Raw genomic sequence first — 288358 nt, 5'->3', positions numbered from 1 at the left:
TAAACAGCCTGTATTATGTAGCAGATCACATTATGTGATCATAAAGGTCCCTTCTGTTGCTAAAATAAAATAGCTAAATATTCTCAGGTTTAGCAAGCAGCACATGAAGCACTGTGAGTGTCTCAGGCAGCACAATCTGTAATTATGGTTGCCTCATACTATCTTAACATCAGGGAGGGCAGCGATGTGGCCACATGTCCCCTGAGAAGGAAGTGTCAGTGAGTGTCCCTGGGCTTCCTCAGCACGTTGCCCTCTCTCTCCCCAGCACTTCTCCTTCTCTAGAAGTCATCCCAGAGAACTTGAAGGCAGGGGAAACTGTGTCCTAGTGAAAAGAAAGCCCCATTGGGTAGGAAGGTCACTATATTCCACTCAATTAGAGCCTGCGTTTGGCACTAGGAGCCATAATTTATCTGGGGAAAATGTGCCCGTGGTTCATAGCAGCCCTGGAGCCTGGCCTGTGTCCTTGGGGACAGAATTTTGTTCCCAGATTCCTTTGAATTTGTGTCTGCTGAGCATTGCTAGAAGCACAAAGAGAGGCTTGGGGGCTGTTAGGATTTTTCATTTGTCTTGGTGTCTTCTGCTATAAATACCGTTGCTAATGCAATGGCTGCGAGGTCTGAGACTGACTGCAGTAGCAGAGCACAGTAGTAGCTGTGAATGGCTCTGAGTTCTCAGCGTCTGTGGGCCATGAGCTCATTTAAACAAGACAAAGGGAAAAAAAAGTAATGGAGAAAACATTAGTTTTCTAACACCTAAATCTAAATTTGCTCCTCAAGTTCAGCTCTCTGTCAAAGTGACGCCACTTAAGTCATCACTTTATCTTTTGGCTGATTAAAGTCGTCAGGACTTAATCTGAAATCATTACTTTCTCTGGGCCCTATCTTTAACACGTTGAACCTGCCGAAATCTCTGGAAAGTGCACGTAAGGTATTTGCTGCTTTTCTGTCGATGCTGCTGCTGTGGTTACCTGGAGCAGGACCCTCCTTTGGGCATCGGGCCCCCCCGGTAGCGGCGGTATCAGTCACGGGAGGACACGGCCTGACAGAAGCTCCCGGCTCACGGCGCAACCCTTGGAGAGGAAGATCCGCTGTCACGTTCCTTGGTGCCTGCGGCGCGTCCCCCGTGCCATGGGCAGGGGAGCTTGAAAGGTCCCTGTTCTTTCTTAGTAACCGAATGAAACCCTCTTCATCAGTTAAATGACAGCCCTGTGTCAGCAGGTGTTTAAGGATCAGTAGAGAAGAAAATTTCCTTTCCAAGCTCCTGCCAAATGGCTGAATAAATGTACATATTTACTGGTGGGAGGGAGCAGGCACAATTTTGCTTTTTTAATGTTTGAAGCCATTTTTAATGAGTCTTTAATGTCTTCATAAGTGCAGCTATGTCTCAGGAAAAAATACAGCTAGAATTTATTTATGAACAAGCACATTCATAACTTTTTTACTGATGTAAATCTCTTCGTGAGCACATACATTTCCAGTAGGGGACAACAATCAGAGGCTAAGGTTAAGATTATATGGCAAAAAATGTTAACCATTTCTTATTTTGTCCCACATACAGCACAAAGGTTTACAAAGCTCTGTGCTACCTCATTGTTGTGATTATCATTTCACATTCATTCATTGTGTTTTGTTTTTTTTTTTTCCCAACTTCTTTGTTTACACGAGGGCCACATTCTGCCGGTTAGTCATACATATAGCTCCCATTGATGTCCTGTTTATCAGGATGTATTTAAGAGTTAAACAACAGAGATAACTCTGTTATTCGCATATCCTTCCTGCTCGTTGCCTGCCTCCACACCCATACATAATTTTCCCCATTCCTGTAGCTTTTCCCCTCCCTCTTCCTTTCTCCCCAGTTTTCCTGTTGGATTTCTTTTATGGTCTCATTTAATCAGTTCTCTCTCGTTCACCCTCTGACTTGTTTTGTGCCAGTGACTGCTGAGAAGTTGCTGCTTATACCTTTGCCTCCAACAGAGCCTTAGACCATCAGTGACCACTTGGGAAAAAAAGAGACTTTTGGTGTAACAGGCTGCTAACCCACTATAAACTAATGGTCAGCCACACAGTCACCACCTCCTATCGGTGACAGAATCAGATTTGTATTACTACAGATTAGTTTGTTGGTCCAAAGTTGGTGTCCTTCCCAGGACTCCTAGTCCAGCAAAACATGAAATTACCTGGCTCAGAGACGGTCACAAAAAATATGTTCACATAACCTAATCTCACTCCTTAGGGCTGGCAACAGCTACTGAGAATTATCTCCTGCACTCCAGCTATTCTGTCTGTTATTTCTGCACTGAGTGTTGGAGAACGGGCAGCTAGAATTTATTCATGAACAGCTCTGAGGATTTATGTCATGGAGCAGAGAAATAGAGGAGTGAACTGTTTTGGTCAACTATTTTTTTTTTTTTTTTTTGCAAAGAATAGAAATCTGCAGCCACAGTAAAATATTAAGTGACTCTACTTCATTAATATGTTCTTTCAAAAATAAAAGACAAGCAATCTTAAAACTGTGAAAAAAATGTTTCATTTAAAAACAGCATCACTACACCTGTATGCTGTTCACTTTTTAGTGATTAAGTATTGTAAAATTTCAAGTTTCTTTTTAAAGATTTCTTTTGATTTTAATTCTTGCATCTTGAAAAGTTTGATGACCAGCTGAGCTCGGCCCAGACGATTTTGTTAAGCTCAGGTAATTATTTTCTCCTCCTTTAATTCCACTCCACAGTTTTTGAATTTCTGGCAGTTATGGAAAATAAAGTTACATGTACGACTTGCAAAGCCTGTAACTGCACTGGAAGGGAGCAAGGCTCTGCTCTGTGCATGGGTGAGAGCCTCTCTCTCAGCATATGTCTGACCTGAAGAAATTCAGGTCTTCATCTCTTGAGGAATTCAGCACCCTCACTGTAGTGCTGAGCCCTGTATAAATAGCAACACACATGGGGCTGTCAGCACTGTGGAAGGATGTGAAAGAGGTCTTGGAGCAGATTAAAAAAAATCTGTGCTTGAGTAGGAAGAGATTGTAAAGCAATCAAAAAAAAAAAGTTGTTTTAGCAAGTACGTGTTTTAGCAGACGAGGAGCACAAGAGTCACCCCGAGCACAGGGTGCTGCTGCCGAGGGCGCTCCAGAGAGCACAGCACGGGCTACTCGGAAAGGACAGGACAGGTTCATCACCTTGGCTGATTTGGGTAACCACCACTCTCCCACCGCCACTATCCACGTCACCTCAATCCTCCTGTCCCAACCCAAATTTTAACTCTTTCACCTGGGACACCATTCAAATGCCCTGCTGCATCCCTGCCCCAGAAACACTGCCCGAGTTTGAGTAACAGCCGAACTGCTCACCGTAAAATGAGCAGAAAAAAATGTGCTCTATCAGTACACCGTGTATATTGATTATGTTCAGGTTGTGAAAACCTCATATATATATAATGAAAGCTTTACGCAGGTTGGACTGTATTATTTTTAGTCTTGTAGACTGCTTTCATACTGTAAACATCTGCCTCCCTTATTGGACTCTGACAGTAAATCACAAAAAAATGTGACATCAGCTCCAGAGTTAACAGTCCTCTTCTTCTATTGTATGGCTGGGAGGGATTTCCTGTATTTGATGTAATCAACATGCAAATTTGAGAGCCTCCCAGAAGATCCTGCAGTAAACAGGATATTTTTACTCTAAACAGATTTAATCCAGTAACAATTCACTATAAATTCTAGTAGCATCAACAAGTTGCTATTTTCTCTTATGTCTCTGTAATACCTTTTTCCTATTTGTACCCAAACTGAAGTGTTTAAGTAAAAGCCCCTGCCCAGCAATAATGACAGTTTTCTCAGTTTTCTAGGAGTAAACTACTTTTTTTTTTAAAAAAAAATAAAGTGTATTAAAGTGTAACAATAGAGTGCAGGTAGAGCATAGGTAGACTTCTTAGCCCATGTTGTTTAAAAAAAATAAGCAAAGGATTGACCCTGTCACTAAAACAAACAACAGGAATCTTAAAAACTGTTTTGAAATTTAAAGTGAAATTAAGCTGAAATTTACAATATTATACCTACTGAAATTCCTACCTGCTAGTTTTCCATGGTGAGGATAGGGATAATAATAGGAGAAGGAATCCATAAAATTGGTAAAAAAGCCTTTACTCAACAGCTATAATGCTGTTGAAGGTTGGGATGTGACAGTGAGTCTCACTAGGTATTTCTGTAACACAGATTAAAATAAATGCAGTCCTGATTTATAAGACGCTATGTCAAGAAGAACTCCTAGGAACATGTTTTTAAGTATCTGAGTAATCCTAGAGGGGGTAAAAGGACAAAGTAGATAGATGCTCAAAGATAAATGCCTCCACTAACTTGGGCACCAAACAGGCGCCACTTTAAAATAGTTTGAGACGGGGATCAGCAGTTGGCAGAGAAAAGAGAGGATGAAAAAAGGCTTATTTTATTTTAAGGGTCCCTTAACATTGTGTTAACTCTGACAGAGAAAAAAAAGTGCTGAAAAGGGAGCGCGACACATGGTGGGTTTCTCCATGGCCACAGGATGTCCTTGGAACAGAGGCAGCATGTCAATGAGCTCGGCTCCACTCACAGTACATCATTATAAAGAAATTAGTGAGGGCTGGATATAATTATAATGTCAGGGTAGTTTCTAGTCCAAGATGCACCATTTAGGAACTATGTAATACTTAGGAAAAATTGGCTTGCTTACAAAAGCACAGCAGATCATTTCCAGACCAAACATGACTCTCCTCTCCACCTTTCTCCTTCCTCCCACTCTTTTCTTTTTGTTTAAAATCTAGCTATAATGATTTGCATCTCATCTCAGCTGCTTTTGTCAGGATGGCTAATGAGCTGGGGGGAGACTAGAAAAAGGCACAGTAGAAATGGGGTCACAAAGAGGTTAAACTCCATGAATTTATTCATTGGGATTCAGCTCACGCCCTCCTGAAATGAGTTATCATCATTAAAATTGTGGATGACACTGTTGCACAGTGATGCCTCATGAAAAGCTCTTAGAAAGACATGGAGGAAGTCGTTTTTGTTCAGACTTTTATATATCACTGCGTGCAAAGCAGAAGCCCATGTTAAAGGATGTTTTGCAAAAGAGAGAGGCTACAGTTCCACAAAAAAAAAAAAAAAAAAAAAAAAGTGTGTCAACCTTCTTTTCTTTCTTTGTTTTCTGGAATTAGCAAGTTTTGTGAGCCATGAATTCTACCAGTTTCTTGGAAAGAAGAAGATGATTGTTCATTTCATCTCAATACTTTTGATATGGCAGAAATGTTGGCCATGTGTTCTTTGACAAAAGTGGAGAACAGATTTTTTGAAAAGGAAGGAAAATGGAGTTACAGTCCTTTGTCACTTCTGACAATCAAGTCTGAAAAATACAGACCAGTTGAAGCTTCAACCTGAGGCTGAGCCAGCCTCTTTTCAGCCATGGGCTCACAGTGCTGGGAGGTGACTCAAAAGGCCACCCTCTCCCTTCACCCAAGGTAGAAATCATCCACATCCAGGTCAATCCCATCAGATGCTCTTTCAGCTTCTTCTTACAGACTCAGCATCCTCTTCCAAATATCTATTTCGGTGCATCGTTATCCTTTACTCACTTTTCAAATGGCTAAATTATCCCTTCCTAGATGTAACTGGAGGGCGTTATGTCCTGCCTTACGCTGTATTTGTGTTTTGCTGTCTTCCTTTACAATGTTCGCAGCCCTTCTCGGCTTGGTGCAGTCTGCTAATCTAATAAGCCTATTTTCTGTTCGTACTTCTAGGTTATTATAACTGGATGTCTCCTTTATGAATGGTAATTTTCCAGCCTTCCTTGAAGACTGCCTTTTTTATAGAATTTATGAGGCTCTGAAGCTAACCAAGTTGCCCTCGGTTAGGTTGCTGACTCATCAGTGAGATTTACAGTCTGCTAACTACTCCATAATAAGGTAAATACAGAAGCGCTGGGCCATCAGAGGGTCTGTGACAGAAGAAAATTGATGGCAATTTCTACTCCTTTTCTCTGTCCTCTTTTTTTCCTGATGTGAAAAGATGCCCAGGCTATGATTCGAAAAGGGAGTTAAGTTGTAATAAATTGGAAACTTTCCCTTTTGAGATAAAGCTCGAGCCTCTAGTGCTGTACTCAAAATGTACTTAGTTTGAGTAAAGAAATTCTGATCTGAATAAATACTGTGCAACTCTAAACAGGATTTCTATCAACCAATAACAAAATACCCTCCAGAAGAGAGCCAGCTCTCTGATTATTCTCCTGTACTATATAAATTGCCATTTATTTTATCATAACTCTCCAATTTGAAACAGCCTTGACTTTACAACTGAGAAAACAATATACAGGAGAAGACAAAGTCCCATGTGATACTGATTTGGTTGGCAGGGAAGGGAGGTGTGCACATGTGCAGCAGATAAACTGAGTTGTAAATTAATTTTAATGGAATTGAGATTTCCTGGAAAAATTCTTATCTTTTTGTAGCAGAACTTGCAGCGCTTTCTCTGCTATGCATATGCAATGTCTTTACTTCTACTTTTGCACCGCTCTGGAATAGATTAACCTTTAGATAGCCCTCATCACCACATTTCATCGTGTCACGGCATTTTGGTAATACAAAACTTTCAAAGACATTGCTGTCCTCCTACTGCTGACTGTCTTTTGCTCAGGGAAAGCTGGAGACTGTTAAAAAACAAACAAACAAATAAAACCCCAAAATTTCTTTTCTCTAATTAGAGTCAAAATGTATTTTAAGATGATGAAAATAATTCTTGTATATATCTGTGATAAATGATAATATATTTAAATACAAGAACCTTTTAATCAGAAGCCAGGCTAGTAGAGCTGCAACGCTGATACGCACAAAGCAGGTGAATGAGCTGCCATTGGAAAAACATATTGGAAAGACCCGAGCATTTTCTCATCCCATTTGCATGGGCCTGCAATTGCATAATCTTTCCCAGTAAAACAATCTCAGTAAGGCAGGGGCGTTTGGTAGCACTTCAGCTTGGATGACTTTTTCAGTATACTGCATCTGGATGGGTTGTGGAGTCTCCATCCCCGGAGATACTCAAAGCTCAGCTGACCCGGTCTGGGTAACCCCGCCTGAGCAGGGGTTCCCGCTAGAGCAGGGTGTTTGTTGGACCACCTGCCCTCCAGAGGAGCTGTGATTGCTTGATTTTTTTTTTCAGTTCCTTGCTTCTGTGCCTTGGTATTTATTAGGCAGAGAGCGTGTGTATTAACATTAATTGCAGCTGTTTCGCAGTAATGCCCTTTCATACACCACTACGAATTACATCTAAAGCTCCTGACCTGAATCCATAATCCCAATACGAGTTTCTGCCAAAAAGAAAAATGTTTCCATAATGAAGATATGTCTAACGTTAGATCTTCATCTGGAGAGACATGAATCGGAAGATGGGGCTCTGGAGTGATGAGAACTGGGTTATACTCTCGTTTTTGCCAATGATTCGCTTTGTGACCAGAGGGCGTCATTTCTTTTCCATCCTGTTTTCTCCATGTAAAGACAGGTAATAATCCTTGGCCTGACAGAGGTAGTTTGCCATCCATCAACAAAAGTTGATATACACATTTATAGGGAGAGGATTTTTTGTTTGATTTCCTAGATAAGAATCAGGACAGCAGCTTCTGAAATAGGTGTGAGGTATTTGCATGTGTCACTCCATATCAACCCATAGCTAATAAAAATCTTATTGGGCCTCTGGGGCCATGTATATTTTTCCAGTCCATTGCTGGGCACTATAATTTAGCTGCCAGTACAGGAGAAATAGGCTCCTGTTTGGTGCTCCTGCTGCCGTTAACACCATCCCCAGGGATTTCTACCCCGCTTGTTTCATTGCCAAGGTGGCAGATGTGCTTTGGGAAGAGAAGGGAAAGGGAGGTCTGAGCAAGGACACAACTTCTTACAGTCCTGCTATGGCACCCTGCTACTTTTTGCTGTTTTTTTTTTTTTTTTTTTTTCCCCTGGAAGGTGGGAAGAGTCTAAGTTTTGCTAAGTTATAGAACCCTGGTTCCCCGTTTCCTGCTTGATAACTGTCTAACAGTGCAGGACAGAGACTTTGCAAAGGCTTTTCCATGTGTACATGTTTCTGTCAAAGCCACAAGCACAAAAAAAAAGGTCCCCAAAATGAAAAAAACAAACAAACAACAAAAACCAACTTCCAAAGGTGTAGTTCTGGCACCTTTGGATATGAGGTCTCCCAGCTTCATAACTGTTGATCTCAAGCCCTAGTTCATTTCCAGAAATAAGGCTAGGAGTCTAGTCCACCAAGAAGAGAAAAGAAATGGAAAACAACCTAGGTGCCCAGTAGAAATACTGCTTGCAGAGCGAGATGGGGTTTTTAGTTTAAGATAAAAATATTCAGGCAAATACTAAACCTGCTGTGTAACAGCTCACCATTTTTCTGGCTGTTCATCTAAACATAAGGCACCACCTCTATCTATATAATCAGTATTTATTATTTGTATTACTGTAGTGCTTAGGAATCTAATCATGGACCAGAAATGCTATGGCAGTCCCTGAGCTAATGCACAGAACCATAAAGATGTTTGCTGCTGCAAAGAGCTGATCATAAAGGCTCCAAGTGGAAAGATGAAAAAACATAAATTAAGATTTATTCTGGATCTAACTCTTAAAACATCACTAATTTAAAATGTATTAGAACTGTTTTCTTGATTTATGTAGCAGGTTAATAGGTGATTCTACGTGATAATCAGTGATTTGGTGTATATTTGTATGTGAGAATGCTGTACATGGACTCTGTACCATCTGTGGGCACAACAGCTTAGAGCAGATTCACATACCACTGGCAGATCAAACTTTCTTTAATAAACTAACAAGCACACAGTGACAAGAAAGGCATTTCACCTGGTTTTCAGGATAGTCATTTTTTTGCACATCATTTTTCTCCCTTTCAATTTGGCTCTTCTCTACCTTTTTTTCCCTCTCAGTTCATTAGTCTTTCCCTCCTCCTGTCTTCTTGCCCTTCCCTCAGTGCTCTCTCTCCTCTCATTTTTCCCTATTTGATGGCTGAAATATCACAAGTAGCAGCTGCTCTTACTGTATTTCTGACAATACAAGTAAAAGGATGATCAGGCTTCAAATAGCAGCCAGCAGTGTAAGATGATCTTTTTTATTCCATTTCTCTTTAATTCCAGAACAAACAGCCCAGTGGCTCAGCATTCCCTGCAGAAGAAACCCAGGTGGACCCCATGTAGCAAGGACACAGCTCCACCAGCAAAGCCCTAGAGCTGATGCTGAGCAAGGGGCGAGGACCGCAGATGCAGCAGATACACCCTTTGCTGCTGGCTTTCACAAGCGGCGCCGTGTCCCGAGGGTTGGAGCAGGTGCCTCCGGAAAGCAGACACAGGTCAGGAGCAGCCTCCCTGCCAGCAGCTGCTGTGTGGTGAGGGAGGCCGGGTGGAGTGACAGAGGCAGTGGTGTCGTTTGACACCTCCGTGACACCGCAGGGCCCTCACTGGGACAGCTGAGGAGACGGCGCTTACTTGGGCTAAAGCTTTAAGCCTTCTTCATCTTAAAAGTGCTCTTGGTGAGAGATGTCTATTGCAGCAAGATTACTCCTTTTCCTGTGAAACTGAATTACTACTCCTGCTTCTCTAATGTGTATGGGTTTACTTTAAAAAATAAAAGCTTTAAGAGTTCAAGTGCTACACAAGCTAGAAAACAAGAAAGCTTGCTAAGCAGGAGCAAGCGATATCCTGGTAGCCCTGGAGGTTGCTTTCCTGCCACACAAGGAACACAGTAGTTTTCAATGTCCCGAGTCCTGAAGCTTAAAGTTCCAGTCACCAACTGGAAAAGTACCTGGAAAGGTACCTGCAGCAACCTGGAAGATCTCTCACGGAACTCTACCAATGATCCTGGTCTCCAGCAAGAAGGAAGCCTCTCCAGGCCTCACAAAACTCACTTACAGGGTGGCCTGACTCAGAAGGCAGAGAGGAGTGTCCCTGCTGGAGCGGGAGCTGCCGACTGTCCCGTCACTACAGGCTGTTCAAACCCAGGCCCGTTGCATGTCCAGCAGTGCTCCGGGCCCCTGTCCAGGCCGCGCTCTGCTGTCTGTTAACTTTGGTCTTTCTGCCTGTCTGAGCCCCGTGTGAGGGGCTCTGTGATAACCCCGCATTTGCCTCCGCTCTGCCAGTGTTTGCGCTGAACCTGGAGGGGCTTCAGCCATCTGCACTATTAAGGCTGACCTTCCGCTTGAAACCAGCCACTCCGAGCCGTACTGCAGCTATGAAGAGTTATTTATTACAAAACCACATTCGTACTCGTTCCAAGGCAAGGAGGCTACTCTTTCTCAGGCAGGACTTGGAATCGTAAATAGCGTCACTTGTCTCTACAGCAAAGATGACACTCCGTTAATAGGGTGGCGAAGTTCATATACTACTCTGTAATTAAAAAACAAGGGGAAAGATGGGCCACTTAAAAGGGTTTCCTGCTGTGACAAATTCTGTGGATAATAACATTTCCACACAGTTGTAAAAAGCTGCTACTTTGGCTGTAAATTCTCCAGCAAGGGTAATGAGCAATACAGTTGCCCTTTCATTTGTTTTGTAGCCTGATGCTCACCCTCCTTTGAAAATAAAAGCACTGTGCTTGCACCGCTTGATCAACTGATCCGAGCCGTATCTTGAAGAAACAGCTTTGCTTTTCCTTCAGTGCCTAATTTCAGCGCTCTAACTTAAGCAGTATCATTTACATTTCTGGGGCACATGACTTCTGATCAGCCCAACTAAATCTCTTGCCCCTGCCTTACTCTAATCTTTATTGCCTCGTGGCTCACTTTTCATTTCTTTCTGCACATTGGCCTTCATTTCTTTGGCGTTTTGTTTATGGTTTTCCTGTTTGTTTTTAAATTGAGTGTCACAGGCACTGCTGTTCCTGCTTTCCACTGTAAATTACCGTGGCGGGGACAAACTTCTTTCCTCTGCTGCCATCAGTATCTTATCAGGAGGAGCCTCGATGAAGAGCTCATCACACTGGACTGCACTGCACATCTCAATAGGTTTAACCTTTAAATTCCTGCTGCACCTTTTCTAACCTCCGGACAGACACGTGGTGAGTACACAGCATTGTAATGGAAGGGACCCCTCCTCCCATCTTGCCATTTCCCCCTGAGATTAACTGAAATGCAGCCCTCAAACCTCCACTAATTTGTTTGGAAGGCAGCTATTTCCTCCCGGAGATGTGGACGATGGAAGTCATTGATGGGAGCTGCAAACTCGGGCTATTCCTTCGCTCCACGCCGTTTAGATCCCTGATTTGCTCCAGGAGCTCGACACACATACCCGAGGTACCCTGGCTAAACAACACAAGGTTCAAACGTGTGTTTGTTTGCCCCATGAGGGGCTTCATTTGCTTTCTGCTGGCAATGGGCTGTGAATGGAGCGGAGGAGGCGCGGAGGGAGCAAGGCCCACGGCAGGGTTTGGCATTCAAGGGGGTGGTTTCACATTGCCACCTCAGGGCCCAGCTGTTCCGGCCTTCCCCAGCTGCGCACTTCAAAGCCTGCGAGGCCCGGCTGTGCCTCTGGAGCCGCCGCTCGAAGAGTCTGCGCTGCCCTGCAGTGCCAGGCGGGCAGCACGGAGGGCTTTCCACACAGTTAAGTGTAAAAGAAATCGCAAAGCTCACTGCTTTTTGAGCTGTGGAACTCAAGGCAGCATCTATGTGCAGTAACTTTACCAAGTCATTGATCTGGAGATTAAAATTTTCCTTTAAGATATGCATGGTAGTGCTAGTTGAACGTATTCTCCTCCTGACTGAAGGCTGCACGTGACTGGGTTGTTCAGCCAAAGCTCTTGCTCTTTTCTTGGTGCTGCAGTTAACCTGCTTTCATCAGAGTCACTCTCAATCTTTGCATGGCATGCTCCATGTGCACTTGCTGGCAAACCCACCTCTTACGACAGTACATTGTAGCTACTGTAGATGGTAGCCTTTATAGGTTTTTTTTTTTTTTTTTCTTCTCAAATGTCAGCATTTTCTTTCTGGGACTGAATGCCCTTACCCACTGTGTCCTGTTGTCCTTGGTTTCCTGCCTGCTTGGAGAAGGGGAGTTTCCTCTGCCCTGGTGATGCTCAGCTCTAAATGATCTTCTACTTGACTGTATTTCTATATTTCCTCAGCTTTCCACAACTGGCTGCAAAATTAAACCCTATATTTCTAGATTTTCAGGGAGTTGTAAAAATCATCTATTACGCCTTTTTTTTTTTCTGTACCGATGTAGTACTTTGCCTGTCAGTAAAGCGTAAAAGGGCCACACGTAGCAGCCACATAGGCAGGGTAGTCTGTAGCCATGGGCCTCTGAATCAGGTTTATTTATTTATTTATTTATTTTTAATGCTTTTGTTTCCACTGGCATTGTCAGAGTTCACAGTCCAATAGGGTCTGTAGGTAAATGTCTCCAAAGAGTATATACTTGTATTGCAGGATTTACCTGTGGGGTTTTTGACTGTCACTGAAGCACTGATTTAAGGTCACTGAAAAACTACCATTCATTTCTAATGAGAAAGACTTTGGCAAACACCTTTATCGATGCTTAGGATGATCACTTACCATAAAAGAGTCATGCCAAGCCTCACAGCATCACAATTTCAACATGCATTTTGGGCTATTTTTCTAAGAAGCTGCCATAACTAAGACAACATACTCATCAGGGATGGCATCGCTGAGATAGATAAGATATTAAGGGGAGTTACTTTTGGTTTTGTTTTTAACCATGCAAAGCACCGCAAGTCCAGGCATGGTATCGAGCGCCGAAATGGAGAAGGCCACCTGGCAGGGCACTCAGCACAAAGATATTTCTTACCCCTGTGGATCCCCAATCTAGAAGCTGTAAATCATATCTCCAAGGGGTCTCGGTTAGCATTTGCAGTCCAGTAAATAAGATATTTTCCACGGCTCTCAGGCGATGACACCCTTCCTGCTGGCCTGGCAGCACGGGGCTTGCAGTGGTTGCAGGAATGGGTCTGTGGCCTGTGTAGCCAACAATTTAAGGTGCATTTATTATGATTTTTGCATCTGTAATTGGACAATATGTGTATAGCACTTCAACTAGACTTAAAACAATTGTTAGGTTACTAAAACACTGACTGGTCTAACAAGCAATATTTAACTCCACAAAAAGGACTGTTAACTTTTTCCCCCTAACAAGATTTTGTGTGAAACCCAATTTACTTATTTTTGTACTGTAAATGTATATAAACTAAGAGCTTCCAAGGAACCTCTATGTGTCTTTTTTTTATTTTCTATATGATGTGATTTAACCATATCTTGCCTTTGATTAGCTGATACTGGTATGAGACTCTCTCGTATTTCAGCTTAACTTTCAAAGGTTGTCTAGTGTGTCATGTCTAGAGCATGTCCACTTCATGGGTGTTTATTGCACAAAATCAGCACCGGGGAGGAATCAATGATTAGTTTTTCTTATTTTCCTAAACACTGCAAACAGGAATCCTTGTTTCCATTCCTGAACTGATCAGCTTCTGGTGATTGTATCTGCCTCAATTCCAAGGCTTACCCCAATGTTTATGTTACATTTTTCACACTTCTGCTTTATACGTTTCAAATCTGCTATATCTTTGTGTGGATATTTTCTATATAGTAATTTATTTTTCATAAGCGTTTTGCTTTCATTAATTTTTAAAGTTAGTTCTTGTACTTCATTCCATGAACAAGGTCTTACAAATGCTACTGAGAAATAAAGCAAACCAAAGCAAGTGACTTCAGAAACTGGGTATCAGTCGTACTTTAGCTGCCTATTATTTACTCTTTATAAAGCAGCAGACTACGCTGTGCATCGCACGTTCAAAGTTTTCCCAGTTACCTAAGAGCAAACACCCACACAGTGAAAGGAGCAACTACAACATGAATTTCAATGCCTTGGGGCTAAATAAAGACCAGACAAGACTGTTCTTTTGTTGGGAAATTGCCGGGAGCTAAAGCCCCCTCCCTGCTTGTTTCCTGGGATGCGCTGCCGCTCCTGCCTGTGTGGAGGGGAAGGAGGTGCTGGGGGCGGGAAGCGCATCCCGCCCCCGGCCCCATCTCCCTTTGGGCAGCGGTGCCGTGCTGGGCCAACACCAGCAGTGCCATGGGGCGCCAGCTCCGCTCACAGCCCCCGGCTCCCGCGTGCCCCGCGGCCCCACAGCGCAGCTCCGGAGAGGAGCGGGCGTCACGGGAGTATCCCGCAGTTTGATTTTCATCCAGGAAGTTGTTCCAAATACCCACACAGTGGATTTGAGTCGCCCCCCTTGCCAGGGGTTGCCACCAATCCTGGTGCTCGGAGGGAAGCGGCGGCCTGGAAACCCCTCCAGGAGACGCACTTGTCATGAGGAAGGTTTCAGTGGGATAACTGCAAGGAGGAAATCCTCGGCTATGAGCAAGAGCTGCCATAAACTAGTCGCTACTAGTACCTCTGTCCCCTTTAATAAAGGGGGACAAAGCTGAAAAGCACTGGAAATCTGCATTTACAGTGTGTTTCTAGTTGTTCTTGCTTTCTGAGCGTTCTGCCCTGTTTTTCTCATTCCCTGCTATTGCAGAGGCTCTCTGGCCAGCAGAGAGTGCCCGGAGCTTGCCAGCCTGCGCTTGGCTCTGAGGTGTTTTCATGCACAGCAGCATCTTTGGCATTTGCACTCCCTTGGACAACATGTCTCGGGTGCTTGCTCTCAGGGTGCTCCCTTGCAAAAGTACCGGCACCAAAATATCTGCAGCCTGGAACAGGCAACAGCGACTGTCCCTGGGTGTTGGAGGCAGATGTGTTTGATTTTAGCGGCAGCTGTGACGAGTCCTTTCTGCGTCATGCAAGTTGACATTGCAAGTGCACAGACTGTGTTCTGCTGTTCCCAAAGCAGCCGGCAGCTCACACGGAAACCGTCAGGATTCCCAAATCGGCCCTGCACCGATGCTCCTGGGGCACCCACCGCTACAGGCGACGTTTTTTTCCCCTGAAATGCAGCGTTCAGCTTGGCTCTCTGTTTCACGGAAAATATAGCAAAACTTTTGCAACTCTAAGTGTGAGAGGACGAGTGGAATGAGTGAGGTCCCCACGGCCAAAGAAAGCAAAGGGCGCTTATTGCTCTGCTGTCTGCGAGCCAAAGCGGGCAGGAAGGTTCTTACCTCAGCTGCGGTCCTGTGAAACGGGCACGAGAAGGACCCAGAGCCGGGTGCATCCCAACCACGGACCGGTTATCCGCAGGCCCTGGCCTTTCCCAGGCCGTGGCTGCACCGTTTTGCTGCTCGAGTCACCAGTCCCGCGGATGCCGCAGCCCAACCCCCTGGGACACAGGTAAGGACCTGATCATCGCCCCTTCGCTGGAGGCCACGGCTCAGCCCCGCTGCTGCAGCACACGGGGAGATGTGGGTGCTCGGGAGGAACACGCTTCCTCGGGTGTTTTTCCGCTCTTCCATTCGTTATCCCCACTCTCCATCCATTTCTCAGCGGGTTCCCAGTACATCCGAAGAGCAAGAGTAAAGCCCCTCTGCGGCTAATCTGGCAACTATAAATTCTCAGGCTGCACTGAAAGCTGGTGTGACCTCATGGATAAAGCGTTTGCTTCATATTTTGAAGGTCATAAATTCAAATCCTGTTAAGAGTCTCCCTTTATTAAAATGTCTCATGGCTTATTTTCGTCAGTGTAATTACATAGTATGTCAGTTAATTATTACTGAATTCCTCCAGCAACAACAAAAAGGGAAAACTATCCACCAAAAACAACTTAGAAAATAATACTTACAAAATGATTAGCTATTTAAATAGTCCAATTAAATGAGACACAATTAACTTTAACTACATTCCTCATTAGAGTAATTTTCTATACTCGTAATGGTACAGGGCTCTTATTAGGCTTTTGGGGAACGGGGGAGTCGGATGCATTTCCATGGGACTAAGTGTACCGTGACTGGAGCTCATATGCACGTATCTGATGAAAGAATTTGGCTGAGGGATTTATTAGTGCACATATGGGAGCTCTTGGTCAGAAGGAGAGATCCAGGTTTCCTTAACAGTATCTTGTTTAACTGTAACTTACTGAAAGATATGCCACAGGCTTTTCCTGAGCGGGGTTGGGGGTTTTTTTGGTGGGGGGAAGAAGTGGCCTCTTCCGCATCGTAAGACTCTTTAAGCTTGTTTTGAACCAGGATTTTAGGAAATGCGAAGGCAAAATATAAACCAAATGGGCCTGGCGACACGCGTGGGCCCTGGCAGACACGGGGTGCTGCGAGACGGGGCCGGAGCCGGGGCCCCCAGAGGCCAACAGCGAAAGGGCTGGCGCAGGCCTCGGCGGAAGGGAAGGCCCCGGCGCGAGAGGCGCCCTCACTCACCTCTGCGCAGGGACGGGGCTTTCCCCATCCCTCCCTCCTCCTGCTCACGCGCAGCGCCTGGTTAGGGGCATTGCATACGCTCAATAAGAAGCCAGTATAAAAGTGCATGGTTTTGTGTTTAAAATACAGGTTTGGATCATCTGATAATTCTGTCTTAATGTGTCAGAATTTTTTAAAAAATGGAAAAAAACGGACATAAACTGGAAGACAAATGCATTTATTCCAGAGGTCACTTTCAAACTAAAGCCAGGCCATTTGTCTTGAAGCTTATATCGCGTTACGATGTGTGTCTCACAGTATGTTAAACCCTAAGGAGATGCTAAAATGAAAAATGTGTTTTAATTATTTTGCATGGGTTAAATAAAGAGACTTGAAAGTTTATCTTGCTTTCTACAGTTGTCCTTGTAGGAAGCAATAGGGATTATATGATACACACGCAAGAGAAATAAAGTCCCCACTTTACAGTTCAGTTCAAACCCAGCACAGATTTCAGCACTTGGGCAGGAGGGCAATAGCTTTTATATACAGAAATAATCCCATAAATTTTACTGGGAATGTTTGTATACAGGACGTTCCCCTTGTGCGTTTTTGCAGATTTTATCCCTGTAAAGCAGGGATAAAATCAATTGCCAATGGCAGATATGACTACAGCAGAACAAGCAGAATACGCCAGCGGTATCACACTTTTCTGTCCATCATTCTTACGGTGGCAATTTATTTTCCCAATCTGCAATACTATTAAAACAGAATAAAAACATGCAGCTGTCACTTGGAAGAGAGACACATCTTTTCTGATGCATCTCTCTATGCTGTCGTGCATTAATCTGCAATCAGTAAATCAGCAAAGGTAACCTCGATGCTGTATTTTTGTTGCAAATTTGAAAGCCCTTGCTATATCCCACATGGATAGAAAGAGCCTGTGTATGTGATGGAGATTTATTTAGCCCATGCACTGACATGCTTTCTGATCTCTTAGGCTTAATTAAAGTGTGGTTTTATCAATGATTAAGTTATTCACAAAATCCACACTCTCGCAAATTTTAATTTATAGCACGCTACTTACCAAAGGGGTTTTCTTTGTTGCTTACACGGCTCAGTGCCTAATGATTGCTCTTTAGTTCCAGAAGATGTTTTAAAAGGAAGAAATTAGAGGTGATAGGCTAATAGCTAATAGTGCTCATGAGTCACTACAAACCAGAACAGTGCCTTGGAACACAAACTATGACCATTACTCATCCATTTATTTAACTGGACACTTAACTCTTTAACAAAACAAAATGATGTTTTTATATTCTATTCCTCCTTTTTATTCCTCTTGCTGCTTTTTTCTTTTCTTTCTTCTTTTTTTTTTCCTTAAATCATAATTCCAAAAGGCTGAAAGTAAGCAAGTTTGGCAGCATTGATAAATAAGCATATTATACAGAAGCTTTTTTAATATGGCTGAGTTTCTTTAATTTTGGCTTGGATGATCTTGATCGAGGTTATACAACTGTGGAAAAAAAACCTATAAAATCTAAAACCTGTAAATCGGGAGAATACTGTATCCTCTCCTCATCTACCTCCAAGTTCCAGAAAACCAAGTAAAATCTAGAGCAGCAATATTTTCTTATGAAGTAAAACCCTGAATATTGCAGTCAATGACTATACTCCTCTTTCAAAATGCGGACATGATTAAGGCTCCCTGAGAATGATTATTTGTAGCTTTGTATAATGCATGTTTATTTGTGAATTCAGTTTGAATTTGGTGAATGGTTTCAAACAAATTCAAAATTATAAAAAGCTAATTAGTGTGAGCAGTGGAGAAGAGCAATTATCACCCCAGGGCTCCTTGCAAAAAGACAGTACAGTTTTATCTTTGGAAAATACAGAAAAGCAGCAGCAAATTAGAATGTCTAATGTATTTAACACGTAAGGAAATAAATCTTAGTGAAAAAGATAATATGAAGGCTGCAAGTGAAAGAATCAGTGGTCTTGGTGCCATTAAGTGGACTTCGGACAGGACTCCGCTACCGAACAGGGGTGTTTGACTCACCTATTGACATAAAAATACTAACCGCTTATTTATCTTAATGAAATATGTTCAATTATATTGATGTTCAAGGCTTTATTCATAGAAATAAGTCATTTAAAGTAGTTTTACTGAACGCTGTTTATAACTAAAGGGTCCTAAAACTCCCTAGAAACTCACTGTCCAGACAGATTTAAACAGACAAGAGTCTGTAATTGCACCAGATCTCTCGGTGGGCTCCAGCCAGGTGAAGTACACAGCACAACGAACAGAACTTTCTTTTCCCAGTTACTGCATTAAAATATTCGGCAGTGCACAGGTTATGCTAAATTAGAGTGTGCTTTTGCAGAAGGATGTACCAAGTGCCCTCAGAGGTGCTATGAAATGCAGAAATGAGGTCCAAGTGCCTGGGCACCTGAGACATCGTGCCTATCTCTGCAACTGCACACCCTACTCTTCACACTGCTTGCCCGATAGCATTTTTGCTTGAACTTAAATAAGGAACACCATAATGCGTTAGAAGCACTTAAATGCTTTTAATATATGCAGTCTTTTTTGTAAGAAGTATTTCATTGTTTTTGCATTTTATAATGAACACAGTTATTAGTTAGGATTGTTACTTCTCTGTGGTGATCTACAATTCAGTTCTGAATTTCAGTGTACATGTCATTTACTAACTGCATTCAGAAGTATAATTAGCTTCTTTATCACTCCCTCATTGGCTTTTAACTTTCGGTTTCCTATTTCCTGTTTATGTGTCAAAGAACAAATACCAGCACCATGGCCCCACTAGGCTAGTCAATGAGACACTGGCGTCCAGAAGATACTTGCTGTTTCCAGATACCTATTGCAAATGTATCTATTGCAAAAATTCCCATAGGGAGGTGGAAAGGAGGCTTCCAGCCCCAACCCTGGAAGTTTTTCATGCATTTTGTTCAGCAACCATTTCATGCAGCTGAAGTTGAGAGCTCTGAACTCTCCTTCTAAAGATTTTAACTTAAAGATTTAAACGCGGGAGTCACGGAGCTGCCCCTGCGCTATGTAGTGCCCGTGGGGAGGAAGGAGGACAGGTCAGCACGCTGCGTGGGTGCTGCTAGGGGTGTTTTATTGCAGAGTGGTAGTTACAGAGATGAGATATAAGGGAACAGAGGAGCTTCTGCAGCTTTAATAACACATCAGGAAGAGACAACAAGCTTATTTCAAGCTACTTCTAGTAGAAATAACCTTCAAGACTAGGTGAAGGATTTTGTATCCTTTGATGCATAATAGTAGCAAGTATTTAATGAAGCTCAAGGCTGTCTTACACATCGAGCAGCATCTCATGCAAAGGTTTGTCTTTTGAGGAGAACAAAGAAGAGGCAGGAAATAGCAGCAGAATAAGCAATCTTTACAGCCCTCCTAACTCGGCTCATAGGTTTGTGCTTAGAGGCGAAAGCAGCCAGAGGGGGTAACTGAAGACTGTTCCTGCAGATCCAAACAATAGTAGCATTGCCTACCATTACTATGCTTAGGCTGTGCAATAACTTCCAAGGGTTCAGCCAAAATGTAAAGAAGATGAATGTGGGGCTTCACTGATGTAAGGAAGAGCTGTACTACTTCGTTCTCCTGGTCTGATTGCGGCCTGTCTCTTGACAGTAAAGAATATTAACCAATGAAACTGTTTTGTTATAAACTGGGATATAAACTGAAGGAAATAAAGAAGAACAAAGCCATTTCTGTAGCAGTACATATCTGAGTCTTATACACTGTGAATAAATGGTGTTTTTCTAATGATCCAAAACATGCATGGAATAAAAGAAGACAGTTATGAGAAAGGGCCATTCTTTTAAACCCCCGCTCGTCCAATAAAATATTTGCATAAGCCTGCCAGGAATTTAGTGAAGCTCAAATGCAGTATGGTCATGAACAGAGAAATTAAATTACAACTTAAAATATGTGAACCATCTGCACTGTAATGTGAACGATAGTACTACACTGGGAATATTGATGATCAGTTTTGTATTATGCAGTAAAATAAAAGCTACCTACCAAAGCGCTGCCTAAATTACAGTCCCTTCAACACTTCCTATTAGTAGGGCCTTCCCCTTGGCCTTGTCTAACTCTTACTGCTGAATGTTACATGGTATGGCCCCATCATTGCTTCAAAGGCCCCGCGATAGCTGAATCTAACACGTTGTATCTGGTGTACATCTTCTCTGAGTTCGCAGTCAAAATAAAAGGAGTAGAAAAGATACCGGGGGAGCTATGCAAGCTTGCAGGAGGAAGCTTTAAACTAGGAAATTAAAGCATATTGGAGAGTACTCAAAATAAAAAGAAATGTTCCTGCTGGACTGTCATTTCGATGTTTGTAGCAAATGTATGAGAGTAACAGCTGGACCTAAGTTAGAAGTGTCCTGGAAATCCGAGTTTGTCTCTGGCACTTTGATGATGAGCTCTGATGGGTTTTTTAAACTTGAGAGAAAGCTGTAGGAGACACATGCTGGGGAAAGATACCCGCCTGCCTAATTACCCCTACAGGTATTTTCATCTCATCAGTTGCAAAACTCGGTTTAGGTTAAGAGAGGCAGTGTGTGAAACTTCAGTGATAATATTCTCCCCTACTAAAGATAACATGTAGCAAGACTCCTGCTGCTGCCTCAGGCCAAAACCCCTAAGGAAATCGATGGGATTGGGCAGGACACCAGGCGGTTGTGGTGTGGGGTGCTGGGAGGTGCTGCTGCCAACCACGTTCCTGCCCGGACCCTTCGCACTGGGTGAAAGGCAGAACGGGGCTCGTGCTGCTCTCACCACGGCGCCACGCGCCGCCTTCCCGGGCCCGCCGCGCGGCTCCTCTGCCCCGTGACACGGGGCGCGCGGCAAAGGCCCCGCCAAGGCGGAGAGCAGAGGCCGCCGCGCAGGCCGTGGGGTGAGGGGGCAGCCCCGCTGCTCGGGTCTCATGGCGGGGAGGCAGCTGGTACCTGCGGGCTGCGCTAACCCGCTCCTCTCACCACGCAGCCCTCCGCTCGCTTCCTGCAGGGTTCCCAGCTCCTGGCTGACTCCACCGCTGCCCCCGGTCAGCGGGAGAGCACTGTCCCCTCCGCTCTCAGGTAGGAGCGCGCTGCCCCTCGCGGGTTTGCACGGGTGAGAGCGCGTGTGGGGAGCAAAGTGTGGCATCGCGGGCGCCCAACAACACGACCCCCGCGAGGGAGCCAGCGAGGGGCTGCTGCGGGCTCCAGCACATGTGGGGAGAGAAAGGAAGCGAAATGGGAGCAATCTCTAAGGGGAATAATCGAGGATACTCTAAGGGGAATAATACAGGGGAAAAATAGTGTTTAAATGCTCTAAGAAAGAAGTGAAAAGGGTGGAAATAATGGATTAAGCAGAACGAGCAATGCCTTTTGAAACCTTATAAAATCAGGCAGATGGGCAAGCTAAATTGATACTACATGGGATATTTCAGTGCAATTTCTCCTTCTCTCCTGTGCTTTCCCTTAAAAAAATCTTAGGAAGAGATTTTTTTTATTATTAATGAAGACAAAGAGAGGAAAACTCTTGATTGTTTTATATCATACGTGTTTTGGCCATGTGAGTTGCCTGGGGAATGACATTTCTTCCTAGACAGTGACACTAACAGGAGCTACTTGTCTGTTTTAGCTCCCAAGTTCCTGAAACTCTGAATTCACTTAGGATTGGACTTGTCATCCAAGGCTTTTGTAGTCTTAAAGTAGGGGCAGGATTAAAACCTGGGGAGAGTGGACAGGGGCAGATGGTTTTCATCAGTTTTCACTAAGAAAAAGGCTTCTGCAAGGCAAGAAGAGAGCACGAGTGAAGAGCTGTATTTTGTTAGACATCTGATGCCAGCTTAGTTTAAAAATTGAAAGTAATAAAGAGCCTAGGGAACATGTCACAGCAAAATGCAATGAGAAGAGAAAGTCGACTTGGCTCACATAAGAGTGCAAATTGTTTTTGCTTCATAAAGTTTTGACGAAAAAATAACCGTCTGCTCTAGATTTTCCAGGGCTAAGTAACCTTGTGAGATCTTAACTGCGCTGTTCAAGGATACAGTCATTTCTGATCCAAAAGAGATCTCTTGAGAAGACCCCTTTTTCTGACTATTTCCACAAAGGTTTAAAGAAACAGCTTTTTTACAGGATCCATGTAAATCTATATAATGCAAAACATGGCTTAAAAAAAGTAAATTAAAAAAAAAAATAAAAGGAAGTTGGCACTGAATCGAGATGCTGGATCAGATATCCTCATGTGTTATGCAGTAACGTTACAGGAAAGTTTTGATTCAAGAAATTTAACACCAAAGCTGCATGAGCAATCCTAGATGACTTGATCTACATTCAAAACCCTGCCTCTAGAGGATTACTCTTTCAGTAGGGTAGTATGTTGGCATGAAAGCGTATGGTTTGGGTAGTTTATTTTTACTTTTGATAGTGCTCGTGGTATTTCATCTTTTTGCACACATTTAGCAATATTTGCAAAAGCGCCTATTCTCTTGCACCTAAAAGAAACAATTTTGCTTGGATAGATACTATTTCCTAGGACTAGGGATTGCAGAGTAAGTCCCATTAATGTTATTTCTCCTACCTGAGCATCACAAAATCTGCATTTTATCCACACTTAAGCATGAGTTGCATGTTATATATTTAATATTCTTAACCCATGAACATAAATAATTAAATAATCAAATAATATTAAACACATCTAACTGGCTGTTCAAAATCCTTTTTACTGTTATGCCTCAATAATAAGGAAATCTGATGCTGTTCTTCAACATGAAATATGGAGATGTTAGTCCAGTTCTTAATAAAATTTATTGTGTTTGTCTTGAGCAATTAGACTTTCCATAGCTCATGGAGATTATCGTGCATGATTTGCATGGCTAATAAATAATGCATATTTCAACTAGTTTCAGTTGATGAAACCCCCAGAACAAAGATGATAAATTCCCAAAGGAGGCCTGCTGGCAAACAGAAATTAAATATGAAAGATATAAAAAAAGATATGTCTCGTAAGAAATTAGCCTTATGCCTTTACTGGGGCATCTGAACACGGTCTGCAAATGCAGAGCTTCTTGATATGGCTCAGATCTCAACATTTCTCTGAGCAAAAATTGCAGTGTAATGTAGCCCTACTTGACAGACAGCATCTTGCAGGATTAGTTCAGCTTTGCTTAGATTTAATATTCCGTATAATATTAAATTATGCAATTATATTGTTATCAGTTTAGTTAAAAAAAGTAGGGGTGGAGGAAGAGAGGCCCTGAGGCCAGCTTATGTGCACTATTCAGACCATAAGCTTTCTTCTCTCATACCTGGGAAAGGCACCTCAAAAAAAACCCACAAGGGGCAGAGATGTGGCCTCCTGGGCAGCTCTAACAGCATTTTCTATCCCCTGGCAAGATTTTTACATGCAAGCTCATGGCATTTCTCTCTGTGGAGCCCCACCAGAGTGGGAATGTCCAGTTGCAACACTGCATTTTTATACCGTTATTTGACCAAGGCTGTTACTGCACCTGCACAGGGGAACCGAGACATCAAAGGCAACACATGAAAGGGAGGGAAAAAAAACGGTAAATTTAGGGATTTGATTATTCGTGTAAATCATCATAGATACGGCATCTTTCTTTGATGTAGCCAGCGCAGCAAAAGGTTGCAGAGGGGGTCACGTTAAAATGTAAGCGGCTTCCCAGGCGCCTGCTCTGGAGCAGGGTGTTTGCTGCTTGGGTCGTACTGAGCGAGGTGCCCGCGGCCCCTCTGCTCCTGGGCAGCTGGGGCAAGGTTAGGAGAGGCGCACGGGGCGCGCGGGGCTCGCGACGGGCCGTGGCCTCCATCGGAGGGACCAGGGAAATGCTGGTCCCGGCCAGAACAGCTCGTCGGGAGGCGCCTGGCTCTGCTGGGCTTGCGTGAGCTACCGCGGCTCCGTCCAGTTCATAAAGTGGGAGTTTGTGGCCCTTTGTAACACTTCCTAAAAGCTGCGTATAACCACTCTGGGGAAGCAGCACTTCCAAGCTCAAGTCAGATTGTTTCTGGGAATTGGGCAGGCAATTTGGAGAAATGGTGGCATTTGCCTATTGGCAAATTATCCACAGAATATCACAAAGTGATCCATCCCATGGGGCTGTTGAGTGGATTAATTAGCAATACTTGGTGAAAGAGTCACAATTAATGTATTTTATCAGTTTGATTTCACTCCCCCTTTTTTTCTCCCATGAAAATGCCTGTGAGCAGCCTATGGATTTTTCAAAGCACATGTCATTGGGATAGCACTCCGTCTGGATCTGGAATGCTTCTCCAGCAAAGCAGCCCTCCTGTCCGCTCCTGCACGGGGAGATGGCGCGGGCTGCAGTCTCGAAGCGAAGGTGCAGACACATCCCTGGGCTCCCCGACCTCCCACGGGTGGAGCTGGGGCTTCTGCCTCAGCTCCCACTATGCAGGGAGCAGCTCCATCCTACCCTGTGTGACAGCAGCTCCAGGTATGGCCAGCTCTGGGACACACTGTGCATGTGTGCCGTGTATGAGAGGCTCTGGTGTGCAGTGCTCCAACCCAAGTTTTTTCCATGAGGGACGAGAAAAGTCCTCAGGTCGCTTGTGCTTTGGAGGCTGCTTTTTGCCCTCAGTGCATTAATGTTTGCTTGCTGTGGGCAGCAGCAGCATCCCTGTTCAACTCCATTGAGGACCTGAGGGCGGAAAAATATAGTGGTGATTACTTCAGAAAATAATCTTCATAGGGTAGTATTTGAATCTATATTGCTGAGGGAAATGATCTTTCAGATGCAATCATTAGCAATTTAGAGATACTGTACTGTTAAAATCCAGAACTGCAGACAGCTCCAAGAGAGGAAAGTGCCTTTTCCTATCCCATAATAGCACATTACTACTTTAAAAATAATTCAGATGCATCCTGGCACATAGAAAATTATTCCAGATCTTCAATATAGATAATCAGTATAGAGAAAGACAAGAAATCTGTGTTCTTTGTAAAGCATATTTTGTAAGCACTTGTTTCAGGGAAGAAACTGGATTTTCTGCTCTTCTGTTTTAATTTTAATTATGCTGATCAATCAAGACTGAAATGCATTTGGAAGCCTGAAATGCTCTAGTGAGACAGAGAAAAGCAAGTTACATTTTCTTCGTCGGTCCGTGGTGTTCTGAAGCACAGCACAAAGAAAGAAAGCAATTACATCCACAACGTGGATTTTATATTTCATAGCCTCAAATTGGGGCTCTGTGGTGTTCGTTGCGCTTCAGGTTTCATGCAGTGGAGGAACGAATTAAATAACATGCATGAAAGCAGGCGAGTCACTCTCTTTACAGAAAAGGTCTCCTGCGATGGTTTAAGAAGGAGCCAGAGTCCTTAGCGCCTAATGGGTGGGTGCTGTCTTGGGGGGATTAAAATTCCCAAATGAGTCAACTGCTCAGGATTAGCTTTCAAATGCCCTGAAAATTACATCTAGAGGAAATGTGATACGGCATATTTATTTATTTCTGGCAAAGCCAGTTACGCTCATGCGAACAAACTATCAAAGGTAAAATCCAGGTGCAAATCCTGAAAGATTGGAAAGGAATCGGGGCACGGAAAGCACCTTGCAGGCACGGGCTGCCCAGCCCCGAGAGGCACTGAGCACGTCCAAGACCTCCTTGCCTCCACCAAAATCCTCTCACCGGGTTCATCCCAGCGCGCTGCGCAAACCTGACTATATCAGATAAGGCGTTAAAATTGCTTTGGTTTTAAAATTAACTAAAAGCTACTCCAAGTACTAAAGCTACTAAAAGTGACTCCAGGTAGCAGCTTTTCAACCCCAAGTGACACGTTTGAGTGATTAAAACCATTAGCCGTTCCCACTAATATTTCCACTAATGATTTCCAATAGTTTTTGCTCACAAGGAAAGCCACAAAAGGGAAGTGAAAACAAAAGGATTTGCTCCATGTGCTCTATCTAAAGCTCTTCAGCTGGAGAAAACATTAACGTTCTCATAATTGGATCCCTTTTCTTTCCTTTTTTTCTTCCAGAAGGATACAAGGGCAGTGACAAAAGAAGCCAGGTCCCCACTGGCTTCGTGCCCACGACTTCATGTCTGCTCCTGCTGCCTCCGGGTTGGGGCAGCAGCTGGTGCCTTGTGCAGCCCCCAAGGAGCCTTTCCCAGCTAAGGGTTTTGCATAGGCACAAAGGGTCTTTTCCCTCAAATTCCCCCAAAGACCCTCTTTCTGGAGCTGGCGAGAAGCCCACGTGGCCGCTGCAGGCCTCGCTTTGTGGCCTGCGCTGTGTCCTGTCTTGCTGCCTCATGCTACTTTGCAGCCCCCTTGGGTCTTCTTTTTTTTTTTTTTTTCATTTTTTTCCCATCAGTGTAACTCTGTTGGCTTCAGCAAAACAGTTTGAGTGTAGTTAGGTCCATATTCAACAACTAACAGTGTGTTTCTTTTTCCTGATGTGACAACCCTTTCCCACGTGCCTACACAGTGCTTAGGGAAACTGAAAGCCAGCTCTGCTGTGGGAGTTTCTAGGTGTAAACCTGTTTTCAGAAATATCTGTGTATATGTTTCTGCCCAAAAAGCTATTTTTCCAAAGACCGGTTTAACAGTATTGCGGATGGAGCCTTGAATTTATGCCTTGAGTATATTTATGTACAAAAAAAGCTGTATCCAATTTCCTTTGCCAGGTAATTACAGAGTTATTATTTGTGTGTCTATGTAATGGGTTTAATTATCTGAGCTTATCATCTGGCCCAGTAGAGGGAGGTAGTTTAAAGTTTGCAACTCAGTCGGACATTTGTCAAGACAACCTCCCTTTCTGACAAAAACGCGCCCTAGCTCCTGCAGTGCTGTTTATCTGCTTGCTATTTATCCACTGTTTATTCCCTTAGAATCAGGAGCAGGCCAAAATGCAGTATTTTGCTTCTATTAAATACTTTCTGGCAACCCTCTTAAAAACAAACAAACAAAAAGACTAGCTTTCTGTTTTGTGGCAGAAAACTTACATTCACAGGATTAGTCATCTTTATCAGAGGAGTTTCCTGGGATGGTAAACTTCTCTATTCTGACTTTAAAATATCGGTAGTATTATTATATTATCTATATAATATTTATTATAAATAGTGTTTCATCCAGACCCTTATGGATGAAAAACTGCAAGGTGGTAGATATCTATAGGCAGATACATAGATTGAAAACGAGGCCTGGCTGTAGCACAGAGTCCAATGCAACTTTCTCCCTTTTATCCTCAGATTATGTTTTCACCGTTTCTTCCCTACCCAAGCTGTTAGCAGGATAACAAGAGAAGGGACTAAAACCAAATGTGAGGATTTTAAAAGAGGAGCAAGTGTTTTACTTCAGGACGTGCTGCTCTCTCTGAACCTCGCACGGCCTCGTGGGTGTTTTGCGGTTGCCTCTCACTGTCTCTCCTTGCGCAAGGGGAAACTCCAGGCGATGCTCGTGTATTGAGCAACCAGGTAGAGTCACCTTATAGGGCTTCAAATCGAAAGAATAAGACACTCTCATCACTTTTATTTTAGAATGTCACTTTTTCCCGCTATTTTTTTTAAAATAACAATAGATTAGGTGATATCTTTTAGGATTCGGTAATGATTCTAGAAGGATGATAGTTCAGTGTCAAGTTTACTGCTCAGAAGTGTAAAATATACTCCAATGACAAGCCTTATTTTTCAAATTAAAAACAGACCTGTCCCTGGACATTTGAGGAGGAACGGCTCAATTCGTCACATGGGAGAGCAGTGTCCCGTCAGTATTTTAAAAGTACTTATTAAGAATGGATTAGGAGCCCAATTCCCATATGATCCTCACACCTGTGTTATTAGAGATGAAATCTCTCAGGGCAGAGGCAGCAAACGCATAAATTTCATGTGCGCTGGAAGGTTCGGCTAGACTGGCTGAGATGCAACTTCTTTTTCTTTGCAAGAAGCGCTTTCAACTCGTGGCGGAGGCGGAGAAGGAAAACATCTGTCCCGCGTTGTTCCGGGTTTTCCCCATGCCGCCTGGCTGCGGCGGTCCCCGGTGGCTCCGCGTGCGCGGGTGCTTCCTCCCCGCGTCCCGCCGCCCCGGCTGCATCCTTCCCGGCCTTCCCCCGGCTGCGCCTGTTTGCTGCCTCAGCCCCGCTCCGGGGCCTGCTGATCCCAACGTCCTTGCCCTGATTTCTTTCCCAGACTGAACTCATTTCCTTTCTTGGCCCCATTTCTCCTGGCCCTTTCCAAGCTTCCTTTCCACCTGCCCGGAGCAGTTTTCCTGCCAAACGCGAGGGCAGTGACTGCGCTACGAGAGCCGGTTAGCGGGGCCAGGCTCGGGCAGCAGGAGGGCTGTGGGGACCGGTGCTGCTGTCCCCTGCGCGGGTCCCAGCTGCAGGGAGAGAGACAGCCGGCGCTGATGTGGATCAGGGCCACCCAGCTGAGTGGACAGAGCGGAGTTTTATACCAGACACAAGGGTATTGGAACTTGGGAAGGATTGGCTGGTTGGTTTCAGTGCCATAAGCTCCTAGGGCCTTGTTTTGCACTGTGGGGACAGTACTGGCGCATCTGGCACAGAGACACTTCTCCTAGGCTGTTTGGCTTTGTTTGGAGAAGGAAGTTGCCCCACTGACACTTTTCTTCTTCCCACCTCACACTTGGCACTTTGTTCCTTCACTCCCCTTAATCCAAATGTCCCCCAAAGGCCGGCTGAGCTCTATAGCCCTGTGAAGAAGTTAAGTTTGGCCAGAGCTGGTAAAGGTCCGTTCCCCAGGGTCTTCCTTGCTATAAAATTAGCTGGCGCAGGGTTTCCTGCGCTGCCTGTACACAAAAATCGTCACAGGGAATAGGTTCCTCCCAGCCTTCGTGGTGTTCATGCTGTGAAAGGAGTCTGGAGGCAAGGATCAGCTTTTGTTTTAAAACCAGCTGAGCTAACAGATATATGGAGCTAACAGACACATAGAAAATAGCCCTTCGTGCCCCCGCATGCTCCGCTGTGTGTGTAATGGAACGAGCAGGGATGGAAACGTACGCGGCAGCCGCGCTGTCTCGCGCTGTGATCTTGCCACATCTTAACGTAATGCAGTGCTTGGGCCTGGCCTGCCTCTGGAAGGCTTCCAAAGAAAACCTAACAAGTATAGTAAGTGACTCCGGTGATTTAGGAGGTGGCGTTTTCCTTTCTGTGTAGCCCCAGGGTGACGCTGAGCAAACTGTGTTTCTAGAGGCGTTGTGCCCTGGACGAGATGAAAATCGGGCTCTGTTGCACGTGTCTTGATGTTCAGTCGTTGTGTGATGCCCTGTGTAGCAGCTCTGCTCCTCGGAAAGGCAGCTTCAGACAACTATCTTTCTGTAATAATTTGTTTTAGGTCTTTGGAATGTGCTGGAGAAACGCTGTTTTCTTACGTTATGTCATACATACTAAATATGCATTATTGGCCACTGCTTCTTGGAGATTTTTTAGTAAAGCGGGGAGAAACGTCAGTTAGGCCAGTTTCCAGAACACCAGCATGTAGCTGAATGCGCTTGCTCCCCTTGCCTTTGGTTAGTGCCTTTGGGACTCTGCTCCTGCGCCGTTTCCCCGGGCGCTCACGTGCGCGCAGGCCGTGCTGCTGCGGGCAGGCCGCTGTTTCTCTGGGAAGGCAGCGGTTCTGCCTCGGAGCACATAAACCACCTCTCTGTTTCAAGGTGTGCCTAATAGCTGTGTTCAGGAGTGCATCCTGGCGCACTGAGCGTCTCCAGAGATGGTAATGAATAGGGAAAACACGGTGATTTATATAAGGAGTCCAATAGCTGCTCCCTGAAGTGGCATCTGTAAGATACAGAGCTGGGGAACAGCAGGAGGTCCTGGCTGGTTGTCCAGAGGGATAATGAGAGAAATAAAGGAAAAATGTTGCTTTCCACACCTGAAAGGACCAAGTGTGATACCGGCAAATACAGAATGGCAAAATCAGGGAGACACCATTTTTACAGCCATTTCTGGCTGTCATCAAACTTGGTCGTGTTTCCAGATGCATGTTGAGTATCTCCTGCTGGGCGACGTGTTGTCCTGCATCTTGCTCCAAACTCTGTTTTTTGACTGCTGTTTGGCACTTTGGGGGCCAGGGCACGTTTCAGAAATGCCTTTTTCTCCCTCAGGTTACAGATGAGCAGTTCTCTTCCAGTGCTTGGAAATCTTTGGCTGTAGGTATAGGGAAACTTTTAGGAAAGCTTTAGGTATAAACCACAGCAGACTGGGGTCTTCATATTGCAGAGCAGGTCAGGAGGAGGAGCCGCTGCAGAAGCAGCTGTAAGATTTTTTTTTTTAAAGGCAGCGTTTCAGCAAAGATTAATCAATCAGCAGGCACTAATCACAGCTGTTGTATATAAATGCACGTATACAAATGCATAAAAGGAGCTATGACAATTGAGCCTGCAGCTTTTTTTTTTTTTTTTTAATGTGGCTGGAGCAGGTAATTTGAATTGTGTTTTTTCCCATCCACCAAAAAGAGGGAAAAAAAAAAAAAGCTTTCTTTCTGAATCTTCCACTTCTTTCTCCAAAACTGGGTTTGTCTCCATATGTCATAGCCATTCCTAATGAAGAATAGTCTGACAGTATTAAAACGTATATGAAATATTCAGGCTGTGATATGTGCTTGAGTATACGTTAGTGCCCTCAGTCACCATGCAAAACCGAGAGGTATGTGTGGTGTCAGGTGTGGCGTTGCCAGAAAATCCGCAGTGCAGATGTCATTTTATTGCACAAGGAACAGAAATCTCACCTTTTTTTCTGGCGTAATCACCCCTGCCCTTACTGCTCTTATCTCTCTCATAATGCAAGAAGGAAATGCAGAGTAGAAATTTGCTTTTGCAGACTACTGTGTTAGCAGAGCGCTCAGGCTGTGGTTAGACACTAAAACAGACATAGTGTGCATTATACTTAATAACTAAAAAACATTATAACACCGTCTTTTTGCCGAGACTGTAATCTTTCAGTTCTCAAAGGCTTTCACAAAATGAAGGTGCTATTTTGTATCCAGTGCAAACTAGATCAAATAGAAGCATTAGCTGTTAATATAAAACAAAATATGATGTAAAAGATTTTATTGCTTCCAAGATAACATAATAACTATGTTTATAAAAGCAGCACTGCCCCCCCAACCCTTTCTTTATAAACCTATGTCTACACCCAAGAAAAATTTTGATCACTCTTAAGGCAATTTCAGATATTCAGATGTCAATCTCTGTTATCCTGTTTCTTATGCTGTAGGAAATTCCACTTGCATCTTTGACTTCCTGCCACTGTGGAAAATAGTTCCTGGTAATGGCTTGGAGCCAGAAATAGCCCCGTTCTCTGCCTTGTTCTCCATTTCTCGACCATGTCAGTTTAATTACCCCGAAATTATTAGTACAGTCGTCTTCTTTCCCCCCTTTTCTTTCCCCATCACCTCCCCTCTGCTAAACAAAACCAAACTTTTGCAAGCCAGAATAAATGTAGGATTTAGAGCAGCCGAGCGGCTCTGGACGGTTTTGGGGGCATTGAGCAGCGGATGCAGCAGCGGGGGGTTAAACATGAGGCAGTGACCTTCAAGCAACTAGTTTGGGGACACTTTTCAGCTCTTGAAGGACCCCTCAAGGGACTGAGACGCTTGTGACTCAAGCACCTTGAGTTCCCACTTGTGTTTTAGGTCTCATGCGACATGGGGTTTTCACTGCTCACATCCAAGACACTCAGGAAGGCAGATGGTCCCTGCAGTACTGGCAACATGTGCACTCTCTGATGCATTTTATGTATTTTCATTGTTTTATCAAGGATGTTAACCTGAGACAACAGCAAGGACAGCTCAGCATCCTATCTCTTTGTGTGTAAGAAGAGGGGCAGAGTCTGAAACTGCAGACTTTTCCTTAGGAGTAGTCATTTTATTGGCTTGACATTCATGCGCCTAATGATGCATTTCAGGAAGGTCCTGGCTCCTCACCTCAATGCTGGAATAAATGTTTGTGTATTTTTTGCAAATCCCTTTCCCAACGGAGTGCACTTCCATTGGGAGGAGGTGTCAGCCTCATCTCTTCCCACCCCACTTTTTGCCTGTCTCTTCATCTGAAGAGCTTGCCAGAAGCTCATTACAGGGGCAGAGATTTCCCGTTCAAGGTATATTCTTGAAACCCATATTCTTGGGTTTTTGCCCATTATTTTGCTGAGAGAAATGTCCTACTTTGGTACCAAAAGAGAGAAAAACAAAGCATTTGATGAACAAGCTGCCTGCTGAGGTGGGGACACTTGGGAAGATTAGGCACAGGGGTAACATCAGGCAGCAAAATGTAGGTGCTGGGAGGGCTTCGTGTAGCACTGAGGCATTTGCATGGGTTTCATTCTTTACAACAGCATCTTAATTCAGACTCCTGGATGCAGCTCATTAACAGGGAAACCGGAGGCTTTGCCATTTGTCAGCTTACACGGGTAGTAATGAGCCATTAGGGTGCAGTCCTATTTTTTGCAATTAACTTCCTGTCAGAATTTTTCCGTTCATTATCTATGGAAAACATTCACAAAACAATCAGCATTCATTTCACTAGAAACGCTGCTCGACATCCTTGTTTTCTCACAGCGATTCCTTTCCGATGTTACCACAAATCACCCCATGACTTCCTATCTCCCTCGCCACATTGCGCTTTGCAGGGGCTGCTTGAGGACAGTGCAAATCTGAAGACTTCACATTTTTCACCTTCTCTATGACTACACCTGAATCCTTTCCAAATCTCGCCTGTGCAAGTAAAAATATATAGCTTAAATATCTAATAGTTGTGTTTACCTAAAGGCTTTGCATAAACCTATTCTTCCGTAACATCAATGCCAGCAAAGAAAGATGAGCACTTAAACCGTCCCCCTAGTTTAGCCCTATCTTGTTGTAAGAGTTTGTTAGTGGTAACATACAGCTCCTTGTGGTCTGATGCACCCTGCCCTGTTGATGTTACCAAGAGAACAAGAAGAGATTATCACTTTCAAATGCTGTTTTGATCCAGACCACCCTCCTTGTTTGACTGCAGGGAGGAATGAAGCTTTGTTTGCAAGACATGACTGAGGATGCTCTACAGTAAATATTTCTTTTTGCTATATCTTTTGATTCTCGGGGGAAGAGGCACTTCAACACGCTGAATTCAGCTTTTCATACTATTCTCTGAACACAAAGGAGGAAATGAGGTCTGTTAGATATGATGATCACAGACAAACATTCGTGGTTTCCCTTTCCATGTCCTCAGGCACGGGGCAGGTATAATGTGTGCAGGAATTCAAAAGGCAACAAAACCCTTCTCACTCCCAGACTTTTTTCTTTTTGCTGCACTCTGGAGCTGGAAGTGGATTGCTAGCTTTGATGTACAGGCGATGAAAAAATACCCGTCTCTGATCTTCATCTTCAGATCTTGATCCTCATCCCTGTGCCCAGCAGTTTAGCCCTCTCCATGACCGCTCACTCCATGGCTGGAGAATGCGAGTTTTGCCAGAGAAGGGACTTAGTGATGAGTAAGGCAGAAGTGTGGTGAAGGAGAGTCCTATTGTCCTACAGGACACAAATCCAAGGTCCACAAATCCAAATGGAGCTAACGGGGACTCAATATAGCGGTCCAACTGCTCTAGTTTTCTTGGAAAGCGTTTGGGATGGACTGCCTTGCAGAGGGAGGAGTAATCCTGCACTTTGCAGCTGTGTTGGCATGAAGGGGAAGTGCCCCAAGGCACTCGTGTCCCCCCAGGTGCGGCCCCATCTCATCATGTTCTCCCAAGATCATGATGGAGGAGCAGTTCCTTCTAAATCCCTCCCGCCAGCCAGTGGGACATGCGAGAAGAGAAGAGTGGCTTCACTTGAACCATGGCTTTTTGAGGTGAGTAACACACAGGGTGCTTTGCAAAGTAGCGCAGGAGACCATCAGCCTTTAGAACAAGTTTTCCTGCTTATTGCCCAACACCTTGTTTTCCTGTTGCCGCACAGCGGGGCAGGAACAAAAACGCTCTTTCTCTCTAATTGGGTTAGGGCTTCACAGTGTGGCCCTCTTTATAGAGGTCATCAGGTCTTTTCTTTGGGGAGGGGAGTTCTTTGCCTTCGGTGAATTAACTCTTTTGTCCGAAACAGAAGGTGCTTCCCTCGAGCTGCATCGCTAGGCTCTGCAAAGCCATCGCAACTGCCTGCAACCTGCGTGCTTATTTTCCTCCCCTCATTCGCAGAAATACTTGAATTTTCTGAGGAAAACACCACACACACTTCCTGCAACCTTCAGTGTCTCTCTTTAGATACTGGGCTGTTCTTTATGTTCTATTAGACTACTAAGGACTCTTGGAAAAACTACCACAATATTAAAACCATAAAACTTTTCAGGAGAACTACAAATTCTTCTGCGATTGCTACCTGAGTTGTGCAGCTAAAAGGGCCTGTATTTGAATTCCTATCCACTAAAGCATCAATTCAATCCCTTAAGGCATCTTCAAAAAAAAAGAAAGAGCTTTCCAAACTAATGACCTTTGTTTGTTGAGTGCATTGTATATTGGTCAAAATAATGAGTTTGCTACTGATTTGCATCCTCTTTTCACCTCGGACTAGCTGCCACAAGTGCTGGCAATGCTGCACAGCTGGTGTTAAGCCCTAAAACAGATATATATATATACATACACATATACATACTTACATATATTCCCAAATCAGTAAAAAGCCCTTTGCTCCAGCTTTCAGCCAGGGAAATAAGCAATAGAAAGGTGCTGGCAGCAGGCTCACGCTCACTGATGTCCCCTGGCTGAAGAACTCCCCCACAAAAAATGTTGTTGCACTGAAAAATGTTAGAGGTTCTTGAGAGTTAAGAGAATTGCCTGTCTTCTACAGCTAATAGTACAACAAGGAAAAATCTCCGCTCCCTTTATCTCAAGGCTCATTCATTGCTGAATTGATTCTTCCCCTGAAACAAGGTTCGAGAGCAAACCAGCTCCCCTCCTAAAAGAGGGGAAACAAAACTCTGATTAAGCCAACAGACAAACTGTTTGGAGCCAGCTGGGGTGACCTTGGGATAGTTGTAGCCTCCAGGAGGGAACAACTGAATCATCTCGCCCGCACATGACACTGGCAATTAACAGGTTTTACCATAACCCCAGATGTTATCTACAGTGGGAATAATGGCTCGTTGTATTATGCCCAGTGGGCATGAATTAACTCATGCCATCAATGTCTGCTCCTTGCAAGGAGCAGGAAGAGATCCAAGCTGTCAAAGCTCGGGATGCGGGAAAGGGGCAATTGGCCTGTGCAGGAGGTGCAAAGGCCCCTCGGTGGCACCAGCGGTCACCTCATGGTCAGCATCGCAGCACCACGATGGGGCACGAATGCCCAGGGCGCCGCGGGAGCCGGTCCCTGCCCTGGAAATCCATGGAATGGAGGCCTGGCCTGGCCAGACACCGGTGCCAGCTGCCTGTTGCTGCCGCTCTTCCCTCTGCAGCAGCAGACCCGGGCACATGTGCAGGGAGGATGTTCAAGGAGCCCTTCCCAGGAACACCAGGCTCTTAACTCTCCTCCTTCTCCCTGGTAGGAAATCCTTCTGTTGTTAGTTCCTGTCATTTTATCCCTCAGCTAAGAGGCCTTTCTAAGCCCTCGCTAAGAAATTTCTGTATTATTTATGAGCAGAAGGTTTTTAGATTTTAAATGTGCCCTCCTAAGTATTTTCCACAGCGCCAAAGGAAGATGATAGCATCTAAACACAGGCTAAAAGCACCATCATTTGAGTCATAAAGATACGCAAGGAGATGCCAGATGATCATACTGTGCTACCAGCCATGGGGCTGCCCTCGGCTGCAGGGCAGGTGGTCGGGATGAGCAGCCTGGAGGGATCAGACCTCCAGTCACCAGGTTGTGCAGGTCGAGTTTCTGCAGTCCCCCCGGCTTTTTCAGGTCACTGGGAATTTATCTGGCTCTGCCATTTTATTTCTCTCATACTTTTCACCTTGTTTGTTACAGAGCTTTAGAAGTCAGTCGTCTTTGCAAGTCCACATCAAAACCTGTTGTTTGAAGAACAAGACTAATCCAAATCCACAGGCTACCTTTATTTTTGCTGGCAGTTTGGCATGGGTGAAATCTTTTTTCTCTCTCAAGTTCTGTCTCTCTTTCTTTAGTACACACACCTAATGCACTAGGAAATGTTTTCACAATATTAAAAAAAAAAACTTGAAAAATCAGTTTATAGTACAGATAATATGTAGCGTACACATCATTTCTGGGCCATCATGAAATTCTGCCAATGTTTAAGCTTGAGAAAAGTTTCAGCTTTTACAGTTTTGGTACCACACGCAGCAATACTTGATTTCTCTTCCTTGAAGCTAGTCAAATTCTACCTGGACTTCATAAGGTTTTCTTCCTCCAGGAAATGAATCAAGAAATCTATTTTCCCGCTTGTAGAGGAAATTTTTCCCTTCCCAGATCATGCTAGGAAATTTGGTGCTTTCTAGAGAGTTTAGGGCTCCTACAGCTACACTTAAATTGAATTCCAACAATTCTATATATATTTTTTTTTTTGTCAGGCTACAACATCTCTCCTTGCTTATTTTTATCTTGCCCGCTTGGAATCTTAAAATCACGTTTTGAGGAACAGTAGGAGAGGCTCTCTGTTTTTTGTCTTTAAAATAGCTTCAGTACAAATGTCTTAATTTCCTCTAGTCTTCCAGGCTGGTGAACTATTTCAGCCTTCACCAGCCTGTTTCATTTAGCTTTTCTCCCATACATTTGAGTTTGCTGAAATGTCTGCATGTCCTCGCCTTAATGAGCAGCTTTTGGGACATGGACTCATAATTTAATTTACTACTCCTTATATTTCAGTATTTTTGATGCTGCCTGTGCATGGCCTGTGGCTCTGCTGTGCCCCTTTAAGGTTGGGAAATGGATGCTGTCAGGATTGTATGGGAGGAAGGAATATAGTGGTACCAGCTAGAAACTGGAGGTGAGATTGAAACCTGTTGTAGGTGTCATCCACGGGTCCCTATGATGCCTTCAATGAAAAGTCAGGCAGACGAATCATGGGAGGAGACAGAGATGGCAAGACTGACGTGATTCATAGTTTATTATTGTCTCTGTGAGGAGCACAGGCGCCTAATTTCGTACCCTGTGCCTTGGTCACGCTTCCTCCCATCAATGGCTTTTGCTAGCAAACAATATTAATTATTATGTCATACACGAAGCAGCCCAAAGCAAACAGACCCAGTGCGGCGTGGCAGCAGAACATTAGCACAAGAGCCAGGGCAACACAACTGAAACAGCAATGGGCTGCCCTTCAAACCGATATTGCCGTATTGTGCTCATTTTATAACCCTTCAAAGAATGATCCCCTTTTGCCAGATATTATTTTGGCAGAAAAACTTAGGGAAAAAGTTACTAAATCTAGTGACATCTATTTATATTTACCCTGGATGTTTATTGTATTCAATGTTTCATTCATTCATTATGCCCCAGGTAGCCTCAGGTTTACCCTGGATGATAACAAGGCAAGCTATCAAAACACCTGGAAAAAAATGACTGCTCTGGACTTATTTCTTAAGTGCTTCTTAGAGAACCTTTACCTTTAAATGAAATGATGATAGGGTTTAGTGTTAGTGAACTGATCCCTGAGCTGAAGCGAATAGTCAGAGGCTGCACGTCCTGCGTGGCCGCCCCTTCCGAACGCACCGGATCCTGGCGGGAGCCGCGCGGTGGGACAGGCTGCTCGCGGCTCGCGGCTTCGGACTGGCTCGAATCAGACCTCCTGCACTGGACCAGAGTGCAAAGATCAAGGAGGGAGGAAATTATTCGCAAGCTGAACAAAATCAAACGCATCTTATTGCCTTTTGCCTTATTGCCTTTCTTTTTCTTTTTCTTTTCTCTATATATCAGTTTTTTTTTTTCTGCATTCTTCTCCATGAATAACTAAAAGCAAACTCTTCTCTCTCAAGTTCAGGGTGCTCGATACTCCTTTCCTGAGAGATTTGCCAAAGCTGGCTACAGCTAGGAAGAAGACAGTTTTGTTAGGTTTTCTATGATATGAACAAAAGATTCGTGGTTTCTATTACAATAAAAGATACGTTTGTTGATTCACAACTGAAAGAATATCCTTAGTCTGGAAATAATTATAATCTACTAGCTGTTCTACAAAATTTCTCATTTACTGCAGACAGGTGATTGATACTGATGTGCAGAACAGAGCAGTCGTGCAGAAATAAGCAGGATATTTATTCAGATACTTTCCTTCTTAACATGTTCCTTCAACAGTTGGAGCCACATAATTCTAAGGATTCAAATTAAAAGCAAATATGACCGAACTGGAAATTAGTAAGCGGGCAGTAACTTCCTAAACTTCATCTTAAAAACCAGGTCTGCAGAAATAGCTTATTGCCCTGTGAATTATGCAGATGTTGAAAATATAATGAGTTTTGAGGTGTTGCTGTGACCCACGGGGCTGCCGGAGCTGCGCGGCCAGCACTGTCCTGCGGGACGTGGCTGCGGGCTCAAGGCAGGAGAGAGAAGGAGGGAGCTGGTATAAAAAGGAGCGAAATGGGGACTTCCGAGTGAAGGCGTGTGCCGAACGGTCCTCCTGCTTGCGGGGAAGCACGGGGTGCTTCCGCAGCGCCGCTGATGGCTGTTTCCCAAGTGTGAGGAGAAGCCAAAACGCACAGAGGGTATCGAGCAAGAGGAGAAACCTGATCTCCACGTTCAGTGTGATGTTTGTGTTGGATTTGTGCGTCTGGAAGGCAAAGAACTCAAGTGTTTTATGAGGATGCGTCTGGTTAGCACACTTCCTTTCTCTGCTCCAAAGCCTCACTGCAGGGACTGACCTGTCTGCCCAGAGTGGCCCAGCTTTAAGTTACCAAAAAGCGCAGAGGAGAGAAACATGCCAGCTGGGACTATCTGGAGAAAAGCCCCATTGATTTACATGTGAATGCAGCTGTGCAGAAGTGCTGCAGAGCATCTGCATCTCTGCTTGCAGAGCACCTTGTTCTGCTTGGGACCTATGTGAATAACACAACACTGTAGGGAAAAAATGTACGAGGACAAACTGCACCGTGCGGGAGAGAACGCACTGCTTTCCCCTCTCGCCTCTCTAGTAGGTAGGAGGAAATCCCAGCTAGATGTGTTTCCACTTTGTGTTTCCTGGATGCTTCCTCCTCTTTGCTGTGCATTTTTGGTGCACTCCTGCTCAGCAGTGACCATAACAAGAACCTGTGTGAAGCAGTGACCATAGAGAGAACCTGAGCAAGTATCTGATATTAAACCATCCAGCTAATTAACCACGTTTTGTGTTTTATTTGGGATGGAGCACCTGGATTTTTCATTGAGTTCTGTGTGTTTCCAACTCCTCACAACCTCTGCTGAGCACAGAGGAGCTTATATTGACGATAAAAGGGAATACTTCCCAAGTGCTAGTTTTTATAGCATAGTCCATAGGAAACGCTTTTTTTTTTTTTTTTTTCCCCCCCCCGATGTTTCTCTCAGCGCCATTTCTGGGAGTGATTTGAACCTGCCTCTTATTTTTGCCCTATCTTCAGTTTCAGTCTTTGGGCCCCCGTTGTGTTCTTGGCTGCCGCGGCCTGGTCCCCGTGAGCTGCCTCTCTGGGGAGAGGTGCTCGCTGGGCCAGGCCTGCTGGGCCCATCCAGGCCCGGTCTTGCAGATACGGCTTTGCTTTTCTTCGCTCTATGTGCTTTTTTCTTTCCACACATGGTCTTTTCAAAACGCAATGTGAACCTCATACATCATTTTTATCAACCTTCTAAACCCATTATGGCGTTTTCTATAATGTATGTAAATTCATGCGTGTAGAGGCAAATAGAAAAAAAGCCTTCCTTTAGTTCTCTGTCAGGAACAATGGATACCTCTATGTCATTTAGATTCAACTTTTTCTATACTGAAGCCATGAGCTTCAATAACACTTTATTTAGGACATAAAAAAGAATTGTCTTCTTTTCGAGATATCAAATACATTCTTGCCATTTTAGAATGACGAGATTTGGGCATTCTCTTTTAAAGTCACTTTTCAGTTTGAATTGTATTTATTCGGAGTATTATAAAATGTATGGAATTGTGGAATCAAAGTAAAACAAAATTCACTGACCAAAATCAAATTTCATTGATATTTTACCACATAAAATATTTGGAAGCTTTAGCCTTTTCTTCTAATTGGCAATGAAAAAGACTTCTGGAGCTATGCAAAAATGTACTCTGTAACTACTCTGTAACTAAATCTTCCCTTCTTTTTTTTTTTTTTTCTTTTTAGTATTCATATTGTAGCTTGGCCCCTGTGTGCTGGGTGCAGAGCTGTCACTGATACTGCTTAGCTCCTTCTTACAGTTAAAGAAAAAAATATCAGAAAACTCCTATCCTTCTTCTCCAAACAGAGTGGACAGAGATTCAGCAAAGCTACCTACCTTTAGTGATAACACAGGGTTACATTTCTAAAGGCATTAACATGAATGCCACAGGTTTCTTTTTATATGTTTTCTCCTCCTCTGCTTAATCTGTGACTAGAAAACCTTGGCAAATATCAGAAGTCATGTGGGGCCACAGCAGCAGAAATAATTTTCAGGAATGACTGTAGTGCAGAATACTGTGATATTTTTCCACTTTAAAATATTTATATTTATGTCTAATTGAAAACATTTGCTTGAAATGCTCCTAGTCATCATTTATTTCTCAGATTCTTAAAATTTTATAGGCACAAAATGAACCCACTTGTTTAAAAAAATCTACACAGGACTGAAGAAAAATTAACCTACAGACAAGCATCATCTACGTATTTCCCACTTGAGAGCTCTCCATTTTAAACCTAAACAGCAAAGGCTTGAAGACCTGCAAGCCAAGCAGAAACATTTCAGAGGTTTCATTTTTATTAATAATGATTTTTTCCAGTGCTACAGCAGGGTTCCCAGCCTCGTCCTTTGGGCCATATCCTGCATTCCTCCTGGTGACCCCATGCGGCTTCCCAGGATATTAGATCCTTCGCTGTGTGCAGGTCAGAGAACAGTTCACATTTTATGATCTGGAGCATTACTGGCAGACGGTGCGCTGGATAGGGGCTGTTGGAGCACGTCCTGCGTTTGCACAGATTGCAGTGACTTGGGCACCTGCAACGGGGTTTGAAGTCCCTGACCTTTTATGTCATGGTTCGGGTCAATCGTGACCACAAATTAGCACCTCTGGGGGAAGTTTGCACCCAGAGAGCAATTACAGGGAGGCAGCTCCGCACAGCCACTCTGCTTGGCCTCTCCAGAGCCGGGACCGCGCATCGGCATTGCCCGCGCCACCGCCTTGTGCGGCTCGTGGACCGGCAGCCTGGCCAGAGCAAGCAGCCCTTCAAAAAACTAGCGATTTCCTTCATCTCATACCTACAAAATTTCCACTGCATTCGAAATGTCCTCCTGGTGTCCGCAGGAAAGCTCGGTGAAAGTCTGCCCTAGGAAATACCAAAGCAAACGCAGTCTCCTCACATGCAGAGGAGCTAAATTCTGCTCCCAGTCCTGTGACAAGTTGAGGTGCAACAATATCAACACGTGTAATTAGGTACTCTGGGTACATGTTTATATAAGTCTCCATGCTTTTTAGTTTAGGCAAAGTTGTATTTTCTTCCCAAATGAAAAAAAAAAAAAAAAAAAGATTAAATGTATCCAATTATGTCCATGTTTGCTCTAATTCTTTCTCCTAGGAAAGGAAATACTTTTATCCCATGCTTTGCTATTAGTCCAGTGTGTGTAACCCACCCAATAAGTTCCATAAAGAGTTGTTTACAGCTGATAGGGCACTTGCCCGTTCTTGGCCAGGGAGTTCTCTTGCCTATGTTGGATAAGGGGGACGTTTTCCCCTACAGTTATCAGTGCACATGCTGTTGTTGCCTTACAAAGCCAGCCAAAACAGTGAAATTTAATTCAGAGATAGTGAAAGCTATGTCTGGGGAAAGCGTGTTTTTTGCCTTCTTTCAGCTTCCCTTCAGTGATCACGGGTTGCTGCAGGCTGCTGTAGCTAAACCACGCTCCTCCGCATGGAAAACCAAGAGAGAAAAATAGGTCCCAGTAGGTCCCAAATGTATTCCTGGCAAGGGGCGACTGCACGGTAACTGCTTGGGAAGCCCTCACACTCTGACTTTCTGTGCAAATCTGGGCATGAGAGCAACTCCTATCTGTGCTATTTCACCTCCTATCCCCTAGCTGCCGAGAGGGGCCTCTCTCCTACTGTTTTTGTGCCGCACGCCCCAGCTGGCCATACGTTATTGAGGAGCTCTCTGGCTACGGAGAAGGTGCTACAGCCTCCAGCTGTACAAAAGACCATACAGATCTGAGGCTGCCGTGACAGCAGCCAGCTCCATTTCTATGTCTGAATCCCACCTGACTCCAAAAGAAATGCCCTTAACCACAGCTGCAATATGCACTAAGGCACAACCTGTGAACATCCATAGGCCTATATCTGGGATTCAGGAAGGTAACCAAAGCAAGGCGTTCCATCTTTAATGATGGCTTTTACCCTGTCTTCGTTGGCCATAAATATATGTGAGCTGGACATTAGACTATCCTTGCACTCTACAGTGAGAAGAGACGCATGCTCAAATCACCTTTTAATCAAAAGAGACGAGGTGAGGATGTGGAGCCCTGTAACTTTTATGGCATCTGTGGTAGAGGATGATGGAAGCTCTTCAGACTCAAAGCATGACTCATCCAACAGTGATTCCATGTAATCACTGTGTTGTGTTTGGCTTTTGCACAAGCAGTCAACATTTCAGCTCTGAAGAAATCAAGTACCTGAGTGTCGACCACACAAGCAAACTGCAGAGCCTCTTACGGAGAAAAAAAAAAGACGTAGATATAGTTGGTTATCACAGGGGAACCACACGGAGCTTGCCATTTTGAAAGAAGGGAAATGAATAAGAAAACAAATTAAAAGAAAAACATGCATCTCTTTTATCAGTAAAGCTGATGAAAATAATGAAATAATGTTATCATTATCTATTGCTAACGTCGTCATGGACAGTGGGAAAAACAAGGTGTCAGGAGACACGAGTTGCTCAGAGAGCAGGGCAATTTTAATCACAAGGACTTGATCTCATCCAAAGATAAGTCTGTTTTCCAGGCTCCCCTCACCTCGGTGTAGGAGGTAGCACATTTGTGGAGCAGCACACTCTGCTTTATGTCCTTGAGGCTGCAAAACCCTTCTGGATATGGCATACGAACTAAAGGACTGCAGGTTTTGTCTGGTCTTTGCTTCCAATAAAGAGCAACATGCTCCTTTCTTGCTGACTCTCACAGTAATTTAATACTGTCTGGTTTACTGGTTTACACAGGCATTTTGGTAACTCTAAAAACGTACTGGATACACAGACAAAGTGAAATCCTGGGAAGATTAATTTAAATAAACCCAAGATTGACCTTCATTCAGTGCAAAGAAGAATGTTTTATATTCTTACGCATTTCTCTGTCTTTGGAAATTTTGTCTCTAACTTCTAGTATTTTGCATATACTTATGTGCAAAATTTAATGGTAAGTTCCTGGCCTGTTTAAACATATCTGTATTTTTAATTTGCAGTGACTGGACATATGGAAATACTTGGAAGGAGGTGAACTTGCAGAAGTTGTTCCAATTTTTTTTATTATTTAATAAGTCATGGTTAGGGTATGAGTCAAATTCATGCTCAAATAGTATCTTTCTCTGTTTTTTTTTTTTTTTTTTTAAAAGCCATAATCTCTCTTGTATCTATCATTAGACATGGATTTCACGTTTTCCTTACAGCCTTTGTTGCCAGATATAGTTTGTCTTCCATATTTTGAAGCCAGATGCTGTTATCTTGAAAAGCATTTGGTACAGATAAGTGTAACAGCTGATTTTATGAAATGTTTCATGGGTTTTTCATATTTCAGTGCAGCACTGACAAACCTTTTGCTAATTAGGCAAATTGGCTTTGCCCAGGGAGGAAGAGAAGTTCATCAATATTAATAATGGCAAGATCTTTCTCTTGTAATCTGAATCACACATCTCATAGTAAGTGTTGAAAGAGTGTATTTTTGGAGAATACAAAAAAAAAAATCAGTTTTGCCAGGCACACACCGAATGAGAATAATTAGGCAGTTATTTAGATAAATAGGTAGATATATAGAAAGCTTTATAGAATAGGACAAGAGAGAGTGTTTGTCCTCTGGACTGGGCATGTGGCAGCACCAGCTTTCAGATAGGATTTCAGGCTCTAAGAGGAATTAGCAGAAAGCTCTGCTTTAAAATACAGGTTAACACAGACCTTGGGCTGAGCTTTCCAGTTTATGATACATCACTCCCAAGAATATGTGAATCCAAGAAGAAATCTAGCTCAGCAGAATTAACTCCAAGCCAAAAGCAAAAGGCAGATGCTGATGTCCAGTTACCAGACACGCAGAGGGAAACGAAGAGGGAATCGCGACACGCTCCAGATGGGGCGGACGTCGCCTTGGTGGATGTTGCGGCGTGAGGAGCGCGGGGGCTGCCAGGCAGGAGGAGCCCTCATGGAAACGCTTCACCCAGAGCTTGCACAAGCGCACGAGCAGGTCATGGAAAATGTCACAGTCTCCCGAGCAGGGGTTGTTGGCAGAGCTGGGCTCCCTCTCCGTGTTGTTTATCGCCTTGGGACTTCTTTGTTTGGAAACAAAGGGATGCAGGAGTTGCCAGGGAGCGTGGGCACGTTGGGCCCGGCGCGAGCTCAGCGGTACCTCTAGCGGACGGCACATGGATGACTTCAGATGCTGCAAATTCCTGGCTTTAGGAAAGGACGAAGCGCTGCTTCAGGGGCAAAGACGGTGGCTTCCGAGAGCGCATTAAAAATCAGCTTGCCACAGTGATTGCTGAGCAAGATGCTGTCGGAGTTTGCAGCAGGTCACTTCTGTGCCATCAGTTTATTTTACCATGAAACAATGCACACGAGGTAACCGGTCTCTACCAACAACAACAACAAAGTCAATTAAATCTACAGTAAATAGTTATAGCCCAAAGATAGTCGGAGGCTTTTAAACTCCTAGGCAAGGATAATCAACTCTTGTTCCAGCAATCAGCAATGAACTATTATTTTTCTACCCTCAGTCCTCATAGCTCATATCTTGGCTCCTCCAGAATATCACATTTTACCATAGTGAGAAAGCTGGCGTACATGGATCTTGCTTGCTGGGTATATAATTGTGCCTTTTGGGGATTCCCTTCTGTTAGTGGTTAGTTGGATATTGATCCACATAGCAGGAGGGCCTTTTTATTGTTTTCTTTTTTCTTTAAATAATTGATCCATAAACTGGCTTTTGGAAGAAAAATGCACCAGGCAAGCCCTGCTTTCCTCCTTCAAACTCTAGCTAGTTAAAAAGCCTACGAGAGCCATCTCTGGACCGTGTCCTTGGCCAACAGGTGAGGCCAAGTATAATTCCAGGGAGCGAGCGGGAGCGCGGGCCGCAGTCCCGCGTGCAGCTCGCTGCTCACCCAGCGCCTGGCACAGAGAGGAGCAGCTGACGGGTGCTGTTTGCCAGGGCCCGCGGTGCTTCTGAAGGATGTGCCCGAAGGCTGCAGCAATGGCTTCAATACGAGTTGAATTTTGGGTTGACGCAGGTTCAATCTGAGTCCTGCTGGCCGTGGTGGCAAGGGCAGGAGCACCTCCTCGCCTGCCCGCAAGCGCTGCAGTCAACACCGCTGCGGGCTGCGTACAGGCACAGCGACCACGTTGGGCCACGTTATTTAAATGGCAGCAACTGCTGGATTTCTGTCTGCAAGCCAAATCCAACTCTTCTGAGCGAGTGGAGGAAATGGGGAGCCTCCATTTTATCCTACCGCCTCTGTGAAGAGGTCTGAAGTTATAATGCAATTTTAAGTGCATTAGCCAAGCACGCTGGAAGAAGTTTTCCAGGCATTTTCTATATGAAATTTAACAAAAAGGATAAAAGCAAAATGACACTTACAAAATTGCAAAAAATTAGTGAACGCTATGTTAGTTTTGCCAGTGCAGCAGCCAAATTGTCACCATTTAAAAACAGTCTTCCTTTTTTGCTTTTTTTGGTTGGAGGTCATTCTCATTTTGTTCAAGATTCCTTCCTACGTTTGTAATAGAAATGGGATGCTCTCTAACTACCGGTACAATTTACATTCTTCAAATTACGTACATGCCCAGGGTCATGATTCAAGCGAACTTTTACTGTCCTTTCTCTCAAACGCCAGGCAGACTCAGTGATAAATGGATAAATGTGCCAAGCACTGCGTCCTGTTAGGAAAGCAGCGCTAGACCTGGGTTGTTTCGCGGCTTAACGGGGAAACCGTGGGCCGAGAGCGGCCTCCAGCGCTGCGCGAGAGACTCGGCTCTGCCTCCCAGGGCCCGTGGAGAACCGGGGGAAAGAGCTCGGCGGGGCCCGCTTCCCGCATCAACACTTGGAAAAGCGCCTTTGTGTTCGGAAATGTAGCCGAACGTTTCATACACTTCGCTCTAGGCAGAGACAATTAAAAGGAATTAACATACATATGCCAGGAAAATACTATGGGTATTAGCTTTTTTTTTTTTTTTTGCCAAATCTTTAACTTTTTTTTTCTTTTAAAAGAAAAACAGAGAGCTACTGTGCCCTGCTGAGACCAACATCTGTGCAGACAATCAAACCCTTTTAGACTCCGAGCAGGGGAGACTCAGAGGAATTGGCCCTTTCTATTACATCCTCTGAAGGATTACAGATAAATAAAAGATTTTGCAAATAGCTGAGCACATACATAATTACAAAGAGGTCCTGCTGATTTATTTTTAAATAAATTTGGTTAACAATGAAGTTTTATTTTCTGAAAATACTTGCCGGGGAATATTGGCACTTGGATCTGAAGTGCGGTGCTGGCGTCCTCGCAGTGTATGACGCTTCAGATTTAACAAGACTGAATAATCAGCTGAACAACACTTTGTGTTTTGTCCTTCAAATTGCATAGGAAATATTTTCACAAAACTTGCTTCGTGATGCTATGACACCTCAGTCTCATTGCACAACATTCTGGTTTTCTTATTTAAATTCCTTTTATTCCCTTTAATCTTTTCTAGCATTTATCTGGCATAGGGCAAGTAGTGCAGAATATTTCCCAAATATAAGTTATACCTGGGATTACGGTTGTGACAGGGAGGCCTGCGTGCTTCAATGTGCAGCAAGTTCAGTCTGTCTATGAATGGCTTAAAATCTAAATGGACAGCATGAATAGTGAAAGAGGAAAGTGAGATTAAATGTTTTTCACAGAGAAAAAAACTGAAACTCTGAGCACAGCGATGGGACCAGGCTAGTGGTTTCCCTTCCTGCACCCTCTGAGCGGAGATTCACAAGCCCATTTACCCCGATGTGCCACAGCGCCACCAAAGCACAAATATTCCTGTATGCTCCCCACGGAAAACTGGGAATGACAGGCATGTGTGACAGATCTGGCCTGGGCCTGGGTGACCAACACACCATGTCCAACAGGTACACCCATCGCGTGGTGGGTTTGTGCTCGGGGCGTATGTGGTAGGTGCCTAGGTCTTCTGTATCCTTCCCAACCTGCGTTTTTTTTTGTCTTTGCCTCCTGTTTTGAGGCCCTTGCACTATCAGAGAAGTTGCAAAGTAAAGAAGGAAGAATCATAGAATCATTAAGGTTGGAAGGGACCTTTGGAGATCATCTAGCCCCATCCCAAGAAGATAGCAAATATTTTGTTATATGTCCATCAGGTAGACTGAGCTGTCACCTGGACACAGTGAGATATTGCTGGCCACAGGCCTCAGTGCCTGCAAATATTAGCTAGGGAGGGAGAAGCACCTGCAGAGGCAACATAGGCACAGATAGGAAGAAAGGTACATTTGTAAACCAGAGCGAGAAACCTTCCTTTCTAAAAATGTGATTCTGCTTCGTATTTAAACATGCACCCCAAATCCAGCCTGATGTGCATTAACACATAACCAGTGTTATAACCAGCAGTTGGTTTCAAGAGGCACCACAATTTCAGGGATGAAAATACTTATTTCGGCATGCAAATATCAGTTTCCCAGCCTGTATTTAAACTTTTATTTCAAAATGTAGCTCAGGTGGTAGAGATAGAGAACTTAGTTAGGCATTTGAAGGACAAACAATAACTTAATCAAGTTTGTACCAGGTTAAGTTCACAAAAAAGATTGATGAAACTCATAATTATGCATGTTCTAATAAATAGTCACTCTTGCTAAAGGATAAATAGCCAAAACGAAGATGCTTGTAGTGCCTCTGTGGTTAAGCATCCACAGTCCATGCTTCTGATAGGACTTTGCTGTCCAAGGGATCCTCTGCTTTCATGCACATCAGTGTATGAAAAAACTTGTTTTCACCAAAGAATTAAATCCTGCTGTCCCTTTTTCCTACAGGGCCTGGAAATCGCGCCTCTCTGATCCCACAGGAGTTTCACAGTGATGAGCACATTGCAAAGCGGGTTTCAGTAGGTTTGCTTTGTCAGGACGCCGCTCCTTCTGCTTGCTCCGCCAAAGCTGAGCCTCCAAGAGAAACGCAGGCGGTTTTCCTGTGCAAGTCCATAGCAGTTTTCCTTGCGCAAGCCCATAGGAGAGTGTCCGGGAAGCGGAGGCCGCCCGGCCCCACGCGTGGTGCACAGGCTGCCGCGCCGCAGCTCTCCTTGGCTTTCGGCAGCGCCCAGCAGGAAACGGAGCCGCTTTCATCTCTCCGTCTGACCAGCTTGTGTTACGAGTCTGACCGCTTCCAGAACCTGATGCAATCAGGAAATGCGATGGCGAGTAATGGAAAAATAACAATAATGGAAACATCAACAGAAACCTTCTAAAGAGGGATTTCGTTCTCGTTAGCCCAAATTTAAGTTGAAGCTGTCAGCTGTAGAAGAGCGGGTGGATCAAATGCGCTGGACAGGGACTCTTCTGTGGGATGATGATTCCTCAAGAAACTGAAGGAGTTTGGCCTCGAGCAAGACTTGGTTAAAACTAAATTAAAAAATCCTTGTGAGTATAGATGATATTGTGCCATAGCCAAACCCTCGAGACAGTGGATGTTCTGGAACGATGCAAAGAATATCTGCTGCGGTCAGTAAATAAAATACTCTTTAAGGAAAATCAGTGCAGAATTTTTAGCAATTGCCACTATGGGAGTTTTCAAATAATGAAGAGGTGTGAAAGACATATTGGCTGTGCTCACTCTCCGTTTTCTGGTTTTCTCTTTCTGTTGCTATTTCCCCCTTTGACAGAGACCACCCAAACGCAGCTTACATGTTTTGACTGTTCAAACTAGACAAATCTCAGCTCACACTTAAAGGAAATGTCCAAGGCACATGATTAACGTACAGAAGCGATGGGGCTCCATATAAAGAACATGTAATTTCACTGTTGCTGACGGCCAAAAGCAGCACTCTAATGTGGGAAAAAGATGTATATATAAAACACACACCCACACCTATATACACATACATATATATCTATACACACACATGTATATGCATGTAAAGTTCTGTGTACCAGAGAGGTTTATTGTTACACTCTCTAACAACCTGAAACTAGCATTTCAAATAACATTAGGTGAGCTTTGCTCCGTATTCAGTGAAATACTCTGGGATGAGGATTCAGCTTTTTGCTGGATTTGACCGTTAGGCAAAACCTGTGCACGCGCCCACGTGTGTCTGTGTCTGTGTGTGTGGAGTGCGGGCTCAGGAGATGCATTAAGAGTGAGGCACCTGAATGCATAAAGTCAGCCCAGGTATTAGCTCTGCTTGGCTGTGGTTCTGATGTGACACAACATTGAACAGAAGATTCTCATTTTATATATTATTAAAAGAAACCAAAGCACACATATCATGGACTCAAAGATTATTTGCTAGACATCTTGCCTGTTGGTGTCGTAGCAGGAAGCTCCATCTTCCATCTGCTGGAAGCTCTGCTCAGACACACTGGGGTTATTTGCTGGCTGATATGACTAAGGCTACAGCAGTGGATTCAAAACATAGCAAGAAAAAGTGCTTTAAAAAGAGAAGAGAAATACACAATCCAAGTGGCTCCTTTGTGGTTCTCTTGGCTCCAGATGTAACTTCTAGTTCTAGATGACTTTGCTTTCTCAGACCCTTCGTCTGCTCAGGCATCCTATGGAGACTGCACATGGTTTTTGTCCTCTTTGCCTTCCCAGAGATGGAAAACACTCTTGGATCACACGAATGTGATCCGCATTGCCAGATCTCAGGCAGAAACGCCACGCGAGGATTGCGGCCTCCTTTGGTTATTGGCTGGGTAGTGTGGCCAGTGCCCTGGGTTTAGCCGCAAAATCCTCGGAGGATTTCAAGGCTCAGCTAACGGCTTTTCCCAGGAGTTAAGGAGTTAGTCTTAATGCTTGTCACTGAATGCAATATCCTGGCAGAAATCACAACAATAAATAATGTTGGGGGAAGGTATCACATCCACTTAATTTTTGCACTCCATCATAATTAAGAATGCATTTCCTGGCTTAAAAAAAAAAGTAGCATAACAAAGGAGCTGATTTAGTATAAACACTGAGGAATGCAATCCTGGAAAGGCTCAACATTTCACAAGGAATTCAAATTCAAATATGTAGGAAGCAGAAGCTGCTTCAGTGGAGGGCGATCCATCCTATACTTAGTGGACAACTGCATGTTTAATGTTAATACTTTGTGGTTCAGGTGGTTTTCTTGATGGCACAGCAACATTTGACAGGACGGGGGGAGAACTTATTACATAAGTCAGATTTCTTCATTTCTTTGTGATATATCAGTCCTAATAAATGTACTTAAAACCAACTATCAGTAAAGCTGCTGGATTTATTAACCCAGTGCTTTCTGAGCGAGAGCAAAGGCTGAGTAAGTAAGAAAGAGCCCTCCAAATGTTAACAAAAAACATAAAAAAGGGGGGGGGGGAATCGAAATAATATTAGTTTCTGCATAATTGGTAGAATTAATGGATAATGAAGAGATGAGTGGGTGATGCTCAGGGTGCAGGTAACCCTGAGCCGTGCGGATGGTGCTGCTTCCTGACGGGGCTGTGCCATCTCGTGGGTGCCCAGGAAATTACAGCCCCGCACCAGAACCACATTCCCGAAAACTGCTTACAGCATGGATACGACCGAGCGGCAGGCCCGGAATGGACTGTTACGCGTTTCGGCAATTTCCACTCCCCAGTTGTGACTTTCCAAGCCCCAGTGACAAATATATATATATACACATGCAAATATATATACATATATACTTCTCATACATGCCTATGTTATCGAGTTACTTCATAAACTGCAAACTTGGTCCGTGGGAATTTTACAGTGAAAATAGAAAATAAGAGCAATCCAACCATTCCTGTTGTTGTTTGGATTTTCTAAACGTTGGAGAAAGGAAATCAAAGCATTGAAACTGAAAGGAAAGAGAGAAAGAGAGAGAGGAAAGAAGGAAGGAGAAGGAAGGAAGGAAGGAAGGAAGGAAGGAAGGAAGGAAGGAAGGAAGGAAGGAAGGAAGGAAGGAAGGAAGGAAGGAAGGAAGGAAGGAAGGAAGGAAGGAAGGAAGGAAGGAAGGAAGGAAGGAAGGAAGGAAGGAAGGAAGGAAGGAAGGAAGGAAGGAAGGAAGGAAGGAAGGAAGGAAGGAAGGAAGGAAGGAAGGAAGGAAGGAAGGAAGGAAGGAAGGAAGGAAGGAAGGAAGGAAGGAAGGAAGGAAGGAAGGAAGGAAGGAAGGAACATCAGCTGTCAGCTGGAGCATTCCTGTCCTTACCCTGGCCAAATAAGTTGTACTGTCTAAGTCCGATGCAGTCTTGTCTGGGAACTGCAGGATTACTACTTGTTTAGCAGTTTCCCCCCTGGTCACAAGGGACGTTTGTCAGTAATCTGACTTTGAGTGCGATAATGCTGAATTTAGCACCTGAACTGTACAGGATGTCTTTAAAAACCTTCAAAAATGTGGCGGCTGCCAACTTCAGGAGCGTTTCACTAGTGGCCAGGCCATGAGCTATTAAAAAAACAGTAATTTAAAAACAAAAATGCCCAAAAATGCCACAGGCACCATATACAGTTAAGGGCACTGGCTGTTAAAGGAAAAGAAAACATACTGTTGCCGACAGATGTTGAAAAATAAGACTACTGGGTTCAGACCAGCATGTTCTTAGGCTATAAAACATGTCTGGAAAAACATTTTAATGCCTTTTTTTTCTTTTTTTCCGAGTACAGCTAGTCTATTAAGCCCTAAATATCAAAAGACCAATTCAGCTCCCATTAGTGTGACTGGGAACTGAGTCAGGCGCAGAAGAACGGGTTCCGCCGCCCTTACCCAGGACCACAGGATCCTCATCAACACGATGCTAGTTAGCCCTGTCCAAAAGCATGAACGTCACAGCAAGTACAAACTGAGCGTCACAAGAAGGGGAGACGGGCTATGAGTAGCAGGGCTCCACCGTGACATATCCAGGGCTTTTCTTGACAGGCACCACGCTGCTGCTCGCAGGGAGCCCGCGGATGGGCAAGCGAGACTTCTGAAAGGCCCCACGGGAGAAAACTTGGGAAAAGAAGCCCTGTTGTCAGGAGGCTTGAATTGTCTCAGGTTACATCACTGCCTTATTTGCTCTTGGCTATAGACTGGTATTAATTCAAACTCACCTGCCTCTGCACCGTTGGCTGCCTGTACTCAGACCTTTGACTCCTCCTTTTTTTTTTTTTTGGTAAAGCAATAATTATAATAATGAAAAGGTTGGGTTCATTTCACACTGATTAAAATGAACACCACGCTGCTTTCTCAGAAATCTCTTTCTGAGAAAAGTATCATATTACTATTTCACTCATTAATATCAAAACAGAAAGCAATGGAAAAAAGGTATCTTCGATTGAACCTGCCCCTAACTAAAACCTGAAATGGTATTTTAAATTTGAATGCAGTTAGTAAAATGGACCAAAAGCTCAGTAAAAGAGCTGAAGAGAATTAATTGATTAGATTTATTCACTGATTAAAACAGATGTTCCAAGAAAGAAGTGACTCAGATGAGGCAGGGGAATAAAACTAGTAAGTCCCTTCATTTGCTAATAAAAAGGTAGGAAAATATCCCAGGAGGCCAAGAAACTGAACAAGAAGCTAATAACAAAAGATGAGGAATGCTTAAGCTTTCCAACTGCATATTTTGCAAATGCATTTAATAAAATGCAGCTTTGCCATCAAGTCCTGTAGTGGGAAATTCACCATCCTATTATAGGACCAAGAATTGCTGATTACCGGACTAGTCCAGCGGTGGAAATAGCACTGTGGGGGGAAGCAGAGTCCAAAATGCGCCTGTAATGAAATAGTCCAAAGCCTGGTCTTTGGGGCTCTTTTGGGGATGTTCACAATTCTGAGGCAATTTGGTTGTCACACCTTCAATATTGCCACCTTCAGTAAAGGAAGCCCTACCAGCATGCAGAAACATGGCCTCCAAGGGCCTTTACTGGCCAAGAAAGCAGGCTGGCTTGCACCGGCCTGAAGACACGGAGCACAGGATTGAACAGCAACCGAAACAATAATTATCAAATGTTGTTCTACATGAGCAATGGCAAAACTGGTCCTCTGCTAAAAACTGGAAAAGCTCACACGCGAACGTTGATGAGGAAAACATTGTTTTGCTTCAAACACGGAAAAAGAAATAAAGCAAAAACAAACCTCTGCAGTACAAGTCAAGAACTGCAAGCTCTGCTCATGGCTGCTGAAAAATGTCACTGCTTTGCAAAACACACAGAACTAGAGCGGGTTACACCAGCTGGAAACCTACCCCTTGCTGCCCCAAACCCTTCCCGCCCGCACGGCCAGGTAGAACCGCGGGCGATCCGGAATGTGGCGGTGCTGTCGCTGCGGAGCAGCCACAGGCTTCGTCGCCAGCCGGGCCGCAAGGCCTGCCTCAGTGCAGGCACCTCGATGCGTGAGCCGGATCCTGACCTGGGCATTTAGAGCTTGTTTAAAAACACGCATCACTTTTTTTTTTTAGCATGAAATTAGGCCCATTGAATTCTTTCACAGCACTAGGACTCTAAGCTTGGCTTGGAGCAATGACTGATCTAAGCACATGTAAGTGTATGCACTGAATTTTGGCTGAAGCATAATTCTGTCAGGAAAGAAAACTATGTTTGTTAAACGGTTTGGCAGATAGCCTCAGTTCTTGGATTCAGTATTTAGTTTGTCTCCTTTCCTTCCCTTGTGACACCTGGGTAAGGTAATGCCAGCAGAACAGCTATTCGGGGCCTGCGCTTGTTTTAAAAGAACGAAAAAAAAAAGGTATGTTAGAATAATTCTTGGCATCCAGGATGCTCATTTTTAACATCTCTTTGAACATATCAGGTGGAATGCCATAATTAATACTGTGCATGTACCCAGTCTATAAAGGACAAACCGATGAGGCTGGTGTCTACCACAGACCACAGAAGGCTTCTGTGGGATGCCAGCCTAGAATTAAAATTATGAATGCCAAATTGGTTTGCCAAAAACCTTTTGAATAGGCTTTATCTAAAGGAGCAAAACAAAAAAAAATCATTAAAAATTGGATTTGATACTGTTTTTGTGAGTAGCAATACTAAGGTTCTGTGCTCTGTTTGACTTAATCCCATATGAATTTTGATAAAATAGCATAGTAGTCATGTTCTTTAGACTAAAACAAGTAAATAGATGGGCCTAAAAAAGCAAGATTTAAGGAGGTATCCTCATTCTGCTAGGGTGCCTTTAGTGGTTTTGCCAGAAATTATCTACTCTTGGTCCAATGCTATCCTAAATCTTTGGTAGAAGTCTAGAAGGAAATGAAATTAATCATGATAAAAACATCAGAGGGCAAAGAAATGTGTGGTATGGCAAAATGATGAGCACAAACCAGTTATAGTGATCGACTTGGAATGTCTTTTGACTGAGATTTAACATGCACGACATGAAAAGTTAAAATCAAGTGATAATACCCTCACATGAGCTGCATTGGTGGTTTTCTTTACTTGCAGGGAAGCTGAACTCAGAGCCGTGTGCATTTTAATATAGCACGGGGTTGTGTATCGAGGATCAAGGACTGTAAATCACACTTACAGGAGAGCTCTTGGTGTATCTCTGAAACACACTAAAACTGAAAAAAGGTACCTACATAATTTCCTGCCTGCAAATCCCCCCGTGCAGTGCTAGTAACAGAGATGGATTTGGTTACCGCACGCAGGAGTACAGGGACTGTGTGCTGTACAGCGCGGGAGTGAGACTAACACCACAGCCACTTCTTATAAACAAATGTATAGCTGAAGACCAGCAAAGTTTTCAGAAACACAGCTCCAAGGGAATGTTAGCGGTGACTTGATTAGTTTGGAGAGACCTCCAGTCAAATAAATATTTCCGAGAGAAAAAGGGTCTTAAATCTTGCAGGAGCGCCCCCACCACACACGCAACCACTCCAAATACTCTACTGTAATGTAAATCCTGAAAATTTCAGGCACGAAAAAAGACAAATATTAATAGAGCTCATATTTGGCTGTAATTGCTAGACGTAGTATCTTCATACAGTGCACGTGATAGCTTAGCTGAATGTCAGTGAGGTTGTTGGTGAACTCTGCGGCCTGTTATTCAGGCAAGGTAGCTCCTTCTCTGCCAATTCCCTTTTAGATTCTAAATGTCCTTCAATCATATTAATACCAAGACTTCTAGCTAGAAACCCAGTCCCACAAAAGAATAACCCTTTCCTTCACAAGAATCTGGCAGGTGCCAACTCCCAGCTTACTCGGGAATTAAGTAAATTTGCTGTTCTTAAAACATTTCATCATTTTGGCTCCATTTGAATAAGAAGCTATAATACAGCTGTTATAAGAATATTACCAGTAATTTTTTTTTGCATGAAATTCTAGGAAATACTTTTGGCAAAATGAAAATTGGCAGCATTTTTTTTTAATATTCCATGAACATTTTGATCACTAAATGCTTTGTGAATTCTATGAAATAGAGCTTCGATGGGTTAAAATGGGGTTTATGGTTGTTGTAGTTGTTGTGGATGGCTCGTATGTAGAAATAACACCTAGGGCAGCCTGACATGTAGATCCACAAAAAGCTGGGACAAATTTCTGTTTCTGCAACAGCTGTCAGACACATAGCGCTGTATTAGATGGGTAATATAATTGCAAATACTAAACGACAAGTTCAGTAAACTACACGTGGGGGCGTTTCCACGCACAAGCCGCAGAACTCGGCCACGTGTCGTTCCTGCCAGTACAAGGAAGGTGCGTTTGTCGCCGCTGCGGTGCCCGCCGGGCAGGTGCGATCCGCACCTTCCTAAAGCAGCACAAATTCAAGGCTTGGAACCCTCCTGCCTGGACGTTCCCCCGCTGCCGCGGAGCAGGAGCAGGAGCGGGAGCGGGACGCGCACGGCCCGGCGGGCGGCAGGGGGCGCCCTCGCACCGCGCCTGAGCCCGCGGCTGCTGCCCGACGGGGCGGGGAGGAAAAACGGGAAAAAAAAAGGAAAAAAAAAGAGAGAAAAGTGGAGAAAAAGAAAGAAGAAAGAAGAAAAGTAAAAGAAGCCCGAAACAACGGATACAAAGCGGAGGGAGACAGAGCCAGGGGCAGCGGCAGCGCCGCGGGACCCGCGCACGGGGCGGGGGGGGGCAGGGGGGCGCGTCCCGTCCCGTCCCCTCGCGGGGGGGGCGGGGGGTAGCTGCGCGGGGGCGGGGCCGGGCTGCGCGGGGGCGGGGCCAGGGCGGGGCGCGCGCGCGGCGCGGCCAATGGGCGGCCGGGGGGGCGTGGCGGCGGGGTGAAGAGCGGCGGCGGCGCCGAGCGCCCGGCCAAGTTTGAGCCGGGCGGCGGCAGCGGGAGCAGCAGCGCGAGCCGCAGCGGAGCCGCAGCGGAGCCGCCGGCACCGCGGATTACAAAGCGAGCGGCCCCGCGGAGGCGGCAGCAGCGGCAGCGCCGTCCCGGGGCATGGTGCGGGCGCCGGGGCAGCGGCAGCAGCGGCAGCGCGGCGCGGGGAGCCGCGGGGCGCGGGGCGGCCGCTGAGCGGCGATGCGGAGCGGGGCCCCGCGGCGCGGCAGCCCCCGAGGCGCGGCGGCCGCGGCGCGGAGCGGAGCGGCTCGCGGGGGGCGCCGCTGAGGAGGGCGGCGGCGCCATGGGCCGCCCCGCGCCGGGGCCGCCGGTGCTGCCGCTGCTGGTGCTGCTGCTGGCGGCGCGCGGCGGCGCGGAGCCGCGGCAGGTGTTCCGCGTGCTCGAGGAGCAGCCGGCCGGCACCTGGGTGGGCACCATCGCCACGCGCGCCGGCTTCACCTACCGCCTGAGCGAGCGGCACGCGCTCTTCACCATCAACGGCACCACGGGCGCGCTGCACACGCGCGCGGCCATCGACCGCGAGAGCCTCGCCAGCGACGTCGTGGACCTCGTCGTGCTCTCCAGCAAGCCCACGTACCCCAGCGAGGTGCGCGTGCTCGTGCTCGACCTCAACGACAACGCGCCTGTCTTCCCCGACCCCTCCATCGTGGTCACTTTCAAGGAGGACACGGGCAGCGGGCGCCAGCTCATCCTCGACACGGCCACCGACGCCGACAGCGGTACCAACGGCGTGGACCACAGCTCCTACCGCATCGTGGCCGGCAACGAGGAGGGCCGCTTCCGCCTCAACATCACGCTCAACCCCAGCGGCGAAGGAGCCTTCCTGCACCTGGTGTCCCGTGGCGGTCTGGACCGCGAAGCCACTGCCGCCTACCAGCTCCTGGTGCAGGTGGAGGACAAGGGAGAGCCGCGGCGGCGGGGCTACCTGCAGGTCAACGTCACCGTCCAGGACATCAACGACAACCCGCCCGTCTTCAGCCAGACGCTCTACCAGGCGCGGGTGCCTGAGGATGCCCCCGTGGGCGCCAGTGTGCTCCAGGTGGCAGCGGCGGATGCCGACGAGGGCACCAACGCTGACATCCGCTATCGCCTGGAGGGAGGTAACGGCGGCGGCGGGGAGGGTGCTGCAAGCCTCCCGTTTGAAGTGGACCCCGAGAGCGGCGTGATCCGCATCCGGGAGCCCCTGGACTATGAGACGCGGCAGCAGTATTCGCTCACGGTGCAGGCCACGGACCGCGGCGTGCCGGCGCTGAGCGGACGCGCCGAGGCCATCATCCGTCTGCTCGACGTCAATGACAATGAGCCCCGCGTGAAATTCCGCTACTTCCCTGCCACCTCCCGCTTCGCATCTGTGGACGAGAACGCGGCCCCTGGCACCGTGGTGGCCTTGCTGACGGTGAGTGACGCTGACTCCCCCGCGGCCAATGGCAACATCTCTGTGTCCATCCTGGCGGGCAACGAGCAGCGGCACTTCGAGGTGCACAGCAGTAAGGTACCCAACCTCAGCCTCATAAAGGTAGCGGCCGCGTTGGACCGGGAGCGCATCCCTGCCTACAACCTGACCGTGGCGGTGGCCGATAACTACGGGGCCCCACCGCCATCCCCTGACTCCCCCACTTCTTCCCTTGCCCCCGAGGGGGCAGTGGCAGCTCCTGTGAGCCGCTCGTCGGTGGCCAGCCTGGTGATCTTTGTGAATGACATTAATGACCACCCACCGGTCTTCGGGCAGTCTGTGTACAGGGTGAATATCAGCGAGGAGGTGCCCCTGGGCAGCTACGTGCGGGGCCTGAGTGCCACGGACCGTGACTCTGGCCTCAACGCCAACCTGAAATACAGCATCGTTTCGGGCAACGAGCTGGGCTGGTTCCGCATCAGCGAGCACAGCGGGCTGGTCACGACAGCCGGCCCCGACGGCGGCGCCGCTGCACCTGCTGGGGCCGCGTCCCCCGCCCGTGGGCTGGACCGAGAGACGGCCTCCGAGGTGGTGCTCAACATCAGCGCCCGTGACCAGGGAGTGCAGCCCAAGGTCTCCTATGCTCAGCTGGTGGTCACCATCCTGGACGTCAATGATAACAAACCTTGCTTTAGCCAACCTGATGGCTACCACGTATCTCTGGCTGAAAACTCCCCTTTGGGAACAGAATTGCTCATCCTGAGTGCTACTGATGGGGATCTGGGGGACAATGGGACTGTTCGCTTCTCCCTGCAGGAAGCTGAACCAGTGGTGGCAGTGAGTGGCTCTTCTGCAATGGCCCCTCGGCGCGTCTTTCGCTTGGATCCTGTGACGGGCAAGCTCAGCACTGTCTCGCAGCTGGACAGGGAGGAGCAGGCTCATTTCTCTCTGCACGTCCTGGCCACTGATCTAGGTTCTCCTCCTCTTTCTTCAATAGCTCGCGTTAATGTGACTCTGCTGGATGTGAATGACAATAGCCCTGTGTTTTACCCAGTTCAGTATTTTGCCCACATCCAGGAGAATGAGCCAGCTGGAACCTATGTGACCACGGTGTCTGCCACTGACCCTGACTTGGGACCCAACGGGACAGTCAAGTACAGCATCTCGGCTGGAGACACCTCCAGGTTTCAGGTCCATGGCCAGACAGGGGTTATCACAACAAAAATTGCCCTTGACAGAGAGGAGAAAACTGCTTACCAGTTGCAGATAGTGGCCACTGATGGTGGTCATCTCCAGTCACAGAACCAAGCCATTGTCACCATTACTGTCCTGGACACGCAAGACAACCCGCCTGTTTTCAGCCAGGGCATGTACAGTTTTGTTGTCTTTGAAAATGTTGCCATAGGTTATCACGTAGGTACTGTTTTTGCTTCTACTATGGACCTCAACACCAACATCAGTTACCTTATCACAAGAGGTGACCAAAGGGGCATGTTTGCCATCAACAGAGCGACAGGCCAGATCACCACTGCCAGTATCCTTGATAGGGAAGAGCAAGCATTTTACCAGCTGAAAGTGGTGGCTAGTGGCGGGGCAATAACTGGAGATACTGTGGTCAATATAACTGTCAAAGACTTAAATGACAACTCCCCCCACTTTGTTCATTCAGTGGAGAGTGTAAACGTGGTTGAAAACTGGAAAGCTGGGCACACCATTTTCCAGGCCAAAGCTCTTGATCCTGATGAAGGCGTTAATGGAGTGGTCCTTTACAACCTTAAGCAAAACCCAAAGGGCTTGTTCTCAGTCAACGAAAAAACAGGTGCCATAAGCTTAACGGGACCACTTGACATAAATGCTGGGTCTTACCAGGTAGAGATTCTGGCCTCTGATATGGGGGTTCCGCAGTTGTCCTCCAACTTCATCTTGACTGTCTCTGTTCATGATGTAAATGATAATCCACCTGTGTTTGACCAGCTTTCCTATGAAGTGACTATTTTGGAGTCAGAGGCTGTGAATTCCAGGTTCTTTAAAGTGCAGGCTTCTGACAAAGATTCAGGTGTGAATGGGGAAATAGCGTACAGTATAATTGAAGGAAATACTGGGGATGCCTTTGGCATCTTCCCAGATGGCCAGCTGTATATAAAGAGTGAACTGGACCGTGAGCTTCAAGAAAGATACGTTTTACTGGTGGTTGCTTCTGACAGAGCAGTAGAACCACTCAATGCTACTGTGAATGTTACTGTAATTCTGGAGGATGTAAATGATAATAGGCCACTGTTTAACAGCACCAACTATGTATTTTATTTTGAAGAGGAGCAGAGGGGTGGATCGTATGTAGGTAAAATAAATGCTGTAGATAAAGACTTTGGGCAGAATGGTGAAGTCAGGTATTCATTTGAGCATATGCAACCGGATTTTGAGCTGAACACAATAACTGGCGAAATAACAAGCACTCATCAATTTGACAGGGAAGCTCTTATGAGACAACGGGGAGCTGCTGTATTTAGTCTTACAGTAATAGCAACAGATCAAGGGTTACCAAAGCCTCTAAAGGATCAGGCAACTGTACAGATATATATGAAAGATATCAATGATAACGCCCCCAAATTTTTAAAAGATCTCTACCAAGCTACTATATCAGAATTGGCAGCAAATCTGACACAGGTTCTGAGAGTTTCTGCCTCAGATGTCGATGAAGGGAATAATGGGTTGATTCACTATTATGTAATCAAGGGAAATGAAGAAAAACAGTTCACAATAGATAGTAGCACAGGCCAAGTGACATTAATAGGCAAACTAGATCATGAAGCTACTGCGTCTTATTCGCTTGTCATCCAAGCGGTAGACTCTGGAATAGTTCCCCTAAGCTCAACTTGCACCCTGAGCATTGATGTTTTAGATGAAAATGACAACAGTCCTTCCTTCCCTAAATCAACTTTGTTAGTGGATGTCTTGGAAAATATGAGAGTTGGTGAACTTGTGTCCTCTGTGACTGCCACTGATTCCGATTCGGGTGACAATGCTGACCTCCATTATAGTATTACAGGGACAAACAATCATGGGACCTTTAGCATCAGTCCCAACACCGGTAGTATTTTTCTTGCAAAAAAATTGGACTTTGAGACACAGTCTTTATATAAGCTAAATATAACTGCAAAAGACCAAGGAAGGCCGCCACGGTCATCTACAATGTCAATAGTAATACACGTTAGAGATTTTAACGACAATCCTCCTAATTTTCCTCCAGGGGACATTTTTAAATCTATTGTTGAGAACGTTCCTGTTGGTAGTTCTGTCATTTCTGTAACTGCTCATGATCCAGATGCAGATATTAATGGGCAGTTGACGTATGCGATCATTCAACAGATGCCAAGAGGTAACCATTTCCGTATAGATGAAGTCAGAGGGACAATATTTACCAATGCTGAAATAGATCGCGAGTTTGCTAATCTCTTTGAATTAACAGTCAAAGCCACTGATCAGGCCGTTCCTGTGGAATCCAGGCGTTTTGCTCTGAAGAATGTGACCGTTTTGGTGACGGATCAAAATGACAACGTTCCTGTGTTCATATCGCAAAATGCCCTTGCTGCTGACCCTTCAGTTGTGATTGGTTCAATCCTAACTACAATTATTGCTGCAGATCCTGACGAGGGTGCCAACGGGGAAGTGGAATATGAAATAATCAATGGGGATACAGAGACCTTCATTGTGGATCGTTACAGTGGAGATCTAAGAGTAGCATCAGCTTTGGTGCCTTCTCAGCTCATCTACAACCTCATAGTTTCTGCCACGGATCTTGGCCCTGAAAGAAGAAAATCTACCACTGAGTTGACTATAATTTTGCAAGGGGTTGACGGGCCTATCTTCACTCAGCCGAAATACATAACTATCTTAAAAGAAGGCGAGCCCATTGGGACCAACGTCATATCTATAGAAGCAGCCAGCCCACGGGGTTCAGAGGCTCAGGTGGAATATTACATAGTGTCTGTCCGCTGTGAAGATAAAAGTCTGGGACGCCTCTTTACCATCGGGCGCCACAACGGCGTGATGCAGACTGCTGCCATTCTGGACAGGGAGCAAGGAGCGCGTCTCTACTTGGTGGATGTTTATGCCATTGAAAAGTCGTCTGCTTTGCCCCGCACGCAGCGAGCAGAGGTAAAGTGTTTACGTGATGATTATTTACAGATTTCCTTCTTAACGAAGCCATTTGATTTATTTGTTGTATTAACCGACCATTTTAATAGATATTAGTGCACAGCAGAAGTGAGACGAAAATTAAGTCTGTTCATTAATTCAAGATAATCTGTCAGTCAGTGTGCCTCCAACTGTTTTCCCCCAAGCTACCTCTCGAGATGTTTGGCAAAGGTTTGGGTGTACCTTAAGCCTTGTCACAGCTGAAGCTGTCAGGCGTGACACTAGTAGGTACTAAATACTTTAGACTTAACCACAGGTATCTGAGTTTTACATATCTTCTTATTTTAGGAATCATCAATTAGTTTTAGTCTTTCTATGCCTATGTGGGCTATTACTGGACTTCTTTTATTACAGCTGTCATGTCAATGTGTTTGGCCAATTGGCCAGTAGGGAATTGCTGTCTGAAGTTTGTTTAGTGTCCCATGTCTCAACATTCTTATTTTCCCCTCCTTTGTGGTGTTCCTGGTTAAGTTCCTCAAGTGGATCTCCTTGTATTTTGCAGATCCCCTATTACTCCTTTCTTTATGTTCACAGATGAGCATGAAATGGCCTCGTTTCTGTTCAGATGTGCCTGACTTCAGCAGGAAACTTTCCTCTTCCAATTACCTTTTGCTTTGCAGTTGACTGAAGGGTCTTTAAGTGCTCTCTTTGCAATTAGCTTGAGCAACAAAGGGTAGCAAACAGAACCTCAGCTGTGAGGTGCAAATACTGTAATTGCCCCTTTTCAGTCTATGTTAATTGAGCCACAGAGCTAAAAGCATATGCCATTCATATTGCCTTCTAGGTGAAGATTGGAAAAAACTGTTGTGAAAGGGAATCTTGCTTGGTTTAAGTTGCACCGTGTCTGGAGCTGCCTTCCATGTGTTGCTATTAGTCACCTAACTTTCACTCCCTGGCAGTCTGGAGCCAGCACTGTTGAGTAAGCCAACAACAGGGAATGCCGGAAGAGTGCCGTGGTCCAACCCTTTCCCTGACCAGCAAAGTGCATTACCTTGCATCTACATTGCATAGCCTTTCACGTCCTGGACCTTAGCTCCTGTTTATATTTCCACTTCAGAGTTAGGTCTTTCAATTTGGAGCCACTGATGATACTCTGGTCGCTTGGGGTGTTTTTGTTTTGTCTCCGTTGAATGTGGTATTTTTAAGTCTTCACATCTATGGTGTTTTCTTTTCCTGTGTTTTTAAGTATCATTTGTAAAGGCATGAAGCCTCACTTTCTTATGCTGGCAGTACTTGGCACTCTGCAAAACGATTGTTTAAGTTTGGAATTTGAGCAGTGCTTGAACTCAGGGTTTCTCAATGTGAATGATGAAGTTCATTTTAATGATGTACATACTGTAATGCTTTCTGTTTATCATGTGAGGAAGACCTGTAATATATTTGAACAATAAGTGATGTTAGTTTATGCAATGCATATTGCTTTCATGATTGAAGGTTCATGTTGTATAAGTCTTTGCACCCTTGTTAATAACATGCAAAAGATAAAAGCAAAAATTGGCAAAAGTTGAATAACTTCTAGGTGATATTTTGTCCAGATGAACAGTTGTTTTGAGGTGTAAGCATTTCTCAGTGGATACTGGGATGATGATCCACAACCTTTAGTCTGCCCACGTAAGTAAAGAGCTGCTTGACTGAAGGGCTGATAGGGGACTTGGATGGTTGGCATAGCTTCACATATTGTAAATCTATTTAGGAAGAATATTTGAACAATGAAGAAAACAACCATTGAAATTTTAAACCAATTTTACATTGTTGAACACAAACTGCTCCTCAAATGAAAACCAAATGTTTTATTCTGTAAAGACTATTGAAAGCCATAAGCAGGAGTTAGGATTTTGAATTACTATTACTAAAGATGCAACTATTGGTTGCATCTTTATAGCTTCTGAAACACATTTTCCCCCAATCAAACTTAAGATTACTGTGCTTCTATAGAACTATATTGTGAATGATAGCCAGCTTTTTTTTTTTTTTTGAAAAAAAAAAAAAAGCTCATAATCACATGTAGTCTTTCTCAACAGCTTCCCCCAATGGCTTTTGCTATCCTGCTTTTGAAGAACTGCTCTATGTAGAACAGGTCTTTGCCCTTAAAAACCCCCTCCTAAAGAGCACTCATGCTAAAGTGAGCACCAATACTGTAATTTGGCAATTTTCCTTCAGTTTTAATTTGCAAGGTGGTGACAAAAATGGTGGAACAGCTAGAACCCTGATTGGGAATAATGAATGCCCATGAGCCTCTGGAATATATAAGGTCACAAAAATGAATTATACTTTTGTACAGAATGTCTTCAGCTTTGTTGAGACACAAGCTAGTATGTCAGGTATCACTGCGGTTGAAGCTGTCACTCTTTTCTGAGCAAATGAACTGTGCGGTCATGAGTTTTATTAATGAGAAAACGATTAGCTCTCTTGTATTTTTTTCCTTCTCTCTCTTATGAAGAATATGCTGGATTTGGGGTTTAGATTGGTTAAGGGGGGCAGGGGGAGAATGTTGATAAGCTATATTTAATGTCTCCTTTCTTCCTTCTGGCTTGCTTTACTTTCTGCCCTAACACCTTAGTTGTGCTTTGGCACAAGAGAGGGTACGTGGAGCCACTCACTACTAAACTTGACAGGCAAGATCAGTGACAGAGCAGCAGCAGCAAGGAAAGGTGTTTTTTTTTTTTTTTTTTTTTAAGTTAAGCATTAGGAATGGCTATAGGTTTGAGTTAAAGGGCTATTTGCAGGTTTGGAAACAGTTACTAGGCACTGTTTGATCAGCAGACATAAAAAAAAGAGCTTTCTTGTGTGAAACCACTCTATAAGAAATCTAGTCCATGGGTCTTTATCCTTGGGAACTGGTGTGATTAGAAGCTTTTCCTAGGCTCTGTCACATTTACCCAATGCTCCAGCTGAAAAAGGAAGTCTCTTCCCAGTATTGTGCATCTCTGAGGTTTGCCATATGGGATCTGACTACAAATTTATTTATTATGTAGTGACCAGAGTTGTATGGTCACTTTTTCTAAGTTTATTATTTTTTTCTTTTTTAAAACATGAGTTAAATTTTGTGCTCAAAGTACTAAATAGTTTGAGACTTGTAATGAAAATAGAATGGCTCATTCCGTTGTATTTTGCAGCCAGATAGTGTACTTTTTGGTAGGTGTGCTGCAGACTTTGAAAGGTGTGAGTGTTTTGGTTTTGTTTGTTTTGGTTTTGGATCTTGTAGTCTACTCCTTTCCATGATCTATGCTGACTAAACCCAGGTTATTTTCCGCTCTCCCTCACCCTCCCCTTCCCCAGCGCACACACACACACACTTTTTATTAGTCATTAAGTATTGCATTGTTCTTCTGTGGTAAAAATAATACAAGCATCCAAATGGGAGCCCGTCTGTGCTGTTTACTGCTGTGTATGTCTTTGTTCGTGTTTCTGCTGAAAAAGAAACCAGCTTAGCTCCTTTCTCTTGGCTCTCTAGCATAAGTTCTCTTTTAACCCCTTCCAGCAGGTGCTCGAGGACTTTACCATGATGATTCTGTTTAATGTAGAAAGGCTTCATGGATATTGGGATCACACTAAAACTACATATTTCTATTCATTCGGGGTTTCTAAAACAGAAAAAAAGTGGATGTTGTATGATAGTTCAGAAGATGGTATGCTTTGGGACACTGTGGTCATCCCCTGTTTCTGGGAATAGGAACAGGAGGACAATACCCAGTCATCTTTAATCTACTAGAGATTAAAAAGAATTAGACAGAACCTCTAGGTTGCATGCTTAACCCTTAAGTGGATACCTTCCTTCAAAGGAGCAGTGCGTTTACTGGGAAACAATGGTGCCAGCATGTATATAATGTAGGGGAAAGGAGAGGATCACCATTTGGGAGGTTTTCAGTTAAATGTCTTCCAAATATTTGAAGTAAGTAGTCCAAGGAAGCTTGGACTTGGACTGCTTCCACGGAAGGAAGACAGTAATACAAATTTTAAATCAAATATCGTACACAGTGGTATTAGATGCCTGCCAGGAGCAGATCTGTGCACAAGGATTCCTTGCCTCCTCGGGATTGCTAAGGGGGTAAATGGAAGGTGGTAAGGGACTGGATATGTCTGCTTTTAAAATAAAATTGATTTATGCTAATCAAACGTGCATCTCGCACGCCTTGTCTGCCTTGGCCAGTGCCTCTCCTTTGTCCTTCCAGTTTGACGTTTTCCGCTGCAGCCAGCTCCTCTGGGCCGAGCTCTAGAGACGAGGCTGCCTGCTCACCCACGCTGCCTTTTCTTCCTTCACACGGTCCTTCCTTGGCTCCAGCGCTCAGCCTCTACTCTCCGTCCAGTGCCCATTCTGCTGGGTTTGTGCATTTTCCTCTCCTTATCCCATTTTGTAGTTTCACAACTCAGTCCAGCCTAATTCCTTCGACTCATCTTGTTTTGGATGTCTGAAGTCCTGCACCACATGGGTGTCTAGTGATCCTAAGAATGATATGGAGGTATTGCAAAAAAACTCCCTGCACTGCATGTGAGCAGTGCAGAGCCCCCAAAACGCAGAGTAGGAAAGGGAAAATATCTACTAGGATGATACCTACTAGCAATACCAGAATGTGTATGGTTCCCATAGAAGTGCTGTGGGTCCCTCATGCTGTGTGTGCGGGGTAACACAGGGACTACGTGTGGCAAAGCCTGGCAACGTATGGCCTAGGCCTAACGTCACTTGGTGTGACAAATGGGAAGATGTGAATTGCTTAAAAAAATAATGCCCTAAAGGCTTTGCCCTACCAGCTTTGAGCAACACAGAGCTTTACATTTAGTAAGAGACCTCGAAATGCTTTTGGTGAGTGTTGTGTGGCATGTCTCGTATTTACCAGGACAAGCAGGAACAACGGAGCCCTCGCTGTGTTCGAGCTACTTATGAATCATTTTATTCTTTAGCGATACATGGCACATTAATTGTAGCTTGACAAAGGAAATTACTTATGAAACATTTGAGTAAACAATGAAAATCTGCCTCCTTGTCAGAGTTCCAAAGCCTTTTTATTTATTTTTATTTTTTTGCCTTAGTTCTGGTATTGTTGATTCTGCAAAATGTGTAATTATTTAACTTGTTGCTGTCACTTGCTCTGGCCTGAAAAAGAACCTGTGAGCTTTCCTTGAATACAAGGGGGAGATGAATGTGACCTGCGTCAAAAACTGTTCCAAACGAATTTGTACTCTTCAGATAGTTCAAGGTTGTCCCTACTTTCATCATCTTTCACTTCTTTAATGGCTGTCTTGCTAAATTCTCTTAATATTTAGAATTTTTCATTTCTTTATATTTGAAGTCATGTAAAGTGACCTTACATGCAAAAAATGCACAGTTGTGTTCAAAATTCCAGTGACTCAACAAAAATTCTTCATTTTGGAAAACAGTACCTTTCATTTGCTCTAAGGCAAGCATTGGGAATAAAGTCTAAAAATCACTGCAAAATTTTCATGTGTTTAATTTTGTCAGGTGTTAAGTTCATCATAAAAATCTCTAAATGATTCTTAGGTTCTATTGATGTTAACAAGCTTTCCAGGTCAAATGATATCCCCCAATTTATTTAAGTATGGGTTTCTTTTTATGTTTTAGTCTTAAATGAAGCAACTGATGGCTGTGTTTATTAATGAGAAGAACTTCAAACTTGGTCAGCAGAGTTCCTATGGTCTTGCTATCTGTAGGTACCATCATTAGCTTTTCTGTGATAAAACTCTGTTGTTGCTGGCTCCTTAAATCTTTTTTTTTTTTTTTTTGGTCTTTGGCTGTTTCCTGAGCATTGCTTAACCATCCAGGCAGCAAGTCCTGCAGCCTCTTACAGAATGTTCATACCCTTTTGACTGATGGAAAGATGCTCCAGACACTTTCATGGTCTCTTTAAGAGGTTGAATGTTGTTCAAACACCCTCAAAGGGTGGTTGCCTTGGTTTAGTTTATATCAAAGTAACCTCCTGGCATGACAGTTGTTCTAGTCTAGGTTGTTTTAACTATGTCTAGACTAGGGAGTAGCATTACTATTAACTCAGTTGGGTTTGTTACCAGTATAATTATGTCTGTGCAGAACCTGTGTGTAGACAAGCTCTAATACTCTAGGGTTCTAATTAAAAATGAAATTTATTGCAAACAAAATTGAAGTAAAACAAAGAGTTTTCCTAACATACTTAGAGTAAAGAAATGTGATGCCAGATCAGTATGGTACATCATATGACCTGCTTCAGTAAATTTATAGCCCTATTTCACTTTGCCAAAAATAACACCAGATATGTTAGGGGAACTGTGTCTTTGTTTTACCAAGATGTTTCTCGCTATTCTAATAAATCTTATTTTTTAATTAGACTCCTTAGTCTAGACTGTCATCCAGGTTTGTTTTTGTAGAGATCTATTTTTGTTTACTTCCTTGGAGAAATAACATACCAAAAGAGTTGTAGAACAGATGGAAACTGATAGCTATGATTATGCTGTAAAAAATATATATATTAATATTATTTAATGCAAAGCGAACGTCTGATGGAAGTGGTAATTTATGTGACAACAGCTATGCAAAAAATAATGTGGGGGAGCGTTTGACTTAGTATTTAATATTCTGCAGTCTTCACACACTGTTAGTGGGCTATTGCTCGTATTGACATAATCCTCTTGGATTAGTGTGTACGGGTTTACATACTATATGTAGCACCGCCGCCCAGACATGTGGGTATACAGACAGGCAGGCATTCTGATGTTACCTGGTAAAAACCATGTATGTGGTAATACTGCTGAGCAGAACCCATGGGTCAGACGGATGGGTGGAGCCGTGAGGGTGCGTTTGGAAAGAGCATCTTCTGCAGGGACATGAACTTCCCCCATGACCTTGAGGTGGGATCCCCTCATGGAGGGTTTCTGGGGGCAGGGGAAGCTAAATCATAGCAGACCCAAGTTGTGGTGTGGATGGAAAGGCAAAGAACGTTTTGGGGCTAACTCACCAGCAGAGCAATGTATGTATAAAGCTTATCTTTTTGCTAATCGCCAAGACCTGCTGGCTGTCCCCAAGGCTTGCTCGCTTGCTGGGAGGTGTTTGCGTGCTGCTCTGTGAGGCTGCTGCAGAGGGGCTCGACACTGTGGGGTCTTCGGTTTCATTTTATTTCTCCCAGGGGATGGTGCCGTTAGCATCCCCTGAGAGGTCTGGAAAAGGAAGAAAGGATTTCTCTCACAAATGCGCTAAGTGAAACAAATAGGAGCAGTTCTGAGATGTGCTGGGTGCCTGGTGAATATGTGAAGTATTATCAGCATTAACATGAAAGTAGCGTTTGTTTTCCGATACTGACGTTATTCAACCTCACCTAACGGCAGTTCTGGTTTTCTAGATACACATGTACAGGCTCTTGTTGAAATAATGCTGTCCTCAGGCAGTCGACTGAACACGCTCAGAACCCAACCAAACTGTCAAAAACACTCTTTTTCCCTGTAGCACCCACCTGTGGATCATCCCCATGTCCCTGTCTGTTCTTCAGCAGCAGTCAAGCCCCAGGTTGCCATTGCCAGCAGACGTGCATGAGGGCAAGGCAAAGGGGCAGATCTATTTATTAAGTAGCGACCAGAGGGGCACTGTGACTCAAGGTTATGGTGTGCTCTGCCTCGTGGTGTGCTCTGCCTCTTGGCGTTGCTCTTCAGGGTCTCCTAAAAGCCAAGGAGGCCTCAACTGTTTCTTGCCTCATTCCTGTGGTGTAAAGTACTTGATGAAGGTGCATTGCACCTTCAAGTAGTTCTAAAACTGTTATTTTAGCTTCTGAGGTGTAATGGTGCAATTTGCTCCTGATTTACGTATGTGCGAACGGTCTGATGGAACTGATAGGCTGGAGTACTTGAGCATCTCACAAGTTTGACTTATTTCCACACCCATACCTGGAGTATTTTATGTATCTATATATGCATATATTCTTAAAAATACACACTTCTGCCTGTTTCTTTTTTAATGGGGTGGTTTATTAACATAGACCATAGTAATTATTCATTCAATTTTAATGCTTTTGAAATCTTTTCAAGATTTTTTTTTCCACATTGAAGTATGTATAGGTAAAATTTTAACTTAGTGTACTAGCTTTATTTTGGTAGCTGCAACATTTCTTGAAGCCTAATCCACAGGAAAGCTATTAATTTGAAGAATGTGTATGTGTTTCACCTCCCCAGATTTGTAGGTTTCTCTTTATATTTTTCTTGTGTGGAATTAATTTAAATAGCATCCAAAAGTAGATAATGCTAAGTTGAACTCAGCAATAACAACTGGCTATCAAAACAAAGATTTGATGTGTAGCAGCTGGAGACAAAAATACCTAATTCACATCACAAGGTACATACATATGTATATTTATGTAAAGGGAGAGAGAGGAACAAAAATACTTCTTAAAATATTAAGCTAAAGGTGTGGGTTTGCCATAGGCACTGTCTTTGGGAAAATGTGTAATTTTGTTTACTCTTGTACCAGGTGATGAATCGCTTCTTGGAGAGACAGAGAGAAAACTGTGGAGTGAGGACTTCTTGTATAAACTCCTTTTGGATCTTTTTGATAAATTAAGAGAATTCTACAGAAATAGTTCACAGGAATAAATAAGATGCCTGAGCTATGGTGTATGTCTGTAGTGTATCTACTTAAAGCTTGGTATTTTCCAGACTTCTTTTGTATCATATTACATTTGTAGGTTCCTTGGTGCTTTCTCTATTATTTATTCTTTTAAATACAATCTTTTTAATCCATCAAAATGTCATGCTGTCTGAAGTATGAAGACGTTGCAATTACAAGGCTGGGAGCAGAAGGCAAACTGTAGTATGTTACACTTACTCTTTAGAGACCTGCATGTTTCTTTATGTTCACTTATGTATATTATTTATGTATATTATTATTTATGTTTATGTATATTTACTTAAATCACTTTTCTGTGTTTTTTTTTTCTTTGTTTGTTTTTCCCCTCATGTTTTGGGGTGTTTTGTTTAGCTCCATTCTATTCCTCTTAACTCAAGGAGTCTTTATCCTTGTCACCTCAGGGAAAATAATTCATGCCTTTCTAATTTTAGTGAACAAACAAAGGAAAACCTAGATTTTTTTGACCCTCATAGGGTTATGTCAGATCACCTGAAAATTAGTCTGTGGTTTTGATGATCTTATGTGAAATAGAGATTTTTCTTCCACTGTGTTTGTCTCAAACTAACTCATGAGTTTCTAACTTTCGGAGAGCCGCAGTTTGTTTGAGTATAAAATTCTTATACGAAGAGATTCATATGATGAGCACTAAAAGTTGCATTTTTTATCATCTGTTTATTTCTCTGGGCAGTGTTATCAAGTGGGGTTGCAGTTACTCACTATAAGGTTAAGTGATCATGTTGAAATCATAATTAATTAAGCATAAGCAAAGATGCCTTATTATTTTAAGTCCTGCAGCTGACAGATTTAGCACACTACTTGACCCATGCACTGACGGAGAGAGAAGGAAGTGGGAGTGAACATTTTCTTTACAGGGCAGGATGATATTGGGTAGGAGAAAACTGCACACATGCCTGCCAAAATACTTGGATCAAACTAAAGGAACACAGATGGCGGAGGCTGATAAAGGTGTCTGTTATTGTGTTTGAGTTTTTTTTTTTCCTTTTTTTTCCTGCAGTACTGTTTTGAGTTTGTATATAAGGGAGAGGTGGGAGGGGAGGAAGAAGTCTATACGAATATGTTTATTTTAATACATTTTAAAGTTTAAGAAAAGTTGTATTCTGTAGTACCGTGTGTCTGTGCTCAGTAGGGAGGCCTTCATTGTGGAGGAGAGCCCTCCTTTTGGGTTTATATATCAAAATGATATGTCCTTAGGAACTTATTTTTGAAGTTCCATCAAATTGTGCTGTCTGACCTTTAGTTTCTAGCTGCTAATGCAGAAATTAGATTGCATTTGACTGTGGAGGTTTGAAAGTGTGCAGGCTCTGTGACCACATCCACCTGGCTTGTGGCCAACCTGAGCGCCAGCTCCCTGTGACCTGGCCCCTGTGTGTCTCCTTGTCGCTCAGGCTTCTCCTTACCCTCACTGCTTGCTGCAGCGGCTGCCTGCTCGAAGTTTGGTTCTTCACAGCACTTCTGTTAGCTTTATTCTTGTAGAAAGCAACCAGGCACTACCTCTAAGGATGCCGTGTCTGAGCTTTGAAGTTGCTTGCAGCAGTAAGTCGTTTTTGCCAGAAGAAGGGGTTGTCCAGATATGTTGGATCTGTTGTATCCATAATGCCATCCGTCAACCCAGAAGAGAAGGGAGTAGAAACACCTTTTATTCTCTATCCATTAAAGACAGTTTATTTAAAAGGCATTAAGAAAGAGTCTTGTTTTGTAAATGATGCCACTAAAGTTTTCCTGCTCATGACAGCTGGAAATTTACAGGATACTCTTACTTGTGAACAATGAAGAAAAATAGTACTTCGGACTTCATGGTAGGGCAAATTAATTTCATATTGAATAAGTTCTTCAATTTGCAAGCATTAAGTTGATGTTGCTATTATTCCTAGAAATTATTACATTGAAAATACAATTGGAAAACTATACCAATAACGGTGTATGGTAAATTAGACCATATTTTATCCACAGCAGTATTATTTTGGGCTATGATCTTCAATTGCTCTTTTTTCCTTTCTTGATGGTCCCATGTGTGTTTTTGAAACAGACATTCAAATAGTCTTTTGGTCATTCAGAGCCACCCAGAAGTGAAGGAGACAATGTTTTGTTGTAAGATTTGATTATCAAATGAATGTACTTTCTGATGTCTTGAAGTCTCACGTGTGCAAGCATTCTATTCTGTAAATAGAGCACATTAACATAACTATTAATTGTGGCTACTACTATACAAATCGGAAAATAAATGCCATCCAGCTGTGTTCCCTCTGCAAAAAAAAAGAGTCGTATGAGGAAGAAAGGATACATTTTCATTCAAACAAACAAACCCAAAACAATAACTGGGTTTCACATTCATAAGAATCTGGAATTTGTAAAAATAAATAACTGTTACAAACAGTGGACTGGAATTTCTTCTAGTCATATTATTGTTCCATCGCTGGAACTATATTCTCTTTAATAGAATTACCCTGCATTTACATTGGTATAACCAAGCAGAGTAAATCAGAAGAAGCTTCTACTTACGCAAATTGAAATCTATATTGAAAGTGATACAGTTCTTTAAGAAAAACAATTCTTTAAGAAAAAAACTTTTATTTGTCAAGGAATTAAAATCACAAAGGTGTCTGCAGTCTGTAATTAGGCACTTTACATGGATGTGACTCGGTAAGAAGGAAAATAAGATAATGGTATCGGCACAGTACTCCCATGAAAAGAACTAGTGATAAAATAGAGTACCAAGGAGGCTACAGTACAACTCAATGGAGAGCATTTCTATAGAAACCTCAGTCAAGAAGTCAATGATGCTCAAAAAAATCATTAGGAACCATCTGCAGGAAAAATAGAATGAATTTCTTAATGGGGAAAGCCTTAAAAATAGATTCCTGGAGAAACTTACGTGTGTACATGCATAAGGACTTAAAGTCCTGTTGCTTTAACTCCTCTGGCTAGTTCTTGAAGACCAGTAGGACCACTCATGTAAGCAAACAGGATTTGACCTTTTGATAATATGTGAGGCTCTTTGTAGGCCACATCTCAGTTAACAGGAAAGGAAAAGATTATCCAAGTAAAATAAGAAGGACTGCTTACTAAAATGGGAAATTCCTGGAGAGAAGAAGGAAAAAAAAAAAAACTGTATGTTCACAGTGAGGGTGGGGAAAATATCCCTGAGGTAAATCTGGAAGGTTATTTTTCTCTTTTGTCCTGGTATCATGAACCTTGGCCTTTTTGTTTGAGATGAGCTTTGGAGCTGTTGGCAGACTTGTCCTAAGCAAGTTTTGTGTTTGCTTCGTGTGGGAAGCGCTGCATCGTGCTCGGGCGTTCTCTGTTGTTTGCCACTCCAGATGTGTGCCTCTCCACTTAGGGCTGGATTGAAAGCTTGCCACGTTGGCTTTGCTCTAGGCCAGCTTTCCCGGCTGCTGGCATCTCTTTGAAAGGATGGTGGATTCCACAGAGACTTCGGAGGGAAACAGGTAGGGAAAGACACCCATCTGACACAACAGACTGAAAAATACTGTTTTCTAGCCTTTCAAAAGACATTTAAACATGCGTACAACAAATAGCTAGCCATTTTTCTCTCTTCATTAGAAACCAGAGGTCTGGTGTCCAGAGCAGAGGATTCTGAAGCAGGGAAACGTTGCATTACATTTCCTTTGTGACTCCCACCTACATGGATTAATTGGGACAGTCAGCATGGCTTCCTTCTAAAAAGAAAAAGCTTAATGATTAACCAAGTCTTTTCTGTGCCTCCCACTGGGCATATAAAATGCTTATAAAAGAATGTAGAAATGAGGAACTTGGGAGTTGTTTTTGTGCACAATAGAAACACAGCTGAATATTTCACAATATACTGTATATAACCAGAAACATTAATTTCCATGTGATAGCTGTCAAGATCTGAATATAATAATGTATGCTCCAAGTCATTTGGTGGTTTTGGAGAGAAGAAAAGCTGTCATTCTCCCATCTAACTCAGTTGGCAATGACTGCCATGTCCAACTCGAAGTCCCTGTGTTGTTCGGGATCGCTGGAAAGCATTTTTGCATGCAGCAGCATCCGATTAAAAATCTCTTAAGTGATGTCTACAAATTACTAATTCATTCTCTAATACTCATTTATTTACCTGGATCAGAGTTTAACTTGGTTGGAATTACATTTTCAAAATAGAATGATGCATACAATTTGTGCATACGCCTCTGCAAAAGATTCTTGATATTGTATCAAAATATTTCTCTCATCTATCTCAGTAAATTGGGATTTTTAGCATTACCTAAAAGGATGGGTGGAAGGCAGCTTGCCTGTTGTGTTTTTGGAAGTAATTTACGTTGTGCAAACCGTATTCCAAATTATGCAGGCATGTGTCCTGTGTGTACCTGAACGAGCAGAGTAGAGGTGTGCTCAGGGGGGAAAGTTAAAGTCAGATTTGTGTAGAGAGAGTGCATAGGTCGAATGGGATTTCATGCAAACAGCCCAAGGTGCATAACGGATACAAAATTTTAAGGGATATTAGAGTATGTAGGGCACTGTAGTTGGTTTTGCTCTTATTCGGTGAAATCAGTTGTCTCTCTCTAGACTTAAATTCTGTCAACACTGCTGGTTTATAGTCTAGACATTTAATCTGCTCTTCTGGGGAAAAATTTTCCTTGTATGAGCTGATAGCACTTTGTAAATTGCTGTGTTTTATCCTAGCCATGTGAAGGATAACATTGGGTGCAGCTATATAATTCACCACAGCCTTTAAAATACAACAATTTATGCAATGATGTGGTAGTCTTGAATCCCTTTAGCAGATGTTATTTAGACATTGGCGTCAAAATTACAGTGGACTAGTGTCAGTGTGGTCATTTAACTTTAATTTATGTATTTTTAAGTTATACACTTTGTGAAACTGTTTTATAAATATGGGTTTGTGGGATTACATGTTAGTATATTGTTAGTGGCTTCCATAACAATGTGCTAATTTTTTAAATCCTCTAAAATCAGTTTTTCCTCTAAATTATTATACTCAATTAAGGGTAGTTCATTTGTGTGCAGATGTCTAAGTTACATGTCTTAACATTTGAAATTCAGTTTTATCTTTGTGGGTGCTGAAATTATTTCTGCTATAGCATGTGAACAGTGTTAGAGAAATGTACAACTTCAAGCCCCAGCCTAACATACACTTTTGTGGGGGCAGCAGTGTTTCTGCTAGAGGCTGTAAGTTTTTCTGGCTTTGATAGGCTTCTAAAAAATCAGTGGGATGTTGGTACAGTGGGGTGATGATCAAACTGCCTCTTTTTTTGAGGATTTAATTTCTCTTGAGGGACGTAAGTTCTGCTCCAGGCTATTTTTTGCTTATTTTCTTTAATCACAATAATGGTTTTATTTTCTGAAAGTGGCCCTCCCTGCATTTTTAGTTGTTTTCCAGAAGAACTTACATAGCATTTTTGGAAGCAAATATTTAGGACATAGACTGCAGTTACTTATTTGGGAACGGTCTGCCTGGTTACTGCCCCTCTGCCCTCCAGCTGCTGCTTTCTGCCCTTGAGATGCTCATTTAAGCATTGGCATAAGCAGTTGTATCAGCAACTGTAAAGTAACTTGGACATCTGATCCAGCTGTAAAACAGGCCAGGAAAACAACACATTTTCCGCTGGGTCCGCTTTCCTCAGCCATGCAACTGTCTGTGCGGGCTGAGGGCAGGGGACAGCGAGGGACGGGACGAAAGGCCAGGACCGCTGAAGAGGGAAGGGAGCAGCCGTGGCTGAAACCCGATTTCCAGAGAGTTTTAGCAACCTAAAGACTCCCCGCTTGGTACACTTTTGAGAATTTGACATTGGTCTCTCAGCTGTAATAGGGGTGGAACATCAGCGTGTGTTTGAAGGTTTGGCGTTGTTCTTGTGTGCCCCTTTTGGAGGGGAAGGGGAGTCCCCGTAAAGCCTTACTTTGCTCTGAATAGAAAGGCCCACTATAAAGTGGAGCTTCAGCAATGCCATTTTTGGCAGAATTTTCTCTACACCTTCATTTAATTCTTGTATCTCCTCTAGAGAAACTTATCTGCCCTTACTCTTTTTTTTCTTCTTGGAAGCTTGCTATATTCTAGCTTTTTCAAATAGGTCAATGTTTTAAAACAAGATGCAACATGGTTATCTTCTACTTTTAATTTATTATTTTGAAGTTGAAAATGCTGCCAAAGTCAGATTTTTAACTGCCGCATCGAACTTCAGCTGTGGCTGGCGGCCGTGGGGCGGAATGGCCTGCAGGAATGACCGGAATGAGCCAACGCACCCGAGCCCAGGGCGCCCACAAAGCAGCATCTTCCCTTGAGGACAACCAGAAAAGAGCAGAGCGATCTTCCCTGGTGCAGGGGGTTCCTGGGTACTGGGAGTGTCCACTGAAAAATAAATATATATGGATATTTTTTTTCACTGCTACCGTCTTTTCTCCAGTCGCGAATGTTGGACTCGCTGTATCCGTGTGCCACGGCACTGGAGGGTGAGGGAGCTTCCCAGGCCTTCCAGCCTTGCCTGGATCACTCTCCCGGGCTCAGGAATTCCTCAGTAGATGACCTGCTCAGAGGAACTCACTCTAAGATCATTCCTAGTGTAAGAATCCAGGGTTTGACTCAAAGAACAAGTCAAGCAGTAAATGCTAAGCCTTCATTTCCAAGGAAAGGTGAGGCTTTTTTCTTTTACCCTTGCGCTCTATCATTGCCTATGCCCATGGACACTATACTTCTGTGTTAATTTCCACATGTAGACTCTGTTTTTAGCAGGTAGTTTTTTGTCTTTATAGTTTTTATTTAATGTTTCATCCTGCTCTTTTGTGGGCAGCAGTATTTGATTTATTTCTGTGATTAATTCTTACCCCTTTTGGATCCATCAAAAAAAAAAAAGAAGAAATCTTAACGATAATAGTAGCATTCAAGCTCCTTTATCTTCATTTTGTTCCAGTGCAGTGGTGGATATTCCAAATTCTCCATGGTAATGGCGAAGTATTTCAGAAACAAATATCTTGCCAGATCTTTGCATTTTCATTACCATTATGGCTAAGGAGAAAGAGTACTTTATCAGACATGGGCTTTGTAGCACTAGAACACAGATGTTTAAAGCTGATGCAAATTAGTGTTCTCTTTTCATTGTGAGTTTACTGCTGAAGTAGTGCAATTTTTTAAGAACCAAAGACCTTTTCTAAGAAAGACTTTGCTGGCATCTCTTTGGTAAGCAAGCAGTGCAGTGCATCCCCGTGGTTTCTTACAGGCAGAACAAGAAAGATCTCCTTTACTCTGCCTATTTTGCTGCTTGCGGATTATGTGCATTAGCTGTTATCCCATTATATGGTACATTCATAACTTTTCTGTTCAAGTTCTGAAGTAAGCAGGTCGCAACTGTATATGGTCCTGCTAGCGTAACAAGAAGAGAAAAAAAAAACTGTACAGATGCATAGGGGAGAGTAAAAAGCAATGTTGTGTGTGTGTTTGGCTACTGTTAAAACAAGTAATTAACCAAAGATTTTTATTTAAAGCACTTCAGCATTGCTTTTCTTCTGTGTTTGCTTACTGCCCTGCTATTCCTAGGCAGCGGTCTCCCCCCTTTCATTTTGCATATCGCGCCTGACGGAAGCCACAAAGAGGGAAATCATTTTCCGTTGATCAGTGTTGTGCCTACGCTTACCACGGGGCACGTAATGGTTTGTTTCTGTGCTGTAAGTCACAGGGAAACAAAGGTTGGAAGCCGCCGAGGCTGTCAAAGCTTAGCAAAGAACCGGTTGCCGTTCTGTGTTGTGAAAAACACACGTTTCCTACACGGAGCTGAAGGGCCTGGTTGCCGTGATCACTGGATGAAACACCGAGTGCCCTGAGAAGCCAACGCGCCGCCTTCTGTGGGGGCAGCTATCGCGACAGACACTGCCGTGGTCCAGCTGCAGAACCAAGTACGTTTCTTCTCCTACAGTATCGCTCTGCTTTTGTGTTGTTCTCTTACCTAATTTAATCCCGTAATTGAGCTCCTATTTAAGACCTACTTTAAATTAGCACTTTCAATATTAAACAGTTTGAGGAGGAAATTATTCTACCTGGAAAGCTTGTGGGATGAACAAACTACTTTCAAAAGAAATCGTGGGGTTGTTTTTCTTTGTTTGTTTGATCTGTTTTTTAAACTGAACTTTCTTAGATCAAAATAGTTTTTATTGAGCAAAGGATAAGAATGAATATAGCACTGTCCTTGTCCAGAATAATTGGGGAATGCTTCAAATTAAGGTTATTCAAGGAGTAAACAGTATGAAAATAGTGGCTGATTAAAAAAAATAGTGTTAAAAAGCTTTCCTTTTCTGTGAGATTACTTGCACTAGTCAGTAAAAACACTCATCTTTGTCCACTGACAATTCAGATATTAAGTAGCTCAGGGCTACTGTCTGTGTAGTAGTTACTTGATATTTGCTTAATTACTGATTGATGGAATCACAATACATATAATTAATTCTAGGGAAGTTATATGATAGGATAGCTACTGATTTGATATTTAAGATATAGTTAACTATTAAATTATATGATTATCCACAATAAAACACTTGAATGATAATCTTAGGTATCATAGTACAATGATACCTATGACCTATGCAATATAATGTAATTTACTATTAGCAATTAGACTGTCTACCAGATTTTGCCTGCAAGGCAATGAAAATTTCTAAGTGTTGGGCAAACACAGGATCCAACCACACAATTGGGGATTAGGCAAGTATTAAAATAATGCAAGACAGACCGTGTGAAAATGACTGGAGTTGGGTCTATTTATCAAGTGCCAACATTTTTTATTAGACTATGCTCTCTACAAGAGAATATTCTTATGCATTCCCAGCAGCATAAGAATATACATTTTGGGTGAGAAGAATAAAATAATAAGCTAGTTCATGTAAGTCTAAGAGTTGAGCTTTGCCTTTGTTGTGCTACTTTTGAAGCATCATGAAGGTTTTGGAATAAATAAAGGCCAGATTGTTGTTACCTCTTAGATCCCCTTACTCGATGTCGAAAAGTACCTCTTTGGTGCTGATGCATGTTAGTAACTTGTACATTAAGTAAAGCTGTGTTACTAGATACTGTGCTATTGCTAGGTATTGCATTTCTACACCAAAAAGCTTATGAACCGGTATAAAAGAGAAAACAGAGAGGGAAAAAGTCCGTAACTGGATCAGTGGGAACATGGTGAGTATCAGTAGTCTCAGTTTCTCCACATCTCAGGCCAGTGCTCTGTAGCTCCCGGAACTTTGATGTGTTTCGAGAAGAGGCAGAGATACAGTCTTGTGCTGGTGTGCCCTGATTCCTTTGCAGGATATTTCTTGATTCCTTTGCAGGATATTTCTAGTAGGATATTGCTAGTATTGGCCTCTGCCTCCCAGCCCTTGCCTTGTGCCCTCTGACTTGGAAGAAATGGCATTTCTTAGAGAAATTCTATCAGCATTTGTCCTCATCCTCATGTTTCATGACTACGAGTTGTGGAGATGAGTTTCAAATGGATATTTAGATAGTTTGTTTAAAAGTTTGTGTGATTTACACAATCAGAAATAAAAACAAGTGCTTGATTGCCCTTGTCGTGGGTTGTAGTAGGGTGTCCGTAAAAGCTTCGGGTTTTTTTTCTTCTACACGCCATATGTTGCTGTTTTCAGAGTCATAGCTCAATTGCGTTCTTATGGGCCACATGAAATTAGTCATTTCTTAGAAGTGGTGAAGGTTTTTTATTTAGCTTCTTGTCAACAAAGCTTTTTAGAAGTAATGCTCTTAGAAGGTCATTTGACTTTTGAGGGTTGTTCACTTTGTTAGCCCAAACACTAAAACCTTGTGTCTTTGGGTTCTGATTAGTGACACTTTAATAAAGTCATCTGAAGTTCAGTAGACTGAATTTTCCACCTTTTCTAATGTTTCTATGGTCACAGGGAAGCGACCTGTATTCAATCTTTTAAATGCAAATCTCTGAAAAGTTACTGTGTAATTTTGTCTACTAGACTTCTTCATTGGTTACAAAAAGTGCCTCTTAAACAGCTACAGCAGTGTCTTTTCTCTTTCTTTTCTGTTTTTCTTTCTCCCCCTCCCTTTTTTTTTTTCTTCCTCTTCTCGTGATGTGACAGCAATTGACTGAACTTGGGTCTTTTGGGATAACAAAGAATTGAGAAAAATCTTAAAGGTTTTTATTGCAGCACTTTTTTGGCTGGGCCAGGATAGACAAAGGCCTTTCCACTTGATTAGATAATAAGGCTAACCATAGGCTTTGAGTGAAAAATATCTTCGCGTTCCTCTTTTTTTTTTTTTTTTCCTCCCCCTTTTTTTTTCTTTTGGTTAGGGGAAAAAGGAAAACTATGCCTAATCAGCCACAATTAAATCTTTCATGGTGAACTCACTTTAGAGGAATTAATGCATTTTGTATTGCCTAACAACTCGAGTGAGCATTTACAACACGTGAGAACTGAGGGGAAGAAAAATTACGGTCGCCTTTTGGTTCACAAGGAACGGGGAAGGCAGGTCATTGACTTGATTTTCATGGGAAGATTGACTCTAGACCGCTCGCAGCTTCAGAAGCTGAGGAACCTGGTATTGACAGCTGTGCTCTGGGGAGGGCAGCGCCACATTGTGCCATGGTTTGTTGGGGAAAAACAAGGGAAGGTTTAAAACAAAGCGCAGAGCGGGAACAGTAGGTCCAGTGTCCCAGGGCTGACTGGCTGCTGCTTGTCAGGGCTTGGTAAGTGTTGCTGTCTTATTCACTCAGTTATGGTGAGCTTGTGACGGGAGAAATATTTATTATGATTAAAGTGGCTGCCTCTTGAGTGAGAAACAGTTTGCTCTTAATGAAGCTGGAGAAGTTGTGCCATTCCCCTTGGCTGTGCAGTGTGCAGGGGTACCAGGGCTGCTCTTTCTGCCTTCTTGTCCTGCTCACAGCTGCACAACTTCTCCTGCAGAAGAAATTTGAAAATCCAGATGCGTTTTCCCAAGACATTCTGTAGTCCCTATCAGAAAAGCAGCCATCGCTCAAGTTTTTCTGGTTGTTTTTCTATAGATTTGTTTTTCACACCTGTTTTGTTTGCATGCTCTGTCCCAGGCCGCTTCCTTCTCCTCCTCCAGTCGTGTATGCGTATTCCCCAAGCAATCACCATCCTATTCACTCGCCCTCACGATCATGGATCATCATTTGTCTCCCTTTACCAGCTCAACCGTCTTTTCCCTTTTCCCTCTACCTCTTGGTTGTTTCCCATTCTCATAAGTGCCCGCAGATCTACCTGCAGCAAAGTTCTCTTCTAAGGCAATAGTCCAGCTTCTTTCCTGCTAAGGTACCAGTCCATTTTGTGTGTCAGGGTGCAAAGCTGGTTATTTAAAGTAAATACACTTTTGCATTAAAAAAACCACACGTTTAAAGTGAAGTCGCAATTATGGCGAACTGCGTTAAAGCCTAATCTCATGAGCTATTAAAATAATTTAAACCAAACAAAAATGCAAATTGCTTGTGTTTTTCCAAGTAAAAGAAACAGATGGCAAGAGCCAAAAGAAACACATCCAGCCCTTAAAAGCTGCTTGAGAGAAAGCTCTCCCTAGTCTCTAAGGCTTTTACCCTGAAACTCCAGTCCCACATACAGAGTTAGGGCTGAGCAAAGGCCATCGGCTGAATCTAAAAGAAGGAAATACTCCTTCATAAGCCCCCCTGCCCAGGGGGTTTGCTCAGCCTTGCTGGGCCTGAAGGCTTCCACACTGTACTGGTAAAATTCACAACCCAAAAGCCCACAACCAGATTAAGTACTTAGGCTAGTTTTGACAGCAGAAGCTTTCTGTGCCACTGTGGAAGATGCTATTTTTTCCAGTTCATTCAGCTAATTCAAGTCATTTGAACCTGGTTGGAAGTTGGAAAAAATACAGAAAGTAGTTTCCTTTCCTTATCTGAAACTCATGCTGCAGTTGTCAGAAAGCTAGCATCTGCCAGATTTGGGGTTCTGGAGTGCAGAATGACAAGAAAGTGAGATTTTTCTTGCAGTCTGTGAGCCCAAAGGACAGCTAGTTAGTAACCTGACTCATTACAGTCTGTAGTATATGCATTTATCTGATTAGCAGATGAGTGAAATTCTTTTGGACTTGCAAAATGCTTTTTTTTTTTTTATATTCCTCTGTATTTATCAAACACCTTCCCAGGTGCCTGTTACAGGATTACCCATGACTTCATAAGTGGCAGCAATTAAGTCCTCCTGGTCTCCTCTTAGAGCCAAATTTTCATGAATTCCTTTGAATATGTGTAAATATATTAAAAAGTTCTCTGTCATCCCATTTTTTTTATCTAGGTACATCCTGATGTTGCAGTATATTTAGGGTTTTTTGAGGCTTTTGGGGGAGGCAGAAATTACTCTCTGGAATGTATTACTTCATTTTTCCCCTTATTGCAATACTTACTGGTGTTTTATTCTTTTATCTGGTTTTGCATAAATTACTACTGCTCTTATGCAATTACTTCTTTTTTTTTTAAGAATCACTGTTTCTTCAAACTTTTGAAATCCATCATCTAGATTTTCTCTTTTAGAAAACTGGAATTTATTACTCATGCATGTAACCTTCTAAAAATAATTTACACAGTGATTTTGCATGTGAATTGCTTCTACAATGAATATAACAGTTGTCTAAACTAAAATACTCAGTTTTGATGTTGGCTGAAAGCAAACCAACCCACCCTTCCCAGCCTCCAAAAAACCCCAGGGTTAGTGCCGCACAAAGATCACTATAGGAAGTGGCTGAGCTTTTCCCCTTTAACCGCTGCCTTTTTATCTGAATCCCTGCTTTGCTTGAGCTTTAGAAGTCAAATGAGCAGAAGAAATGCAGTAGATAATTTGAGATGTGTGTGGGAAGAATGGAAGCTGAAAGATTGGCTTTCTTAAGGCTTCGCTCAGTTCCTGCCTTCCCAAAGAGAAAGCAGGGAGCTGACTCCCTTCTTCCTGACTGCATTTCTACAGCAAAAGAATTGCCTTAAGGATGGCTGTGTGGAGAGATACTTATTTTAGCCTGATTCGTCTTCATTTTAAGTGGGGCGGAGGGAGGAAAGAGGAGATCGGGAATTGGCTTAGATAAGTTAATGCTTTATGAGTAATTTACTAATCATGAGTGGCACCATTTTTATAAGAGAGTAATATGGCTTTCTAAACATGATGGCATTACAAGACGTGTTTTTTTTAACGGGGGTGCGTGGAGGCAGTTGGAAGCGCTGGAGTGTGGCTGTGCTGTGCCAGTTCCTCGTCCCTCATGAGAAGGGGGCTCTCTCTGTGCTTTAGGAGACGTGGGTGAATCGTGCAGGGGATGGAGAGGGTTGGGTATTGGGAGGCCCTGGAGCATGGGGAGCCAAAGGCAAGCTGGTAGGCGCCAGGGAAACTGGGCTCTTCCACTAGCTCAGGCTGCATAGGGTTTTTCCTTCCCCATCCTTTTTTTCCAATCCTATCTTTGATATATATCTTTTATTAAGCATTTTTCCCCTTTCTTTTCTACACTTTCTGCTTATAATACAAGTGGAGCTGAGGGTAGAGCAGCTTGGCCTGGATCTGATGCAGCCCTCCTGCCCCTGCATCTCACCTGGAAAGGTAGGGTAAGGCACAGGGTCTGCTGGCCCCACAAATGCTCCTTGTGACCCCAAACACAAGTCACGGGGTGGAGGGTCCTCTGTGCTCCTACCACCTGAGCCCTGGGGGCTTCTCGCTTCTGCTGGTACCAGAGCTGCTCTCCTCTTCCTCTGCGGCCATCGCTGCCGCTCTGGGGCTCGCACAGGTCAGCGCAGACGTGCGGAAATCCCTCAGTAGCACCCAGGCAGTGCAAAGGTTTCATCATCCCTCCGTGTCTTAGTTCATTGGTCCTGTGAAGCAGTCCAAAATGTAATTGGTTCCATCTGTAATCTTACCACCTCATCTGGGAGATTATCCATTTGTGGGACAGCAACCTGCATACCCCAGCAAACCAATGCTGTTGGTTTATTCGTTTCGCCTACAGTCTTTTGTAGTCTTTATTTTTCCCCTTGTATTTTCAATGTCTCTCTAAGCCAAGAGAAAAATTGACTGAAAAAGGAGCATCAGAGCATAAGAAGGTGGTCTTTGAATGTCCAGAGGAACTATTCGTTATTGTTGCACATTCAAGCAAAAAGAATCTGCTTTCACTGAATTCAGAGCTAGTGTATTAACATGTCAAATCGCGGTGTTAAATGACACAGATAAATGTAATGCAGCAATGTTGCATTAAATACAGAAATGCCTATAAACAACAACTGAAGGTACAAAAGATGGAAAATTTTTTCCTAGCAAATTGACAGTGGCCTGCAGAAATATTATTGTAATTCCAAAGCTATTTTTTAGCTTAGTAGCTTGTTACCTTGGATATTTATTAAGTTATTAAGATACCTTTTCTAAAGTTAAGGAGAAAATTTCAGATCCACTCATTGTGCCTGTCTTAACAAAGTGGATCCAATGTGTGCGTAGGGTAGAGTGTCATTCCTAGCCGTAATGAAGTCACCCTGCAGCCCTGAGCAGTAGGTCCAGTTCCTTGCTGTACCTTCCTTTCCATACCAGCACAGAAACCGTGTGAGAAGGCACTGTCACTACCCACCACCGGTGTGTGGATGGCCTTTCTTCACAGCTTCTGCACCCCTGGTTTTAGCTGGGCCAACATTTCGTTATCTACAAGAGCAGGCTTGGATTCTCCATGTAATTTCTTCACTCTTCTATAAGCATTCCTCGAATAAAAGCACACATTTAAACTTGCAGTTTGGGATTGATGATTTTGGTGATGTAGTTCTTCTCTGAGTTAGACTGCTTTTATTTAAAATGCATGCAACTGATTAAGTGGCTTGGCAGCCAGTCAGGATGATTGCTTAAGTACAGCGGTTTTGCAGTAATTTTAAAATGGAAAAACAGCAATTCATTTAGTGATATCATCGAAAAACATAACGTTCTTTCAAAGTAAAGAAATAATTTATTCACAAGGGATAGATATCATTTCTGCATCTGCCCATTGCTTTCATGTGTTTTTAGAAATTGTTTTGTTCTGTGTTAAACAAAAATTAATACTGTTTTCTTTAATGCAAGCTTAACATTTTGTATAGCTTTAGCAAATGTAAAGTGCAGCCACCCTAAAAATACTAAGTCTAGTTTTGTGCTGAATTAACTGGATTAAGCTGTTAGTGTTTTCTCTTGAGTGAGAAAAGATAAGCTCTCCAAAAGTTTTAGTATGGAATGGTTTGTTAATATGGAAATGGCTGTGTTTTCATCGTCAATAGTCTAAGTGGCAACAGTCGCTTGCTAATGGTGATGTCCCTATCCACCCGCAAAAAACAGTATGTATTTTGTTCCAAGAAAACATATTTTTGAAGTAGGCAAGATCTTAGGAAAGGTAAGTAGTAATATGAGAAGATTCAAGCACAGAAAAGTGATTCCTCTGAGTCTCACTCACATACTGGCCCCCAGACTACTGAATTTTCAATTTCAACTAACTTTTTATTAAATCCACCAGGTAGACCTGGAGAGTACAGTCCAGTGTTGATCTGAGGTATTTTTCTGCCTTGAAAAATCCTCCTGATAGGTCTGCAGCCTGCTCCAGTTGCTTACAGTTGATCTTACAAGCTAGAAGTTTGCAAATAATTGAATGTTTTGGCCTAATGAAGGATTTGCCTATAAAGCAGATGGATATTTTTTATCGGTGAAATGTGTTTTCTTAAAAATTGATCAAGGGGAAGCTAACAAAGCATAGCCTGGTCCAATTTTATTCATAGAAATACTGATTTAGTCATAAACACTGTCCTGTAGAAGCTGCTCTCTGGAGGCATGCGTGAAGATAGGAGAGTCTCAAGTTTCCTACACTTAAAGGGTTGTTGGTGCCTTAGAGCAATGAGAGTCTACAAGCGCCTGGGCCTGTTGACCTAGCCTTTACTTTGGCAGTGATGGTGTGCAGCAAGTTTCCTTAAGACTCAAAGTGACTTCTAGATTTTTGCCTTGCAGAGTCCCCAGTCTCATTACTGCAGCAAAGGTAAACCTGTCCAAACTTGGCATGTGCAAGCAGATAGCAGCAGGGCTGCTTTTTTTAAAGAGCTGTCTGCATTGCAGCTGCATCCTGTGATTGACACAGTCATATCCGGAGAGTAGTAGCCCTGCTGTTTTGATCATGTTTTGTTTGGTGCCCGCAGTGTATCGCACGCGTTCTCAGTGGGCTCAGCAGATCCCGAGCGCAGGGCTGAGAAAAGCTGCCTTGTCACTGTGTCTTTCTGTGAATTATTTCCAAGGCCAAGGTAGCAGCTGTGACCGTGTTCATGCAGGTGCTCGTGGCAGTCTGGTTTCTGTACCCTCTGCTTGGGCCCTTTCCCCCTGCCGCCCCCTGCTCACGTGTGCAGCAGTGCACGTCAGTAACTACCATCTCCACCCCCGCTTTATCCAGCAATGGCTGCAAATGTGAATTACTGATAATTTTACTTAGCTTTGGGAGGCAATGGACGAGAATATTGGGTTTAGCGTCAGGACTTTAGGGAGCTGTTAAAGGAATGCCTTTATATTTATGTTAATGTGCATTCAGCTCTGCTGCTTGAAAGTTTTCCTTCTAAACATGGCTTTCTTGCAGATTGAGTATAGCTCCTGTAGGGACTTTTTGGGTGATGAGGGGGCTCCTCTCCTCCCTCTGCACCAGCCAGGAGAAGTGGCCACCAGAGGGGAGGCTTGCTGCATCCCTTTGAAGTGATACCAAATGTGGAAGCACTGTGCTGTGGGTGTCTTGGGGACAGGATTTTTCAAAATCCTCCAAATACTGCATAACCCAGCTCTTTCCGAGGTCAGAGTCAAGCAAGTATTTTAGAAAATCCCACCTAGGAGTTCTCGTAAGTCAAGCAGCTCTCTGCACGTCTCCCTTTAGGAGGCAGCATGAAAGCATGAGCGAGCCTAGGGTTTGTTTAATGAGGTGGCAGTTGTGTAATTAAACCCTCAAACCCTGCTGAGCGCTACTCTGTATGCTTTTGGTCTGTGTCATTTGATAAAGAGTTCTCTTAAATTATATCAAGGAGATTAAGACAACATTTCTTTTTCTCCCAGTAAACGTGTTTCTGATAAAGTGCCAAAAAAAGAGTTTTTTTTTTTAATAGCATTATTGATGTTACAGAATTTCAGCTTTAAGCTTGAGTACTCACACAAATGATCTTAGTAATGATATCCCAAGAAGAAAAATGCCAAAATTGCACAACTGCAAAATGATTTAAGCATGAATCTCAGTTTCAGGAGCATCTTAGGCCTGTTCTTCCAACTAATGATTTGCTAGTAGGCAGGAATATTGGGCAAATGCTACCAGGTGGCAGTCACCTGAGAACCAAGGCTCTAAGGAGGAGTTCTGCATAGTATTGCAGATGGTCATTGCAGACTACATAGCTAATACCTTAGTGCTGAACTGAGGCACGAGATAATTAGTTAAAAAGAAAAACAACCATGTACCTAAGAGAAATGGGAGGAAAAGCTATTTTAAAGAACAACTTTTCATCCTGTTTCATAGGTCAAAAGTACTAATAGGGTGATCAACTAAGCAGGGACTAAGCAAAAAGATATTTTATAGTCATTTTTTATTGCAGAAAAGCACATGATCCAGCAAGATTTTTATTGATTTGCTTTTTTTTTTTTTTAAAAAAAAATACTCATTTATTCATGAATAAAAAAAAATATTCACTTGCTGGTAATACTAATCAGCACTGCATCACCTTTGTCATTCTTCTTTACATTACTTAAAAACAAAAAAGAAAAAGTCTTGAGACCATTTCCCCATCTCATGTTATTCCTCACATGTAGGCATTCAAAAACCCATTGACAAGCTGCAAATGATGTGTGAAGCAAACTCTGGGATTAAGTTTATAACCTTCCCCAAAGGGAAAGAATTTAGAGACAGGAATGAAACCAGGATAGTAAAACAAAAGGGCACAACTGAGATGAATCAAGAAAACTCACATTCATATTTGCCTAAATGAAAAATACCAGTCAGTCTTAGTTTTATGTGATATCCTGGGGGGTTTAAACACAAGTATGTAGGACATTGTTTTACAGCTCCTTCTCACAGGTTCTTCTGTATTCGCTAATGAGAAACTACATCTCTTTTTCTTCAACTTTGCAGCTGGGGTTTGAAAGTGTGATAAATAAAATATAAACGATGGAATACTGAGGGCTTATGTCCTGTGGATATGTTTGCATCTTGGGTTTAGGAAGGCATATAACTTCCTCCTGGGGGGTTGTCATTTACTACTGAGTTTATTGTCAGACGGGTGTGAATAGCCTTTTTGGAGCCCTTAGACACTGTTAAATTGCACATATTAATGAAGTGATGGAGCTAGGGACCTCCTTCCCTGTAGTAACCAAAGAAACAGCTAGTTCCTTCACATATCTATAAGATTATTTCCTTTCATCCACTAGCATTAGTTTCTTTTGAAGTCATTTAATCTTTTGCTCCATATAAATTGAAGGAAAGTTATTTTAAGCAGCTCAGTGGGCAAGAGAGTTACCTTGTGACTGAGTACTCACAAAAAAAAAAAAAAAAAAAAAAGGTCCGACTCAAAGAGTTAACCCTTGTCATGCTGGCATTGGATACATCCCAAGGTTTCATGTAGTTAATCAACTGTTGTTTCCAACTGAACGTCATGGTGACTGGTGCCTATCAATATGTGTCACTTTATTGGAAATATACTCTGGTGCGGTCCTCAATTATATAAAGTAAATTAAGGCTTCTCAGTGTTATTTTTTCTTTTTTGTTTTAATGGCAATGGTTTTAATAGTCATGTTAGAAATTCAGTGACATCTAGAAGAAGCTAGAACAGCCTTTGGTAGTTCCTGGGGAAGTTGATAAATAACGCATGCTTTGACTTGGCAAAGTAGCTGCTTGCTTGGCTTTTGAAGTTGAAGTAAGCCTATGGGTGTGATGACCAGTGCATCTAAGTCCTATGAAAGAACAGGAGTTTGACCAAAGTTAGGTTTCCAGCACTGTCCCATGTGCATATGTTACTAAATGAAGTTTGACCCTTGGGCTTTTTGTTTGGTTTTGCTTCCTGGCTTGTAAAAATGAAAAATCACAATCCCTTGACAATGGTTGCCAAAAATAGCGAAACTCCTTTGAATAAAGTTGCGAGCCATCAACAGGGCCACCAAACAGAAAAAAATGCCATCGCCAAAAGCAGATGTGTGTTTGGAGTGAGTGGCCAGAGCCTCCATCGTTATCCTTTGCCTGTTGCTGCATGATGACCGGCTCAGTAATGTTAAGCGCTCTTTCTAGTTAGTTGGGGACTGTCAATGCCATCTTGTCTAGATTTCTCAGTTATGGGTCATGTTTTCATGTGCATATTTAGCTTTAAAGTAAATATCACTTCTCTTTTTCTGACCATCTTGCACCTTTAATGCTGCGATTCTTTCTGTGTGGCTCTTTTTTTTTTCAGGAGGGACCATGGTTTGGAAAGAGCAGAAGTGTGTTTTGTCAAGAAATTAATACAGCAAAGATTTGGCAGGTTTTTCTGTTAGGTATTTCTTTTGGAAATAGGCAATTTTAAGTCTAAACATGAAGAAATAAATTTGGGATGAGGAAAAAAGTTCAGTAGTATCTACAATTGTTTATGTATAAGAATGAATTACACATGTATAATCTCTTAGTGAGAGTTCACTTGAAGTGAAACGTGCAGCAAGGCAGCACTCGCCCAGGTGGTGGTTGGTGCCCGGGCCGTGGTGCCGGAGTGGGCATGGCGATGGCGCGGGGTGGTCCTGAGCCCCCAGTGTGGCTGTGTAGTGTGACACAGCGGTGGGGCCAGCCATGGCCATGAGTGGGGCCGGCCCTGGTGCTTCACCCTGCCTCCAGGAGCCGTGGGGCTGGTCCTTTGCATGCCATCTCAGGGGATGGCAATGTGGCAGCCATCTTGTGCAGCCCAGGCCCCATGCGTGTAATGGCTGCTGCTGAGGGGGAAAGGGGTGGCGACTGATGATGTTAAAATAAATTGGAGGAAAGGAGTGATGTAGAAGATGGATGAAGAAAGTGTTCTTCTTTGCGTTGGAAAGCATGCTGATCCCTTCGGTTTTGGTGTTGTTACATCTGCTGCTTCAGGCGGGGCCAGGTCAAGAAGGTGGCAAAAGCAGGCAGAGGCCATGGGCAGTGAGGGGTTATTTATTTTAGTCCTGTTTGGCAGGTAGCCAGTTATCCCAAATTTTTATTTAGGTGATCGTAGAAGGGGAGCATGCCAATAAGCTAACACTAATAATAAAAAGTCATCCCATGCCCTGTGAGAGACCTCCGTTTTCCCCCATACTGTGTCATGCGCAGCACCCACATGGTGGGCGCTGAGCCCTGACCCGCTCCCTCAGCGACCTTGCGGTGCTTTGATGAGGGGAAAACCTTCCTGAATTACAGGGACAGTCAGCTGTCTTTTAGGGAAAAAAAGAAAAAAAAAATTCCAAGTGGTCTTTGTTAACCACTAAATTATAGGATATTGTGGAGTAAAATAGAAGTTCACTTACACTGCACATTTTTTGTCCTGAAATCGGCAGGAGGAGGAAATGCTGATATGGGTGTATACAGAGGAGGAAAATTTATCAAAGAAGCATGCGTTCGCACACCCACTTCTTTTTTAAAGTTATGGTCACTAAATGATAGGCTTCCTTCCCTTGTTTGAACGTCAAGTAGATTTCTAACAAAATTATTTATACTCACATCCCTTGTATTTTTAAAAGGCATCACCAGGTCAGTGCAAGGCCTCAGTGCCTAGTTTAAATTAGGAAACTAGAAAATTTCAGACACAATCTACCAGCTTTCCTGTCTGGAGTTTCTCTTAAAGAAAGAAGAATAACCCAAACTGAGTACTTTATTATCAGTGGTTGTGTTTCTTACTGCTCTGCAGCAGTTTCTTACTGCTCTGCTTAATATGTATTGATTGTGGTACATGCTCCTCAGACCTGACATGGAGCCATAATTTTGAGCCTCTCTATGACTTTCCTATTGTTTCTAGTGGTGTTATTAATAGAAATTGAATTATATTTTTATAACCTTGACAGGCAAAGTCGGGGCCTTGGCACAGGAGTGCCGTCATTAAGCTGTAGCTGCGCCGCTGGCTGCAGTGTTACATTGGGCTTTGCTGTAAGGGCCCGTCAGTGTCTGCCATGGGTTGGTGGCAACTTGGCGCAGTTCTCTCTTAGGTCTGGCTGTTTCTTTCCAAAACATAGTAATGTTGGTTGCTCAGAATCCCTTCAAGGTTTTTTTAAGACCCTAAGCTCTGTGCCAGTCTGTTTCTGATGAGTAGGATATTATGCTAAATGTTGGGAGATGGTGGCAATGGTGCTAGCGGTACTGAGGTAGCGTGTGGCCTTTCAACTAGTCTAGGGGACCATCTCCCAAAGCAGCCTTGCTTTCCTGGACTCGCTTACTGTATGCAAGGGAAGGAAGGGCAGTACTGACAGAGACCAGGAAAGATCTTTTCTTGCCTCTTTCACCCTTTGATTGTAGGTGCCCACCCAAAATCAGTCTTTGCTGATGCACCTTTCTGCCATGCTGCTGAATAATCATCTGTCCTTCCAGCAGTCATCTGCTTTTGGCTCTGGCTTAACAAGCTTGGCATCTGCTGGTCCTTGACCTGTCTAGAAAGTGTTTACTGGTATAAACAGACTGTAGGCTTAAACTCAAGTCTGTGTTTTAAGAACTTGATGGCACATACACTTTTTAACATACACACAAACATGGAAAAAAGTAAATTATACAGACTACAGTCTCAAAATACTAGAGAGCCAAGTGAAGTATTTTCCCAGATGGAGCAAAAGTGTATATATAAAACTCTTATGCGCTTCATTGCTAGACACATACTATTTATGTTTTCGAACTTGCTGAGACAGTCAGGATGTAGGTTTCAAAGCGGGTAAACGTGGATGTGTGCTTGCCTAGTCTTCCTTCTTGAGGGACATTTTTCCTGTTTCCTTTTCAGTATTTCTCCTAAAATTAGTTTCTTTCTTACAGCAAAAACAATTGGATACTTATTTAATATTATAAAATATTTGGGACAAGCACTAGTATTGTTTTTAATAGTCTTCATGTGGGTCTGAGTGATACTGGTAGCTATTAATTGGTACCATTTGTTGCCTTACTTCACATTGTTTGTTTAAATTGTAGAAGCCGAGGGCATGCTTAACCATAAATGACCAAAGCATCTTCTGAAAGGATTTGTTTATAACTGCAGAGTGTTCCGTAATTCTGAAGATATGTTTCTTTCTTTAGACTTTATTACCAATCTTTGAATTTTAATGGAAAACTATCATTAGTTTTATTGTTCCCATAAGTCCAAACATTTAAAACTTCTGCCTTCTTTTCTGCCTTGTCCCTAAGCAAGCAATCCAGAGATCGGACTTGGCTCTGGGGAGCTCTGCATGGTCTGGAAAGAAAGAAGGAAGGATTTCCAAAGCAGACAGCAGGGCTCCCCCTTACACCTGCATCAAAACGAGCCTTTTGACTGCGCTGGCATCTCAGGAGCTCAAGCAATATGAGCAACAGATTCACGTAGCTGTGAATTCTTTACCTTTGCATACTTTTATTCTTTTCTTTTTAAATCTGCTTCTCTAAAACAAAGGGAGATTAAAAATCAATAAACTAGAATAAAATAGTATGAAGCAAACCTGGAAATTTTTAGGTATGATCACGCTATATTTTGCTATACTGCAGCAGAGGCAGCAGAGGGAGCACAAGTTAATGCATAATTTCTTTACCAAGAGTGGTGCTGTCACCACTGATGACATTTTCTAGATGGATGAACATCAAAAATTGAAAAAAATCCAGCTTAGTGTGTTTTCCATAGGCGAGGAAGATAATGCCCTCTATATGAAATTTGGAGGGCTAGCAAATGAAAACATATCCTGTTGCAGCTTCTGTTTTAAATTTTACTTTCAGTAATCTTCATGCAACTCTAAGTTGATGTCATGATGTCACTGTATTCTCCTACAAGATGTCATACAGCTAAAGAATAATCATATGTATTAAAAAGGAAGAGTATGATGGCAAACAACCGGCCACGTTACCTCCTGGGGAAGAGCCCAGGGCCATGAGCTGGCTGGGCTGTTGAAGCACAACCAGCCTGACTGGGGCTGCAGCTAATATTTAAATCAGAGCCCTATTTTTCTTTAGTTCACTAGCAAGGAAAAATAACCTAACTAATTGAAGTTCATCCTGACCTTTCAGACCTGGAAATTCTGGGCTCTTTTGTCCATCCTTGCCTTGTTCTGCGGCTAGCGCACACGCGTGGCCTCTCGGGAGGAGTTGCTGTGAACAGTGTCAGTGGATCGCGGCTGTCACTGCAGCCACTCTTCTTCACCCTGAGGCCCGCTGTGTTGTCAGCTTGCGTTTCACATGATCAGAACTTTCGTGGACAGGACAACAGGACTTTCAGTCCCTAGAGCAACGGCCCAAACAAGGTCAGAGAGGAGAGATTTTTCCTCGGGAGTTTATTAAAACAGAATACAAGCTTTAAGTTTATCCTTTGGATTAGAAATTGCCAATAGCAAATCTTTGCTTTGTGGACTTATTGAGCAGAACTAAAGATTACTGACAACGTGCACAGAGAGATGGCTGGAGACCCAGGGTTATAACTGCTTAAAAAGCATTGCCTGAACCAGGGGCAGAAAACATTTTCAATCTCAGAAAGAGTAGGAACTCCTTTGTATGGGAAAGAAAGAGCCACCAGTGTGCTTTCACAGATCTGTCCTTTGCACCTTGCTCTTTTATAACAGCAGCCCACGGCCCCTGCTCCCCGTGTCCTGCAGAGATAGGCATGGGCTGCTAAGAAGGGAAGGTTATCGGGGCAGCTCAGGCAGCGCATTCATTGCTCCCAGGAACACCTCTGAGCATTCAGCTGTACAGTGCTCCCAGCTGCAGCGTAGAAGTGCGCCGCACACATGGTGGCCTTTCTTATTCTTTACCCGTTAAATTATTTACCAACTTCTTAGTTCTTTTTACTGTAACCTCTGATTGATAGCTGCTTTTAAACACCTTCTGTAAGTGGCTATTTATTCTCCTAAGTGATTGTTTTCATGTACCTGAAAAAAACTCCTTGGATATTTTATTCATAGTTTTTGCTTAAATTTCCACAAGTAGCTGCTCAACCCAGAGCACACAAGCCGTATTTCCCAAGCATCTTCAAGGCTTTCTGTACGGGAGCGTGCAGCCTGCTGCCGCCTGCCAATCCATCTCCCTTGGCCCTGAAGTATCAGAACGAGCAGGGGATTAATCGATGAATAGTTCCAGCCTTTCAGACCTGAGAGACCACCGTGATGGCCAGCCGGATCCCTGCCGTTCGCAGGGCGCACAGCCCTTCCAAGGCCACTTATTTAAATGTGTCTCTCAAAGATACTCCATCTTTTCTAACAGTTGCCCCAGCACAAGTAGAAAAATGGTGCCCGTTTTTCCGTGACGGTTGCATTTTTCTTGTGCACAGTGTCATGATAGGTTATAACAAGGTGAGATAAAGTTACTGATTTGAATTAACAGTCTGCTTATAAAACATACAGAGTCTAATGTGAGGCCCCTGTGGTTATGTATCTGATATAAAACATGTTCACCTAATCCCAACACAACAACAGTGTGTTACTGTAATGTATCTCTTTAAATGACTCATCATCAAATGCTATCAGGAGCAGGGTGCTAAAGACCAGGGCTCACAAATAAAGGTCACCATGGACATCTCTGCTACTGTGGTTGGATAAAAAGGTGGCTTTATCCAGTTGGTGTTTGCGTTTTTAAGTGCATATAGTTTTAAGGAGAACCTCCAGGTGCTGATATTGGAGAGAGGTTTTTTGTTTTGTTTTTCTTTAAAATGATGTTGGCCACAGTTCTGCATTTTCCTGCTTACACTGGTATCACTTATCACATGTCCTGTTTTCGCATTAGCCAGATGTTTTTTATTGAAGAGCTGATCTCGTTTCACTGGCAGGAGAGCTCAGAAGCGATATAAGTAGCACCTGAAGTGCCAGCAAATACAGTCGAGTGTCATTTGTATACTTTGAGCACTGGAGTGCTATCTCTTCAAACCCTTCCTGCTTGTTTAAAATAAAAGTTGAATATTGTTTTTATTTTTGAGGTAGAGAGTATTACAAGCAATATCTCAAAATATTCCCCCCATGCAAATGTACAAAAGTTCAAGGTTTCAGAACTAGACGGATGCACAAGTTTTTCTGTGTAGTTCAAAGTCCTCTTGACAAATGATGAGAGGCAAACATGGCTGTGTGTCGTTTTTTCCATTCTTTTTTTTTTCTTTTTTCTTTTTTTCTTTTTTCTTTTTCTTTTTTTTCTGGAGGAACAGGGTTTGGCGTCCCAGAGTCTCGTTATATTCAGTGCGGCTTTGGTGATTAACAGCTTCAGATTTTTGTCATTCTTCAGTTAAGTTTTTGTAAGCTTATCCATTTGTCATGTTCCAAACAGAAAGCTAGTTGTAACTATTAAGAAGAGACTGAAAAATGAGCAGCCACCCCACTAATATATCCATGTCCTCATATTCTCTGATGCAGGGTCAGATCCGTGGAGTGGGTTTGCTACATCTTAATTCTGTATTGAATTAAGAAGTTGTTTGCGAAGTCAGTCCTGCTTCCGAATTGTTTTCCTGGACCTTGCAGGACACGCAGCCAAGGCGAGAGCAGGACTGCTCAGTCTGTTGAAGCAACACATTATGTAGCTTTAAAGAAAAGTGACAGAAGCAGCCGGCAACTTGTTTGATCTTCAAAAGCAATGCAAGGAGGTGGTTCTCTAAATAGTAGATAGCTGCATGGGAAAACTCCCTGCCAAAAAGTGTTGTGCTAGAAGTCAACGTGAGTTCAAGGGAAGATTGGATGAAAAATGTACTGCAAGTTACTGAATAGAGAGAAACCACATCCTGCTCACCGGGATCCCTGAGCTGGAAGTGGCTGGAAGTTGGGAATGTGAGCAGGGAATCATCCCTGTACGCATGCTGCCTTGTTTTCATGTTAATGAATGAATTGCTTTCAGTAATAGGAAGCCTGCATACGGTGTCTTACATTTCTGCTCTCTAATAACTATTTTAATTGTATACGCTTTCCAAGAAAGTTTAAGAAGAAAAGCTACAAGATCTTCCCCACTTGGTTTTTCGCCTCTAGATTTTTATAAAAACACTCACTTCCTTGCAACCACTTTTCTTCCTCTGGCAAAATCCCGCCTGGGCCATTCTGGTGGGCTCTGAGGGACTGGCCCTTTCCTACAGACCCCAGAGCGCTGCGTTGTTCCTGCGAGCCCAAAACAGTGCGGGCTGGAGCTTTCAGATTTATACTTCGTGCCCACTCCTGCCTTCTTCGTGTGTGTCCCTTGGTTGTCCAAGAGGATGTGTTTCACAGTGTCAGGAAGGGCAGTGTTTTTCCTGCCCCTGTGTTCATCTCTGAATCATTTTATTACAATTGTTCTTAATGACAAAAGCTCTATGCAAATAGATATTTCGCTGCTGAGAAGGGGGCTGTGGTTCGTGGTGCTGCGGGGAGGTAGGGCAGGAGTGCGCCTTTTCAGAAAGCCGTCAGGAACCACTATCTGGCCGCCGTTTTTAGAGCTTCCTTTAAGAGTAAAAGGCACAGCAAGTGTTGCTAGCATATTCCTGTCGCTGAGTAACTCTAGGGAGGAGAGTGTATCACCTGAAGAGGTCAGAGTGAGGATAAATAAATAATGAGTGTGCAGAAGCCATTGCCATTAGGCAAAGGTTGTGAGAACCACAAGAGTATTCAGCTATAATGAAGTTTCACATAAAATCTCTCAGGTGTATGGTGGAAGATCTTAGATCTGTTGCTCTCTGGGCTTGGTTAATATTGGATGAAATCACAGAATGAAATTTTAATTGCATAGTGCTAACATCTGCCTCGTTGAGCATATGGTTATGATAATGCATATAGAAAAGGCTCTTAGTAAATATCACAGCAAGTAGATTCACTCCCTTCTCCCCCCCCCAAAAAACAGAGAAAAATGCTGAGGTACAATTTATTTATTCTTTTTTATTTTAATCTGATTATAAGATATGATCCTCCATCAGATACTTTGTCACTTTGTCATTCTTAACAATCTTCAATCATAAGTAATATGATAAATATGGAAAATCTCTGAATGGTTGTTGGAATCTTAAAACTCTAATGCCCATTACAGGTGGTTTGCCAAAGCAGATGACTAGTATTCTGTGAACTGTAGAGATGATAATCTGTCTAACAGAGGCAGATTTCATTAGAAAAATGATGGGGGTAATTAGAATGAAGGACAGACTTACAGAAATGGGAGACATTTGTTACTAAGAGCCCCATAAAAATATTTCCTTATGTAAACACAGCTGCTGTATGAAATGTTGTTTTAAAATATATTGCAAATGTCATATAAATGTCTAATTGACAGCTGAGGTACCACAGAATATAATCTGTGTGTATAGGTCAGGAAAAGAAAGTGATAATTCAACGATACAGTTGCTTTTGATACAACAGTCAAATTCATATTTTCTGTATGCTTTTCATTTACAAATTTAAATATGCACCTTTCTCTTCCAGGATATTCTCCCTCCGCTTAATACCAGTTTTCAGCTTTATAAAAAGCCTGTTTAAAACATTGTATTAGTTGTTCATGGAAGGGAGAACTGCAGTGTATTTGCCTGCATTTCAATGACCAAGCCTGGCACTGAGTTCTGTAATTGGCCGTGTGTAGGTGGCAGCATTTACCTTCTCTACTTTCTTATTAAATGGCTTCAGAGGATAGAGATGATTAGTTCTCAGTCTGAAATAAATGAAATAAATCATATTAAAAAAAAAAAGAGTAAATGATTTTCTCCAAACCCCGCTCTTTTTTGCTCTTAAATCAGCAGAACGGCTAAAAATAAATAAGGTAGATGAGTAGGTAGAAAGAATACAAGAAATAGAAAGAAGAAGAGAAGTTATGAGTGTTCATGGCCCTGATAAGAAACTTTGCCTCTCAGCCATTATAACCAAACTAGTAACTCACCTTTTTTTGGTTTGGCTTATCTTTTATATTGGATATCTTTTATATTGAATTTGAAGCTTAAATTGAATAAACAAATGTGAATAGTATAGGGATTTTTAGAGATCTTGCTGCAGAAATTTTCTTAATCATTCAATGGGTTTTAAAGTAATTGCATATAGAAGGAGTAGGGGGGAAAAAAAGATGCCATGAGACCAAACTTTTGCACAAGATGCATCTTTTGAAGAGTAAACCACCTATGGTAGAGAATATGAATAGCTAGAAAGCACAATATACAATGTCACCATCTTCATTTGCAGTGCAGTGTTTTTAAAGGGTTTTTTTTTTTTTTTGGAATTGTGTGCTGCTATTTGCTTTGACCTTGTTTTTCTAATCAACACTATAATAATAATTATTATTCCTATTGCTTTACAGCCAAGCAGATCATTGCAGGCAGCTCATGAGCAGCAGATCCAGTTTATGAGCCCATGAAGGTGACAGCGGGCAGATGTGTCACACAGTGAAAACTGCCCTTCATGGCTTGGAGGGTCTCTGTTGACTGTGGTAGATGGCAGATTCAGCTGCAGTTGAGGACCACATGTAGATCAAATGATAGAATTTAAAGCGTGTGCTAGCTACAGTCCCAATTTAGTATTCTACCTTTTCTTTTTTGTAAACTCAGATTAAAGATATACACTACAGATTGCCTTTGCCCCAAAGACTTAGCAATATAAATAAAATCAGAGTAGAGTGCACTGGGGAAAGCCAAAAGGAAATTCCTAAGATTGAAAAAAAAATCTTTAAATTATTATTGTTGACTCATATTTCTGGCCATTATATTAAATATAAAATGAGATGAGAATAAAAAACAATACCTGGAAACCCCACAGTGTCTGAAAGAAGGAGGAATCTTACTGCACAGGGTTCTGGTATTAGGAGGTTTTATAGGAGTCCATGACTTTGCAAGTTCTGCTGCCATGAGGATTGGCAGTGAAGCACAGTAAAGTAATAAAAGGGCAGGGCGTGGGGCCAAATACTTCTGTTTGTAATTGCGGTGGTGATGTGAAGAGCAGCAGGAAGAACAAATCAAATGCAGATGTTTTCTGTATAAAGTCTCAACTTTTATTGGTGATAGTGCTCAAGGTGGTGTTGACACTGAAGCAGTGCTAAATAAAGGCCTGTGTTGTAGAGGGTTTAAAAGGGATACAGATGAGTTTCCTGCATGCGCTGCATAGTGCCATGCTGCAGGAAACTTCATAGCGCTCTGCAGCTTCGTTTCGATTGCTCCCTCAGCTTCCTTGCTCAAGTCTCCACTGGGATGGGCCTACGAACTGCTCGTTGTTCAGCTAAACTGTTTCCTGAACTGTTACGGTGTCTCGGAGAATGGGATTGGAAGGAAGTGCAAGGGGCTGTGTGTTTTCGAGCCTGTGTGTGCCTTTGTTGTGGCTGGCAGTTTTTTTGACCATCTCGCTTCTCAGCCTTTCTAGGCCACCTCTTCCAGCATTAAAGCGTTTCCTCCAGGTGCTGACCTCAGCAATTTTATTGCAGTCTAAGCCCACTGGTTTTCGGCCACAGAGAAAAATTTAGTCTTTCTGTGCATGCTTGAAGGCTTTTTCCATTATCTTTTCTCTCAGTCGTCTGTTTCTCGACTCAATCTCAGCTCTTTTGGTTTTATTCGTGGGTCTCATTTAATGAGTGTGGTGATTCCTGCTCCGCTTTTCTGTGCCCTTTCCCTCGGATCCTCACTCGCTACCCACGGGCGGTTCCGACAGCTGATCCGAGCGTTCCAGCTAAGCCGTGTCTGCGAAGATGCGAAGGATCATTTCTCTTGCCATATGTAGAGCCCTCTTACTTTCATGTCCTAGCATGTTGTTCGCCTTTTCTACAGCTGTGGCACATTACTGGCTTACATTCAAATGGGAAGAGCCCCTCTAACAGAAAGACGTGACATCTGTGGCTTTTCCCCTGTACACACGGTCTGTTGCTCTATCATTGAAATAAATTAGGTCTGCTTGACAGCCTGCTTTGTGCTACTTATCTCTGTGCTATCTTTTAGGTGCCCGTGGTTATTGAAACATACAAACAACAGTGAAAATTATGGGTAGTGAATAAAGCCTGTGAAGCAAGCCTAAGGGAGCTAGTTGATCTTTTAAAGGTTGAGAGACAGACACCTTAACCTGTACTTGATCAGCCTGTTTACATATGGAGGCAAAAATATGCCCTAAAAGCAATAAAATAAATAAAAGAAGATGCAGTTAGGAAGGGACCTGAGAGAAAAGCTGAGATTTTGTTTGTTTTGTTTTGTTTTTCAAAAATAGTAGTTTCTGTGGTACCATCACTGCTTTTAGCAGCTAGGAGAGGAGAGGTTGAATTCTGGGTGAAATCAGAAGAGGGGACTCAGATGTGCTTTTCTCCTCCTCTTTTCTCTGACATTGTGATAGAACCTTCTGGTCCCACATCTGGGTTCGTAAATAGGTGAACGCTCTGCCAAAGAAAGCAGCTTGGGGTTCTTTACTAAAAAGCCAGATTTAACTCATTCTGTGCACCCACAGTCATGGAAATAGTTGCAGTCTCTAAGGTACGTACGACTCCTGCTACAGGAGGATGAGGGTTCAAAACTTGTGGGCCTTGTCCCGTTGGTTTGCGTGTACTTGGCTGAGCGGAGGCAGAAGACAGAGCTCAATAAGCTCCCGTTTGCCAGCTCTGAAGCAGCCTCAGCAGCGGGCAGCCGGAGCGGGAAGTGGCGCTTCTTGCCCATGTTGCTCTGCACAAAGCCAGCGGCGGGGAATAAACGTGCAGCGCCTGTTAACACTGAATACGTGTCTACCGGGTGTTTGAAGCCATCTTGCTGAGGCTGTACACAGGCTTGGGGGTATTCTGTAGCATTTCACCGAGCCGTGAGGTATGTCCAGCTTCAACTCCCTCTGAAATTGCTCCGTTACCATCCCTCCTCCTCAGACCCTTCTGCAGCTGCTCAAGGTTTGCAGTGAACCTGAGCGTTAATTTCGTTCCTTCCGAAACCTTCTTCCTAAAATATGAGGTTTTCTTTCCTTTTAACACTAAAATTAAAGATGTTAAAAACTCTTTGGTTTTAAAATCCAGAATTTTTCTTCACCTGAGCGTCAACATTTTGTTTTGAGCAGACTTTCTACTTGAGTATATTTAAGTGAATATTAAACTCTTTATTACTCACCAAAGAATATCTTATGACCCTTTCCAGAGGAGCTTCTCTTTTGCTAATAAATTCCTAAAAGAGGCCTCTTATTTTCACACATACCTTCTTCATTTGAAAATACAAACTCCTGTTCTACAACCCAATTCTTTTTTAAGGAGAACATTTCTCCAGTTACTTGAATCCGCTCAGATGCTCTTACACTTTAGATAAATGGAATGCATTTTCTCACTTAGCTTGCAGAACTTGGGAGATGATCTCTGTTAGTGCAAGCACTGAGGTTGCTGTCAGCAGTGCCCCGTACCCTGTGTTTGCTGGGCTCTTGTGGCTGGGTCTGCCATGGGGATGGCTCTCCCTGAGGCGCTGACCCCGGTGAGCTGAGCCTTAAGGCTGCATCTGTCGGCAGCGCGCGGGAGCAATAGGCTTTTCTCCCGTGCAGCAGCCCTGCAAGGGTTATCTAAGTTATTGGAGCATTCATCACTTGGCAAGAGGGCTCTGGCCCTCTGCCAAATGATACAACTTCTCTCGCTGTGCTGTGGAAGTTGTGCAAATAAGATGATTTTATGCCTACAGGAAAAAATAGACCAATTGAAACTCTTAGTCCCCTCTTTTCTAAGTCATTATTTAGAGAAACAAGATGCTATCATGGCTATTGTGCACAGTTAGACAATTCAAGGGGCGTGTAGCTAACAGTAAAATAAATCTTTCTAGTTGGCCTTGTTTTGTTACTTGGTTGCTGTTTTATAGCAGACGAGTGACATAATGGGCCACTTTCTGGCAGAGTCGCTGAAGTCAATGGCATTACACTAGAAGAAATTCTGGTGTAATTTAATTCTAATTTCTATACCAGGAAATAAGCTGAGGTTTGGAAAAAAATATTAAATTAAAAGACTGTTCTGTTTTTCTGTAGTCTGCTAATATTATTTGGCAAAATGATTGTAGAATTTGCAGTGTTAAGAGAACCACTCTTAAAAATATGCATGTAAAAATTCAAAGGATCTATGTTGCTATTGCACAGGACCAAATTAATACTGAAGAAAACCTTAAGCCTGCTACTTTTTTTGGGCAGTGTTCAAAGGAATGATTTTAAACAGGGAAAAATATTAGTTATTTAACTACCAAAATAAATACAGAGAGAAAATCATTGTTTACTTTGAACCTGTACAAACTATTGTCATCACTGTTAATCCACCTAATGCTTAACAAAGCACACAGTCCTCCTCATTTTACAATGCCTATTGAAACAAGTGGTTAGGCAGTAAGCGAACTGCTTAAACTATCAGCTATTAAACAAAAGCACACTGCAATATTTGTTTTTAATACTTCTCATGAAAGCAAACTCTGCTAAAAATAATATTTCAGCCTATGTATAGTGTTAGCTTCTGTATAGCTCTAGTCATTTAAGTTGCTGTATATTCTTTACTGACTATAAATGTGGCCATTTTGGTTAGCAAGGTGGAGGATTTTTCTCCTTGTCTTCTGTACATGTGTCTTAACAAAAATTCTTTAGATTTAGAGGCTTATTATTGCTGGCAGCAGACCAGATTTGCCTCCAGTTAAGGTTCATTTGTGTATGACTTGTCCAAGACCAGGTTCTGTGTTTTTTTTTTTTCTGTCACATCACTAGGCACCGAGATGCACCGTTTTTCCAGTCTGCATTGGTGCAGAAGATGCACGTTGTCCTTTTTCTGCCAATGTTCTCAGAAGCGGAGAGAGCGCAAGAGGCCGTAGTTAGCTCTAGTCTGGAAAGTGTTTATAGCCTCATTTAACTGATTATGACCGGATGTGTTTCTACATCGCTTGGTTCCCAGGTCCTGGATTTATTTTTCTTCTAAAGTTAGTAGCTAAAGTTTTTCCTCTAATAAATAACCTGTGATGTGAGCATGCGAGTGACAGGGATATAAAGTAGCACTTTCCCATTGCAAAGTGCTTTTGAGAGGGTTGTGATCCCTCTCAAAGAGGCTTCTTCACAAGTTGGAGGAGTAAGCAAGCTAAAGTTCCCCAGGAAGAGAAATGTAGAGAATAAACCAGCATTTATTTACCTCAGAGGCATGTGCAGTTGTTAGCTTACCAGGTGTCTCTTGGATGAATGTGTTCAGTAAGATCTGGACTGAACTTCATGCAATCTAAAGTGTGTTTTCTACTGGACCTCACCTCTTTTAAGTGGAGAAGGTAGTCCTCCAAGGCCAAAAAAAGGGTTGTGTTTCTCAGGTGAAGGAAACTGATGGAACGTTTGACTTTTCCCATGGAGTTTGGCGTTTCACTGTCATGAACCTGGTGTTTCGAGTCATAGAATCATAGAATGCTTAAGGTTGGAAGGGACCTCTAGAGATCATCTAGTCCAACCCCCCTGCACACGCAGGGTCACCTAGAGCATGTGGCACAGGACTGCGTCCAAGCGGGTTTGAAGATCTCCAGAGAAGGAGACTCCACAACCTCTCTGGGCAGCCTGTTCCAGGGCTCTGTCACCCTCAGTGTTAAGAAATTTTTCCTTAAGTTCCTGTGGAACTTTTGGTGTTTCAGTTTCTGGCTATTTCCTCTAGTTCTGTCGGTGGCCACCACTGAAAAGAGACCATCCCCATCCTCCTCACTGCCTCCCTTGAGGTACGTAGAACTCTTAGGTCACTGTGGCCTCTGAAAAGGCCGTGGTTACGCTGGGAGCTGAGCTGGGCTTGGGGCAGGCAGCTGTGAAGCACTGCATCAGCAGAGCCAGCTTGATCACAGGGTGCCAAGAGCTGGCATATCCTATTAAATATCGGCAGCCTTGCCCACATGATGAAAATGAGGAGATCTGTTTGCTCCCTGTCATGTCTTTGGAGATGGAAGAGACAGGAAGACATTTCCTGTTTGCTGCTAAACCAGAAAAAGTTAATACACCTGATGTGATTCCTTGGGACTTCAAGCCTGTCCTGACTAAAGCAAAAGCCGCGTTATGCCCCTGCTCTGAGTATGCGGAAGATAAATGTTCTTATGTTTAGGAAGCTGTTGTTCTCAGTTCAATTTCAGCATTTTCAGCATGTAAAGTAGGTCAGAAAATGTTCTCAGCAGAGCATGTTTGCAATTAAAACTAGATTGCGATGCTAGAATACTAGCAAGTCGCATCTTTTTCTTTTGTTTTTAATCAGTGGAGGAGACTGGCAGAACAATAACTTGACATGGAATCTTTCTTTCCACACTGAAATACTTGTGTTCACCCACCTTGCTTTCAGCAGTGAATGCCGGAGCAGAGTATCAAGCTGTTTCAGTATAGGATGTAAACAAACAACAAGGTCAAATACAGTGCGAGTCGCATATCTTTCTGGTTATGAAATTTCTCAATTGGTAGCATATGTAGCTGTACATAAAATTAACATAAATTCATTTTTGAGAAGTGTGTGTATGTTAGATATTTTCTAAGCTTAGCACATTCTATCCTTACTCTGAGAACTTTTACCATGGATTCATTGTTTTGAAATGAATATCCCCGGCTGTTCCCTAGCAAACAAAGCTTGAGGTTTTGTCCCTAATACCAAATCAAGTTACGCAGTTCTATTTTGACTCTTTTTTTTTAACATATATATCTGTATATATGTTATGACAAAGTTGTGTGTTTTTTCCCATTTGCAGACCAGAGTGGGACTTGGGTTTTCCTTGCTTATCTATGCAGATTTTGGTGGAATGTTATTAACCAGTTTGGAATTTTATTATGGGCTAAAAGAATGCAAGTTAACAGAGATCATTAACACTGTGGTAGAGTCCATTGTTAAACAAAATGCTCTCTGTTACATTCAAAAAAAAAAAAAAAAGCTATAAAATGTAAATACCACAGCCAGAAAAGAGGAGTATATTTTCTACAGCATTTATTAATATGAGACAGATTGTATTTTCTGGCAGTCTAGACAGGAGAACTGCAATGCTTCTTCTTGCCTCTCATTAATTTTGACAGATTTGAGGAGTTTGCATTTCTGCACAAGCGGGTTTCTTTTAACCCTTTTTGTTTTTCTCATTCTTTCAGCAGTATTTACCAAGCACCGAACACATACAACGTGTGTAGAAAAAGGCATTAATTTACTGGAGTCTTTCAAGATTTATTTGGGGGTAACTGCAAACAGAATGTGAATTCATCATCTATTAGGCTGCTACACATGTTTCTCCCTCATTTCCTTTTATTCCTTTAACCTACATTACTGTATACACAAGCTGTAACTTTCTCCCTGAAGCGCAGTGTGAGTATTTACAGCCCTTTGCAAAAGGGCATGCAGTCTCATGATGGAGAATTAATAGGGCCTGATAGTTGGAAAGCTGGCATGAACTGCTGGAGTTCACGAAGCAAGAAAGCTGCACTGTGATGCCTGTGTAATAAATACACTTGAAAAAATGCCTAGGAAATAGCTATCAGGAAGATTTGTTACAAATATATCAGCGACCTTTAATTCATCACTTTAAGAAACATCTCCTGCTTATTTTGAGATGAAATATAGAATGTCAGCAAATGGCACACACCAGGGTGTATGGCATTGGCTCAGAAAATACATTGCAGTCTTTTTTTTTTTTAACTTCTTTTTGTTTGTCTTTAAGGTAGAATGACACCACACCTTGATCGCCAGAATTTAGGATTAGTCTGATCTGGAGTGTTGTGAGATGAGGCCAGTGTGTGTGTGTGCAGGAATACAGGACAAATGTTTTGTTATTCGTAAAGCTACCTGTGGACACCTTTTGATCAGTTTAGTGGAGTATTTTGCTACTTGCTAAGGTTGGTCTTTGTGCTTCTTGTTTATGCCAAGCGTTAAGTCATCTCACAACTGAATGTTACGGCACTCAGCCTCTCCCGGCTTACCTGGTGCGTCTAGAAAAGCTGCATTTCAGTGTTTCGCTGCTACAGTTGCGGAGGTGTAAAAATAAATAAAAAATAATAATAAATAAAATAAATAATAATAATTACTTTACAAAGAGAATTGAAAATTCTCTGAAATAAGCAGACATGACCCAGAAAGCAAAGTAAAAAATAAGAAATTGAGAGATCTGTATTTGCTGTCATATTTATAAATCAAGATGATAATATAAATCCCATTTTATTTTGTGCACCACTTGCAACAGATGCGCAAAAATCTGCCATCAAATATTTGTTTCTGATGCAGAAAGTAATTTCCTGCCTATTTTTAATTTCTGCATCATTAAGTCATTTTCATGGGTTTCTGGTTGGTTGCACAGTTCAGCCCATCACAAGCCCAAATAATTAAGAGGGCTGAGGATCAGGCAACATATATTTATTTTAGTTTCAGAGTCTTCTTCTCCCTGCCTGCCTCAGGCTCAACCAGTAGTCACTGCACTCTACATAATATCATAAATGAGATTATTTCTACAGTATTATAAAAAGAGCTGTAATTTTTTTCTATAGCAATCACAAATCCGCAAGGAAAGTTATTTTAAAGTCATTTGACTTAGAAGATGAAGGCATTGGTTTTCTTCATCAAATCTTACTTTTAAGTCCACTTGCAATGTGATATTAATCACTATTAAACATGACTTTCATGTTATTCTCTATTTGCACAGTTTGAAATAATCATTGGATATACTTTGTGTATCTGAATGTATTATTCCACAACCTGCACATAAAATGGAATTCATTTTAGTGCAATATTTTGTATCATTATATTTAAGACTTTGAATTTATTTCAGTTATAACTGCAAAGAAAATCCATCAAAGTCTACATAACTCACAGAATTCTAGGCAGGAGTAAAACATTTTACTTTTGTTCCCTCTGATTTCATGGCTCTTATTATTATTGATGTAGCTGTAATTCAGGATTTACGGATCTAAATGCCAGTCAGATATCCAGGAAGAAATGAACGCGAGCAGATGCTCTTCCCTTTGCTCTTTGAGGGGTCTAATAATTTCATTCTAATGTTTCAGGCTTTGATTCATCTGTTTTTGATAGCTGCCCTTGTGGTATAGATCATACTATGGAGTAGCAGTTGTAAATCACTGAGCAGTAAGTTTACAAGGAATTTTCAAAAATGTTATCTTCCCTGCTTCCTTTTGTCCCCAAGGAACGATGGTCATATTTCTGTCAACACCATGGTACCAGGTGGAATTGATGGTTTCTGTGCTTAATTATTGCTATAAAGCAGGGTGATTCCAGGCTTATTATAAATGGTGATACTGGTTTAAGTCAATATCTGTTATTCAGGTGGAATATATATTTGAGGAATAAGCGAGCTATAGCTGCTAGATTACCTCACTCTTGATGGTCGCCACTGTAGCAATAGTCAGTGAATAAACTTTACTCCATGTAGTAGCATACTTTTATGGCAGTTTTACAAATCTGTAGTCACTATATGATTCTTTTCTCATCTTCCTGCTGACTACAAACTGTGGCTGATTTTTTTTTTTATTTTCCTTTTTGTTTGTTTCTTTTTACAAGATGCATTTCAGGAGTCCAAAATGAGGACAGAGTTTAGTTTGCCTTGAAGTATTTTCTGTGTTAATCTTTTTAGGGACACAGATGACTTGTCATATCCGTTCTATTAGTTATGTTAAACATTAAGTTCTGAGAAAAATCATACTACCTTGGCTTTCAGTCAGAAAATATAGTTGGCCTTCTGACATAACTAAAATGACTACACTATGTGAAAACTTAGAGTGCAGTAAAAAGGAGTAAGAATGAACAAATATGTGTAAAAGGGTGTTGTATCTTTAGATATTTCCAGACATTTACCAGGGCATTTAATGAGTTGTTATAACTCAGCAAGAGCTGTTAACTGTTTTAACCACTTAACTTCAGCCTGGACAGTCTGTTTCCATTCCATGCTTACAGTTGTCTGTTTTGTCTTCAACACTGCAACCTTTTTACTGACATAAATAAGTGCAGTATCTGGCCGAAGTCTGTGTGGGTACATTCATCGCTAGAGAATCATTTCTACCGAAGTGTGGCTCTGTGACTCTGCTGAGATAGGTAGGTGGGGTAGGGGGAGGTGTTGGAAATAGCATCATATTTGGTGAAAGGATTAAAAGGCTGAGATTTTGAATTCAGGGTGAGGAAAAACAAGAAAAGGAAAAAGCCCAGCATTATTAAGCAGACCTCTCTATGACACCCAGACTTGATCCTGTTGTTTTTTTACTGAGTGTCAAGATACCATCTTTCTTTTCATGTACTAATTTTTGCTATCTTCAATGTCTTTTTAGTCCGTTTATTCATTAGAAAGAACGTAAGCTCCATGAAGATTTTCAGAGTGTTCCATAGTTACATTTGAACATTATGATTCTTTTTTTTTTTCTTTTTTTATCTCTTTCTCATTTTTTTTCTTTTACCCGAATGTGCTGGGGGACCTATTGTGCACTGAGGAAGGGAACTGGGTATTCTCAGCACCACTAAAATTCTTCCCATACATTTTTAAAACTCCAGAGGCCTACAGTAATGGCCAGTGGTGGTGAAATTTCAAAGGATCAAAGATTTGGATGGTTAGGATAATAATTGAGAAATGCAACTGCTATAATACAAGGAATAGTTGAATCACTTTAGTCGGGACATAAGACTGGAACCTGAGCTAGAAAAGCCTCTTTGGTTTCACTTGTGCTGGAAATAGCATGAGAACTGTTCTTTTGTGGTAATTCTACTTCCTGCCACAGTAGAATTAAGATGTACAGAAATGCCACCATACTTCTTTCCTGTCTTTTCTCTCTCTCTCTCTTTTTTTTTTTTTTTTTTTAAGTATACTGAGATTATCAAAGTTCAAAGTTAATTTTGACCTTATTGAAGGAAGGCTTTGATCTGGCCATTTTTCGTTTGGCCTAGCATGACTAGCCCTTGGCTAGTCTGTGGTTGTAGCGTAATTGTTAAGTGCTGGTGATATTTCTGACTCGATAATCAGGGCTTCCTTAAGACAACTCCACGATAATACTATCTTCTTCTAATGTTGGTTGGGAGCAGGTGGTTGTAAGTCATCGCCAGGCTGCCATCCCAGAGGAAGGATGCAGTGAACATGAGCCCTGTCCCAACAGCCTCCTGCACCACTAGCATTAACCTTTGTCCTTTCCTTAAAATCAGCCCAGAAATAGCATGCTAAAGCTAGAAGGAAAAGCAAGTCAGTCAACACTTTGAGATGGGAGTTAACCATAGAAATTGCTAAACAAACTCACTCTGTTCATGTGTTATATGTACATACATCTACAGTCTTGCTTCATACTTCTTCAAAACATCATCCTTGAATGCACTGGAGTTGTTGAGATAGTGGATGTAGTGCAAAATCACCAACTGCTATTGGGAGGCAAGAGCTATTATCCAGCACTTGGATATAGATACAGGATATGGGCTATTAAAAGTCCTTATTATTAGCTGTAGAGGCCATAGACCATAATGATATATATTGGTATAGGTTGATATAGTTGACAGCTGAGTTAGAAAATTCAGAAGATAAGAGTTGGAAACAAGATTTGTTGGTGACTGACATTGAAAAATGCATAAAGAGAACTTAAACCATCTTCCACATTCCCAGGACAAAAACATGGGTTATTCAGCAATTCAGAACATTTCTGGAGATCAAAGAATGCCAGACTTGTAATTATATAGACATTTGAATCTTCCTCAGCTTGTTAGGAATCCCAAATAAAAGTCTTTATTCAACATTCCCTTCAGGAAGGGTCTTATCGCAAAACCTCATCGCTAGAAACAGCAGATTTTTGGGGAGAGAATACAGACCACTTGAATGTAACTGGGCAGAAAGGCAATTTCTGAGGCATGTAGGACTGTTTGTTCCCTTCTACCGAAGTGTAACCATTGGTTTAGTGCAAAATACACACTGGAACAGCAAGAACTTTCTTGTTAATTGTAGTAGAGGTGGTGTGGCTGTGGTGGTCTGAAAAGATAACAGGCAAGATTTGTTTGAAGCTGTAGATATACCGTTGCCTTTTGTGACTTGGGGAACACCGCAGCGACCCCAGGTTGTGGGCCCCCTTGGGTGCATGTGTGTTCCCATTTTGGAAGAGTCAAATAGCTCTGTCATAGCCCTCATAAAGCTCCCTGTCCTGGGTGCTTGGAGGCTGTTGTTTGGGTCCCGCAAATAGAAAGCACATGCTTCTAAATTTCCCCTAATGTGATTAGACTGAAGCCTTTTCTCACTCCTTGGCAAATTTCCTTGAGATTCAAAATTGGTTAAATCTGTTTTAGCCTTCCTGGGTCTAGCATTTGCCCCAAAACATTCCAGTGTGTAGACAGCATGTGGGACTACAAATGCAGGCAAAAGAACCATGTGCTTTTCTTTACAAGGCCTGACTTTTATTTGAGTTTGAGAAGTGTGTTTTAAGCACCTCAGAGTATTAACTGACCCCAACTCGCCCAGTTTCTTCTTCAGGATATAGAGGTCCCAATGGCTCCTGAAGCAAGCTGTCTGCTGCCACCCCTCTTCCGCCTCGAACTGCTGACGAGAGACCTTCTCATACGTCCGGTCCTCTTTGTCCCTTGTCAGTCTTCCCTCTTTTTCCTGACCCAGCTTGTCTTATATTTATTGACCCACATAGTACTTGTCAGTTATGAGACCTACTCATGTGGACAGGCTCACATGGACAGTTTTTCTGTGTTACAACACTCTCCTTGTTTAAGGATGTTCCTGCAAGTCCAGCATGAGGCATATTTGTTGGAAAAGCCACTGCCGCGCCGCTTGTAGCCGTGCAGAGGAGGCAGCAGGACAGCTGGATGTCCTGTCAGCCGGGCCATCTCTTCTAGCCAAACCTCTTGGATCCTCTGAGTGCGCCTGTGCCTCGGCGTTGGCAGCGAGATCCGCCACCACAGCCTGGCCGGGCAGCCACAACCAGAAGGGTTCCTGCAGCCGCCTCAGAAGGCTTTTCAGGCCGCCAGTGGCCACTGCACATGTTCCTGGTAGAAGCCAGTTGACTTTGTGAGGGAAAAACCTTGAAAGTGGCTTCTCAAAAGCGGCCCTGTTCTTCCAAGTGTGAAGCTAGAAAATGAAACTTTAATCTGTGTCTTTGATTTACCAAAAATCGATGGCATTTTAAGTCCTTGGCAATGCTGTGGACATCAGTCAGCACTCAGCCTGTATCTTGAATTCCTGTCCACTCCCAGGCAAAAGAATCGTAGGGTTCTAAAATGACTGTGGCAATTCTTTTTCTACCATAGCTCTTGCTAGAGCAGTTTTCTTCTGTTTTTTGGGAAGCCTCCACTGATTCATCCTGTTGTCCTGATGATCAGTTGTGTTGCATGATTATTTAATATCACATCTGTAAGTTTAATTAGGTGATTTATTTAATTAAATGTTATGACATTCTTATCCTCGAATTGCTAATACTTTTTTTTTTCCTGGCCTGTACTAAAATGTTCTTACCAGTTCAATCCATTTATTATTAAATGGCAGTAGACCTCATTTAATTAAATGCAAAGTTATAAACTAGATGGTTCCCAAATGTATAATGTCTTGAGTATTTAAAAAAGAAAAAAAAAAGTATTGCAAGAAAGTGTTTGCCAAGTGTTTGTATCAGTTTGGCAGGTATCTGGAAGGAGTTTGTAACCAGAGGTAGTGCTAAATGCAGAAATACTGTTTATGAGAAAATCACTGCTTTTATCTTGGGAAATGACACAGGACCATGTTTGTGTGACTGTATCCCAGCCTGCTTAGGTAGGCAGACAGAGAAAGGATGCAAGAGCTTTTTCTGGCTGTGCAGCTGCTGTTCCTCCCTGCTCTGCAGCAGGCACTTGCTGCCCCAAAGGCTGTGCAAGAAGCAGTTGTACCAGGGCCCCCTTGTTTCAGTGTCACGGCTAGTGGCCCTTCTGGCACAAGGGAGCACTTGCTGAGGTAAACACCTCCACGATGCTCCTGCAGGCCCGTGCATTTCTGTTTTGAGCCAGTTCCAAGTCATGCCATGTGCGTTCAAGCTGTCCTGGATGAGTGGAATGAAATACCGCTGTGTCAGGGGCTCCAACCCCACCGAGAAGCAGCTCCAGCACGGATTGGAAAATGGTTGCCCTCCCCATTGCGTGGGGGACTGTGGCTCATCACCTTGCGCTCTCCCAGCACTGTTTGCTGATTCCTCCGCTCCACGGGAGAGGACCCAAGCATGGGCCCTGCTGGGCCCCTCTCCCTGGGCCTGCGCTGAGGAGGCAGCTTGGTGTGACAGCCTGGTTTTTGAGGAAGGGAGCAAAAAAGAAAACAAAAACATCTCATGGCCTATATGTTTGGAGTAACATAGCTTAAGGCCTTTAGTGCTGGCCCAAATGGACTCTGGTCCCTGTGGTTTGCTGTTTCTGGGCAGACCTGGCAGACCTGGGAGAGCTGATAGGATTGGTTGGTCTTTCGAAAATGTTGCTTCAGATTAACCTTTCTGAACAGTCAGCCTGGATCTCTCTTTTTTAATTTTTTTTAACTCTAGGGATATTAACTGATCTGCACATGTTACTCATCTAGCCATACTGACAAAATAATCTGTGTTTCATTAGGGTTTTGTTGGTGAAGAGGGGAAGAAAACCATGACTGCTTGTGGCATTTCTTATCTTCTTGATTCCTTGTACCACTTTGATGTATATCTCTCATTTATAGTTAAGTTGGGTTATTTCTGTTTTCCATATATATTACTATGTTTATTTTGGTGCACTTTAAAATTGTTCTGCTGTGGCTTTCTTAGATTAGCCAAGGTTTCAGCATTAAATTTCTTAACTCTGTCTGCATTTCCCTGTTGCATGTGAGGCTGTGCCTCTTCTATTTTCCTCCTTTTTTATTTATTTTTGAGGGAGGAGCAGTGAGCTGTGTAGAGCTTAAGCAATTACTGAAACCATATTGATTTCAGAAAGAGCAGCGCTGGCAACAGGATTTGTTTTGCCCTTAGAAAAATGTTCGTTCTGCCCCAACTTCTCGAAGGGCAGCGCCGGCCCGCAGAGCTTGCGGCCCCCGGCGCGCACCGGGGCGGCCCTGGGGAGCTGCTCGGTGCCGGCCGCGTCCCGAGAGGCGCTGCCCTCCCGGGAACACGTGCTGCCGGCTGCTCGGGGACGTGCTGCGGGTTGAGATTAACAAAAGGGGTCCCCTTTTGTTTGGAGAAGTACGGTCAGCCCTGGCTGCCTGCATGCCCCGCGCGTGAGTAATAAATGAGCAGTAATTGAACTGTGGCCTTAATTGTTTGCATTATTTACCCTTTCTAAAATAAAGCTGAAATGATGCTTAGGTTCCAATAGCTGACCCTTCCTTTCCCCGCGCCCTGGGATACTTAGCAGAATTTCCTAACAAATCTTTGCGTGGACTGACCTGACAGAGTGTCTAAACACAGGAATGACTTGGGGTAAATCATGGGGGCATGTTTAGGAAGCCCAGAGTGCATGATGGTTTGTGGTTCCTGAGCTGGAAGTATATACACTGTCACTCAGCAGTTGGGAGGGATCCTTGAAACTAGTGTTTATTTCATTAACTGGCCTATCAGAATACCATTTTTGTCATCTCCTGTGATTTATGGTAATCATGCTCGGATTAAGTGCGACAGATAATAGCGCCTGAAGTTAATTTCTGTATATGCATTAGTGTATACCATCTGTTCCCACGACCATTTGGGAGGATGAACTTTTTCAGCCACGTCTATTTACTCACTGGCCACTGACAGTGTTTCCCGCCATGCTGCTTTGCCCAGGTACTGATGACCTGAAGCCTGGACAGATAAATCGTGTTGTGTATCTGCTAAAACTGGTATGAGCAGCGCTCTCACAAGCCGGAGACGGTGCTTTTTTATGGTGGTGTCATCTGGGCTTTGCGGAAACGTTAGATGCAGCCACAGTAGGTAATGCCTTTCCAGACAATGCCTTATTGTCTGCATAAGCAACACATGCGGGACACACAGACCTTGCATACCTACTTAAAATCAAGATTAAATTACCAACCTTTTTGGCATTTTTATGTAAAATGCTCTTTATTATGGGCTTCTCATAGCTAAAGTATGAGTCACTTGCAAACCATAATAGATCTTGGCTAGGCTGCATGATGAAGTGTTCTGGATGCAGTGAAACATTTAATCAAGACTCCAGGCAGAGCAACTCCCAGTGGTCACCTTAAAAAAGAAAAAAAGAAAAAAGAACAGAAAAAGAGAGGAAAAAAGAAATTATAGCACCTCCTCTTTTGCAGCATTAAGATTAGGATTTGATAGAGACAGAGCACAAGAAAGTAATTTCTTTCTAGCTTTGTATAATGATCAAAGCTTTTCTGGCTTTTCTGACAGTGTTGGTTGGATCACTGGGTGCGTAAGAACACTGTGATCTCCTAGTGCTTTTAGAAAATACTGATACTTCATAAAAGTGAGCTGGCTGTAAAACATCAAATTGCCATGCTAAACGTTATTTTACAATGTGATTTCAACCGCAGGTGAGTTATGCGATGTTAAAACATTAGAATTGCAGCCCACAGATCAAAATTATCTGGGAAATTGCAATGTTACTTGTAACTCTTACTAGTTGTGTTTCCAAGTATGCTTGTTTAATGGAGAGAAAGAACCACACAGACAAAATGTGCTGAGTACTTCGCTTCCAAAACACATCCGAACTGATGAGCAGTAGGAATTGACAGTTTTTGCAAGTGCAGGGGAGACCTCATTGAAGTCTGTGCTCTAGATGGGCCAAAATGTTCTCTTTCCCTTGGCTGCGGTTTGCACTGGTGCAGCGTGTGTGATCAGTGACTGCCACCAGGCAGGGACATTCCGGTTTGTCTTGTTCCAGCGGGGCCATTTTAGAGCTTATTCACGTTTTCTCTGCATCCCCACCACTTGCAGTGGGATTCTTAATAACTTCCTGTTCTTATTTAACAAGTTTGCTGGCCTGTAGCACAGTAGCCTAATGCCGTTTTTACTGTGCTACCTTGCACTTGGATTGGAGAGCTTCTGGGAAATGGACTATTCTGATATCTCTTTCATCCTCTGTCTAAGCAAAAACTCTTGCCTCATTCCAAGACAACTGCTTTTTCTGTGGGCTTTCCATCCTGTTGTGGAATTTGCAAATACGCACAGTCTGTACTTTGCTTTCCGCCTTTTTTCCTTGTTAGTATCCTGATAGTTAATTGTTCTGTCCTTTTGCCTTCACCCTTCAGAGGAGGCACAGAATCTTTGGTCCTGCAAAACCATGACCTGACCGGTGTGAGTAGCCAATAGGGTCACTCACATGAATAAAGACAACCTCTGCATATTTGGGTTTTTAGGGTGAGCTGAACAGTTGACTACTGTATGACCAATAAAGTCAAAATGATGGAGGGAAGAGAGAAATAACAAGAGATTCCATGTGTTAGTCACAGCCATGTGATACATTAAAACTTGTTTCTTTAACTGTTATTTAGAAGAAAACTAATACTTAGAATATTTATCTGGAGATGAGGAATCGAAAACTTTCACTTCTATTCTGGTGAAATTAATTCTGATGGTGTGCTGCAGCCATCTCTGTACTACAGAGAATAAGCTCCTTAAGTTTTTCCAATCTAATAAGGATCATATCGAGGCTTAATCATAAACAAATTTTTCTGTTAGCAACTAGAGCCTGTCTTTAGATGATATCTCTTGAGATATCCCAAGAATACCACTGCAACAAGCAAAGAAAAAAAGAATGACACAAATATACGAAGTAAAAGGAAATCTTTTGCCTTCCCACTCTGTTTGATCTTTAATCAAATAGCTGTTTTGTTTGAAGAAATGCTGAATACAGGAGAGACATCTGGGAGTTCCCTTCTTCTTAGATGATATTCTATCTATAGGTCTGTGATCAAGCATGTAACAGGGTAGGGTGGCTGGGAGCAAGAATTACTGTACATGTGCATGGAATCCCAATGAAAATTGCTGTAGCCAAATGACTTAATTCTACCTACACCCTCCTCATTTTCACTGAAGAATGGAAAATTGAAGAATTTTAAAAGACAGAAAGGTATACCCTCCATAAACCCTTCTCACCTTGGAATAACAGGAAAATAAATAAGTGTAATAAGTGTAGTAAAGCACAGGGCTAGATTCTGGCCAAATGAGTCTATAGGTTTATAGATGGAGTTACGAGTGGATAGATTTGGCACTTTGCCTTTGAGTGCAATATTTTATTGAACATACCTCTGTAGTTCATAAACTCGGCAAGCTTGGTCACTAAAATAATTTCTTCTTCCAGAATAAAATCTCTTTATGGACCGTGGAATTTGCCTAGCCTATTCAGTAATATTTGTCTAAGGTATTCCTATTTTTGACATGGATTGTTTTTCTTTCCTCTAATAAGTGTAACCTAGTCTTTTAGCAGTTATTTCTTAATTCAGCAAATTATTTTAAACAACCATAAACTTAGATTATTCAAGCACAAGCTCTATCTAATAGCCCACTCGTACTCTTCACAGTTAATGAAATTTCTTCTTGTCCTTTTCTACCATATCTTACTTTTTCTTTGCCCTCATAATATGCTGTTTCTCAAGCTAAACACAAAGTATGAAGCTATTGAAGACCACACACTGCAGTGTCACTCTTTGTAAGGAGTCATTTTCGGATATATTCTTCACAAATGCCATCCGTTAATTCAGAGTGTATTTTCTACTTTGTTTTAAGTCAAGACCACATTTTGAAACACTGCGCTCAGCGAGAGTGTCTCACTGCCTTCATTGTGTTCAGGTTCATGCCCTGACCACTTAAATAAATACCATCTGATTGCCCTGTGAAGTGAGCTTGTAGTATGATTATTTACATCCATTAAGATTTGAGGTCTGTTTGAATGGATAAAAGAACTCTCATGTTATTCTTATATATACATTTGAAGAAGTAAATCAAGTAAAATCTATTTGCAATGAATAATGTCTTGGCTCATATTAGTGAGCTTAATGTTGTGCACTCCCACGAGGCATAATTTGCTCTGAATTTGTTTGTGGAGGAAAAGCACAAGGGACTAATTTGAGCAGCAAGAATCCTAACTGGATCCAAGTAATTAATGCTTTTGCTCCTCTGCAAATGACTTAGATAGCAGACTGTAAAGAGCAAATTGCCACAGAAGAAGACAGGTCGACCATCTGTAGTAGTGGTGAGGCGTTGCGTTATTACAGGGAAGTTACTAAGCTTGGAGGATGAGCAATCTGTCATTCACACACAGGGTGAAATTTGTGGGGGGTTTTGACTTCCCCATTTTTGCTAATCCTGGCAGTTTTTTTCTCATGCTCTTGTATTGTGGAGCTTACAGTAATATGGGCTGAACGGAACTGGAAAAGAATTGCAAAGATGGATGAGCTGAGATGCAAAATGTTTGCTTACTTTGTAAGGCACAGTAAATATGCAACCCTTTTTCTTCTGAAACATAAATGTGAAGGAAGGCCTCAGTTTTCAGAGCCATTTTTCCTTTTTTGTTTTCTTTCCTTTTTTACTAGATCAATTAGATTCATTAAATGTCCGTGAAGGAAATTTTTATACTGGAATATTTAGAGAAGTATAGTGCTGCTATATACTGCTGTACAACTGCTGTCCTCTTTCGTGGCCTGGAGGAGGCTCGGGACCCCATGTCTGAGGAATGGCTTTGGCAGTGAACGACAAAAAGGCATGGGCTACCAGGCTTCCTCTGTTCTCCCGAATTTTATTTCGGCTGTATTTTATTATTTCATTAGCATTCCAGTGGCATGTTTCAGTTGTTGAGCCCTTTGGTTTTCTGAGCTCGGTCTTTCTTGTTGCTGCTGTTGCTGGAGGCCGTTTTGGAGCTCGCGGCCGCCTGCCTCGCTGAGGCGAGGCGCCCGCGCGGCCTGGCCGCCCGGCCTGCGCCGTCGGAGGCAGAGTGCACATTTCTGCTAATTGGTAGCACATGGTATTCATCAAGTTAGATATGTCAGGAATCTGGTGTGATGCACACTGACATCTTTATGAAAATGTAAAGTGGGATTAGAAAGAAGCACTTGGTTTGGGGAAGATTTGCCTTCTGTATCAAGTTAAAGCTTTTTTTTTTTTTTTCTCCTCAATTCGGACATAAGATATGTTGTTTGTCATCACAGTTGCTCTATGAGGTTCTACCTGAGGTCTGAATTTAGGTAGTGTTTTCAACAGCCAACTTAAATCCTTAACTCCTGAATAGAAAATTGCATATTAATCTCAGATCGTGACTCATTCACTGTATATAAATATGTGTTATTAAACTAGATCTTTGACATAAAATTTAGCTGCTGACTTCTTTGGGGGAAAATTTCTTCCAAGTCTTTCTGAGGAATGTATGAAGTAAAATTACTTTAAATTGACTTATTGCAGGATCTTATTCTTTAGGACTGCAGTACAGAGCATGAGCTGAATTAATGAGCTAGCTGTTTACTTTTGCTATGGTTTGACATAGAACTGCTAATTAGATGTAGCCAGAACTTAATTATAAAGCTATATGCATTGTCTTAGGCCTGTGGTTAAACTATGCTATAAATGGTTTTTTAAAATAGTGTGGTCTTTTTCTAAAAGATTATCTTCCCTGATTGTTAATTTGTGATTTTTCCAACTTTTCAAGTGGATCTTCTGTATTAAAAAAAAAAAAAAAAAGTGTCTTTGGTTATTTAATGAGTGGATTTTTGAGGATAAAATTACATCATCTATTACTCTTCCATTTTCCAGTCCTTTGGAATCTATCTTCATAATTAATTTATCTCTCAGCCTTTTGTCATCTGCATTTCTGGGTTCCTGGATTTATGTGAGCTGGAGGCAATGCAAAGCTCCCAGCACCCAAACCCAGAAGCTATCATGTATTTTCCTTACGATTTTTGCAAAGCATCATCTCTCATAATGAAAATGAACTCTAATGCTGAAATGTCACCTGCAGCTGAAACATTAGCTGTGCAATGACACATACAGTGTTAATAAATAAGTTGTAGAGCTGCACAGATGCTGTGCTTTGAAACAGTATCTGGTGAAATGCAATACATTTGGTGCAAGAGCAGCATGCTTTGCTGTGCCAATCCGAGGTGTGTGGCTTGCTTGGCAAGTGTAAGTGATAACAGAATTCCTTCCTTTGTCGTTTCTATTTCATCTCTTCTGTTTCTGTGATTAGTTGTCACCTGGTTGCGGTAGTCACCATGAAAACCAACCTTTCAGGCTCTTTGGAAAAATCATGCCTGGTTATTCAGTTGTTGAGTTACAGTTGTGATGGCATAGTTAGTGTTGAGTCAACGCGTCTTGTGCTGCTGTCGTCACAGATATAAATTGGGTCATAAAACCTTCTGGGTAAATCTCTCTCAGGCCATAGAATATTTTATGTACCACTTATGAATGACCAAAGGAATTAAACCACATTAATTATGGCCTTCTATAAATGGTCGTATAAGTCTGTCATATAACGGTCATATAATGTCCAGTATTTGGTCTGCACTTGAACAGTTTTTGCTATAATATTAATATAACATTTTCTCTATTTTTAAAGATGCTTCAGTTCTCTTTAATTTTGAAAAAAAAAATAATAAAGTTCTGGCAGATTGACAGTCATAATATAACTTACTATGGACATAAATACAGAACACATAGTTGAAATAAAGATGCGACCTGAGCCCTTCATCCATGAGCTCTGTGTCCAGCGTCCTAAGGAAGGTGAATGCTGAACGTACACCACAGGTCAGGCACTTCCCAAGAGCACGTAGGCTGGAGTACTGCACAGCCTCGCTTCAGTTTCCTTGTCTGACTTGGGGAATTCAAAACCTCATTTCTCTGAGGTGACTGGGGGTAGCTGAGATCCTCTGATGGTTCTATATGGGTATGTTAGTTGCCCAGAGAAGAGGGCTGGCCTGCACATGTAGTGCCAGGCAAGGTTTTCTCTGGCAGAAAAAAAGGATGAATTAGGACCAAATAAGGCCAAGAGAGGTGTGTATACCCTTAACGATATTTACAAGTCTGCAACAATTTGTATTTTCTTAGAAGAAAAAAAAAATGAACTCCACACACCAAATCTGTTCCCATCGCAAAGTCTATCACTGGTGGAGATGTTGGACTTTGTGAAATAGTTGCCTTCAGAACGAAGGAAATGTGGGACTTCCCTCCTATCTACTCAAATCTTCTTTAGAAAGGGCATCAGCGATTAAAGTTAACCCTTGCTCAGAAAGTCCACAGAGGATTGGTGGCTGCCAGGGGCAAGTCCCCATTCACACAGGTTAGGGTGAAGAAGGAAGCGCAGAGTTCGGGTCACCTGCAGTGCCGTTCCAGGTGCTGGTGGTGGCATGGGAAACTGAGCGAGCCCAGTGACTTGGTTATTCTGCAGAAAGTCAGGCCGTTGTCACTAAAATGGTTGTCTTCTGGATCCCTGGTCAAATGTGAATGGTTTGGCAATTGGTGGCCTGTGTGAAAACAGAATGTAAAAAAAAAAATGTGGAAATAGAAGAAATAGAGGAAATAATAGAAACTGTAGCCTTCAAATCCTCAGAGATGTCTACGTTGATTAAACCCAGAGCAGCCTAACCCATAGGTTTTCTGCCAAGTACAGGAAAATCCTTTGCACCCAGTGGAGTTGGAGGTACTACAGGATAATTAGTATTTTGTCCGTTGACAAAATAACCACTTTCAGTCATCTATCTCTTTGCATCTCTTCTGATTCTTGAGGGACAATAGACTTCAGTTACTTAGGTTTCTCTTTGGTAAAAAGACTTGATGACCTAAAACAAGCCTCCGTTTTTGTTTATTTGTTTCCTTTTCCCCCCCATGCTAGATAAAAAACAGCCGTGTCCTCTCTTTCTTTTTTTTTTTTTTTTTTTTTAATTGGAGTATTATGCATCATATTCAGCAACCAGGGAAAATCAAGCTCTACAGCTTTTTGCATTGGCAGCAGCCAGGCTGTGAGAACCAAGCAATCCTGTTTGTGGAGAACTGTGAATAAAAAAATACATCTTTCTGACACTGTCATTGCTACTTGAAAAAGCACATAGTATAGCATATGAAAAGAATGCTTAAATGTGTGTTGTCAAGGAGAGTGGATGCTGGTGGGTGCACCTAAAGCAACATTTGTGTTTGCAATTAGAGAGTTTTGAGCAAGGGAAAACCAAAATGTTTTTAAATATAAAGTGCAGGGGTGTTTTTTCCTCCCTCAGAACTGAGAGTTGCCAATATATAAACATTTCAGAGAGAATTTTACACCACCTCATCTTTGTGTCAAGCAGCATTTAATGGTTGAATAATCTCCTGCCCTGGGTCTTGGCAGCTATCCTCCAGGGGCCAACTTTGGGGATTACAGTGACAGTCGATCAGTGGATCTTTTCCAATATAAACTAGACTAGGTCCACTTAAAATCAGTTGCTATCAACAAGTCAAATTAACTTTATTTATGTTAGAGACTTTCCTAAGAGTATTTTATAACAATGTGGAATTTTATTATCCAGAGGGGCTTTTCCTGTTGGTGTTATTTGGAAATGTTCTAATTCCTATGATTAAACATAATTTACCCGATTTCTTTAAAAATTATGCGATTTGTAACATTCAGGTTTAATCAATGTCTAACTCAGAGTGCTCACGTGACTTTTTTTTGCTTCCTGCTCTACATAGGTGGAAATAACGCTTCAAGATATCAATGACAACCCACCAGTATTCCCCACAGATATGCTTGATCTGACTGTAGAAGAGAATATAGGAGATGGATCTAAAATAATGCAGCTGACAGCCATGGATGCTGATGAGGTAGGATAATGGCTTCATATTTGAATAACCACTGAAAAAGCACATCTGGAAATATATATTTTGTACATATTATTTTATTTCTTTAGTAAGAACTTGGTCTTGGAAGTCCAAGTTTGGAGGATCCAGTTCTTTATACTGATTTGGCCCATTCACAAGACTATATTTAGCAAGTATCATAGAGTAGCAAGCAAATGTGAAACAAAGGCCTTATCAGCTGGAGGCTGATTGCTGCCTTGTATATAACGAGTTCATGTTTTCATAACATCACTTAATGAGCAATTCCAAAAATGCCCCCATGTTTTGGTTCTAGATGGTACTATTTTTATCAACCTCATCAGACATCGTACCCACTGACTTGGCAAAGATCCTGGGCTGACAAGCTTGTAATTAAGATTTATTAAGTCATTCTGTTTAAAACCACAGCTTTAAATCTAACCAGCTTTGAAACATGAAAATGTTACATTCAAGCCCAATTCAGGGTTTGCAATAAAACTCACATTAGACAAGACTTAGAGAACAAGAAAAGTTTTGAGAATGCCTGCTCGCTAGTTCACTAGAACTACCTAATGCCACTCTTATCCTCTCCTGAAAGATTTTTTTTTCAGTAAAAGACAGTGAAATTATCTACTTTGTACCTGAACCCAACCAGAGAATATTTTTGCCAGTGTAGGTTCAGTACTGTGAGGACCTTGCTACTAAGGAGCTGTAGAGAAAATAGCAAAAGCCTTCTGAGCAACTGATGTTAAACACTTGGCAGTCATGTTGGATGTGTGTCAAGCAAACATATCTGAATATAATTTGATCTTTTTGTTTCTTTTGGAATGTAAAAGTTACTAAGATATTACTTGCATTGTTTCATTCATTTGAACTGATTTTTCTGTCAAAGCCTAAAAAGTCAATATGATCATGCTAAGAATTGTACGTTGTCATTAAAATATAGAATTACTCTTAAAAACAATAAGCAATCATGCATTCAAATCAGAAGGTAATTCAATCCTATTAGGAGAATTGTATTTCTGGCTTTTTTCACATTACCTTAATGTCTGTCAGTTAGTACTGCTGTGACTGTTAATAGATTTTGCTACTAAATAGGGAACTGTTGAAATGCCCTCAGTAATGATAGGAATGTGTTCTTGTTCTTTCCTATATTTTCTGGTAGCAATCTGTCATAGGGACAAAAAGGAGGACTTTGGAAAGGTGTCTATTGCTAAAAAAAATTGTAGCTCTGTATCTTAAAATGCTTGTCTTCAGGTTAGGAAGAAGTAAATGTTAAAGTAATACTCTGCTATGATACAGCAATCAGAAATCTAAGATTTTAGCCATGTGTTAGGCTCCGGCCTCTTTTAGATTACGCCTAAAATGCAATTAATGTATTGCCTACTCTAAAGCCCTCATTCCGGTGAGAATCTGTTAAAGTATACAGAAATCAGTCAATCTTTTTTCGTAAAAGCGTCTACATTTCAATTTGGGTCCCAGAATATTTGTAATTCAAACCTTTTGAAGTAGACCTCAAAGTTTTTAGCACATTGCTCACCTTTCTACACCCATGCTTGCTTTCAGAATCTAGTTTGTAGCTTCCAGACAGGTGAGTGACAGAAACCTTAGAAGCTGCAGCTGAACTGTGTACAGTCCCTCTTACCAGATACTATTAAACAATAGTGTTTAGTTTTCAGACTCTTTGCTGTTAAAATAAGGACTTCATAGAGATCTGAGAAAAGATGTAAAGACAGGTACAAAGTGGTACCAAAGACTTAAGAATTATGAAAACTTCTAGCACTTGGTGTTTATTTTCAGTCCATGGTGGATGAGAAATTTCTATCTCTTGCACAGCTTTTTTTTTGTAGGTTTTACATATTTATATTTGTCTTTGTTCCTCAGCTAATGCATGTAAGGCTGCTAATTCAATTAGAGTGGTATCAAGCGTAGTTGCTGTTTTAGCTGTGCTCTATTATGAGAAAGCTGGCTAGTCAAACAAACTATAAAGTATGTGGTCGCTTGTGAAATCTTAAATTCTCATCAAATGTTTTTGTTAAGCCACACAATTACAGGAAAATGCACTACATACACCAGGTACACCTGAACATACAGATCCTATGTACACCGAAGTACCGCAGGCAGCAGATCAAGGCTGGGCACCTGTAGAAAGTTGTTTTCTTTTGAAATTTTATTTTATCAGTTAGCTGATTCCTACTCTTTGAAACAACACCCCAGAGAAAAGGTTTGGCACGAGGCGCTATCATAAGGTCAGGTAACTAATGTTTTTCTGTCATCTCACCAATATGTGCTGGCATTTACCTCAGTTAATTTGCTTTTTTAGCCCGGAGTGTTTCAAGCAGCTATACTTTTCTCCGTTTTCTTCGGTCTGTTTTCTTCTGCAGAAGTGCACCTCAGTTAGCAGTAGGATTCATCTGGGAAATCTGAGCTTTGATCTGTCACCAGGTGCAGGAACAGCAGCAGTGGGGAAGGTGGGGGGAAAGCGCAAGCCATTAGCTGCTCAACAAAATATATAGTTGGGCTCTATAATATATAGGAGTACAGGTACATGTATCCAATGTTGGAAGATGCTAAACCTTTCGTTTCCCAACAAAAGAAAGGGAAAGAGGGAGCTGAACCCAAAATATTTAAATTTTAATTGTGAACTTCAAAGTTGGGGAAGAGGTGCTGACTGAGCAATTACTTTTCTTTCATTTTTTTTGACCAAAATGCTTAAAATCCAAATTAAACTGTTTTTTTTTTCTTTTTCCCCCAAGATGGAATGGAGTATTTTGTGTGACCCCTGCAATAAGTGTTTTTGACTTGCAGAGGTATAGCCTGAGAGGTCAGAATTGTGACTTTGGTGACACATGATTTGTCCCTTTGCAGCTGTTTATTCATAACTCTGGGTAAATGCATCCTATGCCTAAATGATGCTTTTGGGGGCTGCTGCAGGGTGCACATCTAAGCGCGACCCTGCGAGTTTCCCCAGAGCCCTGAGGATCTTGCTGCCCGTGATGGCTGTTGGTGCTGCTGTCTGGCAGCAGCTCTTCCTCCTTTCCTTCCTGCCCTTTTCTCCCCACTCTTCACCACCTTCCCTATTCCCACAGGCAGTGAGCAGAAAGCGCCAAGCTGTGCTTGGTGTGAGGATGCTTGTTTAATTTAACTTTAAAATATAAACTAAGAATAAACACTGATTCCCTGTCAAGAGAGAAGACACTATAGTGAGTAGGTTGCTTAATTAACACAGGCTTGAAATTAAAACATGTATCAGAGCTTTGTTTTGCTGACTGGATCTCATCTTTTTATGAATGCTCTAGCAAAAAGCATATTTAAATAATCTTTTTATGTCTTTTATTTAAAAGAGCTATGTGTGAATACATCTTTGATGGGGCACAGAAGCAAAGGCTGAAAGGCAAGAAGACTACGTATTAAGAAAACTGTTCCAAAAATTATTTACCAAATGCCATTACTAGAACGATTTTTTTCTTATTGGAAATTTTGATGAGATTTATCTGGCAAATAACTTGACTTGACCCCTTTTGTTTTTGCTTAGGGAGCAAATGCCCTTGTCACATACACTATTATCAGCGGTGCAGACGACAGCTTCCATATTGACCCCGAGTCGGGAGACCTGATAGCCACCAAGCGCTTGGACCGAGAGCGCCGCTCCAAATACTCCTTGCTGGTGCGCGCCGACGATGGCCTGCAGTCCTCCGACATGAGAATAAACATCACTGTTAGTGATGTCAATGACCACATACCCAAATTCTCCAAACCGGTGTACTCCTTTGACATTCCTGAAGATGCCACTCCAGGTAAGCAAGAGATGCTCCTAAAGTTGACTGCAGTTTTCTTCTTGACAGTCAACAGGAGGTCAAGGGGTAGCAGTCTTGAGCACTAGGCAGCAGCTGTCAGAGGTTAGACCAACCAGAGTATCTATTTGGAAACAGAGAAATTGTTGACACTCAAAATCGTAATTCGTAGATGAGGAGCAGGGATTATGCCTGTGTCCTGATGGAAGCCCCTTGGTATTGACACTTAAAAAAAATAGTAAGCAGGAAAATAGCAGGAGGAACATTTTGCGCAATGGAAATATACCCTATCAAGAAGAAGGTGCCAAGTTGATTGATTTAGAGAACAGTCTTCAATGAATGTGAGTTATTATATTTAATCCATTGTGGGTGAGGTCATAAAGTTAGTGACAACTGCACAGCCAATAGTTTATACATTGATTCTTTAATAGTGTTTCCTACATACACTCAAATACTAACCCTAACATTGCATTTCCTTGATTAATCTTTCACTTCAGTCTCTGTTGTTATTTTACAAGGTTTTTACATAAAATTTAACTTCTAGATAATTAATTCTGTTCCCCAAACCAAATCACAGATCTCTCTTTTACTCTTTTTAAAAGTTTATTTCATATACAGGAGTATTTTGTTATTTAAAGGCTCAGCCCTTAGGCTAAATACTACTTAGATTTTTTTTTCCCCAAAACTGTGCTGCTTTTTGTCTCTAGCTGAGAAATGAATGTTTCTCCAAGTAATTTTTTCAATATTTTTCTGTAATTTTATACAGAATGATATTAAAAAAGCAGCATCTGCCAATAGTAGGAGCTGCAGGATCTTAACTGCTTGTACTAAAACATGCATAGACCCCAGAGGTCTAAATGGCATGGAAATAGCATTCAAGCTTTTATTAGAACATTGTCTGAGCACAGGGGCCCATGTTTGTCCCATCCTCACTGCAAAGACAAGAACAGGGAAGTTTTACACTAAAACATGATGCTGCCATACGGAATAACTCCGCAACTAGTGAGCATCAGTCCCTCCATGTTGACATGAGGTTCTTCGCTTTAATTGCTGATAAATGTAAGATTGCAAATTAATTTTTCAACTCGATTGAACACACTCGATTTCTGGAGAATCTTGGATTTAGACTCAAATCCAGGTCAGTGTGCCCTTGGCCACATAGGTTGTGGATTTGCACCTTGGCCCTGGCTCAGCGTGTTGGATACAGAGGGAAGGAACAGGCTGATTCAGTGCTTGAAGGGCGGCAGCTTTTCTCATCCCATTTTCCAGCTATCCCAGAGCAGCTGGCAAGCTCCTCTGGAGGGGAGGCAGTGTGAGGTTTCCCCTTTGGGTATCTGTTTTCTATCCCAGATAGAGAGAGTTTCCTCGTCCCCCTTGCAGTATAGCAGCTGCATTAAGTATGATGTTGAGTATGAATTTAAGACTGAATATATGGAAGGTTTAAATAAATTGTCTTTGGGGAGAAAAAGGATCCTTTGATCAGGAAGAAGAAAATATGTAGTAGTATATATTTCTGAGGCTTGAATTGTTGTCCTGCAGGAACACTTAGTTCTGAGGCCTCTCTAGCCATGTCGATATTATGCCTTTTTTGAGTGGCTTATTTTGCCCCCTTTTTTTTTTTTTTTTTGCTATTTTCTCATGCAGGTTCTTTAGTGGCAGCTATATTAGCTACTGATGACGACTCCGGCATAAATGGAGAAATCACGTACACCGTCAGCGAGGATGACGAAGATGGCATGTTCTTCCTGAATCCCGTTACCGGAGTCTTCAACCTGACTCGCGTGTTGGACTACGAACTGCAGCAGTATTACATACTAACCGTCCGTGCAGAAGATGGGGGAGGCCAATTCACCACCATCAGAGTGTACTTCAATATATTAGACATAAATGATAATGCACCCGTGTTCAGCATGAGCTCGTACAGCACCTCTCTGATGGAGAACCTACCTCCAGGTTCTACTATTCTCAACTTCAGCGTTACTGATGCGGATGATGGTATGTGCTTCCTCGCATTCTACCTTTCTGATGATAAATAAATTCTGATCATAAATAAAATTCACATTGGTAACACATTGGAAGACTCAACACAAAGGACAAATTAGGGATATCCTTAGGATGCCTTAGTCAACCTCTGTAGACAGAGATTGTTTACTTCATTTTTCCCATTAGGTCTAAGAAGGCAAGAGGATGGTAGGGTGGCTTTTTTTCTTTTTGGCATGAATTAAAAATATTAAAAATACAATTAAGTAGTGTTTCTTTGATAGAACTGTTGTGGAAATGAGTTTTCAAAATGATGTTATACCTAAAGCATGTTACAACAATTAGGCAACAGTACCAAGTGACAATTCTTGAGATGTGTTCATGTTGCACATGCATGTTAAATAGACTTAAGTATTCTCTTGCATTTCTTTTTTCTTCAAGTTTAAATATTTAAGTATATATAAGAGACTTTATCTGCAATCATTGCAGCATATCTTCTTATATGTTCAGTAATTTTTAACTGGGTCCTGAATTGTGACCTACAGTAAGGGAGTTAAAGAAATGATTAAAATAGATTATGGGAAATTTTCTATGTAAAATAAGCTTTTCAGGTTATTTAGGAGATGTTAAGATGGTGGAGCATGAAAGCCATGACCTTTATAGCTTAAGGAGTTTGCCATATAGCTTATGTCCCAAAAAAGAATAATTATACACTATGGCCATAAAACACTTTTTAAATATCATTCTGAATAATACCACACACATTTTCTTAGATGTCATCGGACATCAGTCAGGGTGGTCTAATAGAGAAGAATTCATAAAACTCGTACTGACTTTATAGGCGAAGGTGATATGTTAAGCAATTTTGCCTCCTCTCAATGTGATTGATGAAGCTCATAGAAATTTCTTAACCTGAACTATTTTTTTCCTATGGTACAAAGCACCTAAGTGGTTTGAAGAATACCAGGTTATGCGCACAAAACAAGTGAGCTGATCCAAATTGTTCAGTAAAACATTTTTTTTTCCTTAGGAAAGTCTGGCTTGTGCAAACTGAAAGGTTTTCTGTGGGAACGCTCTAGTGCTAATGGATAGAAATTATGCAGCTAGTTTTAAGGTAAAACTGAGAAGGCGAGAGAAAAGAGACTCCATAAGATAAGCCAACAAGTTAGCAATTATAATTTAGTCGTATTGGCTATTCATGCATGGATCTCTCTTTCATCACTTGTATTAAAGCTTTTATTTTATATAAATATGTTAAAAATTCAAGAGGAAGTTGTGCTTGGGTCTTGCATATCCATAACAGTGGGAAGAAAATACGGAATGAAAAAAAAACAAGCAAGCACTTCTTTAGTGCTTTTTTAGTTACTTTTAGTGCTTTAGTTACTTTTTAAAGCAGTCTAGATTTAAAATTTGTAGGCCAAAAGATTCATTCCAAGAGCCTGCCCCGTTCCCCAATAAGACTAACTTCAGCAAATGTTACCCATGCATGTTACTCTTTCAAGCCCAAGACTTGTTATCTCTGTGTTTTCCCGTATTTAGCTAGGGCACAGAAATGACAAGTAACATACTCCTCTGTGAGTGGCTTATAGATAATATACTCAGTACACATGAATATAGTGTCCTTGATGATTTTTTTAAAATGATCCATTAGCTTGTAACACCTCTGAAAAGACATTGTTTTATAATGAGATAAACCTGTTGCTTTAGGATAAGCCCCGATAGAGAGCAAAAAGTTTTGTGATAGTAAAACAACTCCCATTGTCATTTTTCTATTTGATGCACTCCGAGGGAAACAATAGCTGTTTATGTCAACTTGAATAGTGTTATATGTAGGCGAATATTAAATATCAGCTACAGCTCTCATTTATTTCAAGAAGAATAAATAACTCAGTTTTCTTGAACACTGATTGTATTTTTTTTCCACGTAGAAATAACAGGCAAATGCATTTTCCTTCTCAGGGCACAGCAAGCTCTTGTCTGTTTGTTAATATTTCTCCAAAATATTTCTCCAAGCAAAGGGGAAAAAAAAAAAAAAAAAAGGTGGATTTCCCAATTGGACTCTATAGGTAATTACAGAATGCAAAACAAACAAAAAAATAGGATTTTTTTTCCTTATGACTCGCTGTTAAATAAATTAAAACAAGAACAAAATCCTTGCAAGAGCCTGATGAAAATTAGTTGCTGTCTCTCTGAGTTCGATCAGTTTTACTAGATTAAACCACGAGATTAAATAGATGCAAGGTTTAGCCAAGAGGAGGAAGCCCTTCTGTTCTCAGTAAGAAAAATCCAGCTCCCAGTGTGGAGGGTTGGAGCCTGAGGTGCACGACTCCAGTTTGGACTTTAAAAACTATCATTCATTCTTTGTCTTTATTTAAGTGGAAGTCCCAGCTCTACTCTGAGGCTGCTTCAGTGGAGCCACAATTCAATCTGTACAAGCGTTAGCAGCATTGAGACCTAAGTGAATAGAGGGCAAGGAATGAAAAGGTCCATGAAAGCTGTTTGCCTCCATCGACCTTTGTCAAAGAACAAGTTAGAAGTTGCAGAGAGAACAAATAGAGAAAAACAGTGGAGAAGAAGATAATATGAATACAATAACATAATTCTATCCTGTAAAATCGAATTCTGCCCCATTTCCAAAGTCAAACAGCAAAATCTTTAGTTACAAAAAATATTTCACTGAAATTAGAAGACTTCCTTCTGTATAATTAATCATTTTAAAATATATCTGAACAAAAATAGATAGCATTATGCTTTCAGTATTTCAATTGATCAAAGTAGAAAAATTAATATATGGCAAATAAATATATTAATATCTTTAATTGCATTAAAGTATTTTATCTTTCATGTTTGATTCTATTTACTTTATAATTAAGTTCCTTCAAGAAAAGAGAGAGGGAATTGTGCCAATTAGAGTGGCCAGAGGGAGAAAGGCAAGCAGAACTAGTTTCTGAGCCTGATCAAAATAAATCGTAATGATTAATAAATTGAATACAGAACTAATTTTATTATCAAAGCAATTCACTCAGAGGGAAAAGAGGGAACTTCTAGGTAAAAATAGGAAAATGCAAAGCAGAGTAATTAACAATTTAATCAGACAACTTGGTTTACTTTGCATTAAAAAAAGAGAGTTTGAGGGGGTAAAGCAGTAGAGAACAGTCTGTTAATCCATTTATTCTAAATCACAGTCTTTATGAACCAAGATGGAAAAAAAAAAAAAAAGAAATATTCACCATTATTTAGAATGCAATAGGATTTCAATTAGGTGTTTAGAACTAGTTCTGGAATTAAAATGTCAACATGTATTGGTTTGCTAGAGGGCATATTTAAGGTCATTTCACAGCCTTCTCAGGATTCAGGACTAATTTCCTGTACCGATATAATCAGTCATTTTCTTGACCATAATTGCTGGTTATGTTTTGATCACAAGCTGAAGGCTTTTCATCTGAGATTTCTGAATACTATTCCATATACGGTAAGCATACCTCTCCACAGTATTCACTGTTGGCCTGCTCAGTCTGGCCTTGGGAGCTTCTGGTTTGGGGTTTCTTTAATTGGGTGGAAAAATTCTTGAAATCATGTCATCGTGAATGTTTTTTTACCAGAAATGGGGGGGAAATAAGCAAAAAAAAAATCTGTTTCATAAGCAGCAGAACTACAGAATGTTGGTTTCTGAAGGATCTTTATCCTTCATCCCTAATGACTGTCTACCAGAAAAACTACCCTTTGCTCAACCGTTCCCCCCACAAAATATGGACTTGAACTCTGTTTGCATTAATTTCTCTCAGTGACCACTCTAATAAATATCTCTCTTTTTCTTCTCTCTCGCTTCTTTTTTTTTCCTTTTCACTCATATTTCCTTGCTTTTTTCATTCTCTTTTGCTCTCTTTCTCTTCTACTCTTGTCATTATAATTATTTCACAGATTTTCATTCCTCTATGAAACCTGGCTTATATTAGCTCATAGATTCAAAAATTAGGAGGAGGAGGCTGAGCAGGCGGCATGTCTGTATATAATCCACACTTCTGTAGGAAATCAGGCTAGAAACCTTCATATCTAGGTCAGTAGGATTAGTTCACAGTCTCTCTACCTTTCTTCCCCTCCTCCTCCAGGCTCCAACTCGCAGCTGTCCTTCAGCATCGCCTCTGGGGACAGCTTGGGACAGTTCAACGTCAACAAGAACGGAGTGCTGAGCATCAAACAGCCTTTGGATCGGGAAAGTCAATCTTTCTATAGCCTTGTCGTTCAAGTGCATGACATGGCTGCTCCCCCAGTGTCCCGATACACGAGCACAGCTCAAGTTTCCATCATTCTGCTGGATGTCAACGACAGCCCTCCAAGCTTCATCTCCCCGAAGCTGACCTACATCCCAGAAAACACGCCGATAGATACGATCGTATTCAAAGCCCAGGCAACGGACCCGGACAGTGGTCCGAACAGCTACATTGAGTACAGCCTGCTTAGGCCTTTGGGAAACAAATTCAGCATTGGCACTATCGATGGTGAAGTAAGACTTATTGGGGAGCTCGACAGAGAAGCAGTCTCTAACTATACATTGACTGTGGTAGCTACAGACAAGGGACAGCCATCCCTTTCCTCATCTACAGATGTTGTCGTTATAGTCCTTGACATTAATGATAACAATCCCCTTTTTGCACAGAAGCTTTATAAAGTAGAAGTTGGGGAAAATACCTTAACAGGGACAGATTTAATCCAGGTGTTTGCTGCAGATGGCGATGAGGGTACGAATGGGCAGGTCCGCTATTCCATCATCAGTGGAGATCCCAATAATGAGTTTCGGATCGATTCTGTTACGGGTGTGATAACAGTTGCTAAGCCTTTGGACAGAGAAAAGCAGCCCTCCTATACATTGACTGTTCAGTCGTCTGATCGTGGAAGCAGCCCAAGGACTGATACCACTACAGTAAATATTATTCTGAAGGATGTTAATGATTATATTCCGATGTTTGAACTTTCTCCATACGCTGTAAATGTCCCTGAGAACTTAGAGGTACTTCCAAAAGTCATTCTTCAGGTCAGTACATTCAGAAAATAAGTATGCTTTTGCTATACCTTCATATATGTAATTAATATGTGGTATTTTTCCTCTGAAATTAAAATAAAAAATTCTACGACAGAATTTAAAAGTTCTTTTGGGGTCTGTAATCTCATATGTAGTGCTTGGCTACTTTTCCTTTTTTTTTTAACAGAAAAACACACTGGGCTTTTTACATTGGGCTTTGGTGTTAACCTTCACTTTTGCACATACCCCGGGATTTTAAGAGTTTGCTGTACTACCTCAGATTGGTCTTAACTTTCATGCAACAAATTCCTAAGTCTGTGATCATTGGCTAGAGAATGTGTGGGTCTGTTACAAATAATGAGAGATCATTACATGGATTCAGAAAGCAGGAGATGCAATACATACTTAGATGCAGAGCTGAGCCTATACCAAGTCATCTGTGGTTTTCACTGAACCCCTAACACGGTCTTTACTGTATTTATGCCTGGGAAAAAGTAGTAGTCAATTATTTAGTATTTTCAAACAGCACTTTAAGTTCATTACTGCTCTGTTGTTTCACAATTACGGATAATTTATACTGTGTTTTAAGACTTTTGGATTAATTCAATCCACCAATTTGGGTCAGTATCATGGATTTCCTCTGTTGCAGAAAAATTATGAAACCCCCAAAGTCCTCAGTTATTGATACTCTTCCCACACGTTTGCATTGCTTTTGTAGGTCGTAGCAAGGGACGATGATCAAGGCCCGAACAGCAAGCTCACGTACGTGCTCACGGGTGGAAATGAGGAAGGGGCCTTCACGCTCACAGCCAGCGGAGAGCTCCGCTTGGTGCACAGCCTGGACCGGGAGACCAAGCAGCAGTACGTTTTACTCATCACAGCTGCTGATTCAGGTAATGCAAATGCACCGCCTCTTCTAGATGTGGTTTGTTTTTACTGGAAAATAATCTGTATTTTTAGATCTTCTCAAATTTAGTGTTTAGAGATTGGTACCTGAGTTGTCATCTGGATCTCAGTGGTAAAAGCGAGGCTCGCCTGAAGCCAAAGGGAGCTTCCATTTCATGAAATTGGGGTTTCATCCTTAGATATAGATGCCTGATTTTAGTGAAATTTAGGTAGTGTTTTTTTTTCTTTTTTTCTTCCCCCAGTAATAAGAAGTGCTCCTAGCTGGGTCGTTGGAGCCTTGAACAGCAATGCAATGTCACATGCAAAAATATCAAGCCAGTGGCTGGAAAACAGCTGAGGGCTACTCAGTTAATCCTGTTGAACTGTTACCTCTGAAATGTGATGTCAATTAAAATAAGCAACACTTTTTTTTTTTTCACCTTTGCTTAACATCCAGTTGTGGAAGTTTGCTCTACAATCCCAAATGTTCTCCCAGTTCTGTAAGTGTAAAGCACAGACATGATTTCTTGTTAGAGAGTTTAATTACACTTTCACTTTAGGTCCAAGACTGAAATTTCTGTTGTAGACTTTGGTATGAATATTAGTAATGAAGACAAATGGGATCATATTCCAGACTGATCTTCAATCCCCCGGAGTCTGATGGGGATCCGTAACATCTGAGGGGATGTTACTGTAGAACTTGGTCTTACTTTCTAATAATAAAAATAGAAGCAAACCCAGCTTGTTGACAAGTTGATACAGTTTTGATTTCTGCCATATTGTGTGCAGGACCTTATGTCAGTGACAACACTTTGCCAGTATTGGCTTATATTTTCCTATTGTAGCAGTGCTTGGGTATTTTACAGCCTGAGCACAGCTGAAGCTGCAGAATGCGGTTTTAGGATTTGACATATCATTTATCTTGCATTTTGGCTAGAGCTGTGGTACCATGTTGTACTTTTTTAACTCTGGCTTTCCATTACTGTGTAGCTGCAAAGGGCTCGCCTGTGACCTGGGCTTGCTTGCACTCAGACATCCTTACGGTCCTGTGGAAGCTTAGGCTGGATGCATAAGGGAAAGCAGACGCTGGATGTCTGTTTAATCTCCCAGCCCATGTTGGCAGGAATCAATTAGGACTATACAGAGCTTCGACTTACATACAAATTACACTAAGTCTGAACTGATAAGAGGCATGTCATACAGCAAGCAATTACTGTCTTTCCCAGGAAAAGTAGGAGAGCAAGCAGTCAGTTTTACTCCTCGACTAGTGTTATGTGTAAGCCAGAAGCCTGACAATAGTACAATCTTTTCCTAAACTCAGCTTCCTAAGAAATGTCAAATCCAGGAGAAGGTTTACCCAGCCGCAGCAAATAAAAATATTTATTTGTGTTGGGAGCCTTCTGAGTTTCGAGTAGTCCATGGAGGACTTGAATACATGAAGTGCCCATGGGGCTTTTGCCTTAAGCGTCTGACTAGAATAGCAGTACATTTTGTTAGTTCCTATATAACTGTGTAAATGTGCTGATTAAACATTATTGAAGCTGTTGTTTTAAATTTGCTGTGTTCTCATAAAACTAACTCACAAGTTGTTATTCCCTCTTATTGGTGACAAAGGAAACTTGCAGAACTGTTCAGAAGGAGATGTTAATAGAAACTTTAAACTAAATTTAACTGTTGCACTGTGTTTAAGTTTGCCATCTGACTAATCTGCAGTGATTTAGTATAGTTTTTAACCAGTCATATGAATAACATTAGATAATTAGGCTGGAGACTTACTCTAATTTCATACCGTCAAAGGAAATATTTTGAGCTATGCTGAAGTATATTCGTGATCAACCTAAACTAAAACATCATAGGAAAATATCCTGCTCCTGTAGAAGTCAATGCCAAGCGCCCCTTTTGTGGAGGCAGGATATGGACCATAGTCATAATAAAGCCTTTAAGTACTTTAGTTATATTACATACTTAAGAAATTATAGGAGATTCTTGTTTTGTTTAAATTAGTAATACTGAGTGCAAGCTAGTCTAGACCTTTGCTGGTCTGGCATTTGCTTCATGAAATAAGGTAGTTTGGGCTACATCATAAGTATGGTCATGACACTATGCTGAAATAAGTAAAAAGAGTACTCTGAATGTTATTTTTTTGAGCAGCTGATGCACATTTACAAACACAGACATACCCCATTCTTCTCATGCTCTGTTTCTTTGGTTTCAGCCTGGCTTTTGCATAGGGGCAATGCAACCATGCGTGGTCATGCACACACACACACACACACACACACACACTTCTCTGTTGGAAAGCAGTGCCCGCCAAAACGTTGAAGAAAACAGACTTCCCGAGATCATTCTCATTCTTATTATCTCTGAAAATAAATCAGGGGAAAGGTATTATCCTTTGCATCCTTTACCCTTTTTTGGGGGTGAGGGGAGGGAGGCGCTTTTACTAGTTGTATAAACAAGTCTTTCAGATTGCTTTAGCAGCCCAAGCAACAGTCTTACTATATATGGTGCACCTTGTTTAGTTTTGCACCTGATAAAAATCATGATAGATGTCCAGATGTAGTTAACTCTGGGAATGTGTGGGTAGCACGTAAAGGGCAAAATTCTGTCTCTCCAGCCCTTTTCCCAATTTCCTCAGAATCTCTGCATCTCAATTTTTATAGGCTAGACACCAGCTAATCTAAAGCATTAAAGGATAATGTCCTTCCTCTAAGGAAGTTATGCCAAGACTTCCCTTTGTTTCAAGGAAGATGGCACAATGCAAACCTAGAAGCACCTTAAGCATAAAGACCTGAAGGATTCCCAGTTAGCTTTCTGCTGTCTTCCTGGTCTCCCTATAAGTAAAGATGTCTGTTCTCATGTTTATTATCACCTCATCAGTTTGCAACTGCACTTTTTATAATATTCTCCTAGCTTGTTGATGACAAAATTGATGGAAATAGAAATATTTTTCACTTTTCGTTGTTTTTATCTGGTCTCGTCAGTTCAATATATAGTTCATGGCCTCACAAGGTGCTCTGCTCTGGAATCTCAGAGATTTTCCAGTTTGGTCTGGAGGAGGGAAGAGACTGATAAAGAGTCTTCTGGCACTGCAGTCAGGGTGGCATTTGGCATAGCAATTCGTGGCTACAGAGGTGTTTTCCTGCTGCATTTCAGTGAGATAGGATCTTGATTTTCAGCCCTTTTTAGTTGTTGCTCTTCCTTTGCTTTTGCACTTCTGGCCTTCTCCAACTATTGCTTGCTTTAGGGTCATAGATTAGTTGCATCCCTAAGCATTAGGAAGCTACTGCAGATACCCAAGTGTCCCTTGCTAGGGACATTGAGCATCTTCCAGTTCTGTACACCTATGGCTTTAATCATAAAGTAATTTCAACCCCCAAATTCACCCATTCCAATTTATAGCCCCTCTTGCAGCACATGCTGTAGACCAAAATGTGTGAATTATAAATATAATGACAGGCAAAATGATGAAGTGTGGAATAACATGATAGTGTTTATATTGCAGATGCTCCCCCAAAATATCTGCTAACGTAAATGCCAAGAAACCTACGTGCAACTATTTGAATGCGTCTTTATGAGTCTGTTTCTACCACATAAATCATTTGTTTTTCTTAGCTATACCCTTCTTTATGGCAAAACTGTTGGGAAAAGAGACTTTCTAAATTACTTTTTTTCGCCCCATCTGGTGGGGACTCTGAGATGGGTAAACACTGAGTTTTGGCAGCATAACAAGAACTGGTGCGCCTGCTTTTATCATGAATGCCTTTAACTCTTTGGGCAGTTTTCTGGGGAAAATGTTAGCATTCCAACAGTCCTCCTCCTCATATTTATTGGTTGCAGGGATATAGAGTAGCACATCTGGAAACCTCCTAGCTGCTCAGGACTACTGTTTAAATGAACTGCAACCCCCATGTCATGCATTGGTGGGTCAGAAAGGCATGTTGCCTCAATGCAGCCAAAATCAAAATAGGACATTTCTAATCAGAAAGTCCTGTTCCTATGTGAATTTTACTTCTATTTTATTTAAAAACAATCTATTAACCAGTTTAGAAGGACAGTTCTGGAAAACAAATGAATGATTATTGCAGTTACTTAGCTGTTCTGCGTATACTTCTCTGGCCTGTAGGAAAAAACGCCATATGTTTTTTCTTTAGAAAATGTTGGCCATTAGCATATGCATTCTTTCCTTCAAGAATGCAGGAGGGCAACCAAACACCGGAGGTTATATCCTTCTCAGGAATGCTCTTTGGAGATAGGCTTTTTGTCTGCTTCAGGCTTAAAATCAAATGAAATCTGACAACTTAGTTCTATTGTTCTTCTCACTGTTAACACATTTTAAGATATTTTCAGGTTTAGGGTCACAGGTAAAGGATGACTATATTTTCATAATGGAAAAACTACTGCCTCTTTATTTGCTGGTAACAGTAGGAAAGACTCCCAAGGGTTAACATTATGTGAGATTTATGTGACTGGGCTTACAGACATTTATCCTCATCCTGTTTTCTTAGCATGCACCGTACTTCTACTTAACATGCAGTCTGCCATGTGAAAAGGTGTTGTCTTAAAATAAACTCAGCTATTTTCAAAACAAATTCAGCTATTCTGAAACTTTGCTGCTGTTGAAAAAAAGAAAAAAAAGCTCACAATTTGCAGTTAGGAATGCCCTATTTCCCATGATTTCTGCATCATATTTAAATATACATATCACTTATACAATAAATGAAGCTGATACACTTACCTCAGATGCTGATCAGTTTGCATCATCTTTGTTGTCTTCTATGTTCTGTTCTATGCCACAGCTATTTCATAATAAATGTGGGTTTCAGTATCAGGCCAAGTTATTTCCACCCTATTATGGAAGCTCTTACTCAATACTATCTACTAATGTTTAGTTTTACTATTTTAGTAGTGATTTTTTAAAACTGTTTTACTGGCACCAAAACTACTGTTTTAGTAGTGTTATTTAGAAATAATAGTCTATTTCTAAACCATACAGTGGGAGAAATGAAATGGTGACAGACTGGACAGTGTGCTCACAGGGTTTATCTTACCATCATCTAAAATCAGGGGAGAAGGGAATTGAGAGTGGCTCTCTGCAGCCATAGGAGGCTACCAGGAGGATCTTATCCATTTGCAGAGCCTAGAAACTGTTAGCAGTTTTTGATTTTTCTGTAAAACAGTTCAAAAAGGCATTTAGGAAGTGGAATTGCTGCAAAGTCAGTCTGATGTCCCCTAAGGAGTAATTGTCAAGGAATAGCGTGTATCCATGTCTATGTGATGTGACACATTTACCCCCCAAAGGAGATGAGGCTTTAGCCCATCCCTTCAGAGGACTGCCCTATGAAATGCATAATCCTGTCTCACAGTAACATTGGAGGGATTTAGTCCTCTATCTGGAGTTCAACCTTCATTATCAGATCACTTTTTTTTTCTCCAAAATAGTTCAGTGATAGCCTTTGGGCTACCCATGGATATGTGTTCTCAGTGGTGAGGGGCAGGAGAGATATATATTCAAATAGGCAAAGGGCTTGGGCTGGCCAGCACAAACTGAAAAATCTTTAAAAACAATGAAAGTTAGAGTTTTTTCCTAATGTTAAAATCATGTATAGAAGCTGAACTTTGAGACAAACTTAAATGCATCAAGGATTTTTATTTTGGACAGGGCTGTCTAAAATAGAAATACCCATCAAAGTGTATATTCTGTTTAGTTCAGGTATATTTTTGCTATTTATAGAATAGGACTCAGTTTAAGTGCACATCTTTCCATTTATTTGGAAGCATTTCTCCTGGTATAATTCCCTTTCTCCTCTCTACTGTGATTGTGGAGACTTCAGCAGATATTTGACTCATATCTGTCTCATTTCAACTGGGATAAGCTGCTTCTACCTGAGGCTTGTTGAGCGAACTGTTCTCCATTTCAGTGCATTCAACAAAAGAAAAAGAAGTTAAATTATTTTAAATATTTTATTATCTTCCAATACACTGTCACTTGTGTACACAATCCAGCAGACACTAATTTGTACCTTCTGGAAGTAGTAGTATTTGGAAAAAGATCTTCAGAGAGCTTGCATTGATGGGATTGGAGGCAAGGAGGTTCAGAAACCGGGGTCCTGGAGGAGAGCCAGGTAGAGCGAAACTGAGCTGGGAAAGGAGGATATCAAGCCCACTGTGTCTGTGTTTATCTCCTGCAGTATAAAAACCTGCAGAATATCCGTATGAAAATAGAGTAATATTGCTCAGGTCCAAACGGTGTGAAGGAGAAGTTCATAGATTTCTACATTTGGCATGGATTCAAATCCCGTATTTTTTTTTTTTCAGAGGACAAGCAGAATCCTAATGAGGTTAACACACTCCTCTTTTATGGTCTAGGGAAGTATAACAATGAGTCTAATAACAGAGCCAGAAGTTTTAATTATTATACAGACACTTGAAGTAATAACTGAGAATATCAAGTTTTACATCCTTCATCAATAGAACTTATCCAAGCATGTGTTATTATTTATTTAGAATTTTTGGTAGCGTTATACAAATATCAGTGAGAGTTGTTATTGTCTGTTTCAGGGAACATATTTCCTTACAACCAAAAAAGACTGGGTAATAAGCATGGATGATGTTCTTTATTACTGTCAAGTGGGAGTTGTCACATTGCTAATGAACTAAGCAGGAATATCCTGCAGTTCGGTGTTATTTCTCATCATGCACAGTTTCTCACAAGAATGTTGTAAAAATGACAAATGAGGAAAATGGAGATTGGAAATAAGCGGCTGTAGAACCCAAGCTTTCCCTGGCACTCCTGTGCATGTCCTGAAGTACCAGAAGCTTGGAAGGTTTGAAGTGCTGGTTTCTGCTCAGCTTCAGCAGCTTGATTTAGTAGAACAAAGTGCATGTTTTTAATACTGGGTTACAAATTTATCTGTGTAAAGGTCTAAAACTTAAAAAGTGAACTTACAAAATATTCCTGGGCACATCAATTTCCATTGAGTTCGGCCATGGTTAGACAAAATGCTGTAGAACATTGATCCAAAAGAATTAAGACCTGACTGTTAGATCTTTAATTGTAAGTTGTCTTCAGTGTTGTCCAGGCTTTTGTTTGCTTTGCTATTATTATTTGTTAACATGTTGCCAGTTTTAGGAAAATAAAGTTATTCAGTTATATCTCAGATATTCAGTTATATATCTGATTCTTTTTGTGAACTTCTGGTAACCACAAACAGGCCAGAATATAATGCTTAATATGTAGTATTTAGTCCATTAACAAGCATTCAAAGAAGAAAAAAATTTCAGGCTATGGCAATCCTTCTCTTACTTATTTGATCATCCATCTAGCTATGCTCAGACTGGAAGTCTTATATGAAAATTAATTTAAGATTAGCGTTCCCCTGCTTAGGTCATTTTTATATGAAATTCTACCTCAAATTTGTTGATGAGTTTGCTGCTTGCAGGTAATTTGTTTTTGAGAAAGAATGAGAAGTCATTATGCCATGCAAGGAAAATTTCTCCAGCCAGTGAGGAAAAACTAAAATTTTCCAGTGATGGTGATCTTAAGCTGTTGTTAAATAGAATGTTGCACCTAATAAATTGGAAGTCTGTTAGCTGATTCTTCAGCAACAAAGCTACAATTTCGTGGAGCCTTAATTACAAGGATGAAGACCAGTAAAACAAGCACATATAGTCTGAACACTTACTTATCCCACTGGTTAATCTTTGTAGAGGGCATTTTAAAACATAATTCAAAATCATGCATTACAGAAATTTTGCTGCGGGGTATGCAGGAGTCATCAGCAGTCAAAAACTGACTCAGTCAACAGGCCTTGCAGGAGCCAGCCTCCTTATTTTTTTTCTGTTTACAGCAATAGCTTATAACATGGATAAGTAATCTGTGGTTTTAAGAAAATATTTTTTTAATGTCTACGCTTTTCTTTTGAGCTGCAGCTCTGTTTTCTTTAAATCCTGGGAGAGTCTTGTGAGGCTTTTGCAGCGTGCCCCGTCGTGCCTAAAAGCGCGAGCACGCGTTGCACCCTCGGAGAACGGCGCGCAGCAGGGACAAGTGCAGAAACGGGCTGCATCCAGGCACTTCCCAGGGTTTGCATGGCCATTATGTTCAAATGCCAAAATCTGGCTCTTGGGATTCTTTTTTGAAACATATGTGGAAAAAGGCATCTTCTTGCCTTGGAAGTAAGCACAGTTCTAGCTAAGAAAGCTGGTGTCTGCACGATGCCCGCCTGTGTCTTTCTAAGCACCATCTCCAGTGGCCGGGACCTTAGGCATTATTACATTATAGGTGTGTGTCAGGGTTATATGGCACACGAGATTAATGCTTGTGCTGCTCTTTGGAAGGGAACAGGATTTGACAGCTTAGCTCTGCTTACAGCAGAATCCTGGGACTCAGCTTATACTGCACTTACCTTCAGCAGCTTTAAAAACTGCTAAAGGAAAAAAGCAAAGGAGAAAAAATGCTAACCTGGAAGAACGCACTCTCCGCTATTCTTCAGACAAATGTCAGCTACGTGAAGAACGTAGACTTGACGGTTGCTCAGAGATTTCTAAAATTTTTGTTCCTGCGTGCTCCTATTAATCTGTCACTGAATGAGATTAGAGCCGGCCTCTAAGCTTTTTATTGCATTTGTTTGTGAACTCCTTATTCCAGCTTTTATCTTAAAATATGCTAAGTTGTCAGTTTTGAAGACTTGATATGAAAGCACATAGCGGAAAATTGTGCTAAAGGAAAACAGAACGATCATCATATCCAACCAGAGTAAATACTTGTGGTGCAGTCTTGAAACTAGAACTACTTATTTTTCTCATTTTGCATATGTACTTTCTTTTACGTTCCTGGAAAATAAGTTAATATAAACCCTTCCATATTTCAAATCTATCTTCATGTGCACTAAAATCAAATGTGTAATGCAAGCTAGTTCCATTTTAACTCGCTCATTCTCCATATTTATTTTAAAACTCACCAGTTGTGTGAGGCCCAGGACACCCTGTCTGCATTTAAATGCATTTAGAGAGATTGGCCACTTTATTGTGAGAAAAGCCTTGTTTACTTCAGCGAGAAGAAGTTAATGCTGTCTAATAACACATACAACTTCTAGCCCTGGGACTCATTCACCGAGTGTTTGACTGCAGAAATGAAATCCGCTTTGTTGCAAAGCAACACATTTCAGGGAAGCAAAAATTCCATTTCTGTTAAATAGCTTTCCAATTTCAGGATAATGATGTGTTTAATTTAGCACAAAACATGGTAAGCTGCCTACAGTATGACTTTTGATTAGTCATTTAGATTCATTTTACTTAATTTTCTTCTTTTTTTTTTCATTTTAGTGAAACAGGTATCAGCACTTTTTATTTAAAAGCTTATTGTTCATTTTCTAGCACTTAATTCTGATATTTTAGTGCCTGCAAAAACTTCAAGTCCCTGCTTTCTGGAATGAATAATCGTTTCATTGTTTGCATTACTAAGCATGGCACAGACAAGACCCACAATCTGTTAATACTCCAGATATGTGGATATCATGCTGAACACAGACTCTTCTTTCTTCCTTTTTTTCCTGTAAGCCGTGTGGTGCCACAAGGCTGACATGATTGCCATTAATGTAGTCTTTTCCCACATTTGGTCGAAGCATTGAAGCTGCGGTGTGCGTTTGCTTCAACCCGTTTCCTTTCCTACTGGTTCACTAATTACTTTCATCATTTTCCCACTTAAGCTTAAATACACCTATGCATAGAGATACAACTAATACATAGAATTAATCCATAGATGCATAGAAATGTATAGATACATAGAAATCCAACCATGCTTTTCAAGTCAGGTGGGTGGTGAAAAGCAGCCAAGGTGCCAGTGGAGCAGATTCGAGGTGCATCCGTTTGCTCTCACAGCATGGCACGTAAGTATTAGTGCACATGAGAGTAATTAGAGAGAATTACGATGAGTTACTGAGGAACACATAGCTGCACGTTGTCCTGTTTTAAGTCTGTCGGCTGGAGTCATGCCTTTCTTCTAATCGCATTGGTGCAAGCAGTCAGCATTTCATTCCTCCTCCAAGAAGGGAAAGAAAGAGGTCGGTGGGACTAGCTCTGACTACTCCACTGGCAAATTCCCAGTATTGTGGTTTTGTGGAAATTGGCCCCAAACGAGCAATGGTGAAAGGGGCAGAAAACCAGGTTGTAGATCTCTGCCAGTTGCGCCTTGCCAAAAGAGGCCTAAATGAGAGAGGAAAGACTTCCTCTCCCATCCCAATTCCTTAATGGCATTTCTTGTGGCAGCTCCTTCAGCTTCCCATGGGGAGAGGGCAGTCGTAGCAAGACGCTGGACAAACCCTGCGGGTTGTTGTAACCTTGTCTTGAGCTCGTTCTCCATAGCAGCCCCTGAAGGTCTGCTAGTTCTCTTCATCCCCAGACACATGTTTACTTGCACATGTAAGCAAAAAGCTTAAATTTTGGAGAGACGTCCGTGGGAAGCAATTTTCTCCCTGAGCTCAGCATTACTATTTTGACACTATCCCAGGTTAATCTCCATTTCAGCAATGACGTGTAGACGTTTGCGAGGCTCTCTGCTTAATGTATATGTACAGCTGTCACCTAGAAAATAAACCATCCTGTTGAGAAAAACAGACCACAGCAGGCAGATACCAGCAGTTCAGAATAATAGTAAATAATATATTAATGGGTGCTTTTAAGTTTTAAAGATTTGATCTTCCCTGAGCAGTCAGTCTGATCTTTTCCTTCTATTTAAGTGAGTTAACTTTAGCTTTTCAGGTTATTAATCATTTGGTGATGGTTTCATTCCTCCCACTCTCTAGAACACAGTTCTTCAAACTGGCTATTCCCAGCCTCTCTGAGAAGTGGTATTTTAGGATTTGAAAACGCTACTAATACAGCACTAGAGAAATGCTGCAGATAAGAGGTATCTGACCTAGAAATAATCATTATGATGAACAATAATTCAGAATATAATTTTAATTGCTTGAAATTTTTGTGCAAGGTCACTAAAAGAAAAACATATGTTTCTTTATGGAAGCAGGTCTCTACTGTTTGTAGGAGAATTTAGATTCTTGTGTGGCTGTGTATGGAAGTTTTCTATAGATTCTGTGCATAGCTGGCTTGTCAAAAACAGCTAGGTGACATCTTGAGTATTTTACTCTTCTGACAGAATTTTAGAATTTTTTTTTAGAATTTTACTAATCTTATTTATGCATAATATTAAGTGCAGTTTGAAGGAAAACAAACAAACAAACAAAAATAACTTGATGCACTTGCCTAATAAAAAAAACTGACTTGAGGAATATTTGCTATCGAAGCAAAACTAAGAAATCTGGGAACACAGCCTGACCGTGGAAACTACTTTTCTTACCACAAATATGACATCTACGTTTTATGAAACCTACTTATTACCAGGGGCCAAATTCTGTGGTCCTTACGCAAGCAGAACTTTCACTGAAAGTTCACCGAGGACGATAGAATTTGGCCCCAAGCTATTTCTTTTCCATAGAAAATTACTTCATTTGCAACTTCCTCTTCTTATATTTCTTAGTAACTGCAGAAATGTGAGCTAGGCGTTTAATTTCAAGTGAATAAAAGCTTTGAGGGCTCCCTGTGAAATTGCAACCTTATCTTTCAGTGCAATAGAATAAAGGAGTAAATTTGTGGACGTGATGTTTTACTTAGAGGGGAAAAATATGTAGTTGGATAGCTATGTAGAAAGGAAACCAGTGTAGATGCATGAGTTTTTCCATCTAAGTAAAATGAGAATGATTTGGTTTGGAACGGAAGAAGAGCGACTTAGGATGTTACAAACACCTGAATTAATATGGGACTTCGGGCTATTTCTGAGAGCAGAAAGCAGCCCCAAGCTAGCACTGAAGGAGGTATAAACTACTTGCATTGCCCTGGCTAGTTTTAATAGTATAGAGCTCAACCTTGGCTAGTAGACACACTTCTCTACAGCTAATATAGATGTGTCCATACTGCTGCATACTGTACAGTATAGACTTTAGCATAGACGTAAACTATGATGAAGTGTGAAATTCTGGTCCTGATTGTTGGCATTACCTAAACGTCCTTGGCTCTCAGCAGGATCAGTATTTGAGCCTCAGAGCATTTGTCTGGTGCTGCATAAATTCAGATGCCACACGCGTGGAAAGGGATCAGGGCTGCTTCAATCAAACAGCTGAAGCAAAAACTGGTGGTAATTCCGAGTGGGAAAATAGCCCTTGCATATATGCAGCTACGGTTTCTGGCATTCATTTTGTGTCCATTTTGACCATTTCTCTATGGGACCAAGGATTGTATAGCCGTGCAGGAGAAGAAGAAAAAAACCCATTTCAGCGTTTTCCTGCTAGCGTGTGTCCACGTGGTGTTTTGCCAGCAGACATGAGCGAAGCCTTCCCATTCTCCTCGCTGGTCGGAAGTCTTGGGAATGTAGTTAGCACATTCTAAGCGAGCCCAAACTAATAGAGCCTGCGTCCCGTGGCTACCGGGGCTGCGGGCTCGCACGGAGCGAGCTTGCCGAGCACCGCCTGGACTCGCGCTTGAGCTGGGCCCGTCGGGTCAGCGCTGAGCTACGTCTAAAGGGGCGTTTGGGGAAGCTGCTGCTGCGGGTCATCTTGTGCACAAACTGACAGCGTGGATTTTCCAGTGCTGGCTCTTTGTTTTATCGAATCGTGCTTAAAACAATGGATTTCACGTTTTAGCTAGGAATTAAACCTTTTTTTTTTTTTTTTTTTCCGGTCTGCGTTTCATTACTGATGTTCTTTGAATGTGACTTATCCTAGATTAATTTCTGAATTATGTATAAATTGTTTAATCACCTGTGAAACTTCGCAACTTTCAGCTTTTCATTTCATTAGCTGTGAGATGAATGTCGATTAAATGTGTCTGGAAGGCCGGAGCTCGATGACACACGCAGTGAATACCGCCGAGGACTCTGTTTCATTTAATGCAGTAATAATAAACACTCCATGGGCAATATTTCAGCAATCAAGAACACTTTTGCAGGCTTTTCTATCTAAGCGTTTGGCTAAATGACAAAATTGAAAAAAAAAGGTTTAAAAAAAATAAAATAAAAGCCAGGCTTATTGCCTTAATGCAACCTTCCTGGCTGAAAGTATATTAATAGACAGAAGGAATTACCTCAGAGAAGAGCACAGAAAGAGCCTCATTGTGTGCAGTAGCGGTGCGAAGTGCACGCTCCTTGGCTTGCAGCTTCTTTCCTCAGTGTTGTGATCAGGCCCATCCGATCGACAGACTTCAAAGGGAACTTTGCAAAATTTATAGCATATTTCCATTTGGAACTCCTTTCATTCTGTACATTTGGGCATTGTGCCGAGTTACTTCGGAGCGTTCTGTAGTGGGAAACGTTCTCCCCGTGCAGAAGCTGCTCCCGCAGTGATCCCTTGATGCGGTGTGGAGGTGCAGAAGGAGGCTCGTTTAGCAGCGACCCAACCTGGTGCTCGGTGTGGTCATAGGGCGGCCCCTATTTTGTCCAGTGACACCTTGCTAGAACATGGGTGACTTTTTTGCAACACCAGTATACTAGGTGCTGACCCAGAGCTTTTCAGTGGAGTCCGTGTTTCCTTGGTCCAGCAAATGATGGATTATTTTATCTCTTCAGGAGAGAAAGGGAAAGAGATTCAAGCTGGGGTGTGCCAAGCATGGTCATCATCTGTCTGTTGAGTAAAGGGCTCTAACTGCTGTGTTTTGTTCTCTACCTTTGGCTATGTATTCAAAGAAAGGAGTGATCCCATTTTTTCAGAGACCCTCAGTTAACAATTTGGTTTGCTGATGTCTTGATAGTTTTTGGCTCAAAATAAGCGTAGGAAATGGGGAAAGCTGGCATGATCTTTTAAAAAACTCCCAGTGTTTTTTTGGAGGGGAGAGGATTGAGGGAAGGAAACTGAGAGAGTAAATATCGACTGACTGCATATGGCTAAACATACTCTTCCTCACTTGTTCATACTCATCAAAGTCGAGGATTAATTAGCAAGATTAAATAGCAAGAAGAATGAAAGCCATAGATTAAATTAGTCCAACCCAGTTTCCTATAACCTGATACCCTGCGAGAGTGAGCTGTCTGCTTCAGTGTTGGTTGCTGTGCTGCTGCAGATGGTTGAAATCCTCTGGTTGAAGTTTGAATGAGTCTGAAGATTGCACAACCATCTCACCACACCAGAGAAGGTCTCTCGAGGTCAGCAGTGTGACAGGCAGAGGAAGTGCCATGCGGGGAGTCAGACTTAGCCTCTCTTCCCACTTTATTTGCTCTGCAGATAAACAAATTGAGGGTTTGAGTCTTCAAGGCTGTCCGCGTGCCACCTTTGGAAGACCTTCTCCTAGAGAAATAGGAAAATTAACCGCATGCTCAAATTGGTCCCAATTCTTACGGGAAGGCTTCTGTGTGAGTCCATGACCAACTTTTTCCACTGAGATTGTGTTACAAAATAGTTGTGGAATTAAGTTACAAAGAAAAAAAAATCCTTTTTTCCTTTTTATTTTTTGCACAACTCCGTAGTTGGTGTTGAGCTGCCCTACTTTGAAACAAATCTGACCCTGTCCTGTATGTTGAATTGGCTTTCGTGCTCCGTGAACTGTGACATGTTCAGACACGAGACTTTAAATTAGGAATGGCAGACTTCGGATCAGTATTGTGGTATTTGTAACCTCTAGCATTTTCTATCCCGCTTTTCCCCAGGGTTTCCTGCCCTCACTGGCACTGGAACGATTGCTGTCACAGTGGATGATGTCAACGATAATGTCCCCACGTTTGCCTTTGATGTGTATTCTGCCACGATTCTGGAGGATGCCCCTACAGGGACAGATATTTTGCTAGTAAACTCCTCAGATGCTGATGCTTCTACAAATGCTGTTATTAGGTAGGTCGCTTGCTGTTACTCTGTTATGCAGTACTGCCTCGTACCTCGCCTGCAGATTTTTTTTTTCCTAATGTTCATCGCCGGTATGACACGAGCCTTAAGGCACAAGACAACAGTTGTATGTTTGCAGCTAATTGATACAAGCAAATCTAGCTTATTTGGATGTAGAGTTGTGAGGGGATATAGAATTGTATTAAGAACAGCGTGGTTCTTAAGTTTTTATAAAGCTAAAAGCAAATGAAATTTTAATTCACACCTGAGTTTATTGCTAATGGGTTAAATATAACTGTTTTATTCATATTTCTCTAAATTTAGAGCTAAGCAGAAATTTAAAAAAATTAAAAACCCGAACCCATTTAACTCTAGAGAACGTCATAAATGAATTAAGCATGAAACTTGCAGTTTCTATATGTACATTCCCTGAATAATGAAATATGATACAGGCTGTGAATACTCTGCATTACTGCCACTCATTAGCAATTATGGACTATGAAAAGGCTTAAGCCTTATATTTAGCATAGCTTTTAGAACTGAATCTTTGTAGTTAAATACATAGTTAATATGTATAACAAGTTTTGAAGCGTATTCCTGAAGCAGTTAGAAGCTGTTGTTTTTGGAGGCTGACAAACTTAAGCATTAGTCAAAAGAGGTTTGGGAAAGGGCTTGGCAGGGGAGAAGACATTTAGTTAAGTTTAAAACTTCATTCACAAACCTGATACAAAAGCCAGCTTTGTGGCAGGGCTCCATCCATCCAAATATCACTTACAAACCTAAAAAAGTATATAGAAGATATTTTGCAAATCTAGTCATCTTTGAATTTTATCTATTAAGCTAGTTAAATCTAGAAACTAGTATCACTTTGTGAGCCTCTTCTGATTTTTGCATAAAAATTTTCAAACTCTGATGGTTAAAGTTTTTCTAGTGAAAGCATACAGACGTTTCGGGAATGCTACAGTATCTTGCTTTGATTCTAAAATGCTAGTTCATATATAGTGTGTGTAGTGTAGACTACTTTTGCAGACTTTGTATTGATAATAAACAAAATGATTTATATTACTTGACTGATGCACCGGCACTGCTTATGTGGGCACTGGGTTGAACGCTGTGTGCAGTTTTAGAGACGGGAATAATGACGATGCTAAGTGGCAATGACAAGCCTTTACCCACTGAGGAGAGGTTTACTGCAAATGCAATACAAATCAGGCTATTATTAGTTATTAATCACTCCTTGATATTCCCAAGGACCAATAGGTAATCCCTTTGAATTTAGCCTTTGTATATGCAAACACCTGCATCTCTGTTCCCAAACATGCACAAGAATACAAAGGTTGCTTAACTTGATCTACTTCTATAATTTCAGCTCAGTTTATTCTGCGAGTGCAGAAGAATATCACTATGGTCACTATGGTCATAATTTAAAAAGTAATAATGAGGTGAAATAAAATAAAACAGAACATTATAGCTAAATGATTGGGTTTGAAACACTATAATATATTCTTTCTCACTAACTAGAAGCCTGAAATAGGAAATTTATATTTTGACATCTTTAAAAGACTTGAAAGGTGTCCAAAGTTACCATTTATTGAATTGTGAAACAATGGAGCTTTTAATTCTACTCGCTCTCACCCTAAGAACCATTTCTGGAAAGCTTCTTTAGTAAAGAAGCATGCGAAGCATGAATGATTGTAATGATTGCATCTCATGATTGAATTTATCAGAGTGCTCTCAGATTTCTCTAATGTGGCTGAATTGCATGGGTGTTTCTGCAATTAGTCTTCATCATTCATTCACTGCATCATAGTAGAATAGCTGATAAAAGTATTTCATAAGTAGCTGTTTAAAAATTGATCTGAGGTTCTGTTTTGTGCTTTTTAGACTGTGGAGCACACTTTATTTTTCTTGGACAGATTTTTCTTCAGATTCAGCAATTAGAGTAACGTAAATCTTAAAATATGACTGGTATTACACAACTGGCAAAAGCTAGATGGGCCAGAACACATATGGTCTACTTTTGGAGGTGCTGAACACTCAAAACTTCTTTTCAGATTTGTTAGAGCCCCTTTCAAAATGTTCTTTTAGTGTTTTTTGAATGCTAAAGCTTGAGCCACTCTTCATATGTGGAAGAGAACCCGTGTCTCATATGTGACACCTCATGCAGTTTTAGAACATTGTAAATTACAGATGAAATTTGCCCATGCTACTGATATTTAGGGAGATACAAGTGGCGCTTCAGGCTGGCTGCACGTCCTTTCAACCCTAGATGCACATTTCTTTAACTGGAGAATAATTACACATGGCCATCATGTTAAATCATAATGAAGCAATTAAAGTGTGCTCATGGCATGCTGCAGAGATTAATGATGGAACACGAGAAGCTGCCTTGGTTGATTACACGGAGTGACTTTCATTCCTCTAGGTAAAGCTTCTGTGTTTCTGTTAGTGTTTATGTCATAACCTCTTTTGATTTTAAAAACGTAATTTAAAAATTTAAATGTAATGTAAAAATTTATTTTTTAATAAATAATATAACTTCATCTTTTATAACCGTTCTCTTCTGAATGATTTATAGAATCATATACTTTAAAAAATAGCTGTTACTGTGCTGTATTGGGCTTTTCTGAAGTACTAGGGCCTTCCTCTAGCAGGCCACTTTTTGAGAGAATGTCCAACTGTATCTCTAAATGTACTAAGACTCAGACTGCCACTTGTATACTATAGGTGTATTTGTGTTAAGCAGCTACATTTGAAAATCCCCAGAAATATCACTTACGACAGGTTTCAGACTAGAAATACGGAAAAGGAAAAAGTGAAGACAGGTTGACAGGCAGAAGTAAATGAATGTGTTGATATACATCAGCATGGTGGTCCAACCAATCTAAAAAATGCTATTAACTTAATTATAGGCTGTTTTTTGAAATAGTAATTGGTATTTTCCCCCCTTCTTGTTTTTCTTTCAAACAGCTACCGGCTTATTGGTGGCAACTCACAGTTCACAATCAACCCCTCGACGGGCCAGATCATCACCAGTGCTTTGCTGGACAGAGAGACCAAGGAGAACTACACCTTGGTGGTTGTAGCAAGCGACGGCGGCTTCCCGGGCGCGCTGTCCAGTTCCACCAGCGTGCTTGTCACTGTCACCGATGTCAACGACAACCCACCCAAATTTCAGCACCATCCCTATGTCACCCACGTCCCATCACCTACTGCCCCAGGTAACTTGAGCAGTTGGTGGTGCTTCAGATATTTTGGATTGCAGGTCATCTGCAACTCTAATTTTGGTCCTGTCCCATTTTTCTCAAGGTTTTGAATACTGTCATTTTAAAATATTCCTTCCCTGGAGTACAAATCAGTGCACATGACAAATAGTGACAAGAAGTATAGTTTTAAGGGGACACTGTCAAAGTCATTCCTGCTTGTAACTGATTTGCCTTAAGAGGTTGAAAACAACATGATTTATATACAGAACTGGTGTTTTCTAAGTTTCAGTACCAGTAAAACCCTCAGCAGAACATTCTGCAAATTGGTTGGACAGTGTCAAATTTGAAAGATGTGCCATGTATAAGATGTGCAAACTCCAGTGCAAATAAATACCCTAGATTCTCCTTAAAAATAGGCAAATATGGATGTTAACACACTCTGTTAATTCTGCTCGTATGGTAGAGTTCAGTGTGGAACATGCGTTTGAAAGATCTGAGGCACAATATATACATATTATTGTTTCATATACAAAGAGCTGATTTTTAGAACAGTGGAAGATATAGCATTATCCTTCAGGAAAAATATCAGGAGGGACACCTAAACTTCCATATGTTTTAGAGTAAAAAATTGGCAACACACTTCCCATGATTGATACATTCATTAATGAGCACCCTGTCTGTGTTCTGTTTCAGGTTCGTTTGTGTTTGCAGTGACTGTCACCGATGCGGATTCTGGCTCTAACGCTGAGCTCCATTATTCCCTCGTGGGAAAAAATTCTGAAAAATTCCACATTGATCCAGCGAGAGGAGCAATTATGGCTACTAACTCCCTGACAGAAGAGTCTGAAGTTACATTTTCTGTTCATGTGAAGGACGGTGGCCTGTACCCCAAGACAGATTCCACAACGGTAACCGTGAGGTTTGTAAACAAAGCAGAATTTCCTCGAGTTCGAGCCGAGCAGGAGACGTTCACATTTCCTGAAAACCAAGTGGTCGGTACACTTGTCACAACCGTTTCTGGGTCTTCAGCTAGAGGAGGTTCCTTGTCTTACTACATTGCAAGTGGTAACCTGGGCAACACATTCCAGGTCGATCAAGTAACAGGACAGTTTTCCATCAGTCACCCTTTGGATTTTGAAGCAATACAGAAATACGTGGTTTGGATTGAGGCCAGAGATACGGGCTTTCCTCCCTTTTCCTCATATAAGAAAGTGGAAATAACAGTGATAGATGTCAATGATAATGCACCAGAGTTTGAGCAAGATCCCTTCATTGCTGAAATAATGGAGAACTTGTCACCACGGAAGATACTGACGGTCACTGCTGTGGACAGAGACAGTGGTCCAAACGGACAGTTAAATTATGAAATAGTTGATGGCAATACAGAAAATAGTTTCAGTATTAGTCGAGCCACTGGGGAAATCAGAAGTGTCAGACCATTGGATAGGGAGAAATTGTCACAATACACACTGACTATAAAAGCTTCAGATAAAGGCACCCCGCTCCAGAGCACTACTGTCAAAGTTGTCATTAACATTTTAGATGAAAACGACAATGCTCCTAGGTTTTCTCAGATATTTAGTGCTTCTGTGCCTGAAAATGCACCTCTGGGTTTTACAGTAACACGAGTCACAACTTCAGATGAAGACGTCGGTGTGAACGCTGTCAGCAGGTACTCCATACGGGATACGAGTCTCCCCTTTACCATAAATCCAAGCACCGGGGATATTACAATAAGCAGACCACTAAACAGGGAAGACACAGACCGCTACAGGATCCGAGTCTCTGCACATGACTCCGGATGGACAGTAAGCACAGATGTGACCATATTTGTCATGGATGTCAATGACAATGCCCCACGATTTACAAAGCCATCCTATTACTTGGAGTGTCCTGAGCTTCCTGGGATTGGACTGAAGGTCACCCAGGTTTCAGCCACAGATCCCGATGAAGGATCTAATGGTCAAGTCTTCTACTTCATAAAGTCCCAGTCTGAGTTCTTCCGAATTAATGCAACCACAGGGGAAATTTTCAACAAGCAGTATTTAAGGTATCAGAACTCCAGCGGTTCAAGCAATGTCAACATTAACAGGCACAGCTTCATAGTCACTTCGTCTGACCGAGGCAGTCCTCCTCTGCTGAGTGAGACAACTGTCACCATTAATATAGTAGACAGCAATGACAATGCACCACTCTTCCTTGCTAAGAAATATTTTACTCCTGTTACTAAGAATGTGAAAATTGGTACAAACTTAATTAAAGTTACTGCGGTTGATGACAAAGACTTTGGCTTGAATTCTGAAGTGGAATACTTGATTTCCAATGAAAGCAATGCTAATAAATTCCGGCTGGACAGGAGTACAGGCTGGATTTCTGTGTCATCCTCACTAATGGCTGACTTAAACAAAAATTTTCTGTTTAAGGTAAAAGCAAAGGATAAAGGCAATCCTCCACTCTCATCTGAGGTAGCTGTTGAAATAGTTGTAACTGAAGAAAATTACCATACACCTGAGTTCTCTCAAAGCCGTATGAGTGTTACTATCCCGGAGAGTCATTCTGTTGGAGCAGTGGTCAGGATTGTTTCAGCCCGAGACAGAGATGCTGCTATGAATGGATTAATCAAATATAACATTTCCTCTGGAAATGAGGCTGGCATCTTTGCTATTAATACATCTACTGGTGCACTGACACTAGCAAAACCCCTTGATTTTGAGTTATGCCGAAAGCATGAGCTAACTCTTACTGCCACAGATGGAGGATGGGTGTCCAGAACGGGTTACTGCAGTATCACTGTTAATGTCATTGATGTGAATGATAATTCTCCCACATTCAGCCCGGAAGACTACTTTCCTAAAGTATTAGAAAATGCCCCAAGTGGGACAACGGTTATTCGTTTGAATGCCACTGATGCTGATTCTGGACCCAATGCTGTGATTGCATATGCTATCCAGTCCTCAGATAGCGACCTCTTTGTCATCGATCCCAATACAGGAACTGTCACCACCCAGGGGTTCTTAGATTATGAAACAAAGCAAAGTTACCATTTAACAGTTAAGGCTTTTAATGTTCCAGATGAAGAGAGGTGCAGCTTTGCTAACATCAACATTCAGTTAGAAGGGACAAATGAGTATGTGCCCCGTTTTGTGTCCAAGCTTTATTATTTTGAGGTTTCAGAGGCGGCCTCCAGAGGTACCATTGTTGGTGAAGTCTTTGCAAGTGACCGTGATTTGGGGGCAGATGGAGAAGTCCACTACCTGATCTTTGGCAACAGCAGAAAGAAAGGCTTCCAGATAGAAGAGAAAAGTGGCCAGCTCTATGTGTCAGGACCTCTTGACAGAGAAAAAGAAGAGCGTATCTCCTTGAAAGTTCTTGCAAAAAATTTTGGAAGCATTCGTGGTGCAGATATAGATGAAGTAATTGTTAATATCACGATATTGGATGCCAACGATCCTCCGGTTTTCACTTTAGGAACCTATAATATACAAATCAGTGAAGGTGTTCCTCCAGGCACCCATGTCACATTTGTGAGTGCCTTTGATTCAGACTCTGTCCCTAGCTGGAGCAGATTTTCCTATTTCATTGGGTCTGGCAATGACAACGGTGCCTTTTCCATCAACCCGCAGACAGGACAGGTAACTGTTACTGCAGAGCTGGATCGAGAAACTTTGCCTGTGTACAACCTGTCTGTGCTAGCAGTTGATTCGGGAACGCCATCAGCTACAGGAAGTGCTTCTTTATTGGTAACTTTAGAAGACATCAATGACAATGGCCCTACCTTGTCCACCAGCCAAGGAGAAGTCATGGAAAATAATCGTGCAGGAACTCTGGTGATGACACTTCAATCATCAGATGCTGATCTCCCTCCAAATCAAGGTCCCTTTACATATTATTTGCTCAGCACTGGCCCTGCAACCAGCTACTTTAGCCTTAGCACTGCTGGTGTCCTGACAACAACAAGAGAGATCGACAGGGAGCAAATCAGTGATTTCTACCTCTCAGTGGTTACAAGAGATTCTGGCGTTCCTCAGATGTCTTCCACAGGAACTGTGCACATAAAGGTCATAGACCAAAACGACAACCCATCTCAGCCCAGAACAGTAGAAATCTTTGTTCATTACTACGGCAACCTCTTCCCGGGTGGAATTTTAGGCAATGTAAAGCCCCAGGATCCGGATGTGTTAGACAGCTTTCAGTGCTCCCTTACGTCAGGAGTTACAAGCCTGTTCAATATTCCCGGGGGCACCTGTGACCTGCACTCGCAGGCCCGGTCCACAGATGGAGCGTTTGACCTGGCCGTCCTCAGCAACGACGGGTTACACGGCGCCGTCACTAGCAGCGTCCGGGTTTTCTTCGCAGGGTTCAGTAACGCCACGATTGACAACAGCATCCTGCTTCGCCTCAGCGTCCACACCGTGCGCGACTTTTTGACGAATCACTATCTCCACTTCCTGCGAATCGCCAGCTCGCAGCTCACAGGGCTGGGGACTGCTGTGCAACTCTACGGCCTATACGAGGAGAGCAACCAAACCTTCTTGATGGCAGCTGTCAAGCGCAACGTCAACCAGTATGTGAACCCCAGCGGTGTGGCCACCTTCTTTGAGAGCATCAAGGAAATGCTTTTCCGTCAGAGCGGGGTGCGGATTGAGTCCGTGGATCATGACTCGTGCTTGCCAAACCCGTGCCAGAACGGAGGGAGCTGTATGAGAAGGCTCGCTGTGAGCCCGGCTCTGAAAAGCCACGAGAGCATCCCCGTCATCATCGTGGCCAACGAACCCCTGCAGTCGTTTGTGTGCAGGTGCATGCCGGGCTATGATGGGAACCTGTGCGAGATGGACATTGATGAATGCCTGCCCTCCCCGTGCCACAATGATGGGACCTGCCATAATTTGGTGGGGGGCTTCTCCTGCAGTTGTCCGGAGGGCTTCACGGGCATGGCCTGTGAGAGAGACGTCAACGAGTGTCTTTCCAGCCCTTGCAAAAATGGGGCCGCCTGCCAGAACTTCCCAGGAAGCTTCAACTGCGTCTGTAAAACTGGATTTACAGGTTTGTGTTTTCTTCTCTTAATCTTACAGACAAGGTGAGAGGGCAGGTAGAAAAGAGCCTTTTTAGCACAAAATATGTTCCGGCTGTGATTATCTCAACATGAACATTCAAAATAACTGAAGAGCTTGTTCAAAGTAAGATATTGGTAGTAGTGAAAATTGAGAGAACAAGGTGCCTGCAATATTGCTTTCTTTGGTTCTGTCCTCTGGCAAGTCTTGCTTGCCTGATTTGCATTAGAACAGAAGGGTTTTACAAGAGCTATTTTAATTTGTTAAGTATGTAGAAACTGTTTCCAACATTTAAGTATGAATTTTGTGTTCTTGTTATTGTTATGCATATTGTGGTAGCATTTCAAGTCTGTTAGGAGTGTGCCAAGCAAGAAAGTCAGCCTCTGCCCCAAATTGCTTACAGTCTTCTAAGACAAAACAGATGAAGGACTTACTAGGAAAGAAAAGAGAATTCAGGCAAAATGATCATGCATATCTGTTCTATATTTCATCCCTTTGTCAGTTGTTTTTTTCATTAACAACAGAAATCTCTGCTATGTTCTTACCGCTTCTGAGCATTTCTTCTCTAGTATTTGTCATGCATTCAAACATGGCATTTTTGTCCCTAGAGGAGCAGGCCGATACTTGCTTTGGTTGTTGGAAGGCTGTATTATTTTATATTGCCATGTGGGAAGAACATGTATAGCATTTTTGCAGTCATTAAAGTGCGCGGTGATCTAGAAAATTAAATTCCTGGCCGTATATGAAAAGGTTCCAAATGCTTTCAGTGTTTTTAAAAGAAATATCAAAGAGATTTACATTTCAAAATCTCTTGATCCATTTCTGCCATGGTAGTGAATCGTGTTTGGAATACAATACAAAGGTGTTCTCTCAAGGAAAAGAGGACCACTTGATTATCCCAAATAATTATATAACCAGAACTTTGGCCCACTGAATTTTTTTGGTTTAAAATCATTCTGGAACATCTGTCCTTCAGCCTTAATCTTCCAGCTTTATTATTTGGGCTGAAGTTTGTGAAAGCAGTCCTACTCAAAACAGCATGCGAGTCTAAAGATGGTCTTGTTTTGTTCTCATGTGGAAAAATCTGTCTTAGGAAGGTCTGGGTTTCCCTCAGCCTGTGGTTCCTGCATACATTAGGAAATTGTACATTTGCTCTACTGTGATTTATGCTGCAGCAAGAGCAGTGACACTTTATCCATTATTATTAAATATAAAGGGGCTTACCTGAAAAATCTTTTGGAAGGTGTAAACCTTCATTCACGCTAAAGATTATGATCTGGGGATGAACTCCTAGCCTTTAATTACAGTTTCCAAATGCTACTCTCTGGAAACAAAAAGAGAAATACCAACTTTGCTATTACATCTAGTGTGGGCTACTAATGCTTTGGAGCACTACAATTATAAAAAGTGTGCATTGCTGCAGCAACCCAGGCTTTTTGTCTGTGAGCTTTGAATTACATGCAAATCCTAGCCTCATCTAACATCTATTCAGAGGTAGAAAAGCAAAACCCAAATAAAAAGCACAACTTACAATTAGACTTTATTTAGGTACAGATATATTTCATTCAGACATTTGTTTCATACTTAGTACAACCTAAGTGAACATCAGTAACAGAATTTCAAATATTTTTGTTTGTTTAGCTGGATAGGATTCTGAATCATTTGGTAGTATGATATTTAAAGAAGGTTTGGATAATTTTAACCATTGAACATGGCCACTTTTTGAAGACATCATAAGTATGGCTAGGTTGGCACAGCAGTGCTTATCATATGAATACTCAGGCTTCAAGCGCTGCACAAAAACTTGCTTTTAACCAGTGGCAAGATTGAGGGCTGTTGCTCATCCTTAAACCAGTTTAGCACAGGAGAAGTCAGATAGTTTATGGCAAAGAAAAATGTTAATTAATTTCAAAATGCAGGTTAAATTACTTTGTTGAAAGCACAGCTAGTGTTTGGTACATGTTCAGTGTGAGAGGTCTCTTGATGCAGAGGATGCTGATGTGATAAATCTCCTGAAGGTACTAGCAGGCCTTGGGTCAGTAGCAATTATTGTTAATGGACGGGCAGTTCTAATTAAGTTAATGATCTAGGGCTTTATTTCACATCGTATTAGTAGATCAGATTATTTTGCCAGGAGCAGGGCATAATAATTTTTGGGCACCTATCCTCTGAGATTCCTGAAGTCATTAGCTCCAGAGGTTAAATGGGCATATGTTTGCTGTTACAACCAAGCTAAGCACTTCATTAGCTCCAGCAGGATATGGTAATATGTGCCTGTAGCCTATTATTTGAAACATTAAAGAAATATCCAGGTCACTTTTTCTGGTACTAAAGCTCGTATCATAACCCATATGTCAGCTAAAAATAAAGTTTTCATGTGACAAACACTTGGAAGAAGTAAGAAAATTTTAACTAAGAAAATGTGATGAGAGACTCTTACAGTTTGAAATGTTGATTTCTTTCATGCTGTGGATTAAATGTGGCATCTGATATGAGCTTTTTTAAGCTACTTGTCAACACAAATGACTTTAAAATAGAGTACCACTGAGGCAGACATTTATATTTGAGTCAGCTCTTCTTAAATCACTTGTCCATCGAGGAACTGGGATTTTAACTACTCAAAGATTAATTGATCAAGGCAGAAAACAAATGGCACTAAAGTTTGTAATTAAAAAACAAAATGTCTTTGGAATTGAATATCAATGGAGCTCATAGGATGAGCTCACAATCGATATTCAGTAGATTTACACTTATTATGTTTGCATAGGCTAAAGAGCATATTTAAAATTCAAATTAATGTTCAGTAGCTTCTACAGACAAGCCAGAATATGGATTGTTGCAGAATGCCTGTCATAGAGAAGTATTATGTCATTATTATGCTACCGATATAAAGGGAACACAGCTGTTTGAGAGCTTAATCCTGATCCAATCCTGACTAAAGATAACCATGGTGAATGCAAAAATAAAACCTTGAAATTGTTTCTTTATGAATATAATCCCCAAGTGCCTCAGCAAATAAGGGACAACCAAAATAGAAGAATTCTAATTTGGTGTATCATTATACATAGCTTTGCTGCTTCTTTTGGAATGGAAACACAGTCTCATAATTGAATTTGCATGCTCTGTAAAAGAGATTAGCACTGTACTGCATACAAGTGGAAATTACTATTTTCTGAGACAGGCTCTCTGTTCACTGTAAATTGGAGGACACGAGACCTTTATAACAGCTTACCTCAAAACTGAGTAGTCTTGCTTTTACTTGATTTATTATGTTTTGTCAGCTGCATTTCACTTCATCACACTGAAAAGGTAATTTAGTTCCTTTCACTGAGCAGTACTGTAAAGACAGATTACCTCAGAGCAACAGCATTAGGGTTTAAAAAAATCTGTTATAATTACATCTGTTAATGATGATCAAGTTTCGTTTTTAAAATAATCACTTTCTGAAAGGAATATACTTTGTGATTTACAGTAGTTGTCTGCCCTTCCTATGAACCCTTCATTTCCTGTTTTCCAGGACTTATTAAGATGAGGGAATGTAGATCTGTTAAATTATTTCAAATGCAAGATTAAAATGCTGAAAGAACTACCGTAAAAGATGGACATATATATCCACAAAGACTATAATTGTCAAATCAACTGAAATTTAACCTAGAGCATTCCTTTGGTTTCTGTTCCTATTACATTTTTCAATTAAAAAAAATGTTCTCAGGTAGTTCATTTTTTTATAAGCCTCTGCATTTCGTAATACTCAACTTGAGAGGATGAATGGTAAATGGCATCCGATGTCAGTCAGTTATTCAGTGTTATCCTGGTTTTCATGATCTTCGGGGAATTCATTTTTGTGTCAGAACAACCCCTTTTTTGAATCTCCTGGTATTTAAATTGAAAAGAGAGCTGTAAAGTGAACTAATTGCAGCTTGCGCATCAACTGGACAGTTGCTAGAGACAGCTCTTGTTTGGACTCTTTGCTTCACAAAACGCTGACAACTGAGACATTTCTTTCCCCTCACTGGACCTGATACCCTGAAACACTAATCGAAAGTATATAATTAGGCTTGTTCTTCATTTTGTCCAAATAAAATGACTCCCCAGCTCAGAAATGCATAGTTGGCCACAGCTTTTAAAATGCTTCTTGAAAATTAAGTTGCATAAGCAATAAAAACATGTACAGCTTACTATCATTTTTCAAAGCACATTATCCAAGTAAGGTAGAAGTCTCCAGAATGTTACTTCCCGCCTTACATCAGTAAAATGTTGTGGAACATGACTGGTGTGAACCAAAACTACTCCAGGTTTGTGAGCTTTTAACAAAACTCATTAGATTCATCTTTTTGCAAAGCAGTATATCTGAGCCCTTAAGCTCAGGTGAAGATTCTCGTATGCATCTTGGCAAACCATTTCTTATCCTGTTCAATCCAGTATTCTTGCTTTATCTGAGTGAGAGAGAATTTCCGAGTAGCTAGTATTTGTATAAATTCTCTGTTGAAGAAACAGTCTGCTTAAAAACTCTCTTTTTTTATTATCCATTATAAGTAGTGTCTAAATATAAGCATATTATTTCATGCAGAACAGGAAAATACTGGATTTGCAAGGCTGTTTGTTCTTTGGGAGGGTTTCTTTTGTTTGTCTTTTTTTTTCCCCCAAGCCAGATCTTCAGTAAACGCTTTACTGTGTCGTTAATCCATGAAAATAGGCAAGGCACCAAGTAGAACTTGAGAAAAAAGTGCACTCTGTTCTTATCAGCTGTTCTCAGTTGCAGTTGATTGAGTTGTAGGGTGTTAAAGAGTTAGGAATATTTTAGATTAAAAGATGGGGAGTAGGAAGTTGCATTTTGAACACACAAACACACAAACAAATGGATCTCGGATCCTGTCTGGATCATCTGGGTCTTGGCAGGAAGCAATACAAGCTGTCAACGGGAGCCTTAAATATGGAGACCTTAGAGGATGGTCAAAGAATGTGAACTGGCCTTCCTAGAAAACTCTAAGAGAGAGCTGAGTGAAAATGTGATGGTGGAAGGAAGTTTGGATGAATTGCCAATGCTCAGGATTCTGCAGAAAAGAAAGAATGAGGCCAGTAGCAGAAGTTGTCTTCAGAAAAAAAAATCGTGCCAGCTCACTGGAAGGTAGGGCTGCCCAAGGAATAAAGAAATTCACAAGAGCTGGAGTCTTTTAGAAGGAAAAAAAGTTTTTAGAAAAAACATGTCTTAAAGCAGAAGAAAAGATGCATGGATGTCTGATGGATGTCCTGAGTGTTCACAATAGAAATTTTTTGAATGAAAATGAGTTATATGCCAAATAGAAATAAAAGTTTCTGTTGCTTTGGTGCATAGGTATAATTGTATTATCGTATTTATTATTCATTCATTTATTTTCCCACTCAGTTTTTAGTCTATAATTCTCATAATCTGTTTTTTTTTCTAATGATCTAGCTTTCTCAAAATCATTTATTTTAAATCCATGTGTGAAAGAGCTGTAGTGATAAACTGGAATAATATTTCCAAGTTCTACTTTAGTTCTGCTGATATCTATCTTGTTTTCTAGAATAAGCATGTTTAATGTGTTTGAAGAGGAAAAGTGAGCTTCAGAGACTTCTTTTGTTAGATCATTATTCCAAGTGTAAATAGATGCATTTTTCCCAGGTCCTTAGCACTTCAGTGAATGGTAGGGAATAGCCTAAATTTCTTCTTTATTTTAAATAAATATTAGTTTTAATAGCTCTGATGAATTGTTTAATCAGAGTATTCATCTTCTCCAGTGTCAAAACAGCTGGAATAAATGCAAACACACTTTTATTAGTTTCATGAATTATTCAAACAATTGTTAAATATGAAGAATATGTTGTTTTATGCTGTTTAAAATATGTGCAGCTAAAATAAACATCCATGCTCTGCTGTTGACGCAGCATGTATATCATTATTAAGGATGACTGAGAAAAAGAAGACTATTTAGTTACTTATATAGATTTGATAGGCTTTTTAAGCTACATTTGATTTTTGTAATCTAAGAAACCTTATTGAACTAATCTAAGCATCCCTGCCTGACCCTTGCTACATGTCTTCTCCTTAATAAGTCAAAGAATAGCAATATAATTTCTGAATAAATAGAAAAATATAAAATAAATGTTAGCTTATCCTTCAGTCATGTCAGTTAGAAAATAAATTTAAAATAAATAAATAAATTTCCCTGAAATATAATTAGTTGCAGATACTGGAAATGCTTCCCAGATTTATGGTTGATGTACAAGTTACATATTAACCACAGGAACCCTCCATTTTTCCATTTCCACCCTCCCTGTACTTGCACATGGAGAGCTGATGCTCACACAGAACTGGTCAGTACTTGCTCAGCTTAAAAGTAGAAAAATAGAGGGGAAAAAAAAGTTTTCTAATTAGAAGACTAACGCCATCAGTTCTTAAAACATTAGGAGAACATAGCACAATTCTGATTTTATGTAATTTTGAAGAGACTGACAATCTAAAGTCTCGAGACTGGATTTTGTGCATTGCTATCTTGATATATTAGGATTATCTTGGCACTCACTGTACAAGTGTATGTTGTAGTCTACCTTAAATGTATTTTATATTTGGATGGTGCTAGCAATAAAGTAACTCCTCATCAGTACAAGAAAAATTATCTCCAGTACTCCAACCTCATAGCCCTTGCTGTGTATTTGTATATGAAAATATGCATATGCATATGAAAATCAAGGAGAGAGCTGGAAGAACATGGCTGACATTGCTGGTTTTTGCAGAGTAACATGAGGGAAAAACGTGATGATACTTTAAAGGTTTGGGGAACCAGCAGTGAAGGCTGGCGCTGCTGACGGAAGGAAAGCTGGTGTCAACAGCGGTGCATAGCACAAGTGCTGCTGAACTGGTGTAAGCTGGGCCATGAAAAACCCAAACGTGAGGACAAATAGTTTGTGGTTAGTGTTTCCCCCCAAAGTAAAATTTGGTTCTATGCTTACCCCCATATATTTGCAGTTCTTCTTGTGATTCTGCCTATTTGCACCTACTGAAAAAAAACAACAAAGAATCCCCTTGTCAGTATGCAGCATCTGTTAAAGTCTTCACTTTTCCTCTCTGTTCCAGGCCTTGCTGAAATGAATTATGTGACTTCAATTTATTCTCTAGTGAATAATATTTACCACATGTGACCATGCCTGCTTAGAAAAGAACTGTATCCAGGGTAACATGTTTTAGCTCCTGAGGACTGTGCTCCCTCCAAGTCAGGAAGGAGATTGTAATTGATGAGGAAAAATAAGAAAAATCATACAATGTACAATAGCTGCCTGTGTTTGACCTGCTGTGTTCATACAGATTCCAGCAAGGACTGTCTGTAGCCTTCATCCTCTTAATACTAATGAATGCTTTGCACTCAAAAATAATAGAAAAAAAATCTTTTAGTTCAGTAGCTCCTTTCATTTTATAATCTGTTATGGACACTGGTTAATAAAAGAAATGACAGCAACAGCATGAGATGATTATGGCGAGATGCTTGAAGTGTGAAGTGAATTTCTCCAGGCTGTGGTATGCCCGTGTCAGGGCCAGGAGCAGGATCCTCCTGGCCACCAGTGGTCACAAGCAGCCCATGGGGTGAGCCCTGCCTTCCGATGCACAGCTGGGCAGCGTGCGCTGCATTAATTCATAAGCTCGTGGTCTAAATACAAGTCGTCATTTGAAATTGGCCTGAATACACTGACCTAGAAATTCATTTTGTTCTCTAATTGCAGGGAAAACGTGCGACTCCACTGTCAATTACTGTGAGTGCAACCCCTGCTTCAATGGTGGCTCCTGCCAAAGCGGGGTGGACAGCTACTATTGCCATTGCCCCTTCGGTGAGTACCCCTTTCCTCTTCTGCTCCTTATGCAAGGAGGGCATCCATACATGCCTTCGGGTGACACTTCTGGGACTTTTTTAGTCTTTCTTTTGAAAAATTAAGTGATTTCATATGCACATATTCATCAGAATATCTGCAAAGAATTGATGTGTACACCTATTTTTCTGCAAGCGAGGAACATAGCATTAGGTATTGGCATTTTTGTATCTAGTAGATTTCATTAAAGAGCATTGGAGAGGCCTTAACCAGATCAAGACAGCTTTATTAGTCCACATAAATACTTGTCTGTTTGATTTATTATATGTGAATAAAGTTTTATGATCCACAACCAAAATACAATTCCAAGAGTAAAATCGAGAAGCGTACATAGTGCTGTCAAAATAATTTAACAATTACTAGAACTTAATTATCACAGATTTGTTTTGTGGAATGAACCCAGGATATAAAAATATAAGATATAAAACAGCAAGGATGTTTTAAGTTATCTGATTATAATTGCAGCAGAGTTGGTTCTGAATGCCAGAATTGTCACTGTTCATATAGGAGACCCTGAAAATAAGTGCAAGAAATTAATCCACAAACCAGATAAGCCTGAGTTTAAAGCTACTAAAAACACTTACACAAAAGAATGGTTCCCAATATGCATTTGTAAGCACCTTTGTATCTAATACATGGAATAATTTCTTTATTCTGTTCCATTTTCCATGTTTTTTTTTTTTCCTTAGAGTTTATTCATTCCTTATTGCACTCAGCTTGCAAAATTACACACCTGCTTGCATTACCAGATGCTTGGTAATAATAACTATATTTGACATAGAATCACAGAGTGCTTAAGGTTGGCAGGGACCTCTAGAAATCATCTAGTCCAACCCCTCTGCTCCAGCAGGGACACCCAGAGCACGGGGCACAGGGTGGCATCCAGGCGGGTTTGGAAGATCTCCAGAGAAGGAGACTCCACAACCTCTCTGGGCAGCCTGTTCCAGGGCTCTGTCACCCTCACAGGAAAGAAGTTCTTCCTCACGTGGAGATGGAACTTCCTGTGTTTCAGCTTGCACCCGCTACCCCTTGTCCTGTCACCAGCCACAATAAGAGCCTGGCCCCATCCTCCCTACAATCACTCCTCAGATACTTGAACATGTTGAGCAAATCTCCTCTCAGCCTTCTCTTCTGAGAGTTATCAAACTTGGCTTTTGGATTTTGTGGAGAAACTATGACGTTAAATGAAGTGTCTTGTTTATAAACAAAAGTAACTGTCTTTTTTGTGTGTGTATGTATTTTTAATTATAAAATGGAAGCTTTTTAGAGAACCTTTGTATCATAAGTCTGTCTAGAGCACGTCAAGACCTTATTTCAGAGAGTACATTCCAAACAAGGCAAGAACTGATAGAAGATTTGACTTTTCACTGTGCAGGTGTTTTTGGGAATCATTGTGAGTTGAACAGCTATGGTTTTGAAGAGTTGTCCTATATGGAGTTTCCCAGTATGGATCCAAACAATAATTACATCTACATAAAGTTTGCCACTATAAAAAGTAATGCCTTGCTGTTATACAACTATGACAACCAAACTGGAGAGCGGGCAGAGTTTCTGGCTCTGGAAATAGCAGAAGGAAGGCTGAGATTCTCCTACAACCTTGGCAGTGGCACGTACAAGCTTACCACAACCAAGAAGGTGTCTGATGGACAATTCCACACGGTGATTGCCCGGAGGGCTGGAATGGTAAGAAATGCTAAAATGAGGATTTAAGAAAAGTTCAGAGAAGTCCCTTTGGCTCCTGCATGAATTTAGAGGAACAGAAAATCAGTAAAATTGTATTTGCTAGCTGAACTTCCATCTCCAGATGAAAATGCTGTCATTTCTCTCTTATCCCAGCTGACTTAAATACTGATGATGATTAGTTTAGAATAATAATTACAGTGAAAAATAATTAAAAAAGAATGTAATGCCCTGGACTCTAAATGTGAAAAATAAAAACCATGAATAATTAGTGAAATAAATTGTTACACATGCACCTAATTAGCTGATGCTGATTGCAGGGATGATTATTAGTGAACACTAATTAACTAAAGTAACTACACCAAGCCTCAAAATAATTTGCCTAAACATTTGGAGAATAGAAGAAGGCAAACTGAATTCTAGGGATCCGTGACCTCCTTTGGTTCATTTAAAGATTTTACAAAACCCACCAGACTAGAAACCGCTGCAAAATACATGTAAAAATTTCCACAATGTTAATGGTGCTACACTGAGGGAGATTTTGAGGGGAAAATAAAGGAGGACCTGATTTTTTTTTTTTTTCCCCTCAGAAAGCATCTGAGGGAAGGAGTTCTGCCAAAAACTAGGCAGGGACAACTGATTGCCATATGCTTGGTACTCTGACCCTTCTGCCTTCATATTTTTTCCAGTAAATGTATTCTATTCCTCTTCTCTCATTTTTTAATAATATTTCCAAAGCAGAACATAAACCAAATGCTCTTTGAGTTCAAGCCAAGCTTTTGGACTCCACAGTGTTTGAGTTAGGAACGAAACCAAATATATTTGCCATCCATAATCTAGTAACTATTGCCCAACAGCTCCCTTTTCAGACAGATATGACCAGTGTATGTGGAATCCCATATTCCTCCCATGTTTGAAATTAAAGTCACATAAGAATAATATATGGTTGGGGCTCCACATTTTGTTTTACATTTCAAGCCAGAAGTGATGTGGGGAATAAAAGACGGAGCTGTGCTGCCCAGCTTGGCTCCTCCTGAATCCCAGGAGAGATTTCCCATTGCCAAATGCTGCCCAAGTCTGTGCTGTGTAGACAGAGCCCTTTTATAGGCATCCGTAAGCTGCTCCTTGCTGTGGTGGCCGTGCTGAACGCCGGGGCACGCTCGCGTCTGGCCGGGCTAGCGTGGCCACTGCACCAGCCTTGGCTTGGGAAAACACATCCACAGGTCCCCATGTCCTCAGCAGAGCAGAGCACTGCTCTGCCCGATAGGCCGTGCCTCCCTGTATCCGCAAGGCTGCTTTTCTCCTGGCTTTTCTGGAAGCTTCTTTATGCTTCTCTCTTAGCAAGTCTTGAGGCTGGAGCTGCGTTTCAGCTAAGTGCTGCAAGACCTGATGTAGGATAGTTGTGGCATTGCGTAATGACTTTGTTTTAATGTGCATTGACATCATCTAGGTAATACTTTCCGGTCCCAGCTTTCTAGTGGTAGCGCTTAAAGGCACACCTAACTCTTGAAAGGTACCAAGTTACCATTTTAGCAACTAGTTTGGTATGACATTTGTAGTGAAAAGATTTATGTGCCTAAGTATAAGGAATAAAAAGTAACAAATAAATGAACAAGCAAATGAAGAACAGAAAAATAGAACAGAAAAACATGCTTTAGTTGTGGGTATACTAGAGGACTGGACTATAAAAGAAGAGATAACATAAAAAGCACTTTTAAGGAAAATTAAGGCATGAATGCCTCAGACTGAAAGTAGTCATTAAGACAAGTGTTGCCTCTGTGCGGCCGTTATGTTTAAAGCTGCTCAGAGTTATCGGCTGTTTACAAACACAGAATGTGAAAAGAATCAGCTTTGTCTTAGGCATTTTTTCTGCTGCAGAAATATCTCCCAGGTGTCCAAAAATGTATAAAACCACCCCCCTTCAGGATTCCAGATCTGTCATTTCCTACAGCACAGGGGGATTTTATCGGAAACTGGTAAAATCATTAAGTTGTCAGTTCTGAGATATTGCAGAGTGACAGGATAGAAACTCTCATAACGTGGCAAGGTAACCGTACAGTAATGCTTAAGTAACAAGCAGGAACATTTGACTAACATTAGAAAATAAATCGTATGAACTGTGGTCCAAGGAAAATATATTCTCAAATATCTAGACCTTCAGCTGGGTTGCAGCTTGGCTTTCAGATTGCATAGCAGTGTAAGTTAGGGAGATTACACTGGTTGAGCTAAGAACAGAAAACATATTTCATTTTGTTGTTGGTATTCTGAAGGAAAGTAGGTACGCATATGATTGTGTACACACCAGTCAGCTTATTATTCTTGCTATTAATTGTTTCGTTTATATAGGGCATATAATGTGCCTTGGAACTGCAGACTGATGTTTCTCAGAAGTAGTCTGCTATTATGTAGGAAAAAAAAATCAAGGTAAACTTTCTTTAAAAAAAAAAAAGGAAGCAATTTATAACAAGGAAAAATGAACAATTTAGATATATGATAGCGCATGGTTTAGGGCCGAGACCTATGAATTAATCTGGTCAATACAAAGCATCAGTTCATGGTAGGTACTTAGAAATAGCATGAAGAATCTGTAGGGATTCTAGCAAGACATTGTTAGCAATTGTTAGCAGTGAGTGAACTTAGTTGCAGACAAGGAAAAGGTCTATTTACACAGCAATGATGGACTGATAGCTGTTCCTGTTTGCTCAGCTCCCACAGAGTTACCTAAAACAAAATGTAAACTAAAACATTTTTAAGAAGTAATGTTTGATTTAAATTTACCATAAAACTCTACCATGCATCTAGATGTAACTTGAGAAGCTGATATGTATGACTTGTGGATCTTGTTTATTTTTTTGAAAATTTGACTTAAGGAATAACTGCCCTTTAGTTTTGTTTTGCAGAACATCTGTTACTAATAAATGGCCGTGGGCAAAATTCTTTGTTAAATCAAAAGTAAAATGCAATTAAAATCAGCAGGAATTAAGTAGTGAAAGCTTTGGTTAGACATTTAGTGTAGAGGTTACAAATAAATGTGCCATGTTTCACTTCAGTGTAAATTACTGAGATGGCAATGAGACAACTCTATTGTCATAGGGTAGAGGGCTTCAAGATAATAAATCAAAGACTGCTGTGAATCCTTAGGGTGCCCAGTACTTCCCCGAACCTTAGTTTGATCCAAATGTAGATATCCTCATCTTCCACTGCTATCAAGCATGGTAGAGTAAATATGTCCTTTGCAGCATATTGGCCTCAGGGAGTTAAGGGACAGGTACAGCTGGAGTAGGAAGATCGTAATAGTTTTGAAGGTAGAAATTTCAGTTACAAAAGAAATTCAATAAAAGAAATATTTGAGATAATTTCTGTGACTTAGCAGGAGAGCTTCCTGTTTGCTCAATTATCCTCAGTCAGTCATCATCCCAGTATGTTTGCCCCCCCTTTTTTTTTTTTTTTTTGGTCAAGAAAATGGAACAAGTGAGATAAGATCTCTATTTGATTTTTCTTTTCTTGAGGGAGGCAGAGTGATCTATTTGGGATATTATGCCATTTTTAGCTAGTAATCTTAGTGTTTGTACGCACAGCTTTGCTTGCATGCTATTTATGCATTTTGAACCATATTTTTAATGCTGTGGTCAGATCTATGAAGGAATGTCCACTGTCCTAGGCAGGAGTAATCAGATCAGAAATAGGATAGATGTGAGCCAAAAAAACTGCAATTTTAAGGGGTAAAGTAAGCTAACATGCAGAAACCCTACAAAAATCTGAAAACTTTAACTGACTCTCTGCACCAATTAACTCTCTGTGTTAGTGTCCTTATCTTGGTATTCACGATGATATTGCAGAATTTATTTGATCAGTGTCTCTGGAGAGATGATGAGTGACATAAAAGTTTTTTATTCTAGCCAAGCCTTTGATACAATATATTTAATCATAAATTTTTAACGTGATTGGGATCTGCAACCTTGTATTCAACATATTTGTATGTGGGGCTTTTGCAGGCAGCGTCACTGACAGTGGATTCCTGCTCTGATGATCAGGAGCCAGGCTATTGCACTGTTAGCAATGTGGCTGTTTCTACTGACTGGTAAATAATTCTTCTTCATCATCTTTTCTGTAAAGCAAAAAGTAAAATGACCCCCAAGGCTCTAGAATCAGAGAAAATTAGAATCATGATTACATGCACTTAGCTCAGTCCTGAGCAAGGGATAGATACATAAGCTTTAGTTCTGCAAGAGGCGTTTGAAGGTGTCATTTCCTCATATCTTCTTTGAAAAGCAAGTTTAATTCTCTACATGTCCTGCCAAGTCAGACTGCATTCTCATAGTGCAAAAGGCAAGGATTTTATTCAGAAATCCTTGATTCCCAAATCCCTCCCTGTCCCCAGCTCAGGGGGAACGTAAGAAATGTACACTTGCATGTGGGTGCAAATGCGGCTAGGAGAGAACAACTTAGACACCGACCTTAGCTGATGCTTACAGCTCCCTTTTTGTTATTGCTGTCTTATGTCTGATATTAATTAACTGATTTTTCTGCCTCTCTTACAGGTCTCTCGATGTGCAACCAAATCGAGTTACCGTCGGTGGCATCAGATCACTAGAGCCAATCCTTCACAGGAGGGGACAGGTGGAAAGCCATGATTTTGTGGGCTGTATAATGGAGTTTGCAGTCAACGGACGTCCCCTGGAGCCCAGCCAGGCTTTGGCAGCTCAAGGAATCTTAGATCAGTATGTCTGCTATATATGGTATCGAATGGACAGCGTTTACAATAAAGGAAACTGGCAGGAAAGCTAGGTGCTGTTCAGTTCAGGCACGCTCAGATATATCTTACAAAAAAAATGAGTGTAGAATTTATCCTAGAAGGTGAAGAATTTAGGAAGAAACTGAATTTGGGTGAGAGGTTCACTAAAGATTTCAAAGACTTAAAAAAAGCAGTGTCATTATATTTCTCTTGAAATTTGTTATTAATCTTGCTGTACAGGCTGAAACAGAGTAGCCCTGTTATTCGGTTTCTTTATAAATTCCACCTGGATTTGACTGTACTCATATGTTTCACTAAACTTTAATTCCCTCTTATTTCCTTTTAATCCTCAATGCCTGGTCTATCACTTTGCCTCTCAAGTATCACTGCATTTCCCTCATGTCCTCCAAGTGGTCTTTCCGAAATGATTTATTAGCTGAGTCTATTTTTTTCCATCTCAGTATTTGAAGTCACAGTTGTAGCAATAATGTCAGTCTGACATCCAAATTTGCTAGCTCACCCTTCCTCTTTCTACTCCAAGTTTGCCTAGTTCTATATAAGGGGTCTCTTGAGGTCTGCAGCATAGAAGGCCCTGAAAGATTTATTTCTTCTCTTGCATGACAAATAGAAGTTTCCCCATCTCTGAATTCTTTTCTCTTTTGAAAAACCGTTACAACTTAACACTGAAAATCAGTATTTGTGTAGAAACACAAGTGGTCTGATAGGAAAGGCCCTTCAATTTTTACACCTCTTTGGGGAAGAGGAGGGCTGTTGCTTGCATGCGTGACCCTTTCCAGTACATTTGCTTTGTTTATTTCTATGCGCGTTCCTCAGGATCTCGTTTTCTGGTTTGTTTTAGGTGCCCAAGATTAGAAGGCGCTTGTACGACCAGCCCTTGTCAACATGGTGGTACCTGTGTTGATCATTGGTCATGGCAGCAGTGTCATTGCAAAGATGGACTGACGGGAAAGCACTGTGAAAAATGTATGGAGAGGGTTTCACTAGCTTTCTCTTCACTGTATACCTAACTCAGTATGGTGTCACCAAGCGCAGTTAGATTTTCTGTTCAAGTGCACAGCATAATGATTTTTATAAAGTAATGAAAGCCTGCAGCATGCTTGCATATTAAATATTTGCCAAGGAAAAGTCCATGGTGGACTGCTGTCCCTACTTGAGTTGAAAGTAACAGCATGTCCATATGCCATGTCTTCCTGCATATATATTACACTTCATATAACTTGTATTCTTTTAGAGTTACTGCTTCCTAGTAATATATAACCAAAATAAGTCTATCCCATAGCAGGAGTTAGTCTGCTGTGTGGAGATAGGAGGGAAAACCTCTTAGGATAATTAAATTTTTAGGGTTAAATTTACCCTTGTGTAAAAATTGTGTTCATGTGCTTATGAATTGTAAGCTTACCTTTCTTTTTGCTTTTTGCCTTTTTTTTGCCTTTTTTTTCTCGAAAAAGGACCATCAGATTACATGCATGAAAATGTGGTAAATTTAAGCATATGAATAGCTCTATAAAGCAATACAAGATTGCCTAGGAGAGCAAGGTGATTTATTTACATGTAGCATAGTGACTGCTCTTTAAAAGCCATTTAATTATGTTCAAGTAATAGGTTTTGTTTTCTTACATTTTCCGTTATTGTTTTGGTGATTTATATGCTTTTATTGTCCTTATTTACAACAGAATTTTGCCATTATTTCAACAGCATTTGGTAGCCAATGCTTTGCCATTGTTTTATTCTTTCTGTGCCAAACCGAAGGTCTGCTGGTATAACAAATAGTCATTATCTCTGCCCTGAAGAGCTTACAGTTCAATATATCATGAAACTCTCCTTGCAGTAATGGAAATAGTAACATCTCTGGGAAGGAATTATAGTTTTGAGAGCCAAATTTTTTCCCCTACTCCCTCACTTGTTCCCTAGTGAGTTTTAATTTACTATTGACTGATACCAGCAGTAAATTATTAGCACACTCCCACTCTCAGACATGTATTCTGGTTCAAGCCAAAGAGGAAAGGGGGCGAAGTTGTCAGTCAGTCCTGCGCTCCCCACTGACCTGCTCTGAACTTGATCTCTTCTCTGAAAAAAAAAAAAGTTATTACTAGGCAGATAGTCCCTATAGCTACTATAGTTATAAGGCACTGTGTACTTAGTCCTTTTCCCATCTTTGTCCCAGATATTACTGCTGACACTGCCTTATCGCTGGAAGGCAAGGGGCGACTTGACTACCACATGAGCCCAAATAAGAAGCGAGAGTACATGATGAGACATGGTACGAGAGGTGCCAGCCTGGGAGCCCTGAGCGTGGACCGCTTGGAAGTGAAATTCAGGACCAGAAGTGAGAATGGGATTTTAATTCACATCCAGGAAAGCAGCAACTTCACTACTGTGAAGGTAAGATCATAGCTAATGCTAAGCTTGGTTTGACTGGACAGCCTTGCATGGAGTGATCAAAATCGCATTTTTCCATTACCCTTGCTGTTTCCTTTATAAAATATTAGGCCTTAACTAAGGCTAGGCACTGCTCCAGTATCATTCGTCTTCTCAACAATTCCCTTGCTATTTGCCAAGGTATCAGTAGATCTTGATGGTTTTGTATCTAATCAGTTTTGTCTCGGCTCCAAATAGTGACTGTTTTAAGGCAGCGGGAACACTCCTCATTGCCATACTTCTTATCGCCGTTTAGTTACACTCTGCAGAACAAATCATTTAATTATTGGACTTTATCTTTTGGTTTTTCAGGCCAGAACTCAGGCCCTCCTCAAGCTAACAAACACGTGCCAAAATGGTTTCATTGGTTCCTACTAATATGGCTCATTCTTATCAAATTAGGAAGTAAGAAATAACTTGAATTCGTGAAGTTATTTGTAGACTGATGTCAATATTGTATAATTTTGTAATATGCAGCAAAATTAATGCTTCAAATGCCCCATAGTTGTTTTTCCCAAGAGTTTATTGCTGCAGAAGTTACCTTTTTCAAGAGAAAGCGATGGTTCAGTTCCAGGCCATGATTCAGCCCACTTACTCATAGCTCTAAATGAGTACAGCAGTGCTGTTGGCAAGCCCCTTTATTGGGTAGGTGTAAGCTCCAAGTTCCCTTGGCTGCTCTAAGGCTTTCCAAGTTTTTTTTTCCTCAACTGCTAAAGAAACTCATACAGAAATTCACACTTTCTAAGCTTCAGCCCCATTGATATTGCCCACTTGCCTGATTCCTGTCCTGGTCAGAGGTACGTTGCTTTCCACACACACTGCTGTGTTTAAGAAACCAGCCTGCATTACTTCATTGGCATAAACTTCTATCACATCACGGGATAGGAAGGTTCTGTCTGCTCATCATGTCATCTGATAACATCTCATTGTGTTGAGTTCTGGAGAAAAAACATAATACCATTTTCTCACTAGTAAAATTTGTTCCACAAGTCTTATTTAAAAAAAAAAAAAAAAAAAAGTTGATTTTCATGGCTGAAACCACTAGTGGTGTGTTTATGTAAATAAACTTTCGTTGTTATTATTGGTGAATTTATACAGGCAGGTCAAGAGCATCAAGGCCCAGACCTAGCTGTAAGGACAAACTACGAAGTTAGCCTGGTAATCTCTGTAGCACTTTGAGGAAGAGGAGGTGATTTCACAGAACCAATCACTGCTGAAATTTCCCATTGATATTAGTAACAAAACCAAAGGTCTGTGTGACCACAGCAATTGTGGTGTTTTATTCCCAGTTAACCAGTCTCTTATGGGAATTTTCAGAGCAGTTTCCTGCAGCTGCAGCATTACCAGTACCCATTTCTCTGAAAACGTAAAAGTAAATTTAGACCCTGAGCTTCAGCCTTTGGACCTCCAGTTTCCATAGGCTAGAGTGAAGTGGAGGCATGCTGACTCTGGGGCCACGGATGGAGAGCCCTTGGGTTGCATCCCATCCCATTGCAAGGCTGGGATGCTCCTGGAGCACCCTTGGCCCCTGCATGGGAGAAGCTTGTTATTAAAAATGTGCCTTTCCAGTGAAAGCCTGCATGTGGACTTAATACTAAACTGTGCAAGAGAAACACTACAGCTGCCGGGACTACCTACCTTCCTTCTTTTTCCTTCTGTAGTTAACTGATTCTGGTATACCTGGAATTGGGTTAATTTTAGAGCAGCATTAATAAATTAGACAAATTGATGATTCATTAAATAGTAAAGGTAACCCTTTCCTCCCAGCCAAGAACCACCAAGGCCAGAGGAATGAGTTTTATATAAAGAGTTTCTTAATCCAGCAAAGATCCAAGAAATGGCAGAATTAATTAGAGAGTGAACAAATTCATATGATAAATGACAAAAAAGAGTGTAGGGGATTCCTTATTAATAAAGCTCTTTGAGCTCTTTAAGTCGCAGCTGATTTTCATAAAAATAATACTTTGCAACTAATACTGGCAGAAGTAATAAGATAAATACATCCTTTTAAAGGCAAATTTGTTTGCTTTGCATTAACCAAGGATCACATCTGGAATCAGATTACATTATCATAATTGTAGCTGTAAGATCTGTGAATCTGATGGCTAGGGAACGTGGATGACCCGTTATCCAAATATGCCAACATAGATACGTATCATGCTGCAGGAATGAATTGGAACACGATTCGTTTGAAGGGTAACTTAACCAATGCACTATAAATATGTAAAGGCTAGTGCATGTATTTCAGAGAAAAACAAGAAGCAATTTGTTCAGTAAAGGAAACTCAGGTTATCAGTAAAGTCAAATCATCTTTGTATTTGGGAATATATTTGGTTTTGCTTTAGTATTTCATTCTTTTCCTTAAATCCTACCTGTCAGTTTCTCTGTCATTTAAATAAAACCTAGAAGTGGGTCTTATGCAGCATTATCAGTATCAGCCATTGGTTTCAACGACTTGTGAAACAACTTGTGTTTCCAGGAACCAAGAAAAATCATTCCTTTTTTTTTTTTCCTGATTGAAGAAGCCATAAACCAGTCTTCTCTCTGGAAACTATTATTTCCTAAATATGTTTTCCTAGATATCCTAAGTATATACTTTTTGAATCTGTTAGCATTAGCCATGTGTAATTTTAAAGAAACCGAACTAGTGCTTAAGAGTCCTAAATCAGTATGGAATCTGATCAGTTATTGGATCAGATGAATAAGCATACAGTTCTTCTATAGTGTAGAATTATAACTTTAATCTTTCTGAAGGCCTAGTGTATATTGTTTGGTATGGTGTATTTATAGTATGTCTAATAGAGTATAATTATTCTCTTGCTTACATAAAAGACCAAAAATAAAGATGTCGTTTTCATGAAGCACGAAAGGCAAAATGACACCAACAAAGCAATTAAAACATTTAAATAATAAATATTCTGTCCAGTTGTGCTTTTTACAAATACTTCTGATTCTGTAAATGGTGTTTGATTTGTTACGATGGAGCCTGTGCAGCTGCATGTCCAAATATGGGATTTTCTGTGTGCTGTGCGATATTTCAGACGCGTGCCACCTGTGTTGGCCAATACCAGAGGCATCCTATCTTTTAGAGGGAGCCTCATAAGGACTTTCCCAATGATACTTTTCAAATGCATCTGAATTATGGCCTTTAAAAACAAAGCATATGTGTATCTTAACCATCATGTTCCTTGCTCCAAGTGGAGTTCATACTAGACGCATTCAGTGCAGGCTGCTGCCAAGACATGAACAGAGTCGTCTTAGAGCTGGTCTGTATGACCAAGAGTCCTCAGCTTCCAGCACTCAAGAAGTAAATCTAGAGCATTTTGTTTCTGGCAACTAGAGAAGAATTCTTGTAGCCCTTGTGTCTCCTTGCAGTTTTTCCCAGGTAAAGATTCTTCCTGGAACAAAATACGTGAGACTTAAAGAGCTTTCAACAAGCCTGTGGCTTTACTTTCCTAGAATATTAACATATCCCCTCCACGTGCTTGTGCACAGCTCACAGACATGATCAAGCTACAGATAAAGACAGAGAGCTAAAAACAGTGATTTTTTAGTATGTATGATCATGCAGGCAGAGTACGAGAGATGAGTATGGGAGGAAATATGCAGTAAGTTGAAGAACCACCCTATGAACTCTACTGTACTTTTACTTTTGCCCCCTGCATATGGCTCACAAGTCTGTACAACCATTGAGAAGCCAGCTAACACCGCAGACTCTTATGCAGTGCTGGAGAACCTTGCTTTCCTTTTTTTTAATTATATTTTATCATAGAATCATAGAATGCTTAGGGTTGGAAGGGACCTCTAGAGATCATCTAGTCCAACCCCCCTGCATATGCAGGGACACCTAAAGCACGTGGCGCAGGACTGCATCCAAGCGGGTTTTGAAGATCTCCAGAGAAGGAGACTCCACAACCTCTCTGGGCAGCCTGTTCCAGTGCTCTTTTTCGCTTCTTTATCTTAAACGTAGAATTTTCACTAATGGGTTCCTTTAATTCTGAGCCAATGAGAGGTTTAGAATCCTGCGTCCAATGAATCAGTAGAAATCTGTGGCTTCATTTATAGAGGAAAAATCTTTTTCATAGAATTTAATAGTATATTTTTTCTAACAGTTTGCAAGTTGGGCCCTTTTTTTGTACAAAATAACTGATGCCTTTTTAGAACAAAAGAAGTTGGAACTGAGGAAAAAACACATCTAGGCTTTCTTTTACAACAGAAGCTCTGTGGTACTGTAATTCTAGTGAAGAAACATTATGTTGGCCATATGTGCGCCTTGCAGAAAGGCATACGTAGTGTTGTCCGTATCATTTTTATATGATGCATTTTCTGTTTTCCTGACCAGATAAAAGGTGGGAAAGTGCATTACATATCTGATGCTGGAATTGCTGGGAAGGTGGAAAGGAACGTTCCTGAAGTGTACACGGCAGACGGCCAGTGGCACTCGGTGCTCCTGGAGAGGAACGGCTCCAGCACGCTGCTGTCTGTCGACAAGGCGCATAGCCGGGACATCCTCCACGTCACGCAGGACTTCGGTGGACTCAATGTTCTCACAATTTCTTTGGGAGGAATCCCACCAAGCCAACCTTTCAAGAGCACAGTTGCAGGTTTTTTTTGTTTTTTTTTTTTTTAATACTCTGTGCATAAACGTATTTAAACAGATAAACACATGTATTGTTTATGTATAAAGTATCTGTATTTGCTTAAGGGCAGAAAAAACTGTAATTCTTTATCAATAACTCATACTCTTCTATGCTTCATCAGGAAAATTCCAATTTGAAATTACTTTAACATGTCGGAGTGAGAAGTGTAGACTTCGTGCAAACTTCTGTGTTTAATATACGTTGCAGCCTTGCTACTTTTAATTGGAGGCATTCCATAAGAGGGTTTTTTGAAGATGAGGGTGGATTTGCTTGCTCATCTGTTATGTGAATCACTGGTTATGTGGTTCTGTTATGCTAATGACAGAAGAAAGGACGTATTTTTCACCTGGGTTAGAATTGGGAAAATCAAGCCAAATCTTTTACTCAGACATAATGCTAATGCTAAAGAAGACATAATGCATAATACTAAATAAGAGCTCTGTAGGGGTTTGTTAAGTACTGCAGGATTTAGCCTGTTATTAATATGATTAAAATATTTTCTGAATCTCCACTTCCTCCTGCTAACTGCTATCAAATCAGGAATAGGATTTGTTTCTGAGCAACAGAAACCAAGTACAATAAAAGGCCACTTTCTTCCCAACATCTAAATATTAAACACATTAGTCTCCCTTAAGAGACTTAAAGCAATTGTCTTAGACTCTGGCAAAAGAAGTAGATAATATTCACTTGATATTATTACCCCACTGTTACGTATACATAGATATATTTTAGCTACAGACGGACATATTCCAGACAATAGAGGCATATATTTTTTAAGTATTTATATAGAAAAATCTTCCTAACTTTAATACCAGTAAAGTAAGTGTGAATGGTACAGATTCACAGTTCATGTTTCTTGACACTTTCCAGTATAAACAATATCTGTGCATTGTGCATAAGTATAAAATGTGATATGAAATCATATGAACGTGATGATTACCTTTTGGTTTTGCAAAGTTGAACAAAGAAAACTGAGCACAGTAACTTCTCACCCACTGCCTGATGTTGCCGATGAATTATGAGTCTCCGGCTTACATTAAGAATGTACAATCCAAAATCTCTTATTTATATGATGTTTTCTTAATACTAGATTACATTGTATGTCACGTACCAAAGATTTACAAGAGGGAGGTATAAAACTCTGTGCGAACTCATATAGTCAAGAATTACCATTAAAAGTCAAAAATGCTATTAAAGGCAGATAGAAACATACATGGCAGACAATTTCAGGGATGTGAAACTAGTATATCCAATAATGATTTTCAACTGAGGTAGACCTGACAAAATCTCACTTGCTGTGTATCGTATCGCTACTGAAAAGGGACCACCAAGAGTGAGGCAAGCTAATCCTCCATTCTGCGTTGTCTCCTACCTGAGCCCAAATCCTCAATTTCCTCTTCATTCAGAAATGCAAAAACAGGAGAAAATGAAAAGTAACATTGAAAGGAAACACAGTGCAGAAATAATACAGAAATAGCATGCTTGCAAAACTTAGGCTCTTTTACGTCACTTGAGAGCATATGACTTGTATCTCTCAAAAAAACTATTTGACATTGATACCCACTGTTGTTTCACTTCTGACAGAGAGTATTCACATTTTAAAAGAACACCCTTTAAAGATGTCAAATCCTTACTGCCTCTATGCTAGGCATTTTTACAGGGATTTCAACAATTATTTATGAAATTAGCATTAATAGTGGTTATTGTTCAGTTCCAGCTATATGTTGATGTTGGTGAAGCTTTTCTCAATGCTAATATTGTATGGAATATTTCCATGCAATTGTTTTTGCTTTTTATTGTTTCACCTACTTGCCGTGTTCCAGAACCTGAGTAGTGGCATTTTCCTTCTCCTGGTCAATCATTTTTATTGTGCTATGTCTGATATAATTTACTCTTGAATAATGTTTTCCTGCAAGCATGGCGCCCCACATGGCATGCAAACAGAAGTTAAGGAAAAAAGAAAGATGCTTCTTACACCATTTGTGCATATGGTAATTGAGAGCATAATTTGCACCTTAAGGGGTGTACCACTTACAGCTCTGAGTAAAGGTCAGCATGAAGTTGCCCTATCCTAAAATCCTTGCAGAAAGGATTAAGACTCAGGAGCACAGGGAATTATTAAGTTGGCCAAAGGCTCAATTTTCCTGAGACCTCACAGACAACCGCACAAAGGCCAGGGATAATCCACCTCCGTGTGCTCTCACGGCACTGAAGCTCTGGGTCACCACTGAGAGGGGACTGTTGCCACCAAAGCATGGCAAGTTTAGAGAAAAGGCCCTTTAGATTCAGAGGCATAAAAGGATTGCCATGAGCACCATGTTTCCCAGCGCAATGAGACATGAGGCTTAACTGCAGCACAATAGACAGCTTTAGTTCAGAAACGGGGAAACTGGGAAGAGTGCAAGCAAAAGAAAATGGACAGCTAAATTTTTTTTTTTTTTGCTACCATGGTCAAGCCAGCTGTGAAAAAAGTTTCTCTAATGTGGATGATAAGTTTTAGAACTAGGGGGAAAGGAGGGAGAAAGCATTGAAGTTTGTATGGTTAAGTCATTGTGGGAATATTTGCTCAAATTAATTTCAGAACTTTAAATACTTTGTTAATGGATGTTTTCCTACAATACCATTTGAATTTCTGCTCTGTTTACAGAGTAATGGCAATGAAACCTCTCATTTAGCTTCAGTGAAATAGATCTCTAAATTGAAATCACTTTAAGAATATATTTTTAGAAAATGTTTCTGAGAAATCCACCAATTTACTCATTGGACAGCTCTTTGGCAAAATCAGCACTTAATATTTTGTCAAAATATTTTTTCTCTGAGGGGAAAGTGCTTTAAAATTAAGATCTGAGAATATAAACCTTCAGGCTTCATTTGATGAGTCTAAAGCGCAAGCAAGGGAATCCACACTCACGAAAGTATCCTCTTGCTTTGCAAAATTCAGATCTAATCTGATCATTGAGTGACAGAGTTGACTTTATGTGTAGGTAAAGTGTTTTTATCCAAAATGCATTTTTGTTTGTATTTTTTTTATTTTTTCTTAAATTTTTCACAGTTTCTAAGCTTGAGGTAGCTATTTCCGAATCTGCCAGTAGTTCTTCCTCCCATACCGCAAGTATAATTGTCATATAAATGTTGATGTCAGATCAACATTTCAAATTGCGTTTCGGTTTCTGATTAAAGTAGATTGATTCTTTTCAGATTTGCTGAAAGCAATTGAAGTGCTTCTAGAGGGCAGAATGTGTTTATTTCAGCATCTAAAATGCAAGTTTTGGTACACTTTATTTATTCACCTAAAAATACTTTTGTTGCATTGAAATGTTACTAAAGAAATTAGAAACCGTGACCAGTTTCAGAACAGTTAGAGAACTAAAAGGTTTTTCAAACTATTTTGATACCATTTATATGTCGTGCATATATCCTCAGAGAAATTGCTTGATTCCACTCTTACTTTTAATGGCCATTTCTATGTACAAGGTGTGAAAATCATTTGCTTTTATGAAAATTATGTGAGAAGCCCTGGACATGAACAGTCTATTTACCCTCCTTACTCTACTGCGTAGAAGTAATTTTCAGTTCTTGTCTAATTTGAACCAAGAACTCGTTAAAACCCGAGAGAGACCCACAGACACGTGTGCATTAGAGTGCGAGAGAAATACGCTGGGTTTGGGTCCCAACACGATTGTTTGCTTTTCCTCCTAGGCTTTGACGGCTGCATTTCCTACGTCAAGTACGGCGGGGAGAGCCTGCCCTTCTCCGGCAAGCACAGCCTCGCGGCCATCTCGCGGACGGACCCCTCGGTGAAGCTGGGCTGCCGAGGCCCCGACGTTTGCGCCAGCGGGCCCTGCTGGGGCGGCCTCATGTGCATCAACCAGTGGTTCGCCTACAAGTGCGTGCCGCCGGGGGCCTGCGCCTCCAGCCCCTGCCGAAACGGCGGCAGCTGCGAGCCCGGCGCCCACGCGGGCTTCACGTGCAGCTGCCCCGAGGCCTACATGGGGCGGACGTGCGAGGTGGTCGTGGCCTGCCTGGGCGTCTCCTGCGGCCCAGGCCACGTGTGCGGCGGTGGGCTCGACGGTGGCCACGTGTGCCTGCCGTCGCCGCAGCCCGCCGAGCTGTCCCTGCCGCTCTGGGCCGTGCCGGCCATCGTGGGCAGCTGCGCCACCGTCCTGGCGCTGCTCGTCCTCAGCCTGATCCTCTGCAACCAGTGCAGAGGGAAGAAGGCAAAAGCGCCAAAAGAAGAGAAGAAAACGAAGGAGAAGAAGAAAAAAGGGAGCGAGAATGTTGCGTTTGATGACCCTGACAACATCCCCCCCTATGGCGATGACATGACGGTCAGGAAGCAACCTGAAGGCAACCCAAAACCCGATATAATCGAGCGGGAAAACCCGTATCTCATCTATGACGAAACGGACATCCCACACGCGCCAGAGACCATCCCCAGCGCCCCGCTGGCTTCGCCGGAGCCCGAGATCGAGCACTACGACATTGACAACGCGAGCAGCATCGCCCCTTCAGATGCCGACATCATCCAGCACTACAAGCAGTTCAGGAGCCACACACCCAAGTTCTCCATCCAGCGGCACAGCCCGCTGGGCTTTGCCCGGCAGTCCCCCATGCCCTTGGGAGCCAGCAGCTTGACCTACCAGCCCTCCTACGGCCCAGGGCTAAGGACCACGTCGCTGAGCCACTCGGCGTGCCCTACGCCCAACCCGCTGTCTCGGCACAGCCCCGCGCCCTTCTCCAAGTCGTCGACCTTCTACCGGCACAGCCCGGCGCGGGAGCTGCACCTCGCCATACGGGAGGGCAGCCCGCTGGAGGTGCACAACGACGTCTGCCAGCCCGGCATTTTCAACTACGCCACTCGGCTGGGCAGGAGAAGCAAGAGCCCGCAGACCATGGCGGCTCACGGCTCACGGCCGGGCAGCCGCCTCAAGCAGCCCATGGGGCAGCTGCCCCTGGAGAGCGCGCCTCCCGTGGGGCTCTCCATCGAGGAGGTGGAGAGACTGAACACGCCGCGCCCCAGGAACCCCAGCATCTGCAGCGCCGACCACGGCCGCTCGTCCTCCGAGGAGGACTGCCGCCGGCCCCTGTCGAGAACGAGGAACCCGGCCGACGGCATCCCCGCGCCGGAGTCATCCTCCGACAGCGACTCCCACGAGTCCTTCACGTGCTCGGAGATGGAGTACGACAGGGACAAGCCCATCGCGTACACCTCTCGGATGCCCAAGCTGTCCCAGGTCAACGAGTCGGACGCGGACGACGAGGACAACTATGGTGGCAGGCTGAAGCCGCGGCGCTACCCTGGCCGCCGAGGGGAGGGCGGACCCGTGGGCGCGCAGGCGGCCGGCGCCGCCGAGGGCGCGCTGCCCGCCAAGCTGGGACAGCAAGCGGGAAGCTTCAACTGGGACAACCTGCTGAACTGGGGCCCCGGCTTTGGGCATTACGTGGATGTTTTCAAAGATTTGGCGTCGCTTCCCGAAAAAACAGCAGCAGCAGCAGCAGCAGCGAGTGAGGACAGCCCAGGTGGTACCACCCCCAAGCCTCCTTCCAAGGAGGGGGAAGCAGAGCAGTACGTGTAGGCTCTGCATCCAGCTGTTGTCCCCGTGCAGAACACGTGTTACACGCTTGCATAAAAGCAACGGTCAGCATTCGAACCCCAGGCCAGTCTGGTTGGAGGAGACTTTAAAAATAATAACCATTATGCTGCTGAAACGGACTTAAAAACGTTTTTAATTTAATTACGCCTGGATGAATTTATTTCTCCTGCATGCATTGTATTTGGAAACAAGATATTCAGCATGCAGCTTTTTAAAAGGGTTTCCTATTTACCGTTGTTTGATTTCTTTGGTTCTTAAATTAATAATGCTTTGTTCAGAAAATGAACTAATTTTTTTATTGTGAAGGATGTGCATATTGTCTTCAGCTACTAACGTGTTTTTCAATGTAAGAGTATTGAGGGATCTCATTTTCCTTAAGTGCACAGAAGGAGGGTGATGAATGAAGGAATTACAGTAGTAAAGTGTCTCAGAAAATGTAGTTACCATCCCTTGCAGTTGCTCATATGCAAACTTTAAGGACGAAATCAGCTTGAGTAATTGCTGGCAACAGTGCTGTAAGTCTTACTCCGTATCAGAGGTGCTAGAAGCAGCTCAAGCTGGTCAGCACTTTAGGAGTTTTTCTCTTTTCAGCTTGTTTGTTTTTTTGAGGGGTGGGAAGGGGAGGGAATTGCGCCTTTTTTGTGTTTTGTGTTTTCTGTTCTTATTTTTGACAAAGTTGTGTGAGAGCTTCTGAATCTCTATGGGCTATTTTGGGATGCTTCCCCCCGTGTCCCCCCCTGCCCCCAGTGTCCCCGCTCGGGTTGGCGTCCGTCAGCTCCGCTCAGCCGGGCTCGCGGCAGCAGCACCGTCAAGGCAGGCAGGGAGATGGGAGCAGATATCGGCATCTCTTGGCCTCCCACCCTGCTGTGCTGCCTGTGCAGCCCGTGTTTCATTTCGTTTTCCCATCCGTGGTATGGAAAGGTAGTAATGACACTTACCTACCTCACAGGGGTGTTGTGAGGACTAATTAGTTAACGCGCCTGAAGTGCTTAGACATTATAAAGCACTATAATAAGTATTATCATAAATATTATTAAAGCACTGCCTAGCCTTTGTGACCTTGGAGTGGCATTTTCTGCATTACGCGATTTTCTATGATGGAAAATTTGAAAAAAAATTATTTATTGTATAGAAAATTACTGCACTCTAGCATTTTGGAGCGGATATGAGGGAAAACTACTCGTAGACTCATTAATGTAGCTTAATGTTTGTCCCAAATTCCCTGAAGTTATGGATTATGTAGAATTTCACAAAGTCCTTACATCTTCATGCAGACCTGATGAACCTATTGTACTGTATAAAAACGTCTTTTTTTTTTTTTTTTTTTACCTAAGCTCTGTTTTTTATATCAATATTTTCCTATGCTGAATAGTTTTCTTACTTTCAGGGAAGGTAAGAAAAATACTTTTTTTACATTTGTTACTTATGTAACATCCATATTTTTCACATTTTGATAAAATTGTAACATACTGTATGCTTTCTACTTGTAAATGCCAATAATAGAATTAAAATATTTATTTAAAATCTTTAGTGTGTGTTATTGGAAAACTTTTTTTCTTTTTCTCTCTCTGTTTTCATTTCTCCATTTTCACTTTTACTAGCTTTATTTAGATATTTAATCTTCAGAAAATGGGCTTTAAATATAAAGTTGATGGTGTAAAATGCACATTCAGAGGTAATTCAGAGTTAATACACACTCAGAGTCACCTGGTCATGGTGAAGCCAGCACTCGTGTCACGGTGGAAGTAAATTCTCTCAGCAGATGAATTAACTCTGCGGCGCACAAGCCCGGGGCACTTCTGGTGCAGCCTGGCATGGGGGTTCATTGCAAAGGAACGGATCACGGCAGGGAAGCGGGGAGCTTTCACCGTGTCCCCATGCATCTCCTCAGTGACCTTGATTGATGTTTTCAAAAAGCAGCAGCCCTCACCTTTCTCGGGGAGATGGAAAAGTGCAGTTGCTGCAGTGCTGTGGCATTGCTGAGCTGATAGCCAGAAGTATTAAATCTGCTTTCAAACAGGTTTCTAATAGCATCATGATAATCTGTTTTAGCCCATAGAGCGATATAGGTAACAACCATTTTTTATATTTGTTAACCAAGACTTCCATTTCCATTGAAATACGAAGATTTCTGGAGTGTGAGAACATGCGCTTTCCTTAATAACGAAGCAGTTGAACAAAGATAACTGTGCAGTCTTTTACACTTACCAAAAAGAAAGTCAAACTTGGACAACTTGCTGGAGAATGCAAACAATGAAGAAGTCAAGACTGCAGGCAAGAGGTGAGCTCTGGGATTATGGTCTGTACTAGTGGTATTTTATTTAAAGAACTTAGAAGATGGTATGCAGTTCTACACAAAGAATAACAATTCAGGTTTTCCTGTGTGTTACTTGTTGGTTTTAGAGTTTTTTGGTCGACTTTGCTCTGAACCAGCAATGAGGAACTGACATTCTCTGGCTGAAAATGCTGCTGGCTTCATCTTGCCCTGCAACAGCGAAAAGAAAATGGGCCAGAGTAGCACACATTTGTATATAAGTAGTTTCATCTGAAATAACAAGAGATCCGCAAATGATTTCTTGGTTTCAGAAGTTGCTGTAATTAAACATCTGTTAAAAAGCTGCATGTTTAGTTTGGATATTATACTTCAATGCAAACTGTACCACATCCAAGCAGTGATTTTAATAACACATGAAAACTTGAGCAAATGGAATGTTTTGAGTGTAACACCAAACATATTGAGGACTGCATTATGCCCATTAAACACTCTGATTTTATCAATATATTTTGTTAAAGCAAAATAATAAGCAATGTGGGCTTATCTGAAATGTATGCCATACCTTAATGCCATTATCAATTTGTAGTACATTATTCTCAATTCTCCTTTGACAAAGTCTTATTTTACTGATTTAATTGATTCCCTGTTTCTGAAAAACACTTAACTGGGATCCATTTCTGCCCTATTTTTTTAATTCTTCCATTATGTGAATCAGAGCAGGGCTCCAAGTGCTTCATGTGCAGAGATCATCCCAAGTGATTAGGGCTGCGAGGAATGCAGGGTGAGCTGTGTAACTCCCCCAGTTCATCCCCAGAGCTGCATGGTCTGCTTGGAAATCTGGGACGTATTACAAGTTACAAATATCTGGAAACCAAAGCAGTCTGCACTGTGGTCCTTCTCACTTCAGTGCTCAGGAGCCTTCCAGGACATCACATGTCAGTGTTTTGACTTACAGTGACTGATCTTCTTGCAGTCAAACAAGATTATACTGTTTCTCAAAGTTGTACTCCCACTTGAATTTTTGCAGGATGGGGTTGCTGCTTTATGTTGCCAGCAGCAAAGAAGAAGACCCATTACTGGACCCTGTACCTATATTTCTCTGAGCATAGGATCTCCACCTTTGCATCTCCAGCTAAGATGTAAAGTTGTCAAAGCAGACTTTATTACTTCTATTTTAAATACAGGAGGCTACAGTAGTTTGCATTTTACAGTGAGCAGTGAGCCCCTGATCCTACAGGCGGGATTCGGGGAGCAAGAACTGGCTGCCATGAGTCTGCTGCGTGAAATGGATTCGGGTGCAGGGGTTTGGTTATTTTTCTCCCTGTATCCTTGCAGAAAATTATGCTTCAGTGGGAGTACTGTGTTGAAATATGTTGTCATTGAAAAGGCATACAAAATCTGTCAGCATTGGCTGTTGTGGATTTTCTGTATAAATTTGAGAAGGGGAATGAGGAGAAAAAAGAGTACTAAGGAGAAAGATTCCTACTTTTTGAAGCAGGATGGAGGGAAGAAAGCAAACAGGTCAGTCTTTCTGCTTTCTCATGCTAGTATTTTGCTTTTCACCCTTTTATTCTTTTCCGTGTCCATGTCCATATTCTTTCAACAGTCTTTACTCTTCTAAGTTAGTGCTTTGTTCATCCCAAGGTCTTCCTTCTGGATTTGTACAGATAGCGATTGGCAGGAATGACTGACAGCAGGTATTTATGATGTCGGTGAGTACCATGTCTGTCTGTCTGAAAATTCAGATACTTTCTCTATCCTATATTTAGTATGAACATCCCCTTACATTCAGCCCTTCCTAATTTTTCTCCAAACAGCTGGAGCTTCACTTTTTAGAGGACCTGAGCCCAGAGGCTCTCATAAGCATGCTCTGTTTTCTTCCAAAACCTGTAGCTCAGGGCAAGTTTAAAAATAATATTTACTTCTATCTCAGACCTAAGCAAAAAAACTGATTTTCAGGGGCAACACTGAAGTGATCCCACATAACACACTCACTGCTTTTTCTCGAATCTGCTGTTTCTTGATGGGGAACAAAAAGGCTCTCAATCCACAGTTTCAAGGAAGTATTTTGCTGGGGGGAGGTCATTTTCAGAAGTTCCAAGTAAATTGACTCTCGTTCCCCCAGCCTTTTCCCAGCTCAAGACACACCAAGGGATGTCCATAGGACTGCTCTGTGCATGGCCTTGTGCAAGGGGAACAGGCTTGCTCTGCCTCGTTTCGTAGTGGTTTGGGATCGGGCCATGGCCGAGCTTCTGGCAGCTCTGCATCCTCCTCTGCCTTTCACAACCATCCCACGTCTGCTCAGGGCAAACCCGGGATCCAGAAATGTGCTGCTTTCCCCCTCCCTTGCGCTGGGGAAGCAGTGCTAGAAAGAGGAGGAGAGTGAAGTGGAGTCAGGACAAATCGACAGCACTCCTGTTAAAAGCTGGAAGGGCTGCAGTCTTCCTCAGCGGCTGCCGGAGCCCCAAGGACAACGTGCAGTATGTCAGATAACGCACACATCGTGGCAACCGCTGTGTTAAAACTGCCAAGCAAATAAAGGAAAAGAGCTGGGGGCTGAAATCATGAGGCAATGAGTGAGTGACAGTCAGAAACTTCAGTGTGACAAGATGTGCCAGAGTGGATGAGGAGATTCAGCAGGAGGGCAAGGAAGGCAGGGATGGAATGAAAAATTTATGTATTTTCAGAGTTTCCTTTGCTTTCATTTCACAAACCTGTTTCCTCAGTCGCTTGGGAAGGAAGCAGTCCAAATGTCCCATCAGCAACAATTCCTTTAACTTTTTTTTCCGTTACTGACAAATGATGCCAGCAGAAACCATCTCTACGAAGGAGGATGGTTCTGTGCACACGTACAAAATGTGCTTGCATGCACATAGCAACGTACATGCATACATGGACATGCTTTCCGTAAGGCAATTAGTACAAAATTCCTGGCAGAAGTGCGTGATTGGAAAAGAGGTTAGCTACCTCCTTCTCCCACCAGCAGAACAGGAAAACAAGCCACTGTTCACAATTCAGTACAATTCTGCACGTTCTCTTAAAACACTCTGCCTTTCCATGCCACTCTTCAGACAAGTGGTAGGGTAAATAAACAGGTCCCGGTCCTCACATTTGTTGCTTTATTTCCCCCAAGTCTTTTAAATGCCAGAATGTGATTTAGCAATTATTGTTTGTGCTTGCATATCTTCTGCAATTAGCTAAAATAGCAAGTTAGGGAATAAGAAACAAACATTAATATAAAAAAACAAACATTAATGTAATAGAAAACATGTCCAATGAAAAATGTACATTGTTGAGTCATTCGAAAAATGTACTTTGGTTTTAATAATCCAGAATACTGCCAAACGTGCATTGTAATTTCCTTTAAAATAATGTTCATTCTTAATAAGTCTTTATTAAAACAGTTTGTTAGAGCTTTGCGAAGACATTATGCAAAACAATGCTATGCGACAGCAGCTTTTTCAGAAGAATTTCTTGCAGTCTGCTGAAAGCTCCGTGGGGACTGGAATGGCCCTGCTCTTCTGAAGCAGCTGCCGGTGAGCAGGCGGGCAGCTGAAGGAATAACTATTGCACAGCACATGCAGCCGGCGTGCACCGTTCCTCAGTGGCACTGGTCAAGGGCTGGTGGGCGCAGAGCCACGTAACGTGCGGCACTGCCAGCCTCTTGCAGGTGGGCTGCAGGGAGGCTGGTGGTGCATCCCTGTCTTCAGCAGGGACTTCCACCCATCGGCACGTGGGAACAGCAGCTGATGAAGCACCTTCCCAGGGAGGAAGTTACTGTAAACCAGCGCCCAAGGCAGGACCTTGGCCAAAAATCAGCGGCATGCGGCCACAGAGAAGCCCCATCCTCGGCGTTGGAGCTCACAGGCAGCCAGTCGCTAAGGAGTTTCCATTGCAAGGCTTGATCCAGCTACTATCCTGGTTTTGAATTGCAGTATATGTAAGTAACCAGGGATAGCAAATACATTATTTTTCTAGACTGAGGCTTATGAAAAGCTAAAAGGATGCGATCAATAAAAAGCTGGCAGTTCATGTTGCAAGAGCATCCCGTCTACAGGGACACCAAACATTTGAACATTTGAATTATGAAATCACATTAGGCTTTGGCTCACCAGAAGTGCTGCAGGAAAAACACATAACAGGCCTTTTTGTTATTTATTTATTCTTTTACCCATAGCAAATATACTTTCATGACTATTACTCTCAGAATACACAGCACTTCTATGTTAATGATGGCTAGTGACTGCATGGGCTACCACCACCCTCTTTCTCACCATTGCCCAAAGCACAACTGATAGAGAAATAGCTCATGCTGGAGCTACCAGCGACCAAGAGGTCTCAGGAGACCTCGGTTATTCCTCCTCCTCATTTTTGCCAGCAACGCCCAAAACTCCCTGAGCTCATGTCAGGCCCCATCCCACGTGTGATGGAGCCTGCACGGAGCGGGGCCACGGCAGGCGCAACATGTTCTGAAACATCCCTCCGCCAGACACTACAAGGGTACAAAAGCACCTGTTAAAACCTATGGGGCTGAAAGGGGTTTGAAAAACCTTTAAGGACAGCTGCATTAACTCTTTCTGGTAGATCTACCCAAATTTGATATTTATCAACATTGTTCTGCAGTAAATTATTTGAATTTCAGCAAGTTTGCGTCTACACTGGGGCATGATCTGATGCTCTACGTTTTATTAGGAAGTCACTTTTCAGATAAAGCAATTCATGTACTTTGACTGATGGCTTTGGGTTCCTGATTCTTTTGTGTTTGTGCGTTCAACCCATTTTTTTCAGAAGTAGTTTGCAACTTAACTCATATGAAGGTGGTGAGAAGTATTCCTGCTACTCCAACATAGCTGAATTTCTTGATTAAGTTTCTAATTGTGGTAAGGCAGATCTTGGATTGCCTTAAATGATGCATACTTGGACTTCTTTCCACAGTGGTAGCAGAGGTGCTGTAGCTGCTGCTGTTTGGTTTGAGGTTTTTTCCTGTAACCCACTTGGTTTCTCAATACTGATCATTTTATTCACTTGTTCTTAGTGTTAAAATCTGGGGCAGATCTTGTGTAGCTACTGCTGCAGATAGCAACGGCTGTGAAGACTTTCAACACTCTTGAGCAGATTGTGGCAGACAGGGTCCCTTCTCGCTAGTTGCTTTGAGTACACTTGCTTTAAAAAGCACATCTGACAAGTTTCTGAGGCTTTGTCAAAGTTTCCTTTGCTTTCTGATTTTTGTTGCTTCTGTTTTGATTTTTGGATGTCCCTGGATGTTTGTCACAGGAAATGGACTTGGCTGTTTGTTTTAAGCAACATTCAATACTCTGAAAAAAAAAAAAAAGAAGAAGAAGAAGAAGAAGAAGAAGAAGAAGAAGTGGAATGCGACAAGCTCGTAAGTTTGTCAATTTTTCTTTTTCCATCCACGAAATAGCTAGACGTGTACGTATCCAACTGTCCTGCTGGTGCCGTACACTATGTCCTGGATTTTTAATAGCACTTCTCTGCAACTAGTTTAGGAGTCTGGACATGTTCTCTCTTTAAACTTTTGTAAATTAAGTTTATTACTTTTTAAGAGTACTAGGAGTACTTAACCTGGCAAATGTCCGTGAAAACAAAAAAGCTGTGGAGTACATAACAGCAAAGGGAACTTTTTCCCATATTGTTTCATCAGCGCTTCTCTGCCCTTTGTCACTAGACACTGCCACCTTGTCAAAAAACCAAGTGTCAGAATTTGTAGTATCTGGAAAGCAAAGGTAGTGAGGAAAACTGTTGAGTTTATACACAATGCACAGCAGTTTACGAAACCTAAATCTGCCCTTAGTAAGTGTTTCTAGCCAGACCGAGCAATGCAGAGCCCTGGGTTTAACTGCCTCCATCTGCTTTGTGCTCCGCAGGCTCCATCATCGTGGTGCAAAACTGGCACCTCTCCAGTCAAAACAAGGACACTGTGCTGATTTATAGCAGCTGAGGAGCTGACTCTTTGTGGTGAGTGAAGAAGAAAAGAGTAATTCCCAAAACATCTGTGAGCAAATTTCTACCCCCTTGGTTACATGTGTGTAGGGTCCTGTATTGGCTGGTCTGGGTAAACGGCACTAACCGAAATAGCTGCTTCTCCCATAGTCACGCATGGGTCCTCGTTGCGCTGTGCTCAGCATGGGCTCAAGTGTGCTAACCTCTCACGATAGCAATGAGCAAGGGCCCATGCATAGGCCCCCAGCCTTTCCCTGCTAATTACCCAGCATCGTTAGCCCCCTGCTCAATAAGGTCTAGTCGCCTTTGGCCACAGTCAGCTCCAGCCTCTTCAAAAGGAGCTGTCCCTAACTGCACCGTCCAGCTCGTGACATTTGTGGCCCTCCGGCTCCTCTGGAGGTCCATGGCTCTGCCGAAGGGGCTCCTTACTTGCACAATCACCCCCATAAACCCCGCTCTGTATTTCATACACCTACAGCTGTAGGACATCTGCCGAGACAGAAGAGTCTACATAAATAAGATGTTAATGTAAAAAATGTTATTTACATTACCTAAAGGAGAACTGTTAAGGAAATGTCAAAGAGGCTGTGTATCTTTACTGTGATGGCTGGATGGAGGCTCCTAAACAAAAAGCAGCAGGGAACTTACTATTTGCACAGAGTCCTTTACATTTTTGTAAACTCTGAGAGTTCTGTATAAAAACAGTATTTTAAGGTTCTTTTTTGACAGCCCTTTATGGTCCTCGGCTGAGGCTCATACAGATTCTCCACAACCTGAAACACCAGACAAAACACACGGGGAAGAAGTCGTTCCTGCCCAACCCTCGGAAGGGTTCAGCTTCCAGAGCGAGCATTTCCTTTTGCTTCCCTTCCTTGGAGACCCAGTTTGGCACTGGTGAATCCACCTCCTTCGCTGATATGGTTTTTGTTCTATTTTCTTTTGCTTCATCCCAGGCACGTCCATCTTGGGCCACACAACCCCCTTTGCAGAGGACACAGATACCTTGAATAAAGTCATTTTTCTTCTCCCGTCAGTGGAAAAAAATCAGCCAATTTCATGGCTACGTGACCATTAAGCACAACCAATTATGAGTTTCACAGGCAGCCTGGAGCCGGGACGGTGGGAAGGAGCCAGCAGCTCTGTGCCACCCCAGCCACCGCTTCACTGAAATTGCTATACCGTTCTTTTGTTTTTGCTTTTTCCTCTTCAAATTCACCTACACTTCTAGATTTTCTTCTTGCTCTTTTTTCCTCTTTTTCCTTCTTTCTTCTATCCCTTATCTGGACACAGATGGCACACGCCAAGTTGCCTTTTGGTTATAAACTTTATTGGTCTGAAAGCTCTTATGGGGCTTGCCAGACCTTGCTAGGCTGATACAGCAAGCGCAGACAGTGGTGAAGGAAAGCACCATATAAGCTGTGTCCTATGAACATATCAAACTGTCAAATTATTTGTGGTTGGGTGTATTTGTGTCATTTCAGGTTATTCTTGACAGCTGGACCCCAGCCACTGGCTCGCTGGAGCCTCCGCAGCCCATGGCTGCTTGGAGCCAGGGCTGGACCTCTTGGGTTCCCTGCCCAGCTCGGAGGGAATTTACAGCACTGCTGATGCCTTTACTTTCCAGAGCCCATCCTGGAAGCTGGTCAAATGGAGGGAAACAGGATCCAGCTTTTCGCATGATCCTGGGTTCTCACTGCAGTCCAAAAACTGTAGAAATCATTGCATGGGCTTGGTAGGGAAGCAGAAGACAGTGACAACTGGGGGAAGTTGCCCACGGTCAGCTGTGTTTGCAGGCTGCACACGCGGCCCATGGCCATGGACACAAGCACCACTGCCAGAAGGGCACTGCGGAGCCACTCAGTATTTTAGTAATTTTCTATTTACTTACTGTGTGCCATCACTAGATACATGTTATCATGAAATCTAAGTAAGCAGCTTTGAATTGCATAGCTTTGGGAGGACCTCCAGCAACTGAGGTCCTCAGTTACTTTTAATGACTGACAGCAAACAAATTGCTCATCTCCGTAGATTTTAAGAAATCTGTGTTTACGGTACTTGCTGATCTGAGTTTTAATGTTTCGACCAGGTCTGTGCTGAAAGATGCTCCATGCTCTGCAATGTCCCTCTTGGATTCTCTGGCTAATGCATTTCTTTGTGCACTATTTTTCATTTGGCTCTGTTGCTCTGGCAGCTATTGTAAAAAGATCTCTGTGTAACACAGTGCTCCAGTTATATGTGCGAGAGAAGACGTGTTAGCAAAATCCACAGAGAATTAACTTTTGTTAAAAAAAAAGTTCAAAGAAATGATCAGATCAGATACTTTTTTTTGCCCTCATTTTACCATGGTGTTTAATGATGCTGCATTCCCCTCAGTGTGGAGTGCCCCTGCATCTGTGTTTCGGGCACACATGGCTGTCTGTGGGGCCTGGCAGTGTGCAGAGCTGCAGGGGGGACCATGGCTTGGAGCACACTCACAAACCTGGCTCCCCTTCCCAGGCACAGGGGTAGTGCAGGCAGGGACGAGTTTTGCATCCATGTTTCGGAGCTGGGAGGCACCTCTGGGTGCAACAGCATGTGCAGAGATGCACAGCTTGGCATGGGAAGTCATACTGGGTTGAGTACCTGAATGCAGCTTAAAACGCCGAAACTCCCCTTTCTTCAAGTTATTCACAGAAGTGCTGCAGTGGCCTTGATTAATATATCTCACTGAGCTAGACTTTCCCCTGTCCCGTGGGATTTGGGGTCAAGGACAAAGAAAAATATACATAGAATTTCCTAAGGACCTCCCTGCTGCAGGCTTCCATCCTCCTTTTCTATGGACACAGCTGTGGGCTGCCCTCTCCTCCCCTCCTCCCCTGCTTGCCCTTATTAAAAAGTGTAGTTTTCTCACTCAGGTTTCCCCTCCCAAGCAGGGAGTTTCATTAGGAACCCACACTTAATTACCGAATCTTCCTGTCTGAACTAAAACTGTATCAGAGTCCTACAGAGACTCTCCTCTCATTCCAGGTAAAGATTTTTTCTTCCAATTCTGTGCCCCAAATTCCTGACAAAAAATATTAGTTTTTAGACATCTTAATTAGGAATATTAATTTATTAGGTTAATTTATTAAAGCTGCTCATTAAAGTCAATAGCTTCCAGTTTACACACATGATATTAGAGTACAGGACTACATGGAGGTCTTGTCGTAAAAGTGACATATTTCAGTATTGGTTGTTGGAGGAGCCTAATGGCATTCGTACTGTGAATGAGTCCATTGAAAAAAAAAAGTAGACTTATTATGGATTAACTGGGAGCCGCAGCCTATCCTTACAATAGGAAAAAATAACAATGGTGTCCTTGATCTCTTCACATTGGCTTTACAAAAGAAGTCCTTTCTTTGTGTTAGTGGGTGGCTCTTTTTTCTATTTTTTTTTCTTTTTCTCAAGGGGAGAGGGTATTCGAGTTTTCAATGATAAAAAAGTAGACCTTGAAAGAATAAACAAGCTGGTTTAGCTGTAGGGCTGGGGAAGGCGGCCTTCAGTAAACCCTTGTGCTACAAAAGCTCAACTTTTTTAGCTATCCTGGCCTATAAAGTTCGACTGCACATGGGTTTGCAAGGGAGCACCCAGCCCTGCAACAGCCTCACAGCCCCCAAAGCTTTGATCTCCTGCAGGGAGCTTTAGACAACTTGGAGAGAAAGGGAGCAAAGAGCAGAAAAGGCAGAACCTATCAGCAACTCAAAGGTGCCGAGCTCGTTTGCAGTATGCATGGTGCTAATTGCATTTCTGGTTTCCAAGCAAGCTCATCATTTTCTTTGTAATTTTTTCCTGGATCAATGTAAAGCAGAATTTTATGCACCTCCCAAGCCTAACAAAAGTAATCCTGCTGTTGCTTGGCTCTTCATGGGAGGTCAGCGCTTCCGTTCTGAACAGCAAAAAGAAAAGACCCTCTAGGATGAGATAAAAGCACCCTGCATCAAATCCAGAACCGCTCACCAAAGTAAATAGGCCGAGCTTGGGAAGACACCAAGCTGGCAGCCAGAAGTCAGTTTGGCACCCAGTGGCTGAAGATCTCCACCCCAGCAACTCCAAAACGGGCTGAGGCTGCGCTCTAGATTACTCACTGCCAAATAAACGTGGGTTACCCGTGACCGACTACCCTGCAAGACAAGGCTCTGCGGCAACGCAGACAAAAAAAAAACGAGCTCTTGCCCTCGCAGGGGATATCTGATAAGCACCTAATTAATCATGTAGGAATGCACTAATAAAAAGCTGGATCTTCAATGTGTGATCCCAGCAAGGGAGTTGCCACTGGATATTTTGAGTGCTTGACACATAGCAAAGGATGTGGCCAGCGCTTCCCTGCTGTGCATCTAGCAAGCCTATCGATTTCAGCAGGGCCAGGCTGGCTCATGCTACGTGTGTGTGCGAGTACAGAGGGCGTCTGCCAGCTCTCAGACGGGCTATCACAAGGCTGATATCTTCTTACCCTTTTATCAGCGTGTCCAACTCCATTTTAAAAGCAGTTAGATTATTACCACTGCTGTATTTCTTTTTTTTTTTTATGGTGAGCAAATTTATTGTGAAAATTGCTGGAAGACATTAAATATGGAGTTCCACAGTGCCGCTTTGACAGACACTTTGGTAAGAGTCCAGCCACACTATGATGCTGCTTAAATGTTACTTGAACTTTTTCTATATTCTGATCTAATTTGAGTTTCCCCGTGATGTTCAAATAACGCTGGGCTAATTAGAATCAGACAAATACTTTGTGTCGTGTGTAATAGGTAATATAAAGTACATATGCAATGATTTAACTAAACATGTAAGCTCTGGATAAAGAAAAGTTTTCATCTGGAGTTAACTTCCCAGGAGGAGGGATTGCAGTGAGAGCTGCCAGTCCTGCCACTGGTGCCCTTTGCTGGGTCCTGCATGGGCAGCGGGGCCCCTTCCTGAAGGGATGATTCAAGCACAGCAAAAGCAAGATTTCTTTTATTTTCTTTACATTTTTTTTGACTTTTTGTTTGCATGGGAAAATTGCCACCAGTAAACTAGCGTGATAACAGGAAAAAGAGCTACAGCTAATTTTTGCGATCCTCCTCTGAGGGTGTCCCCATCTAATCTCCATTTGGTTAAAGTAGCTGGATTAGAAGCAAGCATTAGCAAGGCAAACTGGGTCTCAACCTCACAAAAACAAATATTTAACCTGGCGAAGGATTTTTTTTTCCAGTAAGTCTCCAAAGTCTAAAGGAGAGTAGACCATTAAATGCTTTTAAACAGATAAAATGTGCATGGACCAAGAGCGGATGGCTAAGTGCCTCAGGGATGCTCCATTGGAGGAAATGGCAAAAAGAGCTATTTTACTACAAGAGGAATGGTGCTAGTATTTCTATCACCTCCAAAGTCTATGGCTCTGTAAATTGTAGTACACAATTATAAATCCCTTCCCTTGTTTTCCAAATGCATACGTAGATATATGTACTAATACATACAGAAGAAAAAAAAAAAAAAGAAAAAAAAAGTCAGAGCCAGGTTGCCCTTGTGGGTCCTGTCTGTGTGGCAGCTGTCCCCACGCTCCTGACATACATCACATGGAGCTGTCCTTTGGGACATGCAGTCTTAGCTGTTTGGCCGATCACCATGTAGAGCAAGGTCTGTACACGCTCCTGAAACATTTGCATACCAAAAGAATAAGGAATAACATTGTTCCAGCATCAGGCAGAGATTTTTTTTCCAGGATAGATTCTGAATTTAGCTACCTGAAGGGACAATCAGACAGCATTGAGTTACCTCACTTCTCATACAGGTTATTTTTTCAAAATATTTTTTAAAAAGGTATTATAACAAGGCTGATATTACACACAGTTGAAGACAGGCTGGGACAGGGTAAAAAGATGAGCCTTTCCCAGGGAAATGCCCTTTGTAACAAGCAGAATCACCTACAACCCATCCCCTTTGGGTACTCTGATGAAGGCTGATGCTCATCAGGTGGGAAAGATACACAGACAAAAACAGCCATGAAGCAGAGCCAGCAACAGCAGAAGGGGCTCTTTGTGCTTGGTTTTGGGAAGGACTCATGCTGGTAGGCTCTTTTATTCTATTTTCTCTATGTGCCTTCTCCCCAAGTTAGGTATTTTCTTGAAAGAAACTTTTTTTTCCCCCCCATATTTCATTTGTTACTTGGAAGATGTTGGTAGTTCTTTGGACAAAGGGGTACTTGAAAGGGGACCTTAACTCTGTAGGCTTGTGTGTGACTTGGTTTAGACTTCATTTGTCTGCAACTTTAGCTGAGGTTAGAACTATAAGGCACTTCAAGTAAATTAATAGGCTATTAGCTTAAATAAAGCATATGCCTTGTTTTGTGTTTCTTTCTATCAGTTATAAAGAATTGTATGTGGATAACAAATCGTCTATTAGTCATTCAAATTTAACAAAGCACAAAAAATTGTGGAAGTTTCAGGTTTAACTCAACATACTGCTGTTTCTGTCTTTTGGGTCCCCTTTGAGAGGGGAGGTTTCAGCACCTGAGCTACCCCCCGATGCCAGCCCTGCTTATCACGGCAGGGAAAGACCAAGGGCCTCCGCGGGCCCTACGGGACCAGTGTGCAGTCTCTCCCATGTTTCTGATAACCTCCTTAGGTGCGTCAATGAGGGACTTCTTTCAAAGTCAACATCATGAACCTCATCTGAGACATAAGAGCACAGAGGAGAAAAAAGCGAGGCTTTCTTGGCCACTGTTTTATCAGCAGTGCAAGCTGTATCTAATTATCTATAAAGGACTTCGATAGCTACTGTTGCCAGCAACGTTCTTCCCTAGCTGAGAGGGAATTAACCATATATGTGCTGTTTGAGTGGACCCAGTATTAAAAAAATCTAAAGCCAAGAAAATATTTGGCTGCCTTTCCTACCACAAATAGTGCTGCTAGTCAGAGATAGAGGAAGGAAGCTAAACATTTACTGATCCCAATTAGTTTCTGAAAGGATTTAAGGAGTCTGTGCATACACAGGCTAGTGGTGATATCGCTTTATCTGGGAAGAATGAGGAGTTCTCAGTTTGCTTATTCAGGCATTAATATCATTAACAGCAAACAGGCAAAACAACTCACTGCCTCATCACACTAGGCAGGAAATTCAAAAATAAATTGGAAAGCCAAAAGTCTAGAGCTGGCAAGAGCAGCCTGAAACCATACCTCCTTTTAAGCTTTGTTTTTAAAGTGATGGTCTTTGAGGAAACTTGTAATGCTTGTGTTAGGTAGAGTAAGGGCCCAAAAAACTGCTTTCTGCAGTGTTTCTGCAGTGCTTGCTTCCCTCCCACTTCCAATCAGCCAGAGTGTTGGAGGAAAGGGTTTCTAAAGCAGTCCTGAGGCACAATCTCTTTTGTAGGATGTGGTGGCTGAACAGGTAGACCAGTTTGCTGCAGAGCAATGAATGTCAGACAGGCAGCATGTGGAGAGAGCAAATGAGCTATCAAATATGGAAACGAAATGCCAATATTTGTGAAATTTGAGACATAAAGTTTGTATTTTGAGGAGGGGGAAAAACAAGGTGATGGAAGGAATCCTAGGGCCTGAATATTTTTAAAAGTACTGGATCAATATCTATTACACTCTTAATTAAATCCTGATCCCATCAGGCCTTATGCATATGTTTAAGTGTCATTGAAGCTGAAGGGGCTTATGCAGACTGTTCAGCACATGCCTTCCAGCACTGACAAAATTGCTACTTGGGTTAGAAAAGTTAAACATGTAAATAAGGATTTAAAAAGTGACATGTTTGAATAATTTAATTGCTTTACAGGGTTCTTTAGTGTCATGATAAAATGTTATATCCTGTGGGGAGGACAACACCACTGAAACTGCCTTATTTGAAATGTTACCTTCCAAAATCAGTAGACTATGGATGCGGAAGGGAGCAAATGCAGAATTAGAAAGCTGCTGTATCTTTATTTCTTACAGAATCAAAAAATGTACTCAGTATCTAAAGGAGAAGTAGAGTTCTAACTTTCAGATAGTAAATGACTAACCAACTGAAGTTAAAGATGCCACATCATCACTGATATTCTAAAAAATATACATTAGTATTTGTTAAACTGATAGAAATATGAAACTGGTTAACAATATATAAATTATAGTGACCCTTAAAGACTGCAGTGCAGCAAAGTTTGGTTTAGTCTTCACTTTGTCTCTCTTTTACTGATTTTAGATCTATTCTTTTGACTTGTTTGCTGGAAATAATTTTTTGCATCTCATGTGTATGTGTTTTAAATATTGGGAAGATAAAAGATGGTTTGTTTTCAATGAAGCTGTCTAGTACAGCAAAATCATACATAACTTTGCAGCATGCAAATGAGTTCCCTGCCACTTCCATGTTATGTCATCCCACTGTTATTTCTCTATGTCCAGGTTTGAATTAATATGGGGATGCCTTTTTCCTCTCTTCCTGCCTTTCTCTGGGGAAAGCACAATGGTTGTTGGTATTCAACCTTTTGGTCCCTTAGCTAGAATTGGGAGGATGCAGAGAAAGAAAGATTTGAGGATTTAAATAATCCATTTCATGAATGAAAAGGTCTTGTATTTTTAGTCCAAGAGTGCTCTGAAGACAATACAATTCAGAAAAAAATAGTATCTAATGTTTTACTAAGTGCATTTGCATAGTTTGTGCAAGTGTTTTCTCAAACACTATTTGTAGATATTTCAGGCCATATGTACAACGAAGTGGGTGACTAATTTGAAGGAATTATGTTCATCTGACTTAAAGTGCAATAACATGTTTTGGTGGTTCCCATACAAGCAGTATTTTTTGCTTTTGAGTCTGAATGTTTTCATTTATTTGAATCAAATGCTCCTGTGCATTAGTGTGACAAACGCTAAAGCCTTAGCAGCAACAGCAGCAGGTAGGGTTAATGCCCTGTTCTGCAGTTTGGGCAACACCAATTCTCATTGGCAAGAACGTGGGCAATTTGTTTTGCTCTGAACCCACCTCTCCTGCCCCAGAGGATTATTTTCTCTTCTTTTTGGTACAAGCTGTTTGGCTCTTCCAAGGTCTCTGGGATATGAGTAAGATTCGTGCCTGGTCTGTAGCCTTGAATACTTCACTGCATACCTGTACAATTACAAGGTTGGGTCCTTCCCCCATGAAAGTACATGTTCACCATGATATTTTTAAGCTGAAAAGATTTTATCAGACAAGTGTTTAAAGACTGAGAATTTTTTTCTTAAAATGCTGCATTGGGAAAACAATGTTTTATAACCTTGGTGTGTGATTTCTAAAACAGTATATTCATAGGACAAATGCCAGTAAGCTAGAATGTTACACAAACAAGAATACTATAAATTACATGAGGGCTATTTACATTAAAACTTCTTTTTGACGAGCTACACAGTAATTCATTTTTAAGTATTTTACAGTATATTCAGTAGTGAAGAGCAAGGTAATGTAGTTAAACTCCTTCTTTTATAGCTCAGAAGTTTAGAAAGGGAGATTTATTGCTTGGTCAGTCAAATTTTTGTCATGAGCAATAAACCATAAAGTTATTGCAGCTGTGGTTATTTGACAGAAAAGACCATTAGCTACCATAAGGCAGGGACAATAATTGTCTAGTTGTCACAATCACTGTAAACAAATGTTTCTCAGTTAAACTCCAATGACTAGAGGAAATAATTTTGGAGAGTAGCAGGCATTTCTTGGTTCACATTAGTACAGCTGTATCTGTACATTTGAAGGGAAGAGATTGCACACTTCTGACCAGAGTACTTGCCCAGATGAATCTGGATTTTGGCTCTTGATGCTTTTCAAGTTGGCAAAGTTGGACAACAGTGAGCTCAAATCTGCAGCTTGTTTCCTATGCTGTTGTGAGGGCTGCAGTGAGATGCAACTGATTTATGAATCCCTTTATCTACAGGATTGCCTTTACTTTTCTGATACCTCACTTCTGTTTGCCTCTTCCTGTGGGCTTGACTCAAGGACTCTGGTGGAAGGATTTCAGCTGTATGATTTAAGACTACAACACTGCAAAACTTGGACACAAGTTTGAAGAGGAGCATTGCTCGTGGAACAAATTAGTTCTGTATCTATCACTGTAATTGGAAAGTCAGAGTAATGTAGAGGAAGTTGGCAGAGTTGTGTAGCATCTCATTTTATTTTTATCTGACTTATTCCCTTCAGAGTCAGAACCCCATCAACCATTTAATGTTTTTGGCAAAATCTATTTCATTGCAATGGGTATTCAAAGTTAACATTTCTTTAAAGTTTCAACAAAAGCTGAAGGAACAAAGGTGCATGGAAGGAGGGTTGTGAGCCAACATGTAGGATCAATGTCTTCCTGGTGAATGAAAAATGTTTCTTTATCGGTTCCAATAGTACTCAATATGTTGCTTTACAGGGAATATATTAGTGCCAAGTACAGCTAAAATATAAAAATCGCTTTTGTCTCCAAAATGTGCATGCAAAAGTAAATTGGTAAATTGTTGTTTGATGTATAAATAGGCTCTATTACCTCTGTAACCCCCCAAAAAAACAACAAAAAGTCACTATTGTGATCTACTCAAACCTATTAGGTGAGAAGAGGAAAAAAACAAAAGTTTCTTGTTAGAAAACTTATTTATGATGTATACTTAACTGGTGCTAAACTAACGAGCTGCAACTTTTTCTTCAACTGAGTGTCCCCAGCAACCCAACAAAATATAATTGTAAATACTAGTTACATACACAACTTAAAAAGTCTCGAAAGAAAAAGGCAATCTTTTCCTATTCTAAAGAAGTTGATCTTATTAAATTTTTCTCTCCCTCCTTTTTACTTAAACCCAATAAGCATAAAGATTTTGGCCATTTCATATTCTACAGCTTCCCAGCACTCATGTTTTTAAGTGAAGTGGTTGGAAATATCTACTCCCTCTTAATATCCCCCCAAACTATCTTTAGTACATGACTCTCCTAAAGGAGTGGTACATTATTCAACATCATTTCTACTCAGCCCAGTTTTCTCAGATTGCACAAGTGTAGAAACGCATTTTTAAGAGAACTCTTTACATTGCTGTCAAACCTAGTTTACATTTTAACAAAAACCCTCTGGGAATCTCCCTTCTTATATGGAAAAGAATGGTTGGTGCATTCCCCAGCTGTGTAATTCATAGTCTGATTTTAGACCTCCATTGTCTGCACAATGACTAGCTTACACATTTAATGTACAGGCTGTTAATCACATTCAATAACTTCTACATTTGTAACTTGACAAAAATGTGCTTCAGAGGGCAATGTTCCAGTCCAGACCATTTCTCCAGAGATAGTACTGCAATGCTTGTGAACAGTATTTCCAACAAACTAAGAGCTAAATGAATTCTAAAATTCAGAAACATGGCTTTCGTTTCACTCTTTAAATGTAAAACTGTTTGGTTTTTTTTTTTTGTTGTTTTTTTTTTTTTGCACCTATATCGGAAGCAAAAATAGTAGCACCAGTGAATCTGCGCCAGTGTAAAGAGAACATTTTGTTTAACAGTATCAGATCGGGTTCTGTGACTATATACATAAATGCGTGTGCATAGTGGGAAAAATACTCAAACTTTTCTGAACACATGACTGGCTAAGAAGTGTTTGTGTACTTACATGCATCCAATTTGATCCTAGAAGTGTTTAGGTTTATGCATGCCAAGATGACTGGAAAACTCATCAGAGCTGAGTGTGGGCTCCTGCTGAAGGCATGCACAGGAAGGAAAGGCCAAATGAACTCTAAGGAGACACTTTCTTGTAATGTTAGTCAGAATTGATGGTCTAATGATCTCTCATGGTGTTTTTCTTCCAAAATGAATCCTGTTCTTGGCCACTGTTTTGTAGCATACCATCTTGATTTAATGTACAAAATGCCTCAGCTCTCGGTTATGTCCATAAAGCTTTTTACCTTAGCTTGAGGTTTTAAATTTTATCTCTGTAATAAGCACCTTCATTTCATTACAAGTGAATGGGCCTTCCTGACTATAAATTATTGCAGTTTTTCTGCTTTCTCAGTACAATGTTTAGACTTCAGTTTGCTTGACATTGCTTAACTGGAGGGTGGGATAAGAGGGAATTTTTGACTTGAATCTCTGATATAAATACAAAACCATCTTCTTTAGGATAAAATTTAGTCGGGGTTAATCCAAATTTAAGCCCATTTTTGGCCAGCACTTCAATGTGGTTTTAAGTATAGCAGTCATAAATAAAATTCCAGAAGAACAAATCATCTTGAATGACATCTTTCTTAGTTTGTTGCCTGAGCTCTGATGAAGCATAACCTCTTTAAAACTAAAATGCTTCTTTTAAAGTGGTGAATGTGCATTGGCGCAGCTGTATTTAATTAGTTCCCCAATGGCACACATTTGTGTGATCCTGAACCCCAGCTAGGGCAAAACCTTGTGGTGCTGGCATCTGTAGTGGAGCTCTCTCTGAAGAGTTCTCTGTGAGGACATCAGTTTGATTTACCCTATTTCTGCATTTGCTTCTTTGAGCTATGTGTTCTCTCTCCATTTTTTTCAGTGTTTTATGGCTATGTCAGTCTAATAAAAAGGTATTAGATCTCCTTAATAATGACTCCTCTCCCCTGTCCTGGACTGTTACAGCTGCAACAATATTCCTGCTATTAAAATCATTACATGAATCTCTTCTGTTGTTGTTACCAATTGTTCTAGGAAAGAAATTAGTGTTTACTTCCATAAATACCTTTCTTCAAGAAAAGACTAATTCTGTAAATATGTATCAGCTTAATTAGTATGTAAATTTGTTTTTCCACATATTTGAGTAATTCTAATGAGTTTTGAACTAACTTATGCAAGGCAAAATATCTTTCCCTCTTGCATAATTTGCTGCACCTTTTTGAAATGGTAATGAAAAAACCTAGCAGAGGTAAGCAGTTTAAATAATTTCCTGAGATTTGTTTTTTAAGATCCTATGAACTTGATAAAACACCAAACTAACACCTTATCTTATGTGTTTAAAAAAAAAAAAAAACTTTTTGAAAGATGGGATTTTATCTGCAATCCAAACTTCTGTAGAGTGTTAATACACTTTGAGTTTGTCTTTTTCGTGACCACTGCTAGTTGCTGTTGAAACGGCCCTTACAGTAAGATCTTGCAAGATCCGTGATGTTTATATAATGCTCACAAATGAAGTGCTTGTGCTTTGCTGGAAAAGGCTTCCAGATAAATCTTCCTGCTCTGCTACTCGGTAGTTGAATTTGGGGGCCAGCTGAAAGTGCCGGACTTTCAGCAGGGGCCTCACTAGATACTGAGTCTTTTAGATTATCACCTGCAATTGAAATCCTGGAGTGCCTGATGCTGGTACTTTATCCTCATTACCACCATGTTGTTATTAATATTTCAGCTCCTTGTTTTCTTTTTTTTATTTCTAAAGCTTTTTTTTTAATTTTTTTTTCCTTTTAAGATCACATGCTTTTTTCCCCTGCTCTTTTTGTTTGCCCCCTTTTTTTTTTTTTTTGTCTTAGTAAATTTAATGTTGTGTTCGATGCTGAAATGTCTAAGGGGAGCAAGAAAAGCACATGCAGATATAATTTTCTCCTTCATCCCATAACTGCATAATTGTTTCTTATCAAACTGTTAATTTGTTAATATTGCTTTTAAATGGTTTAGCTAGACTCAGACTACTCAAGCAATTAAACTAACTCAACTTATCCAAGGTTAGACGTTTCAAGTTGCAGCTTAATCTGAAAGCTAAGGATCTTCTATGGATATTGATCAAAGATTGATCACTGAATTTTCATGTAGACACTATTTCTTTGCCTTGGCTTCATTCCCATCTTGGTCAGTAGTATGCGCATAAAGAAGGGAAGAGTGAGTGATGTTAAGGAAAATAACTATGGCCTTGTCTAGCTGTAATTCAGCATCATCTCAATATTTTTAATATCTGTGGCATGACCTGTAATTATGGACCACTCTATCAAGGAGGCAATCTTAAAACATACATATGCTGAGTTGAGAAGCAATATTACTAAATTAAAAGGATAATATCTGCCTGTGCTTTCATTGTTATCCACAAGCATTCTAGCACGGAGCCTAATATTTGATTTATCCTTTCAGCTTCCTGCTCCTATTTTGTCTTTTGAACCTTACTGCTAGTACCCATCTATCTTGGAAAATAATTAAGTCTGTTTTCTCCCTTCCTGCTGGTTGAGCACTGTGACACCAAATCAGTGTATGGCCTGATGAATTAGCCAGAAGTCCAAGTGAAAAGTAAGACAGTTGGAAATTCTTAAACATGAGCAAGTTTTAGGTTCTACAAGCTTAAAACTTATATGGAGTTTATGGTAGCATTAAATTGTAGCAAACATCCTTGATGCTCCCTATATCCTAAAGCTCAGCATAACAGAATCTGAAGCAGCAGTTTTGCTCCTGAAAGTCAGAGCTCAGTTTTTCCTGGCCTTGAGGTCCATGGCAGAGCTTCAGGTGGTGTTTTTTTTGTGGGGCAATGTAACATCTGTCTCTGCTTTTCTCTGCAGTCCTGATCTCTCCCTTCTGCAGCCATCTCTCTCCCTCAGGTAGCAAAAAGTCATTTTGTCCTCTCTGAGAGTGTGATGGGAAAGTTCAGCATGCTGAAATGATTTTTTTCTTCTACAATGAGTGGAAAAATATGAAGAGGAGAACCTAAGAACAGGAGTTGATAAGTAATAAGTTGAGTGTATGTCACCATTATGGTGAAGCAACTTATGATAACATGAGGTTTCAAAGTACTATCAGAAGTAGTAGAGATGTCAAAATTCTGCTGTAGAGCACAAAATACAATGAATTTATCTGGCTGTGACTTCAGACTATCCAGGTTCTCACCTTGGTGCATCACCCTTAGTTGTGATAACTCTCTTACGAGCAACCTTCTCTTATGCTCTTGCATCATCGTCAGAAAGCAGGTTAAGCAGTATTTTTTTTCTTGGATGAGAAGAGGAATAGCAATAAATTGCAAGACTGCCCTTTCTTATCAGAATTTGCAGCGAGGAAAGCATGTATCAATGTGCTGGGTTATTACTTAGCTAGTGTGACTGATTGAGTGCTGTTGTTTCCTGTAAGACGGTTAAGGCTTTTTAGTCTCCAGAAATAACCCACAGCATAAAACTGAGTCAGCTGGCTGGAATGCTGGCCATTAAAGAAAATTTTGCATGACTAACTACTAAAATTGAAAAAAGTTGATGTCAATAAGCAGTTAGTTTTCCTATTTGTCTTCAAAGCTGCAAATAGCCCACCAGCAACTAATGTCTCAATCTGTACTGAAAATGTAACTGTGCAGAGCAGGGACCTTATTTCAAATCAGCTAAACCACAGTTCAGCTTTTTATTTCAGGCAGTTTCTTTTTAAATTTCTTCCCTTTCACTTCCTGGTTTCCTTATCGAAACTCGTTGCTTAAATATGATATTTTAATTGTAATATTGGGCCCTCTAGAAAAAAATATCATTAAAGAATACAGTTTATGTATCATGTTTAAAAATGTACTCTGTTTTAGCACAGTTTGAGTTATTAACCTAGTACAGCTGTGTTTTTCTCCTGATACTTGATTTCATGTTAGTTTCAACTTAGGTACTGAATATATTTATGGGCAATAAATTGTACGGACCATATGACTTCATTTTGGTGAGGAATACCCTGCAACCACAGCAGAGATGTCCACTGCTCAATCCAACTGCTATTTATGGCCCTTTCCAACAGATTCTTCTTCCTTTTTCCCTTGTGCTTTCCTACCTGACCAACACAACTCAAAAACAGTGTTTCTTACATAATGAGAGCCACAGCAACAGGAGGGAGTCTGGACACCTCATCATAGCTTCAGTTCACAGCTTGTAGACCCAGATACTTGCTGTAATCTCCTGCTGTGATAAGCAGTATCATCTTCCCTGAAGGCATTTGGGAAGATGTTGCTTTTTTTTTTTTTTCCTCTTGCTCTTGCCAACTCTGTAGAGGAGAGAGGCACCCAGGAGAAGCAGCCCAGAAGCATCCTGCAGGGAGAGAAAGGGAAGATGGATATGAGAACCAGATGTTTCCAGTCCTACTTACTGCTTCCTACCTAGTCTCCAACAGTAAGTCTTGTGCAGGAGAGTACTCATTTGTGGGAGTTAAGGCTGTGTAAGGCTAACTGCCAACACTATGCCCCTTTCCTCAGCCAAGCAGGGGGCCCATGTGGCCCAGCTCTCACTTTGTATGGTGCTGGTGTGGTGGAAAGAGATGTAGCAGAGCCAGATGGAAGTACTCTGAAGTTCCCTGGTTTCTTCCCACCTAGCTGCATAAATGTTCCTGATTTGGTCCTTGTCCTTCTGTAAATGAAGTTCTGGATTAAATACTTGTGTTGCTCATGCAACATGCTGCTTTCTCCCTCTAGCACTTGTGCTTTAGTCATTTAGTGTGGAATGAATGTAATGTGCCCAGCTGGTGAAGTATGAGTCTCCCTATGACTGACTTGTCCCAGGATTAATAGTGTAAGTGAGCAATACCTAGTTGCTCATATATCATTTAAGAGGTCCCTAAGCCAAACCCTGGTGCAAGCCTTGTAAAAGCAGAGATCTTTAAGAGGTGAAAATGTCATGGGTATCTCATGGATCCTGTGCCAACCTTCTGAAAAAGGCATCACAGCAAATGTGTATGGCTAGTAAGAGTAAGTGTTCAGCCACAACCTTTATGAATCTGTTTAATCAGCATCACTGGAAAGGATGCTATAATGCACCATAGAGGGATATGTGTATATAGGTTATCACAAGTGCTTTTTGTGAAGTTTTAATTGGTTTCCGTTTAGTAGAGACAACACTAACCTCAGAACTCTTATGAACAGCATAATTCAACGGGGCATGTGATATTCATGAGGAACAGATAAAAACAGATTTAATAGTTTCAGCCCTTGGCAGTATATTTTGTTCCAGGAACTGCACTGTATTTAAGCTGTTTGTGTTGAACTTGAACAAAGCTAAACAGGAGAAAAGAGAAATTATGCTGGTTTTCACAGCCTGTCAGAAGAATCTTTTTGGAAACTTACAAAAGGATGAAATATTCCTGCCCACAGAATATGCTCTGCAGGGTGAGCAACTCCCATTTGGGGGAGTTCCTCTGCGGCTGCTTAGAGCAAGAGGGTATCTCTTTTCTTGAAGAGCTGAGCAGTTACGAGGTACTGAATGCCAGCTACTCTATAGCAAACAGACTTTTTATTAATTATTAATAGAGCTAATTAGGAGAATGCAATTTCAGACATGATGCTAATCATGAACATATAAACAGGCTTTCTGGCGCCTCCTGCAACCTGAGATCCATACAAACTGTTTTAGAAGCCTCTTTCTAATGTCATTTGTGTATTAGATGAATTTCTAAAGGGCATGCTTCTGATTAAAAAAAAAAATGGCAGAAGATGCACCATGATTAACTGTACTGAGCCCAAGTTAGCTGCTAGTAAAGCAGAGAGAATAACAATTTGAGAAGGTATTGGAGTAACCAGGCTGTAAGCTGGAGGGTGCCTTAGGGCTTAGAAAAGTACCAGTGTATAGAGGGTGAAAATATAAGAAGAGAAATCAGAAAAGAAATAGTAGCTGAGCAAATAAGCTCATCTTCTTTTGAAGCACCTCTACTTTGATAGCTGGATGTGGCCCAGGGAAGGGACAGCCCAAGCAGCTCTTCTCTTTCCTTGACTCATGTGAAATCCATGGCTCTGGTCTCTTCATTGACATGTCTCTGATTTTTCCCCCCCGCCCCAGAAAAGGATGGAGAAGAGATTTTATAGTAGCCCTAAGTTACTTAGTAGCCGTAAGTATCCTATCCTGAAAGCAGGAGATAAAGAACAGGCTCAGTCTTGATCTTTCCTCAGGCTTCACACTGGCGCCCTGGACACTCTTCCTCATCCCTTGTCAAAGCAGTTAAAGGTCATGAGTGATGGCAAAGACTCAGGTGAAAGGTTTCTAACAATGAAAGAATGAACTAGCAGACAAACAATCTTCAGTCCAGTTTTGGTAAAGAAATATTTTGAGCTTGCTGGACTTCTCAGCTTCCATATTAAAGTCACTTGAAATTAATCTTGTCAGTATTGGCTGGCAGCTGAGGAGCTTCCATAAAGATGATTTAATAAATAAATAAGGAGAAATCTTGCAACAGAATATATAATACTGCTATAATTTGTACAAGAACATTAGTCATGAAATTACTACTAAGTGCTATAAAAGTCCTATAACAAAGGAATTTGATGGTGTTGCAGTTCAAACGGCTGCAGCGACCTGGTTCAGGGACGGCACGGCGACCACCCCCAACCCACTCGGGCTATCAGCTAGTTGACACCAATGTGGTGGACGGCAAATGGCCTTTATTGATGGGTAACAAGGTGTTATATAGCTAAGGTTTACAACGTCACATCCGTCTGCTTACACCATAGACTAAACACTATTGGCTATTAGGGGCCCTATCTTTCCGTACAGCACGATATCTTCCGGCCGCCGTTCCCTAAGTATCTGCAACATGATGGGAGGAAATATCTGAGAGGTTTTTCTCATGGTCTGTTCTCTATTTCAGCTCCTGGTGTAACAATGAGCTCTAATGTGCACCGTCAAGGTCATTCAGTCAAACTTGAGCCAGCAGCCATTTTTTCCAAAAATCCTATTTCTTCTCAGGTCTGACTAAATTCCTGAAAGATTTTCCTCTCATTGTTTAAAAGAAACTGTGTGAGGTCTAGGAGTTGTCTCCTATTGTTTTTTATTGTCATCTTTATAATTTCTTGTCTTCTGTTCTCATTACCCCTACGCGTTTCATCAGCTCCCATATGTTCTATGTGCAAGTTTTCCATGACCCTGAAAGATCAAAGCTGTAGATAAATGTTTTTGTGTAGATTTTTGTTTCCTGCATTTTTCACTGTTTTATGCATCTTCAAAATGAATTGCTCTTGGCTGCATTGCGTGCACCAAACTTCTTCTTGCTCTGAATCTTTCTCAAGCCAAGAAAGCTGCCTGGAAGGCACAAAGTATTTTGCCTTGCATTTCTGTGTCTCCGCACCATTGTGATCTTAGAGTACTTTGAGGGTGCTTAGGACAGTTCAGCATCATCACTTAGTATAGAAATGTTGAATCTTAAGATTGCTTTGTCTCTTTTCAGAGTAAACCGTACTTTTTTGAATTTTATCTAAATTCAGAAATCTTCCCCTACCTGTGAAAAGGGGAGTGAGATATGACTTGAACCCCAGACCTCTGGGGGACAGGTTTCCTGGTTCACTAGCTCTGTGAGGGGACCAAAGTGAGTATTTTGTGCGAATGGCAAGTAGTAACTGTATGGGAAAGGGTTGCTGTGGGCGCCAAGAGCACCCCCCAGGCCTGCCTGTGTAAGCATGCACTGGCTTAAATGAGCAATATTAATGAGTATCTTGAGATACTTGAGTCAAATGATTTAATCCCCATTCTTTCAACAAATGAGCTGCACTAGAATAACTCTGTTCTCTTAGCAAAACTTTTTTTTTTCTTCCCTCCCTTTGCTAGTTGCTATGATTATCTATAGTCAGCTGATTGCTGTGAATAGCTCTGCTGGAAGTATATTAAAGTGATATTTTGATGCAGAGTTTAGAATCCTAGCTACACAAATCATTAGTTTTTTTTTTCAAATTTAATCGGATTAGCCTGATTTCTATCCAGAACATCAATAGACCATCTTCTGTTTCATTTTTCACTTTCCCTTGAAAATGTCTGTGCAACTAAGGAATCTTCCAAGCCAATGAGATTTAGTACAACTACACTCAAAATAGGTAATTTATAAGTTTTTCCCATCTCTAAAATTAACTACACCTGTTCTCATGCAGTAAAGTAAGTGCTGTTAAATCATGAGATTGATTATGACAAAACCCAAGAAAGTGTGAGTAAAAATGCAAACACAATGACAACTTGATATTGCCAAAATTAAAACTTACATTACACCAACTGATAGCTAGCTGGAAGTCAGAAATATAATACATTAAAATGAATGGTTTGAAGATTGATCTTTAGCTATCTGGCAGAGCATGAATTAAAGCAAACTTCAAATAACATCAACATCAGCTTAGTTCTCCTCCCCTTATGCCCTCTTTCATTCCCTGCCTTTAAACACATGTTTTTAGCTGAATTACAGGACTTTCAGCTGGTAGCCAGTGGACTGTTTTCACATGGCCTCAGTTGCCCAGATGTGTGACAGCACAGTATTCTTCCAAGAAATTCCCCAAGTGACCTGGAAAGGGATGGGGATTTCCATCCTATTTCTGAGTTGCCATGAGACTTCTGAGTCGCTCAGGTGTGTTTCTCTATCTCAATTTATAAAAAGCCAAAGCCATTTGGTTCTTTGAATTTCAGGTTTGTCTTTAAGCTTTAATTATTAAATATCACCTATAAGAAAGCTTTTTGTTTTTATTACACAGAGCTGTATGCCAAGCAAAATTGAGCTGTGTTTGGATTTAATATTAGAGCAAGGGCAGATAATACTGAAAATAAAAAACACTCCCCTGTTGTGCAAGATATACTTATATGGCTCTGTTCAGTTGAAAAATCTGTTCTCATTGATCTTAGTCTGAGTCTCTGCAGGGTTTTCTTGGTCAAGGAGGCTAAAATTGATTCAAGGCCCAAAGCTCTTCAGCACAGTGTTGACAAAACCTAGAATCCAATGTTCTTGTGTCAACATGCTCTGACTTTCTTGGATCTTCAAACCACATTTTGCTGTATGACCAAAAATGGAAGGTGGATCACAATGAGAAACATATGGCAGAGAATGGAATTTCAAGCTGGAGGAGCAGAAAGGAGGAGGACAAGGATGAAGATTGAGAGAAAAAGAGCAGAGGAACATAGACAAAGAAAAAAGAAACTGAATTTAGGATCTGCTTTTAGGAAGAAAATCACTTTAAACTCTTCTGGTGACCTTACATGGGAACCCTGGTAGAGCTTTACTTTTGACTTCTCCCTTTTGTATTTATTTCCTTTCACTCTTATTTCTGTAATATGCTCAGCATTAGATCTAGAGACATGTTGGGGAGCTACAAATTTTGAATTATTTATTGTCTTTCAAAGGTATTCTAAGATGGTGAGGGATGTATTTGCAATTATGTATAAAGCAAGAGCAGCTTTTAAAATTGAGAAGTTTGGCTACAGCACTGTGGTTTAAGGCTATTCAGAAATGTTTGAAACAAACTTGTCTAATTCATATTTAGAGCTGACCAGAGGGCAATGTTGCTGTTGCAGAGCAAAATTTGGGTTTTTTTTATGTTCTTTCTGCAAAATGTCTATATTTTCACAGAAGGGGAACTGACTCTGAGCTGTGCTCCTCAATGGTCAGTGCAGGAAAGGTGGGCAGGATACGTGACAGCACTTGCACGCATGTGTACCTGAGCAGGACACGAGCATTGCTTGAGGGCTGTGCTGGTTCCTTGGGCATCTCCTGGTCATTAAGACTGCCCATCAAGCACAAAGTTCATCTTTCTTACCTATGGTGACATGTGCTAGCATTGCTGGGAAAGAAACTCACATCCTAGCATTTCTCTCCAGTAAAGCAAAAACACAGCTGCCACAGTTGCCTGATCATGGTCCACTGCAATCACAAGGAGTCTTTCTATTAATATCAGTGGCTAAAATTTAAATATGATCATTAGGAAAGCAGTCAGGTTTTGGTATGATGTTTATTAACATAAATACAGGAAGAATATTGCTCAAGTAACACTATTACTGTCCTATCATCTAGCAATTGCAAATTATAATTTGCAACTCTGATGTATATTATGTCCCTTGTGATAATATTCAAAGGAGTATTAAGTAAATGTAAGTGGGTGCTTATCTGTGTCTGTGTACATATATATAAACTTACCCTTTTCCTTCACATAATATTTGTCAAATTTGTCAACAGCATTCATGATTTTGCAAAACCTTTTCTTCAAAGGAACACTTCTTTACACAGTACCTTCATTTTGGTCTATAACTAGCGAGTCCTTTATTGCTGCTCTCTTAAACTAGATTTCATAAGCCTATGTATCCCCTTATTCCTTTTTGGAATCAGCAAAATGAAAGCTGAAAATTATTCCTGTCTACTTCATTTTGTGTTGAAACTGCATGTTTGCCAGAAACAATTCTACTTGAAATATTCAAAGTGCAAGGCTGTTTTCAATGTGGACAGAAGCTTTGAGGGAAATTCTTTGCCCTCAGAGAGGCTGGGTCATGCTGGCAAAAATTCAGGAGCAGCTGCAAAAATTGCTAATGCATACGGGGGCAACACTTTATAGAGTTTGAAATCAAATATACCAGTTCAAACCCTGAAAGCCAGGGGAAGATAATTAATGAGCTCCCTTTAAAAAGAGGCATTTTGTCCCGCTGAACACATGCGGTCCCTGAGGATGCTGTAAGGGACCTTGGCCAGCTGGGCAGAGCTTGGGCCGATTGCATGGCTGGTGTCCCCTGTCTCTCCCTGTCTGCCTGGCTCTGGGCTGCTATCAGAGAGCCGGAGATGCAAGAGCTGTTACAGGGCTGTCCTCCAGGCTGGAGAGCAGAAATGTGCCCGTGTCATGGCCACGGAAGCTGGGGAGCAGGGGGATGGAGGCTGCACAGGGGCAGCAGGGCACACAGGATCACTTTCTTCTCTGGTCTGAGCTGTCCCAAGGTGTTTGGTTACAGAACAAGGGTGCCAAATCATCAGAAGGAGCAGACTGCGATGAGAGCCATAAATCTATTTAGATTAACTGAAATTTTCACCATTTGGCTCCAAGTTGAAGACCTAAATATTTTTTCTTGCAACTAATCTCTTTTGACTCTACGAAAAACATTTTCATTGCAATAAAGTTATTAAAGTCTTAGCACTTACTGTTTTGTAGTTAATATGGTGATGTTTTTTCCCCTGCCTGTGAGTTTCTTTGCAATAAATTTCTTTGCACAGGTCAGCTCCTCACTCTAGTTCTCTTATTACTTCATTTAAGAGAATAATTCATTTTAAACCCCAAACTAAACACAGGATTGAAGAGTAGAGGGTAAGAAATTGAATAAAAAGAAAACAGCCCTTCACCTTTCATTATGCTTGTCTTAAGAATCTGCTTTATTAAACTTAGTGTTTAAATCTGGTTTATTAAAAACCATCTATGTTAAGCTTTTATGCTATTTTAAAGTAGTCTGTACTGTATAGTATTTAATTACTGTCCAAAACAGATGAGCATTTGCTTTTCAAAAAGAAAGAATAAATGCAGGATGCTTGTATAAAGTGGTTAACATGCAGAGTTTTGGCCAGTATCATATCAAGTCAATTTTATAAATCCAGATTTTAAATGACTGTTCATGAAAGATATGTTCTGTGTCCCTAATAGAAATCCTCGTCCTGATTCACATTTGCCATGCTCCCTCTCTTCGTAAAGCCTCTTTAGGCTGTCAGGATCATGCAAAGACGCATCTGTCAGTGGCAACTTGATTTTCTGTTCTACCTCTAAAATCTCAGCTGACATACCAAGGATCACTTAATCTGCTCAATTATCACCACTCAGTGCCTTGCAGTGAAATCAATGGGAACTTTGTTATCGATTTAAATGGGAGCAGGGTTGGCATTTGGTGCATTCAGAAGCATGGCCCAGCAGCAGTTGCTCTATTTAAAATGTTACCTCACGGGCATCGTTCCCATGATATTCAGGGGGAGCATTGCCAGAATAAGAAGTGTAATTTTGGCTCTCAAGTATCATTAGGCCTGAAGCAGATTAGTTGTAGTCTGTTTGCTGTATTGTCACTTTTAATAAGACTGGGCTATGAATCCTCTGTATCTCTTATTTGGTATTGTTTCCCCTTTTTCTTTGTATGACACGTTTGGAAAGCTGCACATTTGGAAAAAGACAGAATGTCTCTATTCATCCAAGAAAGTCCTATTTTTATGGTTCTCATAAAATTTAGAAGATAAGTTAATGCATGATGATAGCAGCCTATGTAAGATGTTTGATCACCACCTCTGAGCCCTGACTAGTCAGCATAATGTCCCATTCCAACACCTAGGGGACGTATGTGGGCTGTACAAACTGTCATATAATGGCCTGGCTGGTTGGCTTTTCCAGGTCCTTGGTGATCCTCAGACCAGGCCCTCTTTATGGGACAGCTTGCAGGCCACATGCTTTCATTTTCCACAACAGCTTCAGCATAAATTATCTTTGGCTATGTCCAGCCCCTCAAGTTCAGTGACCTTGGGGACGAATCCCCCAAATTAGTGAGACTCAGTAAAATGGGTTGACAAAGTTATCGACCACCATTTTCTAGTCAACACATTAAATTTATGAATTCTTTTGAGCATTCTTGTATTTAGCCTGTTTTTCAGATAAAACATTTCTGTTGAAAACAAATTGATGAATTCTGTAAGTTCTGTATGTAATTCCTTTATTTGAATTTAAAAGTTTCACACGCGCACACACACCAACATATATATGTATGTATAACAGGACTTGTACATCTTGGTCACTAAGACAGTTCCCATGGTATGAGCTTTTTGTTGTTTTGTCTTCCTGGAAGACGATATGTAACTCCCTTCTTGGATATTCTACATAAGTTTAGGAGTAAATACCTGATTTTCGAACAATAAATATTAGTCAAGCCTCTGAGGAAAACAAAATAGGTAGTGATCTTAAAAGCATTGACTTTAAGCTATAATGACATCATTTGACTGAAAGTTGCATGTTATTTTTCTTCCATGAATAGAAAACCATTTTCATGTGTTCCTGCTATTAACAGTGTGCTCCAAAATATATCAGTATTTTAAATAAGAACATACGTTGTTTGAGAGACTGCATTATCTTTCCAGAGACATTTCACCTGTTCCCTGTGTTATTCTGAAATTCATGGAAATAATTTACAACCTCCATTTTTATGAAATGGAAGAGAACCTCATTTTAAGAAAGATAAACACTCCTGTTACACTTATGCAAATAGGACAATGGATGACTTTCCTCTTCACACACAAGGTGAAACATAGATGGACCATTCCCAGAAAACTCTACTCTGATCTAAACTGTGAATAAGAGATGGATATTCCTTTTTTTTTAGCACTGCACTAAAAAGAAAAAAAAGAAAACTTTTATATTCCTCCAGCCACAATTTTCACAGGTAACTCTGGGAAATTTTGATTACAAGACAGCAGTGATTTGGGGAGTTTTGTTTCATCTTTTTATTAGGTCACTGAGACAACGATCTTAATACATTAGGGTGTGGGCCTTGTAGGAGAAGGAAACTTTTTAGAACTGTGAAAATGTAAAAGTCCTGTATAATATCACTGTATTGGTTCAGACACCACTTCTGACAAGATTAGCTATGACAGCACGCAGAGATGAATTTCAAGTGACTGTTTATCCAAGATTATGTTGTAGCAGAACATTAGAAGGCCATGACTCCCTTCCCAGCCATCCACATGCATTCCTGGCCTCTTGCAAGTGGGGGCTTGCTTTGTGAGAGCCTAGCTCTCTGCTAGGTGCATCAGTTATTTCTGTCACTTCAGCTGTGATGCAACATGAGAGACCTTAAAAAAAAAAAAAAAAACTCTGCTCCTGACTCCAATTAACCATTGAGAAGACTTGAGACAGAACCCTAGATACTTTGAGAAATCAAGTATCACCTGTTTTTTTGGGTTCCCAATTTTTCTGTACATGTGGAAAAGCTAAGCTGCTTTTGACTATGCTCCCACTATGTTTTAGAAGCCCTGGTGCTTGATAGAGATTCACCTGCTGTTCTCCCCCAGCTTGTCCTGCTCAGAGAGCATGCAAGATGCCAGATACAGCATGATATCCAAGTGACATCATGCAAAATCACCACACCAATACAGCTGATGTTTTTTTTTTCCTTCTTGTTCTCATACATGTACAATGTTCCACCCCCTATAAATTTGTCCTGGAGAGGCTGAAGGTGGTGTGCTCTGCTCAGAGGATGGTGAGGATGTTTGAGCTTGCTCTCCAAGCTGGATATAAATGTCTGCTGTATCTTCACTTGGTGTGAGTATGGGAATGCAATGGCATATGCGGGTGAGTGAACTGTAACTGAACCTATACATCTGCTGCAGGAAAGGTAGCTAGCTTTACCGCTAGTCAGAAAAGTTAATTGTTTATTTTCTGAATAATTTTTATTTAAGTACCTAGTTGCTCTTACCTGAAAGCAATGTGGAAATAGTGTCCTGATTATTCTCCTGTGATGGCATATATAACACAGTTATGCACATTATAGCAGAAAATTTGTATATCAGTTGCACAAGGTGCCCCAATCCTTCAGCTGGTGGGGAGAAGCTGAAATTGGGCTGATCTAACTTAGATGTTTTGAACTTTTCTCTCTCTCATTGCCTATAATAGACAATATAGCCAGATGATATTGGCTGAGGAGGCTGAGATTGGAAAGTTTTCCTCTTTGTAGTATGAGAAACTTATAGCATGTGATGAAACTTCGTTTTCTTTTTTCTTTGCAGAAAGTGTGTTTCACTATTTAAAGAACTTGGTCATCTTGCAGTGTAGGGAAAGCTGTTGCAGACTGAAAGCGTTTGTTGCCAGTTAGCACTTGCCTCTGGAAGGAGGGTTCTGAGCAGCGTAAAAGAGCTGCTGGGGAAAAAAAAACCCAAAAGGCTGCTGACTGCAGCCATACTTTTCTTTGATTGTAACACAGAGACACTTTGTCCTGTGCAGCTGGACTGTAACATGGTGGTGTTATTGCGTGCAGCTGTGCTGACTGCTCTGTGATGGCCGTGCTTTGCTCACTGTTCCCTCCCTTCAACCAGGGTAGGTATTTGCTGGGGTTGGAGTAGGCACTTTTCCCTCTCTGCACTAGCACAGGTGGACAGGGAACAGCCCCAAGACTTAAGGAATTCTGTGATTTCCCACCACTTCCCTCAGCCCCATGTTTTTTTCCTCTCTGTCTTTTTTTTTTTTTTTTCTTAGTAAGTTAGGTTCATTGTGGGTGTCACAGATTGAATTAAAAGGTGCCAGACTGAATTAGTTCACAGCCCTGGAACAAAGCCAGCCAGGAAATAGCAACTGTTTTTATAAGAAAGTATGAGAAGGGAGAAGGGGAGGACCCGTCTGTGGATGTGCACATGTGAATGGAAACCCCAGCCCAAAAAGAAAACCAGCGTGATTATAAGTGCTCTGGATTGATGCAGCACGCTTCTAAGTGGTTTCCAACACTTCTAACAGGAAAGTCACTTACTTGTTCATGGAAAAAGCCAGGTGTACAGCACTCATTGGGAAAGGACTAATGTCCGTGTTGGCATTTGCTGTGTTTAAAGGTTATGCTGCCATGCTGCTCTGCAAACAAGCTACCATCTTTCCCTTTTTAGTTTGATGTAAGAGTGTGTATGGGACAAACTGAAGTACAACGTGATCAGCCCCGTAAACTATGTAGTTAAGGCCTACGTTGCTTTAGCTCTCCTCTGAGTTCAGTAACGCAGCAGTCATGAGGAAATCTTTCCAGCTACAGCTTGCCTTCGCTTTACAAGTTGATCTCATTTCATTTGCTCATGTGACTTCCAGCAAAGTTAAATCTGTGGAGGCTTCTTCTCACTTCATTTCATCCTGAACCTAAAATAGACAAAAACCTTTTATATGGCTTGCAACAGAAAACAGCCGTGGTGGCTTTCAACCAATTACATCATGATTATGCGGTAATCTGTGTTTTCTCTGTGTTCTTTTTTTTTTTTTTTTCTTTCTGCAAGTGCCTGTTATTGTAGATTTATGGAAGAAAGAGGGGCATACTTTCTCCTTTTAAACTGAATATTTTATTATATTAGAGGCTTTCCAAAGTTCTCCTATTATATTTTGTGCTGGACTGTTGTGGGAAATACTAGAAAATGGAATACATTTTTAACTTTCTCATCATTACTAATATCTGAAGAAAAGCCAGGACTTTGCTCTGCTATGAATACTCTTGCATCATTACTGCAACGGTAACATCTCCATGACATTATAACTCTTTGCTAAGTTCACTGTGCTGTTGAATTGTCCATTGTCAATGGCACATAATGTATTGAAACACATAGCTTGAAATACTAAAATTAAAGCAGTTATTGAAATTAAAGTGCATTTTGAATCATTTACATAAAGGTATTTCTACTTTAGTCTTTACAAACACTATCATACGTATTACATGTTTATTCTACTTACTTTTATCTATTGTATATTGAATATACAATTTTTATATAAACATACAATTTATACATTCTATATGTAATGTCAGAAACAAAATGAAGTCAGAAACTAAGAGAAAGTAAGTAAATGACTTGCCAAAAATAGAAAACAACTATGTAGTTGGGAACTACAATTTTTGGCTCTTTATTCTAACCATTAGGCAGTAGTTTTCAGTTCTGCATTTTTTTTGTTATTTATAAAGAGAGAGAGAGAATACATAGAGAAATTGCATTAAGAAAGCCCTATTCAGCTTCCCGAGTTTTTATTACATAGTTTTGATTAAAAGCATCAGATGACCGTGTCTCCTTTATAGAGCCGATACTTGCACTTATCATGTTGTAAGTGAATGGTTAGAATAAGCCTCTATATCTCTTGAAAGAGGATAGATAGTCAGAGCAGTAATTATCCTGCTCTTCTTTCCCTTCTGTGGTCTTCCCACTTCTCACTGGTCACTGATGATAAGATAAAAAAGATAAGCTTACATTCTTCATACAAAAATATTAAGGCTGAGATGAGAGGGAAAGGATAGCTGGCTATTCAGGCTTTGCTTGTCTCTGCTTATAACATAATGAATTAGGTAACACATTTCAGTTACATGTGCAGATAAATTTTGTAACTGAAAGCAGGGATGGGTGAAGGTCTCTGAGCTCAGCTCAAAAAAAATCTGCAGATTTAGGAAATGACTTTTAGGAACTGTAGAGTACAGATTGTTGAAAAGCCTCTTTACCCTAAAAATCAAGAGGGTCATAAACAAAATATCAGGGATTGACTGGATGGAGGAGCACTTGCTCCACTAACAGGAGCAAGCATCTTTTGAAATGGAAATAATTTAAACAGGGAACATGACATGGCTGGGTTCACCTTGAATCTTGGCTTTCTCCTCAGCATTTGAGAATCAGCTCACGATTCTCCTCATCATCCTTCTCAGTTTCCTTTATTTTTCCAATACGAAGATCATGGTTGGAAATAAGCTTAGCAATTTTTAAGTGTAAATATGTTGATAGCCTAGCACTCATTCTCAATGGTAATAGGTAACATTCTTTCATGAATGACCCAGGAGCTCATTGCTCTATCTACTTAAAACGTAAAACAGTCTGTATTTTTCAAATGAGATATCTTTTCTGTTTTGAGAACTGAGACCCTTTCCATCTATTTGGCCTCAGAAAGTCATTTGTCTGCTTCACAGAGCTGATGAACCAAATTATGGGCACAGAGATGCTTCCCTGTAAGATGATCTTTCCTCAGATCAAAAGCACTACTTCCCTCCATACTAGGAAAGCAACAAATTATTTCACCTGTTTTACACAGTACACCAAGCAGCTTGTTGAGCCACAGGGAGGTAACCTTTTGTGAACAGCACCTTGTGTTTCAGGTTGCCTTTCCCCCTCTATACGCATGCATCTATTTAGCCATGCTGATCTGGAGATGCCGCCAGAGTGTTTCTATAGCAATAAAATGGTTCTACTAGAGCATTTTGCTTCAGGCAGATCACAGGTGAACTGTATTCCCTGAAGATGTGCTTAAGGATAAATAAAAATCAGATAAACATATCGTATACATGGTGCGACATTCCCAGTTTCTGAGGGGAAAATGGGCCCCTGAGTTTTTGAGAATTTGAAGCAGATTGTATTTCATTTAAATGAATACTTTGCCTTGCTATTTAAGTAGACGAACTTGGGAAAACCTCATATTCTGAACTTTATTTCAAGTTAATTATTTGTGTAATTGTTTTTCTTTCCTAGTTTCTCCTGTATCCATTCTGACAATAAGTAACATATTTAATGTGCCTACGCACTTAAACTAAGGAAAACTAACTCAGCAGTGAACTTATTTTGTGTATGGTAATCAAAGTTCAGTAAATATAAAGAATTAATCTGTTTTTCATTTATACAAGCACAGAAAATGTATTGAAGAAAATTCAGCTTCCTTTGTATTTTACACTCTTTAAACTCCAACTTGGCTTTAGTGACTTTTTTTTTCCAACTTAAAATCTTGTTTGCCAAGATTCAAACTGAGTGAATTTTTATTGCAGAGTTATAAACCATTTGGGGAGGGGGTGGAATTATATAATGGAAAAAAGTTGAAATAGCCTTAACTCAAAAAGTGCGAATAGCATACAACACCCATTAAAGAGAAGGAAGGCCATCACTAACATTTTCATCAGCACACTCCTATAATGCTTTAAAATGCACCCGGGGTGCACTTCACAGGTGGGACCAATGAATGTAATTAAAGAGTAGTGACAAACGGGGAGGGCATTTCCTGCATGCTCATGATGAGCTGGGGTAGAAAGTATGGCCAAAGCACCAGGCCTGAGCTTCACAGGTTGTTAACTGCTAGGAAATGCCAAACCTGAAGGTCATCACTACAAGTGCAAGCTGTGAAAATCCACAGATGTAAGTAAAACTAATTAATATTTTTATATGTCCAAAATGTAGGCGTGGACCCATTCACTGCCTTGGATACATGTTTCTGGTTATTTGGGCAGGCCTTCCCTGTTGGTTGTAGTTCGATAAAGTAAAAGCATGGAGCAAAAGGAAAGCATGGTTTTATTTGCTCCCATTCCTTTAGGTTTATGGTATGATGAAAGCTCTACACCTGGGGCAAGACTGATTGTGGCCCTCATGCAAGAATGAAGGCAGCAACCCTTTGGTGAAGAAGTTATGCACAGGAAAACATACCCGCTGCAATTACTAGGTTCAGTGTTAGTTATGAGCAGACTGGTTGCACTAAAATACCTAGTCTAAAGTTCATCTTGCAGTCTTGAAGTCAAGCTCAAGTCTTATCTGTCAGTAACCTCTTAATGGTTCTTTGTGTGTTTAAAAAAAAAAAAAAAAAAAAAATGTCTACCAGTTACCCTTTGACTCCTTTTGACCAAGTGCCCCATGTGCAGATGGTATGTGCAGGCAGCATGTGGATGTTTTGGAGAAAAAAATGGTAAAATGTTGGCATCTTTACTGCATTCAAAGCACAGTGTGTTGCTGCTGGTACCTGGATAGGCTTCCTACCGCTCTTGGCTGAGTGAGAAGAGCAGGCGGAGAAGGAGGCTGAAATGCTTAGGGAAATGTCAGCTTTATCCAGGAAATGCTGGAAGATTTTTGGTCCCATCCAGTAATGGTTTGGGTAAATTAGCTTTATTTATTTATTTTCTTTCTTCTGAGGTATTGAGAGCTGTCAAGATGTTCACCAGTTGCTGCTTTTCATACTGGGACATGGATCTGAGTGCTGATTTATCTCTGTAGAGCGCTGCCTCCGGTGTGCTTCAGCACAGCCTCTATGGACCAGTGTTCAGCTCTTCCTATTATTTAAACTGAATACCATCTGGCAGTAATATAGAGTCCAGTGCAATCATTGGTACTGATGAGAGGTGAAATTTGAAGAGTAGGAAAGGGCTGATAGGAAGATATGAATGGGGGGGGGGGAAGTGTTCTGTAACAGTAATACTCTCAGGACACAGCTATTATCAAGGTAGTCTTTGACTGTCAGGATTAGTCCAACAGGGTCTACCATATGTTTTCTTAAGTCCTTTTTATGTTAAGTTTTATCAGAGTACTGTTTGTGAGCGAATACATTATGTAGTTTTGCAGAAAAAAGAAAGGTTTCTCCTTTTGTAGAAAAGTTTTCCTCTAGAAGATGGCCTTTCCTCATTAAAAAATGTTCAATAATGAAAGAAAACAAAAATCGTCAGAACTCTCTTAAGGCAACAATCAGTCTGTTTAAAAGTCAAATGTCTAGCAGTACATAAATTAGGTAGACAGGGACTTGGGAAAATACTATGGAAACCAGAAAATGTATAGCATAGCACTAGGCATGTTTTCCCATTTCATACTCCAGCACATTTGTATAGTTTCTATACATAAATGAAGCATTGTATAAATTGTGCAAATCATTTCTTAGTACTGGGAGCTGTTGCTTCTAGAGCATGAGCTGTCTGGAACTAGAGACTAAAGTCTGAAGAAACAGCTATATTCATGTGGCGAATGAGAAGTACACTTTGAAACTATCTGTAAAACAAAAATGTAAAAAAACTCACTCCATTGTATAAGAAATAGAATTACTAAAGTGTTTTATTTATTTATTTATTTATTTTCCGGGGGGGCAGTATTTGTTTCATTGTGATTAAGTAACTTCGTGCATCATTCTGTGCACTAGTTTGAGAGCAAACAAAACTTTCAACTGTTTTGCTTCAATACCTTTTTTTTTGTTGTTATCATTCCATGCATGCAACAACAAAATATTGCCATCTCATATGGTTGTATGTTTCTTGTGTTAACCATTGATCTTTAATTTGGTTAAACTTCATTTCCTGTGAATTTTGTTTAATTTCTCCAGTTTTCACAAAATTTACTATGTAAATACAGATTTTCTAGTGCTTATTGAATGCTGAATGACAGTGATCAGGACAATAAGAGCCTTAGGTTTTCTTTGTTCAATGGAGATATCCTGAAAAGTCTTCTGATGTTTAGCATGTTCAGAAAGCAAATATCCAAAAGCCCGATATCCCAAACTTTGGTGAGGTGGGGGGGAGTCATTGTAAACTCTGTAAAATATATAGCACCTCTTGATATATTATGCATTCTTGCGTAATAAGATAGCCCTAATTTTAATGGAGTTTTTACATGTGTGCCACTGCCCAGGCTTTCTGAAGAGCAATTTGTTACAGAACTGAGTTGTTTATAAAGGCATTTGCTTCTCAAATACTGTGAAAGCAAAAAATCCATATATAGATACTACAGCCTCACACAGCAACAAGGTGAATGCACAGTTAATTTTGACATGCAAGTGTTCAGAAGCCTAAGTTTCTGTTTAGTAAATTGAACTAGTTTTCTTTGGTGTAGAAAGAGTGAAACTAAAAGAGTCTGATCAGAAATATTTCAGTTTTCTCTTAAAAACAGATTTGGAGGAGAAGGTTGTCAGACAAAGGAAAGAAGAGGAGATATTAGGAAGAATTTCTACAGGGAAAGAGCAATCAAGCATTGGAACAGACTGCCTGGGGAAGTGGTTGAGCCCCTGTCCTCCGCAGTGGGGTAAATGAGGAGGCACCCTGAGACGTGGCTTAGCAGACAGGGTGTTGAAGGGCTTACAGTTGGACTCAATGATCTTAAAGATCTTTTCCAACCAGAATGCTTCTATGATTCTGTATTTAAGAGAGAAATGGATGAAATTGGTATTAAAGACCAAGAGGAAATGAAGTGTTCATTCCTTCTTCAAAGGTCCAACAACCAGTTTCCTTGTCTGAGGGCTTTCAGATGGTCCCATGTGGTATGCCAGTTCTTTCCTTTTCCTTGCATAATTGCAGTCCACAATTCATATACAGATTTTTTTTTTTTTCTGCTTGCTTCCTGTTCAGCACCCACAGTATTTGTGGGACGGATCTCCAGCACAGCACAACAATATTTGTATGGATCAGCAAATATGGACATCCAAGCCGAGTTTCATTTCAGGTAGAGATTTGTGAAACTTTCCTTGGGAACATGATAGTGCTTGAGTCTCTAATATGATTCACCAAAGAGTTACCTGCTAGGTTTCAGGAATAAGCTCATTCCAAACTCTTGTCGTCTTGGATAGTTTAGCACATGTAAAAACCAACCTCCTTCTCCAGATTTTGGTGAAATTTGAAGTATTGCTATTCATTTCTAGGAAAGAAATATTTGAAACTCAGTTGTTAATAGCCTAATAAAAAGTTTTCTCTTGAAAAAGGTGGATTATTGATCTAAACCTTGTGATTCCAAGATCATCATTGCAGTGCTGTGTCATGACTGTAAAAAGCTACCTCACTGTAATGAAAATCTCGCTAGATTTGCAATGGTGCAGATATGAATCTGACTTTCTCGCTTGCTTGCCATAAGGAGCTGGGGAACTAATTTCTGACTGATTTAGAGCTATATTTTTCATAGTAGACAGCTGCTGAAACAGCAACAACCCACCCATTCAGTGACCAGAAAGCAGGTTAATAAAGGGGTTGTGTTTTTTTTTCCTTTCCCTTGACATAAGGCTACTTAATCTCTGACTCCAAATGTTGATGGGTTGAAAACTTCTTTTGCCATTAGAGTCCTTGGTTGCAAATGGGATTAACACAGGACAGAGAGGTCCTGCAGCAAGTAGGAGTAAACTTCAAAGGCAACCTCTCATTAGGGGCTTGGCGAGTAAAGCACGAGAAGCCTCTGCCAAGCATCCAACAGCGCTTAGCATCCTACACAGAGCAAAGTCTAGTGAAACTTCTGATACCTTAATGAGCTAAAGAGGCCATAAAAAAGTAGTGTTTATAACATGCACAGTGTGCCAGAGACCAAAATGAATCCACTTGTTCTCGCCCTATGTAAAGCCTAAAGAGGGAATTCATGGCAGAGAAATAAAAGGAATTACCTCAGGCTTACAAGGTTTTCTTTTTAATTTTATTTGAAACTTTTTTTTATATGCCTTATCAATTAGTTACTGTAATGTAATGTTTATTTAGTTACTTTTCAGTGGCAGTTCTGGTCCTTATGATTTCTTTCCAAGGTAAATGTTTAGGCCTTTATACCAGAATGACAGAATATACCATTTCCCTTAAAAAACAAAGCTATAAAAGTCATGTAAATATCTCTTACGCACTCCGTCACCACCTATGTAAGTTTCTGTATTTAGACTGAAAGGCATAAAGCTCAGTGAGGGCAAAAGTATGAGAAGGATGGGGATTCAGCTGGGGATTGAGGACATCTGTGCTCCTGCTGCTGGTACCAGGGAGCGACAGCAGAACAAGGAGAGTGGTCTAACTGACCCAGCACTAGGGGCTGGCTCTCGGAGAGAGTTGAGGTGTCCACCATCTTCACTGACTTAGATTTCCACTGACTGTGTGGCAGTTCTGGCACCTAAATGCAAGTGCCTTAATCCCAAGCAACAAGTTCTCCCTCTGTGCAAGGTAAAAGTGAATATTTATTGTGAACCTTAGAGTGTGGTATGATACATGCTATGAAAATGTTCACAGTGGCTTTAAAGCTAGCTATGTGAGGGTTTTGTCTGTGTATAAAAGGCTGAATCTAGCAATTCATCACTACTGTTGTTAACTCATGCAGGTCCTGAAGGGAACGTGAAGTCAAGTTGCTTTCTGCTCCATATCTGACCAGGGCAGTAATTTAAATGCGGCCATCCTGTGCCTGTTCAAATTCTAGCCATATCGTTCATATCAGTGTTTCATCATCTCTGGAGGGGGGAAAAATAAAAAATAAAAAATAAATAAGGCAGCCCCGGTAGGCATTGTAGCAAGAGAGGTTGGTATTTCCCCAGAGGAGCTCTGTTGAATTACGTTGGCCTGATTTTGGCATTGCAGTTGATAGTGGTTTGCCCTGTCTCTCTACATAAAACGTACTGGCTTCCTAAATCTATGTGGTTTAAAGGCTGGAGTATTAATTTTAAACACAAAGCAGCTAGTGGTATCGATATACAAGGCTGTGAGCTTTGCCATCTTAGGAAAAAAAGAAAAAAAAAAAAACAGGAGTAGTATGCTTGCACCAAATTTCTGTTTATCGGTGATGAATTCTGACAAAAGGGCACAATAGGCACCTGTGTCTGAGAAAGTGTCTCAAGGTGAACTTCTAGAATTAGCTGGTCAAATCTGTTACAGATTGGTGTGGGCGTTGTTGTTATTTTTCCTCCTCCTGTTTAGGGCTGGTTGATTCACTCTGATGGAAGTGTGTCATGACCATGCTACACTGAGTGCATAACCAGTTCTCTACTGGGAAATACAAATACATGCCCTCTTGAAAATGGTATTTTGAAATCAAGTTTTAAGAACATGCTAAAGGGCCTAACCACATTTGTTCAGTCACTCCATCCCATTCTTTTCCTGTTGATGCAGCCCTAAGGGTCTGAAACACTGAAGCTTTTGACTGCTTTTGTGGGGCTAAAGCTTCCCACAGTGAAGGGTATTGCTCGTGGCTTGCCCCAAGCAGTGACCAGTGCAACACGGGCAACCTTGCACATGGGGCGTGTGAATCGCAAGAGAACAAAACTCTGGTGGTCCGAGTCTGCTCAAAGCCTCAGGCCAGAGTTTCCATCTATAAACATTATCCTGCATGTTTATGTTTTTTATACAGCTTGATTTATTGGAGGTAAAAAAACACTGTATACTAAGATCTACTCATCAGTAGTGATTCAGATTATCTAAGCGTAGTATTACATTATTAAGTCTGTCTGCATGACGTCCTCCTTAGTTAAATGTCATAAAAGTGGCCGTGGGTTTTCCCACCTTTTTCAAAGTCAATTTCATACTTATAATGTCTCTGCTATAAACTATGGCCTGAAGATCAGACGAAATATGTCTTCCATGTCCGGCTGGATGAGATCATCACACTCTAGCACACACAGCGAGTGCTTTTCAGAGACTTTCAGTGCAGAGAGAAGTTTGTTTGGCAGATAGGGGTCATTGCTGGGTCACCTACACAGGTGCTGGTCCAACACTGATGGTGTCTGAGGGTCCACCTTCTGCCCACTGCAGTGTGTTGTCATCTCATCATTGCTCACCACAAGAGCAGCTCAACCGGGGAAGACGTCCCAGCCTTTTGCAGAGATTTCCGTTCTATTGCCATACCCACAGGATCAACTGCTGCTGTTTTGCAAACGATTCAGTCTGTACCAAAATTACTTTTTTTTCTTCTTCTGTTCAAGTTTGCTTTTCTCTCATCAGCCTGAATCACTTTCTTCAATTGGTTTATTAATTTACCCTGTAAATTAATACGTAGCAGCTATTTTGAAATGTGGAGCAAAGAGCATCACAGTTGCTGGTCATGCCTACGCAGTCCAAGTTCAATTCTAAGCACCTAAACATAACAAATGATCAGGTAGGGGTGAATCAGACTTCTTTGGGTGTGTCTAGCAATGTAGTGTTTGTTAGTTAGTAAAAACAAAATCAAAAAAATGTTGTTTTTGAAACCTGAAATCGCTAATTGCTTTTTAATGGTTAAGCTTCTCATTTGGTGGAAAAAAAAAAAACAACACTTTTTTTTTTTTTTTTTTTATAAATCTATTTGTAGGCAGAAGTGTGTGTTACTTTATTATGTGTGATCTGATCACAGGTACAAACAGTTTATGGCACTGCAGTCATATGTAGGAACTGGACAATACCAGAAAGCAAACAACCCTTCTGACTTCTACTGCTGCACAGTTCGAAGAAATTTAGGCCCTGGACCTGAAGTAGCAAGCAGGAATGAAATGGGATATTGTTTAGCGGTGAATGTCAAACCTTTCACGGGGGGAATTCGAGAGAAAAATGACCTCTGAGCAGCCAGAAATCGCTGGCTGCCAACTGCTGACATCTGTACTTCTGGTGATGCTCTGAAATTCCTGGCGTATGAGGCTGAGCAAACAGAGTAAATTAATAAACCAAACAAAATAACTCTGGCTTTCAACTCTGTTCCTTCATATTAAATATAGCCAATAAAAAAGTTTCAGCATGGCAACTGTTTCTGAAAGTACTACTTCTCGCTTTGATACTGCTCTGCTTCAGGCTCAGCTCTGTGTGTGAACTGGTTAATTACTTCAGACTTAAGATTTTTATGCCATGTAAACATTTCCTATCTGACCTGATCTTGCATTCTTTTACTGTGAGATTTTTTTTTTCCATCTTTACTAGCAACCCGGTGATTCGGGATCCAAACCAAAAACCTTCAGCCTAGCCGGTCTAATTCCAAATATTTAGCTCAGTTTTTTTTCTGTTCATGACTTTCATGAAGATATTCAACTACCTATAGGGAAATCCAGCATACAACCATCATTTTTCCACTTTCTTCTACAAAGCTTTTATCACTCTGTGTTTGTTTTTATGGTAGGATAGTCTCTGGTTTGAATCTTATCTAGTATAAAAACTGCCTAAAGGAGCAGACCTAGATACTGTTCTGTTATTCCTTTCAGATTTTGGCTGAAACTGAAATATGGAGGAAAACCAATTGTCCTCCTTTTTCCTGTTCTAAAAGATAAGTGTGACATGAAGCACATGCCTCTCTTAAACACTCTTGCATGTGCCTAGCATTTTAGGTCAATAAACCCAGCTCTGGAGCTATGTTGAAGCCAGCATAATGGACTGGGGATTTGTCAGGAAGGCCAAATTCCAGGCAGTGGTTTCTTTGTTTGCCTAGAAGGGTTTATTCATACAGACACTCTCTTTACGTGTCTGCTTTGCTGAGCTTGGCCACTGGATGCTAACAGGCTGCAGCAGTGCTTCCCATGTGCTCCCTCCATTGGAATAAAATTGCTAAAATGACTTCTGTGGGGCTGTACACCTCGCATCCCCTTTGGTAAGCTGGAGGATGTCATCGCTTCTTGTGTCAAGCTTCATGGGTGCTGTCCAAACATGGTGATCTGCACATCAGGGCTGTGGTGTCTGACAGCATTTTTTACCCATAGAGGCGGCAAACTTGCTCGTGGTGAAGATGTTTGGTCGCTTCTCTGCCTAATGCCGGCAATCGCAGTGTCTCGTTAGGGCTGAATGACAAAACAACCTGTGCTCTGCTGAACCCACCAAGTGCAGCAAGGACGGGACCAAGGGGTGGCGTTAAGTGCAGCCACATTAGCAGCAATTAAATCTTTGTTTCAAGTGTGTTCTTCCACACTGCCCTTCCAGTTAACTAGCACTTGATTTAATGGGAGAAAGCAGCACATGTGCTAGGAAAGCCCTTTTGTACTTCAGCTAGTCTCTTTACATTTTAAACTTCTGTCATTTTGGTATGCTTCAGTGAAAACCTTTCTTTTTCAAGGAGAGGCTGAATAAGAGTTTGTATTCACTGTGGCCTCTTGGAAAGCTACCAATTTTTATTTGAAGTGAACTGCATTATGTAGGCAGAATAGCTCCAGACAGCATTTGCTGTGTTTTCTTTGTTACCTGCCTGCAGATCACGGGAATTCATACACCAGGCATTAATCTATCATCCTTCATCGATTAAAAGTTGGTCCAAATCTTTTGCAGAGCAGACGTGCAGAAAGTATCCTATTATTTCAACCAGCTAAAGCAAATTTAATTACTGCCAGGCATCTGATGCACCTTAGCTAGGTTTTAAAATGGCAAAATGGCATCCATTTGCTGACCCCCATCACCACTTTTTTTTTTCCTCCTCCTTTTTTTCCTCCCCTCCTCCTGCTAAATTAATTTCTCTGCCCTAGAAGGGGGATGACAGCAGCTCTACAGATGCTACTGAGGGAGCCAAGAGCTCCCTGACCAGAGGGTAGGGAATTCCTGTCTGAAGACAGGTTTAGTTCTACCTTCACACTTGGGCCTTTTCCCTTCCTGAATACTTCTCCTAATGAAAGTTGTCTCATACAAAAATAATTAACTCTATTGAAAGTCAGTTTTCATTTCTGACAGTAAGATGGAAGATTAGTGATCAATTGATTGCCTGTCCCCTTCTCTCACTTTTTTTTTTTTTTTATTTTTTTTAAGGGAAAATGTTATAAATATAGAATTAAGAGGATATGAGAGAGGTGAGAAACAAAAATTATGGAAAGACTGGGGCCCTCTTGTAGGTCTGAAGAGCCTCAGACACAGTCAGGAAAAGCTGAGTGGTTGGTGTTGATGCTTGGGGCTGATGGGCTTGCATGTTTGCTGCTTTTCCCCATATCTTTGAATCTCCTCAGTCACAAAGATATCTATGCAACTTTTACTTGTCCATTAGTGATGTTCCACTCAAAAGTTTCTCCTTGGTTTAAGTCCCCTGAGCTGCCTGGAGATGGTTGAGGACTTGTGTGCTGGAGACAGGGACTTGCTCAGCCTTCTCCATGCAGATGGTTTGGAGAGAAGATAACTCTGTGTGGACATGTCCTGGAAGGACCTAAAATGCATCTTTCACTGGAATAAGTAGACCTTGGCCCCAGGGCTCTTGATGCGACTTCCTTTCTGTTTGTTTGTTTGTTTTGTTTTTTTTTTTTTCAGTGAGGAATTATTATCTGTAAATTCCTTTGAGCCCAGCCTGAGGCGAGTTACTTACTGTTTATATATATATATATACATATATATATTTATACATATATATATATATATATATATACATATATATACATATATATACATATATATATATATATATACACACACACAATGTATATGGAGCCTGGATGCTAAAGCGTAGGCCGTGCATCTTTATATAGTAGGCATACAACACTATGGTTGTTACAACTGAAATGAATCTGTGCAGCTAGGTCTTGATCGAGTTCCATCTGTTCTCCCTGCTTAGCTAGAAACATTTTCTCCCATTGGGAGAATATGATAAATTATGTTTTTTACCTAGTAAGAAATTTTAAAGAATAGAGTTGTGGTTTTTTTTTTTCTTTCTTTTTTTTTTTTTTTAATGTTTTGGCCTTCATATTTCTTATGTATTTACTTTGGCCATAATGGAAAGAGAGCAAATTAAATTCATTTCTGAGAGGAAATGATGTTACTCCTTCTTAGAAGTAAGGAAGTTACACACACTCCAAGAAGCTCTCTCCAAGCTAATTACCTCAGTAATAATAACTACAGTCTTAATAGAAAGGTCTTGCTTCTGGTTATTTAGGAGAAACCTCTAATAAGGCTGTTCTTTGAAGAATCTTCTGCATAATTTTTTTTTTACCACAGTTGCAATTGCCTGTTGCTTTTTTAGCTGCTCTTTGAAGAGTTCCTATATTTCAAAGGCCATTTTCTAGGGCTGGGGCATTGTTTTATGCAGCAAACGTGTGAGTTTCAGCACTGGTTTAATAAATGACTACAGACGCTACAGGTACTTTTGCCAGCTATTTTCTAAAGGTATCTCCTGCAGAAGTAGCTCAGGACTGATTCTGCTTTGTCTTACGCTGATCATCCACTGGCATTTCCCACCAAAACCAACCACTTCTTTTCACTGATGGGCACCAGAACAGAAATTTGTTGCTTGCTCCTAATGTTTCTGATAGGAATGATTGTTCTTGAATTGAAAAAAAAAAAGGTTGATTATTGGAATTAGTGACCAAAATGTTGGAATAGATCACTCTTATAAGTAAATTGCAAGTTTAATGTTAAAAAACACAGATAGACCTAATTTAGCATAACTAATATTTGCACAATTTATCTACAAACAAAGGCAAGATCATGATGGGAGTTACAGTGTTTCTAATAGTTTGCCTGTTATTGCTGGCACTTTCAAACACTTTCCAGAAAGCTAATGTCCTCCTGGTAATATCTGGCATAACTCAAGGCATAACCCGTTGTTGACTGTTCCAGTGAGGAACATGTAGCACTTGATTTCCCATCATGGGCATGCCAAAGTGCAATATTTGACTGGGCACCCAGTGAGGTCTGCACATAGCCAGTCCCAAGCATGTATTGGTTAGCACCTGAAATAGCAGTAATGGCAGAGACATGCACTTCTGAAAGCTAGGTGAAGAATGAGAAATTGTATTTATTCCAGATTTTCTTGTAGCCTGCCTAGATCTGGCTGAGTGAGCAGAAGTACTGAGTCACACCACACTTCTCATCTAAGTAAGTCTTGGGTATAAGACCTGGGAATAAAATGTGTCATTTAGCTCTGTAGCTGTTTATTGAGCTTTAAATAAACAGAGAAGAATAAATCATACATAAATCATTTGGAAATATCTAAATATTAAGATTTCAGCTCCTTCAGTTCTTGTATTATTCTCCCCGCCCCCCCCCCCATTCTCCTTCTATATTCTGATTTGCTTACTTAAACCACATACATTTCAAATTAATCTACGCCAGTGATGGCAAACCACTGGCAACACACCAGGGTTATTGCACAGGGCAGTTGGCAGCATCTTCCTTCTCTTCCTCTTCTTCCTCTTCCTTGGTCCTGGGGTGGGCTATAGGGCTGGGTGGCAGCAAGGGACTTTGCCCCCCGTGGTGGCCACATGCCCCTGAGGAGTCCCAGGAAAATGGGCCTGCTGGATAAGGCTGGAGATCATCTCCATCATTGAGGTGTTATCTCTCGCTTTCGGACTGGGGGGACTTGCATCCCTCCAGGACTTCCCCAGGCAGCCTCCTTCCCAAGTAGAGATCTCTCCATCCATGATGTAAACTTGCTGCAGAACTTTCTGTTTATCTAAGGCTAGAAAGAGGGTGTATTAAATTACTCAGTAGCAGCGAGGAGAGACAGTTCCATTTTGTCTTTATTAAATCACATACCAAGGAAGGTTTAAACTGTTTGAGCAGAAGAGTGAAGAGTTCATAGCTGTTGCAAACTCCAGTGATTTCAGCTGAGTTATATCACTTTCACCAGGTCCGAGTTATTTGTGAAAGCAAGCCCTTCAAGGCTGTTGTTGTGGTAAAAGGACTGGAATCCCGCAGTATTTTCTATATGATATTGGCTTTTTTTTTTTTTTTCGCTCTCTCTCCTGCAAGCTCTATTCCTTACAAAAAGTCTTCTGTTTAATTGACTTTGAAGAAGAATTTGCCCACGTTTAAGTTAACAAAACTTTAAGCAGAGCAGATAGTAATAAAGCCAATTATTTATATTTTATTTTTAATGGACCAAAATGATGAGAATATAAAAGGCAAAAAGCTTAACCCAAACTCTCTAACATTTTAGGGTCTCAGAAAACAAGATTAAGACTTTGAAAAGTGTCCAAGTAATAAATCTGCAGAACCAAAACACACAATTTTAATAAGCTTATTACAAAGGAACATGAGAGCTGGTGGGCACAGATGCTAAGCTAAGCTAAGCTGAAAAACCTTCAGCATTCTGTTGTGTTTGTGGACTTTTTAAAATAAAGCAGTCAGACATAACAAGCTGATGATGCAGTTTATTTCCATGATGCAGCAGAAGATTGGGAACGATACCTTGCCTGAGGGAGGCTACACTCTCGCCCTCAGGACGTGGGCACTGAGTGGCAAATGTGCCTCTCAATAAAACTCAGCTACCACTGCCGTGCACAAATTTAGTCAGGAAACATTGGTTAGATATCTGAGCTTTATTATGATCATATTCAGTAGTTTTGTTCCTGGGTTTTGTTTAAAATCGTAGCTGCTGACTTGGGCGGGAGACTGGAGACTTGTTTTATTTTGTTTCTCTGTAGTTTTCCAGATTCCACTCAAAAACAGAGAATATGCCTCAAATTCTTCTGAATAGCAACAGACATTTGTATGCTTAATAAGCTGCTCTTTTGCAAATGCACGAGAAACTTAATTTTGTTTGATACATTAACTGGGAAAATAAATTCAGCTTAACTCTGAAAGTTTTGATGGCGTCTCAGGATCGACAGAAAACTATACTCTCTAAATCAGCAATTTTGGTATGGTAACAAATGACAGATAAGCATAGTTTGGAGTATAGCACTTTATTCCCAGGCAATACCTTTGTCAATTTTTAGAGCAGAATAACATTTTACATATTTTCTTTTTAACCCAGTCTGGATGTGGTGGATCTTTTGTTTGCTTTCTTTCAGTCCCCAGATATCTGTATTCACCCCCGACGATGAAGCGAAAGGAATCATACAGACTCTTTCACTCTCTTTGACTTGATTCTCCCTGCCACTGAGAACCTGGCTGTGGGAACTGTGTCCTGTGAGTCCTAATAACTAGTGGCTAAAGGTTTTTTTGTTTTGTTTTGTTTTGTTTTATCATTCTCCCTACATCTTTCTCCTATTCTTCCAGTTGCCATGTTTGATTTTTTTTTTGTTTTAGGAAACAAGTGGACCGGGAGTTCAGAAATGAGAGACCTACTTAGACCCAAGTGATGCATCACTGAACAGGGCACCACATTTTCCTAAAAACTTATATTTAGCCTCTCCGCTTCAATATCCTACTTAAGGTATCTGGGCAGCACAAAGTGACAAAGGTGTTAACTGATTGATTGGCACAGCAATGCAACTTCTATTTCATCCACATCCTCTCACCAGCTCTACATTTTCCGTGCGCCCGGGCTGCCAATTCTCACACCTAAGGGGTGAGTCCTTTATTTTGTCTCGGTTGAGCAAAATTCCAGCAGCATTTCCAAGCTGATGCTTGCACCCAGGCATTTCCTAGTGCCATGAGTACTGGAAAGTGAAGGAAACCCTGCACGGCACAGCTTCGCTTACCAGTTACCGTTGGAGGAGCTTCCCATGATGGTCTTGGCCTCTCGGATGCACTTTCATCTCCTGGTTCCTACAATTCTTCTTAGCAATTGCAGCAATAAGGATGGCAAAGAGATACTTTTTCTAGCATGCCTCCAGCATTACTGGGGGCTCTTGCATGGGTTGTTTCCAGTCACTGCTGCCAGCACAGAGTTTTGGATGATGTGCTCTTGATCCATATTACTCAACACAAATTCTCAAGGTATTTGGCATTAGGTGGATCTGGGACTGATGGATGAAAATATAAATCCGATACTATGCTGGAATTGAGTAAAAAATGAGTACAAAGGAAAAAGGATGCTATTCTGCTTACTCTGGTGTTTTTTTGCAGTGCAAAGTGGTACAGTTTGGAATAGGTGTAGTACTTCACCTATACCCATTGTTATCCTACATCTCTCCGTGTATGGCCACTGACCATTACATTACAATGTCCAGGGCCTGTGTTTATGAAATCAATTTTCCATCCCACCAGCTAGCCCTTCTGGGTGTAAACCCATGTAGTCCATCACACCTTTATGTTGCAAGAACAGCAGAGAGGGCACATTTCAAGCTTGCCCCCAGGCTGTCCAGTTGGCTTTTGTTCATTGGAATGGGGAGAAGGAGCAGCCAGAGGAAGAGTGTAATGGAAAAAAGGGCTTATAATTTATCTACCCCAGTTCACCAGAGAAACCTGAGATATAAAACTGTAGGGTGCAAAGACATAAGAAAAAGTTTTATGAAGCCTGAAAAAGACAGAGAAGCAGATAAATTACTCGACTAGGCTGTTATCTTAAGTGGCCTTTAAGTATCAATGGAATTAGGGGTGAAAACTGTACTTCTAGCTCAAAAACATCTGGGAGGCAGAGAACAAGAATTCCGCTTTTGTATCCAATTTTGGTCATTTGTCCTATGTACTTAGAGGCAGCTTTTACCTGAGAGTTTGCCCTGCACATGGTCTTTTCCAGGCTTGAGCTCCTACAGAGACTCTAACACAGAACTGCTAATACCTGCAAAAATCATTTCCAAAGTGGATTTTCCAGATGAAAGTTCAATCATCTGTTTAGCCAGGTGTAAGAATCTATCAGCTGTGCATGCAGGTGTCAATGCTTGAAAAATGATCCTGTTTGCTCCTCTGTAAAGAATCTACACAGGGCCTTGTATCAAGTCTTAAGCTGTGTTTTCAGGGTTTAAGTGGAACCTGAATGGCACTTTCTGTGCTGAAGGCCTTTTGCACAGGGAAAATGTTTCACAAAGTGCATGCACAGATGGGCAGATTTGGCAGCCTGGGAGTGAGGCTGGGCTGCAGGCCCAAATCGATAATCTTGCCCCAGATGTGCCTCCTCCTAAAATGTGCGTAGTTTTTGTTAGGCTTATTAGAGAGGGGTGGTTTTGGCTAGTTTGCCTTTTTTGAGCAGAAAACATAGCCTTTCTTAGTGAATTATCAACTTTCCTGAACTCAAATATTTAATAGACTATGCTATCTAATACCTGGGTTGGCTTTGCATTAGAAACAATTGCTTGCAAAGTGTTTATCTATTGAGTGAGAGCGATTAAAAGAAAATATAAAGTTCTTCATATACTATTTTTTAACAACAAAATGACCTTGCTGCTATTTTAAATATTTCAGTATAATTTATATTAGCTATAATACCATCAATAAGCCTGCTTGAAAATTAGGTGTCATTCTTGGCTTGGGACACTGGGTGTGTTGTGGGGTTAAGTGTCATGTTCCAGAAAAAAATAAAACCAAAAGCATGGTCAAGTAGCTAAATTTATGGGGAGAGCAATGAACCTGGGCCTGAGCAAGGCAGTCACACTGGACAAACAGCACTGCCTCCATCTGGGGAAACTTTCCATCCCTCTCAACCCCAATAACAGGCAAATAGTGGTGGGGGAACGGTGGCAAGCTGACAGAGCCAGGGAAGTTGTCTCCTTCCAGCGACTCAAAGCCAGGGTTATTGTTTCCCGTCTTTTGGCTGGCTAAATTGTATGGCTCCTTGTGCTGATTTCCTCAGTGAAAGTCTTTCCTTTGCAAGTAGTGCTGGTAGTTTTTGCCTTTTCTTCTCCCTGGGCGAGTTAGTTTTCTTCCAGCGTTAATGACTCTGTGTGCAATGCTGGTCTTGGAGGTGTCTCCAAGGCATGAAGACTCCCTTATCTCTACCTGAAATCTCTCCCCATGTCTGGGGAGAATCATAGAATCATAGAATGCTTAATGTTGGAAGGGAGCTCTAGAGGTTGTGTAGACCAACCCCCCTGCACACGCAGGGTCAACTAGAGCATGTGGCACAGGGTGGCATCCAGGCAGGTTTTGAAGATCTCCAGAGAAGGAGATTCCACAACCTCTCTGGGCAGCCTGTTCCAGTGCTCTGTCTCCCTCACTGTTAAGAAATTTTTCCTTAAGTTCCTGTGGAACTTTTGATACTTCAGTTTCCAGCTGTTTCCTCTAGTTCTGTCGGTGGCCACCAGTGAAAAGAGGCCAGCACCGTCCTCCTCACTGCCTCCCTTGAGGTACTTCTAGACACTGATCAGGTCCTCTCAGCCTTCTCTTCTCTAGGCTGAATAGGAGGCCCAGCTCTCTCAGTCTTTCCTCATAGGGCAGATGTTCCAGGCCCCTGATCATCCTTGTAGCCCTGCGCTGGACTCTCTCCAGCAGCTCCACATCCCTCTTGTACAGGGTGGCCCAGAACTGGACACAATACTCCAGACGTGGCCTCACCAGGGCTGAGTATAGGGGCAGATCCCCTCCCTTGACCTGCTGGAGACACACCCCAGGATCCCATTGGCCTTCTTGACCACAAGAGCACACTGCTGCCTCTTATCAACTTGTTGTCCACCACAACGCCCAGGTCCTTCTCCGCAGAGCTGCTCTCCAGAAGGTCGGTCTCCAGCCTGTCCTGGTGTCTGGGGTTATTCCTCCCCAGGTGCAGGACCTTGCACTTGGCCTTGTTGGATTTCATGTGGTTTTTCACCGCCCAGTTGTCCAGTCTGTCCAGGTCCCTCTGGATGGCAGTGCAGCCCTCTGGGGTATCGGCTACTCCTCCCAGTTTGGTATCATCAGCAAACTTGCTGAGGGAGCACTCTGTGCCTTCATCCAGGTCATGGATGAATAAATTGAACAGGACTGGACTGAGGACTGACCCCTGGGGGACCCCGCTAGCTACAGGCCTCCAACTAGACTCTGCACCGCTGATCACCACTCTCTGGGCCCTGCCATCCAGCCAGTTCCTAATCCACCTCACTGTGTACTCATCTATCCCACACTTCTGGAGCTTGCCCAGGAGGATGTTGTGAGGGACGGTGTCAAAAGCCTTGGTGAAGTCGAGACATCCACTGCTCTCCCCTCATCTATCCAGCCGGTCATTCCATCATAGAAGGCTATCAGGTTAGTCAAGCAAGATTTCCCCTTGGTGAATCCATGCTGACTACTCCTGAGCACCTTCTTGTCCTCCATGTGCCTGGAGACAATGGCCAGTATGAGCCGTTCCATCACTTTTCCGGGAACGGAGGTGAGGCTGACTGGCCTGTAGTTGCCTGGGTCCTCCTTCCTGCCTTTTTTGAAGACTGGCGTGACATTGGCCTTCTTCCAGCCTTCCAGCACCTCCCCCATTCTCCAGGATCTTTCAAAGATGATGGAGAGCGGCTTAGCTATGGCATCTGCCAGCTCCTGCAGCACTCTGGGGTGCATCCCATTAGGGCCCATGGACCTGTGGGTACCGAGTTTCCTTAGGTGCTCTCTGACCCAGTCTTCCTCTACCCAGGGCAAGTCTTCCTCTCTCCAGGCTTCTTCTCTCTGGGGCTCCAGGCTTCTTCTCTCTGGGTCTCTAAAGGGCTGCCCTTGGTAAACACCGAAGCAAAGAAGGCATTCAGCAACTCTGCTTTTTCTGTGTTATTTGTAACCAGGGTGCCCATCCCATTCGCCAGTGGACCCACATTTTCCCTGATCTTCCTTTTGCTGTTAATATATTTGAAGAAGTTTTTCTTGTTATTTTTAACATCCCTTGCCAGATTGCCTTCCAAACGTGCCTTAGCTTTCCTTGTCGCATCTCTGCATTCCCTGACTACGTTCCTGTATTTCTCCCTGGGGGACCTGTCCTTTTTTCCACATTCTGTATACCTCCTTCTTCTGCCTGAGCATTGCCACAAGCTCCTTGCTCATCCACGCTCATCTTGTTTTCTCTTGCACTACACCTGCTTAGCAAACCCATATTTTGTCATTGTTTCTTTTACAGAACAGTAGGAAAATCTATTTAATCTATTTATCCTCCTGGGCATCTCCTGCTTTGATGATTGTGACTTCTCTGAGACTTCCTGAAAAAACATCTGCTAAAATTATCCTTCATATTTTCGTGTGGCCAGGTTGCTCTATGCTTTTAATAAATCCACCAGCTCTCTCTTCACACACTATCAAATTTCAGCTACTTCTGTTGCTTTAATATGCAATCTAGACTGACACTATATAGCTGACTGCCTTCCTTCTACACTTAGTGACCTAAATGCTTCTTCCATCTGTCCATCTCACCAGTATTTTTATAATCCTCTGCAGATAACTCTGTCTGCTTGAAATGACTTCTAAATCCAGTCCACCAAATGAGTTCCCTCTCTTTTCCAAGCAGAAAGTCTTACTACTGCAGCGTCTGCAAGAACTGAGGCAATGAAGACCCTACCTAGGAAATACAGTGGCAGTACTAAAATGTATATGCTCTTAATGAGCAAATCGACCTGCTCTTTGAGCTCATCCATTTACCTATGCATTGTATCAAAGCTAAAATTAGCATATAAAGCATCTGAGGGAGAGACATGCTGTATCGCATTTGAAAGTGAGACGTTTGCTTTCTAAAATACCACTCTAATTAGCAAACCTAATTATTTATAAATATCTCTTCCAGTTGTTTTCTTGCAGACTTATCCTATCAAGCTATAATTCAGGGTTTTTTTTGAACAGCCACAGAATGATCTATTTTTGTTACTTGTATTCTTGCTAAGTTGATGAGTCTTTTTTTTTTTTTTTTTAAGTGTGCACAAAAGACCCACAAGAGTGAGATTTATGGCACCAGCTAATACAAAAACACTTCTGGTGGTATGCAAAATATTTATAATGGGTTAAGAAAACAACAACCTCTATCTATATGTAGGCAAACTGTTTTTAATAAGTTAAAATTCCCTCAAAGAAAGCCTTATTGAAAATAATATTGCATTTTATCTTCAGAGACAGTGTGAGAAATACTTTTGTGTTCATGTCTTTGGTATCATAAAGGACTGGAAATGAAGACTTTCGAAATGCTGTGAGAGCACTTTAAGGGTACTTCAAATGTGGAAGCAAGGTGGCAAGCAGTATCTCACACACAAATTCTGGATGCATAGCATTGCCAGCCTGCTTGGACACTCAAGAATAATCTGAGGTCTGGGCTGTGCTGTCATGACATCACAAGTTTTTTTTCTATTAACCTGAACCCCTCCAGACGTCTTGCTTTTCTTACTCCAGTGTAAACGAACGCACAGATTTCCAATACACCGCATAAATGTCTTGTATCCAAACTATCATTAAAGTCAATGGGAGTCCTGTGGTTAACCTGTCCATATAATACAGTTAAAGTCTGGGGATAGATGGCTAACTGCTAAATATTATGTATGTAGGGTATTTAAGAGCTTTTTTTTTAATGCAAAGATAAAATATTTTGCCAGGAACATAAGGACTTCAGTACACTAGACTTTTTCTTTCTCTCTTTCAATGGTCCCGCCTGGATCAAGCAAGCAACACTAGAGGAGTCTCACACTCGCACTGCTGGAAGGACTTAATTGCCCTAGGGGACAGAAAACAGAATCCAGCTACAAAGTTTTGGTCTCCATCCCAGATACTTGGTCTATTAAATGAGTCAGGAGGTTACGACTGAAAAGAAATAAGCCCCACAGCAGAAGTGCATTTTGCAATCTGCTCTGTTTGGAAAGGTGCTGACGCAGAGTTGGCTTGCCAACACCAAGAGATGTACAGATTGCTGTTGAACCAGATGGGTAGGGACAGGGGGGAAAGGAGAGGGAAAGCAGGCATTTGCAGGCCGGTTGACAAGGGCAGATGTCACGCTTTTCTACACCTTTAGATACTTACTTTTCCTCCAAATGTTAACATACAGTTTTAGTAAGATGTGACTTGAGGCAATAACACTTTTCTAATGACATAGGCTATTGAGTTTCTTTGAAAAGTGGCTAAGGAGAGCGGGAGGTTCAGTAGCTGGGAGCAAAGGTCTAAGAGCCACTTAGTCACTTTGTCACTTAGGGCAAGTTACTTGACCTTTCTGCGTGTGCCTGAGCCGCATCAGCTAAAGAATGTGGCTTGATACCAGAATTTCACAGGATACCAGAAACCTAACCTGAAAAAAACCAAATAGTTCACCAAATAGGTCACTTGCTTATATGATTTTGAAATTTCAGCCATGTCACCTGGTTGAAAAGGTTTTTTTTAAATAAAAAAATAATATTAAGTCCAGCTTCCAAAGTTGGGCCTACACATATATTTGCATAGGCTAAAAATTAAATGTATGTAAGACACAAGCGGCATGTATGGACAATAGCTACATGCAAAGTAGGTAGCTGAACTGTGACTCAGCACTTGTAATTGTATGTTCTTGGTAATTAAAATCTGGTGACCTGTAAGTCACCTAAAATACATAAGTCTAAAATTAGAAGCTGTTTCTAAAAGTCTGGACATGCGTAGATTTTTTGAGTTTGGGAAATTGGAAAGTATGTAGCTAGGAAGTCTTTCTCTTCCAGTTCACTTCATTATATCTTCAGATAGTCCAGCTATTCCAAAATAAAGCATTCAGAGCATTGAATAATCCACAGTCAAAAAAAAAAAAAAAAAAAAAAAGCTTTTTTTGCTTGCCTGGTTATTCAGAAAATCAACCTCACTCTTTCTGGAATGCTGGAATGCCTTCCATGGCTCCATGGCATCTTTGTGAGAGAAGAAAGGTTTTTCCATCTTGAATTATCAAGTGCTACTTTGGGAGAAGAGGCAGATAAAAAAGCTTAAGTAATTTCAAGGAGAAAAGGGGAAGTACCAGTAAAATTTTGGGCTAAGGAAATAAAAGCTATTTCTTGGACTCTATACTAAGTTTTCTGCCCATTTTAAAATAAATTTTCTGCTATTTTTCACCCAGAATATAAGCCTCATATTAGCTATGAGCAGCACAAGTTAAGTTGATTCACTTGCTTGTTTGATGCACTCAAACTCTTCAAAACAGAGCACTTCCAAGTAGGTATAGTATATTATTCCACAGTTTGAGACTGGTTACATATGAATATACTTATGTGCCAGCCTTATGCAGTTAAGGCTGATTTTAAATCTGTAGGGCATCTCTTCTTGGGTTGCAACTACACTAGAGAAGAAAATGCAAGAATACGTTGCTATAGTACGGATAAAACCAATACCTGTACTTTTTCTGAAAAACACACAAAAAGGAGTTTTCTCTTTTAAATCATGCAGTAAAAAGTTGAGGAGCTTTTTATCCAAATTATTAGTGTCTTTGCTTAAGTTTATATTACCTCCTCTTTGCATTTCATTCCAATAAATGCACTGAAGAGAAACTATTCAATAGTAGTCATGTATCACCACTGTAAAACACAGGGCTGGCTTGACCTCCTTGGTTGCAGGACTCGTTATCCCCTTACCAGGAAAAGCAGGTGTAGTTCACCTTGTCCTGGCACATGCTGCCTCTTATTTGGTGATTGCATTTAGTAAAAGCAAAAGTTAATAGCTACGGCCATCTAATCAGCACTGTGATTAGATGTGAGATGTCTGTGCATCTTTGCACTAAACTTATGGCATTTTCAGTGAGATTAGCCAGTAATTAGCATGCAGCTGAAGAACAGAAGTACCATGTACCTGGCAGTGACATAATGCACTGGCCGCTTTACTTTTTAGTAATGATTCCCATGCTTCTATCTTGGGTTCAAACTCTTTGTAAAGATGGGAAAATCGTGGAGGTGATATCTTCAAATTGCCTGAAGGCTTATAAAGAACAAGTGCCTGGGGTATTTCTGCTCACAGCACATAGGCCAGTAGAGGAGGTGCATGCTGGGAAGTCAATAGACTTCTTGCTTAAATATTTATTCCTTAGGCCAAGAAAGGTGCCAGGAATAGCTAGGACAGACTCGTAAAACACACCATTACATATCTTTCAAATAGTCTGGGTTAAGACCAAAGATTGCATTTCATGTATTAGTACTCAAAAATGTAAAATATGTGCTCCCCAGACAAAAACCTGGACAGAGAAGGACTGATGGAGGAGGAGTTAGACTCTGCTGTTGGAGGAATGAAGAGCAAAGTAAAATTATTCCTTAGGTGAAAACAATTCTTCTTGACACTCATAGACAACCAGCTGAGCCCTCACATATGCGCCACTGCTAAATGCGATTGGAAATTGCAAGCATTTGTGTTTGTTAGAGGGGATAAACGAAGGGGTCTTGGTTTAGTCTTCTTATGAATATAGGCTGGAGAAATTCTCCTGAAGAGAGAACAAAGTAGCCTTTACAAAGTTGTCTGATCTTACTTCAAAGCTCTCCCATTTTCTCGGTAAGCGATTGTAATGTTTACTCATCTTCATAGCTTTGAAGGTGCCTATTTCAAAGCATGATTTCAGCTGCTGCTGTATGGCCTTATCAAGGACCTGTAATGGTCTTCACCACCATCTCCATTGCCTATGCATACTGAGTTGTTAAGGTATTTCTTGTCTTGACAGCACACACAGTCTAGAGTTCTGTTGTACAGGTATTTTTCAATTCCTTTTAAAAGCTACAGCAATTTTACTTTATGTAACCTTCTGTATAGGAAGAATGAGAAGAATTTTACTTTATTTTAATTCTTTCCATACTCAGGTAGTGGAATTCTGAGTATGAAAAAAAAGTGCTTTTAAGAATACAGAATAAGATTTCTAGGAACGGATTAAGCAGAAGAATTAAATATTATATAGCCTTTCACTGCAGCCTTGGAGGCTAGTATATTCTGAGACTGAAAAGAAAAGTAGAAATAGTGTTTCTACTTACAGTATTAAATTCAACACCTGAAGATTCAGTGTAGCTTGCTGATGTATATGTTAGGAAATACTTCTGCAAGTGAGACCAAATGTCTAAATGCATGTTTGTCTGTGAGCTGATGATGAATGTAGCCTAAGTGAGGGAAACTGTTAGGGCCATAACTTTTTTTAGCTTGCTGTGAAAGTGTCCAGTTTACTGGACTTTCTAATGACTTAATACATTTGACTGCTAAAATTGTAACTTATATGAAGGGTATAGGGTTATTTCTAGTCAAGTTGATTTACTTTCTATTTCATGGTCATTATAAATAACAACTCAAGAAATTGCTTTTTCTTCATCACTCCTTAGAAATGGAGGTAGAATTTATTAGCCATTCCAAATCACCAGGAAAAAGATGATTAAGTGTGCATTTCCTATGAGTCTGGAAGCCATGGAATTATCCCATGTCAGTTGAAATCGACTTCTTAAAAATGCAAGGTAGGAGAAGAAATGTGTTGAACACAACAGTTCAGATTCCAAGAGATGTGCAGGAAAAGTCAATTGAAAGCTTAACTGACAGTGCGATAAATAGCATTTGTCAAGTGACCTTGTAGTGAAGGATCCTTGCTCTATCTTAGTCCATCTGATGCTGTCTCTAGGACTGTGCCATCCAGAAGGTGCTCAGCACCAGAAGGATGAGGAAAGAGGCACAGGAATGAGATCCAGGCAGAAAAAGGGGGAAAGGCAAAAAAAACAGTGCCATCCCAAATTGCAGCTGTGGGCTTTAGGTGAGTCATATCTCAACCCGGATACTACACAAAAGTCCTCCTTCCACCGTTAACCCAGCTAGATGCCTGCCATTTCTCAGAAGAGGTTCGCTTTCCTTTCTCTCAGTTGCTGAGGCTGCAATAACAAAAGGATTACATGGATATACGATTGGATATTGCAGAGGGTCTTTGCATCCAAGCAGAAAGAGGTGCTTAATTTGTTTAAAAACAAAAGCTCATGTTCTGGGGGAATCCACAGCACAATCTGCGTGAAGCCCTAATTCCGCAGCTCCATCTGTGCTTCCATGGGGGTGGAGAATTACTGACCCTAGCAATGTCCCAGATGGCAGATAAGGAGGCAAAAATGGGCTGCTTGTTTTATTGACTGCAGTTACCTGGGAGGGGCTAAGCCCACCCTTTCAGATTGAGGACAGAGGGAATGTAGTATGACAATTAAATCCAATTAAAATATCTTTCACAAGAACGTTTGCTCTTTGAACGTCATGACAGAAGGATGCTTTTAATATTTTTCTCCCTTGATGTGGCAAGCCTGGACGAAACATGTATGTAAAGAAAAAGGAATGAGTGCTAAGAAACGGAAGAAGATGAATTAAAAAGAAAGTGTTGCAACTGGGAGGGAAAAAGAAAGGCTATATTTCTCATGCTATTTATCTGGGGGCTAAGGGTTTCCATGAAGTCTAATTCTCAGAGTCTAATTTAAATACTTAGTCTCACCATGTAATTACTGAAAAGACAAGGACTTCTAAGTGTGAACTTTTTGACTGAATAGGGAGCATCAGCTCCCAGTAAGGGGTGATGTGAGATATGAAAAGCTGGAGAGTGTGATTCTCCTGAAAGACCTGTAAAGGTATTCAATACTATTTTCTATTTGAGAAAAGAAAAGCTAAAAATTGTGTGCAGTGTGGGACAAGGAGTATTTTACCACAAAAAATACAAACTTATTCTGTCTACCAAAATGATATGGAATATCATAGCTGCAACTGTGTGTAATGAAATCCTACCCATTACACCTAGAAGCAATCTTTCTGTGCATGACACTTCTTTCCCACAGTTTTTTAGATTTTTATTTTATTTCTATCCTTTTAAGCATTTTATTTATTGACATTATTAAAGAAATTTATTGAATAATTAAAGAAAACTATGATTCTCTGATGTGAATTTCACAAATGTACCAGGATAAGACAGATACAAAGCTGTTTCATTAGACTGAAAAATGATTTGCTGTCCACTGATAATGTAAAACAAATGCTTTCATGAAAGAAAGTGAATTTTGATTGAGGAGAAGATGCAGGCACACAATGTATTCAAAAGTGAACAAAGGAACAGAAATACTGGAAATAGAGGGAAAAAAAAAAGGAAAGATGTAAAATAATCTGTTGTTAAGATGTACTTGCCATTTGATAGCCTCTGAAATGAAACTCACAGTATTTCCATAGTGTAATTTAAAATGAACCAACCTGTGTTTTGTTTACAGCCTAAATCACCATATGCAAAGACACTTACATAAAACACTAGGTGTAGATAAGGGAGTACTATTTTACTCACCAAACAAGCCAAAACATGATGGAAACATTAGCAATAAAATAATTAAAATACTTTTCTTAGTATGAGGGGCATGGACAGGTCAAAGATTTGCAGTGAGACTGAATCCCCTTACTGTTATTTTTATAAGGTAGCATATGCACTCTTCATCTTACTATCACTTTGCATAATGACTTACTCTAGAACCATGTACTTTGAGGATGAGTGACATCTGGTAGAAACCAGTACCCTGAATAAAGATTGATTGTGAACAGTCAAAACAGGGCAGATTGGACAGTATAAATCTCTTTAATGTTCAGCTGATGCAGGATGGATGCCAAATGTTAGCATTGTGTTCAATGCACACTTCAGCATAGTATTTGCCCGATGGACCCTACAAAAAGACATACAAAGCAAACAAAACTGATGAACTTCGCCCTCACTTTACTTTCATGGAAAAAGGTTATTTCTGCTGCAAAGGTTTTATCTTAGTTTACTCTTCTAGAAGAAAACAGATTTTTTTTTTTTTAAGCTAGGGCTGCACAGACTTTATGCAGAAAGTCAGAGTTTAACTCCCTCCTGCTGTTTCATACCTCTTTGTCTGGAGCCACAGCTATGTGATGAACAGCTTTTTAGCTGGGCTCGACAGCCCCCAGGAGGGCAGGCACGATGGAAATCACAGAAGATCTTTTGAGACCCCTGTTATGAGGGAAGAGTTTGGAAAGCTATAGACCTGCAAAAGGGAGTTTTGTGAGGGATCGCTTTCATCCCTGGAGTGCTGAAGAGAAGGAGATGGTATGTTTTCCACAGACAAGGCTAGAATGTCCAAGCAGGTATTGTGGTAGAAGGTTTCTCTTTTTTCTCTTTTTTTTTTTTTTTTTTTTTTTTTTAATACTCTCAAGAATGGGAAGTGTGTGTCCAGAACCCTGCTCGCCCTGTGTGCACTACAGAGCTGTGTCTATTCTGAAAGGAATTTGGTAGCTCGAGGAAAAATATTTCAGAAAAGAACAATGAGTGCATTTAAAGCAGCTAATGTGTGTTGTTTGCATTGGGATTCATGCAACGTGCTCTCCTTTGCTAGTAAAAATAGGAAATTTTAAGACATTTTTCAATGTCATGAATGCCTTATTCCATGAGAACATGCCACATGGTTAAACCAAAGGGAATATTACCGGGAATGTGAGGCTGAAATTGAGCAACAGGAAGTGGGGGCTAAACAGCAGGGGAAAAAAATCTGTTTTGCTAAGCGAACTGTGAATAGTAGGCAAAGGAATAGAACAGAAATTCCATCCTTTGGATCATGAAAGCAATATTAAGCTCTTAAATACATATTTGGGGAAGCATCTCCATGCTGGCACAAAAGAAACTTGCTCCTAATTTTCTGGTTATAGAATTTGATTTGGGAAAACAAGTAGACTAAGCTCTGAAATTGGATATGTTCTTTCATCTTTTCCTTTCTTTCCTCTTCTCTGCTCTTCTTTATTTAATTTTGTATTGATGTTAGATTCTGAAGTAGATGTTGATATGAAATGGACAGTTTTGGGGAGATACTGTGCCCAGGATAGTGTGTGGGGCACTACATAGGGTAGCTCTTTAGAAAGAGATTTGGTTTCCTCTATGAGATGTCACTTTATTTGCTGAAGTGATAGGACTTCAGTTCGGACAGGCTTTTTTTTTTTTTTGAGGTGTGCAAAATGAGAGAGAAACTACTGTTCTTTAGTCCCACAATGAGTCATGCCAAAACCTGGTATGTTATGTTTTCTCTGAGATTACCAGGAAATGCATTTTTAAAAAATGAATCCTTTTGCTGAGCAAAGAAGAAGAAAAAAGCCAGGGTACTGCAGCATCATTCCAGTGAAGGAGAGGTCTCCCATCAGGGTGATGGGCAGTCCCAGTGACAGGCACAGGTCAACAGCCCATCTTGTACAACAGTAGTGCTTTCAGCTGTGCCCATAACCCCCCTCCTTGCACTATGTTTCTCTTGACCTGAACAACCCCTAAACACAACTCAGCAAGGAAAAGAATCCCAAAGAACAAACACAACATAGCAACATAATGGCTGGCCAGAAGCACCATGAGTTTTGATTCTGAACCAGTAATTAACACAACTTCGGAAAAAATTATGCTGCAAACTTGTGAGAAAATATCAAGCCAGAGGACACAGAAGGATAGGACTTGTATCCTTGCTGGGTGAAGAAATCAAGAAGAAAATGAGCAATGTTTAATTCTGAGATACGAAAGGTGTGTGAAATATAGGTGTTGTCATGGATAGCCTGCAGAAGAAGAAAGACAAAGGTTATGATTGCACAACTGAGCTACGCTGATAAAGCTACCTTTCAAAAACCAGCCTTATTGTTTTTCCCCCACCAATAAAATCTCTGGAAAGCTCTAAATAACTGACTGTTCAGAAGCCAGGAGCTGAAATTGAAGTTGGAAGTGCTGTTTGCACAGGTGGCGGGCCTACTGGGAGCCTACATGCTTGCCCTGTTGCCCGTATCAATTATTCTGAGACTCTGTCTGCTCCCTGTCTGTCAGCTTTGATAATAACAAAATCCTTTTAGAAAACTGCTGATGCAACATTTAGCCTGTTATCTTTATGGGGCTGAGCTGCTGCTTCCCCCTGGCCCCGCCACCAAGGGTATAATGAGCATAGCTGCCAAGGACTAGTAAAGGGACAGGCAATTAAATAGCTACCCCAAATTTCCAGGAGTCTAAAAGTAAACAAGCCGGGAGATGCTGTGGGGACCTAGATAGGTTTACTTTAAAAGTGTGGTATGGGCTTCTGTACAAACAATTAAATTCAACCATTTATCCTTGCCCAAGGAGAGGGAGCAATAGCTCTGGGTGTGTCAGCCTAGGGGTACGCAGGGCAGCTGATACTCCTCGTGGCCTGTCGGTGTGAGAAACGGTCAAGGTCTATAATCTGTGGTGCTTCCCTTGAGCAACACAAACCTGAGAGCCGAAGGGCTGCATGCCTGTGAAGGAGGAGCGGATTTGGGGCCTATCAATAGGATTTGGGACCTATATTGGTAGCAAAGCCTATCGATAGGCATAGAATTGGGCAGGCATTGATGGTGCTCGATCCTGACAGCAAGCATTCCCTCTTGATGTCTTCCAAGAGCTGCAGGGGCTGAGAAAGGCTCCAATGCCTGTGGCAAGCCAGGGATATGGAGGGCCCCTGACACAGCTTAGCTTTTATGAAACTTGCTGTCTGGTCTAGACAGTGCAGCAAGTCTCGTGCCACACACAGAGATTTGCTTAGAATGAAAGCTGCAACTTTTATTATCTCCTCCCTGAGCAAAGCCACAACTGGGATAAATCCTGGGAGATTTCCCCAAATAAGCAGATGCTAAGAGCAGAGCAGTCCTTAAAAGGAGGCAATGCCTGGACTTTCCACAGAGATCCACTCAAGCAGCAAGTGGCAGTCCCCTTTTGAGAGGAATGGGAGTTTCGGTGACATCGGACATCTTCTGCACTGCGTGCTTCTCTTCAAGCCTCAACATACAAAGTGAAATGTCTGTGGGAAAAGCAGATCTATTTAAGAAACAAAATGAAAATACAACAATAAATGGCTGGTTCTCCTATCTAAGGAGGAAAGCCAGGAAAAAAAAAAGACTAACCCAAATACTAATTTGTGACCTATGTGCCAGAAAAAGTACATAGTTTTGGTCCCACTTTTGATTACAAGACTCTCAGATTGCCAACTCTGTGCAATTCAGAGCAGCAATGGGGAATCCAGCAATGCCACCCACTAAGTGTTTGGGCTCAGCAGCAGCTCTGTTCCTCTGGTTACCTCAGTTAACCCAAACCTGCTCCCTACCCAAACTGTTTGTTTAACATAAAGAATAATAACTATCCAGGGCTGCCAATTTGTCATGTGGGAAAAGTTATTCAGACCCTTTTAAAGAGCACGTTGGCCAAAGTCTAGGAAAAAGCACGAAAGTGAGCCGCAAGAAACAGGAAAACCCCAGCCAGGGAAAAATGGTGGCAGAGAACTGTAATAATAGCCTGTGTGTGTCTGGAGAGAAAAACTCTGTTGTTGTTTTAAGGTGTACAGGCTTCTCAAGTCTTCACAGCTCTACTAGATGAGGGCACATCATGTAAAAAGACACATGCGTGGGGCAGGGGATTTGATTAATGTTTCATGTCATCTATCTTGTGGATGTTTCATGGATGTATCTCTTGTACTAGGGAATGTCACGGGAGAGGTGCTCCCAAATTTGGGATGCAGGAAGGGAGTCTTTGGAGCTGGAGCTTGTATTGGTGTCATTACAGTGCTAGAAAGAAACTGATGAGCACAGGGAGTTGGTGGGAAGCATGGGTAAGAAGCAGACATGTCCTGGCTCCAATGACTAGTCCAGCAGTTGAGATCCTAATAGAAAAAGGCTTTAAAATAGTTTGGTGGTGGCTATGTTCATTAAAGAGTAAGGCTGACACAGTTACACAGGAGGCCTCTGAGGCAATAGAAATGATTTCAGCATATAAAGCTGAGAATAATTCCTTTTATTAACACAAAAATATAATATTCAAGTGCAGTCAGAGTAATGTGGAAGCTTTTGTAAACCAGTTAATGCATTGGCAAATACTATTCCCTATTAATGAAGAATTAGAATCGTAGAATGCTTAAGGTTGGAAGGGACCTCTAGAGAGAGTCACCTAGAGCACGTGGCACAGGACTGCGTCCAAGTGGGTTTTGAAGATCTCCAGAGAAGGAGACTCCACAACCTCTCTGGGCAGCCTGTTCCAGTGCTACTGAACTTTTGTAATATGTGGCCTTCTGTGGCTCTCAGTAATTTCATAAACAGCTATTCTTTCTTCTTTGTACAGATCCAATTAATGAGAATCTGATGAGAGTTTTGTGAATTACAGAGTACTAGTGGCATCCGAGTCACGTTCTCATGGCTAACAAGAGGAATTCTATCTGCACAGATGCTAAGTGTGCATCCTGCCCAAATATTTAAGACTATTCGATTTTGGACTGCAGGTACAAGGGAGCTGGAGTGCTTATATTTTCCCTAGATTTCTTTTTTTCCCTGAAATGAGCTCTCTTTTCACACAGACCTCGTAACAGACTATTATCAAGTTAATGCAAGGTAGTGCTGAGAGCCCACCTCCCTCGATGACTAATCTTTGCCATTAAGACATGACTGAGTGTGCAGTTTCCAGGTCAGACGAAGTGCATCCTCAAAGGAAAATCATTCGACTTACGAATTTCCTGTACTTTCCTGTTGTCTGGGAGCTGCCCTGTTCCTAGTTATCATCAAGCCACAAATTATAATTTTAAGTGGCCCAAAAGTCCTCATGAAGAGTTGTATTTACTTTAAATTTAGGAAGCCAGCTTTCCACCGATCTGTGACAGTCTGGGTAGAGATGACCTTTCCCTGTGTAGATTATGTTTTAAAGTTCAACCTCTAATCACATGAAACAAGCATGATATACTCAGATTTGTCTATGGAGTAGTGTGTTTTACAGAAGTATCAGCAATTCTGCAGCCTCCAGTGGCTTTTTACCATGTTATTCAATTGCTCTGCAAGAGAAAAGTATAGTCAGTAAGTAGGTAGAATGGCCAAGAGTTCAAATAGGGAAACACTTCTCCTTTCAAAATTTGCCCTGTTCATAGGGTTAACTGGATAAACTAGCATTACTGGCACCAATGACATGTTTTATGGGGAAAATTAATCCTGTTGTCTCACAAAGCTGAAACAAGAGATAGCCAAAGACTCAGAATGAAAATTATGTTTCCAGTCATGCTTGTGGACACAGAAGCTTAAACACAACCAGAAGAAACATGCATGGCCACGGAGGGTTCAAGCCAATGCTGCAAAATAACAATTAATTTGTTGATGTCAGAAACACACATAGAAACATTTTCAGTGCCTGTTGCATGCTTGGTATTTGTGATCCTAGAGAGTGAAACAGAGAAACAACAAAGTCCTCTGTGTATGTCTATGAATGTGCTTATAAACACTCCAATACAGCATGAAATATATGTAAAGAACCTAGAAGAAGAGAAGCAGAAAGAAGATTACCAAAAATATCCCTACATGTATATGTTGTATACAATTACTGGTGTTTATAACACATGTATTGTGAAAATGATGTCCACATCACAGATTGCAGGGTCTTGTAATAAAATGAGCCCCCTGTACTAAAGGGCACTTGCTTTTGACCTCTTCACCTACAAAATGTTTTCGTGCCAGAGCACTTCCTAGGGGGCTCAAACCAATGAGCATCTGTCTAACAACAGCTGCCTTGGAAAAATAAGCAAAGCACATCTATTGCCCTCTGTATTATAAGGGCTTTATTTAAGATAAATATATTGCTCCAGACTGGAGTCTGCTTCAATAGTTGGTCCTCAGTGTATTACAGGTTTCAGGTCCAATATGCCGTTGTTTTTACTGCAAGGAATTTGTTGTATCCTAATCCAGTTCTCATTCGCTTAGTGCAAGTCTTTCCATGATCTTTCCTGTGCTTTCAGTAGTGGTTCCAAAGGACGATGCAGCAGGGCGCTCCTAATCATGAGGATGCTATCTGCAGAGGAGATGACTAAATTTTTTTTTTGTTTCCTGTTTCTAAAGTCTATTTGTGTGGTTTTGTGGTACAAAATTTCACAGAGCAGGCATGGAGAAGGAGAGTCTATAAAATGTATTTTGAACTCGCTAAATAACATCCAAAATATGGCTTCTGTAAAAAAAATAAGTGATACATATAGTGTGCAGAGCAAGCTTATTTCCTATGTAGTTTTACTGGCAATGGATTAGGTCCTTCTGCAGAGCTTCCTCATGAATGTCTAATCGTTAGATTAACTTCACTGTGACTACTAGTAAAGTCTTTTTAGACTGTTCTCAAGGTATAAAATGCTTGAAGTATCTGCTTACAGCATATAACTGTGATGTTATACAGCTCATAATGAAGTGTGGAGCAGCATTCACTGGAAAGTTTTTAGAAAATATTAATTGGAGAACATGAGCACCTTGTGACAAGTGCATGCTCAAAATTCCAATGTATGTGGGATCTCCACAGACTTACAAATTGCATTACAAGGAACACAAAATCTTCGACTATGTTTTACCTTTTCATCAATCATATCCTTATACTGTTTACCATTACCCTCCCTTGTCAGGGTTATGCATCTCCAAAGGTGCAAGAGTCAGTAATCCTAAGGGCAAGGATGACTGGGTGCAGGAGGATGTATGTGTTCTCGCCTTGCTTTAAAAGACAAAAGAATTAGTTGAACCATGAGAGAACTGACACCTCCCACCAGTGACTGCTAACAGTATTTATCAATATCAAAGCTGTATCTAATGATCTGTTCCCCAATTATTTCTCAATTTGATTTTTAAAGTTGGAGAAGTAGATGTTCTAGCTTTTGCTTCACCTCACTGCCTGTCCTGTTAAAGCTTTTGCAAATATAAGCATATGGTCCTTCTTCTTATACCATTGAGGTCTGATTACTCTTTTCCTTACGCTTATTCCAATTTTAGGTCATGTATTACATGTTTTCTAAATGGCATATTAATAAGAGCTGCTCTGTCATGGATTAAAGCATAATGCATTTGCATTCAGCTTTTCAATTTTGGTGTCAAAGACATTTTTTACTTGTACTATGCTTTAATGTAAGAGGTGTCAGATTCAAATGGATAGTACCAGTGCTCCATCCACCTTTCAACTATCTTTAATGCCGAATCCTCTCATGTCTGCTCACACATCCCAGCACTGGCTCTTTAAAAGCCTGTCACAAAGATGAAGGTTTGATTTTTGTAATTCACAGAGGTATTTCTTTAATGAAATTCTCCAAAAAGCCCTGTGAGAAACCAGCACTACAGTCACTAAGGAAATATCAGTCAAAGTCATGACAATTGTGACTAAAATACAAGACCAGACATACTGGTTTTGAAAATTAATATTATGTGGCATTTGTTAAATGTCCTTTATAATTTGAGCTTTTTTCATGAGCTTCAGGGTTTCATAATCTTCTCAGTTGCAACATTCATTCATTTATTAAAGAAAATAAAAAGCCCTTACATAAATGCATCTCCTCACTCTGTTCTGCTGCAATAGGAGCAGAACTTAACTTTAACTTAAGGAGAGGACCTCACTGGCTATGCAGAACTTAGAAATACCTGTGACTGGAGATAGCCCTGGCTTGCAGCACAGTGAATAATGATGGTGCTACTCTATAAAGGATGCACCCTTTTCTGCCCTATGTTGTGCATAGGATGAAGTATTGGAGGGTGTCAAAAACAGCAGGACACTTCCCTGTGATGAAGAGGTTCCATGTTGCCTTCTGCAGGCACCTGATTCCTGTACATTGGTACCTGAAGCTTGTAGCAGGCAGGATGGTGGCCTTCCAAGAAAATAAGTTTGCATGAGCACAATGTTTGTGCATTAAAATAATTAGGCACTGGAACCACAGTGTGCCAAACCTGAGGTCAGTCTGTGAAGAGGGAGCTTTACTAAGGTCGGGATCCTGTCATTTATAGTGCTAAGCATTCACCGATTCCTCATTGCCCACCAAAACGCCGAAAGTCTGTGAGATTTCTCCATTCACTTTTAGCCAGACCAAAACGTCTTATGAGGCAACTGAGGAAAACAAGTGAGAAAGACATTGTACCAGGATTTCTCCTCTCTGTGGTCCATGAGAAGATACCTTTCAACTTGGTGAGAATCATGGACAGTCTTCTGCAATTTTACATCAGCTAAAGCCTTTCTGGCATACCAGCAAATAAGAATGATGTAATGCCGTTTCCTTAAACTTTGTTAGAATTTAGTGCATCAACCATGTACTATATAGAGCTTGCTATATAGACTTTCTACTGTACAGAAAAAAAACAGCTGGAAATATGCATAAAATATAAACCTGTGGGGTGGACTCAGTGTTCTTACATGCACATTTGCTATTTATAGTTCCTAAATTAATTTTCTGGTAGACAAGTTTAAGGAAAACATGCCCTACTTCCTCAACTTGTTTACACTACAGCATCATCTTCAGAAAGGAGTTTGAGGGAAGCAAAAGCGGTTGATTTTCAACATTTCCTTTTTTAATGTCATTGTCAGTGGAAGAATAAACAAATGAAAAGACATTGAATCAGATATCTTTCTGAAATCAAACTTTTTATGGTTCTTTTGACATATCTTTAGAGACTTGGAAGACTTTAGAGTTGTCACAGTGATCTGTGAATGCCCCCAAAATCAGAAAAACTTAGGGATAAGATTTCAGGACCTTTTTTTTTCTGCATGTCAGTATAGTTAGTATAGAACAATGAATGTTTGTGAGGCTTTGAAGAACAAAGTACAGATTATGGAGAACGCTCATGGAAGAGCTTTCTTTTACTGTACTCCACAGTATCTGATAATTTACTTACCCAGCTGAAATGATAAAGCATGATAAAGCAGACATGTTGGGAAACATAGAAAACTATGTAAAATAAATTTTTGCCTTAAAATAAAATGAGTTGTAAAAGAATTTGAATTTGGAAACATTTGAATGTGTCTTCGTCTATTGCTTTTCTTGCAGACCCAGAGGCATGAATACCAAAGACAATGGGAAAAGTTCTGAAGTTTCTGTAACTAAAAGCTTCCAAAAAAGTGCATGGAAACCAAACCTCATAATACTTTCAATGGGGTTTCTAATGCAATAGCTTCAGAGAAGCAAGAGTTGGCAGCATCTAAGAGACAAAATGTCCCTTGGAAGATATTTTGCAAGCATCTAGAACAGTGCGTCAGATAAAAGATATATCCTCCAAAAGAATTTGCAGCAATGTAGGAACTTTAAGGACTGACGTATTAGGTAGACGCTGCTGAAGGCTAGTTTTCTAGAATTGGTGGCTGATGTTTGGAATGCAAATTTAAACTGAGGTTGGAGGAAGCAATAAGCAACTGGAAATGGGAGAAATGAGACAAATATTAAGCACAAACCACTGGGACCAGAACTTCCAGCCTGCAGAGTCTAGCTCTAATTTCCAGCCTGTAGGTCTTCTCTTTTTGCAGTGTTTTTGTCACTGTAATTTATAAATAGAATCTACTCAGACCCGAAGTGTTCTGGGCAAATATTTCCTAATCTTGTCATTCTGTCTTTATATGTTACTTCTATACAGTGAGGGATCTCTTAAAAAGATCTCTTAAACAATATAGTTTATTTTGATTTCTCTCTTCTAGTCTTTGTTCTCTCTCTGGCCAAGGAAGAATCACTCAATTACCATGTTGCAGCGATCTCAAAGCCATAAAATACTAGGATCTTATAGAGAGACAATAGCTGTTGCATTTCTAAGTTAAATGCTATACATTTAGGCTACAATAAGTGGGTTTCTTTGTTTGCTTTTGGGTTTTTTTTTTGACACATGATGGTTCCTTTGCAAACCCAGCCTGAATGTGCCAGGCGTAGCACTGCAACATGGAGGAAGATGCTTTTGCAGAATTGTCCACTTTCCCTCACCATTTCATTACAGCCCCACTGTTATGTGATGCATGAAGATTTGGCACCTCTTCGAGAACATAAGTTAGTGCAGGAAAGGGCAAATACAGTGGAAATGGAGTCTTAAAAATCATGAAGGCATGCCATAATTTTGAGGGCCTGGATGCTGAACAGCCACAGTATTTGTTGCGTTCTCAGAGGATCTGGTTCATTTAAATTTACAGAATTTGTAATAGAAACAAGAACAAAACACAGTAGGAGACACTTTGTCAGAAGGACTCCATCTTTCTATGACAAACATTTTTGTAAGTGCGTAATCTATAATATTGTCCCTAATCTGACCTCTGTCATCTCAGGCTAAAGCATTTTTTCTTTTTCTCCCAAGTGATGTCATTTTTAAGCTCTTTTTTTTTTTTTAAAAAAAAAAAAAAAAAACCTCTTAAAGAACATCTGAGTTCATGAACTTCTCTGATAAACAAGATTGCTCTTATCTGGACTTTTTGTTTTCCTTTCAAGAGTTTTTCTGAGACATCTGTGGTTGAATTGTCATAAATTTGGACATATGCTATTCCAGCTCCCTTCTCCTAGCTCATAATGAGGCAAAGCCATTCCCGCTCAGCAGAGCTCATAAACATTTGCATGAAGTGGACTATGTACTTGAGTAGGGGCCTTCAACACATCCTGTTTGATACTCTGATCCTCAGAAAAGCCAGGGAAGGACAGAGGCCATTTGTGCCCATGTAGAAATGGAGCCGTTCTCTGCCTCTCCAGCTATGGCTCAAGTCTCCTCAGGAGCACAGTGCCTGGGACACTGCCTGATTTTGAACCAGCCACAGAAGAAGTCGTAACATGGGGTCTTCTTTTAAAACACTGTTGAGCAGTAAGCATGTGAAAACCATACCTATAAAAGACTGAACAGTGTGAAGCACTTTTGGCTCCCACGCTAATTGGAAATTGGCAGCTCTTTTCTACCTACCTTCTCACTCTCTCAGTGACTGCTGTACACTCAATTTTGGCTCAGATATGAGCATTTGGTCTGAGAAGAGTTTGAATTGTCTCAAGCAGAGGATCTTCCACACACTGAGCAACCACTGGAACATGTGTGTTCAAATGAATCCAGCTCCCATCAAAAACTATTTAAAAATATTTTAAAACACCCTCAAACTATATTTCTTTTACTATGTACAGCAGTAAATTTCTTGAGGAAATGTTGAATTTCCTTAATTAAGTAATAGTAATGTAAATATGTGATATGACAAAGATTCAGTGAGGACAGCAGTGCTTTAGGAAGAAGAACTGAGTTAATTTAGGTCAGGATTTTCTGAGTTTGTTTTTCTAAAGAAGAAAAATAATAGCAAGGTGGCCAGTCAGAAACCCTAAGGGAACTATTCACATTCAAGGTGTTAGTATTACAAGATACGATAGGAAGCAGATGTGCAGAAAAACAAAATAAAACTGTAGTCAGGAAGAAATACCTCAGGCAATGGCTGTTCCTACTGTACTATGTATGAGAGTTCCACCAGGAATATTGATTTAATTACAGTTCACAAGCAACAGATTATCTTTTATAAATGATGTATTAGAATCATATGCAACCAGGAAAAATAAGCTTTTGAGTGGCTCAACACATAGTGAGGAGGAAGATACCTATGATGCTAAAAGCTTAGTGTGCATTTGGCATGCAAACAGCAGTACAGAATGTACTATCCAGATATTACCTGGTGCAGTGGTCATGAAGCAAGGAACTGGAAAACCTAAAGGAAATGTTGTTTGGTGGGCCTATCACCAGGCACAAGAAAAGTGCTTAGCTAAAGAAGAACCATACAGCCTTACAGGGCAAAGCTGCCCCATGCTTGTGGGGACAGCTGTTAATACTGAATTAGGACAATGCTCTATCTGTCTCTCAATTTATTTAGAAGTGTGTCCATGTGTTATAGCAAGGATGACATTTTCTAAATAAAAAATACACTGAAATTATTATCAAACTTTAGAAAATACTCTGAGGTCATTCCCAAGCTTACATGAATAAACAGTTGTTCCTGAAATTGGACTAGAGCCTTGACTTTTATGCTGAAGAATGCTGAAGGTAAAAACCAGCTTTGCAAAGTTGCCAGTTATTTTAGGGACCATGTCCACCCTCAGATGATAAAAAAATCATAGTTTTGGTTTGAAAGGATATTGCAGACTATTTAATCCAGAGGTTTTCCATGGTTTCTGATACTCTCGCTGACCTGATTCAAAAAGGGAGAAAGTAAAAACATAAAGAAATAAGTCTAGTGCTATAAAATGGTCTCCTGAATACAAAAGATGCCTTTAGGAATATTAAAGAAAAATTATGTACAGCTCCTGTGTGTCAGAGCTCAGTTTTTCCCAAAACCTTTATTGTCCAACTGGATGTGTCAGAATTTAAACTGGGTGCATTTTAATGCCAAAAAACTGATGGTAAAGAGCATCTAGCATTATATATTACTGAGAAGTTGTTCCTGTGGGGGTAAAGATATGCAACAATAGAGAAAATTGTTTCGCTATAAAATGGGCTGTAGAAGCGCTTTCCTGTTATTTCTTAAAAAAAAAAAAAAAAGGCATTTTAGTAAAAGATTACCAGCTCTCAGTATGAATTAGGGGAAAGAAGAGGAAAGAGGCCTGCGCCAGATAGCTTATGACACCGTGCAGTGTCCTGTGTTGGTAGCAAAGTGTAAGGAGTGGATCTAGGACAGTATGCCTGATAGCCAAAAGCATTTATCTGGCACTTTCTTAACAATTAGGAAAGTCTCATATTTGGGCAGGTATTTGGAAGCTTTCCTGTGAGAGGACAGACCTCAGAACATCAGAACACAGTTAAGAGATTTCCCTGTTGGGATTACTCCAGCGTTTGTTCCGCACAGCGTGGAAAGGAGCCAAGTGGGAAGAGCTGCAGGAAAGAAGCTTCCTTCCAGGATGGGGGTGAGGAGCTGGGGCTCTCACAGAGCTGCTGTCCATGCCTGGTGAGGGACAGGGGATGCCTGGGATCCACGCAGTATATTTGTCCATCCCGTTAAATATTTGCTTCTGTGAATTATGGCCCAGGCGCAGTGCGGTGTGGATGGGCCCTTGGGTGGTTTTTGTTTGCTTCCTCGGTCAGGTCGGGGAGTCGCTTATGCTTTTCTGTCTTCTTACACATTCCACAACCTCTGGACACGTAAAATGTTTATACAAGTCTATATATGCAATCTGGAATCAATTCTGGCACCATGCAACCACAGTATTAGCTTTTTGGCAGCTTCTCGCTAGTAAGTGCATGCATCTAGAGTTTATAAATATAAATACAGATATATACAGGCAAGCTATGAAACTGTCTAAGGTGACTGCAGAGTTCTGTTCCACCCTGCCCGATGTGCCTGAATGTCAAAATACTCCCTGTAGTCCCTCACTCTATCTGCTGTCACCTGTTTGGGCATCCCTGCACTTCTCTCTTCAATTTGTCCCAGTTCTTCTGGTTGACCCAACACCAGAAGCTGAGGGCCATGCATGGGCCCATGCCCTTCCTGATTAACTCTTGTTTTGCTAGAAAGAGTGAATGCGGTGGGGAAAAACAGTTATCAAAAGGTAGTGCCTGGTTCTGCGCTTCATTTGTAGCTGACTGACGCTCCCTTCAGCCCTCATAAATGGGAATTTTTCTAATGCCGGTCAACATCAATATTGCCTATAATTCTTCTTCCCGACACAGGTCCTTTTCATCGTGAATCTGCAAATATTTTCTCAGAAACATGTCATAAATATATCATCCATAGGAAACGCAGCTCCTTCTGTGACAGGTGAGAGCTAAGAGCACGCTGCGCAGTCCGAAGGGTCGTGCCACAGGTAATCACCATTTTGACAGACTACATCAGGCCAAAATGCTTTTTGGTTTTTGTTATTTTTTATTATTATTATGATTTTATGTTTACTTAGAAGATGAAAGATCCTAAATGTCATTCCCAATGGGGAAAATTAGGTAGCATCACCTACACGGCTAGTCTAATATGGGAAAATCAGGCAGCAGCAACTTAGTGCCTCCACATAGGTGAATAAGGAATAAGTGCATTAGAATCTCTGTGTTTTGGTTGGTAACGTAGTCCCTGAGATTCCTCCTGGAAAACCAGTTTGCTGGCTGGCCCTCGCTGCTGGTGCTGTGATGCTCAGCTGGTGGCAATGAGCAGGGTGATATTTATTTCCTTCTTTGCTTAAACTGACTAAATGAATTAGAGTTTAGGCTTCAGACTGTATATTTGCTCAAGAATTTTGCCTAATTCCACCCTCCTCACGGCACTACATTCAAAGCTAAAATAAAACAGTAAACTCAATCTTTCCAAGTCTATGGCTTGTTGACATTGAGCCGCACACAGCCCTGACGCTGTCTGCCTGGGCCGACATGGCGCTATTAGATCAACAATACCAGCTGTTTTTTTAATTCTCTTGGGAGCCAAAATTTAAATAAAGCTAAATATTAGGTCTGTGCTTAGATCTATTTTATAAATATTGTCATTAATTTAGGAGACATTTGTTTTGGGCTTTTTCATTTAATTTTTAGGGCTGACCCTTACAATCTTGCTTTTCTTACTGGTTTTTGAGGGGGTTGTAGTGAGTGTTTTGACAAAATGAGTCATCTCTCTCATCTGAAACGTTATCAGCTTTCAAACCAAAAACAAATGTATCCGCAAGTGAATATGGTCCCTATTCTTTCTTTATGGTAAAGCTCTTTTCTGCTGCCTCTCCACAGGTGGAGAGGCTGAGGGTATCACAGGCTGTGCTCAGGTGAACCCCATCCTGTATATTTAGTCCTCTGTTTAGTAATTAGTTACACGTGTCTGGGTAACACTGGGCTACTCAAGGGGTATGCTGTAAGCTGAAGCAGACTGCAAGCATCCTCTGAATCAGTGAGTGTGAGGATACAATTACCAGTACTGACTAGATGGGCAAAACTGTAAGTCATATGTGGTGTGATTTGGTTCCTCTGTACTGTTTTCACAGTGAATATTTAATTTATTCAGTTTAGAAAATGCTGTTCTTTTATGCTCCCTGTGATTAATCTGTGGATTGGGTTACTACAAGGCACTGCTGAGGCACAGGTTCAGCAAGGTTGAAATGGGAGTAAGTGGTTAATGCAGGGCTAAATGTCATCTGAGTGGCACCCATAAGGTTAGCTTGATTAGAGTTTAATCCGGAAATTATTTGTGCTTTTAATCCAAAGCTTAGGCACCATATGCAGATTTATTATAGACATTTGCTTTATTTCTCTTGCAACGCTATGTCAGGCCAGGCAGGTCCTGGAGAAGCTGCAGCATCTTCCTGCTATTGCATGCCAGGATGTGCTGGCAGGTCCTGGCGTTTGTGGTTTCCTCCCCTCCTTTTGGCAAGATGTGTAAGGCAAGTTACTGCCCCATGGCATGGGCTGGGGCAGCATCCCTGACCCCAAGCTGTAGTAAGACCTTTCTGCAGGAGTCAATATTCAACATTTGCTTCCCTCTCCAGGGCTTTTCATCCTGCTGCACATGGCACAGTGAGCTCAGATATCCTCTGCAAGGTTCTCTCATGAATAGCTGAGTATATCAGGGTGAAAGCCTATGGTTGGCAGGACTTCACCAGAGATAAGTGGGTTGTGTTTGTTTCTGCATTGAATGGGAGCAAGGAGCACATCAGTCAACAGGAAGTAGCAGAATTTATGAAATCTTAAGGAAGATGAAAGAAAGTAGCACAAGAGGAGGTGATGATATAGTAAGCTTGATTCTCCCACCATCTACACCAGTGTAAATCTACAACAATTGTATTCATAATGGTACTCTGTCAAATGCAGAGGGAATTAGGTTCGTCATCCCTAAGGCCCTGTAAAGCAGAGAGGGGAGGGAAATATCAAAACATCAAAAGAATACCAAGAAAAAGTTGTAAAGGATATTTCATGGAAGAGGAAAGCTAAGAATTAAATACTGGTTTTGATTATTTGAAATATCAGCTACATCAGCTGATATATCCTGATAAGAAGGAGAATTACATGAGACATACCCAAAATACATAAGAGACTCATTAGGAAATTAGTGATGTGTTTTACCACATAATGCAAATATGCAGCTAGCATGGAAAGAAACTTTAAAACTTATAGAGGGAATTAGAAAAATAAAGGGTCTTCTGCTAGTGATTTGACTGGCTGCCAAATAGTTCTTGAATATACACTGTGTCTTACAATCCAATTAGAGAAATGAGATTATCAAGTTCATTTTTTTGCTTATGTTAGTAAAAAATAGAAAAATGTAAAATAAATGGGGTTCTGTTCTAATTACAAAAGCTTGTAAATAACTGGAAAAGATTCTGAATATACTTTATTGCAGAAAACCATCAGTGTTCTACAATATTTCCCAATGATTTCATGAGTGTTTAAAGTATTTAGAGAGGAGAGGAAAAAAAAGAAAAAAGCCAACAGCAAACAAACAAAAAACCTGAAACAGCCACAGGGCTGTTTTAATCGGACTTCTCCCCAGAGATAGGCATCACACGGCATTTTGTGTCTCGGTGCAGCGCACCGTCGGCCAGACCCCGGCGCGAGCTGGCACGTTCCAGCACCCGGGACGTGACTGCCACGTTGCGCTGGCTAGAGCAAGCAAACACGAAATGGCACTTTTGTCACTTCTTGGAGCCATTTCGGGTAAAGGCATTTCATGCGCCGAACCTCTTGTTTTTTGCATTCTTCCACTTGCAGGCTATTGTACATGAAACTGGTGGAAAGAAGCCCCAGAGTGCTTTGGCAGAGATTCTTAGAAATGCTATTTTCAGATTTCTCTTTTAGAAATCTCCTCTAGGATCGCCATTGTCTAGCTGCGCTGCCTAGAGCGTGTTTCTGAGACTCCAGCATTATGCGTCCCTGTTTTCATGATGCTTAGGCTTTGGAAAGGGAGACAGAAAATATCTGTCTAATGAACAGCATCCCGGGTTTAAAGGCATCTCAGATTAGACATTGCAATTAAATTCTTAGCCCAAAAGATCCCTGCTAAGCCTCTGAGCAGTAATCAGCAACAGGAAAAGGCTTTTCCTCTGTTTGTCTCCAGCTCTTTAACTTGGAAAGGCCTTTGCTGATGGAGCTGAAGCTGGCTTTAATGCTGTAGGCCAGGGAAAAAGGGTGTTGTGAAGGTAGGCTGATAAATCGGATGATTTAACACAGCTGAGGATTTGGCTTCTAATGTGCTGTTAGTTTAATAGAGGCGTATTAAAATAATAAAAGGCAGAGAATAAACAGTCTTCACAGAAAAGCAAGTAGTTCTTACAGGGACTGAGCTTTCTGTAGCCAGAAGCTGCCTTCTCCCCACTGCCCCGCAAACACTTGGATGTTGGTGCTCTCTGTTAATGCTTTTTTGAGGGTTTTCTTATTCAAATTCTGAGCACATTGTGGTCTGAGCTCCTGCACTGTCACACAGACTAAAGGCAGGTTTTACTGGGATGTGGGACCTAGGGCCAGGGTGACAAGTGGTCCCCTTCAAGGGAATGCTCTCATGTGCCTGCCTTGTGTCCCTGAAAATGGTGGTGCTGGAGGCTTTTCTCTCCCTCCAAAAGTATCAGTTAACCTCGTAAGGTGATATTATGCACATATTTATATATTTACATGTAGGTCTTGGGAGGGAAAAAAGCTCTTAATTACACTGTGAATGTTGGTAATTGGATGTTATAGAAATGTGCTGCAGATGTCTGAGGAAAGTAAGGGTATATGCTCATAAGCAAAAATTAGTAGTGCCTTTTATTAGCTCTACTGTGTGATAGTTGCTTTCCTTCTTCACCCCTTTATTTTTGCTTTTCTTGGCTTGTGCATAATGATTGGGTTCTGCTCTTGAAATGGAAATAAATAGCTGGGGATGAAGTTAACCATACTTTCTGAAAAAAGCTAATTTTAGAACCTTAAATCCTCTGCATCCCCTTTTGCTCTCTTATTTTCAGCAGCTAATCAGTTGTAAAGAAAACATCCCTGATGGATGGGATAACCTAGCTGGCAGCCGCACTGGGGAGAAGGCGACAATGAGCACATTTGTTGTAGAGAGTCATATGCTGTCTTGCTCTTGAGCCAGGAACCATATATTTCAAGTTTGTGCTACATCAGAACTGGTAAAATTGTCAAGCTGTTCCCCACTGAACATGCTGAAATAGATTCACAAATGCTGTATGTGGAGGTAGTTGTTCAGGATAGCTGGAGAAAAGCTTCACACCTACTGCTTCACTGACTCACTCCTGTGCCCCACCTACAGGAATTAAATTCAAATACGGCCCATATAATGTATATAGTTTTGCTGTTTTAAATATTTTACAGAAGAAAACTGTAGGAGCTACGAATGCTGAAAGGTATTGGAATGGCTTGTAGACCTGTCGCAGTACATTCATTTAAGACAGTTTGTGTGGGAATTATTTTTATGCCCATCCCTGAAGTCAGAACACTGTTAATAGTAATGGCAGTGCTTTCTTCACATAAATTCTGCTGTGCCCTTAAGATATTTGATACCCATGGGCTGTATACATATAGCACTCCCTCTTCATTTATGTTTCATCCTTCTGTTCCCAAAAGGACTAATTTATTCTGAATGAATCTGAGTAGTTTTAGCTATGAGTAACGAAGAAAAGGGCAGTGACAAGTGTTGCTTTTCTGTCACTTCTTTATATATTTAAATAATGAATAATATCTTAAATAAGAATCAACCACAGAAACATAGTTAAACTCCACCTAATACCTTGTAAATTTTCATGTATGGTTGGAGGACAGGTTATAGAAATCCAGAGTTACCTGTGATAAAAGTACAACCACTCGTTTTTTCTTAACCAAGAAAGAGGTTTATGTGACCCAGGTTGCAGAGTTTTCAGTGCTGGTGATTTTAAAGTATTATTGGCTGAAGGAGGAGATGTTGAGGAAAAAATCCTCATGTAACGCAAAGCTGGAGACCGTCAGTACATTTTTGATGACACCAGACAGAGGGAGGTGGATGGAGAGGTACAACGGCTGTTGTACTGTGAGTAAAGACAGTAGGGAAACAATGAGTGTGGTCAGGAGGATAAGGAGCGATTAAAGTCATAGGACTGCAAAAATACAAAATATGGCCACAACAGTCCAGCCTGCACCTTTCCCCAAATACATGAAGCTGACATCCAAGCAGGAAAGATGGGAGCCAAGAAGCTGTGGACAGAGCTTTGAAGGCGGGGGAGGGAAAAAAAAAAAAAAAACAAAACAAACAAAAAAAACACTTCCACCTGGGCACAGGATTTATATCCATAATCTCCAAGGAAACCATACAAGGGAAGGATATATTTTTCATCCCTCTGCCTCCCTGTGGCAGAGGTTCCTATCCGCTTTTGTGTGGGAACTGCCAGCAAGTCGCACAAAAGAGCATCGAGCCCCATCTCTGATGCTCCCTGGAGAAAAGATGAAACCAGTGAAGCCCCACCAGGTTTCATTATTTCTGTTGGAATGTGGGAACTGGAGCTTTTAGGTATTGTGAAATCCTAGCTCCCAGTATCTGATGAACTTAGAAGAATTTATTGCAAGAAGGGATGATATTGAGGTTCAGTTTTATTTGTATTCAAAGATCTGGTTTTGAACTTGGCAGAACAAACTTTTGCAGGGTTTGGCAGTTCTTGTAGGGCCTAATCCAAAGCCCATTGAAGTTGGGAGGGGTATCTCCCTAGGCTCCAGTGAATTTTGGGTCAGGCCCTTACAGTAACAGTGATTCTGGTGGTTGCAAAGGTTGAGATTTTATCACTATAACCTACATAAAATATGCTGGGATTTCATTTTAAATATATCCCTATTTATTTTGTGTAGTACTTGGGAAATGTTATGTTTTTACTTCATGTATTGTTATATGAAATTATGAAATACATCTATTGTTATATGAAATTACAGGAAAACCCACAAAAAAGTGGACTGTTTCAAAACTCTGTCCATTTTTGTCATTTAGTTTGTGCAAACTCTCCCAGTTCAGCATGGGAAGACATGGGACAGCGGCAAAACCACTCCAGTAGAGCTGCTCATCATAAGGCTAGTGGGAGGAAGGGTCTTGCTTTGCTGTGCTGTCATAAAAGAAAATATAATTATTTTGGCAAAAGTAATTTTGTCAGCCTCATTAAGGCAGAAGGGGGACAGGGACTGACAACATCACTGCTGTTGAGGAGAGTCCAAGGTACAGCAGGAACAGATATATGATGGCTGACATTCGTGTGTCTCCATGTGCTCCCTGAGTCTGGGTTGTCCCCTTAGACCAGATTACTGAAGCACCAATTTCTTCTGCTCTGCACCTATTTCTGGGTGCTTTCAAGGTAACTGTGTAAAGTGAAACATGAGCAGATTACAGCAAGGCTCAGTAAGCTTAACTTCTCCCTTCGAACAGGAGATGTGTGTAATTGGCCTCTCGGGCTATTTTCTGCAGCCCTTCTAGTCCAAGTGCTTCATTTTTGAACATGGCTGAGCACAGTGCAAAGTACAAAGGAACTAGTTTCCCTCTAGTGTAAGGGTCTCCCAGTTTGCTTCTGCATTGGATGAAATCACTTCTGTTTCTGTTTTCATTTCTGTTACCTTTCCTCCATGCCTTTCTGTTCAGTATATTTGTCCGTATAAAGAGAGACCTTAAACATCTGTTGCATTTTTGCTTTTTAAGATTTAAATATTCATTCTCTCTCTTTTAAACCTGATCTCAAAAATGCATTTTTGAGTAATCTTTTTTTCTTTCCTGTTTTGTGTCTTGATTTCTCAAAAATATGACAATGTATATTTCTAACCTCCACTAGAGGTGAATTTAGTGAAAGGAGAAAAAATATTTGTTAAAAAACAAGTTAGATTCAGGTACTAAATGCCAATATTAATTCTCTTAAAGAATAGTTGTTTCCTGGAGACTAAGTGCAAGCAGGACTCTCTCCAGTAAGTTGTCAGAGCTGCTGACAGGTGCCCCCTTTGCACGAAGACTGTTGGCTTTGATCAGAAGATGATGGTGAGAGTTTTCCCAGCCTGCTCTGACCATTTCCTCACTGGTTTAGGAAAAAGGAATGATGCCACAGAAATGCACAAAATGACAGTAGTGTTGACCACTCATCAGATGGGGAGTGCAGGCCAATTAGCCTGGAGCCTTAGGGTTTTTGTGCAAGCAAAAGGGTACCTAGACTATAAAGCATGCACGGTTGAATATCTACTTTTCCTATTCTCTGCTTTGAATATGATATCTGAGTGGGAAAAGCACTTCTCATCAAAGGTGCTAAAATAGCTTGTAGAATCGCCCCCCACCCCAACAGAGATGGGAAGCATTATTATTGCATAGAGATGTTTTGGAAGATTAAAACATTGGCTTGCTCAAGATGGCAGAGGGATTCACCGGCAGAGCTGACTGGAAGCTGTGCAGACTGTGTATGCGTTGTTGAGTACTTGCTGCTCTTTGGAAAAGTGTTTCCAGAGGAAACACATACTCCCATATTCTTTCACAGCTCATTTTTGATTAAATAAAAAATCCTTTTTTATGTGACAGATCATAGTCAGAGCCATGTGAGGCATAGGATGGCCTCTGCTGACCAAATGGTGAGGACTCCTTTTCGGTGCAAGACCCAGGCTGAGCATTATAATCACTTTTAGATAGCTATGTGAGGTGAGTACAATAACGCAGTATGAGCGCAAGATTTTCACTTACTGCTAAATAAGGTGGAAGGCAAGGTCAAGCTCTTTCAGAATTGCATTTGCTTTTTTTTTTTTTAAAAAAAAAAATCTCTTTTTATTGCTGCTCTGAGGGATACCAGGAAAGCCAACCTAAGCACACAGGAATTTCAACGCTGTATTTACTCTAAATTCTTTATATTTGCTCTAAGTTCTCACTCATAAGGAACTTAAAGTCCATTCTGTCCTGAACTTTCCTCCCTGTCAAAGGGTCTGCACAGACTTGACAGCAGAGGGCCCTGCAGTCTCTTGGCATAAACAGGAAAAACAGACACAGTGCCAGGCCTGTGTGGATCAGCCTTGGTTTTGGAGAAATTCAGGGGCAGAGCTAGGAAAGCAAAGGTCTGAAAGGGGACAGCCACTTACAGCCACTGTGTGATATCCAGAGGTTATGGCTGGAGTCTTTGTCACTGCCTTGAGTTCATAATGTGACTTTTTTTGACAAAAATGTCCACACAGGTGAGGGCAGTGTGTTGCTCTACATTTCTAGCTGTCCTGTTAACCCCTTTCACTGTCAATGCACAAAAGTTAAATAGCATATAGGTACCTGTATGTATAGTATATAAACATATATAATATCTTAGTGTGCACATACTGGTGTATATATATGGATTTTTTTTTTCTCCAGCCCTGCAAGCCCAAAGCTTGTGCCAGTTGGGTATGCCTGCAACAGTGTTTAGCAAAAAATAGCTCCGTGCTTTCCAAGAATGTTGCCTTCATGAAGTTGTGTTAAATGCAGTTTATCTCAATTTTATTTCCCTTTGCAGTGCCGAGAAGGGTGGGGGAAAGAAGTGTTCTCCTGGTGGGGGAGGAATTCAAATAGATTGGAAAAAAAACATATCTCCAGGCTTCAGGAATCTGTTTACAGACTCTGGGGAATATAAAATAATATGCAGTTATTGCAAAGGTCTTGACTGACCTTTTTAAAAATGTACACCTCAAATATTCTCAGCATTCAGGAACCAGAGTGCTTTATAATTTGCTTCCTCACAACGGTGCCTATCGTACCTCCCCACAGGCACCTATTTTTTGGAATGGGAAAAAAATGTTAAATGCTATGGCTGCGAGGCTGGGAACCTGGTTCTGCTAACGTCAGGTTTACGACCCAGAATGGAGGTAAAGGGCCAAATGCGATCAACACCCCATTAATCTAAGGATGATCAAGTAACATTGTATCTGGCAAAGCCACAAATAACCATGTAATAACTCTGTAATTCTATGGTAATTTCTTACACATGGTTATTGATGCCCTGTAAAATAGTGTGTTACCAATAATCCCATATTACCTCTCTGCTCTTAAATATAAGGTCACTGACAGATTGTGGCTGTTTAATGTGCTCTTAGTCTCAAGCAGAGCTCTTCTCAATGACTATAAAAATGACCCTCAGCGGGTGACCCTCTTTGCTCTTCCTTGTTTATTTTTTCAGTGGGTTTCTAGATAGCTTGTGGGGATATTGCTTGAGGAATGTTACAGTAAGGCAGTGAGATATGTTGTGCCCCTTTAAAAAAAAAAAAAAAATCATAGTTGAGTACCAGCAGCAATGGGTTGTACAGGAGATGAAGCTCTCATGAGCAAAGTGGTCAGACACATGCTGGGCTTCAAATAACCCCAGGAGCAAGCAAGCACCACAGTTTAGTGTCAAGCAGGCACAACTTATTTTGGGGATACTTTTTGTCAGATTTAGTAAATTGATAACCAAAACTGAATGCTCCTGTACTTGTCCCTCTGTGTGAAGGCATGTGGGAGATAGCTCAGTGCCATGAAGAGCTGCTGGCTCTTAGGAAGCAGATGCAGAGACCTGCATTCAAGACAAGGTCCTGGGCTTGTGCCAGTCCTGCACCTTACTTGCCTTAAAAGAAGGGCTTGTATTGAAGAATAAGGTTATTTTCTACCTTATGTTCAGATAAATTGGTGTCTCTCTATAAGGTACTATTTTTCTACGGAAGAATTATTTAGGACTTTCTATGTAGCAAATCTCAGTCATATGCTATAATTTTGCCTTCATGCCTGTTAGAAAAGATGGTAAGAGGAGATAAATTCTAGGTTTAATCCCTGCTTTTAAATACTCTTAAACTTAGAACACATTTGGAATCAAATTTTCTCTATTTCATGACTAACCCTTTTGTCTTATTAAACTAGACATTGGAAAATACCTATCTGGAGTCAAATTTGAACTTGGCTATTTATATGTAGCTCTAATTAGAAATATCAGGAAAAAAATAGTAATTTTGTCACACAAAACTCAATCCTGCACTATTAAAAAGTCCTGCCATTCATCTCAAGGAGAGGAACAATAGGCATGTGGTCAAAAATGCATATTTCCATAACCGGATTAAGTCTGACTATGCCTTGAGCTGCTTCTCCCCCTCGCCAAGCAATCTGAACAATTACCATGGCTCAGCATTGGTGAGGATTAGACCTTTAACAAAACTTCAGTCTCTTCAGTGGAGATTTCTGTTTTGTTAGGAAAGTTGGAGTCTCTCTCTCTCTCTCACTTCTTCTCTTTTTCTGCTTGTCATTCATCAGGGTTGGCATTTTTTTGTATAGCAGAGCAGCAAAACTTGATTGCAATAATTGTTTTTTCTATGAAGAGATGCATAACTGGGGTTTTGCAATGATTCCCAAGAAAGGCTGCTTGGCCCTGCAGATGAGTGTGGGGGAGCTCCTGGCAGCTTCACGTTCTCCTCGGCCTGGGCAGGATGAGCGTGTGTTGGGGCTGTCTTTCACCAACCACGGCCGTCAGGTAAACGGCGTGTGAGGAGACCCGAGCCATCTGTGCCTAGGGATAGCAGCCTGTTTCTGTCACCTATAAACCTGCTAGAAACCACATACATTGGGCTGTGCTGGGTGCTAATGAGTAAGAACAACATCTTGGGTGCTGGCTTAATGCAATGCTCTTCAAAATGTACTTCTGAGTTTAATTAGTTTTTTAGAAGCCTGTTTATGTGTTCTGTATACAGCTGCGGCGTGCAAGGAATCGTGTGGGTCTGGTGAACTTTTGTTGCTCCTTGCAGCGTTTTCCCTTCTGCTGCCTTTCAGCCATTCCTTTTGCTCCGTCATGTTGTCGCACACGTTCTTTGTCTCCCTTAGAGATGAGGTACGGGATGCAAACATTATTTGCATGTTTCATGAGGTTGTTTGTATCATCTCTACTAGCAAGGAAATTGTAAAACTTCTTTTCAATGATACTGCCTAGGGCATAGCTGGTGCTGGTCCCTTGCAAGCGCAAAGAGGCACCTTTCAGTCAGAAGAGTATTTCAAGATTGTAGTTGCTTGCAGCTACTTGATGTGATTTTAAGGGATTGGATAAAGAGAAATTCTGTATGGCTCAAGATTACATATCAGGCTTTTGAACATGCAAAGAAGATGTAATGCCACAAATCTCCATTTCACGCTAATTCTCAGGCTTGTGGATCTGGGTTTACCAGATAAATTCAAAAAGAAAAAGTCTATTTCTGTGTCTGGCAGTCATTTACTGATATGATTACTGCTGGCAGCAGCACTCTGTCTCTTGGTGTCTTCATCCTTCCTTCGTGGTCATCCCTGTCACTGAAAATAAAAGTTTCTGATCTCTCAAAATTCAAAACACATAAGGTGTTCAGTAACTAGATAACAGCTGACAAATATGTATATCTGAAGTTGTGTTTAATAAATAACACATTTAGAGTTGTTTGCTTATGTTTATAGGCCCCCTTTTACTCTCAGCACATAAGGATATAGAGAAGATTCCTAGTCCTAGAGGATTTAAAATTAACTTCCAACCACTTCCAAGCACTGAACTGCTAATTTAAAGCTTTTTTGATGTGGCCCAATTGCCTTAAGTACGCAGAGAAGGAAAGTACCTGGCTGTCCCACCAACCACTGTATTGTTCTTCTTCCCTAAAGACTGGGAGCACTGGTGACCCCTCTGGGAAAGGAAAACTGCTCTGCAATAATAATTATTCCTTGAGTTCAAAAGACTTAAGCCTCCCCCTAGATGATTACGGATTCACGCAACAGCTGGCTGGAGCTGAATGAAGACATCATTACACAGATAAGGAAAGAAGAAACGGTGCCTCGAAAAGCTTCAAAGAGAAGACTGCAAATAAATGCTTTTGGTTCCTTCAAAAATTGATGGACAGTGCTATGATTTGTCCATTAGCATTTTCCTTTTGTAGGATGCTCCTAGCTTAATTGCTTTCAGTGCTGTGAATAACCATGTGAATGGAAAAACCTCCCTGTTACTTTTTCAAAGCAACTGAAAGCTGGGCCAAAAACATTGTGTGAATCTCTCTGCCGTCTCAGCCAAATAGTTGCTGTTTGTAGGCTGGTCAGAGTGCTGTGTTGTGCTCACTATAGTGACTTTTTCCTGAGGAAATGGTAATTTATTCTTGTGTATAATAATCTCATCTCCTGCATGTAAGAGGATGGTGGATGCTCCAGCTTATTGGGCACCAAACTTGACTGAAAAGCCCAAGACTTAACTGAAACTTGCAATAAAAGACAGCTTTCTGACTGCACTGAGGAAATTAAAGGGCTTTTTTTTTTTTTTTTTTTTCTCTCTAATAAGTCATTGTTATCACTTGATTAATGACTAGAATGGATGTGCACTGGTTATTTTCCAATTATATTTAAAATTGGTTTTGTGTTTCTTGTGACTACTATGGACTCATGCTACTGAGCGTGGAAATATTGATATGTGAAATTTGATGAATCATCAATACAGAAGCATGCCAGATGAATTGCTGAATAAGGAGAAAGTTAACTTTGGAAGCTTTCAGACAAAATGCTCCTTGTGTTAAAGCAGTTGTCCCCATCTGGGTGGGCTTCATTTCAGAATAGGGCTAATACTGACTATGAGGTCCTAGAGACATCTTAGTAAGGTGGGCAAGGTTTCTGTAAATAAAGCACAGAGGAAAGAAAAGAGGTAGGATTCCCAAAAGAAAGCTGGTGCTTGGTGACAGTGTAAAGGTGACTCCATTGTGCAGTTTCATGTCCTCCAGCTCAGGTGAAGAGAAAGTGCACTTAGTAAATACATGAAGCAATTGGTGGAAAATTTTCTGCAGTCTTGACTTAAATAAAAAAAAAAAAAAAAAAAACCAACCTGGAAGTTGGGCAATCTCTTACCATCTAGCTGAAGGACCTGAAGGACAGTGACCTTCTTGGCTAAAGCAATGGAGCTTTTGTTTTGTACCCTGTCAAATAGCTTTTTTTCTTTGTGTGTGTGTGAGTTGATCAAAGGAAATGTAATCTTAATATGGATATCCTACAACTGCATCATTCTTAATAGTACTTTGGTGGTGTTTTGCAGTTGGTAAAATTATTTGATGCTGTGTTTGGTTCCATCTGAATAACCAAATAAAAGCATGATGGAACTAGTTTTTGTTTTCATAGCAGGAGGATTCTTTCATCCAGCAGATAATGCTAACTTCTCAAGTACACATCAACATTTTTTTACCATAAAAACGCTGTAATTATATACAACTTTAGTATGATTTAAAAAAAAAAAAAAGAAAGAAAGAAAAAGTTAGCGTAGCTCAAGACCTGTAGGACTAATGAGCTTTTTAGTACTCACCACTCCAACTCTTACCACTTGCATTGTTCTTGCATATGCTTCTTTTTTATCTCTGCTATTTGTTAATGTAAGGATTAAAACCTGGAATTACAGAGTGCTGCTAGCACAGCGCGATTGAAAGTGGAATTGCCTGGAATATTACCTCCCCTGACATTCAGACAAATTTTAGACATATGCAGTCTTCAATAGGCATAAAAAATAAGGTCAGAGTGATTGGCAGAGCTGGGTCTGTGGTGAATAGGTTCATCTGGGAAGCGAAGAAACTAGGGTTCCCTTTTGGGTCTGTATCTGCTTGAAATATTATTAGTCATCTCTCTGACTCTGTGGCATGCTGTAGTACTGTTATCTTAAGAAAACCAGCACTTTGACCCCAAGTATATGGAGGGTGATGGAATGGTAATTCCTGATTGGGTTCATGCTACTATTTGTGTATACCCAATTGCATTTTTCTTTTTGTGTGCATGGCACATTCCTAAACTGTAATTGCTAGACTTTCCAAGTTTCTCTTTCTGCCAAATCCCCCACTGTGAATCTAGCAGTGTTTTGCATTAGCTGTACTGAACAATAAATATTATAAAGAAAATAACCATCAGTGAGTATTCTGCTAATGCATTTAAACCGCTAACCCCATGAAATTACTCGTGACCAGTTGTATATTGCCACAAATCTCAAGGCCGTTTACAAAAGAAATCAATCCATCTTTTGTTGTTGTAGCCATTACTCTTATTTCACCAGGCATTGCAAGCTGTGATAGCCTTTTTATCTTCCTGTACTGTAGCTGCAATGTTTTCAATGATAACGTCTAGCCTTTGTTATTTGTGCGGCACACTGAATATTGAAACTGCTCTTAAAGCATTGAAGCCTCTAAGACACAATGTAGAGGAGGGGAAAAAAAGTGTTTCCTGTTGAATAAAATAAGAACAACAAAAAATCAGTTGACATAGTCACCATTGAAAGAATATACTGCATAAAAGGAAGTTCAGGAAAATGAAAGGGCAGTCTGTACTTGGCAATCTCCCAGATTTTAAAATTAAATTCTAACTTTCTTTGAAAAGAAGGGAGATAGGAAACTCAAAATATTATTCATGCACTTAGAAACAGTCCATTACTTACATGCTCTTAGACCTTTTGAAATCCTGGTCCAAGAATTAATATTTCTTGTAACAAATATTTTTTTTTTTAAGTGAGGAGACACAATGTGCACCATTAGGCTGTGGAATTGTTTCTGTTGTTAGTGTATGTAGGGATGAGTCCTAAGCGTTTGAATAGATTATGATGATCAATAGATTATTATGATCAAGTCAGATCTTGAACTAAAGCTACCTCATATGCAAATAAAGTCTAAGAATTATTAAAGAGAAAACTGTTGTTTAAACAGGTGTGAAATGTTAGATTTCTGCGGAATCCCAGGAGAAGTGGCCCAGGGAATTTAAAGAAAATGAGTTTGAACATGAGACCAAACACCAAAGGCTTTGTAATGGCCAACTCCTGCTGATTAGTGCTTAATTTTGACTGAGAAACTCATGGTGTAGTGTTGGGGCTGCTAATCTAATTTCTGTGTGTGTGTAACGAAGGGGATGGTAGTAAAGATTATGCAAAATATTTCACAGGCTTTGAAGTACAGATTAAATTTATTCATGGAAAAGAGCTTTTTCTGTGCCCTTGATATCAGCCCTTTAAAGAGGTCAGGAAGTATTCTGTGGATATACAAAATGAGCCTGGAAAAACTATTTTGGATTAGGAAGATTGATTTGGTAATGACAGAGCTTGCTGTGGATCAGGGAAATGTTTTTAGTGATGTAGAGGGATTTGAGGACTGGAGAAGCAACCCAAGTGAGTAAAGGTACTCTGAAAAGAGGAGGGAAAAAAGAGAAGGATTAGACCTGGACAACTGGGAAGAGAGTTTCCTCTGCACAGCTAGTTTAAATACGTTCAGGAAACACTCAGGGAAATACTTGTATGAGCATAGCGCTTTGGGGCTATATTCTATCCGTTAGCTCTAGTGAATGAACTTGCTGTGAGATCTGTCAGTTCAGGAGGGATGTGTAGCAGTCATGCTCAAAAAGAAAAATCGTTTGAAAAAAATGCACTTCTCAAGAATGAGAAAGAAAGATGCTCACTCACCTCCTGGGCACTAGATAGAAGTTTATTTCATCTTTCTGACATTTTTGCAACAGGCAGAGATAAGAGTTTTATGTCTGTATTTCTAGAACACTTACAATGGAATGTGATTTTTTGCCCCATCCAAAAAAAAAAAAAAAAGTATCCTACTGCGTTTTTCGTGTTCACTCTGTTATATAGGAAAATGTGGAAGCCAGATCTCTCACTACAGCAAATGAAGAAGGTGAGAAGAGTTGCTTATTGTCAGACACTAATCTGAACACCAAATCTTAGTGAACCTAGAGAGGTGGAGAGTGTGCATGATATTGCATATTTCAACTGCAAATTGAAATCTTCTGAAATTACATTTCTGCTAGATTGAAGCTGCAAGGAGCGAAGCTGAACTTCACTGGTTCCAGTAATAAATGTTTTGCTGTACAGCAGGGAATAGACTTGTCTGTTTAATACTCTTTAAAGATCCACTAAGTCGAGGAGAGCTACTTATTTCATATTTATGTAATGCCCTACTAGTACTACATAGTTTCAGCAACTGAAGCAATTTAAATGCTCTGTGACTCAGCTGAGGATGACAGATCCCACAAAAGAATATATAAATAATGAGCTCTGTCCAAACACACAAGATCACACTGGCCCTTTTTGCTCCCCTTGCTCTTTTATGTAAGATCTGTGTTGAACAAGTGTATCACTTACTTCTAATGAAATGTTGTGCTGCCTGCTCTAAGTGGCATGCCAAGTGACTGTAGGCAAATTGTACAGAAAAAAAAAGCTGTGCTTTCACAGCTTAAACTCTCCCTCTCTCCTTTAAAACAATGTTACATCTTTAATTTATTACCACTCCTCTGTGCTCTGGGAAAGCTCCCATGAACGTGAATGTCAATTTGCAGGCTCTGCTCCTGCTGCCCCTGGAAGCTGCAAAGCAGTTGGCTTTATAAGGTGAATTTAAGCACTGCTATGAAAGTCTGAAGGTCTTTCTTCATCTGCTCTGAGGCCAAGACAATGTTAGCATTAGCTTTCCCTGTCTTTTAGTGTCTCACACCCTTCTGTGCTGCATAATGTGCCTCATCTTGGGGAAATCCTCTTTTGAGATGGTTGTCCACTTGTGCTATCTATGGCACCATTGCTCTCTGCCATCTGCCCAGGATTTAGGTTTGGTTAACCGGTCTGTCCCTGCTTTATCTGGAAAGAGTGCTAGGAGGGTGGGGAGACTCTACATCCCTGCAGACCTGATGTGATATTTGAAAAGAAAATGGCAAGGGTACATTTGAAGATTATAGCAGAGTCTGACTAAAAAAATCAAGCTTCTGAAATGCTGTACAAATATTTGTGGTTTGCAAAGTAGCATGGAAAAGACAGAACTGCCATTTAAGAGAACATTTGTAATGCAGCTGGATGACTCTGTGACAGATTAGGCATTTTCATCCTGGAAGAAAACATCTCTAGCTAGCCAGAATTAAGTAAAGATGAAGAAAACTTTTCTATGCACTGGAGTGCTTTGCTTTGTATGAAGTTCAAGTGCTAACACAGATACAGTTTAAGGTGTTTCTGATTCCAGGTAAATATCACATGGAGAAGGACAGAAGAATTTAAAATAATGTTTTGTTTTTTTCAATAGCTATAATTACACTGTAAAGCAAACTTTCTTTTGAAAAGAACAGACTTACTTAGTGGAAAGTTTTAATATTTTGATTGCTTTGTTTAAGTGCTGAAGCTCATTTGGCTTCATAAATTTCCTCCTGATATAAGGGTCACGAGCTTTTCACAGCTTGGAGCCCTACATCGAAATAATGAATGTGCCTAAATTACCTTACGGCATTAACCAGCCAGGTCTGCCTCTTACTGTTAGGCTCAGAGGGGCAGCAGCGCGGGTGTGTGCAAACACCAGCAGTGTCAGGTTGTGTAGCTCAGCAGAGCTGTAATAACCTGTTCTTGGAGAGGCAAAGCCAGAAATGTCTTTCTGGAGTACTTGAATATGATCATTCTGCTTGATGTGCTGGCCTGTGATCTGGAATGACAGTCACGAATGCTTTGGGGGCCCTTTTCATGGTTCATTTTCATTGTTAAACATTACGTGAACTTGATCAGTTAATACTTATGTTCTTAAATATATATAAATCCATACTTAAATAGGAAGCTGGGAGAGGTTTACTGTGGTTGTGCTTCATGCCAAGCTGGCACCATCTCCTTCCTGTATGCATGAGTGAGATGTCCTTCATGCTCTTTCAAATTCTTTACATTTTCACCTTTCACCAGAAGTCAGATAGCTTTAAGATTTGAGTATGATCCTTAAGTCAAGGGTACATTTGGTTTCTGAGAAGGGCAAGAGTCAAGGGTAACCCTGCAGTTTCACAACCACTTTGGAGGCAGTTTTCCACCATTGAGAGAACAATCATTATGTTTATTTCAATTCACCTTTCTAGTTATGATACCAGTAAAAGGTCAGAAATGTTCTTTATAAGCCATAGTTTTGCTCAGAAAACATCTGTTTGGCTCATTGGAGGGGAAAGGAATATAAACACATGCACCATAAACATACCATTGAAATGGCTATGAAGAGCTATGACAAAAATATCAAAAATGGGAATCAAACTTTCATACACTTTTTTTTTTTTTTTTTTTTCCCCCTCCCTCCTCCTCCTCCTCTTCCAGAAGCAAATCTTGCAAAGGTTTTATGGAACAGTGTGGCAACCTGTATAAACTTTTTCTCTCTATGAAAACAAGAGCTAGAAAGAACACACAGGCACATACATGCTCCAGCAGGAAGCTGAAAGTCCTTTTTGAGGTCTAAAATGAACCTTCTTGCCAAGTCACTTCTTTCTCACATGCAGCAGATTTCTGGGGTCAGCTCTAGACTAATAGGAATAAGATTATAGGGAATATTAAAGAGAGACTTTGCAAAATGACAATGTGTCTGGGAGATCCTAAGAAAGCTAGGAGTGGGCTTCAGAGCACCGGCTGGCCCATGGAGAAGTCAGCAACAAGGACCACTTCATAGGAGCAGCACTTGCCCACTGCCTGGCACGCCACAGAGACCTGAGACAAATTGTGCCTCTTCTTAAGATGCGCTGTATATAATCACTTAATAAAGTTACTCCTATAATTCAAATACCAGATCTCATAAGTACTAGGGCAACATTTAGTTTCTGGTCTGTGTTTGAGTCTCAGGACCCTAACAGTCCTCAGTGCTGGCATGCAGGAAATGAATATGCTGACAGAATCTTTGGGGCAAACAACAGTGGATGTGTAAAAAATCTTTCACCATCTTGACTGTAGCTGCATTCCGACTCCTTGCTCATACTCAGATTAGTAACAAGAGTCCTAATGGTTTTAGCAAGAAACAATCTCAAATAATTTGAGACTACAATTAGAGGCTGACATTTGGGGGTTGGTTATTAAGGAGGATTATTATTAGTCAGGAGATCCAAGGGGGAATACATAAACAACTCGGGTTCTTATTGCCAGTGAAATTGGAGGATTTTTCATAACTTTTGTATTTTTTCATAGTTCATTCTAGCCTACTGAGACTTCACCAGGTTCTATTAATGAGTCTGATCTGTGTTAGACATGCAGCAGTTTTGAGTGTTGAAGTGGTATAATACTTGCTCCATCTGTTTGAATATGTGAAAGTCTCAGCTTTCTTGTGTAGGATGGGAATATTTTTTCCTGGTATTACTGAATTTGATCTTCCCCAACATAGATTATAAAGATTTGCAACTCTGCTTATTTGTTCCCATAACAAATATTTCAGTTTGTATTTTGCATAATCAGTGAATCACCATGCAGAAATGATTTCCCCTAAGTCCACATACCAGAATGATTAATAAGTTACAAGCTAATGAACTGTATGCAGAGACTGTACATAACATACATTGTCATTTATCTTAGCCATACACGTTAGTCTTGTAAACTGACTATGGAGTAAAACTTAAAGTGTGGGGTATTTTTCGTTTCATTTTTAAGCCATGATAAGCTGGATTTCCATTGATTTCACCGAGCTTTGCCTTGCAGAGTTTATAGCTCTATAGCAAAGTTGATAGAGAAGAAGAGTCTGGCGCCTCTGCTGTATATTTTTGCTGTAAACCGTATCTGAGGTGGTAAAATCTGATTTGGTCATATGCTTGGGCTTATTCACTTACATTTAGTTGCACCACTTTTTTTTTGGCAATATCCAGCAGCTATCTCTTACTGAACAGAGAAGACAGAAGCAGAAATTTCTGACTCGAACTTTCAGAATCCAGCCCTTTCTCTGTTCCAGAAATCACTGAATTTGAAGGTCTTTTTTGGCGGGGGGGCAGGGAGTCAATTTACTACCAGATTTGAGCAATAATATAGGAGTGCCAACTCATTAGCAGTTATGATTTTGCTAAGATCAGATATCAGCTAATCACTCTTACTCCAACATAACTCTTTTACCACATGCACGAAATCTTGCACTTAGCAGGATCATGTTATATGTGTGTTAATTATTGGGCAGTGCTCCTGTAGCAGTACAGCACATACCCTGCCTTCTGCAGAATTCTGCATATAGTCCCACATTATCATATTTCATTGTTTATACCTTCTTCTGTATGTTGAAACTCTTCCTCTACTTAGGGGGGTGTTTGTGTGCGTGTAGGGGTGGGCAGATATTTTTAGGTGTGACATCTCCTTCGAAAGGGAACATCCCTCTGAGAGCACATAAGGTTTCTGTTCAGGTGCCTCCTGGGAAGTGCCTTGGCCTGGCTAATTACGTGGCTGGGTTTTTTGTTTTCAGGTGCAATGCTCAGGAACATTGTCATTGCATTGCATTTGAGCAGTCCCTCAAGTTCTCTTCTAGCTGGTGCCTGAGTTTCAGACTTTTTGCCTTCCAGACAGGTCTGCAGAGACTTGCCTGAATCATGAGAACCAAAAGCAGCTGGCAGGCTCAGAAAGGCACCTCTGCCTCTATCAGGAGGGCTCTGCTCACAATTAAATTCTGCTTAAGATTTATGGGCCCAGCGTGCTGGGCTTGATTGAGCTTCTTATCAGTTTAAGAGAACCTCATTATTTCAATTTCCAGTTGAAATCTGTTGCAGAACAGTCACAACTCAGCAGGACTCTTTATTGAAATATTTGGTCCGCTTAATAACGGGTGGCTACTTGTTAATTATCAAGGTGGGAAAGCAGAGCTCATTAGTGAGATGAGTAGTCATGTCATACCAATGACTTTCACATCAGTTCTTTTAAGAAGTCAAATCAGATGTGAGCAATAATTTAAAAGTTCACGTAAAAGTTCTGAGCTTCCAAGTGAAATAGGTTTTTTTTTTCCAGTTCAAAGTCAGGGGAAAAAAAATCATGTTCTTTAAAGCAAAATAAATTGAATGAATATGACATATTTCTTTTTAATCTGCACAGAGACGCTAACACTCTTACCAGCTATACAAACAATCAAAATAAAGTAGCAATAATTCTACATTTGGAGTCAATCTATAAAACTTTTTTTTTTTCTTTTAATTCTCTAGTTAGTGATAATTCAAATACAAGTAAAATGTGCTGCCAACTTAAAAACACAATCTGATTTGGATGAAAGGAGGAAAAAGAAACACCATGGGAGCAAACTTGTAGAGTATGAGAGTCTTGTCAAGATTTTGCAGCTAAGTTGAATAGAATATTAGGATTATTTCTTACTACTGATAGAACTGTGGCACCCTTTAGATACTTGTTAAATCTAGTTATTTCTCTTTGTATTATCTAGTGACCAGTCCTTACACAAAATCAAAAGAAGAATTATTTTTGTCTAAGCAGACATAGTGATTCTGGGACTTTTAATCTTCCTTAGTTGCATGTTGTTCTATGCCAGTGGAACAAACAGTATCACTGAATGCAGTGATGTGGCGTTCACTCAAGGATAATACAACTTTATAAAGTATCCCTTTTCTTTCACCCAGCCAATTATTGCTCTTGTGATACTTGAGAATATATCTGAGGGGTTCTATCCATTCTCATATTTACAAGAGGACTCATTTGCCTGAGTTTGCCAATTTTTCAAAGATCTTTGTGTATCTCTGCTACTACCAACTCTAATAATCACAAGCCAAACAACAGGTTATAAGTGCTCTAGCTTTTACTTTTTATTTTTTTTAGGAATGAATTAAAGTATAAACATTTCCTGCAAAAATACGTATAATAGAGGTTTGTTTGCCAAGTGGTTTTATTTTCCTCTTTGGCTGTGATTCTCAGAAAATGTTTAAACAGTAATGTAAAAATAAATGAATAGATTTTCTTCATTACTATTTTTCTTTCCCTGCAAGAATATGTGCCTCAGGGACAGAGTATAGAGCAGATTAATAGGGAAAATTTGGTGGGAGCCCCTTGTTAAATATTTTCACCACACTGCTGTACTGAAGAAAAGCAAAAGTTGGTGCCCAGGGAGTTATTCCTGATAACTGATTGCAAGACGCCTTTAAGGCTGCAATTTATCTTCAAGAAATGCAATAATTAGATCTGTGAAAGCTTGGGCTGTCTCTGTTCAGTAGAGGCAGATACAATTTCATTTTTCAATCCCTATGAGGTCATTAGGGAACCTGGAAATCTATTCAGGCTGTCTGGGTCAACTTGGCTTCCAAGAATGTGAAGGAAGAGTAAATACATTTCCAACAGTGTGAGGGAACAATTGATCCCTACAGTTTATTTGTACATGCTAAGGAAAAAAGTTTCTTTGGCATTGTCATGTCACCATGTCAGAAAGAATCAGACCAGCAACATCTACTGAGGTGCCCACCGGAGCACTCGCTGCTGTCTGTGCAACTGCCCAGCCGGTCCCTCTGCCTGCTTAACTCTGACCACCTCTCCTGCTTGCAAGAGAGACTTGCAGGATCTTGCAAATTCAGGGATATTATTGCATTCCTCTTAACTCCTGGGCACCATCAACACCCACGCTGGCTAGGTCTTTCCAAAGTATAAATGAGTTGACTTGCTCAATATTTTCCAAATTTTCCCTTCTTTTGGTTAAAGGTTAACTTTCAGTGAGGAAAAAGCTTCCATGTTCTTCATATGGGAATTCTCCAGGGAAGAGGGGGGATTTTTTGGGGGGGAGGCGGGGGGGGTTGTATTTTAAGTATTCATTTACTTCTTAAAACTTATTATCTAACACCAACTCACACAGTTATGTTGCATCGAGGTGTGACATAAGGCTTGAATCAGATTGTGGACCAGTGAAGGGGAAATCAAGAGATCTGCCCAAACTGCTTCCTCTTCAGGTATATTGTACGTAGGTAGAGCCTCACACCCTCACCTGGTTATAAAGCAGCCAAGAAACACACAATATCCAACAAGGTATGCTATTGTATTATGCTATTATCAGATATGGAGGCATCAGTTATACCCAGAAATATCTGTTAGCATGTGATAACAGAAGACAGGAGTGTAGTTAAGGCCTGGAACATCTCTGGGGAGAGAGGTAATTAATTATACCCCAATATAAAAGCACCTGTATTTCATGGAAACCCAATTCAGCCCTTATGCTTTCATTTTGAATATGAGAACAAAAAGAAAAAAAAATACATTTACATTGAAACTGCTATTAGAATAAATAATGGAAGAAGGGCAGAATGAGATCCAAACTGACAATAGAGTGGTCAGAATAATGTAAAGGGACAAAACAGGTCAAAAAACTGTGGAGAGAGCAAGGAGGAGAGAGAAAAAAAAGGGGGCGGAAGAACAGTTTGGGGTTATCATAGCAGAAGGTGAAGTTCAATCCCTTCTCTGTTTTTCCTGGAGGTTGCACAGGGGCTGAATAGGTAAGCAGAACATTAATCCATCCTAAGAAAAAACATTTATCAACCATGAGCAATAGGAACCCCTTCTATTGTTTTTTCAGCTTGAATTTTCAGAAGTGTTAAGATTTACTCTTAAATGCATCCCAGATCTCTCTTTTCCCTTATCCTTTCCCTCTCCTGTGCTATTGGGAAACCCCAGTTTGAAGACGCCCCAATTTTTGTCTTTCTGTTTCTTCTTCAATATGATAAAAAGTCTCATAAATTTATGCCCACACACACACATATATATATATATACACACACATATATATACCTACATTTACAGCTGGTGACTATGAATACTGTTTGATATTAACAGCATTGTTGAGAATGAATAGATCTATCATCCTGCTCTGTGAAAGTGCTGAGCTGACTTCTCTTGCCAGCTGCATCCCAAGTGGATCCAGCCAGAGGAACCATTTACTTGCCATAACGAGGCTGTGAAATAAGGCAGCCAAGCTCTTGATTCTCCCCCAAATTCACCCTGACTCTGCTTACTGTAGCGTTAAGGGGCAGGCTGGCTTGGGCATACTGTTCAGCCCAACCTAAAACTGAGTCAAAAGCTGTGGAAGATGCTGCAAATAGACGCTCAGTTTCCTGTTTTCAATTAGGCAGCAAGCTGGAACTCAGCAATGCTGTGTATGCTTTGCCTAAGTGCTTGCTCTTGCCAGCTTTCCAGTCTTCTTTCTGGAGACTTATTCAAATCAGATGTCTAGACCATAGGTCCAACAGCTCGCTTCCTCAGAGGGAAAAATAAACAAATAGCCCAGAGACATATGGATGCTCTCACAAACCCCTGCGCAGCAGCAGATTGGCAAGGGGAGGGAGAGGTAGCAGGATTTTGTATTCAGTCAGGGGAGGGTCAAGGTGGTGAATCACACTGGGGCCATTTGAGCGTTCTTGTCCTTGTTGCCTCAACTCCCCAAAGCCCCGGTCTAAGCCACAACATACACTCAAAGGGATGGTTTCGCTTTTTTTTTTTTTTGCTTTAAAAATATTTCAAAGAAGGACTGATAAGTTTGCAATTTAGGTGTGAAAGTCTTTTATATATATACACACACACACACACACATATATATATGTATATGTATTTTTTTTATATATCATGAAGAACAGTAGAAAAAGCTATTTATTTGAATTTTTATCTATCTTCATAGTAAGCCTAACCATTAGGGCAGCATGTGGGACCAGAAACTCCCAGGGTCAGTTTTGCCCCAGGGCCTGTACAATCACGTAGGAGAGAGCAGGGCAGTCCCTGATAATAATAAGCAGAAGCTGCTTGGGCAAATATATATTTTTTCTAAATTCTTGTGTTTTCCTCTTTAAAAATGTATCTTATATGTATGTATGTGTATTCCTATATGTGTGTGTGTATATATATATATATATATACACACTTTTTCTATCAAGAGAAATGAAAGATGCTGGAATGTTAGTTATGGCAATGCAAGAAGAGCTGGTAGGAGAATTAACAGAGCCATAAAATAACACTGTAGGCTCATGTCAAATAACTCGCTGTATCAGCCTAGATGCTGGAGCACATGGTAACCACACATCCTCTGAAACACTGTATTTTTGCATTAACTAGCATATTTTATGTTATGACTGGCCACTGAACAACAAAGTGATCCAACTGTACATTTCTCTTAATCATCACAAATGCTTACTTTGTATTAAAATGAAATGCCTTCAGGGATAGATCACAAAAGAGAAATGATAAATCTTGTCAGAAATTCTGCTTGCCCTGGCACTGAGCAGTTGTGTGGTTTTTGGCTATGGAGTATTTGTGCCCTCCGCTTTGCAGAGGGCATCATGTGCGCCCTTTTAAGGTTTGCTTTTGGCTCTCTCCCAACCTCTTAGAACCTTGTTTAACTTTTTATTTAGAGATTGTAAGTTTGCCCTGCTTCATAAAACGCCCAGTCTCAAACCTGGGACAAAAGGAGGTGCTCAAGGTGGTCTAACTACCTGTTACTATCAGCTGTAAATACTTTTTTTTTTTTTTTTGAGCTTGTGTTGATTCGGACTTGGTAGTCATAGTTGAAAGGATTCATATTGTCTTTTGAGAGAAATAAGGTGGTGCTTTGGGGCTTCTGCAACATTTGATGTTTTCACTTTTTCTCTAGTTTTCATCAAAACCAACTCATCAATAGTGATAACCCAGTGTCCCATTCTGGCTTCATCTTCTCTACTTGGGGGTTCTCTGTTTCCATTAGGTGACACAAGATCTGCTCTCTGAATCAGATACCTGCTCCCCAACCAAGAGGCGGATTTATTCTGTGAGGATAAATCTACAAAGCCCTTTGCAAGTCCCATCTGCTGATCCTCCAGGCCCAGACTGGCTGCTTTCTCCCAGTTCATGTGCCCGCTTTTCCTTCCTATGGAAACCCACGGTGAGAGGAGGAAACCTATGGGGAAATGAGGGCAGAAGAAACACCTGTGCACAAATCTTATCCTGATGTAGACGTGGGGCAGGGCTGGGGAGAAAATCTTCCTGGTTGTGCATTTT

At 41.2% G+C, this 288358-nt stretch overlaps 1 protein-coding gene across 1 annotated transcript; it reads left to right on the top strand.

Moving 5' to 3' along the window:
* Nucleotides 1-57321: 57321 nt before the first annotated feature.
* On the top strand, nucleotides 57322-186188 carry FAT4 (FAT atypical cadherin 4). The gene is made up of 17 exons (XM_088527695.1): nucleotides 57322-62586; nucleotides 122774-122905; nucleotides 126435-126696; nucleotides 128338-128688; nucleotides 132783-133705; nucleotides 134412-134586; nucleotides 149265-149445; nucleotides 152407-152657; nucleotides 153336-157685; nucleotides 165431-165535; nucleotides 166950-167257; nucleotides 171250-171335; nucleotides 171796-171975; nucleotides 172849-172973; nucleotides 174175-174392; nucleotides 178771-179032; nucleotides 182768-186188. The coding sequence occupies exons 1-17, from the start codon at nucleotides 57322-57324 to the stop codon at nucleotides 184642-184644; spliced, it is 15051 nt and encodes a 5016-aa protein (XP_088383821.1). The 3' UTR covers nucleotides 184645-186188.
* The last annotated feature ends 102170 nt before the right edge of the window (nucleotides 186189-288358 follow it).

This window comes from Tinamus guttatus, unplaced genomic scaffold, assembly GCF_059628265.1.
Source record: "Tinamus guttatus ecotype Peru unplaced genomic scaffold, ASM5962826v1 Tinamus_guttatus_pri_ptg000288l, whole genome shotgun sequence".
Lineage (NCBI taxonomy): Eukaryota > Metazoa > Chordata > Aves > Tinamiformes > Tinamidae > Tinamus > Tinamus guttatus.
Note: the sequence above shows the minus strand (reverse complement) of the source record. Positions and strands in the feature narration are given on the sequence as shown.

Coding starts and splice junctions, on each gene's coding strand:
- FAT4 (XM_088527695.1), top strand. CDS start 57,322: ATGGGCCGCCCCGCGCCGGGGCCGCCGGTGCTGCCGCTGCTGGTGCTG. Junction 62,587..122,773: donor CCCGCACGCAGCGAGCAGAG/GTAAAGTGTTTA, acceptor TGCTCTACATAG/GTGGAAATAACGCTTCAAGA. Junction 174,393..178,770: donor GCAACTTCACTACTGTGAAG/GTAAGATCATAG, acceptor TTTCCTGACCAG/ATAAAAGGTGGGAAAGTGCA.